Source organism: Bicyclus anynana, chromosome 4 (genome assembly GCF_947172395.1).
Source record: "Bicyclus anynana chromosome 4, ilBicAnyn1.1, whole genome shotgun sequence".
Taxonomy (NCBI): domain Eukaryota; kingdom Metazoa; phylum Arthropoda; class Insecta; order Lepidoptera; family Nymphalidae; genus Bicyclus; species Bicyclus anynana.
The window spans coordinates 11196080-11440574 of NC_069086.1; the positions used below are offsets into that span (position 1 = coordinate 11196080).

The 244495-nt window shown below is 35.5% G+C and overlaps 8 protein-coding genes and 5 long non-coding RNA genes across 21 annotated transcripts; 5 read left to right on the forward strand and 8 right to left on the reverse strand.

Moving 5' to 3' along the window:
- The first annotated feature begins 36298 nt into the window (after positions 1 to 36298).
- Positions 36299 to 44325, forward strand: LOC112056360 (lipase member H-like). Its single transcript, XM_024096781.2, has 6 exons — positions 36299 to 36529; positions 40254 to 40437; positions 40906 to 41167; positions 42127 to 42274; positions 43349 to 43540; positions 44127 to 44325. The coding sequence occupies exons 1-6, from the start codon at positions 36481 to 36483 to the stop codon at positions 44318 to 44320; spliced, it is 1029 nt and encodes a 342-aa protein (XP_023952549.2). The 5' UTR covers positions 36299 to 36480; the 3' UTR covers positions 44321 to 44325.
- Positions 44326 to 51024: 6699 nt separating this feature from the next.
- On the reverse strand, positions 51025 to 54228 carry LOC112056357 (E3 ubiquitin-protein ligase LRSAM1-like). Its single transcript, XM_024096778.2, has one exon. The coding sequence runs from the start codon at positions 53996 to 53998 to the stop codon at positions 51896 to 51898; it is 2103 nt and encodes a 700-aa protein (XP_023952546.2). The 5' UTR covers positions 53999 to 54228; the 3' UTR covers positions 51025 to 51895.
- Positions 54229 to 56414: 2186 nt separating this feature from the next.
- On the reverse strand, positions 56415 to 62328 carry LOC112056358 (seminal metalloprotease 1). 2 transcript variants are annotated; one of them, XM_052881284.1, is made up of 7 exons: positions 61874 to 62328; positions 60848 to 61066; positions 59990 to 60099; positions 58739 to 58946; positions 57580 to 57716; positions 57314 to 57500; positions 57026 to 57234 (listed from the first exon to the last, which is right to left on the reverse strand). In XM_052881284.1, the coding sequence occupies exons 1-7, from the start codon at positions 62001 to 62003 to the stop codon at positions 57173 to 57175; spliced, it is 1053 nt and encodes a 350-aa protein (XP_052737244.1). In that variant the 5' UTR covers positions 62004 to 62328; the 3' UTR covers positions 57026 to 57172. The 2 variants fall into 2 exon arrangements, with proteins under 2 accessions (XP_023952547.2, XP_052737244.1); XM_024096779.2 differs by having other exon boundaries at positions 56415 to 57500; positions 61874 to 62327.
- Positions 62329 to 67784: 5456 nt separating this feature from the next.
- Positions 67785 to 78831, reverse strand: LOC112053625 (zinc metalloproteinase nas-4). Its single transcript, XM_052891592.1, has 7 exons — positions 78780 to 78831; positions 77020 to 77079; positions 76362 to 76541; positions 74149 to 74255; positions 69613 to 69829; positions 68593 to 68729; positions 67785 to 68076 (listed from the first exon to the last, which is right to left on the reverse strand). The coding sequence occupies exons 1-7, from the start codon at positions 78829 to 78831 to the stop codon at positions 67951 to 67953; spliced, it is 879 nt and encodes a 292-aa protein (XP_052747552.1). The 3' UTR covers positions 67785 to 67950.
- LOC112057781 (uncharacterized) lies at positions 72127 to 73521 on the forward strand. The gene is made up of 2 exons (XR_002887732.2): positions 72127 to 72321; positions 72568 to 73521. It is a non-coding gene; the product is annotated as an uncharacterized LOC112057781 (long non-coding RNA).
- A 1776-nt stretch (positions 78832 to 80607) lies between the features above and the next one.
- Positions 80608 to 154910, reverse strand: LOC112053626 (guanine nucleotide-releasing factor 2). 7 transcript variants are annotated; one of them, XM_052881281.1, is made up of 28 exons: positions 154715 to 154910; positions 127493 to 127661; positions 119998 to 120106; positions 119017 to 119125; positions 117935 to 118249; positions 116829 to 116970; positions 114965 to 115042; positions 113404 to 113534; positions 112429 to 112525; positions 111480 to 111587; positions 110565 to 110675; positions 109048 to 109158; positions 108334 to 108431; positions 106075 to 106098; positions 104831 to 104948; positions 102526 to 102630; positions 100965 to 101064; positions 99987 to 100082; positions 99120 to 99227; positions 96489 to 96684; positions 95660 to 95671; positions 93854 to 94013; positions 92996 to 93134; positions 92297 to 92554; positions 91695 to 91948; positions 90796 to 90927; positions 89423 to 89610; positions 80608 to 87519 (listed from the first exon to the last, which is right to left on the reverse strand). In XM_052881281.1, exons 1-27 carry the CDS (start codon positions 154752 to 154754, stop codon positions 89424 to 89426), a joined length of 3507 nt encoding a protein of 1168 aa, XP_052737241.1. In that variant the 5' UTR covers positions 154755 to 154910; the 3' UTR covers positions 80608 to 87519; position 89423. The 7 variants fall into 7 exon arrangements, with proteins under 7 accessions (XP_052737241.1, XP_052737236.1, XP_052737243.1 ...); XM_052881276.1 differs by lacking the exon at positions 154715 to 154910 and adding an exon at positions 136613 to 138208; XM_052881283.1 differs by lacking the exon at positions 154715 to 154910 and adding an exon at positions 132696 to 132922.
- Positions 154911 to 155315: 405 nt separating this feature from the next.
- Positions 155316 to 156849, forward strand: LOC112056188 (uncharacterized). Its single transcript, XR_008250800.1, has 2 exons — positions 155316 to 155799; positions 156590 to 156849. It is a non-coding gene; the product is annotated as an uncharacterized LOC112056188 (long non-coding RNA).
- A 417-nt stretch (positions 156850 to 157266) lies between these two features.
- On the reverse strand, positions 157267 to 159166 carry LOC112056189 (uncharacterized). The gene is made up of 2 exons (XR_008250802.1): positions 159000 to 159166; positions 157267 to 157912 (listed from the first exon to the last, which is right to left on the reverse strand). It is a non-coding gene; the product is annotated as an uncharacterized LOC112056189 (long non-coding RNA).
- A 247-nt stretch (positions 159167 to 159413) lies between these two features.
- Positions 159414 to 160908, forward strand: LOC128198061 (uncharacterized). Its single transcript, XR_008250799.1, has 2 exons — positions 159414 to 160074; positions 160730 to 160908. It is a non-coding gene; the product is annotated as an uncharacterized LOC128198061 (long non-coding RNA).
- Positions 160909 to 161751: 843 nt separating this feature from the next.
- Positions 161752 to 163743, reverse strand: LOC128198062 (uncharacterized). Its single transcript, XR_008250801.1, has 2 exons — positions 163026 to 163743; positions 161752 to 161969 (listed from the first exon to the last, which is right to left on the reverse strand). It is a non-coding gene; the product is annotated as an uncharacterized LOC128198062 (long non-coding RNA).
- A 436-nt stretch (positions 163744 to 164179) lies between these two features.
- Positions 164180 to 176532, forward strand: LOC112056312 (parafibromin). Its single transcript, XM_052881285.1, has 12 exons — positions 164180 to 164520; positions 164608 to 164713; positions 164782 to 164901; positions 165943 to 166088; positions 166522 to 166747; positions 167525 to 167696; positions 168071 to 168202; positions 168966 to 169140; positions 169769 to 169886; positions 171207 to 171348; positions 172606 to 172747; positions 174075 to 176532. The coding sequence occupies exons 1-12, from the start codon at positions 164390 to 164392 to the stop codon at positions 174109 to 174111; spliced, it is 1647 nt and encodes a 548-aa protein (XP_052737245.1). The 5' UTR covers positions 164180 to 164389; the 3' UTR covers positions 174112 to 176532.
- Positions 176533 to 177068: 536 nt separating this feature from the next.
- Positions 177069 to 235109, reverse strand: LOC112051779 (b(0,+)-type amino acid transporter 1). Of its 2 annotated transcripts, none has more exons than XM_024090570.2 (13): positions 234971 to 235109; positions 197809 to 197918; positions 194015 to 194111; positions 190483 to 190584; positions 188367 to 188473; positions 188025 to 188160; positions 187377 to 187502; positions 186467 to 186614; positions 185687 to 185914; positions 184023 to 184119; positions 183029 to 183178; positions 182125 to 182293; positions 177069 to 181222 (listed from the first exon to the last, which is right to left on the reverse strand). In XM_024090570.2, exons 1-13 carry the CDS (start codon positions 235008 to 235010, stop codon positions 181155 to 181157), a joined length of 1578 nt encoding a protein of 525 aa, XP_023946338.1. In that variant the 5' UTR covers positions 235011 to 235109; the 3' UTR covers positions 177069 to 181154. The 2 variants fall into 2 exon arrangements, with proteins under 2 accessions (XP_023946338.1, XP_023946337.1); XM_024090569.2 differs by lacking the exon at positions 234971 to 235109 and adding an exon at positions 208319 to 208788.
- Positions 235110 to 239230: 4121 nt separating this feature from the next.
- On the reverse strand, positions 239231 to 242900 carry LOC112051773 (ras-related protein Rab-7a). The gene has a single exon (XM_024090555.2). The coding sequence runs from the start codon at positions 242786 to 242788 to the stop codon at positions 242162 to 242164; it is 627 nt and encodes a 208-aa protein (XP_023946323.1). The 5' UTR covers positions 242789 to 242900; the 3' UTR covers positions 239231 to 242161.
- Positions 242901 to 244495: the final 1595 nt, after the last annotated feature.

The following is a 244495-nucleotide window of genomic DNA, read 5'->3' on the forward strand; positions in this document are numbered from 1 at the left end:
CTACAAGATCTAGTACACTCTCAACGCTACGTATAAAAAAGAGTAATGTCTTTTTATTGCCATCGTATGTGGGCAGTAAAAACGACAATGATTTAAATGTGAGAACATCAGCTCCGTTAGTTTTAGCGTCTTCCTGTGACATTTTTAGGTCTCAGTGAACACTAATTATATAAATATAAATAATAATAATAGAATTAATTAAAAGGAAATTTAACTTTCTAATTAATTGATTATAAGATGTTATTGGGAATAAAAGGAAAATCGGGAGCAAACAAATTATGAGCTTACCCCACGACCATGCCGACTCTAGGCTTGACAGATGCACCAACGGTTTTCTTTCTTCTTCTTTTCTTGCTCGTTACCGACCCGAATATGTGTGTGTGTAGGTTCTTTAAGATCGCGTCACGGCTACCACTCGAAATTTACGGGGGTTTCGTTACCGCTTTGAATGAACACGATCCTACCGACTGCGCCAGTTAATGAACGGGACGGGATAACTCGCTTTTTAAAAATTGAAAATGAAAAGTGATACAAAGAAAAGTCAGGAAACGGACAACCGTTCGCTAAGAGCGTTGGTACAAAAGTGATTTTAATTCTAACTGAAAGTTTACATTAAGGTGATTATCTTAATAGCTACTGAAGACGATGAGCCTCCTGGAGCAGGCGTTACGCTGATATAACTCCCGCGGCGCTGCAAATACGGAGTCTGAATTATACCTCGAGTACACTTATAAAATTTAAAGTAGGTGACTCGTTCGCTTTCCGTATAATATGATTGCCAGGACAGGACATCACAGTATAGCATAAAAGAAATATTGAAGGTAAGCTGCTCTCCTTTGGTAGGTATGTTTAATAATAAAAACTTTAAATATCCTAACCGACTTAAAAAACACTAGGTAGGTACACCAAACACAAACGACCGTGATCCTTTTAAAGAAAACTTTTACGTTTTAAATTATATAAACGTATTTATTAATATGAACAACACTACACTACGTATAGGTTCTTTATTATTTTTCGTTTACACTGCGTATACATATATATATTAAAAAAAAATGTGCTAGTCGAACGATCAATGAGCCGTGCAATGACGATGATAATCTGCTAATGACGATAGAGCTGAAAATGAAAAAGTATCAAAATACTTGGACCTTGCTCATGAGATTACCGCCATGTTGAGTCAAGTATTACTGTTCCGATAGTCCTTTTAGTCATTGGTATTATAGCGAAAAGCTTTCGCTTTCAACCAACAAGCTTTCGCTTAACTGCTGGATCAGAGTTTGGATACAGAAGGCAGAGATTCTTGAGACGCCACGTATTGTGAGGAGGTTCCTCACTCTGGAGCCATGACCACCGGTTGCTTGAGCACTCAAATGTACCTTCCCGGGTTGAATGTTTTTTTATTTTTTAATAGTGTTTTGTTATGTATTTTATATTTTAAAACAACATTTAACATTGTTAAAAATTAAAAAAAGAACAAATAAATAAAAAAATACTAGCAAAAAATATTTTGCTAGTAATAAAATGCGCTACGCTACGTTGCGGCGGAAATGCACCCTCCCTATGGACACAGACGTCTTGTATATACTCGTATTAATGATAAGGCTCATTACAAGTCTCAGTTACATGGTATATCCATTAAATCCCCAATGACTCTTCCTTAGCAAAGTTACACAGGCGGAAATACCTACAGCTAATTGTGCTTAATGCATAAAATATGATTATTTGTCATCGACCTTGTTCCATTTCCATCATCCGTGTGTTCTCCGGCGACGTATGACAATCGCGAACATTATACTAATTAACTGAGCCGTGAGGAGGCTTTGCAATTTATGTCGCGCGAGATAATTATATGTAAACTGTGCCATTTATGAGTACCTACCGACTTTATGGGATACTCTCGGAACAGAGGGAATTGTTTGTAATAATACTTTACAACGTATTATTGTTGTGTTAAATGTTAATGTTTAGCTTGCATTTATTAGGGCTATATTTTTCCAGCCTGGAGTCGTGATAGCCCAGTTAAAGACCTCTGCCTCCGATTCCGGAGGATGTGGGTTCGATTCCGGTTCGGAGTATGCACCTCCAACATTTCAGTTGTGTACATTTTAAGAAATTAAATGTCACGTGTCTCAAACGGTGAAGGAAAAATATCGTGAGGAAACCTGCATACCAGAGAATTTTCTAAATTTTCAGCGTGTGTGAAGACTGCCAATACGCATTGGGCCAGCGTGGTGGACTATTGGCCTAACCCCTCTCATTCTGAGAGGAGACTCGAGCTCAGCAGTGAGCCGAATATGGGTTGATAATGATGATGATGATATTTTTCCAATGTCTCGTCGTTAACATGTAGAATCTTACGGGAACTCACAAAGATGACATGGGTTATCCCACCGCAGCATAAGTACTTTATGTTCATTGTAATCCATTAGCGTATCTTCGTCGAGGTTTACGCTGGGTTTTAGTGGGTATTCTGGTCGTGTCTTAACCAATAAGTCCTCCCTATTTCACATCTTCTGGAAAACCATATCGATTATATTTTGAAAATGGTCAGTTGAATATCAGGCATCTAGCCTCAGGTTAACTATAACATATAGGGTCAGACTTGCCATATCTTTTAAATATGACCAATATTCCCATTCCCCTCCAACTAGTCGGGAAATACTATTAGGAGTGGGTGCAACAATAGACCAACGGGGCGGGGAACGAACCACCACCCCTCGGTGATGAGTCCGAACGCTCTTACCGATCTCGATCCCAGGAGACTCAAGTCCGGAAGAACAAGAAAATAAAATCAATTATTTTTTTAAACCTCCTCGAGGCGACAGGCCGCGGAGCTCGAAATAACACATTTCCAGGAATAAAAACCACATTAATTAAATCTCCGCCAAAATTTTGCCATTTTTATTTATTCTGGCAACATTAAAATTTATTTGCGTTGTAAAAATATTTTACATTTTATATACAATTTGTTTTCGAGCTAGAGCTCTTGCAAAATATCCCGCCAAGTCGACTAATAAAAAGGGGCGCGACCATACTATACTTTTCTCAAGGCAAATCAAGCCAATTCAAGAATAAATTTTTAATACCCAAGCAGGCATTATAGACACGGTATATAACATTGAATTTGAACAAGTAGTTTATGCATTATAACAAGTCAAAGTTCTCTAGTTTTGTGACTCACTGACAGACCTATCATAAAAACTATGTCTTGCGTCTTGCTTAAATATTATTATTGCATCACTATTTGAAAGAATTAATGACAATTATAAATACACCTAAATTAAAGATAAACATTGTGCATTAAGTGCAAGATTACAATATGTTGTAGATTGTAGGTAATTACAATTTTCTTTGTTCCTACAATCATATTGCGTGGTTATAAAGCTAATTAACAAAGCCGTATAAAGGAGGGAAAATTGCATTCGTGCATTTTGGGATTATTAACGCAGACTTAGTCAAACTGAGGCGGAATAATATTAGAACAACGGAGCGAGCTCTTGCTTGGTATGATTAAGATGCAAATCTAATTGCCTCGTACACGGTACAAATCACGGCACTGCTCGTGAATCATGAATGGTGAATGCACACGAAACTAACTACCAAGTAATTTATGTAAAAACTTATTACACAGTTGTGATAGAATATTAAGAGGAAACTTGCATTGGTGACGTTCATTACATATATTTTTTGACGGCCGCGTGGCGCAGTGGGTAGTGACTCTACTTTCTGCATCCAGGGCCGTGGGTTCGATCCCCACAACTGGAAAATATTTGTGTGATGAGCATGGGTGTTTTCCAGTGTCTGTGTGTATTTATACATTATATAAGTATTTATAAGTAGTATATAATTGTATATTAATATTATAATATCAACTATCTTAGCACCCATAACACAAGCTACTCTGTATGCTTACTTTGGGGCTAGATAGTGATGTGTATTGTGTAAGTATATTTATTTATATTTAAGAGTATTTGCGTACCATGAATAGGTACGAGGCTTTATGAGTGCCTGGATAGCCAGACTACTGCTATAATAGGCTAGTTGACACTTTTTTAAATGGTTATAAAACATAAAAAGGATGATGGCGAAAGTGGCAGTCACACTCTGAAGTGTCGTACACTCATACATCTGTATTAATTAAAACTATTATTTTATAAGATGCTTGTAAAAAAAGTATTAAGATTTAACAGAACGGGAATCAAGATTACTTCTATACTTAGCATAGTAAAATTGTTCTACTTGTTGCCCGAGACCGAAACGCCTTGTCGTATTTAAAAGGCAATCACGCAGTTATATGTCAGCGGCGGTGTTTTTCAAAAAATATACCTTAAAAATATACCTTAAAATTAGAAGGTACCCTAAATAGGGTATATATCTATTTCTATATTTTAAGGTACATCTTTATTAATTTCTATTTATATTAAGATTGGTTACCATTTGTTTTTTTCTTAGTTTAATCGCGATTAACAACTATTATTGGGTTTCCATTATGTACGCTACTTCTATCTGCTAGTCCCAAAATACATGCAACTTCGCCATTCTGATATTTATATATTCTGATCGCTAAATCGCTTGGCGGTACGTCTTTGCCGGCAGGGTGGTAACTAGCCAGGATGCCTCCCATCAGCCAGACCTGGACCAATTAAAAAAAAATGTGAGCCATCACGGGACGCCTGACAGATGTGTAACATCGACATTATTTTGTAAAATTTAAACCACACTGTATACACTACGGAGTATAAACTATAGCTAGGTAACCTTTCTACACATCAGCTGTTGTCTGAGAAGAGCGTCAGCGCAGAGCCTCTAAACGCCCATGATTGAATTGTACCTGCCCTATTATTGAATCATTACTAGGCGGCAATCGTGAAAGGTTAACAGACAATATTGAACCGTCCACCAATGTAATCTCGTTTATGGAGTTTCTCATTTCTCAGGGTAGTTTGTGTTTACATGGTTTTTGGTTTAATAGATATGTAATTTTTTCGTTCCCCGAGATCAAGATATCAGCTCATTTCTAATAGTTTCAATTCAATTGCAATTTTAAATTCAATTGCAGACTCAAATCTCTGTCCGTATTTTAAAGGAGATTTGGAGCTTGAAAATTGCGATCAATTTTATGCCGAAAATATCTTAATCAGCATATTTTAATGGCTCACTACAGGGACAGGCCTCCCTGCCAATCAGCATCGGAGCATCGTAGTAGGGAACTAAGCTCCATATCCCGTCTATTATAAGGAGGGAGGCCTCGTCCTCTTATAGTCCATCAAAACCATATCCTCCCTATTATAAGGAGGTAACGTAGCCATTAAAACCATATCCCATCTATTATAAGGAGGGAGGTCTGGCCCTAATGTAGGCCATCAAAACCATAACCCCTCTATTATAAGGAGGGAGGCCTGGCACTCTTGTAGGCCGTAAAAATATGATAATAATGATATTTTCAGTATAAAATTGATAGCAGCCTGCCACAAGATTCTGCAAGATTCGCTCACAATGCTACGGAATTTTCAAGGCATACATACAGCTAGCATGTTTCAGCACTGAAACGTAAAACATTATTCGCATTTTCAGTACTACAAGATGCTTCGAGTTCCAATTACTTAATACAAAATTATTTTCGACAATTTTTCAAATGAATACTTACTATAATTTTTTTTTTTTTTTTACTAAGGACTAAATTATTACTATCATTACTCGATCGTCGATTCTTGTCGCTACATTGTTTAAATTTTCAATGCAACAATATGCGTTGCGTTCCAAGAACTTGATACTAAATTATTTTCGACTGTTTTCGAATTACTACTAACGTTACTCGATCGACAATTGCTATCTCTATGGCCCCATCGAAACTTAAGTAATATCGTGGCTGATGATATCTGTGAAATTCGAGATTAAGGGATTTGCAAGTAATTGGTATCAATTAAAGCGGCGCGAAGGACCTCGCCTTCAAAATGTAGCCTTACCAAGAGCGATTGTAAGTTTCACAGTCTTTCATCAAGATTGACATTTAGACAAATTGTGTTTCAGAAAAGTTTTCAATTCTAATAGGCTTTAAAAGACTTTGTAAAATTAAACTGAGCCTTACTTAGCCGATGCCAGCGGCTTTGGCTACTTAGGAATTATAATCCTAAATATTTTTTTGAGTAGCTAAGTCCAACAAACTACGTTACAAATTACGGTTTTTTTCAAAAAATCCAAAATTCATTTATTTCAAGTAGTATACTGAGTATACAAGCACTTTTGATACGTCAGTTAACTATTTGTAAAGATTCTACCACCGGTTCGGAAGGCAGGTTCTGCTGAGAAGAAACCGGCAAGAAACTCAACAGTTGCTCTTTAAAAAAAAAAAAATCATACAATAATATTATAATTACAATTTATGACAACATTACAATTTCTTATAGTTTTACTTCCTGTGTGAAGGTGGAAGCTGATCCAACGGCCTCCAAGCAACTTTGTCATTAAGGAACTCATCGATGGTGTAGTAACCTCGACTAAGCAAATATTTTTTAACACATTGCTTAAAGTTATGCATTGGCAGGTCCATCACAGTCTTGAGGATCTTGTTATAGAAGAGTACACCCAAACCTACAAAAGATTTTTTTACTCTTTGGAGACGATATGCAGAAATAACTAACTTATGCCCGTGTCTAGTAAGACGTGGGTTTAGAACTCCTTTTCGTTTGTACAAATTAATATTTTGTCTTACATAAATTATGCTGTTATATATATATTGACAGGCTACTGTTAATATACCTATTTCTTTTATATAATAAGTACAGTTACTGTACAACTGTAATGAGGCGGAAGTTTTCATTTTTTCCGGATTTCCTAGGTTGATCCTAGAAGGCAAAATAGTCGGAAAAAGGGGACGAGGACAGCGACGTAAATGGGTGGACGATATTAAAGAGCGGACCAAGAGTAGGTAATTACAGCCAGCTGAAAATTATCTCTAGTGATCGGAAAAGTTTTCTCCATCTGACCGCCAAACTTCAGTTTGAAGAATTCACATGATGATGATGACAATTAAGTGATATAAACTGATCCATGCGTCAGGTGACGTCCAGAGAGGTAACAGCGTCAGTGTACCGGGTACCTTGCCTATGAGTAAACTACAAGTGAACAATTAGATGTGTATTTGTTATAATTATTTAATTCATTTAAAACTAGCGGACGTCTAAGTAAAGTAGCCTGTGTGTCAATCCATCTTTATTTTGTATTTCAGGTGATTCAGTTCAGTAGCCGAGACGTGAAAGAGTAACAAACACACCATCAAAATCATCAGGTTTTCGCAAATCACGCGAATCCATGGATTTTTTCGGGATAAAAGTAGCCTATGTGTTAATCCAGAGTAAAATCTATTTCCATTCCAAATTTCAGCCAACTCGCTTCAGTAGTAGCGGCATTAAAGAGTAACAAACATCCAAACAAACATACCTGCATACAATCTTTCGCATTTATAATATTAGTAGGATTTAGATTTTCTTATTTTTTAATTCTTAGTCTTAATGTATTTTAATTTTATTTATGTGAAAATTTCAATAGAAAAACTTATATGAAATGAAATGAAATTTATTGTTAAAATAAGTCCTTTTACAATGGTGCTGAGGACCCTGATTTAAGTTTGATAAACCTGTATCTCGGGATCCTCGCTCTTCCTACTTATAATAAAAATAATTTTAACAATCATGAAGGATATGGATTAATAGAAATTAAAACTAACATGCAAAATAATTGTGTGTGTGTGTATGGGTGCGTGTGTCTGTGTTTTGAGTGTGTATCTGTGAGTGTGTGTGTGTGTGTGTGTGTGTGTGTTTGTGTGTGTGTGTGTGTGTGTGTGTGTGTGTGTGTGTGTGTGTGTGTGTGTTTTATTGTGATTCTAATTAGCTTTGTACCAGATAATCTCTAATAACTCAACATACGTAAATGTGTTTGTTAAAGGTTTTGTTTATTTTTCATTTTTTTTTTTTTTTAGATGATTAAATTTCTATATATGTAATTTTAATAATTCTTCGGTATCATCATACGTTAAGTTATTAAGCCAGCTTGATAATTTGAGTTTTAACTCTGATAATTTTAAGTCATAGATATTGATAATTTTGTTTATTTTATTATAAAGATAGATTGAATGGCTTTTATATTGTCTGCTAGCGAAAGTAGTACTACATGAAATGGAGTTTATCACAGCATGGTTACGTCTCCTATTTTTATGCGTGTTGTCGTATTTATTTGTGCGATGAACTCTTGCAATTGATAGTAAAATATATAGTTGTCTTATTGTAAGGATTTTTGTAGATTTGTGTAAATTATGTGTTGAAAATCTGTATGGTTTAAAATACATTACTTTCAGGAGTGATCTTTGTGCACGTTCTAAGTCAATGAGTTTAGTCTTGCTGGCAGCGCCCCATGCGGGTATACAGTATGTTAAGATTGACTGTCCTAGGGCAATGTATATATTTCTTAATTGATCAGGTGGTACAACGTGACGTAGCTTTTTAAAAATCCATATAAGGTTTCTAGTTTTATGAGTTAAACTATCGATTTGTTTGTGCCAATTTAAATGCTGGTCAATTATTACTCCCAAATATTTATACTCACATACCTTATTAATTTTAGGGCAGTTACAATTAACTTCTTTGTGAGAAGGACATGAATGGCATTTAATGTCAAGTTCATATGTAGGCTGTGTACGTTTATTAATCGAGAATGTGATAAATTTAGTTTTAGAAATGTTTAAAGTGAGAACGTTACTATTAAGCCATTGAACAATGTTTCGTAGCCCTTTCTCCGTGTTATGTTTCGCTTCTTCCCAAGTATCACTATGAAATATTAAAGCTGTGTCATCTGCATAGGAGTAAACGTTACATTTATAATTGCAATTTTTAGTAATGTCATTGATATATATTAAGAACAGGGTAGGTCCAAGGACACTACCCTGCGGTACACCGTAAGTTACAGATTCATCATGGCTTACTGCATTAGCAATTTTTACACGTTGCCTCCGATTTTTCAAATAGCTTTCAAAAAGCTTAAATGGGGTGCCTCTTATCCCAATATTACTGATTTTATTCAAGAGTATGGGGACAGAAACGGTATCGAAAGCCTTGGCTAGGTCCAAAAATACACCGATGCATTTTTGGCCCCGATCGAGCCTCATTACGATTTCATTTGTGAGGTCAATAACAGCATCTTCAGTAGACAGACCATTTCTGAACCCATACTGACATTCTGAGAGAATTTGGCATTGTTGTAAATAGTGTTTTAATCTTGAGTTTATTATTTTCTCGAAAATTTTGGAAAAAACCGGCAAAAGTGATATGGGTCTATAATTATCCACTAAATTTTTGCTTCCGTTCTTATGTATGGGGTGAATTATTGATAGCTTAAACGCGTCTGGAAAAATACCTTGATCAAAACAGGTATTATAAAGCGATGTTAAAATAGGTACAAGAATCTCCTTGGCTGATTTAACAAATTTAGTGGATATATTGTCCCATCCAGATGCAGAACTGTTTTTAAGGTTCATTATAATGGCGGTAACTTCATTTTCATCAGTATTTATTAGACCGAAGGACTTAAGTGGAGCGTTGCGAACTAAGTTAGGCTGTGAGTTATGAAATACTGGCTGGTTATTTAGTATGTTATCTGCCAAACGTCTTCCCACGTTTGAAAAATAGTTATTTACAAAATTTAAAGAGTCATCTTCTGATGACTTAATACTTAGTAGCTCAGAACTTTGCTTTTTATTTTTAGACATATTTGTAATAGCTTTAATATTTTTCCAAAGTTCAGAAGGGTTTTTAAGGGATTTGTTAATCTCAGTGCGTTCGTAGTTTCTTTTAACTTTCTTTAATAAGTTATTACAATAGTTTCTATACCGAATATAAGTGGTTTTTAATATAGTGTTATCAGGATCCTTTTTAAGCTTATACTGCATGTTATTTCGATTCCGAATACATTTTATAAGACCAGGGGTAATCCACGGTTTAATATTTCTTTTACATTTAGGCATTCTAGTCATAGTTGTATTTGCTTGAATAATTTGATTTAGTTTTTTTATTAAAATATTTGTAACGTCGTCAGGATTATCATTCACAAAAAGTTCGCTAAAATTTAAATTTTGAAGCTGTATTAGGGCCGAGTCTAGGTTTAATTTAGCTATTAATTTGTCTTTACTTTTGCTTAGTGGTGTAGATTGCAATGAGAGAAGTACAGCTTGGTGATCTGTGACGGATGAGTGGAGGACAATAATCTTTTGTTTACTTTGACTCCTTATCATGGCATGATCGAGACAGCTGGTATCCCTGGTAGGATAAGTATGTCCGGGAAAGATTCCTTGTTCAGCAAGAGCATTTAAATACACATGCCTATTTCTATCAGTGCTGTCCTTTGCAATATTTATATTAATGTCACCTGTTATAATTAGATTGTTAAAATTTTTATAGGAGTTTATTAAATTATAAAGGGAATCGACAAATCCGTCAACAGTTTTAAAAGATGGTGAGCGATAAATGGCAAATACAACCGTATCTTTATCAATATTAATTGACATACATGTTGCATCTACTAATGTTATTTCATTGACTATAATTTTATTTATTGTGTTTTTTATGTATATCACTACTCCCCCATTTTGGTTAAAGTTATTTTTGCTACTAAAAATATCGTAATTATCTATTGACGGTAATTGTTTATCGTTATGAATTCGGCACTCAGTTAATATTAAAATTTCACAATCAAATTTTAGTTCTGATAACAATATTAAAAAATCATCGATATTTTTGTATATACTACGGATGTTTTGTGTAATGATGTTTATACTGTTTTTCGGAATTGTACTGTTGTTGAGAATATGTTGCTGACAATTTTGCGGGTTACTTAATAAACACTGAGAAAATTTTAATGATTCTATTTCTTCCATAGACAGTAAGTTAGAAACTTTTATATATGTTATATGATATGTCGTAAAGGTTATAGTTTAAATAATGGGTTCTGAGCTTTATTATTATGATAAATAAGATAATGGTAATGTGAAAAGTGATTAATTCGAAAATATTTTTTGAGAAAAACATGTAATTTATTGAGAGTGTTTGAGTATTAGATGAGGTGACAATATGAGTAAAGCTTATTAATATGATTTGTACATAAGAATACAAGGAACATTGAAATTTAAGAAAAACAAAAAGGAAAAAATTATAAAATCTTAAAATTAGTCATGCATTGTTTCCCAGTTTATGTATCTGTGTTTCATTAGTTATACGGATAATCGCTGAGTTATCATTCTGTCTAATAAAAACTTTTCCATTTGCTGTCCAGCAGTATTTAAATGAGTTCGTTTTAATTAGTCCTCTTGCTAGGAAGTAAAGTCTATTTGCTTTGGAAGTTAGCTGTTCCACAAGATATATAGGAGCCGTATTATTGTTATGGCCTAGATGTGAGGCATTCAGTTTACTGGTTTTATTCTTTTTGTTGTACAGTTTGGCAGCTTTAAGCATATCCGTCTTAATCGACACAGACGATAATTCTATTATAATCGGACCATCCTTAGTTTGATTGCTTTTGATCCGGTAAATGTCGCGAATATCATATTTGTTAATCATGACGTTAGTTCTATTTGCTAGGTTTAGAAATATTTTTGTAAGGTCATCCTTAGTTTCAGTGCTTGAACTAGGGGCATTCCTTAGCTCCAGAGACGTCTTACGAGCATTTCTTTGGAGTTCTTCAATTTTATCTTCGAGAATTTGAAGGCATTCTTGTTCTTTTTTCTTTTCCTTTTCAAGATTTTCGACCTTACACTTGATTTCTTCATACTGTGAATTCAAAAACGTAATTGAGGTCTCTATGTCAGAATTTGTTTTTTGAATGTTAGTGAGGGTAGTTGAAATTTGATCAAGCCGGACATCATGTTGTTTCATCCATGAACCGATTATCTCCTTAATTTCTTCTTTGAACGTCTCAAAATCAGGTGTGCAAGAATCGCGTCTCTTTCGTTTGTTTCGTAGAAGGTTTATTGTCGAGTCATCATTGGGGTCTTTATTTAAATTCGAGTCAGACTTGCTTATTTCAGGTGATCCGACTCGTAACATTTTTATGTGTAGCCGGCCTTATGCCAAAAGGTAGGAGTCCAAGGCCGAAATTGTCTTTGGATATGTCAGAATTTTAATTGAATGTTGGCAATATTATTTGCCTGACATTGACATTGACACAGCCAATCAGCTGATTTGTTTTGATACTCTCGGTCACTTAATTGGTCACTAATTAAGATTTTTTGGAATTTATACACTTTTATCTGATTAACGGATGGCGTTGAAGATACCAAAGAAGTCTCTGTTCACAAAATTATCCAGAAAATGTATTCCTATACGCAGTAAAAACACTGTAAATCACTAGCACTGTCAGCCAACAACTGTAAGTCACTGATTTTAGGTTAATTAAGTGGTTATAACTCGTATTTTTAGATTTATTAATCAGGAGCACTGAAATACTGGTGTTTATACGTTGAGACCGGAAGCGGAAGAGGATTATATTCTTCTTATAATTATGTTTTTCAAGTAAACAAGTAACAGCTTTACGGTTGAGATATATCAAATATAATGTAAATATGATTATATTTCGAACACGCTTGGATAAACAGCAAGCGGTATCTAGATAAATGTAGGTCAGTCTACAAAACAGAGGTAATATTCTTTTTCTTCTTTCATAACAACATAAGCTTGGAAGCCGCTGTTATAATTATAATCATGCGAACTACAACATTCATCTCAGCATCTACAATGCAAAACGCCCCAGGTAAATATCCCCAGAGAATAACATGCTTGCGTTGCCAAGAGAAACATATTAATTTTTCTCAGCGTCGCCCGCAGCGGCTGCAAATATTGAGACTACGGAGTCTGAATTACACACTTATTAAATGCAAATTGGTCGCCGCGTTCGTTTACCGTACAATTCCATTTCCAGGCTCTAGCGGTGAGTTACGTGTCACCGTATTATATTATTTAGATTGTCGTAGGTTTATTTTTTGCTACTTTGTCTGTAATAAGTTTCTATTTTCCGCTTATTTTAAAATAGCCTAATTTAATAATTGTAAACTTTGCTGCATAATATCGAAACATTTCACTTTAGACGATGGTTTCCATTAGTAATTTTGATCAGTTAGCAATATTTCATTGTTAACAATAATTAGATGGTTTTATTTTAAATTTAACAATAGGTAGTTAGAATGTTCGTCTGAAAATTACCATCTAGCTATTCTATATTGTTCAATTGGTGAATATAAGTATGTCCACTAAAGTTACTGAATCATTAACACTATGATCATCATCATCATCATCATCATCATCATCATCATCATCATCATCATCATCATCATTATCAACCCATATTCGACTTTACGACTTGTTATGGCAATTAGGTTCTATGCAAGTTTATTACACTCGTTCGAAATTTGAATTTTGAAATCCAAGATATATAAAAAATATATCGAAAAGGCAATATTATTTGAAAATACAACAATATTTTCTCATAATAAAGTCTTATATATAAATAGATTATAACCTTTAATTTTGGATTTACCTTGTTAACGTATACGTATAATTGAATAAAAAAATCCGTTACGTTTTTTAAAAACCAAAAAAAAACTTTTTTATAATATGACTAATATTCCTTTTCCCCTCCCACTAGTCGGGAAAGACTGTGCTAGGAGTGGGTACGACAATAAACCAAGGTGAGGATTGAACCACCACCCCTCGGTGATGAGTCCAACCACTCTTACCGTTGAGCTATTGGCTATTAAAAGTTATGTAGCTAAAAATTCAGCTAATTTTGCTGCTTTGCAGTTTCGTTTCGCTTTTCAAATACCAAGGAAGTTTCCTTCTGGGATTTCAGTTTGCATTATTTAATTTAATTCCCCGCGGAGTTAAATTTCGCTTTTCTTTTATTAAACCGTAAGGAGAGGATCTTGTTTACGTATAGAACCTCTATAATGTGATTGCCTGCGCCCTCCGCGCGCTCAGCTTTATGCATACAGCCTGAGACACGCTTTCGGGATCAAGTAGCTTTAATAGGTTCCTGTTAAAGTAATGTACCTATTTATTTACATATCAGGCGAATAAAATTCGTCTTTACTTTGCAGAACGGAAATCTGAAACGCTTTGTTTCATTATAAAATAAAATGGTTTCATTTATTTAATAATTGTGATTTTATATATTTTTAAAACAATTGTGCGGAGGGAAATTCTGGGAATATTATATGATGATAAAAATAAGAAAAGATTTAATATTTTAAAGTGTAAAAAAATATCAATTACAGCGCACCCGTTTTAAAGAGATGGGCTGAGAGTATTATTCTGCAATAGTTTTCAGTCCAAGGCTATACTTTTCCGTGACTTGCCAGACTATAATCTATCACTGTAACAATTCCATAGAGATCCGTTCGGAGGTTGAATTGGGATGGAACACCGAACAAACATCCATAAAATAGTTGTAGTAGTAAAATCCTAGTTGAGTTTATTGGTATTCTCAAGTTTTGAGCACAATTAATCATCTTTCGTTTTGCAATTATGATATATTTTGTAGAAAAATAAAATGGCGTGCCACCAAGAAAAATAGTGATTCCACGTCAGTAAACCCCTTCAGACTGAAACGAAATAATAACGTCATTATTAGATCACTAGCTGACGCCGCGTGGTTCCCGTTCACGTAAGAATACTGGAATATTATATAGCCTATAGCCTTCCTCGATAAATGGGCTATCTAACACTGAAAGAATTTTTCAAATCGGACCGCGGAATTTAGCGCGTTCAACCAGACAAACAAATAAACTCTTCAGCTTTATAATATTAGTATAGATTATGGTAGTAGACGGGCTACGTCCTACTACTACTTAATATTATATGTATATACGTGGATATATGTATATAAGCTGACTCATAGTAACACCACAGAAAACATATGTACAAGAATGCTTACTATGTAGTAGGTAAGTAAGATATACTATTTTCCTAACTAAAATATCGAATATATAGAATAAGCCACACGAGTATCACATCGCTGGCGTTTCTCAACGGAGCTTTGTCGTTACGTACATCTAGAGTGGTATATTGGAGTTTGTTGGACCTATTCCAACTACTTGTTTGCTTAAAACTACGTAAATCGACTGTAATTTTAAACTCTTTCCTTGACAATGCAACATTACTAAGCTTTTAATGCTAAACGTTTATTGCAAAGAGCTTTACAGTTTGCCATTTATTTTTTGCACCGTAGCTAAGTATTTCAACTCATTTCTTAGGAGAGGAAATTCAGTTTTTTATATTTCTTGAATTACTTAAATTTGTGCATAATTCTATAACATATATAACGAAATGACGAATTTAAATATATAAAAGCGAAATATCGAAAACAGCTTGAAGCACAAATATGAAATTAGTCAGGGAGGTAGTTTGTAGTTAGTAACGTCGGATAAAAACAGATTTATCATCATTACGGGTAATTTTATCATTATTATCTTATCTTATCAGCCCATTCGGCCAACTGTTATAGGATTTTTTCATTTTTATTTTTTTATTGTTTACAAGTTAGCCCTTGACTACAATCTCACCTGATGGTGAGTGATGACACAATCTAAGATGGAAGCGGGCTTACTCGTTAGGAGTAGGATGAAATTCCACACCCCTTTCGGTTTCTACACGACATCGCACCGGAACGCTAAAACTTATAAATTATATAAATAAAATTATATTTTGATAAAGTTAATTAACAATGACTATCAGCTACGACTCTCTAAATAATATTAGGTTTTTTTTTTATGAGGCACGGATTTTAGCACTGGAACAACTTCATTATTCCGGATTGCAACAGAAAATGTCATAAAAAGAACAAAAGCTCAATATTTTCATGGCCTGACCATAAACTCGAATAAATACTTCTTTATCTGTTGCCAAAGATGATAAAAAACCAAGTACCAAATCAGGCAGTTAAATAAATATCTAGGCTTAAGTTTTTTTATTTTGAGCTCACTGAAGTATAATTTACTAACAAGCTCACACCCGTGCTAACAGTTTAACGTAATGAACCCTTAGATGAATAACGAGGGACCCTTTAGAAGTATAAAATTGTTGTAGTATTAAAATATATAATTTCCCTATTGACCTGGTTCCGTTCGCTACTGAATGTATACCCATTTGCATTAACATAAGGGCTTCGTTTGCTTAATTATAACACGAGAACAAGGCACTGTACATACTAATTAACGAAGTCCTTGCGACTTTCTAATTAATATCGAGTGAGATGATTCCGGCTTAGTATTTTTTTTATTCTTTACAAGTTAGCCCTTGACTAATATCACCTGATGGTAAGTGATGACGCAGTCTAAGATGAAAGCGGGCTAACTTGTTAGGAGGAGGATGAAAATCCCTCCCCCTTTCACACACCCATTTAACAGCAGGTGAGATCGCAGTCCAGGGTTAACTAAAGCTGGATTGTTTTGGTAAAGATGTGGAGATAAATATTAAATAACGTTTTTCCTCGTATTCATCGCCATTATCAACCTATGTTAACGGTCCACTATCTAGCCTGGATTCCTTATAAGGTATATTATCTTGACTTCTTAGATCTTTAACCTTTTTTTTGCCGTGAGGAATAAAACTGTAAGGACTTCTTCCAGGCAGGGTATGCACGGACCAAAATAACCTCCCCCAACTCCTCGTTCAGTTCGGAATCGCCTAGCATTACTTCGTGCCGACCGAAGATCCAGTTCTGATCCAATATCAACCACACTGGTAAAATCCGCGTTGGCGGGCATAGGTAGATAATGTTTGATTTTTTTTACTATCAGATTGTGCTTCCCGAGGCATACACCACCAAATTCAAAACTCCGGGCTAAGGATTTTTACTGAGAATTTCATGGAAGAAAGTACCTAAGACTCAATATTTCATAACCTGACCCAAGACTTAAACCTCTCGATACCTAGTCTAGATGTGCATTGGATTGTCGGGAACTGGACCTGAGGCACGTCGATTCTGTTTCTACAAACGCTAACGCTTCGAAAAATAAAAAATGTATGGCAGGTCACGTGATCAAGTTGTTTATGGATCTGTCATTCCCATACATTCAAGAGTTAGCGTTTGTAGATATAGAATCAACATGACAAATGGCTAAGGCTCCTATTCAGCTGAGGTCCATAAAATGACGAGATCTGTAAGAAATAACCATATACCTACGAGTACTTCTTCTTGTAAAACATACAATTTCACATAAATCTAGTAAAAAAGGACGTAATATTGTAGTCATTTAATAAAAGAGCAAAAGAATTTACTAAAAGGCATATTTCGGTAGCGTTTCGCAGTTAATAAACAAAATAAAAGGCCGCCAGTTTTTAACGATGAAATTTTATTAAAAGAAATGTTTGCTGCCAAAATTAACACTTCAAACCATTATCAAAATATTATGATGCTGAAATAAATTATATTAAACGACTCTACGGGTTGTATCGAATGCAATTGGCAGTAAGATCAATAAGCAATTTGCATATTTAGTTTTTCACCCCCGACGCAAAAAGGGGGGTGTAATAAGTTAATCCTATTAATATTATAAACGCGAAAGTTTGTATAGATGTTTGTTTGGATGTTTGTTACTCTTTAACGCCGTTACTACTGAAGCGATTTGGCTGAAATTTGGAATGGAAATAGATTTTACTCTGGATTAACACATAGGCCGGAATTTTATCCCGGAAAAATCCTCGGTTCCCGAGGGATTTGCGAAAAACTAAATATCACGCGAACGAAGTCGCGGGCATCCGTTGGTATATTTATATCTTTCGTATCTCTTAACTCGTTTCCGTTTCTTGACATTAAACAAACGTGACCACATATCACATAATCTTTATAACATAAAGATATAAAAATGGAACAGACCGAAGTTGTCAAAATTTCAGTTATTTTGATTTTAACATAAAATTACTAAACCGATTTTCATGAAAATAAAAAGGGACCAATCTGAAAGTGTACAATACAAAAAAAGGATTATCAAAATTTGTTGGTAAATGACGAAGTTATGAGGTCACAAACATTAAAAAAACATACGCGTCGTATTGAGAACCTCCTCTTTTTTTAAGTCGGTTAAAAATTAAAGGAAATGGAGATAAAAATAGTTCTTAAATAGTATTCGTAAATAGTAGTTAAAAGTTTAGGGTTATGGTAAGGAAAATATAGGAAAGTTTAGAAAATATGCAGAAATAAAAATGCATATATTCATCACATTACACTAATATTATAAAGGCGAAAGTTTGTGTGCAAGTATGTTCCTCTTTTACGCTGCGGCTACTGAAGCGATTTGGCTGAAATTTGCAATGAAAATAGATTTTACTCTGGATTAACACATAGACTATTTTTCATCCTGGAAAAATCCATGGTTCCCGCGGTATTTGTAAAATACTGAATTCCACGCGGACGAAGTCGCGGGCGTCCGCGAGTTATAAATAAAAATCCACTGGTCGTTGTTTAATTTTAAATAAAATATGTATTGTTTTTTATTTCACTTAAAGTTTTTCCATTTACGGGGAATACCCTTTTTTCTGCTAATGAGAATGCGTAACCACATCATAGAAGCACCGCAACGGCGCTCATGTCGGTATTATACCTACTTAGGGTTGCCAGGCCATAAAATGCAAAGGCCGGACTTCGCACTATATAAAGCCGGACATTTTTGCCCTAAAAGCCGGACATGTTTTTTTTATTGCCAAACTTATTGTTTTTACAGCTGAGCTGTTGAAAAAAGTATTTATACGTGATATAAAGTGAGGATGAGATCGAAGATGGAGTGTGCCAGATATATGCATATTCGATATTTATTAAAAGATGGGCATAATATTTATAATAAAAAGAACTCGTTTACGAATTTGAAATGTTTATTATCGCCAAATCGCCACTCTGACAAAAAGCCTGACAAAAGCCGGACAGGCCGAACATGTACATATTTGGCCGGACCCGACCGCAAAAAGCCAAACATGTCCGGCTAAAGCCGGACACCTGGCAAGCCTATACCTACTAGTACTCATCCCCTCCACCCCTCCGCACCCTCGTATTCTAACGCCTTCTTGAAAAAACAAAGCAGCCTTTAGAGGTAAACAGAGCACTTCATATATTTTATGCATTTAAACGTACAATGAATAATTTATCTACTTTATAATCTTATTTACTATTATTATTTGTTATTAGGTATATTAGACGATTTTTATATAAGTAGATTTTTATCAAAATAGCGCTTTACAAAGTACTAGCCGTCGCCCCACGGTTTCACCTGCGTAGTTCCTATTCCCGTTGGTATACTGGGAAATAATATAACCTGTGGCACACGCAAATAACGTGGCCTTCTATTAGTAAGAGAATTTGCAAAATTGGTTAAGTAGATCTAGAAATGGGGATGATGACTAGGTTTAAATATATTGATTTTTATACATTCGGGTAATTATGGTCAATGTTAACTTATTTATACATAAAAAGCAAAGATTGTCTGGATATTTGAAAAATAAATGAGATTATAAAATTTCAAAATCTATAAAAGATCTTTTATAGTAATTAGATGAAAATTCATACAGTTTTAGCTTCCTTACATTAAATGTGACATTTTTTAATATGTGAACTATAAACATAAACGCACAAAAAACAAATATTAGTAATTTTGTTTGAACGCACATACAAATCTAACGATCATTACATTACCTACGACATCATTAGTTCGTGCCATTTTGTATGGGGCGTTTTTCAGGGATCCGCGACAGCGCCGCAAATCTGACCCTTTAAATCCCTGTAGCTCCGAAAGTAATGATAGCAGATAACCTGTTCCTTTTACAAAATTGCTTTACTATTAGCATACACTTAATTTATATACAATTTAAAAAACTGTCATCATCCCTATTACCCCCTTTAAAATCACAAAAACACGAACTTTTCCTCTTTGGTAGGCTAACGAGGTAAATTCTTTACTGTAATAATTTTAGTATAGTCTATAGACTAGCCCACGCCCCGCGCAGTTTTCGTTCCCGTGGGAATACTGGGATAAACTATAGCCTACGACACTCACAAATAGCGGGACACTTACAATTTTTAAAATCGGTTCATGAAATCCAAATATAATACAATATAATACAGCCTCACAAAACGTTATTATGAACCCATATTCGGCTTACTGCTGAGCTCGAGGCCAATAGTTCACCACGCTGGCCCAATGTGGATTGGCAGACCTCACACACACACGAGAATTAAGAAAATTCTCTGGAGTGCAGGTTTCCTCACGATGTTTTCCTTCACCGTTTGAGACACGTGATATTTAATATCTTAAAATGCACACAACTGAAAAGTTGGAGGTGCATGCCCCGGACCGGATTCTATCCTACGCCTTCCGGAATTGGAAGCAGAGGTTATATCCACTGGGCTATCACGGCTCGTAAACTTTACCTCTTCATAATATTACTATAGAAGTACCTATAGAATTATAGATATACATAAAGTATATACCTATAGATAAAGTACGAATATCTAGTTTGAGTTAACAAAATAGAAGTAAGATTTAGTACGGGTAGCAAGTTGTAAGCAGATGAAAAGTTTCTCGAGCGACTTGAAGACGTGCTCCTCTGCGCTGAGCTTTATGACTTTACAACTTTGGGTGTTACATAATCGCCGACCGTGAATTAAATACTCAGCATTGTATATTATAATCTATACTTATAATAAATCTGTAGAGAGGTCAATTCTGTACATGAAATATATTTCCAAAATAACTATCATTAGGTGATTAGTGATCGACACTGATGCCAAAAATGCAAACGGTAAAACTTTTGTCTTACTGTTTAAACTAATCGACGGATTTTAACGAAACTTGGTACAATTATTCTTCATACTCCTGGACATGTTATAGTACTTTTCATCACAATACGATCAATAAGAGCAGAGCAGTGAAGGGAAATGTTTGGAATGTTTACTCCATTTTTACAGCGATACTACTGTTAGGGCTGGATTAAAGAGGTCTAAGGGCGGACTAAGTCACGGGCGTCAGTATTATATTTTCATTAGAGTATTTAAGACATCATAAATTTGGTATCAACGTGTACAGGGTTGCCAGGTCTGCAAACCTAATAGCTGGACAGCCAGGTTGGCTGAACATTTGGGTAGAAAGGCCGGACACCCTACAATACCTTGAGGATTTTGTCTAAGTACTTATTAATAGGTGCGTGAGCGACGAACAGTCGATTCTCGTCGCCTGCGCTCGACCACGTTCGGCGCTCGCTCGTTTGCGAAATGTAAAAAGCCTAACAAAAGCCGGAAAAGCCGCCGGACACCGTTTATTTTGGCCGGACACTCAATCATAAAGCCTACCTATGTCCGGCTTTATCCGGACGCCTGGCAACGCGTATAGCAAAAATTATCTACCTCACTAAATCCTTCACTATTTAAGAATGAAGTGGAGCGGTCATGTCAAGACATCTTTTGCTTTCAACACAAATTTCATTGTTACCTTTTAGAGTAAACGCTGGTTTACTTGGACGACGTTTTTACAATTTTTGGTATAGAAATAAAAAACTTCTTTAACTTCTTATTTAAAAACATGACAACATAATACGTTATTATTGTCTGTATCTCACTATTCCGATCAAATTCTATACCTTGAAAAAAATCCCATACTTGAAAAAAATGACATATCCACCTTAGAATGTTAGAGCATTGTTCAATGCGCGATGGTCCTATTTAAGGTAGGTAAACAGAAATTAATTACGCCTCCATTTTCCATTCTCCGCTTTTGATGCAGGAACTTGAATTGACATCAAAGCATTTTAGATTTTCACTTATCTTAATATAGGGCGAAATTTTCAACGGAAATTAGAGCATGATATTTTTCTAAGTGATACCGGCGCCTCGTTTGGGGCAATGATATTAAATTTTACCTTAGAACTGATTTATGAGAGCGCAGGGAGTGGCAATTTCCTCGGCGGAAGTGTTGCCATGACGACGACGTCGTCTCCCCGTTCCGACGAACTACCGGCATTTTAAATATACCGTTAACTGCAGATTGACTGTGTTGAACAGTTTCTGTAAAGAGTTCTCGTAAAATATTATATATATTTTCTACTATTATATAATCTGCCTTCCGAACCGGTGGTAGAATCTTTACAAATAGTCAACTGACGTATCAAAAGTGCTTATAAACTAAGCCTACTTGAAATAAATGAATTTTGAATTATTTTCCTCATATTTTGGGTGCATTTGCTATTACTTGTAATAATTTTAATCAATTTAATGGAGATATGAGCAAGACCCTTTAGCATGACAGACATATAGACGGACAAATTGACAACAAAAGGATATTATAAGGTTTCCGTTGTTTCTTCTTAGGTAAGGCTTTTTAGGAACCGTAAAAATAATTATGACATAAATTATATAACCTACGAGTAACCATACTTACGATCACAAAATTCGTTAGTCCTCCTTAACAACCCATATTCGGCTCACTGTTGAGCACGAGTCTCCTCTCAGAATGAGAGTGACCAGAGGCCATCATGATGGCTCAATGCGGATCGGCAGACTTCATACACAGAAAATTAAGAAAATTCTCAGGTATGCAGGTTTCCTCGCGATGTTCTTCCTGCACCGTTTGAGTCACTATATAATTTCTAAAATGTACACAACTGAAAGGTTGGAGGTACATGCCCCGGTCTGGATTCGAACCAACGCCCTTTGAATCGAAGGCAGAGGTCATATCCACTGGGCTATCATGTCTCTCGTTAGTAGAAGTCAATCTAGGTAGGTATTCTAATCACGGCGCATGTTTGCTTTCAAATCGTTAATTAATTATAACATAAACATTATACGTATGAGAGTAATCCAATTACAGTTATATAAACAATACACACCGAGTAAATGCCTTTCAAGACGATTGTCATTTAATTAATTTACCGTAATTACAATTTGGTACCACTTGATTACCACTTACTTGTGTCCGTGGCTCATTACTTTGGGTCGTCATGATAATTAATACTAACTTTAGTAACTACCTCATAGTTAAGTGTTTAGTCAATACGGGTTCGGGTGACGTAATCCAGGGTGCGCTGGGTTCGAGTCCTGAGTTGATTTATAAAATAATAGCGGACGCCCGCGACTTCGTCCGCGTGGAACTCAGTATTTTAACAAATCCCGCGGGAACCATTACCTTTTTCGGGATGAAAAGCCATGTGTTAATCCAGAGCATCGGATGTCCTGTCGCTAGCGCTGCAGGCACGTAAACTTATTTGATAGTGAGTGACTATTATATATTAATGGTGTATCTGTGTATGTGTGTTTCCCGGGAAAAAAATACCCAAAAGAACTGCAGAATATTCATTTCATAAACGAAAAACATTTTCTTCCCCGGTCAAGCGTGTGCCCAAAAGTTAGAAACATTCTACGTAGTAGGTTGTCACTGTCATATTTATTTGAAGCGAGCATTTTTGTTTATTTTGTAAGAAATCTTTACCATTCATTTGGGCCCCCCAAAATTTTTTCACCCTCCAAGACATGCTACGCCACTGTGGCTAGCATTACTCTTTGTAACTAGCGGACGTCTTAGTTCGCGTAAAATTTAGTTTTTCACAAATTGCGCGGACACCATGGTTTTTTTCAGGTTAAAAAGTTGTATGTCGCGCAATAAGTCCTATATCTTCCAGTAACAGTCCTATTAAAATCGGTCCCTAGATTAGCCCGGACAAAAAGGCAAATAGACGAACAAAAAAAAAATATCACAGACACACACTTCAATTCAATTTATATGTATTGAATTGAAAATTTACGATGTAATAATCTTAAAATGAATGAAAACAATGTAAAAGCCAGCCGGTCAGTAAAGTGTCCTTGGTCAACATACCCCGACAACAGTCGTTTTTCATTTACAACCCATTTAATATCATACTCTCGGTCTTATGTTGGAGCTATTACCCCTCATAAACACATAAACCTATAAAGCTCATATTTGTTCTACCCATATAATAGAGGTTTATATTGTTACATAAGCTATTACAAAGCTTATGTTGTCAACTGCATTACGCTGTCGCAGTATCCGACCATTAATATATTACAGTTTAAAATGTTGTGTGTTTTATAACAAGCATGTACTTAACACGTTCGCTGCGGTACGAGGTCAATTGACCTCGTACCGCAGCTCACAGTTCAACTGTAATAATAAGTTACTATAATTATCATAGCTTTTTTACTCTCTGACTGCAATACTTTCTAATTTTAAATGGCAATATATTTATAAGCCACTAGCTGACGCCGCACGGTTTCACCTGCGTGGCTCTCGTTACCGCAGGAATTCAGGTATAATATATAGCCTATAGCCTACCTCGATAATTGGGCTATCTAACACTGAAATAATTTTTCAAATCGGACCAGTAGTTCCTGAGATTAGCGCGTTCTAACTAACAAACTCTTCAGCTTTATATATTATTATAGATATAGATATAAATTTAATGAAAAAACAATACCAATTTATTTATTTCAACTCAGAAAAGCTCAAGATGAAAGTATAACATCATTATTCATGCCAAATTGAGTCCTTCCTTCAAACTCATTGAATTTTCACCGTTTTCCAATAACTAGCTCGAGAGAATAGTTTACCAGTAAGCGCGTTGTATGGAAAATATTGATGGCATCGAGTGCGACGTCGAGCCAATGAAGCAAAGGTTCAGTGAAATGAAGTGGTGTTTGATAATGACTATTTACACAACAGAAGTTGCAATATGTCTACTTAATAAGATTAATACAGATTAATCTTATCAAGTAAACAGATTGATTCTAGATACATAATCTAAATATGTATAAAACTCAAAGGTGACTGGCTGACATAGTGATCTATCAACGCACGCTAATCTCAGGAACTACTGGTCCGATTTGAAAAATTCTTTCAGTGTTAGATAGCCCATTTATCGCGGTAGACTATAGGCTATTTAATATTCCCGTTTTCCTAAGGGAAAGGGAACCACGCGTGTAAAACAGCGCGGCGTTAGCTAGTTCTAGATATAACTAAAATATTCTCTAGTAAATCTTTTGAAGCTATAATCTAAGCGCACGGCAGTGCACAGGCCAAGTTCAAGAAACAGGCTGCGTGCATGCCGTGCAACAATTTACACGAACCGTTTCGACCCACTATTGATCGTCTGTAGCTCAGTGGCTATTGCAAGTACGGAAGTAAAATTGTATCTACGTAATCATATTCTAGTACTAAAGCAGTATATCAAAATAGATAAATTTCAGTAGATACTGAAATATGATCCTGTGAAAATAGCTAATTTTGGCACTGACTCAGTGACCGGATAATCAAAACCTTTAGGCTACTTCCAATTGTCAAAATAAATTGGTCGTGTGTTATAATGTTTTAAATAAAATTAAGTAATTTAAGAAATCGGTCAAGCGTGAATTGGTTTAATCGAATACTTATCGATTTTTTAATAAAACCTTGTTTGTGTTGTCAAATTTCAAATTCAGTGCAATGACTATAGTCTGGCAAGTTCGTTGACGATACACCCCCGATATGCGACAAAGACTGCGCGGGTGTGAAATTTAGAAGTATTATAATCTCAGACCAATTATTGTATAGGACCTGCCTCGCTAGACGTTACTTTTCTGCCAAAGTATATGATCAACGATCTAATGCGATTATAAAAACTGTCTGTATAGAATCGATGTTAAATAGTTGTAATCGTGTTCGTCGGTTAAAGAGCTCCGTAAAAATACCTTTTTGAGTAATTGAATTGTGTAAAAAATGGGCAAAAACTTCTAGTTTAGTATAAGATACTAATCTAAGCTCGTTTTCCTCAGAAAATGACAGACAATTCAGAAAATGTTCGTGACTATGAGTGCGATACAGGTCCTTCTATAATTGGTCTGAGATTATAATTGGTGATATGCAATATTTTGTTTGACTTAATGTATGATCATCGAGTCAAACAAAATATCGCATAACGTCTTCCATTCGCTATAATGTTCTCTATTGAAATACATAGTCCCTTTAACTTCTTAAATGCATAGTCTTTTTAACCTTCGTAATTTTTTTAGTCTCTATATTGAATACATCTTTGTAGAAATGTCATTTTCTCTCTCTTCACACGTTCCCACTCAATTTGCTTCAAGCAAACTCATGACCTCTCGGTTTCAATTCCAGCTTCTTAACTGTAGAGCTATCGATGCATAAACAATAGACATGCTTTTGAAGATCTTCTATACTTATAATAAATCTTACTTATAATAAATCTGTAGAGAGGTCAATTCTGTACATGAAACATATTTCCAAAATAACTATCAGGGGGTGATTAGTGGTCGATACTGATGCCAAAAATGCAATCAGTAAAATTTTTGTCTGTCTGTCTGTCTGTCTGTCTGTCTGTATGTTCTTTATAGAAACAAAAACTACTCGACGGATTTTAACGAAACTTGGTACAATTATTCTTCATACTCCTGGGCAGGTTATAGTATACTTTTCATCACGCTACGATGAATAGGAAATGTTGGGAAAACGGGAGAAGTTACTCAATTTTTTAAGCTTTCGCCGCGTGGTATGTTCGTTATTGAAACAAAAACTACTCGACGGATTTTAACGAAACTTGGTACAATTATTCTTCATACTCCTGGGCAGTATACTATACTTTTCATCACGCTACGATTAATAGGAGCAGAGCAGTGAAGGGAAACGTTGGGAAAACGGGAGAAGTTACTTCATTTTTTAAGCTTCCGTCGCGTGTGCAGCCTTAATGGGTAGGATAGGGGAAGGGTAGGGTAGGGTAGGGAAGGAGTAGGGTAGGGCAGGGTAGGGGTACTTAAAAGTTTACAACTACCTTCACGCGGACGACGTCGCGGGCGTAAGCTAGTTCTTTAATAATATTCTTAATTTTCCAGCGTTTTGAAACTCTTGTATTCAGAAAATGAGATGAAAAGAAAGGAAATTTCCTCTTCACGAATAATTCATTTCCTAAAAGATTTCCGTACTTTAGACTTTCATATTTCCGCAAAACGATTACGCAGGTGTTCGTATCCTCTCATATGTAAAGTTCTTACCTCGGGCGTATGCAAGTTTTAAAATAAGACCAAATCGCCGTCAAAGTTCTGCTTTGTAGCGTATTTTACATTTTTCAAGGAGACTGCTTCTAAATTATCTTTTCAATATACCCGTGTTATACGGTCGGGATTAAATATTTTACGGCAAATTTCTTGTCAATTGTTTTGCACCTAAGCTTAGAAATGTATAGGTATTAGATTAGACTCCACATATTAAAGAACTATAGCTTATGATATGATTCACAACTCGCTAGACTTCTTACCAGAATAACTAAATCGTTATCATCACATCAGACGATGAATGTCCATCGTCCTACAAAAGTGTAGGGACTGGATGAAGGATGAATTGTTTGTTTGTGTGTGCGTGTGTGTTTGTTTGTTTGTATATATGTGTGTTTGTTTGTTTGTTTGTTTGTTTGTTTGTTTGTTTGTTTGTTTGTTTGTTTGTTTCGAACGCGCTAATTCTTTCAGTGTTAGGTAGCCCATTTATCGAGGAAGGCTATAGGCTATATATTATCCCCATATTTCTACGGGAACGGGAATTTGAGATAAAGTATACATAACAATAATAACTTTAGACTATACTTAAGCGTGTATTTATTCTAATAATTTATTTTTTATTAAATCATTTATTTTCATGTAAACATTTTAAAAGTTCAAATCTGTAAGTTAGTGGTGACAGGCGAAACCGACCCTGAATCTCGTAAAATATGATTTAGGGAAAACCCTAAACAATGTAATTTTTATTTAAGTATTTTAATTAAATTATTTAAATAAAAATAAAATATTCTTTAATCAATTTTCATTTATTCAAGATGTATAGTAAAACTTTATATCATCCACAAAGCACTTTGTGAAAAATGAATTTTCTGAAATTATAGAAAGTTAGGTACAAATAAAGCATTAAACGAAAACCACCCTCTTTGAAAGGTAATAAGATACGGTGGAGTGGATATCTGTTACTCGAGAAATATGATCTTGTAAACAAAGACGTGTGCTTACTTGAAAACTCACTTAAAACAACTTGGTTCCGTTAATTACTTTCATAAATCAGGCGAAAGAGAACAAGGCAGTATACGAAAATAACTTGAGAAAATTTTGGTTCTTTGTATGAAATAAGTCAAACAAAATGTTTAAAGTAATGGTTTATTAATTGAATTGAAGAAAGTATAACTTTTATTACTTCAGCAGCATCTGGGAAGAAAATCAACGAAATCATAGGGAAAATATTCTGCGCAAGTAGCAATAAGATAAGGTATCCAATAATTCTTTAAGTTTTGAAATTAAAACTTTTGCAAAAATAAAATAATACCTAAGCTAGGTATATTTGGTAAGAAATTGATTTTTCAACAAATTTAATAAAAACGAATGTTACTTTCTCGTCCTAGCTGATAGAGAGAGATAGAGTGATATCTGCGACTACGCTCGGCGTAGATTTTGAGATTTTGTTTATTTATTTGATTTATTTATTTTGATAGCATAAGTTATTTTTCTAAAAATAACAATACTTTTTTGAACAGAATGTATTACCTTTTTTTGTATTACGTTTGAAAATTCATCATAATAAACAAAAAGAACTGCCTCGTTAGTTTAGTAGTTTGTTAGTGATTAGTTTACATGAATTCTAATTACGTGGTTCTCGCTTCGAGTCTTGGGTTGGACTATGTCATATAGAGATTTTCTTTCTTTCAAGAAAGTCTCAGTAAAATTCTTAGCCCGGAGTTGGGAACTTAATGATATTAAGCACCCGTGCCTAGGCGAGCAAGCTTTCGGTCCCGATTATTATCATTATTATATTACTTTGATCGTCATAGAATCAAATATTCTATGACGATCAAAGTAATACCCCAAGCCCAAAAACCCGCATTGAAGCAGTGTGGTATAAGATCTCCTATAAAAAAGTCACTGTAGTGGCCGTCAAAATAGGCTGACACAAAAAGAGGTATGAAAAATAGCAGAAGATCTCTTACAAGGAATAGAGAAAAAGAAGAAAAATAAGAGAAGAAAATGTACAACCGTGTTTTAAAATTATTCTTCTCATTATACATAATAAATTATTTTAGATACAAGGTCAAATTTCTGTACAACTTTGTTGAGAAGAACAATCTCAGTTGTATAAAATTGACGTGTAATTTCCGAAATAAATATTTCAAAGGAAACTTTTTGATGGAAGCCTCTCGCAAGCACCGACATATCGGGGAAATTTTCCGAAAGAAAGTTACCGTTGCTCAACTTGTTGTTATTAATGTCGTTTTTGTGACTGGAAACGTGCTTGAAAAAAAAAAAGTTGCTTTTGTTACCCAACTGTCGAAAGAAGGATACGTGTGTTTGTTGAGTCTATGGATTTTTATTGCAATTTTTATAGCATATTATGCCTATGACTATATTTTATAATGCAGTTTCTTCTTTACGTTTTTCCATTATTTTAATTAGTCTCATTGACTTATTTTTTTTTTATTGTTTACAAGTTAGGCCTTGACTACAATCTCAACTGATGATAAGTGATGATGCAGTCTTAGATGGAAGCGGGCCAACTTGTAAGGAGGAGGATGAAAATCCACACCCCTTTCGGTTTCTACACGGCATCGTACCGGAACGCTAAATCGCTTGGCGATACGTCTTTGCCGGTAGAGTGGTAACTAGCCACGGCCGAAGCCTCCCACCAGCCAAAAACTTAACTTAACTTTATATATCTGGGATCCAGCTTCACTAATAATTAGCTCGTGCAAAATTGAAATCCGGAAAGGGATCGGGATGGCCAAAATCTGCATAGAACGTAGAAAAATAGAAACATCTCTATAAACAATAAAAAAGCGTCTTTTCCAAGCAGTCCATGTACTTATCTATTCGATATATACTTATGCATTTGAGACCTGGACGATCCAATCAGCTGATCGGCATTGCATAGACGCTTTCAAGATGTGGTGCTGGGGACAGCGCGTAGAATAGAACCAATGAAAAAAATCTTCACGATGTTTTCACCGTTGGAGATACGTGATATTTAATTTCTTAAAATGCACACAACTGAAAAGTTCGAGGTGCATGCCTTAGGCCGGATTCGAATTCACACCCCCGGAATCGGAGGCAAAGGTTTACATTTTATATTATTCAACTGAAAATTAAAGTTAGCTAGTAGCAACTTCAGCAAAGCCGTTTGCAGTAGCAAATAAAAACTTCTTGAAACTTGGTTTTTTTAACAAAGCTCTGAAACAGCCTAGTTGAAATAAACGAATTATGATTTGAAGTTCATATTCTTGTATTTAGGCTTGAAATAATAATAAACCTCGGTCAACGATATTTTATACTAGAGATAGGGCACTAGCGCACTAGAGTGAGGCGGACAAATGTACCTACAGAATTGTCTTAATTCCATTTAGTCGCTTATTAAATAACATCGACCTCCTATTAAAAAGTGGATGCACAATCAGCGACCAAAAAAAGTTCCCACTTAATGAGTGCCAAACACAACTTCTTGGCACTCAATTCAAGTAGTCGCATTTGCAAATTCAACCTTTAACCCAATCCTTAAGGTTGAATTTGAATGAAATTGGGATTTTATTGAATATTGGACTATATTTATAATTTTCTTTACAATTAATTCTAAAACTGTCAAAGCAAAATTGGCCAGTTTTAAAGTGAAATTTTCTACATGATTGTGCGTAATTTTATTTTATGAGGTGAATGTTAAACAACGAAATTTATTTAAACTAATAATACCTAAACAGGTATAGTCTACAATGTCGAATTGTGTGTTCAGGAAGTGTAAAAACTGTACATACTGAAATATATAATGTAAGTAAACACAAAATAACTGTGCGCTCAATGCAGTAGCTAAATTCGGATCACTTTAGGCGGTGATTTTGTAGGCACGTAACATATCTATGGTATAAAATATCGTTGACCTCGTTCATAAAGTACAGTTACAGTACCAACTCTTGTATCATAGCAACACGAACGGCCGCTACCGTTTCTCAACTAAATGGTTCCAACAAAATTTAAAGAGATACATTAATTGCGAACTTCTTAGCGAAGTCTCGGTCGGCGTGCGAAGTGCTGCCGTTAAAACTTCAAACTCCCGCTCCATATTCTGGAACAACTACCCTCCTAAATCCCATAATTTAAGTATGATCAACGCTCTCGCTTTGTGCATATTTTAACAGGATTTGGGCTGATTTTCATTTTAATGAAGTTCAATGTCTCATTAAAATTAGAGCCATTTGACGGCCTCCGTGGCGCAGTGGTGTGCGCGGTGGGTTTACAAGATGGAGATCCTGGGTTCGATCCCCTGGTCCGATTGAGGTTTTCTTAATTGGTCTAGGTCTGGCTGGTGGGAGGCTTCGGCCGTGGCTAGTTACCACCCTACCGACAAAGACGTACCGCCAAGCGATTTAGCGTTCCGGTATGATGTCGAGTAGAAACCGAAAGAGGTGATTTTCATCCTCCTCCTAACAAGTTAGCCCACTTCCATCTCAGATTGCTTCATCACTAACCATCAGGTGAGATTGAAAACAAGGGCTAACTTGTAAAAAAAATATACCTGAGGAGTAAATAAGCCTGCAAAATGGAACGCAGCAATGAAACTTGGCGATAGTACTTCCACAGACGAGGTAAATCGTACAAACCCCTCTAATACTAATAGGTTCTACCTTATAAACAGTAAGTAAATCTTCAGCAATCTCTATCAAACATTGCTCACATTCCTCCACGCCCTCTCGGATCAAATCGTCTTAACTTTTCCGAGTTTGCACAAATACAATTTATCGAGATGACAATCTCAATGACAGAGCGAGATTTTCGGGCAATTTTTCAGACGGGAGGCTTTGAAAGGGAGCCGCGTCGCGCCGTTACAGGATAGCAGCTATTCGTATGTGTAAAGTATAAAACGATTATACGTGTAAGTACACACTTACACACTAAAACAACAAACCTTCGATCTTTGTAAATAAAATGGAAAAAGCAAATAATAATGTTGATACAAACAGTTTACTTCTTTGCCGCTCTGCTTTTGCCGCTAGATTCAGTCTCTAGACCAAGGTGTTTAAATTTCAAATAGGCCTTAAACAGTAGGCCTATTTGGATACCAGCAGTGAACGTCTATCGACTGACGATGATGTAATCATAAACTAAATTCATGACTAAGCCAGAAAACTTTACAGAATAGCTATTGTGCACCTTCCTTGAAACTGCTTAGAACCCCATTCTAGCTAATTCTAAAAGTAGAAGTCAAACGATCACAGTTCTACGAAACAACGGAATCTAGAATCTACGCCGTTCTTGAAAATTGGTTAGAATCTCAATGGACGAAATCTCGTTAATCGAAAGTCAAACTATCAGTGTTCAATGTAAGGCAGTTAATCTGCTGATCACGGCGTAATTGAATGGCTTACTGTCGGAACGACGGATCCATCCGCTTCAGCATTCATCTTGTTCATAATTTATGCTCTATATTCTGAATCAAATAGAAAGCCAAGAATATCTACAGAAAATTAAGAGATCCAAATCATTTCATCAAATTTTCGATATATGATGGTGATATCAATAAATCATTATCATTATCAGTCGATGGACGAACACTGCTGGTCATATGCGTACTGCAAGGAATTCCAGATATCGCTGCTTTGAAACGTCAGTATCTAGCGGCTGGCCGTTATCCACTTGATGTCGTCGGTCCATCTAATGAGGAGTCTACCAACACTGCGTTTTCCAATGCGGGATCGCCATTCAGCACCTCGGACAAACAACAGCTATCGCCTCTTCGAAGTAAGTACCCGTTGAGCTATGTGTGGCTTTGACTTTCTTCGGATGCGGCAGTTCTTCTAAATTAGATAAACGGGAAGACTGTCTGCTTTTTTCAGGTAAAAATTATGACGATGAAGTGTCCGGAGAAGCAGTTTACTTGTCCAAAACGCTACGCCGAACCCAACCCAACAGTTGTAAAGATACAACTTGGCGCAATACGGTATCATTTCCCCTAGTTTACCTCAGTTGGTTACAACAATAGGGTCCTAAATTTTCGGTAGGGTTATAACTAAAATACTTATTATGAAACAATAGCAGAGCCCGGCCTTGACCGTAATATATTGTGGGAAAGGGTCGTTTATATCAAGACAGTGCAAGGGGGAAGGTTGCGAAGCCTCCGGGAACTCTTCCATATTTATGAGGCTTACTCACAGGTACAGAAGTCAAGTTAATTAGTCAGAGTACGTATAGTAAGTGCTAGTTGTAGTAAAAAATATAAATACTTGCTTTTAATTAATTCTCCACTTTCTCCACTGCCTCGGTAGTCCTGTATCCTACCTCTGAGAGCGAGGTCGGGATATGGGATATGTTTGTGAAATATTAAGTTTTAAAGTGCCGATTTTTTTAAGTCAAGTTTTCTACCCGCTGATAAAAACAGTTAGATACAGTTATTAGAAACGCACACTAACACAATTTTTAGTCGGTAACGCTAACGCACAATTGTAACAGCGTGTAGGGTTGCACTTGACTGTTTCTTTTTAATCTAATAAAGTTTTCCAGAAAAAGTGCAGAGAGCAAATAATTCCACAGCTCTACATACTTGTTTCAATCACTTTTATCATTTTGAGAGTATTATTCTTTGTTTTCAATGTTCTATTCACTCAAAGTTCGTGAAATACCCATTACTGACGCACATCTTAAGGGTAACTTACGAACTTATTAATATGAAACAACAGAGGGCCCGTCTTGAACGTAACACATCATAGGGTCGTTTAGTACATTAGGGAGATGGCGATCGGCGAGGCTTTGGGATCTACTGAATATTTATGAGGCAGGGTCATGTACCAAAAGTCAGTTTAATTAGCGATGGATTACGTGAACAAGGAATATATGTAGCTTTTTGCATGCGGGGTTTTTCATCGTACTCGTACCTAAGGTTTTGACAGCCTCCGTGGCGCAGATGTATGCGCGGTGGATTTACAGAACTGGGTTCGATCTGATTTAGGTTTTCTTAATTTTTTTTTACGTGAAACATCATACCATATATGTATATATATATATATACAGTCTATATGCAGTAGTGTGTACGGTGTGGCGACGCGTCGCCATGCGCAATTGACTGTGCAATTCTGTCCCACTCAGCCCGGCGTGAAGGCATTGCTCTCGTGAAGCCTCTTAAACCACAAGAGTATATTTGTTACCAAGGAAAACATCTTCGTTGTTGGGATATTAAAACTCAAAGAATAAAGTATTTATTCCCACTTCTGATGTCGGAGTATAAAGGGTCTCACATCAGAAGTGGGATCTGTAACCGAGATTATGTTAATGAAAGGAAGACTAGTATGCGTTGGGTAGACCGACTTCTCCATTACGGACAGACTATTTTTGATCCTGTTTATTGTTCCGTGACCGAGCGTGACCCTGTGACATATAATGGTTTTGACAGTGACGTGATTGTGTGGTGACCGTCACTGGTGGAGCGCTGACTAGGGTTGTCTCTGGTGGTAATTAAATATTACAAAAATTTAAATTGTAATATTTAATTTAGAAAAGTTCAGAATATAGGGTATATCAAAGATTTTTTGATTTAACTGTTTAAATACATAAAAAATTCAATAAATAAAATAAAAGTTATAATAATGTTTTACTTTAATTATTATAAATGTCTTAGTTTAATCAATTTACATCTGAGGGCCTATTGGCAGTGTGATACTGTTAGTATAGCGTTAACATAAACGCGAATTTCTATGAAATTGAAACGCCGCCATGTAGTGGCACTACCGCACAACTGTTTTAATTCCATATAAATTCGCGTTTACGTCAACGCGATATTAACAGTATGAAAATATTGAAAATTTCCACTAGACACATTGATGTTCCGTTCTATGACGACGGTTTTACTTTGCTTGTAGTAGTAGTTACGGAAAGGCATTTTTGGACAGGCGCGTTGGTGTGTGAATACGAAGGAGTGTCAGCAATTCAGATTTTTTTTTTAAATTAAATTACATTAACCTACCATTCTCGAAAAAATTTAACAATGCGTTCCAGCTGTGCTGAAGTTACTTTAGCTTACACACACAAACATGTTTCCAGTCACAATTACAGCCAAAGCTAAACCACCATCATAGAATAAAACATCCTATATAACTAAATATGTACATATACATTATACAATTATATCGAGTAACGATAGTAGAATTTTAGTATCAAGTTCTTGAAACGCAAGGCACCTTGTTGCACTGAAAATGCAAACAATATACTCGTAACAATTGACGATCGAGTAATTATAGTAATAGCCCAGGATCCGTGGAACATTTTACAATTGATTACTATCAAGTTAATTTTCCGTGAGTAGATTCATCTTCAAACTTTTTTATTTACAAAAAATCTTGATTCTGATAGCTAACTGGGTTACCCGGTAATAAAAATTTCTGAGCAATAAAAAAGTTAAGCGTCTCATCAAGATGAAGCTACTCACCGAAAGTTAAATTGGTAGTAATCAATTGTAAAAATGTTCCACAGATCCTGGACTATAAAAATAATTTAGAATTAAGTACGTTCTTGGAACTTAAGAAGATATCCTAACAATCCTATATCTATACTTATAATAAAACTGTAACAGGTCTAATTCTGTACATTGAAGATATTATGATTTTTTTTTTGTTGGAGGACACATCATATAATCCATATACTGAAGCCAAAATATTTTTTTCGAGTCTGTCCGTGATTTACTTGGCCGGGCATCACGCTGAAACGACTGAATGAATTCAAATGAAACTTGGCACGGTTTATGACCATAATACTTAGAAGGTTATATGATACTTTTTATTGCGAACATAAAATAAGAAGGCAGTGAAGTAGGGGTTGAAAGTTTGCACGGAAAGTCCCTAATTTTTAGAGTTGCAGTTTTGAAAATTTGTTCATAAATCATAAAAAAAGGAATATAATGTGATTCAAACATTTTTTAAAATTCAACCCTTAAATTGGTGAATTGGGGCTTGAACGTTTACATTGATTATTTGGTTAATTTATTAATTTTAAATTTGAATACCTAGATGATAACATGACCCATATGTACGCACTCAGGGTAAAAACAATCAATATATTATTTTAAAACAATGTTTGTACCATATATTTACTCATTGAGGACAATTATATGACGCATTAAAGGACCCGAGTTAACATTTTCCTCGTCTCTCCATAACGAAAACAAGACATGTGTTTTCCCATAATATCAGCTGCTCGCTAGTTTATATCATGTTTTGTTCATTGTTGTGTTATACGAGTATCATGTTTTGTTCATTGTTGTTATCTTAAAAACACAATTATTTGAATTATATTCGTCTCGTTATATAAAGTCCTATTTGTTTGAATTAGGAACCAATTAGTCTCGTGGATACGTGATATATTTTTCTTTGTTAAATACTCGTAAATTGAAAAAATATGGTCTTGCATTCTGATTTTGTGTTTGCATTTTTGTGTATACTTTTCTGTAAGTATTATTTTATTTTTGACTTCATGTAATCTATAGATTTTTTATAATCATAGGACTTTTTTGTTTGTATTTTAAATTAAATATCTCAGATTAGAAATAAAATCAATTTCATATATCCAACACTATTGTTGGACTGATGAAGCATAGGCTTCTAAGCTTTTCTTTTAATTGTCCTTTACTCGCTTCACCTTAAGTATAAAATAATATATAAGTGACTACAATTTTGTAATTTTAAATTTTACGGTTAAAAAAATTTCACTTATTAATATTATTATTAGATAAAAACAATGGTTTTACTGTATATAATCATGATCTAGGGAAAACTATTAACACTTCAACAAAACCATGTATTAGATATTAAATTAACATTTTCAATTTTAATCATACGCCAATTCACTCTACAAAGGGACGGCATATTTGAATTTGTTTGAGCTAAACTCAATAAACGTTACTCGCTTTTCATACTGGCCGAGTGGTCCTTTCTCCTCAAATGGCCGTGAAACAGTATTGAGTAGGATTTGCTCAATTGAGTATTTCGTTCCAATAAATAATTTAGAACGGAAATTGGATTGCCGGTATTTTGAGTGAAGTGTAGGGAGAATGAGACCTGAAACAATATAATTAATAAATATGTTTTCAAAATGAATATCTAGTAAAACTAGCAATCACGGCAATTTAGTGGATTAAGAATATTTTTTTGTCTATTTGATTTTTTTCTGTGAATACTTTGGCTCCAAAACGCAAGTAACAAAATATACATGCGATAAAATAAGGATGAGCTTTTTGTGGGCTTTTTTCTTACTGTGTAACTCTTATTACTTTACAGCTTAAAGTTAACAAATTAACTTATCATCTATATAAGGGTTTTCCAAGTGAGTCGCGAGCGAATATTGGATGGGTTCCGTCTGTAGGACGACACACTAAGCCAATGAAGCCATGAAAGTCCTCCTCCCTTAAACTACCTCTTACTTAAGTGAGACTGGATTTTCTAGTATGGTGAACATTAAAACTAAATACCGAAATAAATTGGACTTATCAAACTCACTGCGTAAAAAAATAACTCGTGTTGAAATTGATGTCATATCTGTAAGGCGAAAAACAGGACACAATTTCATCCTTCCCATTAGAATAAACTTTTTTCGGTGTAATTATTTAATTAAGTAATAAAAAAATGTACTAAAACTTTGTTTGTTATTTGAAAACTCCTGTATTCCGGTAACGGTTAAATTTACTAGGCAACTTTGGTAACTACTGATCTACTGATACTGGTAACTATGTATACTTTACAATAATGTAAAAAATAATAAAGATTCGAAAGCTCTATCCACAGAAAATGTACCTACTATAATTTTGAAAGTACGAACAAAACTCGAAACATAAAAAATAAGGTCTTATTTTGTATATTTCGAGATTCGTTCCTTTCCAACGTAGTGTAGTGGTCTAAAACGTAGAGTTAAAGTTTTGAAGTTCAGGTAACTTAGGGATAAAGGGGAAAATATTTTTTGTGAGTCTATTTTTGTTTTATAAAACATATTTCATCAGTGCGTCGCCGAACCACGTCATAAGCCTTTATACAAATTGCTGGTAATCGTTGCAGCTGACGCCCGAAATTTTCAATATTGCAACTTTGTGTACGCATAAATACCTATCGAAAACAATTCCTGTCATGAGCGCTCGCAGACATTTTCAGCACAATATTCGAAATCAAAACTTTTATATCAACTTCAAAAAAGTATCAACGAAAATCCAAATCGAATGTCCTTTGAAAAACCCGCGAATTAAAATCATTGTGTATAAAGGTCGACTATAGACCTTCTTTTGTAACGTTGGTTATAAACATCGTTAAGATTGCATATTCAAGTTTAACCACCAATATAACTATAATTCATGAGTCAAATGCATAGGTTATTTATTAAATACTAGCGGACCAGGTCAAGCTTCGTTTTGACTTATGTGCACTTACCTACTTCCCTACCCCTATCTCTACCCTACCCCTACTCCTATCCTAACCTGTAATAATATTATAGGGTCATACATACTTTGGTTATATATAGGGTTTGTTAATCATGCTAAAGTATACAATATTCCAGTAATTATGTACGACTCTCGTTTCAATTTTTTAAGATAAATAAGGATTTCTCTTCAAAATAAAGAGGTAATTAGGTCAGATTATAGGATCCGATTTTTCAAAAGTCTTCTTTTCAAAGAAGGACAATAAAAAACGTTTAATTACTCTTTGCATTTGTTTCGTCCCACTCCTAATTATAAGCTACTAAAAACCGTTAGGGACGACCGACGAATTTTAGATTAGAAACCCAATTCGTCTTTTAAGTAATTCAATTTTAGTTGAACTTTTCGCGACAAGTCCCAAGTTATAAAATTTACATTGATCGAAGCTGAAACTTCTCAATTAGTGCCGATTAAGAGAAGGACAGTCATTGTCAGAGTTTCTATAGTAATAAAAACTTAACTTAATAATTTCTCATAAACAAAATTTAAATAAGACAATAGATAAGATTAAAAAGGTGACACATTTTTTTTTATTTACGAGTATGTACATACATGATTGATTTACGAGTATGTACATACGGTGGAGATGGTTTATAAAAGTTTCTATTTTTTACTTAACGTCAAATACAGGCACTTTACTTTGATGCAATTTGATTCACCTTCACACACACGATGTAAATGTTGCTTTTATATAAGAGCACCTGCTGAATTCGATGTAGGGTTTTCCGAAGATTTTGTCTTCCTATCCGATAGTAGGCTCACTACAAACAGATTAACTGTACGTGAACGAATTTGATTTAAACGCTATAGGTAGGTCGGCCTAACTGGTGATCCCGAAACATTCAGCAAATGGAAATAGTCGGAAATTCATTCGCAGTTCGAATTTAAAATCCGTTTTGTGAGAAACTGGGCTTGAATTTCGCAGAACGCTGCAGTTCACACGAGGCCAATTCAATGTCCGCTCGACCCACTAGGACACATTCGAGCAAATTACTGATGTCGCAGTTAGTTTAACTCGCTCCGCGACATGCGACGTAATTGCCAATCAGCTGCCATTATCAGTTCTGTCCTCTTCTGCGCAATAAAGTAGAGTAGACTCCCTATTTCTTTTTAAAGCGCTATTGAAATCACATTTGTTTCTTGGCGCTATTGAAATCAAAGGAGATGGTCCATTTCAGGCCCACTCTTGTACCCCGTATCATTAAAATTATAAAAATACAAGGATTTTATTAAAATCTAAATAAGTGAATAAATGTAACTAAATAAAAAGAAATTAATAAAATTAAAACCCAAGTTTTTGGGTCATATCAAGATGGCGCCCTTAAAGAAACTATGACATAACAATGACAGCAAACGTCAAGTCGACTACTGCATTGAAAATGTCATCAATCCGCCATTATTACCCATATTGGTGATGCATATCTTGGAAGAGAATGAATATTACTTCGAAAGAATTAAAGTAAATTCGTAGATTTGTTTAATCAAAAATAGTTAAAAAAATATTTTTTTTTATTTCTGCCATGGTACAATGACTGATCCTGGGCTCCATACAATTTTGGACCATCACCTTTGTTTCTTTCAGGCATAGTAGAGTAGACTCTTTGTTTCTTTTTAGATCGCTATTGAAATCACATTTGTTCCTTTCAGGCGTAGCAGAGTAAACTCTGTTTCATTTTCAAGCGCTATTAAAAATCAAATTTGTTTTTTTCAGGCGTATGCAAATCAAACTGCCTCTTGAGGTACCCTTACGGAGATTTAGCTGAGAAAATCAAATTTTATGATGAAAAAGGCAATATTCACTTTATCGACTTAAATACTCCACTTGACTCAGTGCTAGAATTATATTTGAAGCGGCGATATTTCACCGGTAGCACTCGCTTTTGGCTTTACACGAGGTGACACTGATTCTTTTATGTAATCTATTTTGTAAGCCGATCTCCTGAGCGCTATAGAATTTAGCTATTTTATTTATTGAATATAGTTTCATTTGAATTTTTAACTTGACAATGTCATTTAAAAATTGAGATGGTAATAACAAAAGGATTCGCTCAAAGCAAGCACTGAAACAACAATTGAAAAGAATAAGACGGTTCTTCTGAAAAGTTTTAGTTTTGTTTTAGGTCCCAATTCCTATAACTTATAGTTTTCAATAGATACAAGGATATCAAAGATTTTTAATTGTATCCTACAGTCCAACTAAGATTTATTTCACGCATAATAATTGGAGAATCTTCCAGAATTCATAGTTTAGTTAGTTACTATGTGTAATATTTTGTATGTGTAAACTGGGAACTGGGAATTTTATTAGAGCCCTTAAGCAAGTAATTTAAAAAAGATTTATGATAGAGACTTTTGTATTACAGGGACAATATAAACCAGCGCGAAGAATTACATGCGCGATTCTTATATAGAGTGAAGAGAAACAGTCTGTATAGGCCAGACAAGCCACTGGTGATGGTGACACACGGCTGGATGAGCTGTGGCAACAGCAACGCTACACAGTTGATAAAAAATGCTTACCTGAACATGCAAGATGTGAATGTTGTGGTGGTAGACTGGCAAAAAGATGCAGCTCATGAAAATTACCTCGAATCTGCTTCCTTGACTATGATAGTAGCTGAAAAGGTTAGTTTAGAAGGGCAACAAGTCTATCACAAAAACAATTGTCCCTATCACAAAAACAACTCTTATGGGCGTATTTTGATGCACCTGAACTGGATCCTGGCTAAAAAAAATTGATGCATACTTTTTCATGGGAAATATGTGACGAAAAATTGACGAATTGATTGATTGTAGACTTATACCTAGGACATATACTCAGAACTTTACTCAGGGCTATTTCCTGTAATGGACGTCCATCGGCTGATATGATGATGATGATGATGATGATGTGACAAAATGCTGAGATGGGGACTTTTTCTAGTTTATGGCACTCGTATACACTTCCCTGCCAACCTAAGACTTAGATCTTAACTTCATGTGCAATTTAATCGGCAACCATTTAGGTACCATCTTCATTAGAAATTATATAAGCAGTAACATTGAAAGAAAGTTGATATATACCTACCTACAACATGAAATACCTACTAGTTTATGAGAAAACCTGAGAAAATGTAGACTATTCTATAATAAAGGAAGGCTCAGTAATAAATTTTGTCGGAGCTTATACAAAAACGTGAAGAGGTAGTTTTTCGTAAGATTGATTATATTGGTGAGAAAAGTTTATGTAGGTACTCGTAGGTAGGGAATTCATTTTATTTGGTATCATATTTAGGGAATAATATTCATTTAATACAAATTCATTTAGTGAAACTTGGATTAAAATCTGTCCAATAGAATTTAGTGAAAATAACAAAATTGTCTTTTGCGTCTTTTTTTAATTTATGTCTACCTTTTGTGATTTACGTCTATTCTAGTATCTAAGTTATAAGAAAATGCTAAATCCTGGAGGGTTAAAAACAAAGGCTTCGAGAAAAGAATGGTACGGCGATGCCCTTATTTTGCGCGACTTAGTGAGGGCACTGCCATGCCCCCTGATTCCACCTTTGACGCTTCTCTTGTTTAACGCATCTGTTTTTCTACAGGTTAAGGACATGGTTTTGTCGTTGGCCTTCCGATATCAGGTTGCTAGTAGAGACGTTCATTTAATTGGTCACAGTTTGGGAGCACATGTAATGGGATTGACTGGCGAAAAACTTAAAGATCACAAATTCATGGTTGCACGTGTTACAGGTACGGTATACTACCACAAGTTGGTACCTTCTTACTAAATTGATTTTGCAACATTCTTCATTGGTGCTCTGCTCTTATTAGTTTTAGCGTGATAATATATAGCCCATAGCCTTCCTCGAGAAATGGACTATCTAACACTGAAAGAATTTTTCAAATCGGACCAGTTATAGTTCCTGAGATTAGCGAGTTCAAGCAAACAAACTCTTCAGCTTTATATTATTAGTATATTATATTATTAGATTTGTATTTGTAGTGAGGATTTTTAATTGTTTGTAAGAATTTTTATTTTTACCTTTTGCATTATTTACATGGATTAATATCTGGATTTACTTTATCCCGGTCTACGAGTAAGTAAGCGAGTCGTAGGTAGGTATACTCCGGAGCTACAGTAATAAACAACCGAGCTAGGATTCGATTCATGTTCTGGATCCGGCAAAATACGGCTTTACGGTTACTTATTGTTTAGGTAGTATTTGAATTCACAAAGGCTATTCGAAAGTTTTTTTTTTCATGAAGAACAGGCTTGTACTTAGATATTTCTATCACGCATTTATGCCTTAAAATACTCAGGTCTTAATGATCATAATGATGAGTGTTAATGAACTTTTTTACCTGTAAGTTACGTTAAGTATGAGTATGAGTCGTAAAGTATTTCTCTGTTTCCCATCCCTAGGATTTATTTTAAGTATGAAAGAATATTATCAGAACAACGTTTTGCGGGTCTGCTATCCTATAAAAATCTATTGGAATGCGACATTGCGATAGAGTTTAGAGCTCGCGCAAACAGAAAGAGTTCAGCTTAACACCTGTAGGCTGCTATCTGCGTACAAAAATTAAATAGAGTTTTAAAGATACAAATACCATAGCTTTGCGTGGATACAAATGAGGGTGCGGAGTCAATCATATGGTAGAGACAACATAAAGATGGCGGATGCGAACACAAAACTTAAATCAGCAGAACACTTTATTTGAGCGGCCCTTACATTTTACACCTGCATCATGAACTTTCATTCGTTTTTCTTTTGCATTTTTCATTGTCGTTATAATACAAACCAATATAACTTTTGTTTCTAGGCTTAGATCCAGCGGGTCCCTTTTTCGAGCTGCCAAACTACTTGCCGGGTATAACCAGCGAGGCAGCCTCGTTCGTGGACGTCATCCACACAGACACCGGCGCCCTCGGCTATATTACCAACGTCGGCCACGCAGACTTCTATCCGAATGGCGGCGCCTGGCAGCCACACTGCTGCGACACTCATGACACATGTAGGCATTGAACACTGTACTTACTTCTTTCAATGAAGTCTAGCCCCTTGACAGAATCATTGTACTTAGGTCCAAACCAAGCTAACATTTTACTCCGCAACTATTTAGTCACTGGTACCAGTTCCAGGCTTCCGGTTCACTGGTATCGGTTCCGACTTCAGCTCCCACACTTTTAAATCGAAGATTTTAATCGGAAATCGAAGCATAATTTGCTACTTTGGAATTCAATTCACTTAATTTAATTTCTTGTTTATTTGGAAACATGAAAATTTTATAATATATAAAAGTAAGCTGTATTATGCACGGTATTCACGTTCAGAAAAAATATTAAGTACTAGCGGACGCCCGTGACTTCATCCGTGTGAAAGTCGATGTAAACTTATCGATACCCTACCCCTTCCCTAGCCCTACCCCTACCCTACTCCTACCCTAATGCAATGCGAATGCAAAACCGTGGAAATCGGTTCGTGCGTTCTGGAGTTATAGCGTCAGGAAGGAAAACACGACTTTTTATTATATAGTAGAGATTAGGTATTTCATTATTGCTACTACTTTCTTTAGCTTCTTTTTTATCTTTCTGTTATAGTTAGCTGTGAACATACGTGCGCCTACGTTTACTTCGCTGAGACTATCAGAAATGGCAGTGAATACGTCTCCGTGAAGTGCGACTCGTACATCTCGTTTGAGACGGGTTCGTGCGGCGACAATGAGAAGCAATACATGGGGTTCTACAGCCTACCCACGGCACGGGGCTCCTACTATCTCGACATTGATAAATAGAATTCTTGTTAATGAACTTTATATTTTATTTTCTTTTTTTCATAACTAAGCGGACTCTTGCGTTTTCGAATGATTGATCCGCGTGTTTGAATTTTCTACCTATAGCTTCGATATACTATAAGATATATTGATATGTTATCTACCTTCATTAAAGTGTTTATTTTATTTTGTTACATGGCTCAATATTTGATAATCCAAAGATTGTAAATTTAAATTGAGTAGATACTATTAATAAGCATCAATGTAGAAATTATATTTTCCTACAAATGTTGTGTTAATTCAAATTACCAAAGTAGAGCATAAGTTTTACTACGACAGTGATCCGTAAATCCAAAAGAATGTTATAGCCCTTCTGATATTTACAGATCACGTTAAGTTTTAGTATAACTTTCAACTTGATAATAACTGTAATTGCTACTAATGTGCCTTTTTATTTAAAAATAACTTCTAAAATAGCACGTTGTCGTTTTACGTAGGACCTATCACCTACGACAATCCTAGGTAGAACCAAACGGGCTAGCCGCATTTTAGAATATTCATGAGGCACACGAACATGAGTCATTTAATTAGCTACCGCCTACTCGGTACTCAGCAATGGGAACTTGTAAGTAATAACATGCATTGTACATTATTTAGAATGTGAAACACGGCTAAAACTCACTTGACGTGACACGTCAGAGTATGCCTGACTAGTTTAGAACCCATATGGGGCCCTTATTCATAAGCCGGTTCTTGCAACGCGACTTGATCAAAACTGGATTGTGTCGTGACTCCACGTTGTATCACGTAAATTTTCTCATAACCGTACTTTGTTTTCTCAACTTTATAAATAGGGTGTCCAACAAAATTTTAATACCTACTATGATTCGTCGAATGCTTGTCAAACCAAAATATTATGTATTCAATAATGTGATGGTAATAGGTATGTCGCGTTGCTTGCGAGTTGATAACTTGATACCCCTATCAAGGTACCTAGGAACTTAACTCATCCTGTATTAAGATCAACCTCCATTCCGTCCATTTTGAACTTTTTTGTTCGTTAATTTTAGCGATATTGTCGCCACCTAGAGTTGTAGGTCAATCAGTGACGTAGTTCCGAATGTTTTTCAACAAATTGATAAAAGATGTCACTACTTCTTATAAAATGTTAGAACAATAATTAATATTATAATACCTATTAAATTAAATTATATTATGTTAATAATTTTAGGCAATATTTATGTTATATTAAAATGTTTTGAGATAGACAACATCCGAAAGTCTCATAGTGGGCGTGAGTTTACTTTGTGTACGTACTCGGACAGTTAGTTACCCAAACTTATTCGAATCATGGTGCCAGCTACCGGAGTTTGTTATAACCGGAGGTTCATAACACAGCCTTCCACAAGTTTCACAGATTCACATTGGTACCAGTTTTTCATTGAAAGATAGGTACCACACCTTGCCAACAGATGGCACTTACCTATAGTAGGTATCTATTATTAACATTAACGTCCGTCGTCCGGATAGAAGTCAAAACCGTTTTTCTACCAAGCGACCAATTGAACAAATGAGTCAACAATAGAATAAATTGCTACACATACCGTGGTATTATCCAGCGTACCTTAGTTGATCCCCTGTAGCTACTGGGGAGTAACAAACGAAATACAGGGAATCTATATTTTTTTTATGTAGCCGGAAAAAAGCAGATGGCCCACCTGATAGTAAGTTGAAAACCATCACTCTTAACACAGCAATTGACGAGGTTATAGAATACTCGTACCTACCTGTTCTTACTCTGTGAGAGCAAAGATTTTGTTCTATTGAATTTTATAGTAAATATTGAATCTTCATGTGAGAGCATAGTTCGCAGGGCATGCAATACGTCTTCCGATGCGCTGCCTGCATCCATCAAGCCAATGCATTAAGGTGCTGATAGACTTGAGTCTTGAGCATTCACTTGTAACAGATCATTGAGCATTCGCCGTTTTTATATTTGTCGAAATGAACAACGCACCGATCCAAGCATAGAGCCAAATATTGCTACAAACATCTTGAGAATTCTAGCGAACGCTCCATTCGATGCTCGTCAAAGATATTCATCTCGACAAAAAGCTCCAAGCAAATCTGCTCGTTAGAATGCTCGCTAAAACGTACATATTGTGATGTAACATACCCACGAAAGCTCATTACAAGTGAATAGTAAAGTCTATCAGCACCTTTAGTGTTAATTATGTAGGTATTCTATATTTAAGTATCTGTGGTTATAATTTGACTAGCAACCGTATTCTTCAGATTGGAACACAATACAACTTGGCAACACAAATAAGCTTCCCTCCGTGGAAGCTTCGTCGGACGAACTCTGTCGAAAAGAGCTCTATTACTACCTAGTAGCACTAGAAACTTAAGGTAAGAAAGAAATTGATACACAATCTAAGTGCTAAAATCGTATGTATTTGTAAAACAGGTGGTAAATAGGAATAATAGTTTATAAACAAGTTCAAAATACAATATGCTCAACTATATCTATGGATAAAATACGTAATGATATTTATATTGGTGGTTACATGAATTGAATAAACTTTCTAAAGCACTTTACACTTTTGCGGCAGTGTGAACAGCTTTTGGTCTGAAATCTGTATCACAGTTATACACGATCTGTATGTACCAGTGGCGAAGGATGGAATTTTGACCAAGGTAAGCTGTCCCAAAGAAAAAGAAATTCATACCGCTTGATACAAACTCCGGTTTCTCACACATCCATTCATTACAATAATGGAATTTTTTGTATGGGAATCGGCTTGTATGGATTCTTCGCCGCTGGTATATACCTACCTACCAATAATAAATCACTAATAAACCAAAAAAAACATTATACAAAAAATCTAAATAAAATAAAAGCATATGATAAGAAATCCAAAGGCAAAGGCAAATACCTAGTTATACAAAATAACCATTTTCTATACTTTTCTACCTATATAAAATGCGAATCAACGTTAATAAATGTAACTCAAGTTCTTACATAATATGATGTTTCTAATGTCAGCCACTGACGATCAAGTAATCTCACATGCCTGCATCGATACTATCAGTTTTATCATGCCGAACGCGACCAACGCACGAACGGTTATATCGGAGCCGTTTGCACTGCAGGCATGTGAGATTACATGATCGTCAATGACTGACATTAAGCACAGCACCGCACCGTAAAAAATCGTAAGGCAACGGCCACACTAAAGTAAATATCACAACGTGACTCAAGATCTAGTACGACATAGTGTGACCTTGCTTTAGAATAAGTGTAATTCTTCTTTGGTTTTGTGGGTTATTTGCTAACTCAGTGTCTTTCCGAGTGTAAAGTCAACTGACGGTAGTATTACATTGAATTAAATTTTTGACTAATACAAACATTTCGTAGCATATTTTCTATGGAAAAGCGGACTTAACCTACTAGATGGACTATAACAGGCTAGATTAATAAAATTCCTTTAAATAATAGATAAATAAATGTTAGGATAACTAAATTAAATAAAGGTACTTACGACAACTTATAAACTGCGTAATTACACATATATTACCGCACACTAAACTTGAACATAATACGAGTATATAGGTACGCAATCACAACCTTAATTACACCTAAGTATGGCCTTTAGTTGTGTACTTATAGACTGATCACTGGGACTTTTCACTAAAACCTTTAGGGACAAAACCGGTACATGCTAGAAAACAATGATTGATGCACCTATGGTAAATTATGTAAAATGACAAACTCCAAAATGCTAAGTAGAGGTATTAGGTTCATAACTCTAACTTTCGCCTTGGTGAGTAAGAAATAACTTCGAATTGTCTCAAAGATGTCCCACTCTCCTCACCTACTTTGTTTACTCCAGAAAAAAATTAAGGCGTCATGACGAAACTTTTACTTTGGGCTGATTTTTTAAGGTTAGATTAATAATAAATTGTATTTTTACGCTTGGGTTATTGCGTATTTACTAGATTTCTGTTTATATCTTACACAATAATACATGTAAGGTTTTCTTATTTTTATTTAATAACATTTCTACAATTAGGTATCGTGGTATTTTACATTTCACCTGGGGCAATTTCGGAACATCTTGACTTTGACTTCGTTAACTACACCTACAGTAAGGATATGACATACTGGTTAAACCAAAGTAGTTTACATTAAATTTAATTAATATTTTAGCTAGGTATATACTCACAAGTTTAGTGCTTTGGTAGTTTATTTAAATGGCCTCTATGACAATAACAAACATAATCTCTGATCACTTAAGCATAAACAATAATACTATTATAATTTATAACATAATAAAAATAAATACTGACTTAATAACAAAGGTAATTTTGTGCTAAAATCCATACTAAATAACCAGTCTTATAATACAAGATTAATAAATATTATAATTTAAAAGCTTGCATCACGAAAGTTAAAACTGTTAAGTAATTGGTCAAGTCTTGTAATGACTAAAGGACAGTAATTTTAAACTCAGGTTTAATTTTGGACAAAATCTACAATTACAATACAGCAATATTGTCAAAGACATATCGACGACGATTTGTACATTGAGCAAAAAAGGATTATCCCAATCACATACAAAAACATGCGGAACCTACCTACATTTTTAAATTCCGTGACAGACTACCTACACACTTACTATTACAGTAAAGCCAAAATCTTGTTAATTCCAAACAAACAAATTCACTAGAATTAAATGACAAGCTAACATTTGCAATTATGACCTGAGACAAACAATAATTTTAATAAATAGAAAACAACATTCTGTGTTTATTTCAGAAGGTGCTAAATTATGAAATCTATCCATAAGTAGATCCACAAATCACAATATTTTTTTTATTGAGAATGGAAGTACCATAAATATTAATAAAAATCTTATAGTACCTACTAACACTTATGTCTAACATTTAAATGAATAACAACAAAATTAAAAATAATATGACAGACTTTCAAAAAACTTATACTATAAGGGCTGATAGCTAGGCCCAGGAACAAAATATTCATTATAGACCACTTAATGTGTGTGATATGCGTGACTCGACAGTCAGACGTAATTCTGAATACATAAGTTGGCCACTTCGTTAGTAACACTCCCGGGCCGGGAGGCGTGTAGCGATGGATGAATAACCCACGACTGATGCACCTTACTTCCCCGCACGCACGATTTCAGTCTTACCCCCGTCACCCGCATATCATGGGAGTATCATCAACGAACTTGCCAGACTATAACCAATTTGGTGGGACGTTTTTCTTCCAAGCCTGTGATCGTTGTCTAAATAAATATTTTATTCTTGAGCCCAAGAACTATAACTTGAATGTCATTATAATAATATTTAATTATTATTAGTTCACAGCTGTATCACATTTCGATGCTTAACTCGCTTGATATTGAAATTATATCATATGCAACATGATAGAATCAACAAACACTTAGAAGGCACTAGCATTATTATTCATTAAACAATTGTTAAAAACCATGATAGTACTTGTACTTATTTTATTTTGTACTAAGGCTCACATAGTTGCATCCTAGATCTTATTACAGCCGGTTATTCAAAAGCCAGTATTGTGTGCGACAAGACACATATATTTATGTCCTCTATTTATTGGATCATTATTCAGAATTCATAAAACACACCAATTCCAGATATAATCATATTAACAGTGTTAAGAATGGGCTGGACGTAGGCTATGCCTATATGCAATGCAAAATAAATATATACTCAGAGACACAATTATCCACCCACTTTAATATGACGCGAGTATATTAAAGTGGGCTGATAACTGTGCCTCTGTGTATATTAAAAACTCTTGAGTTTTAGTAGGTAATCTGATCAGTAGCTCAACCAATGTTTTTTACAACTTGACAGTGTGAGTTTTAAATTAATCTCTATCACTCTTAGTCTAACTTGACACCAAAAATAGAGAGAGACAGATACGAATTGGAAAATCACAGTCTAATTATAAAAAAATTGTTATGAAGTTCTGCTAAACATCTACAACACTCACACAACAGATTTTTATTTATCATTCCTGAAAAGGTTAATTATGCATTGTCATGGTATCAAAAGAGAACACATTTTGGCTAAGCCTATCCCAGCCAACATAAATTATTGTAATAATATCTCACTTTGTTAACAGCAAATTGACAATTTGATGGACTAATCAATTGATAGAAGGCAGCGCTTTAACAGTAAAAATATTGCTCAATTTATTTTATCTGACTGGAGTTAATATACTCCACATCAAACTTCTAGACTGCCCTGAAGTTGCAACACAATTGCCAAGGTAGGCCCTAAAGAGATATGATGTATTACACAAATCTCGTGTACAGAACAGACTAGAAGTTTGACGAAAATTATATCTTTACATTTTATATTTATAGCTACATATTAAAATTAAACTATTTTAACCAGTCTATAGTATCCCATAGATGTATATGTTACAACATTTAACTATGGATAAATTATTGCAAAGTTATTATAATCTATAGTCTTTTTTAATAATTAATTTGACATATTATTTAAAGTGTTCCATGCCATTTTACAAAACAATCTCGATCATAATATACATAATATATATATAGGTATATAATATATATATATATATATATATATATATATATTATATATATATATATATATAGGTATGGTATATATATATATATATATATATATATATGTAGGTTTATTTACTTAGAATGTCATAATATCCGACTTGGGAGTTCTTTAGGTGACAAAATAAACTCTAAATGTATAAACGTAGAATAGTCTGTTTGAATTATTAAATCAATATTTCAAAAAGAGAGAATTTTAGTTTATATTAAATTTGTTTAAATAATGTAAAAATATGATAATTATGTGGGTTATGGATTACATGCTTTGTGCTGAAAATCCGAATTCCTGTGACAAATTTACAAAAGAAAGTTAGCAGAAGTTAAGCTATCAGCAAAAAAGCAATTTTCATTCTTAAACTAACATGAGGTTTTGCATAACAATAAAATAGACATACTGGGCGTTTACATGTTTTTTTTTTAAATATCCCAGTCTCTCATTTTTTTACTATGCACTTGATATATGGCAAAATGAGCTTCAAATAAACTGTACATATATCACATATGGTGATAGCCTGTAAGTATGCAGTTTCACTTTATTCTCCACATCGATTCTCTTTCTACAATCACAAATGCTTTGAAGAACTAGAAAAATATATGAGAATGACAGGCATTGATCACGTGACCTGTCGATAGCATATGTCATTCCATACATTTTTCTGGTTTTCGAAGCGTTTGCAATCATCAAAGACACCAGCCCGACGTGCCACATGGCTACACCAAGTGGCACGTCGGGCTGGTGTCTTTGTTGTTTGTCATCACCCAATTGATGAAAGGACACACTGAATTGAGATAAAAGGTGAAAAGCTTCTTTCAGTGACTTCATATAAAAAATTAGAAGCAGCCACAGTACAAACTTTACCAACCTAGTGGAAGCGGTGAAAAACTGGTCAGTCAACTGCTAGTATATGAACATTAGACTGACATGTTTAGTATAAATATACTATACAACAATTGCTTTAATTGTTCTTTCTATGTCCATTCTGCACATTGGGCAATTTTGTAGCTCATTTTGTGAACAGGGCTGGCAGCAACACATGTGACCGCACGGCACAAAAACTATTTCAGACTTAGCATCCATACAAACTACACATTCACCTTCCACTATTGAGCTTTCTTTATCATCAACATTCAGTACTCCTGAACAATTTTGCTCCTCATCACAAATAGGTGCACTTGGTTGTACACTGCTGGCTTCTGGCATGTTGAAGTTTTGACTTTTAGATTGCACGTACAATTGTAAGGCTCTTAAAATTCCATCTCTATCAGAACTCAGAGTTACTCCGCTCTCCTTTAAGCTCTGATGAGTAATATTCAATAAAGACTCACCTGAAAATAAATATTTAACCAGGAAAGGCAGACAATGTATAACACCTTCTTGTAAAAGATTATTTGCAAAAGCAGGATCTAGTTTTCTGACACTAAATAACGATTTAGGTGCTGAGTCCAAAAGTTTTTGATAACTTTTGAGCCAAAAATCATTTGATCTGACACCTTCAGTTTCTGCTTCTTTTAAGGTGTCAATTAACTGTTTTCTTCTTATGTTTCTCTGATCCAGAAGATTGTCAAGCAACTCTACTAACTGAACCCTTTGTTGCAACAGCTCATTATAGTTAAATGTAATGTGCATATTCTTCTTTTCCTGTTCAATGATACTTAACCGGGCTAAATTTGTAGAGATAAGTGATATTTCTTGATTGAGACTCCAGCTCTTAGCATCTACTTTCTCTAGCAGAGATGAAACCATTGCTTTCTGTATATCTTGATCTTCCAGTAATGTTTGCACTAACGCAGTACGAGACTCATCTTTAGCATTTAAGAGTTCAGATAATTTCATTGCACCTTCAGTCTCCTGTATCAGCATATTTTCTTTGATGTTATTTAGATCATCTTTATAATATTTTTTATACATTTGTATAGAAGAATCTTTTTCAATGAGCTCTTCCATTGCTTTCAAAATATCACCCCGTCTTACATTGTCATAATTTTGTCTGGTTATCTCCAATAACCGATCATGTTCAGCTTGTTCATAAGCTAGCTGTTGCTGGATAGCCTCTGGTTGGAGTCTATCGATTTGAATAAAGTTTTTAACTAAACATTCAATATCCTCCTCTTCTTTCTGTATAGTTTTCATTAACTTCTGCCTGTCTGCTTCTCTCACTCCTTGTACTTTGGCTATCTCAGTATCTAGAACTTGTTGTTCTTGTATAATCTTAGACAGAAATTTTTCTCTTTGATGTTGATTTGCTTTATGAATTTTACTTTCTTGTTCCACCATTGCAGCTTCTTGTTCCTCCCATGTTATTCCTAATTGTTTTTCAAATGGATTGTAATTTACGTTTGGAACTTGGGATGGTGAAATATCAGAAGGTAATGGGGCTATGTACTCAGTGTTCATTTCTGAACATAAATATCTCATTATTTCTACAGTCCCATTTGTGGCTATGTACGGTGGTGGAAATATGAAATTTTCACCATCTAACTCAATAGATAGCAAATTTGTGGCAAGACACAACTCTGGACAAAGTTTTGTGAGGTGTTTGTTATCAGATATCTTTAATAATCTCAGACATTTGAGATTACCTAATCTAGGATTTAAATGCTTCAATTTATTTTTAGATAAGTCCAAAACTTGTAAACACTCCAAAAACTTTATTTCGTCAGGTAAGGATTCAAGATAATTACCTTGTAAATATAGCTCCGTTAAGTTTACGAGATACTTTATGCCTTTTGGTAGCCGAAAAAATTGATTGCAACTTAAATTGAAAACTTTGATGAGGAAGAGATCTGACATCTGGCCACCCTCGTCCAAGGTTTGCAGGCGATTATTATGTAAATACAAATTGTCTTTTCTGAATACCTTGCATATGGAAAATATACCTGACGGCAGACGCCGGAGACAGCAGTCTGACAAATCGAAATCCGGTTCAGGCGATTCTCGGGCGAGATAAAGTTTCCTGTCGAGTCTTGCTCGAGCATCCTGGGAATTGTGGGCATTTCTCCCAAACAAGAACATCGTGCGTTGTCCTGATACGGCACTGCCCATTAAATTAAAAATAAAATAAATAAAAAGCACAATAATATTAGTGATCGACTGTGTCACCTTTGGCAAGCAATCATGCTTGTTATCGTTTAACGCTATCTAAATAGCAAGTGCATCCGTATGATAAAGAATTATTAGTCAGATTACTGTATTGGTTACAAATTACACAATATTTTTAATTCTTTTGTATCACAACATTAAAAAAATGTAAAACTTCGACTCTTTAATTCAGTTTTGTTTTTAGGAATAAATGTCATCAACTCATTATTTGTCAAATCAAAGTCATGTCATCTGTCAGACTGTCAGGTGACAGTTGCCAGGTTGCCAGCCCTAAAAACATTTTTTTTTGTTTCAATATAGCTTCGCACCTATTAATGGTCTAAGCTTCGCACTGATAAAGCCAGTCATCAAGTAATAATTTTTATCAAATAATTTGTCATAATATGGCGAAAGTGGTCAAATCAGGGGAGTTGCTACAAAAATCTATGCAATTTACTTTTTGCTACCGCCGTATCAGCCGTATCAATGACGTAGGTACGCGTGAAAGCTAAAATTAGTAAATTAAAATATAAAATGTAATACACAATCTTACTTAATTTTATGATTCCCGAAAAAAAAACAAAATAATTTTCAACAAAATTCTAGGAAGAATTAACCTGCAAATATTAGTTACGGAAGAAAAAATATGCGATAGTCAGCCATCTAAGAGTTACAATTTTTTTATACATTAATTATTTAAGTTCTTCAAGGGTTTTTGGAGTTTACTACTTAGGAATCGATTTTTCATACACATAAAGCCCCTGGTATGAAAAAATATGGGCAGTAAAATTCGATGAACGAATGACAGCGTTACGTTTTAGTGCGCAACCTTTTCTGCCCACCTTTCCCAGTGCGCTGCCCCCAACAGTGCGCACGCCGCGACCTGCTGCTCTTCAGTTGCGCACCTTGCACTTTTAAGGCGCAAGTATTGAGACTTACACAGTGGGTGAAATATACACCTATTTTTATTATTATTATTTATTTATTACCACCTAGACAGTCGATCTGAAAGAGTAAACTCCTTTCGTGCGTCGGAGCTGACACACAAGATTTTTTAATTAAATTAGATCCCATATAATTTTCGTTATGCACAGATTAATCAATAATAGGCAGATAAAACGTACGGAACACGACGTGTAGGTAATAATAACTTTAGGTATATTAACTTTTCAACAAAAAAATATGTTTTCATACAAAGTCATTCAAATAATTCCGATTATCCATGTAACACACGCCTTTAGCTATCTTTGCATTATAGTAAGACTGTCGATATCGACGAGATATTGCAACTAGCACTCCGCACTTCACTGTAAGCTACCTCATGATATTTATTAATTAATAGAATACACTGGATTTTAGAAGACTAATCTTCCGATAATAATGAGGTAAATTAATATACCTAGTATGTATACTGTGATATCGTTTTTAGTTCCTAAAGATTTTTCTCACAATTATGTATCATATCTACTAAGTTTTAGAATCCATCTGTGCTTGTTGTGACCTTCGGACCTATGGCCCGTGACCTTGCCAAAAAATAATATAGAATTTATTTGCTATAGTCTAATTCACATATTATGCAAAAAAGTTCTCTGTCTCCTATAAAAATGGTTGAGGTGTCATCATAGGCGTATACAGCGGGTGGGCCGGGCCCACCCAAGAATGGTCTAGTCACTAGTGCCCACCCGTGATACTGGGCTACCGATTTGAAATTCTATGATGGACGCGGAAATACTAATAATTTTACACAAAATATCATTTAAAATATCAAATAATAACAACTTATAATAAAAAAAAGATTTAATAAAGATTTTGAAAAATATATTAAGACCTTCGGATATCTACCTTAGATACAAAGAAAAAATAATAAAATAAGTAGAGTCATATCAGAGTAGTTTGCGTCCACAAATATTGTTAACGAAATGTTTGAGTGATGATTTTTTTTTTTCATTCAGTGTCGATTCAGTAATATGTGGGCCCACCCCAGGAAGTAATCCTAGATATGAATATAAATAGAATGGGTGTCATTCGATTCGGAATTGAATGTACTTAGATAGTTTTTGAAAATATCAAAGGTCCGCTAGCAAAAATAAAAAAGGGGTTCGGTTTTTGACTTATAACTATTTTTGATATTTCCAATTCGACAAAAGATTCAAAAAGAAAAGGAAAGTTCTTAATATTGCGCTGAAAATGGGGTTCCGCCGGCCGCTGAAACTCGGACATGTCGCTAGGAAAGTTACCAGTCAGATATCAATATCGAATGACACCTCAACTATTTTTATAGGAGACGGAGAACGTTTTTTGTACTAAAGAGCACATGTGGATCACATTAATAAGACATAATGGAAAAAATACTAAGTAAAATAAAAGACGGTTCTCCGCATAACTCAATTTACTACTTAAAAATAAATTATTCTAAAACTAATAGTTACAATAAAATAAGTTATAATTATTAAGTTCAATTTTATCTATAGTATTCTGGTGTAGATGGCCTTCTATCTCTGTAAGATTCTTGTTTTAAATGATTACTATTGTACCATTTTTCTAATTTAGGAACTTCTTTATCAAAATACGAATAGTTAAGTTGCTCATTCAGGGGGTAATAAAAAATGGTACCATGATCACTAACTTGTTTATGTTCTGCGTTATCTTTTTGATACCATATATTCTTATCGGGTATGTTTTGATCTATAAGTTTTATTCCTAAAGGAAAGAAGACCCTTTCATCAGTGTCCCCCTGGTTTATTTGTTTTCCATTTTCTGGTTTTTGTTTAAGTTCTCCCGATAGCGGAGCGTTAATAACATAACTGTTCAATTGTTTTATATTATCATTAATTAAAGGGGAAACTAAAAACGAATTAAATTTCTTTTCTTCAGATTCCTTAAGCAAACGCATTCTCGGATCGCTGTTGTCGCCTTCTTCGGGAGGTGGGATTGGATAGCCTTGTGATTTCTCTATGTCCGATAAAATACGGATTAAGTCTTCTGTTAAATCGTATTCTTCTGTATTTTCTACTGCATTTCTGTTTTCTTCTTTGGTTGGTTTTATTGCTCTTAGATCTTCATTATGGAATTTTTCTGGTGGGTTGGATTTTGCATACTCGTTCTCATCTGAAGAATCATGTACATAATAGTCTGGGTTCACTTCTTTTTTAACTCCATACTCTTGAATAAACGCCGGCGGCAGTTCTTCCGTCGTTTTACTAAAATAATTAAATAGAGGAAATTGAGGTAAGTCTTGTCTCATTTCTGGCCTGGGTAATCGTATGACCACAATTTTACCTTGTTGGTATCCTAAACCAATACCTATAAATGGCTTAGATTCTGCAGCCTTCATTGTCAGTGACTTCTTTGGGGTTTCACTACTGTCTTCAAACAAAAGATTTGAATCTGCATCGCAGTACATTTTGTTAAGTTTTAGGACGTCTTTTTCTGAGAGACCTATCCTTTGTCCAATTTCCGCACCAAGCTGAAACAAATACAACAGATATAAGTTACGTTCTGACTAGTATTATCTCCCGCGGATTTCTTGTATTCCGGTAAATTACCTTTTTTGGTATTAAAGTATCTTGGCCATTCGAAGAGAAAGCTTTGCGGCTGTAATGCAGGACACTGTCATAGTCGTAACCCACACCAAAATCCGAAACAACTAAAGTATTATATTTCCGGAAATTGTGTCGTGCAGCTGTAATAAAAATGAATATTTAAAATTATTGTAAAGTATATTTATATTAAGGTAGTATTAGTACTATGTGTTTATTTATCTAGTGATTTAAGGAAAATATTTACTCTGTATTTTATCACTGAACGGAGTCCTGCTTATTAATTTGTTCTCTTTGTTAAACGTATAGGTACCTATTGGACCCTGGATTTAAACAACGATTATCAATTTTTTGCAGTAAAAAATAAAAATCCATTTTTTAAATCATCACCAACATCATTATCAAACCATATTCGGCTCAATGTTGAGCACGAGTTTCCTCTCAGAATGCGAGGGATTAGGCTAATAATCCACTACGCTGGCCCAATGAAGATTGGCAGGTTAAATTAAGAAAATTCTCACGATTTATTTTTCTTCACCGTTTAAAGCACGTGATGTTTAATTTCTTACATAAAATACATTAGTTATTTATAATAAATAAAATATATGAATTTTAATATTTTTATCAATCTCCTAAAGTGTCTTGAATTTGTAGTCAATAAAATCTTGGTCACTTTCCAATTTATGTAATATCGTACTATGTTTAAGTCTGTCGACCTATAGGTACCTACTTTAAGTGTAATATAAAATCGTTATAATAATATGCAGCACAACATCCTCCATTGTTATACTCGTAAAACATATAAGCCTATAGGTATTCGATAGAGCACTAGACATTTAGTATTCAGATCACAGTAGATAGTGGTGGATTACTAACACCGTTACCTAATTCCTAATAGCAGTGTTAGTACGATCCAAATTTTTCAAATTTCTCTGCAATAATTTAATATTTTACGGCATTACATTGAAACAAAACATAGCTTTGTTGAATTTTTGTGCATTGTGATGTTTATTTTAAATGCATTCGTTGCAATTAAAATTTTAAATTTTAGGTATCACCGGTTACGTAGGGGCGCGGCGGCAGGACATCACCCCGAACGCGATGAGTGAGTGATTTTAGCGTTCTTTACGACGTTGTAAAGATTGTGTCATACTTAACTACTCACGTTTAATAATATTATCCCACAAGACGTCAATGTAATCGTCTCTATCGGGACTGCTCTGCATGTGGTAGAAGCCAAGTGTATGTAACAGCTCATGAACCACAGTTCCACGCCGAAAACAGCCGCGTCCTACGGGGTGGCGACGAGAGAGGTTCAGGACTTGGTAGCCTCCTTGGTAACCGACTTGTGAAAAACATCCACGTCTGCTGCCCTATTAAAAGTAGAGATAATACTGTCAATTTTCGAAACACAATAGCTCTGTATAGATATGTACTCGTTCTACAAATTTATGATTTCATCATCATCATCCATCATCATCATTTTCCCCATATTCGGCTCACTGTTGAATACGAGTCTCCTATCAGAATAAGAGGGGTTAGGCAGTCCACCTAACCAGAGTAGCTTTCTTTGTAAACTGGAATTCATAGACGTTGCAGGGGCACCCCCAGGAGATCATTCGCCGCGGGTAAATGGTCTCCTGGTGGTGAAATTCGCAAACGCAAAGAGTTTAGGTACATTCCACAATCAGAGGGTGAACGATCCCCTGGGGCGCCCTCACATCGTCTTTGAATTCCACTGGTAGAGAATTGAAAAAAATTCAGGTATGCAAGTTTCCTCGCGATCTTTTTCCTTCACCGTATAAGACACATGACTACTACTTTATTAGAAATGCACATATTTAAAAAGTTGTAAGTGCATGCCTCGGACGGATTACCCTTTAAATTTAATATTTTAAATTTAGAGGGCAGCTCAAAGGCAGGGGTCATATTTCTGATTTCACAAATCTAATTCAGTAACAGTATTGTATTGTTTCAAGCGAGTCAAGCGAGCCACGGGGATTCGCTGGATGCAGGCGGCTCAGTATCGTGATGTTTGGAAGTCCCTATAAAAGGCCCATGTCCTGCAGTGGACGTTCATCGGCTGATGTGATGATGACGATGATGATTGTATTGTTTTGCGGCTAGTTGCCTCGGCTGATGACAGAAGGGCTGGATCATTTTTGCGCAATGGATTAGCGAGGCAGTCCGACGCGGAAATGCAGATTACTTGTCACCATTCCACTTTGGCATGATTCGTATTAGGCATCAATTAGGTTAAGTTAGCATACGTTTCTTATCGTATTCTTTCTCAAAATACGTGACAAAAAGTTAATCTATCTATACCTTTATAAATAAGAAAATATTAAAAGTTAATTGGATATTTTAATGAAAGATTACTTTTTGTTGATGATGCAACCATACTGTGCAATCTTACCTGAATTACTACGGCATCTTTATCACCTTTTACGTAGGGTCTAAATTTGACGCAAGAGACGCGGGCTAAATCAGCTATGCCTGTTTGGATTGCTTCTATTTGAGCACTATCTGCAAAAAAAATATACTCTTTGTAAACTCATAAAATGCAGCTTTTTACGTATTTCGTCGCAACAATACAACAATAGAGTCTGTAAGACACGGTTGCTGTAACTAGGTGAACCTATTTGCACGCTAAACGATTACTATGTAGTGAAACTACATTTTGTGGTGATGTAACATATAGGAATGTAACAGTAACACGAAAGAAATTTGAAAAATGAAGAATGATTTAAAATAGAATATACATATTTCAAAACGAACTAAAAAAAAGTTCTCAATCTCTTCAATTATTCAGAGATACAATTTTCTAAAATGAGCCTAAAATTTTAGTTTCAATTTTTTTAACTATTTATCTGGCTAAAAAAAACAAAAACAAAGAGCTTTTTAAATTCTCAATTAGAAACGTATTTTTTAAAGTTTGTAACCTCATAACTTCGCAATTCTGAAAATTCTTTTCTTGTTTGAAGGAATATACTTCCAGATTGGTGTTATTTAATTTTCATGAAATTAGGTTCAGTAATTTCGTGTTAAAATGAAAATAGCGAAATTGCACGTAATGTGGCGCTTTCGTTCACTGTGCTAGTGTGTCTAGTCTAAAAACAGAAAATTAAAAAAATTCAACAAATTTCAAAATAACAAAAATAAACTACAAAGCTAAAAATAACATCGTAAGTGCTACCTACTGATCACTTCGAAAGCGGTGCGTTTGATTTTTTTTTTGTTAAAAAGATTTTATCGGTATAGTATAGGTACTTACTAAAATGGTCCGGTTGTATAAAGTAAACAACCTCATTGTTAGGCCAGCGTTTGGTACTGTCGGTCAGTCCATTGCGTGCCAATCCCTCAGCTACGTTAGTAAGAATCATTCTTCTTTGTCTCTCATTTAAAATCAGGTCTCCCTCAAATTTTCCGCTTGTTTCCCAAGCATTATCCAATATAGGCTCGTCTTCATCGAATTCGTCACTTGGTATGTTGCCTTTGAAGAAATTAAAATCTCAGTAAACATTTACATTTTTCAGTTAATTACAAAAAACTTACAAATAGTTATACATGAGGTATATATTTATCAAGGCAGATACGACATACTATTTTGGTTTTACATTTATATATTAACTACATTTTAGAAGTCAATTACAAAAATCAGTTAATGAATGGCATTAGGTACTTATCAAGGTACGACTTACTTTTTACATTTTGATTTTACATTTATATATTAACTACATTTTAGAAGTCAATTAGAAAAATCAGTTAAATATAAGTATTAGGTACTTATCAAGGTGCGATTTACTTTTTACATTTTGATTTAACATTTATATATTAACCACATTTTAGAAGTCAATTACAAAAATCTGTTAAATATAAGTATTAAGTACTTATCAAGGTACGATTTACTTTTTACATTTTAATTTAACATTTATATATTAACTACATTTTAGAAGTCAATTACAAAAATCAGTTAAATATAAGTATTAGGTACTTATCAAGGTACGATTTACTTTTTACATTTTAATTTAACATTTATATATTAACTACATTTTAGAAGTCAATTACAAAAATCAGTTAAATATAAGTATTAAGTACTTATCAAGGTACGACTTACTTTTTACATTTTGATTTTACATTTGTATATTAACTACATTTTAGGAGTCAATTAGAAAAATCAGTTAAATATAAGTATTAGGTACTTATCAAGGTACGACTTACTTTTTACATTTATATATTAACTACATTTTAGAAATCAATTACAAAAATCTGTTAAATATAGGGATTAGGTACAACTTACTTTTTACATTTTGATCCAACTGAGATGTTTGTCTGAGAAAATTGCTAAAGTCCTCTAATTCGCTTAGCGACATCGCCAAACACTTAAACACACACACATGGCATATAACTATGTAACTAGGCCACTTCATATTTACAATTCTTGTTAATATTAATAAGTGAAACAGAAAAATAAATACATTTAAATATTGTTGTCTAGAAACTGTTCAAACTAATCTTGTAAGCGTGTCACTAAAAGTTAGAGCCACATTGCACTGTTTTGGTAAAACTACACCGTGTTAGCGATTGAAACTTTTCGCGCTACGTCGCGTAGTTTTTGCCGAACAAAACCCACCGAGGCGGGTCGGGAATTAATATAGTGTTAGATACGACCATTTCACAAGTCGTTGGCGTACTACTGTTGGGTCGACTTGCGACAGCGCGTACGCAGGCTGCGCGTACCTCCCCTTCTAGAATTATTGGTAGATACTCTTATTAATAATAATAAAAAAATTGGTACTAATAACTTACTACAAAAGAAAAATGGGTACCTTCTACTTACTAAAAGTTAATGTATTTTTTTTTTATTTCTTTACAGCCCTTAACTGCAATCTCACTTGATGGTATGTGATTATGCAATCTAAGATGGAAACGGGCTTCCTCGTTATGAGTTGAATGGAAATCCACGCCCCTTTCGGTTTCTGCACGACATCGTGCCGGAACGCTGGGCGGCACGTCTTTGCCAGTAGGGTGGTAGGCCCGACCGAAGCCTACCACCAGTCAGACCTGGATCAATTAAGAAAACCTCATTCGGCCCTGCCGGGGATCGAACCCAGGATCTCAGACTTGTAAATCCATTGCGCATACCACTGCGCCATGGAGGCCGTCAAAAACTGATCGTTGTTCAACCCTACCTACCTACTAGGATCGCTCAATTTCGATTTTAATTTTAAATAATGTATTGAATTTGGTTTGAATTCTGGTGAAATTAAAGTTACGTCACACAGCTACGCCTCAGGTTGACGATACAGGACATCATGTTGTGAGAACTGATATTGCTAGCGAGTGTGCTCTGTACTAGATTAGCCTATAAGCTATATAAGCAATTGCTCAGGGCATCCTGTTTAAAGGAGCACCAGAAACGACCGAGAAAAAAAACGAGCAAAGCAATGTAATTTACTTAAGACTAGGCTGATAGGGGAAGATTGCTAAGGGCATCTAGTTTCCGACGACCGGTTGTATCCTTAGCTGCTTTGTGCGTGACTATCCAGGCATGACGTCTGGAGGACTGGAACTGGTGCCAGTGACTTTGAACTTTGACTTCTTAGTAACAGTTACGGAGTAAAATGTTAGCTTGGTTTGGACCTACAATGCTGGTCAAGGGGTTAATTCGGCGTATAATTTTTACTGAATACCTAATTGAATTATAAAAAACGGCCGAAAATTCTCTCCCGTTAAATTGATAACTTATACGACAGTAAAAAATACTTATAATTAAAAAATATTTATTTTCTGATATATTAGAAAATATTTATTGTTACTTTTATTTTTTGTATGATACTGTAGCTGTTTAGGTTAGTACCGGCTTTACGGGCTTTACGTAATCAGAACCGCAGCCAATGAATAGTTCAATATTATAAAACTGAAGAGTTTGTTAGTTTGTTTGTTCGTTTGATTGAACGCGCTAATCTCAGGAACTACTGGTCCGATTTGAAAAATTATTTCAGTGTTAGATAGCCCATTTATCGAGGAAGGCTATAGGCTATATATTATCCCCGTATTCTTACGGAAACGGGAACCACGCGGGTGAAACCGCGCGGCGTCAGCTAGTTGTGAATATTAGTGCCACCTTCCAATGGTTTCGAAGTGATTGTATTGTTCGACTTTATCACATTACCAAGTTTATTGTTCAGTACTGGAGTTCTGCAGTACATTCTATTCAGTTTCATGATATCCCTTCTAGACAAGCCTCTTCTCTGCCCAATTTCGACGTTCGCCTGTAGAAATAACAATAAGTTTTTCTTATACATTTTCGTACGGTACGTTCTTCACCCGTTTATATAACTTTTATTATCTCAGAATCTTGATAGTATAAACCAGTAGGTACGGTTATTGATATTAATTACTTACATTAACAATTATATCGTGACCATAAAATTCCTTACAAACGAAAGGTGTTATGTTAACGAGAAACACGCGAATAGCTAGGGGTTACACAACGTAATTGATGTGTGTATATTATCATGTCTTTACCTTAAAAAGAAAAGAAAAAGCTTTTTCGGGCTTAAATAAAAAATATAATTATAAAAACAAAAACCCAACTGCTTAATGAACTGAAAAGCGAAAAACAAGTGGGTATCACAATATCTGTATAAAGTTCTGACTAAATTCTTTATGCTGCCCGTAGACCATTAAAAAGAATCTTCCTCAGGATTCTGACTAGGAAGCTCGTATTTTTTTATAGGTATGTATTACTTCTCCATAATGCCTGGTTGACGGCTTTATAGGTTCCTTACCAGACACCTTGTGTAATAGGGATGATGATAGTTTTTGAATTGTATATAAATTAAGAGTATGCTAATAGTAAAGCAATTTTGTAAAAGGAACAGGGTATCTGCGATCATTACTTTCGGAGCTACAAGGATTTAAAGGGTCAGATTTGCGGCGCTGCCGCGGTTCCCTGAAAAACGCCCCATACAAAATGGCACGAACTAATGACGTCGTGACGTGACGTGAGATTTGTATGTGCGTTCAAACAAAATTACTAATATCTTTGTTATTTGTGCGTTTATGTTTATAGTTCACATATTAAAAAATGTCACATTTAATGTACCTAAGGAAGCTAAGTATGAATTTTTATCTAATTACGATAAAAAAAATTTAATAGATTTTTAAATTTTATAATCTTATTTATTTTGCAAATATCCAGACAATCTTTGCTTTTTATGTATAAATTAGTTAATATTGACCTTATTTACCCGAATGTATCATAAAAATCAATATATTCAAACATACTCATCATCCCCATTTCCGTAACGCCTATTTAATTATAATAAAAGCCTTTATTGAGAGCTTGTCTGATTGTCCTTTACGACAAAGGCTTCCTGCAAGCTTTTTCACAATTCTCGATCCGTTGCAGATTTTGCCCAGTTCCCCCTATCACCTGTCTTATTTCGTCCGTCCATCTCTGTTTCGGCCTTCCTCCTCCTTTGCATATGACTTGACCATTGCATGACTATTTTGCTCCATTTTTAGGGTTTTGCCATGTCCGACTGTCTGTCCGTCCGTCCGTCCGCGGTTTAGCGTAGAGACTACTAGAGAGCTGTAATTTAGCATGAATATGTACTTTTAAAATGTGAAAATAATCTTAAAAATAAAATACTGAAAAATATTTTTACATTACAGGGGGTACATCCCCTTCACGTAAAGTGGGGACGAATTTTTTTTATTCGTTTATCTTATTGTGTGGATAGATTGTTAAAAGATATGAAGGGTCTTCTGCCAATACTTTTCGTTAGGTACATATATATTTTAAGAGCTAACTCACGAAAGTATAGTGTAATGAAATTACAAGGAAAACTAAGTAGCAATTGCTATTTAAAGATTAATAGTCGACCATCTAAAAAACCTAAGTGGAAATTGAAGTTATTAAAAAATTATAATGCAAATAGGTCAGGAACAAAAAACATGTTTTTATGAAAATGGAAGTTTAGTGTTTAGTGTCAACAGCTAGTGGACTTAACCAATAAATGCGCTTTGGCAGACCCTTATTGCATTCCGGAATATAAATGAACGATTTCGTTTTACATAAATAAATAAATAAATAGGTAGGTACATAGGAAAGTTGTTAGTTCACTTTCGTGACCTGTCGCGGCTCAACAGCAGGATATAGCGTCTCAAAACTTGTTTTATATTATAATACTTTTTATCCAAATTAATTGTATTCAGCTGATTCAAAAACAGTTATGTTTTTGTTGGAGGTACCTACCGAAATCGGATTATTAGCTATAACAAGTATTTATAGCTATAACAAGTATGATATTCTGAATAAATCAGATATTCAGAATATCTACGCCACTCAGTATTTTATTTGGTTTTTCGTCGCTGTGTATAAAAAAAAGGTAAAAAATACTGGCTACCGAGGTTTGTATATTTTTATTTTATACCTTTAAAAATGTTACCTGAATAGTAACATGCTCATCATTCACTCTCGGTCGAAATGTGATACAGGTCCGGTTTGCAATGTCATTCATTCCATAACTAATTATCCGTAGTTGTTCTTCGTCTGTCAAAAATATAAACAGTACCTAGATAAATGTTGTTTCAGTAATATATTATATCGAATTATTTTAGAAATGCTTCTCGACTATGGAACGAGCTATGTTAGGACTAGGAGTATCTCTGCGTGATCCAATCAGAAATGAGGAGATCCGCAGAAGAACCAAAGTCACCGACATAGCTCAACGAGTTGCGAAGCTGAAGTGGCAATGGGCGGGGCACATAGTTCGAAGAGCCGATGGATGTTGGGGTCCCAAAGTGCTGGAATGGCGACCCCGCACTAGTAAGCGCAGTGTTGGCCGACCCCCCACCAGGTGGACTGACGACATCAAGGGAGTTGCAGGGATTCGCTGGATGCAGGTGGCTCAGTATTGTGATGTTTGGAAGTCCCTACAAAAGGCACAAGGTCCTGTAGTGGATGTCCATCGGCTGATATGATGATGATGGATGATGATGATTTATGAATATCAGGAGGAATGTCAAAGTCAAGTAAACAAACAAATTCTCTCTCGGCATGTCGATAACTCAATACAACAGGGTCAGGAGTATTAATATTTTATTAATTTTATATTTTTTATGTTCCTATAAATTAGTACTTAATGTGTTCACCAAAGTAATTGTATCGATGTCCGTTACGCTTTCACCTCAAGTTGGCAATGTGAAAAAATCGAACACAACACTGTGTACACAATCTCTTCGAAACCATTGGAAGGTTGCATAAATATTCACATTTTATGAAACTATTCATTGCCTGCGGTTGTGATTACGCAAAGGCCATTATCCACCCAAGCATATTATCGATTTTGAATTTTTAAGAACTAAAGTGCCTCTTATTGCTAAACCAAAAAGGAGGAGATTATAATACCTAAATGTCTATAGGTTATAAACATAGAACCTCCTTAACCTCAGAAAAAGATATGGTTAATATATTTTATATAACATTTTATAAACAAACCATACATAATTTAAAATAAATAAGTTATGTAATGACATGCGTTTTCTACCTTCATTTCTAATTTTTGTGTCGGTAAACAGTACTGATCAAGAAAGGCTGTAGTATAGGTGACCTGTGGAGACATAAGTACCTAAGTATATGTATATACCTACCTAACTTTTTATTCTTTACAAATTAGCCCTTGACTACAATCGCACCAGATGGTAAGTGATATTGAAATCTAAGATGGAAGCAGTCTAACTTGTTAGGAGGAAGATGAAAATCCACACCCCTTTCGGTTTCTACACTAAATCGTTTGGCGGTATGTATTTGTCGGTAGGGTGGTAAATAACCGCGGCCGAAGCCTCCCACAAGCCAGACCTGGACCTATTAAAAAAACCTCACTCGGCCCAGACAGAGGAGGATTTAAAAGTTAAACGATCTTTACTAGACAAAAGTCTAAATTGAAATGTTAAGCCGGTAGCATTGATCTTTAGGCCCTGTCCAATGAAAATCGAAAATAATTATATCGAAGATCTCCGTTAGCAATAAGATTGCATATTACTTACTTATAATCACTATTAAACTGTGGTCCTAATATTTACGTGAATATCAAGGACCAATAGAAGTTATCATCGACTAAATACGCAAGTTAATCGTACTTAAGGAAAATCTGTTTTAGGACTTAATTTTGAATTAATGACGCATTTCTTTTAACCTAGTTGTGCATGTTTTGTTGTAATAGGTGCTTAACTAATAATGAAACTAAGTTATAGCAGGAAGAATAGAACACTGAAACGAATGTTTTATTGCAAATGACAACATTGGTTATTACAATAGACATGTGCGTTAAGAAACTTTTTTATTAATCGTTGCATGTGTTGGCCTTATTTTTCTTTTAATGTATCTGTTATGTAACTTATTGGTTCTCCGGATTCTTCGCAGTACATTCTGTTCAGTTTAATAACATCGCTTTCAGACATGCCTTCTCTCTGTCCAATTTCCACGTTCTCCTGTAAAAATATCTTCATATACATTACTTTCTTCGCTCGTTTATATAACTTTTACTATATCTAAATCTTTTTATTAGTAAACAGTACCTAGATAACTACTCATTATTAGTTATTTTCGTAAAAAATAAATGGGACCAAAACCAATCAGGATGTAGGTATACACTTTCAAACAAAAAAATAATAATGTTCTAAATTCGTTAACAAATGACAAATTTATGAGGTTTGTTACCACATGAAAAAATACGCTTCGAATTCAGAACCTCCTCCTTTTTTTCGAAGTCTGTGTCGAAATAAGTGGACAACAAATAATTTAGGCACATTGATGATGTTGTACCACAAAACTAAAATGAAAACTGTCGTTTTCTAAAAACTGAAAAATGAACTATAAGTAGAGCATAGGCTCTACTTATAGTTCATTTTTCAGTTGATTATAATTGTGTAATTATACGAATTTCTTCGTTCAATTTAAGCAATATTTAAATAATTGATCCGTACGGATTACAAAATGATATTTACCTGTAACGGAATTATGGTTTTATTGCCATTGTTGCTAAAAGCTTTTTCTGGATAATGCATTACGCTACCATAATCGTACGACACACCGAAGTCAGTAACTGTATTGACCGTATATTTTTTAAAATTATGCTCCTTTCCTGTTGGCAAAATAAGGCATACATTAAATTACTTGAAAAACACATATTATTATGTGTTTTTGGTATATTATACTCTGAGACTTAGGCTTTTGATAAGCCAGGTTTTCGTCAACGTCGAGTGATTCTAGTCACCTAGTCTAGTCACCTTTTCGACGGCCTCCGTGGCGCAGTGGTATGCGCGGTGGATTTACAAAACGGAGGTCCTGAGTTCGATCCCCGGCTGGGCAGATTGAGATTTTCTTAATTAGTCCAGATCTGGCTGGTGGGAGGCTTAGGCCGTGGCTAGTTACCACCCTACCGGCAAAGACGTACCGCCAAGCGATTTAGCATTCCGGTACGATGCCGTGTAGAAATCGAAAGGGGTGTGGATTTTTATTCTCCTATTAACAAGTTAGCCCACTTCCATCTTAGACTGCATCATCACTTACCATCAGGTGAGATTGTAGTCAAGGGCTAACTTGTAAAGAATAAAAAAAAAATACTTGGTAATACGAGAATACGAACACATATACTATGAGTCTTAGGCTTTTGATAAGCCAGGTTTGGTAAACGTCGAGTGATTCTAGTCACCTAGCCAACAACATTAGGGGTCCTATCAGATGGTCAATTCAACCCGATGGCTTCATCTTATCATACTAATATTATAAAGGCGAAAGTTTGTGTGTAAGTGTGTAAGTATGTTTGTTCCTCTTTTACGCTGCGGCTACTGAAGAGATTTGGTTGAAATTTGGAATAGAAATAGATTTTACTCTGGATTAACACATAGGCTACTTTTTATCCCAAAAAAATCCATGGTTCCCGCGGGATTTGTGAAAAACGGAATTCCACGCGAACGAAGTCGCGGGCGTTTGCTAGTACTACATATTATGGAAACTACACATACCTGGTTCAATGTTCTCCCAAACAATTTTGACAAATTCATCTCTATCATACGTGCTCTGCATATGGTAGAAGCCGAGGGTGTGGAGTATTTCATGTACAATAGTGCCATATTTTTTGAAGCAGTTCGAAGACAGATTTAACAGCTGCGGTTCTTCGTCACCTTCTTTATGCCCTTCATTTTGTAGGCCTACGCTCGAAAAGCAACCACATTCTGACCCCTATAACAAAAATTAACATTATAAACTTATCTTTAACTAGTGGACGCCCGCGACTTCGTCCGCGTGGAAATCAATGTAAACTTTCAAGCCCTATTTCACCACTTTAGGGGTTGAACTTTAAATATTTTTGAATCACATTATATTTCGTATTTTTTAGTTTTATTTGAACTCATTCAGTATTTTCAGCGTGATGCCCGAATAACAAAAAAACACGGAGAGACTGACAGACAGACAAAAAATAAAAAAATAAAAAAACTTTTACTTTCAGTATCGATTATATATCCCCCGGGAAAATTTTTCAAAATATCTTCAATGTATGTAATGTCAAAATAGCAAAAATTTGGTACATTTGAAAGTTGTTAGTTCACTTTCTTGACCTGTAACGTCTACAACAGCAAGATACCACATCTCCAAATTTGTTTTAAATTAAAATACTTTTTATCCAAATTAATTGTATTTAGCAAATATAAAAACATTAGCAAATATAGAAAGAGGGTAGATCGATTCTGCCCCTAACAGCTGATGTAAACTTCGCATCTCGCAACTTCAGTCCCGTCGTGACCACGATCCATGCAACTGGGTCGAAATATCGACATTAAAAATCTCGTCGTTTTATCGTGGTATGTACCCGTTTAAATAATGAACAACCACGAAATAAGTTACAATCTATACTTATAATAAATCTGTAAAGAGGTCAATTCTGTACATGAAATATATTTCCAAAATAACTATCAGGGGGTGATTAGTGGTCGATACTGATGCCAAAAATGCAATCAGTATAATGTTTGTGTGTCTGTCTGTCTGTCTGTATGTTCTTTATAGAAACAAAAACTACTCGACGGATTTTAACAAAACTTGGTACAATTATTCTTCATACTCCTGGGCATGTTATAGTATACTTTTCATCACGCTATGATCAATAGGAGCAGAGCAGTGAAGGAAATGTTGAGAAAACGGGAGAAGTTACTTAATTTTTTAAGCTTCCTTCGCCGTCGCGTGGTAGGGTAGGGGTAGGGTAGGGGTAGGGTAGGGGTAGGGTAGAGTAGGGGTAGGGTAGGGGTAGGGTAGGGTAGGGGTAGTAGTAGGGTTTCACGCGGACGAAGTCGCGGGCGTCCGCTAGTCATTAATATAAAACAGTTATGTAATTGGTACCTACCATAATCAGATATTTAGTTATAATATAGGTACCTATTTACCTAAGTTTAATTTTTAGTTATTGGTAATATAAAGGACATGGCCGAAAAATGACATTGCGTTTACACGTACTTAGCTAGTGTATTTATATAATAAAAATAGAAAGATGAATTAACACATAATTCTTAACCTCTCTGAACTTCTCAGTTTTTATTTAAAAATAAAAAGATTGCAATATGAATTCGTCCACATCCAATGCTTCTGTCCAAAGTATACTCGCGCTAATTTTAAGAACTACTGGTCCGATTTGAAAAATTCTTTCAGTGTTAAATAGCCCATTTATCGAGGAAGGCTATGGCATATATATAATCCCCGTATTCTTACGGGAACGGGAACCAGGCGGGTTAAACCGCGCGGCGTCAGCTAGTAATCAAAATAAAATCCATACCATGCCTAAAGGACTTAGGTGTAGTATCGTGTAAATAACTACATACACATCAATTTTTTTATATGTTTATACGTCTGGTTATATAGAGAGCAACCATATTCTTGATAATAATGAAGCACTAAAAACCTTTTAAAAAAATAATGTGATTTAAACAAGCTCATAGGTATTTTAGCACTGTACTGCTAAACATGTAACAATTATTTGTAGGTAGGCTTTATAGATAATAATAAACGAAGATGTACCTACCTTTTTTTTGCCACATAGAGATCTACAGGTAGGTAACGTACTACACCGCTAAATCGCTTGGGGATACGTCTCGTCGTCTCAATAATTAGCCACTACTAATACACCTATCTACCACCAGATCAGAACTTCAGGCCTATTTTGTATATACATTTTAGTGGTTTTATTAGGTCACATTTTCAGCGGTGGATATTTTTCTCGGTGTACGATTCTGAATAATTCGATAAAAATGTGGCCTACTATTACTTAATCCATGTCAGGTTACCGTAATAATTCTCAACATGATATTGTGAAGCGTCATAAGTGCTTTACTATCAGAATAATTATTTATTTATACTATAAATAAATAATTATTGTTACTTATAAATCTTGCAATACCTAGAGCTCGTCATTATTTGGAAGACGAGCCTACGACAGTCAGCGGCCAGCGAGCCAGCGCGGTTCACCATTTTGCAATGCAACATAGTAGGGGAAGGTGAGGTAATACGATCCCTGGAGGTCAAATGATCCCCCTCCGTAAATCAAAGATAACTAGTGCCATCTATCCAAATGAGCATGAAACATGTTTCCCGAGCCTCTGCCAGTTGTCTCCCCAAGTGTCATGGCGGTGCAAGCGCTTGGCGTGATTTTATCAAAAAATAATTAAAAAGTGTGGCTCTGATCTAAGGTAAGCCTGTTTTTGGACTTTCATTACTTTTTACATGTTCGTATTTATTGAAATGTTGTTTTATTTACGGGTATTAATAGCAGTTAGCTAATATTTAAGATATTTGATCGCCGTACGCGGCATTTGAAGGTTAATGTTTTGATCAATATTTTGGAATTCAATGTTTGGGGCGAAATGATCCCTTTCTGCGTGTTTAAAATGATCCCTAGAATCATTTTACCCCATTAGTATTTTTTGTTTTTATAGATCATGCCGAGAATTTATATCCGCAAAACTAATCGCCAAAATTGACATGAAGAACAAATGCAAAAGGCATTAGATTACAAAACCTTACAAAACCGCAAGTAGAGAGTTTAAGGTCCCTGTGATGGCATTAAAAAGAAGAGCCAAAGGAAAAAATAAAATAGCTGTAGGCTCCGTTAAAAAGCAGCACACCCTATAAAAAGTATCTTGAAGAGGAAGTCAAAAAGAAAACGGCTATAGAACAAATAAAAATTAAAAAAACGGTAACCAACAAACAGAACGATAAATTTAAATGTGTGAAAGGTGGGAAAGGAAAAGGAGTCGGGAAAGGAAAAAGAAGCGGAAAGGGAAAAGGCAAAAAAAAGCAAAATAGATCAGATTCTTCAGAAGAGGAGAGTGATACCGAATGCCTCTTCTGTACTGAAAGCTACTCCAAAGACAACAAAGGCACAGGGTGGATTAGGTGTGTTGTGTGTCTTAAATGGGGACATGAAGCTTGTGCGGGAATAGATAGTGACGATGAAGGCGACTTTACTTGCGATATTTGCCTTTCTAGTAATCAATTTCATAATGTGAAAAAAAATTAAGGCTATAGGTCTATTTCTAAATTCTTGACAAGAAAATTATTATTTTTTAATAGAGTTGATTTTTCTATTGATTTATGACATTGATAAAAAAACCTTTGATAGAAATAAGCCTATTTGTTTTTTTTATTCAGAAGAAAAGTTTATACTTATTGCTTGACTAGGTTTATTTGTTAACTTATTGCTTGACTTTGTTGATTGTTTAAACCTTTTTAAAGTTCGTTGCAATGTTTAATGTTTAGTTTTGTTGATTGAGTAGTAGATAATTACAAAAAGAAGATCTCTAATGAAACTAGAAGACTGCAAAAGTTTTGTGTAACTTGCTTACATACTGAAATTGTTATGCACAATACATAATTATGACTAAATTAAACAGCTGTTTTATTTCGTTGATATTTATCAACTTGAGGTATAAAATGATCCCTGGGATTATTTTACCCCTACCCCAGGGATCATTTTATACATAGGTGTGTATAAAATGATCCTTTACTTAACTTTTGCAAGAAACTCTAATACAAAAGAATACTAATTAAATAATAAAAAATAAGTAAGCAGTTACAAAGTGAAGTAAATTCACTACCTTCAACAATAGAAATCTTGCGATTTTGCCTTACACTTTAGCCACAGTTGAGTTTTTCCCTTAAGGGGATCATTATACCTCACCTTCCCCTACATAGGAGCGGACGTTTCGCGCGAAATAAACATGACATGTTTAAGTCTAGTCTGTTGTAATGACAACTTCTGCGAGTTTAATATTTATAGTAATTTAATATACCAATTATTAGCATCATAAAATACCAAATATCATTTGTGTAAATTGAAATTAGTAACTCATACAAAAATCGGCCATGTCCTTTATTCAGCTTACGCCTCTCAGAAATCTCCAACACTTCGATAGTTTCTCATTTTGCGAAAGCATTTTCGTCGTTGTGTTTAATAATAAAAAATACAGGATACGTGTACTTACTTATTTCAATTTTTTACCTTTAAAAAATGTTACCTGAATAGTAACAGCATGCTCGTCTTTCTCTTTCGGTCGAAATTTGATACACGACTTGTTTGCAATGTCATTCATTGCATCTTTAATCATCTGTAGTTGTTCTTCGTCTGACAAAAATATAAACAGTGCTATATAGTTGTTTCAGTAATACACAATTATTTAAAATTATTTTGGTACATATACCTACAGGGCGTCTCGTAAATATTACGACATAACGCAATATATGTAAGCCGAAATATTACTTACGGTTTTTACGTTATATTGTTTTTTGTACAAAATACAAAAACTACTACCTTCAGTGCAATTTAGTCGTACTATGTGCTGAAAAATTGCTTAAACGTTGATTTTATACTTGTTAATTATTTTTGAATAAGTACTTGTTGCACGTAATGAAAGTTTAAATTTTTCTACTGCTACTACGTTATTCATTATCAGAGATGTGATTTATTTGAAATACTTCTATTTAAAATGCAAATACAAAATGCAAAATACCTATTTTGTATTTTGCATTTAAATGCTTTTTAGTAAAAAGCATTTTGTATTTTATTTGAAATACCTTTCTAGATGTATTTTGTATTTTTAATATTCATTTCAAAATGCAAAATACTTTGTGATTAAGTTTAGCCAATATTAACAGTCAAACAAAACGAAATGAACGAATGACGTTTATAAATTAAAATGTAAACAAATAATAAAATCTTGAATAATATTTTTTTAGGTTAAAATTATTAAATAAAAATAAATTATGAGTTAATTAAAAAGGTAAAGCTGTTAATAAAATAAGATAACCAGAAAGCTGTAATTTGGTATGGATATGCATGCATATTAATTAGGACTATAAAGTAGTAAAAAGAAAATTCGAAAAAAAAGTGTTTTTGGGGTTCTTTCCTACATGCAAAGTTTAATTATAGTGAATTTTTATCTTCTATCGTATGATATGGGGCACCGTTATCGGTATTTTTGTGCATTATATAAGGAATTAAACTGCTCATTTAATCTACGGAACTCTACTCTGCGCGTGGCCCGACACGCGCTTGGCTGGTTTTTTATTTTTTTCTTCGTTGGTCAAAGTGCGCGCCTTTAGTCTTGACGAGTGACAATGTCACACGAAAACGACGAACATTATGACGAACGTTTTTGTTCGGCTCGGCATTGTGTCTCTATTTCTCATGATAAATACAAATTATCTGTGATTTGGTCAAAAGGTATTTTATTTTGAAAAAGTATTTTGAAAATACCTATTTTGCATTTAGCATTTAAAATACCAAACGCAAACCTATTTAGTATTTTGCATTTGAAATAGTAAATCTCAAAAGTATTTTGCATTTTGTATTTAAATGCTTTTTTAAAACCATTTTGTACATCTCTGTTCATTATTATTTAAACACGTTCCCATCATCGAATTGACATTGAAAAAATGATCTTATTAAAATTTTTGTCTTAGTCGACTTGTTAAAAGTGCATGTCATAAAAAGTAATGGTTAGTACATCCCACCCTAAGGTACACCTTCGATTAGATTTAAGAAGTAAACGGTAAAGCGCTAGGCATTTAGCGTTTTTCGTTCTGTGGATTAGACAAAGTAGCTCGACGATTTAAGGCACCTTATCTTTACCTAATATCCTAATGACCACAACTGACCAGAGACCCTTATTAAGTTAGGTACTTATGTCGAATACTCACCAGTAAACTAGTTAAAAAAAAGTATACTAAGTATATAGTATATAGTCAATATTTGACCGCCGCGTGGCGCAGTGGGTAGTGACCCTGCTTTCTGCATCCACGGCCGTGGGTTCGATTCCCACAACTGGAAAATATTTGTGTGATGTGCATAGGTGTTTTCCAGTGACTGTGTGTAATTGTACATTATATAAGTATGTATATGTAGTATATAATTGTATATTAATATTATAATATCAATTATCTTAGCACCCATAACACAAGCTACTCTGTATGCTTACTTTGGGGCTAGATAGTGATGTGTATTGTTTGAGTATATTTATTTATTTATTTCATAATATTTGAAACCTCATTAGCTCAATCACATCATCATCATCATCACAGAGGGATGGTGGTTCGATCCCCGCCCCCTTGGTCTATTATCGTAACCACTCCTAATACAGTCTTACTCGACTAGTTGTAGAGCAATGGGAATATTGGTCTTATGAAAAAATAGATATGACAAGTATTCTGTAAAAAAAAATTAGGTACTCACCGAAGTCATCCTGCACAATATGATACACAACTGTCCGATTAGGCCATCTCTTTGTACTGGATATAAGGCCATTGCGCTCAGAGAGATCCGTATCAGTCTCAATGGCTAGCTTTTGATATGGACTGAGTAATATGTCACCTTCGAAGTGTTCTCCTAGTTCTGGGTCCACACTAAAGATATCTAAGGAAAAAAGCTCACGATTAGGTACCTATTCGTACTACAATCTTTTAGGAATTACTGTAATGCTAACACTCACAATCACACTCACTTCAATAAGTCCATGTGCCTGCAGCGTTAACGGTCGAACATCCATGAAGATCGCGACCAACGTACGATCAGTTTTATCGGATGTGATGTCCTGCCGTAAGCGCTGCAAGCACGTTGACTTATTGGATTGTGGGAGGCTAACATAAGTCTTACGCACGATCAATTTTATCGGATGTGATGTTTTGCCATTAGCGCTGCAGGCAAGTGCACTAATTGGATTGTGAGAGGCTAACATAAGCAATGCAATAGTCGCAAGGTATCCATTCCATACATCATTATGCCGCGAATACCTACCTAATTATTATTTATTTAATGGTAATTTGATTAGAAACCTATAACTAATTGTGCTCTTTATATTATTAGTTACGCTATAAAAAAATAGTCGAGTTACCTAGATGATTTGTTGGTCCATCTACAAAGGATGCAGGTGGCTCAGTATCTTGATGATTGGAAGTCCCTACATAAGGCCTATGTCCTGCAGTGGACGTCCATCGGCTGATATGATGATGATGACCTAGATGATTAATGTAATTTAATAAATATTAAACGACACATATTTTGATAACCAACTCACGATGCACTCTTAGAAAAGACAATTTCTCTGATGATAATCAGAATAAAGGAAAAACTATTTAGGCACGTGAATTTAACCGGAAAAATAAGTGAAAATCAAGATGAACGAAAAACTATCTTCATCCGGAAAAGTAAGTACCTAGTACATCTATTGGTTTTGTTAAAAGTATCCTGTGCTTTGTTTAATTACATGTATTAGGTAGGTTTGTACGTAACCTTAGGTATTCATACATTTTTAGCTTCAATACATTAAACGTGACATTTTACAATAAATGAACTATAAACATAAACGCACCAATAACAAAGATATTTGTAATTTTGTTTGAACGCTCATACAAATCTAACCATCAACGTCATTAATTCGTGCCATTTTGTATAGGGCGTTTTTCAGGGATCCGTGGCAGCGCCGCAAATATGACCCTTTACATAAATAAGTCCCTGTAGATCTGGAAGTAATGATCGCAGATATCCTATCTATACTAATATTATAAAGCTGAAGAGTTTGTTTGTTTGAACGCGCTAATCTCAGGAACTACTGATCCGATTTGAAAATTTTTTTCAGTGTTAGATAGCCCATTTATCGAGGAAGACTATAGGCTATATATTATCTCCATATTCCTACGTGAACGGGAACCACGCGGGTGAAATCGCGCGGCGCCAGCTAGTTACTAATAAATACAATTTAAAAAACTGTCATCATCAATATAGGTCAATGGACTACCATTCGAGTGATGTTGAAATAAAAAAAAAAAAATAAGTAGACAGGTACCTACCGTAATGTTTAAATTTGTCAACAGGAGCTGCGTTTGAAAAAACTACAAAAACTAATAAAATAAAAGCGCGCTTTATCACCATTGTGATTACTAATAAATACTAAACAAATAAAAAATAATATTACAGTAAATATGTACAGTGCTACACTGTTCGCACGTTTAAATGATGAGTGCACCACTGGTGCTCATTTAAATAGTGACACAGGGACATAGGTAATGTATGAATCGATCACCTAATTAGATAACTAATCTGAGCCCATGCTGTTGAAATTAGTGAGATACAAGTACCCACTTCAGTTTCGCCATTAGTTATCTTCCTACTTGTAGAAGTTATCTAAGAAGCCTGTGGTGCTAACAAAAGGATGTGACTATTTGCATAAATATCTATTTATTAACCGATTTCAAAATAAGGAGGAGGTTCTCAATTCGCCGCACGTTTTTCGTCTTTGTATGTTTGTTATTTCATAACATCGTCATTTCTTAATAAATTTTGTAAAATTTTTCGTTTGAAAGAGTAGATATTCTTCCAGGTGAGTAAACGAAATTACCCAAACTGTGGCCATTAATCTAGGCACAGAAAACATATGTTGATCTAGAACTCATTAAAACAGAAATAAAATCTTTTTCACAAAAATATTTAACCGACTTCAAAGATGTATTACTCTAAAAAACCAAAAATAGGTAACATTTTGAGCATTTTTAATTGCGTTACCTCGTATCTTCTATTATGTAATCCGTGACGTTACTTATAAAGAAAGGAACCTATTCTATAAAAGTAACGCAACGGTTTTTCTGCCGTAGGTACCTGCATGCTTAGCTTCCACATCATCATTGGCGTGTATAGAGGGGAAAGGCATGCCTACCCTAGAATGGACCTGTGCCCACCCTAGGATTCTGGGCTACCGATATGGAATTATATTAAAATACTAATAATATACATTTATCGGGGGCTAAGCCCAACCTAGGAAAAAACCCTAGCACATCATTATCAGCCTATTTTTAAAGGCCCACTGGAGGGTCCAGGCCTCTTTCCATATAGGATGGAATATGCAGCTTAGGCTCACTACGCTGGTCCAATACGGGCTGTTTAATTAATGCTGACAACTTGCTCTCCGGTGTTAAACCTACCTAATACTTCTATCAATATTACAAAAAGTACGTGGCTCAAGAACGCTCTTATGTTCTCGATAGTAGCCAATGTGCGGTCAGACTTAGTTTGAGTTATTTTCGACTGCATGCCTGAATAACACCGATTACCTACAACTGGAATATAACATTATTACTACATGCATACTTAAGGTGAATTCACAAGATAAGTATTGTAAAACTGATGGGCTTAAGTAGATACCTACATTCATTCAGGCAGTTAATTTTAATGTAGGTACGTGTTGAGTTATCACTATGATGAAGGACAAAACATTATTAGGTATTTTAATAAAGCGTACCTACATGAATTGTGATTTGTATAATAAAAACTTTTTCTTGATGTGGGCGTTAAATCACGTTAAACTGTCAAGTAGGTACGAGTAAGTGCTGGACCTCGCTTAGGAATTTAGGATGCAGTCAGTGTCACGCTACAATGCTGAATGTCAAATTTCTTCGTGGTTGGACGTATTATACTATAACCGTTAAATAGCTTGGACTATACCTACCAAGATATGTTACGTCATACGTGCCTACAAAATCATCGCAATGGAGTACTAGCTTCCACACACAGACATTCACAATTTGTGTTTACTCACATTGTAATATTTATGTATATACGTATAGTTTTTACATATCCTGAACACACAAATCTACATTGTAGACAATATTTAGGTGTTAAGTATTTTAATAACAAAATTGTATAACTATTAATTAAGCAACAGTAAAAAAGACAGCTGGTTAGTAACAACTTTTAATAACCTCGTTATTGATACAAGTTGGGAGGAGGGTAGAGTAACAAAAGTTATTACTACCCAGATGTTATTTTTACTGTTGATTAATTAATAGTTATACAACTTAACAGCCTCAATGTCCTACAAATTGCGTGGTTCATTATCTCGTTCTGACGCTCTGAAATTTTCATTTCCTGGTAACTCAGCTACCAGAATCAAGAATTTTCGTAAATAAAAAAGTTGATCGTCTCATCGAGATGAAGCTACTCACGAAAAATTAGCTTGTTAGTAATCAGGTGTAAAAAATGTTCTAGGGATCCCTGACTATTATAAGCACATTTTTTAATCCATAACAAACTCTTAAACGAGTATGTTTTCAAGAGCTAATTGGCACTCCGTTGTGGGCTAAGACTTTTCATAGTTATACAATACAATAGTTTATATATCTATTGTGAAAATAATTTGAATACAATCTTTAATGAGGCATTCATCGGATAAAAACCTACAAATCTTTCTATTCACTTTAATTCAGTTCTAGGCCAAATGGTTTTTAGACATATTTGCCAAGATGTTAATTTAAAGTTATTTCGAAAGTACCTAGCCACTATTCGATTAGATTAATATAGATTTCTCTATACTTGGATGTTTTTATATTTAAGTGAAAATTTTACGAAAATAACAAATTGGTTTTTTATAAGTTTTTACAGTAAAGATTATTCTTATTCTCAAAGGTATACAAATAAAACTACATATAAATTTCAGATTGTAAATAACGTGCTATATTTATATTACAAAATAATTACAAAGAAAACTCGACACACAAAAATGTAAACTGTACAAATAGCATGCAATTCAGATGATCATAATAAAAATAATAGAGTATGCAAAAGTAATCAAAAGAATTTACAAATAAAACGCTTTAATTTATTTAAAAAAAAAAAACTAAATTAATACGTTATTTTATAAAAGTAAAACAATCGCATATAAAACGAAATAATATAAATCCATTTGATACAGTATGGCATTTCATTAAACATAATACTGAACTTGCTAATACAACAGTGTTCTAAAAATGACATTTTTATATAAAAATTTAATAAATATCGACACCGCTAGAAAACAATCACCACAGAACCTACAATGTTTAAGCCCAAATTACACAGGAAGCGACGCTATATTGCGAGCTATATTCTATATTCTTTGAAGGCAACAATCTATTCATAAAATGTATATTGTTGCTATGCTCGCATTCCTTCTTGTGTAACTTGGGCTTTAAATTGCAAAACAGGCAATTTTCACTAAATAAATAAATGAAGACATAATATAATCAACCGTAGCTAGGTTTACACATTCATTATACTGAGTAATTAATTTAGGCAGTCTTTAATACATTTCAATTAATTACATACAAACACAGTTTACAAAATAAGGGTTGATATTGCATCAACGTCTAATACACTATGAATGATTTATAACTCGTGCTATTCATGTAAATGCTCGCCTGGGGAAGTCCCACCGCCTTCCTTAATATTATAGTGTTTAACAATATCAGTGTGTGGTTGATTTGAAGGTTGTACATGTACCTATAACTATTCGTACATAGGCTATGATTTATGCTCTAAGATCAGATGGATTAAATATTCAACTGATATAAATGCAAAAAAGATAATAAAACTAAGTGAAACTGATTACTCCTTGGCCAGATGTGTGGTAAGAACCAGTTGCCAGTTTTTAATTTATAGCTTGTTGTATACCAAAACTGTGTACAAGTATCTCGCACATCCTATCACTTATATTAGGTGAATAGAATCACAGTTTCATAGCTTAGCTTTGGTATAGCACCAAACTATACATGTATATCTCTCACGCGGCAGTGGAAAGACGACCTCTAGTGTATCAACCCTCATTCCGTAAAATAAATAATTATATAATACGATACCGACAACAACAAAAAAATAAATGGTAACGTACCTACAACTTAACTACGAATCAAATTATTTTACATACAAATTACAATATCAGCATATCGTATCAATAAAGCACTGTAAAACATTCTAAATATTGGTCTAGTTATTTATTGCGAGGGGCGTCCCGCCCCGATTAAGATACACGAACTACCAGATCGTTGTAATTACATTAGTCTACTTCGCCAATATATCAACTATGATCTACATTTGGAAATGCAAAAAATTATGATAAACCTTCTACTTCCCACTCTGTATACTATTTTTGGGTATTTTTTACGACACCTTCAATAAAATCTTATTTATATTTAATACGTTCATTGCCAGGGCATTGTCAGGGACCACCACGCGATGTCACGTTACCGGCCACAGCGTTAAAGGCCGCTTAACGCGACGTCGCGTGGTGTGGCAATAAACATGTTAAAGAAAAGACAATATGGTGAGATTTATTTTGTCTAATAATAATTCCCTATGACTTGTTATGTAAATTTGTGTACCTAATAGTAAAAGATCCGAATATAAGACGACCTTCACCGACCAGTCTATAGGATGAAAAATATTTCAATAAACGTAATTTTGAAATAATTTGGTAGTCTTGATAACAGTAAGGCCGGCTGCATACACTCGTTTTCCGTATTCGTTTTCCTAATACGTTTCGATTTGAAATTTCGTGAGATTACCGCAGACTACGTTTTTCTTCAATCTGAATAAATATTGGCGCAAGGGCTCGCATTCGTTACGTACGGGCGGAATTTGATCCGTTTGGAAAAAAACATACTTGTGAGTAATATACAGAGGAATTAATAGATATTGTAGGGGTACTCCCAGGGGATCATTCAGGCGCTGAGTGTAGAATTTTGCCTCTATTTGTTTGAAAATTTGACACTCAGTGGGTGAATGATGTAGAGTGCCCATACAACGTATATGAATTCCACTGTTAATGTATTCTATATTAATTTCAGTCACTCGGTTTTCGAACACGGAAAGCGGTGTCTGCAGCCGGCCTAAACATCAAAGTGCGAGACCATTTTGAAATACTGCAAGGAAGTAAAAAGTTTGTCATATCGGACCATTTCAACTTTCGTCGGCCTCTATTCACTAATACTTTAATAGCGACCAATAAAGTAACGGTATTAGCAATACGCATACCCACCTCAGCAGATACAATGGGGTTTATGTACTCTTAATAATATACTAATATTCGTCTAATATAAATTTCTCTATATACAAGAGGACGTCAACCGAGTAGTTAAGATCTCTCTACACTTACCGATACTGCAGCGGACAAGTATTGGACGAAATAGCCTCAATAACTCAACGGTAAGAGCGGTCCGACTCATCACCGAGGGGTGGTGGTTCGATCTCCGACTCGTTGGTCTATTGTCGTACCCACTCCTAACACAGTCTTTCCCGACTAATTAGAGGGTAATGGGAATATTGGTCATATTTAAAAAAAAAATATTCTTTAAAAAAAAATGAGTATGTCTGTAGATGCTTTACACTTTCCGCTGCTATCGAATTATGAATCGGAAGGTGTAGGGAGTCCTTATGCGGAACCCGAACTAGTGAACGATTATTATCACAAATGTGCAGCGTTTTCTACGATAAAAAACCATTATTGCTATTATAAGACCGTACCGTCTTAAGGCAAATGAATTATCATTATTGACAATCTATATTTACTATAGTAATTGCCATAAAAAGTGTTACGAATATTTGAGACTAACAATCCAAGTTAACCTTAAATACGTTTATCAAATACAGAACTTTCACTGCATCTAAAGCTTAACTTTAAATAGAATAAAATGACACGAACGGTGACGACGTCAAAAACATGTTTAGATCTCAAAATTATGATTTTTTTTTTCTCTTAAACGTCTGCCACCTTGCAGGCGGCATTTCATAGGAAAAATATGATTTCTGATTATCAAAAATAATGTGCTCATTATTTCAAGAACACGCGTAAAATATTGCGTCAACAATAAAGTTATTTAGAGTGAACTAAATTTGCGCAGGCGTTAAACTATAGAACGAGCTCACGGCCAATACATACACGTTACGAGTACGTACTCAAACCAGCAGGGTTATTATGTAACTCAGTGTACCACCCAAACAATCAGTCACTACATGGTTTTTCATCGTATTTCCCTAATTATGATCATCAAACATAGTTATTTTAACGAAATGATCCTGCCTACGTCATTTAACATCAAATGGCAGTGATTTTTTTTTCATTACGATCATCCATCGTGATTGTTTCAACGAAATTACGTAAATAAGGGTTTTTCGTTGAAATAATTTTACTTCTTGCTACTACCTCTTCCATATTACTGCAAAATTACGTAAACTTATGTCAGTTGAAAATACGATGTTAGATTGCATATACGAAAATACGATCAAAAACGGTGTAGTGACTCATCATTTGAATGGTACACCGAGATACATAATAACCAAGCAGAAGCCAATCCGGCGACTCCTTCATTTTCAACGAATTTGGCATTGACTATATATGATTTCTAGTAATGATTGATGATATTTTTACATGACTTTTTTATTCCACTGTATCGATGTGTGTATTGGCCTTTCACTTAATCATACATACAACTTAATGCTATTCATTAACGTAGCAAAGGACCAGCCATTGAAGATAAAACGCGACGCCCATTGGAGAATAATCTTATTATAATTTTTATAATTTTCTCACAATGGGATACTTATTAAACGCTTATTACTTATTCGCGTTCATTTCATTAACCCATAAATACTAATTGCATTAAGCTATCTAAATTCTCAAAACCGGCGACTGGCTAAAATTTAACCGTTACATTTAACCTATAAAATAGCGCAGTATCAAATCAAACCATTACGCACTTCACGATAATTATAAATTTTAACTGCTATCATAAAGCACCCAACCAGTAAAACTCCTAATGTCAACATTACGTACGAATAAAAGACAAAATTCTACATGTTTATTGCGGTTTCTAAGTCGGACTTTGAAACCTATGTGTACTTAAAATGCAATTTTATATTGTAATGTATATAAATACGTTCTAGTACATAAAAAAGCAATTCCAGACATTTTTTCCAATTTCAATTTTACTTAACTGAAATGGGACGCTTCTTTCGTTCGGTATTTGGCACACAATATATCTGATATGTACTCGTATGTATTAGTAGATCATTTATCATTTTGGAACTCTTTGGAAATCTAATATCTAATTATACTCATTTAGAATATATTTAGGTTATATCACAAATGGTTGCCTCCTTTTGACTAGCCAGACATTCACAAAGTTCAAAGTTTTTCCCAATTCCAATGTCGACGTGTCCGTTCTTTGTACGTACTCACTACGTACTATATAGTAACGTCCGTATAAAAAATCACTAAAAATACGCTCTTAAAAAAATTTGTCTTACAATATTTGACTATAAAATTCCTACACAACTGTAAAATATTGGTGTTATCTTTTAGCTATTATTTATATTTATAAATACAGCTACAGTCAACGAAGTAGGACGATTGGGAAAACTTGCTCTGTCTGGAGGTATCAATTAAATTTATTTTTTTTAAATAAAAAGACGTCCCATTTCAAATATTGAAATTTACAGTTATCGTGCAAAATTCCTGTTAAAATGCTACATATACTACTTTATATTGAAACTATTGCATTGTAAAATTAATAGTCCACATTTCTACAACATTGTCATTTGTTTAGTTTGAAAATTAATCATCTTGATTACTATAAAGTGAATACGTTACTAGGAAATCAGTCTATCACGCCTACACATTTTCAATAAAGACATCAAAACGGGAAATTATCATAAATTAGTCTCCACGTACGCGCTACTTAAAGCTACTAAATATATAGCAAATCACCTAAAGATCCTTACACTTATAAAGGATCTGTCTAATTCGATGTATTGAGATTTAGCTTTCGAAGTCGGCTTATAATATAAAGTTATACACTGACATCAATGGCAAATCACAACAACAAGAAGAGTATCAGAAATAACCTACGTCTATGCGTCACTCGTATCCACTGTAGTATTCTATGCAAGTCACATGTTGATATGTATGACAGTAACTGTATAAATACTGATAAACATTTTTTGGCTTTTTCTATTAGTTTAATTTCATTAGTGAAAGCTTCAAAGGACATAACTCACAGCTTAGTTTAATAGAACTTACCATTGTAGTCTCAATTATTATTAAATGTTAAAACATGGTATAGTCATTCTATTCAGAGAAGTACGTTTGCCTTGGATGTAGAGCTAAAACGACACACACACTCGCTTGCGTTTATGTATATAAACTGAAGGTTCGTTTAATTAAACGTTCTTTAATAGCCAGAGAGCCAGCGACCGCCAGATCTTCATTTTATAAAAGCTGTAAGTTTGTCAGCTCATGCAACTTACCTTATGTAATAACGACAACCAATTATTACAGGTAGCGCGTTGGTGAGTAAAAATAAAGAGCCAGCGACCACCATTCGTGATTTTATAGAAGCTGAAAGTTTATCAGCTCATGTTCTACCATCGATAAGACATATGGTAGCCAACTATGAATTTTGGATTGTGGACGACTTTAGTAGATGGCGGTTTTCAAGGGTCATTCATTTAAGTATAAAGTGTTCTTTTTTTATATTTTCATCGGAATAATATTATGAGAAATGATATCGCCATTAGCATAATGTTTTACGAAGGGTTTCCGCGAATCTAAGTAACTGACGACAGGGAATATATTTTCTCATATTATGCTGAGGAAAATATAAAAAAAAATTACATTTTACCCTTAAATGGTTGGAGGTCTGGATCCTTGAAGCTCCCAAATTAACCACAGTCCTAAGTCCATAATTGGCTACCGTAAGTACCTAAATTAGGAGGATGAGCTGACAAACATTCAGGATTTATAAAATCACGAATGTCTGGCGGACGCTAACTCTTAGTCTATTAATTTTACGTTGTCGCGTTGTCTGTCAATTGTCTACTGAAAACTGCTTGTGTGAACATCTTACCACTACATGCAAAGCCAAACAGACTTTCAAAAGTAGGAAACTATAATTTGTATGATAGATAATATAATAAAAACAATTGTTTGAAATTTAAATTATTATAGTTCATGTTCTTTTAGTTCAATATTATGGCACATATAAATTATCCTGAACCATGTCATATTAAGAACTATTAAAAAAGTCTAAACTTTGTATATTTAAAAAAAATATGTTTTTATTGTTTGAATGACATAAAGAAATGTCAAAATCATCTATAGCATGAGCGATGTCCTTTATTCAGTTGGTTATTGGACCTATCATGAATTTGGGTACAAGAAGAAAACGATGTTTCTAATATTACCGATACATTACATTTAAGTTTTTTAATATATAGAAAACTTGTAATGATGCCAATTAGTTCAGTTAAAAAATACAATAGATCACTAGAACGATAGGTCCAAAAACCAAGTGTAAGCAAGCTAATATGTTCTGTTGTCTTGTCAAGCACTCCATTTACAATCGGACCAATCACAGTTGATATCGCATTTACCAATAAATACACTAAAAATAATTAGGCCATTTTAGGACAGATAATCACAATATTTTATCTAAGTTAAACAATTCCTCATAGACAAAATCTCACATTTATGTCGAATCGTTTGTTTCTATCACCTCGCTCGTCATTTTTCTTTGGATAACTCTAGTTTTACCTGTAGGACAAAAAAAAAAAAATTTGATGAACAATCCATCCAATATTCCCATCATCAAATGGGTTACAAGGACACAGCAAGTAACTATGGTGTTTGGAACTCCATTAAAGAGGCCTATGTCCAGCAGTGGATGTCCATAAGCTAATGATGACGATGAAGCAATTCACACTAATATTATAAATATTATAAAAAAATAGGCAGGACATAAGTTTCTTTTTATCGTATAAACAAAACAAAAGAGAGTAGAATAGATTTAAAAAATTATTAGTTAAATAATAACGCTTTATATTTAAAAATATCTAAGACCCATGACATAAGAAGTCAACCTCTTCAGGGGGTCTTTGGCAATGAATATTTTTACTGATTTCTTCAAGGACTAAGACAACAGCATCCAGTAACACTTGTAAAATTAGTATAAGTTGTAATAGTGGGTAAAAGTTAGACAAAAATAAAACCTTGACATTATTATGGGCACAGTCAGTCAATGTCACAGAACAAAAAATACACCAAGGTCGATGGTAGAATTCAATAAAACATCTCTTTGGTTACACAACAAATGATATCACAATGAGTGATTATGAAATAGTAAAATTAGCTAATCGAATTGCTGTAATCGATCAGAGTTGCGTTAGCGCCGTACTTTATTATAATGATATCCTCTCAACCGAATGTCGGCCAGTGACGAATCCCATCTCAAAAATATAAATGTGATGTTATGAAAAACCTGCACAAAAAATCATCAATAAATCTTATTCATACTATTAATATTAACATCACCTGTACTTGGATATACGGGAGAAGTTTGTGCATATAATGTGTGTACTAACCATTTCCTCCCACATTCTCATAGTCTGATGGAAAGGCATCCCGACATGACCGATGAGAATTCAGACACAAGACTGACATTTTTAGGTGCTCTCGGAAACCTTAAGGGTGCACCAAAAATACTGATTTCTTAACATATAGCTGCCATTGAGATTTTTTTTGGTGGTCTGACACGACCAGAATCAGAAGCCGAAGTGGCAATTGGTAGGGCACATAGTTGGACTTTTTTGACGCAGTTTTGCCCCCCCCCCCCCCTCAGGAGGACTGACTTAGAAAGCGCAGTGTTGGTCGACCCCCCATCAGGTGGATTGACGACATCAAGCGATCCGCTGCGATGCGCTACATTCAGGCGACTCAATATCGTGATGTTTGGAAGTCCCTAGAAAGTCTTATCCTGCTATGATTATGATTATGACAATGACGATGACGATGACGATGACGACGACGACGATGACGACGACGACGACGACGACGACGACGACGACGACGACGACGACGACGACGACGACGACGACGACGACGACGACGACGACGACGACGACGACGACGACGACGACGACGACGACGACGACGACAACGTACGTCAAGAATGTCAGAAATTTACACAGTTATTTTGATTTTAACACGAAACTATTTAACTGATTTTCATGAAAATCAAATGGGACCTTCGACCATTAATAACAGGACCTGCCTCGCTAACCGTTACCCCTCGGGCAACTGTTTCTGTGTTTTGTGTGATTCTTTTGACGGAACAACAAAAAATCGATCATGTAATCGAATATTTTATGTTTAAATTCTGTGGATAGTCTAAGCGATGTGTTGTTTAGTCTGTGTAAAAATTACGCGTGTGTGTATTGCGAGTCAAATGTATAGTTGTGTGCAGTGTATGGACACAGAATATATTTAATGGTGTTAAATATTTTCGATGTGTGAGTTTACCTCGTCCGCCTCAAAAAACGACAGACTTTTTTGTTGGTGAATTTGGGTGCGAAACAGGTCCATAGTCTAAATAGTCAATGTAATGATGACATGACCTTTGACTTTGATTTTATCGATTGGCGGGTGCGGGTGCGGGTACCTTAGGTGGCGGCGGCAGCAGTGGGCGCGGGCGCGGCGGCGGGCGGCGAGGGCGCGGAGGGGTTGCGCGAGCGGCCGGCGCGCGGCTTGATCTTCTCCGATATCTGCCACATGGTCTCCTCGCTGAGCACGTCGTCGAACTCGTTGAACATCGCCTGGATGCGCTCGTTCTTCTTGAATTTGTACTGCCTGTACATATTTATATTTGATATTGGACGAGTTCATATTTATATTTGATTGACTGTGAAGTCTCGGTAACTACTAGTTTTAAATATATTTATTTTGACGAGACATTCGGGTAAATAAGGTCCATATAAACTAATTAATATGTAGTCTCGATAATTTATCATAAATGGGGATGATGACTATTTTTAACTATTCGCTGCCCGCGAGTATTTTATCGAAAAGCCCGTCTGCGTTGAAGAAGCTCACAGTCAGGGAATGCGATTTTAATCTACCGTTGTGAGCCATTTAAAAAATCTATATATTCCTCTATGGCGCGGAGCATGATACTGTGCTCGCCTATTGTCCTTAGTTTACTTTATATTTTTTTACATGACACGTAACGGATACGATGGGCGACTGGTCGTCATTAAGGAGTCAAATGGTTAAATATATTTATTTTTACGAGACATTCGGGTAAATAAGGTCCATATAAACTAATTAATATGTAATGATTGACTGGATGTTTGCAAAATAAATAAAATTATAAAATTTCAAAATATACTAAAAATCTTTTATCATAATTAGTTGAAAATTCATACATTTTTAGCTTCCTTACATTAAACATAACAATGATATTTGTGATTTTGTTTGAACGCCCATAAAAATCTAACGATCAGCGAATCAACGACGTCATTAATTCGTGCCATTTTGAATGAGGCGTTTTTCAGGGATCAGTGGCAGTGCCGCAAATCTGACCCTTTAAAACTTTTACAAATTACTTTACTATTAGCATACTCCTAATTTATAAAAAATGTCATTATCCTTATTGTTTAGTAAACCATGGAGAACGTGTCGGGCAGGTGAGTGTTACTGTTAATGCATTCTGTTCTGAAAGGATTCTTTAAACCTACACCCAAGGTCACAACTCCTGGGATTTGCTCGAGATGTTTCCTCCACCACAAGAATACCAATCATCTGATCGCTACATTAAATTTGTTTAAGTCAGAATGGTTTATGGATTCCGATGTAACTTCAGGCACAGAACCTACCCATTAACCGAAGGCGAGGGCACAAGGAAGCTCATTGCAGGACGAGTACTTGCACGTTATGTCTATTTTAAGGGTTTTCACTTAATGTGACCTCACTTATTCCGTCAACTTGACTATAAAATAGGTATTTGACTAGAAGGTTTTTTATCAAAATACGTACTCTTTATGGAAGCGTTTCATGTTTTCCATAATAGTGTACTGTTGCCATCGCTTAGTGAAGTTGATGCTGCCATCGGGTAGCAGGTCTGGGTTACCGACATGCACAAACGTCAGGTCTTGAAGGAAGAGCCCACTGTAAAAGAAAAAAAACAATAATTATAAATAATACATCTCTCGTGGGTTAGGCGGGGAAAATAACTAATAGAGTGAAGTGGGATGTTGACGTGCGTCATCAAGGGTACCTTTAAACCTGCACCTAGAGTCACAATCATCGGGCACTGCATGAAGTTGTTCTCTGCCACTGTAGGGTATATTGGTTACATTCTTGGTGGGGATTATGAGACTATAGCTTGGCAACTTCGTTCGTAACATTCCCGATGGTCCGCGCGGGCCGGGGAGCGTGTAGCGATGAATGAAAAACACACGACTGAAGCACCTCACTTCCCCACGCACGATTTCAACACCCGCGCAGTCTTTCCCTCCGTCACCCGCATATCATGGAAGTTTCATCAACGCACTTGCCCGATTATAGATAGACATTCATTGAATTATTCCATTTTACCTTCAATCCACTTATAGAAGCGCTATTCTATAACGGTGTTATTATAACTCGATAACATAGCGCGGGCTTCGAATGAACCTCAATCTCGATTTATCTAACACGATACTACATAAAAAGAAATATTATTTAAATTAAAAACTCAAACTTGTGAGTTATAAAAATATCGTTACATAATAGCACTATTGATGTCAATATCTGCTCGTCTCCGAAATGCAATTATATTGTATAACGCTAAATATCTTGACAGTACATTTGATGCAAACTAAGGCGAGCGCAGGCGCCGCACCAACGGGCAGTCCAGCGCCAACATCAATGCGAGTCGAAGATATTCAACTCACATGTAGGGTATGCAGGGCGGCTGCGTCTCGCCCAGCGCCAGTCGGTACGCGCGGAACGAGTGCGACGAGTCGATGAGCGCCACGTGGTCCTTGAGCGCGTCGACGACGGCGCGCGGCCAGCCCAGGCGCCGCACCGGCGGGCAGTCCAGCGCCGACACCAGCGCGAGGTACGAGTTGAAGTTGTTCAGCTTGCGCAGCGCCTTCATAACCTTCAGCACCTTGTTCGCGTAGCGCTCCCTCTCGCGCGACTCGTCCTGTTACATACGAAGCTGGTTTTAGTTTGTCTTTATGAATTTTCAGTCAAATTCTTGATACGAAATATTATGTTGTCTTACAATCGTTCACTAAGTCTAATAGGGCGTGATGGTCTTATGGCCTGCTCGTCGCGTTAGCAATTTTATGCGATAATAATTTGTAGTATAATTGGTCATAAATTAGCATAGACATGGAGATGGGACCACCCATCAGAAACGGCGTCAGAATGCTTGTCACCTGAGTATTACTGTATTCTGAAAGGATTCTTTAAAGTTAAACCTACACATAAGTCCTGGTACCTGCTCAAGATGTTTCCTCTACCCACAGCGTTACACTAACAGACAAACCTGCTCCAATATCCGCGAGCGCGCCCAGTAGCTCATCTTGTTGAAGTGCTCGGTGAAGCGCGTGAGGTTCGGCGAGCGCTCCTCGGACTGGTCGCGCGGCCACGACAGCACCTCCGCGGTGGTGATGCGCACGAACAGCGCCGAGTCCAGCAGCGTCATCTGTTCCGCCAGTTCACTCGCCTTGAAGTCTAGTAGCGTATCGCGGCGAAGGGACACCACGCTGTTGCACGGTAGGTCGTATTCGTATCTGTTGTTTGTCTGAAATGCAAGTATTTTTTTAGATCCAGGGAATGATGGATTTTTAGGGATTGTGCCAATTCGGGTTATAAATTATAATGTATATTTAAGCCAAATCCGTTTAGTAGTTTCGGCATGAAGGTGTCTCATAGTTTGTTACTTCTTAACGATGAAACACTTGCACACGCACACATAAACTTTCATCTTTATAATATCAGTGTGATCGACGGACCAAGCAGATGTACATCCTAATTGTAAGTGAAATACCATCGCCTTATATCGCCAAAAAAAATATGAAAACAATGGAAGAATTCTATTTCTAATTAAAGTGATATTTTCAAGTCTAAGCTAAAAGAGTAAAGGGCTGTACTGAAGCGATACATAAGGCATATTTATATTTTTCAGTAATTAATAACACCCTTCGTTAAAACTTGGAAGATGGTATAGTTTATTTATACTTACATTTTGGAAATGCAATTGCTTTTGTTTGTCAACCAGTATTTGCCTCAAGGCTTTAGAAATAGGCAACTCTTCTCTTTCCACCAGCCAGTATATGAATTCCATTATTTCTTGCATCAGCGGTCGGTCTAAGTCTGCCATTCTGTAATAGCAGTAAAACTTTTAATCTCAGGAGTGAATCTTCTGTACTTGTAGGCACCTAGCGCACTAGGCGGCCACGACCACGAGCAGAGCTGCTACGACCACGGTTAACTGAAGAAACCATACTATTATGAACACTTGGCCGCAGACCCGGCAAGACTTATCGTTGCGACCAAGTTAACGTTACAAGTTCCTATGTATATGGATGGTGTTAGCATCAAAAGTTTATTATAGAGGAGGAATTTGTATAAAGTTGTTATGACAGTGAAAGTGTGAATAAGAGTGTGATTGATGTGACATGAGTTTAGTTCTTTGTCGAGCAGCGTGCACGTCGTCTTTCATCTTAGATTGCATCATCACTTAGCATCAGGTGAAGTTGTGAACAAGGGCTAACTTGCAAAGAATAAAAAAATGAAAAAATAATCGGTGAGTGTTATTGTATTCTCAAAGAGTGATTTAAACCTACACCCAAGGTCACAAGTCCTGGTGAGATGTTTCCTCTACCACAACAGTACCATCATCTTACGATTCTTGTCGCCGCGTTATAATAAAATGTGAGCGTTCATACACTAGTTCATAACATAATATGCGATCCGACCAGCCACTACACCTGCAGTAAATCGTCAATTGGTTTTAGGACCTGTGGTAATAGTGGGCGCAATTCTGTTTCTTCAATTCACTTAATTTTTTTTATTAATTTAAAAAAAGACAATCACTCACGTTAGATCAGCAACGACCCTTGTGAGCAGGCTCAGTGTGGAGCGTAGCTCGTGCGGCCGCGGCCGGTAGTGGTGCGCGCGCCGCACTAGTTTGTGCACCAGCTCACTGGGCGACACCCACGTCCTGTACGTGGCCAGGAACGCTTCCTGGTAAGCGAAATCTACGCACAGAAACCATACAATACAAACTCATATAATGTTTTACATTTGAAGAAAAAGCCGCAGCAAAGCGTTGCACCAATCACAAGGGCTGCTTGCGACGCGTCCTGTGATTGGTTGGACGCAAAGCACAAATTTACAAATCAGCTTGGACGCTTTGATTTTGTAGCCTTTACCAAACATATGCAAACTTCGACCCGGTTAGATAAATCTACAACATGAATTTTAAGTTTGGGCAAATTTTAAGTTGATGGCAATTTAGGATCAATATGATACAGTACTTTTTTTATATATTTCTAGTAAGCAAATGGCTCATAAATGGTTGTATACCGGGTTGTTACATTTGCAGTAGTGGGAAAGGCTATTCGATCTGGTTTATAATGTCAACACAAATTATCAAAGAGAGTAATGAAGTTATCATCAAAGCATAAAATATTTAAAATTTTAAAACACTTCTATACATAAAACACGCAAGTAAATCCAATGCATAGCTATAAACTTAATTAGTTTACCATAAACCAGATCAATTATAAATTATTATCGATTCCTCTGCCAATAAAATCGGTAACACATTTTTGTAGTGTAAAAGAAAGTGCAACTGTGGCTAAGCCAAAGCTCAAACTCTCTATGCCAAACTAATTCTATTATTATTTCATATATTATTCATATGTATATAAATACAGTTAATTCTCATGCTTAGTGCATTTTGTGTTACCAAGTAGTTCAGCAAGTCGGCGGTGTATTATTGCATTATTTAGTATAATATTTTATAATAAATAATATTTCTATTACAATATTTTTATTACACGACACCCCTTTGTCAAAATGTTAAAAATAATTGTTAAATTAATTAATTATGTTCACCTGAAATGGTGAATAATATCGGGATATAATTGTCTCAGAGCCCAATTTCATCCAAATCTGATAATTAACTCTGGTTGCAATTCAGATAATTTCATCTCTTTGTACCAAAAAGGGATTCATATAATAAAAATACAGTTTTTGTAAAGCCATTGTAAGTCCACCGCAACATCGCTTCATTATTACGTGAAATAATGAAAATACAAGTACAGGCACTATTGCGACGTTGCCTATGAGTGCGCGACATTCCAATATAATTCATACACTATAAAATCAATCCGCTCAGTGCCCTTAACACAGGGCTTACTTTGGGGTTAAATAGTTGTGTGTATCTTGTAAGTATATTTAATTTAATACACACACTATTGCAGTGGCGAAGGATGGAAATTTGAGGAAGAAATGCCATCCCAAAGAAATGGAAATTTATGCTTATATATTCATAATAATAATGAATATGTATGGATTTTTAAAAGGTAACCTGGTGGGAATAGGCCTGTATGGACTCTTCGCCGTTGCACAACTAAATGTAAAAATTATAATGTGACTTTAAATTGCGATATTCGCACCTTACACAAAATCTTACTTGCCGTTGAACTTAACTTGAAAAATAAAGACGTGAACGAAGCACGCATAATAAAGGTAAAAATATGTGTATGAAGCGACGCTACGGAAGCACTGGTCAATCAGTGTGTCTCACACTATGAAGCAAGATTAGCTAAGCTTTAATAATATTAGTAATCAACCAGCTAGTGTCTGTCAGCCCCAACTCATACTATGATTCACTTACACTCGTCCGTTTCTGTAAAGTGAAAGCATGAAAGTTAAGATGTTAGAAGCGTTGACGGGAGAGTACTATGGTACTATTTATCAATTATTTTAACCTGAACCCTACACACATATTTGAGGTGTCAACAGCTAAACGGTTTACAAAGCGACACTACACTCAACTCAAGACAACAACAGCAGGCCTATTCACTAATTTGGTCTTTATTATCAACTTATTAAAATAGACATCAAATCAGCTGAGAAATGTCATCTACCTACTGTATGATATCCATGACGGATTGAGTAGGCACCAGATGACATTTGTTACATAGAATCTCAATTTCGAATACTATGTCGACTAGCATACGGATACTGGAAACTTGGAAAGTTCATTTTTAGGTTGATGTAAAACAGTAATAGTACCAATATTGTGATTTCTTGTAAAAAAACTGTTTTTTAAATCTAAATTCATCGTGCGATTAGTCCTGACGGCACAATTCTCCGTATCTTTCTCATTTGTGCGCTAGTCAGCCGACATATCTGTATATTAGCTTTGCATAAAGCAAATCGAAATTATTCGCCCTGTTGGGGTTTCTTCTGGTACACTAGTTGGCTGAATCTATCAAATCTGATAGATTAGAATAGTCTCAAATTCGTGTCTGTCAGTCTATGCTTAAAATGGCGACATTTTTTATACCATACAGAATAGCACCGATAACGGTCGATACAGTAACGAGGGGCACGCATAATTAGTAGAGGAGAGTTGATTCTTAAAATAAGACCATTTCTAACATCTAAGAGTAACCATAACCTGTAGATAAATAAGGGTAATTTATATAATGGCTCCTTACCTTTGGTAGCTTTAGTGGCGAGTACGATCAACGCGTCCGGATGTCCGCCGCGTACTTCGGGGCCATCCTTGTTGTTCCCTTTCAATAGGAGCCAGCCGCTTACTTCAGTCTGTAGGACGATGTCGTCCGGGTCCGCTATACTAGTCGAGTTGTCGTCTGTGGCCACTGGCGTTGGCTCTGTACTGCTTTCGCTTCTCTACAATAGGGATGCAGACAGTTTTTTTTTTAAATTGTACATAAATTAAGAGTATGCTAATAGTAAAGCAATTTTGTTAAAATAACAGGATATCTGCGATCATTACTTTCGGAGCTACAGGGATTTAAAGGGTCAGATTTGCGGCGCTGCCGCGGATCCCTGAAAAACGCCCCATACAAAATGGTAAACTGAAAAATGTCACATTTAATGCAAGGAAACTAAAACTGTATTTATTTTCATCTAATTACGATAAAAAAAATTTTTTCGATTTTGAAAGGACAATGGTCTATTTCCAAACAAATTTTTGCTGACATTTTTTTCAAGCGTCTATGAATGAAAAAAATATAAAATGATAGATAATTATTTTCTTAACAATTTATTCTTATGGTTTAATATTATGTGAAGTCTGGAATTCGAGATATTTATGTTTGAAGTTTTAGAGGTTATGTTTTGTCAACAACGAATAGAGACCTACTTTTTAAATTGAAGTCTTAAGTATTCCATGATTATGAAGCCGGGTATTTGGGTTCGATCGAAGAACATAAAAAGTAGGTTTGATCCCCATTTTTCCCTCCCTTAGACATGGATATACATACTTTATAAAAATGAACCTTCCTAATTAAATCTAAAAACCAACGTGGAATTTAATACAATAGTTTTTTAAATCAGTAGTTTAGCGGGAGAATCGGTGTCCATAAACATAAGCGGTCGTTAAAAAAGAATGTAGGTACAGAAAATCATTTGATAAGTATCGGAAAAATGCAACAAGATTTACAAGACGCTTAAGTACGCAAACAACGAAATTACGACGCGATGTGACAACTGACTGACAGTTCACAGTTGAATTGTTAGTGCATGACTTGTCATAGGAACACGTAAAAGTAGGTATCGATACTTTATAATATCGATTAATGATTATCGATCTCCTTTCGATACTGTTATTTTTGTAATCAATAAGTAATCTTCAGGAAATTACTTACTATTTTTACTTACGTTTTACCTTTATTTAAAATCATGTCGAACATACTTAAACAATAAATACGTTTGTAAACACTTGTTCCTTTCTTTTGATTATTAAAATATATCATATGGCTTACTGTTGGTAATAATTGTTATTAACATGTTTGACTATTATATTTTGTTTATTTTATTACTTAAATGTAAAATGCCGCCAAGTAAGAGTGAACTTTAGCAGTATTTTGTCATGATTAGAAATAAGTAATTTAAATTAAATAGGTGTACCAATTGCATTTAAATTAATTACTATTACTTGTTTGAAAATCAAAATATTTTATATATATTTCAAAATAATTATATTAATTCGTCATAAATATTAGTTTATATGTTTGTTCTACTGAAATTAAACTGATGTCATTGAATACGTGTAGTTCAATGACGATATTTTATTCGATTTGATACTGGCTTTTCGGTATCGTGCGCGTCCCTAGTTGTCCGATATATGCAATATTCGTATAAATAGTATGGTTGCCATACTCAATTATTTAAATGTAATTGATGTGAATATATTTTAGTTTTTGGACTTAATTGGACCTTTTTCTCTGTTTCAAAAAATTAAATAAATTATTTTCTACAAACTGTAATAGTTTACATTAGTAGACGCTTATGAATTCTATCAACAAACAACAGACCATTGTCCTTTTGTAATCTTATTTATTTTGCTAATATCCAGATAATCTTTGCTTTTTATGTATAAATTTGTTAACATTGTCCTTAATTACCCGAATGTATCATAAAAATCAATATATTATTCAAACCTAGTCATCATCCCCTTTATTATTCTTATTTTGGAAAACTGCAACATATTTTGCGTCCAAAATTTCTCAGTGGCTGATGACGAAAGTCTTCAAACAGTGTGTATTGCCAGTGATGACATACGGATCCGAGACTTGGTCGGTAACTATGGGCCTTATTAGAGGGCTCAAAGTCACCCAGCTGACGATGACACATAGTTTGAAGGGCTAAAGAACGTTATGGTCGCAAGGTGTTGGCAAGGCGACCCCGCATCGGAAAGCGCAGTTTTGATCGACCCCTCACTACATTTGACTGAGGACATAAAGCTGGTTGCAGGGAGCCGCTGATGCTGGCGGCTCGAGACTGTTTTGTATGGAAGTCCTTGCAAAAGTCCTATGTACAACCGTGGACGTTCGTCGGCTGTTAATGATTATGATCATGAATTATTATTCTATATCGAAGAAGTACTAGGCAGGGAGAACAACACAAGCGGAGAAGGGGAGTGTTAGTGAACAGTCAAGGAACACCTTAACCTTCACCCATTGGTCAAAAGTCCAGGTCTGCTCGGAGTTTTTCTTTCTGCCACACTATTGGCACGATGGACAGTGAATCCATGGAATGCTAAGATATTCGTCTCTCTCGAAAGTGATCTATTAAACTTAGTTAGTTAGTAGGAACCTCACCTGTGAAGGAACAGGAGACGGTATCGCCTGCACGAGTCGGTCCAAGTCCTCATCGTCCACGGGGAACTTGCCCGGCGACGACGAACTTATATACAGGTCGTCGGAACTCTGCGCAATTTAAAAAAAAAATAGACAATCACCATCATCATTACAGCTCACCTGAAGGTAAGTGATGATGCAGTCGAAGATGGAGGCGGGCTAACTTGTTAGGAGGAGGATAAAAATCCACACCCCTTTCGGTTTCTACACGGCATCGTACCGGAACGCTAAATCGCTTGGCGGTACGTCATTGTCGGTAGGGTGTAGGGTGGTAACTATCCACGGCCGAAGCCTCCAATTAGACACCAGACCAGGTCAGGCCTGGACTATTTAAGAAAATCTCTATTGGCCCAGCCGGGGATCGAACTCAGGACCTCCGTTTTGTAAATCCAACGCGCATACCACTGCGCCACGGAGGCCGTCAAATCAATCATTACCGACATTTTCGATTTGATATCTATTTTTGTGGATAATTGAGTAACAAAATGAGATATGATTGATGCCATTACCATTAATATAGGTTCGTTCGTTATCAACCCATATTCGGCTCACTGCTGAGCTCGAGTCTCTTCTCAGAATGAGAGGGGTTAGGCCTTAGTCCACCACACTGACCCAATGCGGATTGGCAGACTTCACACACGCAGAAAATTATTCCTTCACCATTTATGACACGTGATATTTAATTTCTTAAAATGCACACAACTGAAAAGTTGGAGGTGCATGCCCCGGATTCGTACCCACACCCTCCGGAGTCAGAGGCAGAGGTTATATCAACTGGGCTATCAGGGCTCGGCTGAATTATATAGGTAGTAAGATAATTTTACATACCACATTGTTTAACATAGATTCATCCGCCGAGCTGTTGTGAGACGAAGGCCGCGGCGAGGGTGGGGGGAGGAGTTCATTGCTCGAATTCATTGAAATCTAGAAAAAATATACATTGATTAATTAACAGTATACTGTATACATTGATTAATTAATTATGAAACACATAGAATTCTATTATAACACTAATAAAATAAGGAATATTTTTGGATTACAAAAATTTATCACACTAATATTATAAAAGCGAAAGTTTGTGTGTAAGTGTGAAAGTGTGTAAGTGTGTAAGTATGTTTGTTCTTCTTTGACTCTGCGGAATGGAAATAGATTTTACTCTGGATTAACACAGGCTACTTTCATCCCGGAAAAATCCATGGTTCCCGCGGGATTTGTGAAAAACTGAATTCCACGCGGACGACGTCGCGGGCGTCCGCTAGTAAATTTTAAAAAAGAGATGGGAGAGAATATCTTCAATTTTCATGAACTTGTAACCAACTTTGATAAAATGGGAGGTTATATCTTGGTCCTGTACAATCTATGGCTCCTTTTGTATGCTAGTCTATATCAGTTTGTATGTATGTTTGTCCGCGCATATCTCGCATACTGGAAATCAGATTACTAATATTTTTTTATTGAACTAGACTTCAAAAAGGAAGTAATACGGAAAAATAATACTTTCCGTATTATTACTTGTATGTGGTAACAAATGATTAAAAAAAAAACAAAAAAAAATGGTTATGTAAAGTAAATAACTTTACATAACAATTTTTTCATTTTATTTGTTATCACATACAAGTAATATACGTACATATTACATATATGTAACATAAGTATGTTTATTTGAATCTAATCATAGTCTATTATCAAAATAATAAGTAACATTATTCAACACCGCATCGAGATCGCGTTCAAGAATTTATATAACTAATTTATTCAATTATTCCGTTAAACGTATGCCGCAGTGAATAAATAAAAGTGCCTCACCTGTTTGGTTTTGTTGATCTTTGGCGGCAGCGCAGGCGGCTCCGGGGGCACCGGACTAGTTCTGCTCGAGGTCTTCATACTAACGCTGTCCTCCGACCCGCTGTGGAAAACAATATATGCAAACATTATATACTTAGAAGCACAAATATCCGCCCACTTAATATGACGCGAGTATATTAAAGTGGGCGGATAATTGTGTCTCTGAGTATATAAACCTTGGGATGCTGGCGGCTCGAGACCGTTGTGATTGGAAGTCCATGCAAGAGGCTATGTCCAGCAGTGGACGTCCACCGGCTGTTAATGATAATGATGAAGATTATTATATAAATATATATAAAAACATGAGTACACGACCTGAAGTCATCAATACACGCATGATTTGTGCAAGTTAGTCGTCGGTTGGCCGAACTTTTAAACCTGTTATAGTGTGGTTCTATTAACATATTGGAAAAACACGAATGCATAATGCATATCCTAATTTTGTAAACATGTAATTGGGTGGATGGTTGGATGGACGGAAAGATGTGTGGATATAGATACATGATAGGTGATAGGTGCATGAACACATTTTGGATGAATCAATGGATGAGATGGATTGATCGAGGTATGGGTTGAAATATGTCTTTATGAGTGTGTGTTACTAGCTGTAGACTATAATATTGTAGTATAGATTAAATACATCAAAATATGTTCTAGGGTTTGTTCATATAAGTGATCGTACAGACATACCTAACTAGCGGTCGTATGTTCACCCTTAGACCTCTTTAATCCGACCCTGTCACGTAATCCGTTCTTAGCGGACGTCCACTATGTATAAACTACCTCCCTGTCAAATTTTACTTTTGTACATCAAGCGATTTTCGATATTTTGTGATGAACCTTTCGCTTTTATAGATTCAGATTTAGATTAAAAACAACATTTTTTTTTTAATTTTTTTTTAGCCGATTGACGTCCACTGCTGGACATAGGTCTCTTGCATGGACCTCCAAGCAGAACGGTCTCGAGCCGCCAGCATCCAGCGGCTTCCTGCATTTTGCTTGATGCTCCGTGGCGCAGTGGTATGCGCGGTGGATTTACAAGACGGAGGTTCTGGGTTCGATGCCCTGCTGGGCTGATTGAGGTTTTCTTAATTGATCTAGGTCTGGCTGGTGGGAGGCTTCGGCCGTGGCTAGTTACCACCCTACCGACAAAGACGTACCGCCAAGCGATTTAGCGTTCCGGTACGATGTCGTGTAGAAACCGAAAGGGGGTGTGGATTTTCATCCTCCTCCTAACAAGTAAGTCGCTTCCATCTCAGATTGCATCATCATTTACCATCAGGTGAGATTGTAATCAAGGTAGCCCTTGATTACAATCTCACCTGATGGTAAATGATTCATTGATGACTTGTAAAGATTAAAATAAAAAAAAAACCAACTTTTTTGCCATTCATTGCCATTGCCACTTCAGCTTAACGACTCGCTGGGCTATGTCAGTTCGTCTGCGGATATCCTCATTTCTGATTCGATCACACATTTTACATTTTAATTATATTAGTTAAAAACAATGTATGAAACAAACCTTAACGGTGGTGTGCTCAAATGTTGGACTGTCAAAGACGACGCCATCGATCTTTGCACCTGATGATGTCCCACACTGATGGTTCCCGTGCTCGAGTGCTGTGCACTGCAAAACGCATAACGCATTGTATGAATACAACAAAATCATCGCCCACAATTATGCACTATGTATAGGAATCCTCGTCTTCATCAACCCATATTCGACTCACTGCTGAGCTCGAGTCTCCTCTCAGAATGAGAGGGGTAAGGTCAATAGTCCACCACGCTGGCCCATTGCGGATTGGCAGACTTCGAACCGACACCCTCCGAAATCGGAGATAAGAATTCTACTATGCTATTAATATTATAAACGCGAAAGTTTGTATGGATGTTTGTTACTCTACAACGCCGGTACTACTGATGCGATTTAGCTGAAATTTGGAATGGAAATAGATTTTACTCTGGATTAACACATAAGCTACTTTTTATCCCGAAAAAATCCATGATTCCCGAGATTTGCGAAAACTAATGATTTTGATGATATGAATGTTTGTTACTCTTTCACGCCTCAACTACTGAACCGAATTAGCTGAAATTTGGTATTAAGATATATTATAACCTGGATTAACACATATATACTTTTTATCCCGAATAAATCCATGGTTCCCGATGGATTTGTGAAAAACTAAATTCCACGCGGACGAAGTCGCAGACGTCTGCTAGTAATAATATAAACTATGAGCAAAAGAATGAATCGTAAGTATTTAACAAAACATCATCCACAACTATGAACTATGTATACTATACAAATACTCGTAAACAATGACAAAAAGTTAATTGATTATGAAACACGGCTAAAACTCACGAGATACAACGCCGGAGTATGCCCGACTAGTTTCGAACCCATACGGGAGCCTAAGCCATGAGCTGGTTCTTGCAACGCGGCATAATCCAAACAGAACCATCTCATGACTAAGGGTCCCGTATGGGTTCGAAAGAAGTCGAGCATAATCCGACGTTGTATCACGCACGTGAATTTTAGCTGTGTTTTATAATCAAACACTCACGACAGTATAAATTCTAAAATGAGAAATAAGTATTTAAAATTGATCGTAATTTTACGCAAAACCTTCACATTGTTATTGAGCACATCGATCTACATACTAATGAGTTAATTAATAAACAATGACAAATATTTGATAGAGTCATGCTGTTGCGTTGTTTAGCACAAATCATTAACGTTCCTTTCAAACAAATAAATATAAACTAATATAATAAATGTAAAAATAAATTAAGAGTGTCTTTATGTATATGGCTAAACCACTAATTTTGAGTAAAAATAAAAGTAAGAGTTCTATCTGTATACGGCTAAACCACAGAACTTTCGATGAATTTTGTAAATTCTTATTAACTTGGAACCTTACAAAGATCATATATAATGTTTTACGTTACTTTTTGTCGAGAAAATGTACTAAGGGGGTGAAAAAGTTAAGAAGTTTGTAAGAAGTCCTTCCTTTATCAAGTTTATATTTTATGGATGTACAATGAGTTTCAATAATTTTGAAAGTTTCATTTTGAACATCATTCATCACCTTAGACCATTAAAAAGAAAGGACCCGCCTCGTAAACCGTAACCCCTTTGTCAAAGGTCAAGAATCAATGATCTAACGCGTTTATAAAAACTGTTGCTATAGAATCGATGTTTCATTGTTGTAATCGTTTTCGTCGTGTTAAGGGCTCCCTAAAAATGCCGGTTTGTGTAGTTGAATGGCAAAAAAACGACCAAAAACTTGTAGTTTAGTAAAAGATAGAGTAACGTTTCATTTGTAAGTATTTCTACCATAATTTTATCAAATTTAATGTAATCAATAAAATGTATGTAATAAAAACGATTTCTAAAAAGAATCGATTCTTTTGACGGAACAGCAAAAAGTCGATCAGGTAATCGAACATTCTATATATATATTCTGTAGATAGTCTAAGCGATGTGTTGGTTAGTCTGTGTAAAAAATATGTGTGTGTATTGCGAGTCAATTATATAGTTGTGTGTAGTGTATGGACACAGAATATACTTAATGGTGTTAAATGTTTTCGATGTGTGAGTTTACCTCTTCCCCCTCAAAAAACTACAGACTCTTTTGTTGGTGAATTTGGGTGCAAAACAGGTCCATTATTTGTAATGGTCTAAGTTCATCACACTTTAAATATTTAAAAAAAAAAAATAGGGATTTAAATGCAACTTGTAATGAGAATAAATAAGGGCTGAAACTTAACACTGAAGAAAGTAGTGGGCGTCCCCTATTGAAAAAAAAATTAACTTAACTCACCTAGTCAAATTATACGTGTGTATAGAATGCCGGAACATATCGGGCGGCGCCTCGGGATTTATCGGCGGGTGCGCGTTCGTGTGACTGCAGTTCCCAAACATCTCCATGTAAGCCATTACTGAAAAACGAACAACACGAATATAACGAGCATCTAAAAATACACAACCGAATAATAAAATGTACTAACAAAGGCGTAACATGTACTTCTATGCCGCCAAACAAAACATACAAAAGCGCTTTAATTAAGCGCTAATAACATCCATCATCGAAGGTGAGAATCAACTATGCGAAATTCCGTTTTGAGTTATTGACTGACACATAATTAAGCGCCGCAAGCCATGTAGTGATAAGCAAGCTGTGATGTTCATACTGAGAATGTATCGTGAAAGCTAATATAGCACATGTAGTTTCTCCAATGTGTCTGCTTCTTTGGAGTTGACGTGTTATGCTGGTTTGCATTCAGATATTGTCGCTTGAACAGTTATACGAAAAGTACGACTTACGTATTATTACAAAAAGAAAAACTCATCTAATGATTTAATTTTATAATATTAGTTGTCTTATGTTGTAAATGTGAAAGATCATACTATACTCGCGTGTATATATGTATGTATGTTTTTTTTTTATTCTTTACAAGTTAAGAGTAGAGTATAATAGACGCGCATGCAAAAGGAAAACAGTGTTGTGGGATATGTTGAGTTGTTTAATATGGTAAACCATAAATACGATGGATGCATAGATAATCCCCACAATTTATATTTATATTTTTTTGATTACTAGTAAATTACTGTGATTATCTTATAGTCATTCTATACCGGTTAGTACGTTGGTCTTTGGGTGTAATGACAAGTTAATCAACACACGTTTGTGTGTATAAACTAAAGGTTCGTTTCGCTAAACAACATTCTTTTATACACACCAACGCGTCTTCTGACACTCTACAACCAAAGCCAAAGAGACTTCCAAAAGTAGACGAACTATACGCCTTTATTTAATTACAGACAAAACTTCATCAATATCATATTTTATTTCTACAAAAAAATATAGCTTTTTCCAAAGATCTGATTTCGAAAACTTATACTTGTCGTACCAATTTTCCATCAAATAATCCCAGAAAAAAAAAATGTAACTGCAAAAGCTCCATCCGAATGCAACGCAGCGCTACGGCTAAGTACAAATCGTGGGCAGCACGCAGTAGTGACAGTAGTTGGCTAACGGCTAACGCGAGCATGCAATCCACTCACCGCTGTAGGCGACGCTTTGAAACACTGCCCGACGCACCGGCACAACAGACAAACATGCCGTTATATTTCAGAGCCCCCAGGGAACATTTGTATACGAGGGAATACGGTACAGTCGATTTGTTACGACCAGACGTATTTACAAGGTCAATTTATTGTACTATTATTGTTGCTATCGATGTTTTATGGACCGAGTGATTAACAGGACCGTATTCAAAATACTCAGACAATATGAATTCGGATAAGCCACATACGGGTATGTAATTAATATTTGTCTATACTAATATTATAAGGAGGTAAAGTTTGTGGTGTTACAGGGGATCTGTGGATCTACTGAACCCATTTTTAAAATTCTGTTACCACTAGAAAAACATGTTATTGGTTAGTATCAAACGGTATATTTTATATTCCCGTATTCGCACGGGAATGGGAACAACACGGATGAAACCGCAGCGCGTCGGCTAGTCAAATATAAAGTTAGGCTAGATTAGTAAAAATAATAATTAATGTACATATCCATCCGTAATCCTTATATTACCCATTGGGAAATAATAATACAGCATGCAGATTTAACATTCCAACACACTGAAATGCACTTAAATCCCCGCTCGGGTATGTCTTTGCAAAATCCACAATCATACGCCTCATTCATATTCAGGGTGGACGCGAAGTTTGGTCCATGTAACCATGTTGGCATACCTCACTATATAAAACAGTAACTTATCAAAATAGATATTGTCCAAGCAAGCGAATAAACATCACAATCACTTGATCCATAATAGACACACATGGTCTAAGAACTAAGAAGAATGGATCATCCATACTCGTAGCTTTATTAATTTTGATTATTGGTCTAATAACAAATTGACTGTACCCGAGTTCACAAATAATTTTGGATGCATTAAATACCCATCAGCCAAACATTAATATAAACATAATGTATAGGAAGATACCAACATTCACTAACAAATTCCGTACACACATTACACCGTATACTCAAGTCACCTCTGTAGAGGTGGGAAATTAGATACAAATATACACTCAAGTTCCTAGTGAAAAGTGCATGCAGCCAATAGTTATCGTACGATGAGAGACAATTTAGAAGAGATGTATTATTTTATATCATAACACACAATTTAAGGTCCAGGTCACGTGATTCAATCCTTTTAAAATCAGTATGCATGCCATCAGATATCTCATGACAAGAGAAAAACAACATTGTCGAGCAATAGCCACTTTGTGGTAAAATATTGCACTGTCGTTGCGGTTGGACGAACAAACATTACTTCGATTGCGCCGCCATTGATCGATAATGACTTTCTCTCATCATGATATATGTCGTTAAAGCATCTGAGGCCTACTGTTTTTACACCAATTAATTTAGATCATACAACCCTAAAAATGTAAAACATAAAAATCTCCATTCACGTTGTGGTTGCACTCCTCCGAAACGGCTCGACCGATTTTAATGAATTTTTTGTGTATACATATTTGGTTGGTATTTTGTATGGCCGAACAACATAGGTATTATCATATAAGTTATAGGCAGCACTACAAATGAAAAAGGCGTGCAATATTTATTTTATCCCGTAAACATTACGAGCATACTGTGTTTCTTAAAAAACACGAGTTACCCTTAAAAAATAACTAAATATTAAGCCTTTTTTTAACAATAACTAATATTCTATTTTCTTTAAGTGTGCCTCAAGCCAGTGCTATGAGCAACCATGATGAACCATAAAGCATAATTCGTAGATTGATTTTTATTGCTCATGGACACTAATGTCAACCCAGTTTTGTTTAGCTAAGCACGGAAAATGACCATGGTGCGTTTTTTAACTTAATAGAAAAGCTCTACGATTAATTAAACACAAAGATGAATTATCTCTCATTCCCCATATTATCAGCCCATAATTTCAAAAATGTGTCATAAGACATTTATATCATACAAAGGGGAAGAAAAATCAAAGAAAGTATTACCCCTTATTATTATAACCCCATAATTTCTGACGTCTTAAAAAAGTAATCTATAATTTATTTAATACAAAAGATGAGAAACCCTTCATATCCCAAATCATACCCCCCCCCCCCCATATCCTCCTTAATTACAATTAGCATTTTCTGTCATTTAATTTAAATGTTGTTGTTTATTGAACAATGAACAAAACATTGGTGTTATTAAATTTTGAACAAAATGTGTTTCCCCATTATAATCCACATCCCCCTTTTATCATTCAAGTGGGTAAAAGTACGGATACTGACTGTGTTTCTTCTTGAGAGGCAGCGGCGGCGGGCGCTGGTGGTTGTGTTCGGCTAGCGTGTGCGGCCGCGCGTCGTGCAAGGAGAATGGCGGTGTTTTCCTGTATAGTAAATCATAACTTGAAAATTTTGAACGTACAATATTTTTGACGACCTCCGTAGCGCAGTGGCATGCGAGGTACATTTACAAGACGTAGATACTGGGTTCAATCGCCGGCTGGGCCGATTGAGGTTTTCTTAATTGTTCAAGGTCTGGCTGGAGGGAGGATTAAGCCGTGGCTAGCTGCTTTTTCAGATTTTAAGTCACTCACAAGTCAATAGGTATTACAATGTATCCATACTTATAATAAATCTGTAGAGAGGTCAATTCTGTAAATGAAATAAATTTCCAAAATAACTATCAGGGGGTGATTAATGATCGATACTGATGCCAAAAATGCAATCAGTAAAATTTTTGTCTGTCTGTATGTTCGTTATAGAAACAAAAACTACTCGACGGATTTTAACGAAACTCGGTACAATTATTCTTCATACTCCTGGGCAGGTTATAGCATACTTTCATCACACTTCGATCAATAGGAGCAGAGCAGGGAAGGGAAATGTTGGTAAAACGGGAGAAGTTACTCCATTTTTACAGCGATACTACTGTAAGGGCTGGATTAAAGAGGTCTAAGGGCGGACGAAGTCGCAGGCGTCCGCTAATGTAATAATATTTACCTTATTTCAACATTAGGGAAGTATTGCTGCATGTCCGCGCGTATGTTGCGACGCGTTTTGGCGGGCAGCTCGGGGGGAGTCTCGCTCTCGTCTGACGTGATACTAGCCAACCTGTCATTATTACAATCTATTAGTATTACAATATACATACAATATAACACTTATAATATAAGCATATATTTTTTTAATTCTCTTTTGTAACAAATATAACCTGAATAAATAAGACAGTGTTGTTAAGGATGAAAAACATAAGTTGATACTGCTGTTTTACTAAAGTAAACATTAAAATTCACAATAAAAACTGGGAGAAAAGGAGGAATTAATGAAAAAAATCTATTAAAAGTAAAACATGCGATAAGTGACAGTATAAAAATATAATTAGTGACAGTGAAGTAATTGCAACTTATTATTCTACTTTATCTACTACTTTATTATTAAAAAAGTATGTCCATCTATTATATTGGCTGTAAAGTTATCTATGTACAGGATGCTCGGGATTATTTCCCATAACTTCAAGGTATTGACGACTCTACTTATAGGAGCCGAACTGCATAACTAATATTTTCTTAATTAAAAAATAAAAACTTTTTATGTTTTCATATCAAGTAATTCAAATAATTCCTACTATCCATGTAACACACGCCTTTATCTATCCTTTAAAATACGTAAAACTTGGCTACGTCATATTTATAAGGATGCGTTTAAGGGATGCATTTAAAGATCTGTTTGCAAAAGAAATAATATTTACCCCGAAAATATGAATTTTAGAACACATGTTCCTTGGACATTTTTAATTAATTTTCGGTAAAGAATAACCCCAGAGTTATGGGAAATACTCCCGAACACCCTGTATATAAAAGAAAGCCTGATTTTAAACTAGACGCGAAACTTCCTTTATCAATATGTGGCACTCCTACATGACTTGGTTCATCAGGAATCTTCGCTAATCTTAAACCATAAATATTATATTTTAAAATATTTTAATTTAAATTTAAATACAAGCGGACCCGGTCAAGCTTTGCTTTGACTCATTTTCGCTTCTTCCCTACCCCTACCCTAAGAAAAACTGCGTAAAAATCTTGTTAAAAAAAATAGCCAAATCGGTTCAGCCGTTCTTGAGATTTGCGCTTAGCAACACATTTTATACATTAATTTTTGTATTATAGAAGATGATACTGTAGTTCTACGGGTAATCTACTATAGCTTGGCAAGTTATTTGATGACACTCCCATGACATGCGGGCTTCGGCCGTGGCTACCCCACCGACAAAGACGTACCGCCAAGCGATTAAGCGTTCCGGTACGATGTCGTGTAGAAACTGAACTATTCGCTTCCATCATAGATTGCATCATTATTTACCATCATTATTATTTACCATCAGGTGAGATTGTAGTCAAGGGCTAACTAACCGTCATCGCTACCCTCCCGGTCCCCGCGGACCATCGGGAGTGTTACGAACGAATTTGCCAAGCTGCAGTTACATACATTATCTAAGTGCTATAACATGGGGCACTCACTTGGAGTTGTGCGAGTTGGTGACAGTGCTGACACTGAACACATTCATGCGGCTGTCAACGCTCTGCACAGAGCACTTGGTCTCGCTCACATACTCTGTACTTTCAAAAGTACTGCAAACAATAACGGGAAGCATGACACACAATCAGATGGGGAGTGAGTGAGGGGGTGAACATAAGTTATAGTGTGTGTTATATATGTGGCATTCGATTTTAAAAAGTTTTCTCATTTGACCTAAAAATATTTCTAAATTCTTTATTAGGCAAATAATTTCAATTTCAAATTAAAAAATACTTGACGTTATTATTACACTGCTCTCAGATGTTGAATTAATTTTAGCACAGCAAATAAAACCACCGTATATCAAGATACGCAGCAGCGCATCAGACGAATTCGAGCGAGCGCCTCTATAATATACTCCATCTTTACACGTGAGTTTTTAGAATAATATATAAAAAGGAATCAGGCAATCTAACCTTTTAAAAATCTGTGTCAGAACATTTTCAGTCTTCATATTATTCAGTTTGATAATTTTTTTCCAAATTATTTCCAGCTAGTTGCCTCGACCGGTGAAAAAATGAGCTGATTTATTTTTTTGCACAGCGGATCAGCAGAAACGCAATTTTTTTTATATGAAATGGACAATTGCAACCATTCTTCTAGGGCATGATTTGTATAGTTATTAGAATAAGCTTAATTTCCTATTGTATTCATTCTCAATAAAAACAAATAAATAATATCCACTCGATAAGATAAAGTAAAAATAAATTTATTTAAAATGTGATAGAACACACCAAACAATCGAATGCCACATATCGAGTTTAGAACAAATGTAACAATGCAAACAACCAGTGAGTGTACAACAAACAAAACGAAACAGTGTAACAAAACATAGTGATGAATGGATGAACGGTCACCTGTCCGTATGACTCGAGTAGTGGTGCGTAGAGAATGTTGAGGTGAAACAGTGCTCCGTTGATATCTCGTTGTGGCCCACTGACACGAAGCCGGACTCATTGGAGAAACTTGAAAATATAATTAATTAGTTATAACATTATTTGATACAAAATAAAAACTAACATAATAATAGGCAGACAAAACACAGCATTTTAGTGCGCTATGTGATCGCGTATCATGACGTTACAAACATCAAAAGACACTTGTTGTGTAAGTGCAGTAGGCTCCTTATGAGACCTCAGCGGCGTCACCAGGAGATTTGGGCGAGCACAAAAGCATCGTCTAATGGGGCCCGAAGGCAGAAGCAGAGTAGATGGACGGAACGATTCTAAGGGCGTCTCCTCTGAGACTCGGACCTCGGCTTAGAGAGCCGTTCGGGAAGGGTGTTTTGGCCTGAGTATATCAAGCCGGGCGCCCCAGAGATCGTGAGTTAAAAAAGCCAACGCCTGGGTGACGTCAGATATCGGGGACCTCGTCTTCGCCGTCGAAGACGCTGTGTAGCTTGTGTTTGTGTTGAACATTGGAAGAACATTGTTGTGGGAAGCATTGTCGTTCGTTATGTCATTGTCAGGATCGTAAAGGACGTTTTTTGGGCGTCTACAATCAGCGTTGGGATCGGGGGTGTAGCTGCAGCCTCAAACACTAGTTCGTTGGGATGGGTGACAAAATGTCATCTACATACTATATGATATCCACCAGTAAGCATCGGATGACATTTGTATTTTGTATCATAGTATGTAGATGGCATATTGTCAGGTGATTTGTTGTTTATTTTAATTGGTTGATAATAAAGATCAAAATAGGAAATAGGCCAGCTGCTCTTGAACCAGTCATAATAATAATGAATTTTGAAAGTTATATGCTTTGCTGTTATGTAATATTTGCGAATATATTATTTGCAACACTAACCGGTTATGATTATTGTGTCCATGTATATTGTTCATATGAGAGTCGTGCGACTCGACGGATGTTCGCATTTCGGACATATTATTGCAACTGCAAATACCTGTAATAGAGGAAATTAGTCATAAGTAAAATATGTTTTTAGTTTTTACTTCATATACGTATTAAATCGAAATAAAATTACATCATGACTATGTGAACCGATGCAAATGCAATTCTATCATTTTTATTAAATAAACTTATAACAAAATATATTGAATTTTATTTATCGAACCAATCTTTAACAAAGTTGAAACGTATTTAACCTCCATATGTTCTGTATTCGAACCTATGTACTACGTATTTAGATAATAAGGTGTTGACATGTCCACTTTAACTAAAAAAAAAGCTGTTTTCTTACAAGGTCATTAAAATAATTCCGACTATCCACCACGGCGTGTGTTAACATTTCAAAATACGTAATCGTAGTGGTAAGACAGTCGATGTCGACGAGATATGGCACAACTAGTAAGCTACTTCATGATATTTCTCAATGAATAAGTTTGCTTAGGTCATAATACTCGTATACACAATTTAAGGTCTATTTACACAAGAAATATTTTTTACTCCGAAAGTATTCATTTTAGAACACATGTTTCTTAGACATTTTTAATTCATTTTCTATAAAGAATATAAAAAGTTATGGGAAATACTTCCAAGCACCCTGTATACATATTTGTATGGGTTTTCATAATTAAGTAGCATATTTTTTAGGGAATGTTCTATAGCTTGGCAACTTCGTTCGTAACACTCCCGATGGTCCGCGCGGGCCGGGGGGCGTGTAGCGTTGAATGAAAAACCCACGACACCTCACTTCCCCGCAAGCACGCTTTCACACCCGCGCTGTCTTTCCCCCCGTCGCCCGCATATCATAGGAGTGTCATCAATGAACTTGCCAGAGTATAATAATAAGGTTGTTTTACTAGAAAAGATAGCACATACCAACTAAATCTGAATTAGGTGCGGTGATGAAGACGTCATGATTCATAGAGTCGTGCGCGTTGCGATCCTCGTCGTTTGACACGTTGAGCATAGAGTCCAGAGAGCCGCTACTGTGTGACTGCAACGATAATCTGTAACGCAAATTAAAATAATTTAATTAACAAGTAATAATTAAACACACTCGAGAATTCAACACGATTGATCAAGCTCAAATGTCTGGCATACTTTTGGGAAAAACCAAAAAAAAAAACTAAAAAATCAAAAAACAGCAAATGGGAAAACAGAAACGATGCCACTGTAGGTTACACTAAATCAATAAAATAATAAAACCTTTTTTTTTAAATTTTGTCTGTCTGTTTGTCCAGGTCTTGTTTCAGGTGATCTTTGAAACTGCCAATTTTACTTCTTTTAAACTCGAAAATACCCAGAAGGTATGGATGTATGTTTGGATGTTTGTTACACCTTAACGCTGTAACTACTGAACCGATTTGGCTGAAATTTGAAACGAAGATAGACAAATAATACCCTGGATTAACACATAGGCTGCTTTTTATCACGAAAAAATTCAATGGTTCCCACGGGATTTGTGAAAAACTGAATTCCACGCGGACAATCGAAGTCGCAAGCGTCTGCTAGTATGTACCATAAGTGGTAATTCTTACAGTAACAACACCCTGATGTATATGATATGATATAACCAATTAAGACTGTATGAATGACATGAATAATTAATACTTAATCATTGTATGAAGTACGTCAAAGACACTTATATGGTTAATTAGTCGCATAGCAATGCATATAAGGTAAAGGAAAGCAGTAATAAAATGTAATTATACTAATTAGGATATCGATAGCATACGTGAGCGATGTAGTCTGCGGTTTTTTCCGATATGTTACATGTTAATGAAATCCTATACAACCTTTACTTCAACTTAATCTCAGTTTAACGAATTTTAAATAGTGAATGTTTGTGAATATGTATCTTTGTTACTCCATCACATGAACTTTATCTTGGATTAATATACAGCTGTTCACTTCAAACACACTACTAATCTATTTTTTTTTTTAATTTTCACTAAATGAAACTTATTGTAAGAGGTTTTGTGTATATTTCTTACGTTTAACCTATATACTATGTATGTATTTTCTTCATACTATTACTATATTGTTTGTCTTTGATTGATATACCCAGCTGTTCACTTCAAACACATTACTAATCTTTATTTTTTTTTAATTTTCACTAAATGAAGTTTGTTATAAGAGGTTTTGTGTATTTTTCTTACCTTTAACCTATATACCTATGAAACAGTACAGTATGAAGAAAAGTTTCCTTAGATTCTTACCTGTACTAATGTACTACTCTACAATGCTACAATTGCTATATAAGCTATCGAGTACAACAAACAGCTCGTACTTTACGATAAAGAGACAAACAGCTCGTTTTCATTTACTACATAGTAATGAATTGTAGGTATATTCATTAAAAAAAATAATAATAATAAAACAGACAAAGTCGCGTGCGTATGCTAGTTAGTTATTAATGATAACCATTATAACTAACCTGTCTATAGAGAGTCCCAGTAAGGAGTTGTCGTTAGACTTGCGCTTTGGCGGCAGAGGGGGGGCCAACTCGATTTTCCTGCAACAAACTTTCACTTTTACCCACAAAACCTGACGCCGACAACAAATTATACGGAGAAAAGTGAAATTGTAAACGCAAGAGTCAAGGTCATCGACATGGTGATTATTTATTATTAATTATTAATATATTTAGATATTTGCCTCCTTAGACGTTAGCGGGATGTCTAGAAACAATTCATTCAGTACTTTAGAAACGATTGAATACTTTAATGCGAGCTACAAACCTTCAGTTTTTAACCGACTTCCAAAAAGGAGGAGGTTCGGCTGTATGTATGTTTTTTTTAACTGTACAATTTTATCTATACTAATATTATAAAGAGGTAAAGTTTGTGGTATTGTAGGGGTAATCTGTGGATCTACGACACCGATTTAGAAAATTCTTTTACCACTAGAAAACCACATTATTTGTAAGTGTATATATTTTACCTAATAGGCTATATTTTATCTCGCGGTAAAGGGAACTACACGGGTAAAATCGCGGCGTTAACTAGTTTAATTATATTTCGATTCGAGTAAGTTTTATCTACAAACGGACATTTCAACTGAACACTTTAACTGCTCAGTTAAAATATCCTATAATAAGCATCTACCATTTTATTACCATTTTTTTATTATAGTTTATCTCCATGACCGTAAAATATGGTCAAATCGCAAAAATCAGCAAAAAGTTTTTTCGATTTTTGCAGCTTTTGGTCGACTATTTATGTCTTTCTCTAGTCTCATCTCGATATGTCGTTGTCCGACAAACGACGCCGATAACAAATTATACAGAGAAAAGTGAAATTGTAAACGCTAGAGCCAAGGTCGTTGATATGCTAATTAATTATTAGATATTTGCCAGTTTCTCCTGTTTATAAAGTTTTATATATTAAAATCAAAATCTACATATTAATGGCGAATTCAATCAAATAAATGAATGAATGGTGTTAATAACTTTAATTTGAATACGATTATTCACAATCACGGATGTAAAATCGACTTTGAAATCGGTATAGCTCTGTATAATCAATTTTTGATGATTTTTTTTATGTAACGTGATAACACTTTACTACCAGTTTTATAGTTAGAAATGGTGATAAATAAATTTGCAAACTTTTACTTTAACGTCCATGATAAATTTCATTTATTTAAATTTAGTATTTGGAATTAGCATACCTAATGTGGGTAAATTTTTAAAAATTATTAAAAATTATATCACGATTTTTTTTTAGAAACTTAACATTATATTGTGTACTATGAGCTACATTTGCGAAGTACATTCATTGTATCATATTATCTTTTGTGTTTTATGTGGAATATGGAATTGAATACATTCCATATTTCACATAACGCTAGCCTTATACAAATAGCCTCAATAGCTCAACGGTAAACCGCTCTGACTCATCACCGAGGGACGGTGGTTTGACTCTGGCCCCGTTTGGTTAATTTTTTTTTGACTACAATCTCACCTGATGGTAAGTGATGATGCAATCTAAGATGGAAGCGGGCTAACTTGACTATTGCCGTATCCATTCCCAATATAGTATTTCCGTTGGACGGAATTGGGAATATCGGTCATATTTAAAAGATATGGCAAATATTCTTTTATATAATATACAAAACAAAAGAACTGTTGTTCCAAAACAGCGGTTACTTAAAAATATCAAGTGCTATCTAAAAATTATATTTGTACCTATGAAGTTCGCTGGAGCAGGATTTTTCATTTTGTACAATTTCTATGTACAATGCCTACTCTAGTTATAGGCCTTGTGCACACCACTGGCGGCTATAAACATTGTGCTCACCGGTTGGGCCTGGCGGGCTTAGGCGGCGGGGTGTCGGGCGCGTCCAGGACGGACTCCGAGGAGTGCGAGGCGCGCACCCCGCTCGGCTCCATGCCAGGCGCGCCCGTTAGCTGGGACAGCTCTTTGGGCGTTAGCGGGATGTCTGGAACGATACATTACATTAACTACTTTAAACGTCAATAACTCCACGGCCATATTAGGGTAGTTGACTTATATAAAATTTGATATAAACAATATTAATTTCGTGTCTCAGACTAATTAGATAAAGACCTGCCTCGCAAGACATTATTTTTCTGTCAAAGTATATGATCAACGATCATATGCGATTATAAACACTGTCTCTATAGAATCGATGTTTCATAGTTTACAATCGTGTCCGTCGGTTAAAAACCTCCGTAAAAATACCTTTTTGTGTAGTTAAATGGTGTAAAAAACGAACAAAAACTGCTAGTTTAGTATAAGATTTGTAATAAATCTAACCACGTTTTCCTTAGAAAATGGCAGAAAATTTTGTTCGTGAATTTGAGTGCGATACTCGTCCTTATGTATTTAGTCTGAGTTTCGTGTAGTACATGGACTAAGGGTCCTAAATATATCGATATGAATTAATAAAAGTTAAGGATTTCATGCGGGCGATGGAGCGAGCTATTTTCGGAGTTTCTCTGCGTGATCGAATCAGGAATGAGGAAATCCGCAGACGAACCAAAGTCACTGACATAGCTCAGCGAGTCACGAAGCTGAAGTGGCAATAGGCAGGCCACATAGTTCGAAGAGCCGATGGACGTTGGGGTCCCAAGGTGCTGGAATGGCGACCCCGCACCGGAAAGCGCACTGTTGGTCGACCCCCCACTAGGTAGACCGCGGATATCAAACAGGTTGCAGGGAGCCGCTGGATGTTGGCGGCTCGAGACCGTTGTGCTTGGAGGTCCATGCAGGAGGCCTATGTCCAACAGAGGACGTTTATCGGCTGATAAGGTAAGGTAAGGATTTCATAGAAAATTAATTTAAAAATTATGTATTTATTCAAACCCCCTCCCAAACTTACTACGATCACTTAGTTGCATATACTCCATAATCAGACAGTTGTTGGATGACAGACTACACACCTGGTAAGGAGTTCCTCTGCGTGGACGCTCTAGGAGACACGAGCGCCGAGCGCGGCGACAGCGCCGGTCTGGTCATGTGCTGCTGAGCGAGACCGGCGACCTCCTCCACCGCTGACGTCACGGCCTTGACCACGGAGCTGACGTGGTCGGGCGACAGCACTGCAGCGGAAGCCTCCAACTCCGCCTCGTCGGCGTCCGCGCGCGAGTTGACCACGGTCACCTCGTCGCACAGCCGGATGAGCATCGCCAGCGCTGTGCAAAGCCTCTTGACGGCGCTCATGAGTGCTGGTGACCGGCTGCAGTATGGCTTAATGGCTGCAAAGATAATTACAAAGGTAGTAGAGTAACTCTTTACCGAACTTAGTTGAACAAGACATATTGACGACCGAAAGCAGCAGAGTTGAAATATCGTTGCGTTGCAACGAAAGATAGCACTATTTCAAATTACGCCGCCATTGGTCAACATTTGTCTTTCTAGTCTCTCGGGATATACCGATCGTGGTGCGTATCTTAGGCCAACTAGATACAGAAATTTAATTATACTTTCAATATATTGTTTATTAGTACACACAAAGCAAGTTCTAAAGGTAGCCTTCCGTTTTTGGCGACCGCGACCGGGTTGCACGACCCACTGCTTAGTATGAATTTAGATGGAACACTAAACAAAGGCGGTCGCGCGACGCGGTCTGGAGATTTGTTTAGTGCTCCATCGCGCGTCGCGGTCGCCAAGAACGGAAGGCTACCTTTATGCTCTAAAATTTTGACAGACTACGCATGCGCAACAGGGCACTATATTTAGAAACTCATTCCCGTTCCATATGCACAGCAAACTGCACTTGGTAGACTTTATTCAGATAGAGAAAACGAAACTGTTAATCCAAAAAAAAAAGACATTACAAATGTGTGACGTATCAACTGCTCAATACGGATTTATGTATGCAAAGTATGCACAAACAAATCCGTATCATTGAACGCAGGCACATTTAAATGCAGACAGGTACGAAACAATACTCGTTTTCGGCATCGCCACAATAAAGCAGGCGCGAGATGGCGCCCCGATAACTGTTGCATAATGAATTTACCTTTGTGTATGTTCGCGATCGATTCGAATACAATGGTGCCGTTGTCCGGCAACATTTCCAGTTTCCTCTTTGTGATGACATCGGAGAAATGTTTCAAGCCGAATGTGACCTGGAACGTTTTAATTAATATTTAATAATTATTTGCATTCGCTGGATGCAGGCGGCTCAGTATCGTGATGTTTGGAAGACCCTACAAAAGGCCTATCCTGTAGTGGACGTCTATCGGCTGATGATGATGGTGATGAATTATTTGCAAAAATAAGAACTGTAATAGCCCAATGTGACCCCTGTCTTCAATCCGGAGCGTATGGGTTTGAATCCGGTCAAGAAGTTAAATATCACGTGTCTCAAACAGTGAAGGAAAACATCGTGAGGAAATCTGCATACCAGAGAATTTTCTGAATTCTCTGCGATTGTGATGTCTGCATTAGGCCAGCGTGGTGGACTATTGGCCTAGCCCCTCATTCTGAGAGGAGACTCAAGCTCAGAAGTGAGCCGAATATGGGTTGATAATGACGTTGATGTTGATTTACAAAAAACTAGCAACAAATGCTCTAATATGGACTAAAACTAAAAACTAAAAAGCTCTAACTTGTCTAGACCAGGAGAACCTATGGCCATTTTCCTTCCATCATCAGACCTGCCTATCAAATATATATATCGGTGTTCGATTCAAAACATAAGCAGTGTTCGTTATTTTTGCTACTGCTAATGCTGCTTAAGTTACAACGCACTTGCCTAGACAATGTCTATTTACTCTTGCCTTAAAGGTGTTCAAATCATAGGTGGCAAGAAACAGACCCCGAAAGGGCAATCCAAACTTTTGCTGTTGAAATTAGAAACGTGGACACAAAAGGTTTAGTACGAGTTTCCTGAATATCCACCACGTAAGGATGTCACATCCATCAAGTGTGAATAATGTAAGATTGACATATGTGTTAATCTTATATAGATAAATCAAAAAAATATACAGTAGCAAACCTCTTTGACTAGCCGTTCCAGTTCTTTAGCTGGTGTGATTTCACCCTCTTCCGCCATGACAGTTTTCGCCCCCATGTTCCGAGGTTTCGGACTAAGTGGGGAGTGCGATCTGAAATTAAAGAATATTCTCTTAGTTTGTAAAAGGTGGAAAATAATTTGTGATTAATGATTAATTATCCACATTTGTCATTTATATCACAGCACTCCCTGGCAGTAATAATCATTTTGGTATGTGACTTCTCCGGATGAGTTTTGTCACAAAAAGCTCTTCCACTAATGTCAACTGTCATCATCATCACCATCATTAACGGCCGATGGACGTCCACTCTGGCCTCTGGCATGAACTTCTAAACAAAACGGTCACGAGCCGCGAGTATCCAGCGGCTCTCTGCAACCCGCTTGATGTCCTCGGTCCAACTTATAAACTGTAGTGGGGTTAATTAGGGAATTAAAGTTTAAAAAAATGTTCACGCGGACCATTCTAGACGATGGTTCCCCACTCAACATAAGCAGGCTTTAGTTACTACAGCCTACAGGCCTACAGTGGATCACCTGTTTGTTTCCTAAACTATAATAGAAAGAAATACAATATAATCATACATCATTCAATATACTAATATTATAAGGGTAATCTCTGGATCCACTAAACCGATTTTGAAAATTCTTTTACCACTAGAAATCCACATTATTCGTGAGTGTCATGAGCTATATTTTATCCCCGTATTTTCACGGGAATGGGAACTACGCGGGTGTAACCGCGGGGCGTCGACTAGCAGTAGCAGTAGTAGACAAGCTTCTGTATCTGTATTCTGTACGCTGACTTTAAAGCAATGAACGTTAAAAAATTTAATTGTGTAATTTGCGAGCGGGTTATACAATAGGTTTCTCCAATTTCTATTTTTTTATTCTTTAACCGGTAAATGGTCTTGTTTAAGTTATCTCATTTCAAAGAACTGACGATGATATAATACGTTATACGCTTGAACCGTACCTACTCCGTTTTACGTTTTAAAAAGTACTCATTGTTAACTGAACAAAGTTTTCACGTTTAATCTAGTACAATAAAATCTACAGATTCAGAGCATGTGGTAGATATTCCTCAATGCCTGATCACAAAAGTCTTCGAAAAGTGCGTGTTCTTTGCTAACTATGGGCCTCATAAGAAGGCTCATAGTCCCACAGCGGGCTATGGAACGAGCTATGCTTGGAGTATCTCTGCGTGATCGAATAGAAATGAGGAGATCTACAGAAGTGACAATGTTGGGGCACATAGTTCGAAGAGCGATGAACGTTGGAGTCCCAAAGAAATCGAATGGCATCCAATACGCAATAGAAAGCGCAGTGATCTTAAAGATTAGCGATCTTTAAGATCAAATATATGACGACTGAGACGTGATAGCTATATATAAATAGTCCACCCTACAGTTTGAACAGCGGCACTCTTTTCGTCAACTATACAAGTACTTACTCTAATTTCAAGGCTGCTAATGAAATTTTTTATTGCTCTACGATACGTGTCTGGTGTTATAAACGAGCCAAAGTATTTCTCACAAGCCGCAGCGCTGTCGTAAATGAGCTAGCACTTTCAAAACGAAACGCGGCGACAACGCTGTTCACAATTAGCAATTGAGTAATTCAATAAATAAATAAAAAACATCGGTCCAGTGTGATTGTGTATTGCGGTTTGGTTCCGTATTTGAGGCAAAGACTAACTGATACCAAAACAGACTAAATATTTCAAGAAAATTAAAGCGCACTGCAAATTTCTGTAAATGTAAATAGAAGGTTTTTTTTTCTTCTTTTTTCTTTTATATATTTTAATACACATCACTATCTAGCCCCAAAGTAAACACACAGAGTAGCTTGTGTTATGGGTGCTAAGATAGTTGAATAATATTAATATACAATCATATACTAAATATAAATACTTATATATTGTATAAATACACACAGACACTGGAAAACACCTATGTTCATCACACAAATATTTTCCAGTTGTGGGAATCGAACCCACGACCGTGGATGCAGAAAGCAGGGTCACTACCCACTGCGTCACGCGGCCGTCAGTTGTGACTAAAATGCCAATGGTCCATCTTGTATTACGTAACCATAGCCCACAGAGCAACTAGGTACTTAACAAGGCATACTCACCAAGAACACTTCCTACAATACTACCTACAATACAATTGGCTACTTTGGACGAATATATAAATATATACAAATAGGGTTGCCTATACTACAGCCTTTCTTGATGAGTACTGTTTAGCAACAAATAATGAGGGTATAAATCACTAGTCATTTCACACCTAATAATAATTAAAATTAACTTGTTCTTAAATTAATGAAAATAAATTTCATTAATAAACTTAGAACAATTAGATATGTTTAAAATATTTTATATAACATTTTATAAACAAACTATACATAATTTATAATAAATAAGTTATGAAATGACATACATTTTCTATCTTCATTTCTAATTTCTTTGTTAGTAAATTGTACCTACTCATCAAGGAAGTTTGTAGTATAGTGTGATTGAAAATTCACCCGCAAGCATAACCTTCGAACAAAATACAGCAAGTACTCCCTCGGTGAGCTCTGTTACACAGAACTCTCATCATCAACATCATTAACCCATATTTGGCTCACTGTTGAGCACAAGCCGCCACTCAGGATGAGAGGGGTTAGTCCACCACGCTGACCCAATGCGAATTGGCAGACTTCACACACGTAGAAAATTAAGAAAATACTTAAGTATGCAGGTGTCCTCACGACGTTTTTCCTTCACCGTTTGAGACACGTGATATTTAATTTTCTTAAAATGCACATAACTGAAAAGTTGGAGGTGCATGCCCCAGACCGGACTCGAACATACGCCCTCCGAAACGAAGGCAGATGTCATATCCACTGGGTTATCACGTTTCTTAAATACCCTACGGAAATTGGACGGACGCTAAAGCTATGCCAGATGGAAGCCCGAAGGAAAACAATAGAGAACGAGGGAGCGCCCATGATCGTGATAACACAGGTCAGGGTGACGTTAGAAGACCTATCAATGCGACGCTGCTAATACTGAATTGTATAACTGCTACAGCCGCGCGAGGAATTTTTTTTTTTTTAATATTTGCCATATATTTTTTTTAATTATGACCAACATTCCCCTCTAACTAGTCGGGAAAGACTGTATTAGGAGTGGGTACCACAATAGATCAACGGGGCGGGGATCGAACCATCGCCCCTCAGTGATAAATCCGACCGCTACCGTTGAGCTATTGAGGCTCTAATTATTATCGGAAAGAAACCCCAAGATATATTAAACTGTATTCCGCATAGCTTCGTTATTTGCCAGCTCGGTGTCTTTCGGAGGATAAATTCGATTGAGCCTAGTATGCTGTACATTGCAAGTTCATTTAATAATAAAAATATACAAACCTTCTATGAGAAACTATTCAATCTACATCTATATCTATAACTAATATATTAAGCTGAAGAGTTTGTTTTTTGTTTGATTGATTGAACGCGCTAATCTCAGGAACTACTGGTCCGATTTCAGTGTTAGATAGCCCATTTATCGAGAAAGGCTATAGGCTATAAATTATCCCCGTTTTCCTACGGGAACGGGAATCACGCGGGTAAAACCGCGCGGAGTCAGCTAGTGTCAAATAAGACGGTGGGGTTTCATTTTCTGAAGGAGATCGAGTTAGCGAATATCTCAGCTTGTTTAAATAATAGATAAACTTCACTATCCATTGAAACTAAAACTGTGTAAAACAGTAAATGTTAATTTTTTAGTACTATTTTTTTCAACGTACAATAATAATAATTCGTAATATCACATCAACCACTATACCCTAAAAACATTAAGCAATGCAATTACATAAAATAAAAATATCGACCAAATGTTATTACTCAGTGGAATTTTAGTATTGTGAAAGAAGCCACTTTACATTCAAGCGGGCTCCGCGCAAATGCCAAAGCTAAGCTATATTTGATATTCAAAGTCCCGGTTCACTCTACGTACGTATGTATGTATGTTCAAACAATGTTGAAGCGCATAATAAACACATTTTCACATAAATTGCATTAGCCTTAATGACATTGTTTCTTTGAACCTATTTACCTTGAACGATGTACGTTGTTCAGCACATAGATTCAGAAAATGCTATTTCTTTAAATATGTATGTACTAGCTGACGCCCCGCGGTTTCACCTGCGTGGTTCCCGTTCCCGTAAAAATATGGGGATAATATATAGCCTTCCTCGATAAATGGGCTATCTAACACTAAAAGAATTTTTCAAATCGGACGAGTAGTTCCTGAGATTAGCGCGTTCAATCAAACAAACAAACACTCTTCAGCTTTATAATATTATTAGTAATTAGTATAGATAGGTACATACCTACTAACATATTTATACTTATGACTATAAAAAAGAACTAGCAGACGGCCGCTAGTCCGTACGCGTGAAATTCAGTTTTTCGTAAATCCCGTGGGAATCATAGATTTTCCGGGCAAAAAGTATAGTATACTTGTTATCCCGGAAAAATCCACGTTGCTCATTAAACCTCCTCTATTATTCAGTGAAAGACCCATTAAAATCGGTTTAAATATTTTCCCGGACAAACAGACAGATAGACAGACATAAAAACTCGTTTGTAATTTTAGGTATCGTGTAACTAATAACTATAAGCACTTGAGGAAACACAGTTGTTTTAAACATCACAGACAGACACTTAAATTTTATTTATAAGTATTGATGTATTGATAACCGAATGACTGACATGTCAACACACAATCTAAGCTCTTGGGGTTAAGGCACAGTTTCCTTTCAATTATTATCAGAATTATCACAAAGGAAGAATGAAAATTATATCCTATAACATGTATCGTCATATCACTACTGATAAGTAGGATGAAAGTTCAATATCATCAGCCTTAGTTACTATATGAATCTATCCTAATATAATAAACAGGTAAAGTTTGTGGTACCTAGGTATTGTATGGGGGTAATCTCTGGGTCGACTGAACCGATTTTGAAAATTCTTTTACCACTAAAAAGCCAGTTTATTTGTCAGTGTTATGCTATATTTTATTACGGGAACGCGAACTACGCGGGTGAAACAGCGGAGCGGCTACTAGTAACGAATAAGTACATTTAAACGCATAAACATGTATGTTTATCGACTTATTTGCCAGTGTATTTTATCTTCGTCAGACTTCTTTTTTGAAAACGTAACATATATCAGTAGTGTGATTTAAACATAAATACGTGTATGAAATATTTTTTATTGAAAGTCTATACAACCTGAAGTAAAAACCTGTTTGATTTTATTTATAAAAAATGGCCTTTTATAAGTTATATAATAACCAAAACTTCATACTACTATTGAAGATAGTGAGATAGTACTGAATCGAAATTATTAAACTTTTAATGGGACGAAATAGAAAACTTTCCCGATGCAAAACGAACCATTTCGTTAAGTTAAGAAATACTAAGGGGAAATAATAATATACGCATATCGAATTGAATCTTTTCCTTTAAACGTGAGTCAACCAACATAAATGTATGTAATATTGATCGAATTCTCCTTACCGTTTTCCATTATTAGCGAGTAATCTACTCGTTCGCTTGTTCCAAAATCCTACAGGCGATCTGACAGCGTTCGACATTTGGTCACAAAAACACAAAAATCACCTGAACCGTAACAACACTTGATCAACACTATAGAGCACTAGATCAGATCAGTGTTCCACTTTCAAACAGCCTCACACTAAACAGTCCACTGCAAATAAAACAATTCACCCACTGACAACGCGAACATTAAAATGTAATCACTTTAAAACATTGCACGCCGAACTAATGAGATTTCAGCGGACGATGTCATTAACGCGCGACAGTCTAGCCGTGCGTGACTCATAATAACCGCTACACATTTAACGCAGAATTAAGTGTCACAACTGTACAAAGGTTGCAGTGATTTACAAATTCCCTTATTAGTCCGCAATTCAACAATTATAAGCGCCGCGCCTCGCAACGCCCGACCTACAAGTCCAGATAATACTGTTAAAATGAGTGACACTTTCTTGAATCGCCGCCAACGAGGCGACGGAATTATGAATGTGAAACATTATTATCAATTTAGATAAGCGGCAATAGTTTGCGTGTACATTTCTTTGCTTTGTACACAATATGTAAGATAAGATTCTGTGATGACAAATATTAGTGTTAAAGAAACCCTTGTTTAATAACGTTATAATAATGACTTGCTACATTTCCACTGAGGTATTTAAAAATTCCACTTTAAATTATGTTGAAAACGTTATCTAACCGAAACAATCGTTACAAATGTAATAGTGTTTTACGTAATAGAAAACAAACATTTAAATAAATAATGCAATGCATAGCAAAACAACACATGGAACCGCGAACGCGACACTGAGACGAAATAAAAAATATTAAGACAAAAAAAATAACTCAGCGACTTTGTTTACGACGTACATACGCAACCTTAACATTTAAAACTAGTATTTTTCATTAACGTTACGTATAATGTAGTAGCTAGTTACTATTTCAATTCATATATTAGCTAATGAACTCATTTTAGCGTATATCAAAAACAATGAACTGGTTGCGTGAATCATAACAATTTACTACGATTAAAAACTGTAATTAAGCTACCTTATAGCCTTATTGTCGGCTAACGCGTTTGGAACGTGAGCACAATTTTTACGCGTCTGTTTACACATCATAAAAACAGCCGAAACAATGTGTACAAATAGAATGAATGCAGCGGAATTATCTCACGACTTATCACCGCCTGTCTTGATCATGACTGCGAAAGTACTCAACGATTATACAAAGATTCTAATTCGTTTAAGGAAATTATTTTTTTTTAATTAATTGAAGAAAATGGTAATGGTAATAACCTAAAGGGCGACGGGGCACTTTAAGTATAAAAGTATGAATACTAATCAGTGTTACATATTATGCGAAAATAATATTTATGTCTGTAACAAAATCGTTGAACCGATTTGGATGAAATTTTGTACAGAAATTTTGACGGCCTCCGTGGCGCAATGGTATGCGCGGTGGATTTACAAGACGGAGGTTCTTCCTGGGTTCGATCCCCGGCTGGGCCGATTAAGGTTTTCTTAATTGGTCTAGGTCTGGCTGGTGGGAAGCTTCGGCCGTGGCTAGTTACCACCCTACCGGCAAAGACGTACCGCCAAGCGATTTAGCGTTCCGGTGCGATGCCGTGTAGAAACCGAAAGGAGTGTGGATTTTCATCCTCCTCCTAACAAGTTAGCCCGCTTCCATCTTAGACTGCATTATCACTTACCATCAGGTGAGATTGTAGTCAAGGGCTAACTTGTAAAGAATAAAAAAAAATAAATAAATTGGACCTATGAGCAGAACATTTGGACTAATGTTTATTAGTTTATTAGCGTTCGTGGTTTCCGTGTGCTAGATGCTACTTAGCTAGATAAGTCGCTGACCTGATATTGGAGGCGAGATGCGGCGGGTGCGGAGGCTGCGCCGGCGAGCGCATGTTGGAGATGCGCTCCAGCAGGTCGTCCTTGAAGGAGCGAGCACGCCGCGCGAGCTTGTTGGCGCCGCGCAACGAGCCGCGGTGCCCCGACCCCGCTTCACCGCAGACCTCGTTCTCTGTAACCATTTACGGGTTCATTACTAGGGTTGCCCATTGCTTCGACTAAATAAATAACTTGCTTACTGAAACAACATAGATATAAATACTTCATTATCATTATCAACCCATATTCGGCTCTCTCCTGTGCCCGAGTCTCCTCTCAGAGTGAGAGGGGTTAGGCCAATAGTCCACCACGCTGGCCCAATGCGGATTGGCAGAATTCACACACGCAGAGAATTAACTTTCTCTGGTATGCAGGTTTCCTCGCGATGTTTTTCCTTCACCGTTTGAGACACGATATTTAATTTCTTAAAATGCACACAACTGGAAAGTTGGAGGTGCCTGTCCCGCACCGGAATCGAAACCACACCCTCCGGAATCGGAGGCAGAGATAATATCTACTGGGCTATCACGGTTCTAAATCTATGTACCTATATTAAAGAAAACCGCTTAATGTACAAAGTTGAAATTTGGCAAGGAGGTAATTTATAGTTGACGTACGCTAAGTCGAGGAATTAATAACAATCTAATATTTTCCAGTTATGGTGTTACCAACTCCGCTGCTATTGGTCGACATTTGTCTTTTTCTCTTCATGAGATATGTCTGTGACGAATGCTAGGCCTACTGGCCATCACAGTTTATTAAACTAGCACGGTAAGGTTGACAACCCTAACACGTGCAGTAGCCGCCCTGTCCAGCTGTGATTACAATTCCATTTTTTCTATTTCCTTTACAGTTTATAAGGTAAAATCGCAATCTGTTCTCTATAATCTACTTAACTGTATCTAGGCTGTGATCTGTACCACATCTGTACATATATTTAAGATACTTTAAAATCTTTCTTACTAGCAAACTAATCGAACCTAGTGTAGCAAAGTACACATAAACTTTTATTTGTCGTTCTATACAAAATACAGAAATGGTCGCAGTTAATTTAAGAACAATATATATATATATTTATTTATTTATGCGGCAGCCTTTAAAGCTCCCATGTGTCTATCGGCACGGTTTATTGCAACATCTTCAACGGTCTTCATCATATTTTAATGGGACGGTAAGAAATTAACATATCCGTAGTCAGAAACCTAACCTAACCTAACCTGTGACGTACGTAATATGAAAATATATCACGTACTTAATATCTATACTACATAATTTTAGTTTTCAGATTGTTTTTGTCTATGTATGTAACCTAAACAAAAACAATCGCATCGCATGTAGTCACATCTATTAATGAAGTTATCTCTACTCATGACCATATTGAATGATAATAAAATAATCATTTACATAGATCAAGCGGGTGTTGATATGCGGACATATATTATTTGCTTGGATTTTTTCTGCACAGAAATAACATCTGTCGCCCATATAAATATAAAACACAAAAAAATATTCTTACTCCGTTATGGACTTAACTATCAAAACCCCCTATGTACCCCAGCCCCACCCTAAACCAATTTCATTTGAAAAGTAATAATGCAAAAAAGAAGGCAAAAACAAATTTGCTGACATACGCTAGTACTTTACGTAATATTTGACGATGTGATATACATATGTACGATAGTAGATATAATTAATGATAACATGAAGATATAATATCATTTAAGTATTCGCAATAATTATAAATGCTATCAAAAAGTGAAACTGTATTCATTAATAAATAAATAGATAGAATATTTTTATGATATAATTTTGTGTTCAGGCTATTCTGTTTTATTTATGATATTTATGTATAACCAAAACCCTGGCAGTTATGTGATTGTCTCCTGACGTACGTAATTTCCTTATTTTTGTCGTCATAGGTACTTTTGTGTACATGACTTAAAATGTGTTGTTTACACATTTTAAGTCACGTAGTCAAAATACTATTCATCTCAATCAGCTTAATTTGAGACCCACTATTGAACAAAAAATTATGAGCCTTTTTAACTGATATTTACATAAAACAGTAAGCCCATATTCGCACGAGAGCTTTTTTAACGGGCATAAAATAGCGTTCAAATACAACAAATGCATTCCGAACCGATGTGGTCACACGACAGCGTTTTTAAAACACGACGCTTTTTTCGAGCAGTGTTGCATTTTCAATAGACCTTCATATAACTTGAACTTTGAACGCTTTTTAAACTTCCGTTAAAAAAACTCTCGTGCGAATTGGGGCTAACGATTAAATATCGTTAATTACTTCAAATACACACGTATTACACAAAGTATGAAACACAATTTCGGAAAATAAAATAGCATAGCACCAGCAATGCCGTGCATACATATAATATAACCACCATTCTCTGAGCTACTATTAAAAATCCTCAAAATTTAAAATATACTACGATTTACATCCTAAACATCAGGAACTTCACATGTCTAAAAAGGTTCTATAGGCCTATGACATTTAGAATTTCAATCTATTTATTACCAAAAATCTAGCTACATTTTAACTATATGCCATAAAATTATAATATACTTGTACCGACTCGTAAATATATGCTATCTACAGTTTAATTCGTTAATGTATTGAAAAAAAAATATATTTTGTATAATGAAACTTGAAAATTTCTATGGAACTTGACTCCCGTTAGATATCAACTACTTACTTTATTAGTGACTCGTCTACTCTGAATTGTATCAAATCGAATTTGTTTGATACAAATTACTTACGATTTAATACAATTGGGAGTTTGCCTTTTTTACAGTTATTTTAGTTGGGTATAGGTACATTATACATAATATCCGTATTAGGCAGGCTCAAAGTTATTTGTTTATATGATCATCATAATCATCATCATCATCATCATCATCATCATCATCATCATCATCATCATTATCAACCCATATTCGGCTCACTGCTGAGCTAGAGTCTTCTCTCAGAATGAGAGGGGTTAGGCCATTATACATTTAATGGGGTTAGGCCATATTTATATTTAACCCCTGAAACTTCGCTTGCTTTCATTAAAGCTCAAAAGACTAAACAGAACACTCGTAAGAACTCTACGCTCCTTTTACTAACATTTACCTCTTCCTTTTAAAATTTCTAAGCTCTCCCTTACTTTAAGTCTAGAATTTAAACCTCATTTAGTAACTCGCTTACGTAGACTTTAATTGCTATTCTTTGTAATAGTCACTTAACTCTATGAAACTTCAGTTTATGCAAGTGAAATGGAGGTTGTGTTGTAAGACTCTAGTCTTTTAGTCTTAATTTCGAAAAACTGGCCTTTTCAAGACAAGTATCGCGAGTTTTACGACTCTTTTAAATTCTTTAAGTCCTGAGCGCTATAAGGAAGGAGTGTGGAAGGAACTGAGTTTTTATCTCATTAGTTAAAATGATTAACAGTGGAATTCAGAGACGTTGTAGGGGCACCCCCAGAGGATCATTTAGCCGCTGATTGTCGAATTTGACCTCTATTTGTTTTAAAATTTGATACTTAGCGGGTGAATGATGGTGTCCCTACAACCTCTATGAATTCCACTGTAAAAAAAGTAGGTACATAGATTTTTTACGAAAAATGAAGCTACTAACTGTCCAATTATTAACATCAGGGGTTACATGGTATATTATAAGTGTGAACGCAGCAGCAAGATGATAACTTACAATAGTAACAATTCGCATTGGGACAGCATTTTTATTCACAAGTCAAAAATATAGAGCTATTATGTTCTACATAGTATAGGACATAGGCCTTTATACATTTGAGAAGGGAATCCTTATCAAGACCAATAGCAATACATCAGGCGTGCGATGATAAAGTCCATTGAAACTAAAGAATGTTAGGTATCAATAAATAACAATTTATCAAAGCAAACTAAAATTAGCACTACACTTATTACTATTACATAGTAAACACGTGATTGATCATATATTACGACGATTACATATACATAGAGAATTCCTAATATAGACGACATCAAAATAAGCAACATAATAAGAACCATGACATCACTGAGACAAGGCAGCCACAAGGCCAAATAAACGCTAATAATCATTCTCGAACCGGAAAAAATTACTTTGACCCGAGGCCTGTATCAAAATTAATGCAAATTCAATGTTTGTGTATTTTAGAGGTCATTTTATCAGGTCATTAAGCAATGATAAGTACTAATCTGTCAACATAAGTAATATGTTAAATGAATAATCTGCTACATATTAAGAATGTGTCAATTGTACAATACACAGGGCGCGAATTTCTTATTTCAACAACTTTCGGTAATCCCGGATCAGATTGTGATAATTATTTAAATAATATAAATATCTAATATAAATAATATATCTATTACTTTTCGATATTTAATAACAGGAGGAACAGTAGAATGTTTTTATTCATTTATTCTCTATTGAACATAAACAGGATATACACTGTTAAGATAAGTTAATAAGTACACTGTTAAGACAAGTTTCCTAAGGATACAATCATTGTAGTCAGCTTTCAAGACGTTTCTTAATTCTACCCTGAAAGTCTTTTACAAGCCTGATTGTAATTCGTGAAGAAGATATTATAGAGACTTGCACTTTATAGACGCAAAACGTACTGCCTGAGGACTCATTACGAACTTAAATTAGAGAAGGAATTTTCTGTATTGTATCAGTTGTAGTTCTTACCTTAGTTAAATTTTTAAGCACACCACTGTATGAAATGTAGATATAGCACGTTACAACTACACTTAACACAGAGTTATGTTCAAATATAAAGTAACTTCCCCAACAAATAATAAACGTGACACGTGTGGTAATATTATGATAATTTCATAAACCGATAAAACAATAACGCTCCACACAAGGTCCTGCGGATATTTGACGTATACATATGACGTACAAACATAATTAAACAATAAACATCACAAAAAGGTAACTATAAGTTTAAACGCGTATCGTGTAGTCTATTTAGAATTCATTAGAATATTACTAATTACCAATTAAGTCAAGGATGCTGATTAATGCAAATTTGAAGTAATGTGTAAATTTGACAAACAAGAACCGATACATGTGTGTCAAAACCGCAATACACATTATCCTTATAAGGACAGTGAATAATAACAATAAATTAAAAAGCAGTACCTTTAAAGAGATGTGTAGCAAGATATTCGAACACCAGATGACCTGACGTCGAGTGATGCACCAAAAAAAACACCCTTTGTCCTTGTTGGAACGGTACAAAAACGCAGATGTGTAGAGGGAGGACAAGAAAACACTAAACACACAACACTATCAATGACGCTCGAGTTTATAAATACACACGGCGACAGCAGGACGCGCCCTGGCCGCAGCGCGTGACGACTGAGAGTTGAGACTCTCGGACAGGCTCGGAGGACACCGCACCTAGGGTTGCCATGTTTTCTTATATACCATGCTAGCAGACGCCCGCGACTTCGTTCGCCCTTAAGACTTCCTTAATCCGGTCCGTTATCAGAATATCTACCAACTATGAACTACCTGCGTGCCAAATCTCATCTGTTCGATTTCGATATTTCCTGATGACTGATACGATTTTGACTGAATTTTGTATATCTGATGCAATCTCAGTATTTTTATTCATTTTAAAAATCTTCTTTAATAAAAAGTTAAACCTAAAAATATTTTTCTTTTGCTAATACTATAGTCCTGGTTAATCTATTTAATCAAACTTATGTGAAGATACCTTGTTAAGAGGATTTCTCCATTATTGATTCATAAAGTGCCCTACATGTTAAATGCTAAGGATTTTTCAAGGGATTTTTTTTTCTCCGGTTTTTAATTTTTATTATTTTTTTTATTTGGTAACCCTAACCGCACCGTCGCTCGCCGGACGGACGACGCCGGGTCATGCCCGCTTCCTGGGCGCGAGTGCGTCATACATATCGTAAACACAAACTAAGGTTTAGCACCCACTACCACCCACTACACTACAACTAAACTGTTCCAATAAGACCAATTACATATTCGACGTTTTTTTTTTTAATTTCACCTATATATTAAAATTATGCTAATAGTAAAGCAATTTAGTAGAAGTAACAATGTATCTCCGATAACTACTTTCGGTGATACAGGGACATATTGGTATTGAAATCATTGGCAAACATATCTCAAATATATTATAATCTACACTAGTTAGTCTTAAAATTATTGGAGTCAGTTGATTATCCGTGCTTGAGAAAATAGTCCTTGTCCTAATTTTTTTTACGATATGTTTGGATAAGCCATAAACACTGAACAAAAATTTGCGTGTTTAGTGTAATTTTTACTATAGTTTGTAATTAAAAGATCTTTATTCTCTAATTACCTACTTTGAGTTCCTATTTATGTTACGCAAAATATATTTCAAGATAGCAATTTTTAATACTTCATGGTCACGAAACTTACAAAATTAACACTTCAGTTAGAGTATCTCAATCACAGAGATCATAAAACACAATATCAATGATTTCCCTATTCGCGAATCTAGACGAACTTATGTACTCGAACTATTGTAATCGAAGTTTAGAACTTGAAAATGATGAGGTCTAAACTAAGCTTTAGTTTGCATTTGTTATGCAGCTGCAATACCATTCGAATCCTGACGTTGCAGTTGGACTTGCGTGGGCTTGAACAAATATCTCAGGTGGAAACTAAAAAAAAGGCGCCAATAAGATTTTATAGTGTCAATGAACTTTATGGTGTGTAATTCCTTTTATATTTGCCAAATTTTAATATTTCAAATATATTGGAATTTGCATCAATGCGTTCATTAATATATCTAGTATATTGGAATTAGATGAAAAGAAAATGAAATTTTACCGCATTGAAATATACGGAAATGTCCGATATAACCAAGCTTTTTAGATTTCAATGACAGGTATTACCTGAAAGTAATCGAAAATACTTTAGGTATCCCGATTTATAATGTTATGCTTCTAAGCATATCTCGTATATGTTCGTTTGATTTTTACTAATATAATATTATAAAGAGAAAGTTTGTAGTATTGTAGGGGATAATCTCTGGATCTACTAAACCGATTTTGAAAATTCTACTTTAATTTACCACTAGAAAGCTACGTTATTTGTAAGTGTTATATTTTATCCCCGTATTCTCACGGGAACATGAACAACGCGGGTGAAACCACGGGGCGTCGGGTGGTAACTATGCAAAAATATGATTAACCGTCTTCTTTATATTATTGTTTTTGTTTAAAACGTTAAGCTAGCCATTGACGATCAATTATACCCACATTTCTGCAGTACCTACAGCTATAACTAATCGTATGTTGGTCGCTGCTTTCATGACAGCTCGATTTTACGCGTACATGACACGTCTTCGCTGCGGGCAGCGCTGCAGAAACGCTACTATGGTCAATGGCTATCAGCGGACTGCGAAGTGGGCATGGCTCATGGGTCTGAACACGTTCGCTGCGGCACTGATTTTTCAGTACTTTACCAATACAATACAAGGCTTTTTGATCTCGCACTAAAACTTTGTGGTGTGGTACGAGGTTAATTGACCTCGTATCGCAGCATTACTATGAAACTTGTTCATATTATATTCGTATGAAGCCGTAACAAACCGCACATACCTACTTTAAAGTCTGCATAAACGTTTAAATGAATTAATTAACGCCTTGGTATTTCCAATGATGTAACAAGACATATCTACGACAATAGATTAATATGCTAAGAGTATGTAATGATTGTAATACACATAAACATCTACTCACTATCAAACATGCATGTAAAGTGTAAATTGATGCCGATATGAGTTAAGTCGGCAGAGTAAACAAGCTCAATGTGGTTGTGGAGCAATGATAACATATTTAAACAAGTGCTAATGATTTCCAAATTGGAAGTAAACGATACTTTGTGTTCCCATTTAATCATCATTATCAACAATACCGTCTTTACCATACGGGGACACAGGGCCCGTGCCCAGGGCCGCCACTCTCAAGGGGGCCCCGAAGGACAGATATACCTAATAGAAGATTTTGCTCAACAGAAATCCCAAAAGAAACCGTTATCGTAATGTAATCAAAAAAACAGCACCATTCTAAGTTCATTAATATTATATCAACTGTATTTGATAACATAAAATAAATGATCATACTTAGTAAAAGTAAAATCATACTTAGTGAAAATGTTAGTATAATTCACTTTTTTTTGCTTTCCACAAGGGCTCCAGCCTAGTTTAAGTCTCCTCTCAGAATGAGAGGGATTAGGTCAATAGTCCACCACGCTTACCCAATGCGGATTGGCAGACTTCACACGCGCAGAGAATTTTAAAATTCTCAGGTATGTCGGTTTGCTCACGATGAGACACGTCATATTTAATTTAAATGAACATAACTGAAAAGTTGGAGGTGCACCCTCTGGAATCGGAGGCAGAGGTCATATCCACTGGGTTATCACGGCTTGTACCCATTTATTATCTGTATAGAAATATGAATGTTCAAGTCTTACTTTAATCAACTAAAATAGTATACAAAATAGTTGTAATTTTCACAATGGCCTTAACATTAGGTACAACAACAATAGATACAAATACACAATGGCTCGTTCCCGCGTCTCTTACGTTTTATTATACAATATCAAACACTTCAATACATGCAGTTGTAAGCAATTACAAGACTAGTGGAAGAAATATGAAAGTACAGTCACTTCCGTGGAAAAGCTTTTTATTTGTTCGGAAAATGTATGTAGTAAGATACTCGTACTTTTATTTTGTAAAATGTAAAAGTGTTTACCTACTTATTGAATTCTAGCGGTATGTTAAAACCAAAACCTCAGACAAAATCGGTTCAGACAAATTTAGAAACAATAACTTAATTTTAACTTTGATTAAAATCGGTAAGTCTATAAAATCTGAGATTCAGTTTAAAATTTACGAATTTTACACGAGAAGAGATATATGCGCTTGAAAGGGTTCCGTTAGAATTTTAAGAGAGCGTTGAAGTTCGTTTGAGATTCCAAGAACAGTTTGTACTCATATTTTATAAATTTTTCGATAAATTGACAAAAAATAACTTTCATACCACTTAAATTTGCCGCAGCATCTCCACAGATTTTACGATAAACACCGACTCCAGGAGCTGCAGTACTTCTAGAGAAGCGACGTTGCAAAGGTCTACGTCGAGCTTCCACTACTGAATAAGAGTTCCTAACGTCCCCTTGTCCAGTCGCAATATAATCCTCGCCTGGAGACACGTAATGTTTTAAACTTTCTTCTTGTGCCAAATTTTGGAGGCTTATACCATTTCTTATTTTGTCCTTTGACACATTTCTCTTGCCTTGTTTCAGGGTTAAATTATCAAAGCTCTTGCAGGGACTTAACGGTGATATTACATTATTATTTCGCAGGTCATATAGCTTTTTGGGATCAAACACGCTAATACGTGGACAGTGATCTATCAATATATCCGGAGTCGTATATTTTGTGCGTGTCAAAGGTAATCCTGTCGATGATACAGGCTTGTAACGATTGCCACGCTGTTTAATGTTTCGTATATTCCGTTTGATGACCGAAGTACCTCTTTCTTCGATTACATGTATAACATCATTCGACTCGAGAAATCCAAAAGGGTTCGATCCAGTTTTATAAACACGGTAACTGCGCTTGTTTCTCCTCTGATTCTGACTATCGTCGTGGAAGAAGCTCTCATCGTAATGAGGCATGTCTGCGTAATACATGGTGGTTAAGTCATCCTCAAACCAGCCGCAAATTTTAAACTTCCTTCACACTGAATGATATGAGGAAATCTGTTTATCTTGTGACTTTACTATGGTTAGATGGCGGCAGAGAAAGGGAGTGCCCTCTAGAAATCTTCGAAAGTAGGCACGCACTCGCGACAAATTTCTCTTCTGAATATTGATGTAATCCTGTACTATCGTTACAACTTGTTGCATGACACTGTTTGACATTCACAATCAGGCCAGCAAATCGCGTATCATTCAGGAACCGAAATAGCGAAGACGTAAGGTACAATTAGGTCATTATTTATTTACAGTGAGCTTTTATGTGCGCATCGCTCGATCACATCCCGGCATCTGCCCGTCTACAGCCTTTACCTTGACTTTGGTATTTTTATCTGATCGAATATATCCCAAATCTTACTTGTAAAAAAATATGACTACCACAACCTTCGAATTTTTTTTTATTCTTTAATTTACACAGCTTTTACGTAACTCACACCGTCTCACTATACTATATTATATGTTTTACTATAAAGGGAAAAACAGAACGTCTCGGAATTTACTACTTTCTCTATAAGTAAACACCTTATTTTGGACACCGATTTCGAATTTCACTTGCACACACAAAACAATAGGTAATCCTCAAGAGTACCGTCAACACTGCCAACACATGTTATATTGAATAACGAAAAACACACACGACTTTACAATATATCATGTAACGACATGAATTAAAAAAAAAATGTGTATTCTAAATATAGCTGAACGTTTCAACGACGAGATCTCGATATTCAGCAGAGCAACGAGTAGCCGATGCAGCAGAGCGTAGTATTGACACACGGGATGTTGGTCCGCGGATCTGTTGCCGAGATACGCGATAGAGAACGGTGCGGCCGACGGCAGCGGCGCGGCGGCACTGCACGGCCCCTGGCCTGCTGCGAGCTGTCGAGCCGACGAGAGTGAAAGTGCTAGATCCATGCATCTCCGCAACATCGCCTGCGCCTGCGCACACCTGTCCTCACAAACGCCATAATTGCGATAATATACTATGGTTAATACACGTTATCTAATAAACATTAGTCTACCCGTCGGAACGTTTGTTATTATAACTGTTCCGTGATATTAGAGATAATTATGGCAAATTGTTATGTTGCAAAATGTAAAACATACTATATGTATATTACGTGTCCATCATATTTCCGTGTTTGCCAACATTTGCGGTAACATTTGTTATTTATATTTATATACTCAATTTCTAATTTGTCCACAATTTAGAGTACCTAAATGTTATAAAATACTAGCTGACCCAGAAAACGTTGTTTTAAGTTTTATAGTCACAGTTAAGTACCAAAGCATTTATTTCTTATGCATGAATAAAGGTAATTACTATAGATAAGGTAAAACAGAATTGTGCTAAAGATCTGTGTCACTTGACCATTAGCAGACAGCTGCCAGGGTTACACGCAAGGCGTTTGTGGCATTACTGATCACGCAACTAAAATAAAACATATGAAAAATGTTAGAGATTATCACGACCATATCAATAATCAATAGCAAAACTAAAAATTCCGTGTGCCAATTTAGACCAAATCTATACTAATACAATCCCGCAATTTCGTTAGCGTGAAATTCAGTTTTTCGTAAATCCCGCAGGAACCTTGGATTTCTTCGGTATAAAAAGTGGCCTACATGTTGTCCAATAATCTCAGTGATATCCGATTTAAATCAGGTCAGTCGATCCAGAAATTAGCCCGGACAAACACATAAAATAAAAAAAAACTTGATCACGGTTTAGTATCGTGTAAATAACTTTCAAGCCGAAAACACCTACCTATACCTATCAGGAAATCACAGACAGATACTTAAATTTTATTCATATGTAGTTATAGATTGATCATAAAGAGGTAAAATTTGTGGTGTTGGTACTCTCTACTAGGGGGTAATCTATGGGTCTACTGAACCGATTTTGAAACTCTATCCTAATCTATATAATATAATATCTAATCCACTAGAAATCCACGTTATTTATGAGTGACATAGACTATATTTTAACGGGAACGGAATCTACGCGGAGCGTCGGCTATAAGTATGCAATACTCACAAAACGATGACGAAACTTATAAAAACAAAACCACATATTCCTACTAACCCACTGGTAAAGGTTAGTATATTAATTTACTTCCGTCTCATTTCAGTTTATTGAAAAGTCATCTCTTTAAACGGTAATCTTACTCCGGCGAACTAACAAGACAAATAAAGAAGCGCTGGTCACGAAGTATATTCTAGGCTAAGTATTACCTTTTGTATGTTTGCTAGAGTAGTTAACTTCCGATTCATAACGGCATTTTACCGGCAATAAAAATGTAATTTACTTTTTCATAACCACACACCTTTTTCGATAGATATACGTATTGTACTATTTATCATCGTCTTAGCACGAAATTGCGATTTTCTGGAGCATATCTTAGAAGAAATATCACAGAACATTGACAAAAAAAAATTGATTTACACTTTTACTTAAGATTAGACCACAAGAATAGGGCAGTTGACTCATATCGAATTTTAATATAAACAATATTAATTTTCGCCTCGAAAAAATATGAAAAAAAAAATTCAATCTAGTAGAACGATAATGAACTATTTAAGACCATTTCAAAAAAAGTGACACCAACCAGCCTATTGCCGTTTCTAAATTAATGAGTGCTAAATATTTGCATGCAGGAATTGTGCACTTTACTTCCGATTACAGAAAAATATTTTGTTACATATACATTTACTCATATTTAACGATACCTTAACGTCTATATTTAAGTCAATTTCACTCAACAATGAAACTAAAATGCCAACAATTGCCGTTTCTCAAGTAATGAGTGCTAAATATTTGAATGCAGTAATTGCTCATTGGCGGATACTTTTTCTTCCGATTACTGGAAGCCCACCCAGACGCACGCTCGGCCACGGTCCAACCAACTCACTTTCCAATAAACTAGCCCGATCGCGATACCCAGTCTAACGGGATTGTATTACTCCTTGCCTTCTACTCCGCTCACCTAGCCATTATAGCTGGCCATCTTGCAATTATTTATCCCGCAAAATGTGGTAATGCGAATTTTAAAGGTGAAATCCTAGATATTCGCAAATTGCAATGAATACAGTATCTTACCATGAATTAGACATGGACACCGAGATTATGAACTTGAAGTTAATTTTACCCGACTAAGACGAACCCAAAAGGAAGGAATTATTTTCTTGTTTCGTTCTTTTTAGACCCTTTTTTTAATTATTCGGGATATAGTTTTTAAACTTTATTTTTTGCTACATGTACTAAAAGTAAATATTTTTGTATTTCAATTTTGAAACATCCTACTAATATTATAAACGCGATAGTTTGTATGGATGTTTGTTACTCTTTAACGCAGCAACTACTGAACCGATTTGACTGAAATTTGAAACGAAGATATATAATACCCTGGATTAACACTTAGACTACTTTTCATCTCGGAAAAATCAATGGTTCCCACGGGATTTGTGAAAAACTGAATTCCACGCGGACGAAGTCGCGGGCGTCTGCTAATCAATTATAATTGCCTCGTTGGGCCAGTGGTTAGCTCATGTGGCATCGCATAATGAGGTCTAATCCTGAATCGAGTTTTGAAATACTGAGCATTTTTTTCGTCTATAAGAAATTCCGTGCCTCGGAGAACAAGTACTTAACTTGCCCCAGTCATTGTTATTTGACAGTAATCGTAAAAGAGTTATTATAACAATATCACCCTCATTACAATAGATTAGTGTGGTGGCTATAAGGATGGAGGAATGTCCCGCTTCTGAGCCCTCAATATTATAGGCTGATATGATATTTTTGCCAAGTTTCAATATTTCTTAGTTTCCAATGCAAAGTAATTTTACCACGCATTAGACATAACAATCTAATAAAGCGTATTTTCCGCGGCATAATAATAGCGGCGCCAAGATATTGGAAACGCACGTAATATCATAGAGGCATTGCATTTATGAAATGCATTCATCACGATTGACTCAACACTGCGGTGACAGAATGTCCCATCACGACGCCTAATGACGGGGGATTACTATAAACCTCGACCACGTTATTTGTCAACGAGTACAAGTTGTACCCAGACATCACGTTCACAGTACCGCAATACAAAATAAGACCAACGACCAAAAGTATTCACGGCAATAAATTTAAAACATGCTTTGAGTACGGATTTATAAAGGACAAAATAGGAAATGTACTTTCACAGTAAGTATTCAACTATTAGCTTACAATAAACTCCCTCACTCATCGCTCATTGTGTTTACATTAGTAACTGTGAAATGAGTTAGGTGCTTCCTAAACAACAAGACAATGAAGCAGCTCTCAAGCTATCTATATGTCTATACTAATATTATAAAGAGGTAAAGTTTGTGGTATTGTAGGGGTAAATCTCTGGATTCTGTAAACCGATTTCGAAAATTCTTTTACCACTAGACAGCCACGTTATTTGTGAGTGTCATTGGTTACATTTTATCCTCGTATTTTCACAGGAACGGGAACTACGGTCTTGAAACCGCGGGGCGTCGGCTAGTGCCCTATAATCAGGTTTTAACTATTCAACATTACGAACACAATTTGTCATGATTGAGAACTGATAAACAAATGATTAGTGTGAATCAATTTTAACTTTGCAGTTACGTTTAAAGTAATCGAATTTATACTCGAATATAATAATCCAAAATTAATTTTAAATTAGAGCATAATGCATCTGATGAAGATGTACAAAACTTACTATAACTTACATTGTAACTTGTTTGTTTTGGTCATTTTATTATTACTCTCACAGAATAAGCATCCATTGTATTACATGATATATTAAATTAATAAATTAATTAAATAATCATGTAATACAATGATTGCGTCGCACACAGTAAGCGGAGCGATCTTACGAGTAAATAAATATATATGAAAGTGTTACGTGAGACAATCTGGCCATATTGACAAGTACCAACTATTAAATCATACCAACCGACAATTCTTATTACACCGTTACGCAAGCAAGGGTTATAACTAAGCAAAGCCACAAGCAATCAACGCAAATTTTAGGTAACAAATAACAAGCGACTGCCAATCAATTTGTCTCAACATTTTACAACTAACATTTTAACTCTTATAGTTACTGTACACATTTAAAAGTTTAATGGCGCTCCTAAATGTAATAACAATCGGCGTCGGACACGTACATCAAAAGGTTCACATAACCTGCAATGATTTATTGCGTTACAACATTTTTAAATCACGAGAACATCCCATCAAACATCATTACGGCCTCCGCAATTACATGTTCCGCCATAAGGTCATGTTACACACCTAATTTACTACAATATAAATAATTTTATTATATAAAAACTGCTTTAAAACGAGCAAACGGAAATCCTACAACCACATTCTGATTACATTAATCGACCAGTTCTTCTAGATACAAGTTCACTATATTATGTATTGTCTAATAAGTGTTACGTATTTAAGACAATTTTGATAATTTTGACAAACTTTTATAACAAAAGGAGATTCAATTCTAAAAACCATGTCATATTTATAGTAAGATATGTCTTGCTATAAATGTCTCAAAAGTTTTTTGAGTAATTCCTACGTACGAACAACTCTAATACGTTGGTACTACTCTGTTTTTATATTAGTTCTTGTAATACTCCACGTACATTTATTTCTATTCATATCAGTTTATAATAATAACGTAGACATTTACTAAATAATAAATAAATAGTTATCATCTATGCTTTATAGATAGCCATCTTAATTATATCAGGAGACTAGTTTTATCTGTATTAATTAGTTCTACAGAGATTGTTTCTGCAATAACTAGCCTATTTAATACCATTAACATTGTAATTCGCGTAAGTAACCCAATCGTCGGGCATCAAGTGTCATTGACTCGCTGCAAATATCATAACATAATTTGAGACTCTGCTCTAAGGACTAGTTGCGCCTTTCACTTTCGTCTGTAAATGAGACGATCGACAGGTCCTAATGCTACCGAGCGAGCCAAGGCGAGGCAATCTAACACCTGCCACTACGAAACCATGTAGAACGAGATTCTGCAATAGGCACTAGACTAGAGTAATTAACTATGGAGATGCATCGCATCTAAATTTACCAACATAATTGTGTCGTTTTTTTAAGGGGGACGAGGTAAACTTATACATCATAAATATTTAACACCAATAAATACATTTTGTGTTCTTACACTACGCACAACTATAAATTGGATTTGCAACTAAAAACACTCGTCGTTGACACAGAATACTTGATCGATGTTTTTCTTTTCCGGCTAAACAATCCATTTTTTTTAGATATTTTTTGTATTACAAATTTAATAAAATAAGTTAGAAATACTTATAAATAAAAAATGTGACTTTATCTCTTAGTAAATTAAAAGTTTTCAAACCGTTCAACTACACGACATGGGATTTTTAGGGAGCTTTTAATATGACGAAAACCATTACAACAATGAAACACCAATTCTGTAGAAACTGAGGTGTAATTCTGCTATTTTCCACTCGCCGATGTTCGCCTATAACCAGTTTTATTAGAATTTGAACTTAATTTCTATCAGATGCCAAAAAAAAATGGCACTAAGAACTTAACTACGTTCTTAGTGCCATTTTTTCCATAGTAATGAGCGATGTCACATCACACAACTTTACAGAATGCAGGGGCAGTTTTTACAAACGCGTTAGATCGTTGATCTTATACTTCGGCAGAGAGGTAACGTCTAGCGTCCCTATATAATTCGTCTGAGAGACAGACATATCACATGTTATTATTAAGTACGCCAGGTAACTATGGAGTTAACCGTGGTGGCATTAAAAGGTAGAAAGCTTTCAAGCGGTCAAATCCTCAATAGTCTAAGTCTAAACGTAATATTTGGGTACCTATATAGAAGTTAAGCTGACAAACACCGAGACATGGCAGGACATGAGTATGGTATTTAGGCTTAGTTAAATGTTAATATGGATACCATAAGCTGCTGGTAGAAAAAAAATTCACGCGATACTCACGTGGTGGGAACAGAGAAAACATAATTGCGGAAATTCATGAACAATGATTTATAATAAATTTATTTCTGTATTTTCCGCAAAATCTTTGCAAATCCCCAAATAAATTTACACGTATGAGTACATGCGTAGTGTTGGATAACAGAGGAAATAGCAAAACGCGTTGAATAGGTTCTCCATAACGACTTTACAAAAACCTTTATGGCGTTAGAATAGCGCAAACAGTTGAAATTTGTATCTAACTGTAACAGACTATGAAATACCATCGCAATGTTGTATCAAAACATAATATTCTGAACACAATTTATCGCATAAGCGTACGTATAAAAAATACTACGCCAGCTTTACCATAAGTACTATACGGGTAGATACGTAACTAATATAGTTTAAGAGCAATTTTTATAGAGTTGTTGTTTTCTACAATTTTGACTGAGCTGAGCGGTAGTTGAATCGTATAAAATTTAATATAAACAATATTAATTTCTTGCAGTACATGGAATAAGGGTCCGAAATATATCGATATCAATTAATATAAAAGTTAAGGGTTTCTTGTAAAACTCAATTTAAATATTACGTATTTTTTCAAACTTTCTAAACGTCAAAAACGCTGTCGTCCATTTTGGGACGTCACTAACACACTTGATGTACTAAAAGTCAAAGTTATTGTTAACTAATAATTTTGTCAAACGCTCCGTTTGTAAGGAATTTGTTATAGTGACGTCATGAAACAGTCGAAATATAGACCGTAATAACCAACAGGTATCGTACCTAATCGTACTTTTAGAAAATTATTTAAAAACTAAAATTTTCTTGTAATTACGTCTCAAAAAAATATGAACAAAATAGTTTCAATCTAGTAGAACGATAATGAACTATTTGAGAACAGTAAAGACAGTGTCAACTAGCCTATTATAATGGGTAATGAAACAAACTTTTCGCTAAAAATATTGGATTTTTTAGCTCACATTCAGCTTCTTGAAGATTTATTATTACGGGCTAACCGGAAAATTACTCCCTGGGATCTTGTCACTAATCTATCTTTTCTATCAATGAGTAGCTTAATAAAGATGACATTAACGTAATGTATTAATAAAGATGATGTTAATACAATGTATTAATATCAACTTCATGATAGTCAACTTAACAATGTTTCTCAGCAAGCCTAGGTACCTTTCATTCAAATCTCGTATTGGTATTGGCTTTGTACTCGCATTAAAATTTTGTGATATGACCGAATTAGATTACAAAATAACACTTACATGTTGTTGAATAATTGCTCAAATTACAACAAGCGGATAAAAATCTCAAACAACATAATTAATTGCCCGTAACGTGACCTTGACTTCGAGACTTTAATAATGCTGATAATGCATTTCGTGAGAACATTGAAACTAAATAACAAAAAATAATTGGACTTTAGGAGGTTAGTTTGGATTACATTGCGTGCAAGTCAATTTTATACTTCAGATTAAGCTAGTGACAGACTAGAACCAAATACAAAATCAAACCACGTACAATCAGTCAGTCTCTACATGGTTATTAGAGTTGTTTTTTATTGAATGACAAGTTAGCCATTGACTGTTCTCTCACCAAGCAGGCTTATTCGCTATCTTTGACGTATGTTAGTTGGCATTAACGAAATTGAGGTTCTATGTGAAAATGTCATCCGGTGCTTGCTGATGGATATCACACAGTAGTTAAATGGCATTTTGTCAATTAATTTGATGTTTATTTTAATAGGTAAATAATAAAGACCACAATAATGAATAGGTCAGCTGATGTTTTATGAAGATGACTAGCTGACGTCGCGCAGTTTCACCCGCGTAGTTCCCGTTCCCGCAGGAATACGAGGATAAAATATAGCCTATAGCCTTCCTCGATAAATGGGCTATCTAACACTGAAAGAATTTTTCAAATCGGACCTGTAGTTCCTGAGATTATCGCGTTCAATCAAACAAACAAACAAACTCTTCAGCTTTATAATATTAGTATAGATGTCAAAGATGACAGCAGGCTAAACTTGGAAGTGACCGAGAGGAATGACCAAAACGAATGCACAGATCGATTAATTGTTTGTCTCTAAATGTGTTTACTTATACCAACAAGAACCATCGAAATGAACATTTTGTTTTAACCAAATAATTTACTCATAGTTACAAGCAACTGGAAACATAAGAGATAATAGAAAAGAATAAATCTTTAGAAGTTACGCAATTGTTTGTAGAAATTTAATAAGATGAGTTTTACATAATAACGCGTAAGTGCGTAATGAGATACAATAAAATATTGAAATTTGTGAAATAAGAGACCCTTTGCGAGCAAACCCTACTTCCTACTAATATTATAATCGCGAAACTTTTTATGGATGTATGTTTGTTTGGATGTTTATTACTCTTTAACACCGCAAGTACTGAACTTTGGAATGGAAATAGATTTTACTCTGGATTAACACATAGGCTTTTGTTTGCTTCTGTTCCCTAGGGATTTGTGAAGAAAAACTAACGCGTATGAAGTGACGGGCGTCCGCTAGTGTGTTATAAAAACATTACGGCTCTAATAATAAATAATACATTCCATAAATGAAACCACCATTAGTTCTAAAATCACTTAAAGCTCGTAAATTAGAAACTCCAGTATTAAAACCAGCAAGGAAATAGAAACTGGGTATTTGAACTCTTGTCGGCAAGCGAGATCCCGTTACAGTGCCTTAGCAGATAGGCCAGAGCACTGTGAGCTTGTAGAATATCTGCATAGTGTGCATAATACGCCTTGGACATTGCATATGCAACTAATCGAATGTAGCATTTGCATACAATATAGTAGGTCAGTTGGTTACATGTAATGGTTTCATTGAATACAAGTCATGTTCGTAGATTGGGCCTTTGAAGTTTTTCAGATTAAATTCTGTATTTCATCGTTAATATTTTTTTTTTTTATAAAACTCTACTAGAGTTACGTTACGAGTTATCCGTATACGATTTAGCGAGCTTTAGGTGACAACGTTTAGCTTTATGACGATGACTTTTTTTATCTTTACAAGTTAGCCCTTGACTACAATCTCACCTGATGGTAAGTGATGATGCAATCTAAGATGGAAGCAGGCTAAGTTGTTAGGAGGAGGATGAAAATCCACACCCCTTTCGGTTTCTACACGACATCGTACCGGAACGCTAAATCGCTTGGCGGTACGTCTTTGTCGGTAAGGTGGTAACTAGCCACGGCCAAAGCCTCCCACCAGCCAGACCTGGACCAATTAAGAAAACCTCAACCGGCCCAGCTGGGGATCGAACCCAGGACCGCCGTCTTGTAAATCCACCGCGCATACCACTGCGTCACGGAGGTCGTCGTCACTATCAGTTATTAAAAAGAATATTAGCCATATCTTTCAAACATGATCAATGTTCCGATTCCCCTCCAACTAATCGGGAAAGACTGTAATAGGAGTGGGTACGATAATAGTCCAGTGAGCGGTTGTCGAACCACCACCCCTGGGTGATGAATCCGGCTGCTTCACCGTTGAGCTATTGAGACTATATATTGACAGACACGATATGATACCAATGGAGATCTCCTCATTTCTAGTAAGAATTTATTAACAAAACCTAATAGGTACTTCATTGCCTGACCCATGACTCTAACCAAGATCCAAACCGAACGAGTCACAGAGATCACTGAGGATTACAGTTATCGAAGTGCTATTGAAAATTCTAAAAACCGCGAATAGGTATTCTATAGCGTGATCTAGGACTCTTAACTAAGAACCTCATCACTCAGATATATTAATATTATAAGGCTGAAGAGTTTGTTTGTTTGATTGAACGCGCTAATCTCAAGAACTACTGGTCCGATTTGAAAAATTATTTCTGTGTTACATAGCCTATTTATCGAGGAAGGCTATAGGCTATATATTATCCCCGTTTTCCTACGGGAACGGGAACCACGCGGGTAAGACCGCGCGGCGTCAGCTAGTGTTTTACAATCACACGGCCACGCCATGCCACCAAACACCATTAACAAAACTATTAAGATTTTTTTAAAAGAATATTTGCCATATCTTCATGTCTCTAAATATGACCAATATTCCCATTCCCCTCCAACTAGTCGGGAAAGACTGTATTAGGAGTGGGTACGACAATAGACTAACAGGGTGAGGATCGAACCAACACCCCTCTGTGATGAGTCCGATCGCTCTTACCGTTAAGCTATTGAGGCTCTGACTCTGATTATGATTTATTTAACTCAGAACTGACTGTGTTCTATATTTACGCCGATATACAAAAAGAATAATTATTTTCAAAAAAAAACGTAACATTATTATTGGCGTTCGATTGAATTCACCGCAATTTTAACTTCGTAGACATTCAACAATTTGCGAGTTGCCTAGGTTTCTCTTTTCCAATTTTTCTCACAAGATCAAAGCAAAAAACGCCGATAATCGATTGAAAAAAGTATCAGACAAGCCGCAATCACGTTGAGACTTCGCTTGGTGGCTCGTGGTCGACGGTATTGATTGACTACTTACCACAGTAATTGTGCCTAATAAGCAACAGGATGTGCTTCGAAATTTCAATACGAAATGTGAAGAATGCGCTTTCTCAAAATGTAGATAGAAAATGAATTGGACATTGATTGCACTGATTCATTTGATTAACATCACGTTCCATGTATTTTATCTTTATCGGCCTAATTTTAACTCAGTATAGATCGATCAAATTAAACCAAAAAATAAGAGTAAAGTTACATAAATTCCCAACAAGCAACAACAATTGAAAATCAGTAAGATTGATTAAAATATGATGAAAAATAAAATTTGAAAGTTCTCCATATTTCCCCTGTAAGGAAAATTTTTTTTTCAATTTTAACTTAGGTATATTTTTATGTATAAACATACCGTTTTGCTGAAAATCGCGAAAAACTCATTTTTTTGACCATTGACCTTGAATTTTCCTTACAGGGGAAATATGGGGCATTATCAAATTTTATTTTTAATCATATTTTAAACAATCTAACTGATTTTCAGCTTGTTGGGATATATGTAACTTCGAATGTCTAAAATAACCTGATTATTAAGGGATCGTGCTCTCAGTGGCTCGGGGGTAATACAACCAACTTCACAACTCCGGGCTGTTTGCTCCGAGAACTTCTTGTAAAAATAAAAGCTCAATACCCCATGCTCCGAATCTCCAATTGATCTAACATACATAGTAAGTTCATAATTGTTATATTTAACTCTAAATGTTTCACAGAAACGGTAACAAAGTTACCTTAATCTTAAAAAAAATACAAATATAATTTTGGTGTTTTAAATCTCTGCACTTGTCTTGAATTTTATAACCAAGCAAATTGCGAAATCGTGGTTATTCTCTGATAATTCGTGAGTGGCGACCTCCTTCGACGGTTATAGATACAGTCTAGTATAGCTGTCTATACACTAGGTGGCGGCGTCGAGGCGGTTACCAAGCACTAACCACAGGAATATTAATAAAATAGTCGGATGGACGGACGGCTGCGCTCCAATGTTAACTGAATAGCATGCATAATATCGCGTCTTCAACCTCAGATAGCTATGTCTAATTCCAATATACCCTATTCGAGAATGGTCCCGTTAGGAGAGACGATTTAATATAATGACCGCATTGTATTTTTACTACAAATGGCCCCGTTTTATTTGATTGACATTAATTATATTGATATCTTCCTCGTTCCCAAGCGACATTTGAATTATTAATAGCTAGCCGACGCCCCACCGTTTCACCCGATTAGTTCCTGTTCCCGTGAGAATACGGGGATAAATTAAAGCCTATGGCACTCACAAATAACGTGACTTTCTAGTGTCAGTTTCTAGTTGAGTGAATTCAGAGATTACCCCCTTCGAAACCACAAACTTTATCTCTTTGTAATATTAGTATAAAAGTCTAGATTAAACCTAACTGCGCTAATTTTCGGCTACTTTCATACGGAGATATCGCACTAGAACCATAAAATTAAACGAAAGACGACAAATTTTTAATAGTTCTTAAAACTCTTCTCAATTTAATGGCAACGTGAAGTACCTAGCTGATTTTATTATCAAAGTTAAGTACTTTGTGCTAAATATTTATATGCAACATAGCGTAACGGCAATCGGTATAATGCCGGCTTATGACGATGTAATTGTTACGTTACTGTATTTGTTTGCTATCATTTTAATAAAAAAAAAAACAGATGTCAACGATTTTCACTTCACGGCTAATTTAAGTGTCCGGGGAAGCACGAAGAAGCGAAACTTTCACAACCGAATAGAAACTCAAACAACCCAATCGAATCCAACGACACATTGGCACACTAAATGTTTGCTAAATGTTGGCGGTTTAAACAAATTTCTAGTAGTTAAATTTTAACATCAGTTAATTTTCTAGCTAGACGTGTTCAGGGTGATGGGTATTAGATATAAGATTTCTCATAGACAAAAAAGTAAATAGACAGAAAAGTGGCAAAAATGCGACGGATGTTATAGAGTAGATAACATTACATTATAAAAGAGAACAGAGAATGATTGCATGGACTTTTGTAAAGGAAGACAAGTAGGATATTCAGTGTCATTCGCGTGCCGTTTTTTCCGACCCATTGACGGGTCAAATCAGTTTTGACAAATGTCAGTTACTTTAGTAGATTTTTATGCTTTTATTTGAAAAAAAAAAGTTATGTACAAAATTACAGCCGCAACTTGTTGCGAGTTGTAAGTAACTAGCCGATGCCCCGGGTTTCACTCGCGTAATTCTTGTTCTCATGAGAATACGGGGATAAAACATATCTAGAGGGCATATGACACTCATAAATAACGTTTAAAAAATTTTATATCACAGTGAAACCTCGGGGCATAGGCTAATAAGAGATATAGTTTAAAATATATTGATGAAAAATCATTCAGTGTATTGTGTCGTTATCAAAATCACGTCAAAATTGAATATCTTTTGACACTGAATTGACACGCCAATTAGTCATCTATTTCTTAACCTGTCTACGGTTTTCATATTGCCGCGATTTTATCTACATTGGCGTCATTTCTGTATTTTCTATCATACTCATATATAAATAGCTTAATTGCAAAACGATCTTCTGTATAATGATGATGTTGGGCCGATTTTCAAAAAGGAGGAGGTTCTACGTTCGGCTGTATGTATATTGAACATTTTCATAAAACAAATTAGGTTCGACACATTAGTCTTAATATTACGGTAATTTTTTTCTTATTTTTAACTGCAAGTCACAAAAAGTACACAAAAGGAGAAGAAGGTCAAAGAAGAGATAATTGGCGTGTGTGAAATGTTTGTAGGTTGGATATTGTGTGTAAAAGAGTGAGTGAGAGATTGTAAATTGACTAATGATAGACGCGAATGGATGAGATTGACATATTTTGCCTCCCTCTTGTGAGTAGGAAAAGATAAAGGATTGATGATAATGTTTTTCGCATTGTAACTGGATCACGAAAAAATTATAGAACAGACAATTATGACGCCTTTTTGATGCTTGAGGTCCAATTACCAATCCAATCAAGTTTCATACTGAAAATATATGAATGTCGTATTGGTATCATTTATCCGACCTTAGCCTAAAACTGCCTGATATTTATAAATTACATAGATATACATATTAGTATGTAATTCTGATCACGCGAGCTGCGGTCACAACAGAATGCAACAGTTGGTTGTTCCCGGTATAAGTTTTCCATGTGTATGTAACATCACGCTACAGGAGTGGAGCCTCAATGAAAAGTGCGGCAAAAATGGGAAATAAATTTCGTTCTGAGAGCATTTGTTGCATGACCTGCGTAATTGGTTAAAGTTACACAAAAATTATGTATGACGAATTGTTAAAATCTATAAAGAAAACGCGACAGCATAGTATATCTTTTAGAATACTGTAAATCTTTCTTATGTGCATCATGAAGATCGCGACCAACACACTATCAGTTTTATCGGATGTCCTGCCGTTAGCGCTGCACGTAGTCTTATTGGATAGTGAATGGCTAGCTTTATGGTCATCAATTTTGTTCTAAAATAATGCATTATATGCAATAGTGTCTTTATAAACACTATACTATTCCGTATCCAAATAAGTACAATATACGTTATTTAATTTTGAAAAAAATTGCTCTTAATGTCATTAGCTTTTAATTAATATTTTAGTTTTAAAATAACTCCAGAACAAAATAATGATCAAATACTCGCAACTCGCAGTAATTATGATGGGAGTGTGGTGGCCTCCTGCGTGACTCGAGACTTCTGCAGACTAAGTCGCGGACATCGATTTTCTTTATTATAAATAACAAACTGACGCCGCGCGGTTTCACCCGCGTGGTTCCCGTTCCCATGGGAATACGGGGATAATATATAGCATATAGCCTGCCTCGATAAATCGGACGGACAATGAAAGAATTTTTCAAATCAGACCAGTAGCTCCTGAGATTAGCGCGTTCAACCAAACAAACAAACTCTTTAGGTTTATAATATTAGTATAGATATGTTATACATCTGTATAACATATCTATACTAATATTAGTACTTAGTACTTAGAAAGTATATATTCTCTCTAGAGATTCCTCATGAAGAGGAAAAGTTGTTGTTTTTGACCAATTTCGGCAGCATTAAAATTTCAAGTTAGCCCTTGACTACAATCTCACCTGAGTGATGATGATGATAACCTAGGATGGAAGCAGGCTAACTAGTTAGGAGGATGAAAATCCATACCCCCTTTGGTTTCTACATGACATTGTGCCGGAATGCTAGTCGAAATCTATTGATGCACCTACCTATTTGTTCTGGATATTTTTTCAGATTTAAATTCTACAAGTATCTATAGGACTTATGAGGACATAATATGTTTTAACAGTCAAGACACATTTTAACAGGTAAAATATAGTGGAAAATTAACCTAACCAAAGGAAAGCTGTTCAAAATTTAATTTTTCTCTACATTTTAGTGAATTCAGTTAAGTAATCCAGTAGAGATTGAAGACTAAACCGAACCTAAAACTAGACATTAAGCACTATAATAATTCTAACAGCAATTAGACAGTACATAATTTAGTTTCTCCCCAAAGCAATGAAAACAAAACAGAAAATGTGAAAATCTGTGTTTATGAAATAGTTATTTCATATGATTATTCTTTAACAACCATTTTTTATTATCTTAACATTGTAATAAAAAAACAGGTCAATGTTTTGTTTTGATAACAGGCCATTGACATACACGTCATATTAACCCTTGAGCTACTAGTCAATTTTTTTAGCCAGTTCTTTGTTTATTAGCTCATAAATGAATTAAAAATCCCAAGTTTTATTATGTGATTAACTGTAGACTTTATTTGTTTTAATCTTAAGCTTTAATAACTGTATCTTGAAGAATTACCTGTATCTTTACATATCAGAATTAAATGAAATATCAATCTGTAAGAAACACCATCAAAATACTTTCAGTGGTATTTCTGCAACACCCTATTAACAAAATTGGTCCCATAAATATTGATTTTGAAAAACCAGTATGTTTTTTGATTTCTCTAATATACAAATGCAGTTGTAGTTTAAAAATAGTATAGAAAAGAGTAGTATAGTATGTATTATCTAAAAAGTATATTGTGTAGGCGGAAATTTCATAATATTAATTTCTAGCAGACTTCTCCACTCCAGTTTCACCAGCATAGTTCCCATTCCTATGGGAATGCTAAAATTTAACCTAAAGATTTAGTTTTCAATAAATTTCAAAATTGGTACAATAGTTTTGGAGTCTAATGGTAAACAAACAAACAAAAAATCATTTCTAATCTCAAAATATAAAATGAGTTATTTGTTTCTGTACAACTTTATCTATGCACTAATAGTCATTCCAAAAACCAATAGATTTGCTTACAAACAAACTGTATTTAGATTTAATTTTTAATTTCTCTCATATACTTACAGATGCTGTCTTGATAAAAATATTTTAATGATACATGGCAATAAAAACTACTTAATGAATATGATTTTTTATTTGATTAAATCCCTAAGTTAAAAATTCAAGTCCATTTATTTTTTAACTGCTAAGCTCTAAGTAAACACACCTATTCCAATTAACTATACCTACAGATATTCAAAGTAGTAAGTAATCCATTAATACCCTATAAATTAGCTATACAACGTAATTTATTCTTCATAAATAAACCAACATATTAATTACTTACTACATACTCTTAAATAAAGAATATAAACGAAAACATACGTCTACAATACATATTATAGAAAGAACAAATAAATTGCTAATGCACGGATAATAATACGAATATAGTGTCTATTTTTAATACAACAAAAGTAGAATACTAATAAAGTTTACAGAATGCTAAAGCGCATAACTTACCCTGTCCACATTTCTCAGACTTTGGAGTTGAAGTCATCATTACATTAATCTTAATTTAATGACATATTAACACAAATCACGGGGTTTTCTGAAAGTTATTTAAAACTTTTTGTATTAAAAATGAAAATAGATATTAATTACTAATAAAATAAGAATCGACCGGCAGCCATATTAGACACCATATTTAATTTTTAAGCTGTCAATTTCAATTTTATGTTTGTTTATGCTTTTCGGCATAGAGAGCATAGCCACAGATTCTGTAGTTACGGTAGATAGAAAATATCACTGTTTAGTTCCAAAGACACTTATGCACAGATTGGCACAGATAGCTTTTAAGACATTAGCGCCGCGTCTGGGGGGGACTACTTTCATGAAAAGGGGCCTAATTGTCTAACGCAAACGATTGAATTTGACAATTGAAATCGTACGTTTTTACTTGTCAAACGGCTATTTCGGATTGTGTAAGCCAATGGAAAGCCATCGGTTGGGCATAGTTTGTTCATTACGATTAGGGGCCTAATTGTCTAACGCAAACGATTGAATTTGACAGTTGAAATCGTACGTTTTTACTTGTCAAACGGCTATTTCGGATTGTGTAAGCCAATGGAAAGCCATCGGTTGGGCATAGTTAGTTCATTACGATTAGATCGTTATTTTTATACGAAGAGTGAATGATTTGATATGTTTTGACAGTTATTTGCGATTGTCTTCGAATTGTGTAAAGTTTTATGTTCATGGCTTATGTCAAAAACTTACGACGGGTCTTGAGTCACCTTTGATCGTAAAACGGACAAATTGTGGATGTCCAAAATTCCAAAATAATTATTTATATTTTATTAAATATCTAAAATTAATATTTTTTTCCATTCTAAATCTCTCAATTCAGTCTCCCCGACCACAGTTAGCATTTTTAGGACGAAACTTGGCGAAGTGTTTAGTGCTTTGTTTGTAAACAATGAACTCTCTTAGAAAGAGTAATAAATAATATATTCTTTGCAATGAACCTATAAAGTCAAAACAATGAAGTTAATTCAGTGCTATTAATCGATTTATATAGGATGCTGAGACTTGGACTCTGAGAGAAAGTGAGAAAAAGAAGATACACGCTCTAGAAATGTGGTGTTGGAGAAGAACGCTTGCATATCCTGAACACAGTTTCGAAACAACATCTCACTCCTCCAAGAACTGGGGATCAAACAGCATCTTTCTTCCAGCATCTAATGTCTTACACACACTTCTTTGGACGTACTAGACAAAGAGACGATAAGTCCATATCCTTAGAGAGACATAAACTCACTACCTACGATATATATCATACCTTATCATGTTGTAGATTTCTGCGACATCTTGCATGTTGTTGTATCCAATGTGTTTGGATTTGTGTTCCAGGGCTTATGTGTGTGGTTTAGTTAAGTTTGCTGGCTATTAAAGCAAAAAGGAATCGAATTTCATCGATTCGGGGTGTGGATTTTCATCCTCCTCCTAACAAGTTAGCCCGCTTCCATCTTAGACTGCATCATCACTTACCATCTGGTTTGATTGTATTCAAGGGCTAACTTGTAAAAAATAAAAAAAAATAAATTTAAAAGTATGATTATGCCAAACGAACTCTTTCGTCATCGCTCATAGGTACATTTACATTTTCCATTGGTGCATGCCCACCCTAGGAATCCTAGGATTCTGAGCTACTGAATAGGAAATTATACTAGATAAGCCAATGGGTAGGAGTAGAATAGGATAGGAATAGGAAATGAGTCAAAGCGAAGCTTGTCTGTCCGCTATATTATCTTAGTACACAAACTACACTTACTTTGAGACTAAATAGTGATGTGTGTATTTTATAATATGCTCAATATTAACAATTTTGCTTTACAGGAGATTTGGAATATGCCCTATAACTGCAGACTCCAATATTGCAAATAGCACCTGCAATACAGTGGAATAACATATTGGTGTGCTGAAGAAAAGATGGCAAAGGCTTTTAGCTGATAGGATATTGTACTGATGACCCTGTTCTGTTCAAATCATAAATGTGTGTGTATTATCAAAATATTTGCATAGATTGTGAAATTCTGATGATATTTGATTTGGTTGGATTTTGATATTTGAAAATAAAAGAATACTTACTTTGCTGAGTTTGTTTTGTTGTAGTCTTTTCCAAAACTAAAGTTTTCAGTTTAACATTTTACTATTAATATTTTTTTTTTACCATTACAATAATTAAATAAATTATTCAAAAAAGTGTAGTTGTAGAAAATACATTTTTTAATTCAATATATTATTTTGAATATCGATGTTTAATACGTGTATGTTCGCCCCCCCTGCAGTTTCACCCACATAATTCCTGTTCCTGTGGGAAGGAGTACATGGCCTATAATACTCAAATGTGGATTTTTATTATTAAAATAATCTTCAAAATTGGTTCAGTGCTTACCCCTACAATCTCACAAACTGTATCTTTTTATTACAGTATCTAGACTATTAGTATTCTAAGAATTGTGAAAATGACACCTCTGAGGGTGAAATAGGGGTTGGAAGTTTATAAAAAAAAAGCTTTTCAAGTTTATTTATTATAATAATAATAAATACAGTAGACATAGACTTTCAGTTAGACATTTTTTAAACCCTGAAACCACAAAGCTTAAAAAATAATCAAATATATACTTCTCATCTAAACAGTCGGCCTGTACAGTACTTGCAGACACTGTTTTGATGAATAGTATATTTTCTTAAATCAGAAAAAAAAAGAGTATTACCAAATTAGAATATAAATCTGCTGAAGCCTAACTAGCTACACCAAAAAGGGGTCGACTCGACACAGGAATCATGGGTTCAGCCATGCCCACTGTACTTTACAACATATTGGCCATACTTAAATGTTAAATCATATTTATTTTTTACCGTAAGTAAATTATTACAGATGCAACCTTTCTAACAGCTTCAGTCAATCACAGGATAGGTACAATGAAGTTACATACTAAATAATCAAATTTATTTTATAATTAACAAAAATGAGTAAGAATATAGATGGATGGCTGACATAGAGAGCTCCTGGGATTACACACACACACCACACACCACATAATTCTTAAAGCTGGCTCAGCTAGTCAGTCTTGTTGTCAAAGTACTCATCTTCCATGTCTCTGTGTCAATATCAGTGGTTCATCGTAATGGTCTGTTCATAGTAATCAATTTAGTCTGAAATTAAATAAAAATTTAATATTTCATACTAAAACTTAGAATCTTTGAGAGGAAAACATTAGCAGTGGTGACCTGGGTTCGATCCCCGGCTGGGCCGATTGAGGTTTTCTCAATTGGTTTAGGTCTGGCTGGTCAGCAAAGACGTACTGCCAAGGGATTTAGCATTCCGGTACGATGCCATGTAGAAACCAAAAGGGGTGTGGATTGCCTTCCTACTCCTAACAAGTTAGCCTGTTACCATCTTAGATTACATCATCACTTACCATCAGGTGACATTGTGGTTAAGGGCTAACTTGTAAAGAATAAAAAAAAAACCTGCTCCAATGTGGATTGGTAATATTATGGTGATAATGTATAATATACCACTATCAGATGTTAATGATAATTAATGTTCTGGAGGTCCTGTGTTTGATCCTCGGCTGGACCAATTGAGACGTACGGCCAAGCGATTTAGCATTCTGGTGCGATGACATGTAGCAACTGAAAAGGTTGTGGATTTTCAGCCTAACTTGTAAAGAATAAAAAAATAAGAGTAACATTTAGCTCTCAGTAGAGGATTTTGAATGGTTTGAATTTGCGGACCCATTGTTATTATGACACTGTTGTTGGCTGGTGAAGCAATCCAGGAATAAAACACCCTAAAGAACTGTTCAAATCCTTTAATAATAAGTCTGCTTGTGAAGTCACTCATCACACACTTAGGTAAACCTATGTATGTATATTAGTGCTGACTCATAAGAGACTCAGAGATTAACACTGGGATAAAAATAACATGCGGACTTTTTTAAGAGACAGGTAATGCCCACCCTCTCCTTTTGCGCAGCCAGGATGTGCTAAATACTTTCCAACAAAGAAATTATTGCTATAACTGGCAGCAGGGACATGTAGTAGATAAGTAGCGCGACCACTAATTAAGCGGGCATTGTTTTTAGTTGGCTAACTGTAGTTAACCACTTGTAGTTACGCTAACCACCCTAGCTCTGCCATGGGCGTGGACACTGAGTTATGGGTTGTTTTAATGAGAAACTTCTTAAGAAATGGACATCGACAAAAGTAGATAAAGGTAGTTTTCTTTTTTGTTTACTTTTATAGTTTTGAGTAACAATAACACAAACGAAGTAAACTTTGCTCATAACACCACTAAAAATTAGTAAAACTTTGCTCAATTTTTAAATATTCTCTTTAACCTGAAAAATAAAAATATTGTTTTGTTTTGATAAATTAAAATTTCTAATCCACAGGTTATTAATAAGCTATGTTTCACCACAGACTAATAGGATATCACGTTAATTTGACACTAGCCTACACAGACAACAGGGAGATTACCAAATAGTCCAAATAGCCATTGGTTAAATTCGTTAATTGCGTTTTGTTACTTGAGTTGCATGTACCATTTTCTCACGCTATTTTCTTCAATAGTAGATATTTTTCGTAAAAATTAATGCTTCTTTAATGTTTTAAACAAAAGACATAAAACTTTGTTAAAATATATGCATTATTATGGAGTTTGACTTAAATTTGATAATATTATTAACGATAGTTTCACTATCGTTTTGCATAAACAATACGCAATCTTCATGAAAGATTTCAGTTCATCGTTCACCATCCGGTCTTCATATAATGAACTGATTTAGACAATACCAATGTAAAGTTACGATTGATCGTTGATCGTACCCGATCGTATAAACTTTACGATCAATGAACTCCGTTAGACAATTAGGCCCCTGATCGTTATTTTTATACGAAGAGTGAATGATTTGTTAAGATTTGACAGTTATTTGCGATTGTCTTCGAATTGTGTAAAGTTTTATGGTCATGGCTTATGTCAAAAACTTACGATGGGTCTTGAGTCACCTTTGATCGTAAAACGGACGAATTGTGGATGCCCAAAATTCCAAAATAATAATTTATATTTTGTTAAATATCTAAAATTAATATTTTTTTCCATTCTAAATCTCTCAATTCAGTCTCCCCGTCTACAGTTAGCATTTTTAGGACGAAACTTTGCGAAGTGTTTTGTTTGTAAACAATGAACTCTGTTAAAAAGAGTAATAAATAATATATTCTTTGCAATGAACCTATAAAGTCAAAACAATGAAGTTAATTGAGTGCTATTAATCGATTTATATAGGATGCTGAGAATTGGACTCTGAGAGAAAGTGAGAAAAAGAATATACACGCTCTAGAAATATGTTGAAGAAGAATGCTTGCATATCCTGGACACAGTCTCACTCCTGAACTCCTCCAAGAACTGGGGATCAAACAGCATCTTTCTTCCAGCATCCAATGTCTTCTTACACACACTTTCTTTGGACGTACCAGAGAAAGAGACGATAAGTCCATAGAGCGACATAAACTCAATACATACGATATTTAATACCATACCATGTTTTAGATTTCTGCGACATCTTGCATGTTGTTGTATCCAATGTGTTGGGATCTGTGTTCCAGGGCTTATGTGTGTGGTTTAGTTAAGTTTGCTGGTTATTAAGCAAAAAGGAATCGAATTTCATTTTTAAAATTATGATTATGGCGAACAAACTCCTTCATCATCGCTCATAGGTACATTTACATTTTCCATTGGTGCATGCCCACCCTAGGAATCCTAGGATTCTGAGCTACCGAATAGGAATAGGAAATAATAGTAGATAAGCCAATGGGTGGGATTAGAATAGGATAGGAATAGGGAATGAGTCAAAGCGAAGCTTGTCTGTCTGCTATATTATCTTAGTACACAAACTACACTTACATTGAGACTAAATGTTGATGTGTGTATTTTATAATATGCTCAATATTAACAATTTTGCTTTACAGGATATTTGGAATATGCCCTATAACTGCAGACTCCAATATTACAAAAAGCACCTGCAATACAATAGAATAACATATTGGTGTGCTGAAGAAAAGATGGCAAAGGCTTTTAGCTGATAGGACATTGTACTGATGACCCTGTTATCTGGTCAAATCATAAATGTGTGTGTATTATCAAAATATTTGCATAGATTGTGAAATGCTGATGATATTTGATTTGGTCTTTGATATTTGAAAATAAAAGAATATTTACTTCGCTGAGTTTGTTTTTTGTAGTCTTTTCCAAAACTAAAGCTTTCAGTTTAACATTTTACTATTAATATTTTTTTTACCATTACAATAATTAAATAAATTATTCAAAAAAGTGTAGTTGTAAAAAATACATTTATAATACCTGTGTATGTTCACCCCCTGCAGTTTCACCCACATAATTCCTGTTCCTGTGGGAAGGAATACATGGCCTATAATACTCAAATGTGGATTTTTATTGGTAAAATAATCTTCAACATTGGTTCAGTAGGTCCAGTGTTTACCCCTACAATCTCACAAACTGTATCTTTTTATTACAGTATCTTGACTACTAGTATTCTAAGAATTATGAAAATGACACCTCTGAGGGTGAAATAGGGGTTGGAAGTTTATAAAAAAAAAGATTTTTTAAGTTTATTTATTATAATAATAATAAAAACAGTAAACATAGACTTTCAGTTAGACATTTTTTAAACCCTGAAACCACAAAGCTTAAAAATAATCAAATATATACTTCTCATCCAAACAGTCAGCCTGTACAGTACTTGCAGACACTGTTTTGATGATTAGTATATTTTCTTAAATCAGAAAAACGAGTCATCATCATGGATCAGTCATCAATCATGGATTCAGCCCTGCCCACTGTACTTGACAACATATTGGCCATACTTAAATGTTAAAGCATGTTTATTTTTAAATATGTTTTACCGTAAATAAATTATTACAGATGCTATCTTTCTAACAGCTAGCAGGATAGGTACAATGAAGTTACACACTAAATAATCAAATTTATTTTATAATTAACAAAAATGAGTAAGAATATAGATGGATGGCTGACATAGAGAGCTCCTGGAATTAGACACACACACACACCACATAATTCTTAAGCTGGCTCAGCTAGTCAGTCTTGTTGTCAAAGCACTCATCTTCATGTCTCTTGAGTCAATATCAGTGGTTCATCATAATGGTCTGTTCATAATAATCAATTTATAGTCTGAAATTAAAAAAAAAAATTAATCTTTCATACTAAAAGTTAGATAGAATCTTTGAGAGGAAAACATTAGCAGTGGTGTCGTGGGTTTGATTCCTGGCTGGGCCGATTGAGGTTTTCTCAATTGGTCTAGGTCTGGCTGGTGGGAGGCTTCGGCCAGTTACCACCTTACTGGCAAAGACCTACCACTAAGCGATTTAGCATTCCGGTACGATGCCATGTAGAAACCAAAAGGGGTGTGGATTGTCTTACTACTCCTAACAAGTTAGCCCGTTACCATCATAGATTACATCATCACTTACCATCAGGTGAGATTGTAGTCAAGGGCTAACTTGTAAAGAATAAAAAAAAAAACCTGCTCCAATGTGGATTGGTAGTTATGGTGTTAATATACCACTATCAGATGTTAATGATAATTAATGTTCCGAAGGTCCTGTGTTTGATCCCCGGCTGGACAATTGAGACTTACGGCCAAGCAATTTAGCATTCCGGTGTGATGACGTGTAGCAACTGAAAGGGTTGTGGATTTTCAGTTTAAATTGTAAAGAATAAAAAATAAAATATAACAGTAACATTTTGCTCTCAGTAGAGGATTTTGAATGGTATATCTAAATGCCTAGATAAACTAACTCTGCGAACCCATTGTAATTATGACACTGTTGTTGGCTGGTGAAGGAATAAAACACCCTAAAGAGCTAGAGAACTGTTCAAATCCTTTAATAATAAGTCTGTTTGTGAAGTCACTAATCACACACTTAGGTAAACCTACGTATATTAGTGCCGATTCATACGAGACTTAGAGATTAACACTGGGATAAAAATAACATGCGGACTTTTCTAAGAGACAGAGGAAATGCCCACACTCTCCTTTTGCGCAGCCCGGATGTGCTAAATACTTCCAAACAAAGAAATTACTGCTATAACTAGTGCAGGGACAAGCAGCAAGTAGTAGACAAGCAGCGCGATCACTTATTAATCGGGCATTGTTGATTGTTCTTCAGTTGGCTAACTGTAAGTTAACCACTTGTAGTTACGCTAACCACCTTAGCCCTGCCTTACCTGAGTTAAGGGTTGTTTTAATGAGAAACTTCTTAAGAAATGGACATCGACAAAATTAGATAGAGGTAGTTTTTCTTTTTTGTTTACTTTTATATTATTGATTCACAATAACACAAACGAAGTAAACTTTGCTCCTAAGATCACTATAATTTAGTAAAACTTTGCTCAATTTCTAAATTCTCTTTAAAACCTGAAAAATAAAAACTTTGTTTTGTTTATAAAATTTAAATTTCTAATCCACAGGTTATTAATATGCTATGTTTCACCACAGACTAATAGGATACCCCGTTATTTTGACACTAGCCTACACAGACAACAGGGAGATTACCAAATAGTCCAAATAGCCCTTGGTTAAATTCGTTAATTGCGTTTTGTTACTTGAGTTGCATGTACCATTTTCTCACGCTATTGTCTTCAATAGTAGATATTTGTCGTGAAATTTAATGCTTCTTTAATGTTTTAAACAAAAGACATAAAACTCTGTTAAAATATATGCATTATTATGGAGTTTGACATAAATTTGATAATATTATTAACGATAGTTTCACTATCGTTTTGCATAAACAATACGCAATCTTCATGAATGATTTCAGTTCATCGTTCACCATCCGGTCTTCATATAATGAACTAAATTAGACAATACCAATGTAAAGTTACGATTGATCGTTGATCGTAGCCGATCGTATGAACTTTACGATCAATGAAGTCCGTTAGACAATTAGGCCCAAGGACTTTACGTATTGTTTTATTAATCTTTATATTTTCTATAATTAGTTTTATTGTTATTTTTTATTATTGAAACGAAGTTCCTTAGCGCGCATTGCGGAAGGGGACTAGATGGAAAAAATTAAGATCAAAAGTTAAACGACACATTTTTCTGTAGTTTTTAGCCATGCGGCGTGCGCGTGTTTCTCTCTTTCTCTCTCTCTCTCTCTCTCTCTCAGGCCTAGTTTGGGCTACTTTACTATTTTAGTCGAGTACGAACAATTTTTGGATTTACCGCCCAAAAATTGTTCGTACCCGACTAATATACTAAAGTAGCCTGTGCGGCCTCTCTAAGTCGGTACTGTTTATACTAGAGTCTCTGTGGATTCTATGCATTGTTGTAATCTGTGCCACTTTGCGTAGTTTTTTTCTATGGTTTGACATTAGTTGAAAATCGAGTGTTTGACGTTTGAGTTTGACATCATTTGACATGGTGTTTTGTTCTAAACTAAATTTAAATAGATGTGCTGTATATTAGTAAAAACCTTCTAATATCTAACATGTTTAATTATGCAGTGTGAACATTAAATAGTGGAACTGAAATATTGGTTCTGAATACACCATTGAGTGTTGATTAGCAAAAATAATAAAACCTAATCATGGCGGACCCCCTTAGTTTACTACGACAATATAACGTCAATAAAAAAGAAATAATTGAGCGTGACGGTCAAATCATATTTGGCGAGTTTTCGTGGCCCAAGAATGTTAAAACAAATTATCTTGTGTGGGGGTAAGTGATAGTTCCATAAGCTTTACAAAATGTAAAATTAGATCTTGACGTTTGTGCTGACAATGTTATGTTTTTATTTTGTAATAGATCTGGAAAAGAAGGCAGCGACAAAGAATACTATTCTCTGGAATGTCTGCTGTTTATTCTTAAACACATATCGCTTGCTCATCCAGTGTATGTCAAGCAAGCAGCTGTAAGTATAGACAAGCAAGTTAGGTTAGTTTTTGGTGACATAAGAGTGTAATTCACTTTCCCTTGCAGGCAGCAAATATTCCACCTGTGCGCCGTCCTGATCGTAAAGAGCTGCTTGCTTACCTGAATGGTGAAACAGCCACTTGTGCTTCAATAGACAAGAGTGCACCATTGGAAATTCCAACCCAGGTAAGTAAACCTTGTTCAAATATATTATTACTAATGTATGATGTTTGCAATAAAGCTTAGACTTGAAACAGTTAACAACATCAAGTTTCATTAGGTGTACTATAGAACCAGGCAGTGGCATGGCGTGCACTTTATAGATGGCAAAAATGCACTGCCTACCCTAAGGACTCAATGCAAACCTGTATGTTGGACCACAGAATACTTTCTTGAACAAGGAATTTTTACTTATAGTGCTTACCCTAGTCAAAACCTTGTGCATGCCACTAGAACCAGGTTTATGTAGACAACCAATTCTTATAGGAAAAGATTTTTCTATTGATTTGGTCCAATACTAATGTGAAATGTTTAAAATAATTTGAAGTGACTATTCTCATGCAAAATGATTCAACTACAACAGTTTTTTTAAGTTTTAGGCTATTATTATAATATGGCCTTGGGTTTATCATTTTGTTTTTTTAAACCTCCTGTCTCAATAAATTAGGAATCATTCCAATTCATCAAGCTGTTTTTGAGTTGTAGCCTTACAGGCTATCAGTTATTAATTTTTAATTTATTTTTTTTTTATTTTTTTTTTATTCTTTACAAGTTAGCCCTTGACTACAATCTCACCTGATGGTAAGTGATGATGCAGTCTAAGTTGGAAGCGGGCTAACTTGTTAGGAGGAGGATGAAAATCCACACCCCTTTCGGTTTCTACATGGCATCGTACCAGAACGCTAAATCGCTTGGTGGTACATCTTTGCCGGTAGGGTGGTAACTAGCCACGGCCGAAGCCTCCCACCAGCCAGACCTGGACAAATTAAGAAAATCTCAATCTGCCCAGCCGGGGATCTAACCCAGGACCTACGTTTTGTAAATTCACCGCGCATACCACTGCGCCACGGAGGCTGTCTATATATCTAAATATTATGTATATATGTACAATATAACATAATATACAATATATGTACAATGTATATATGTACAATATAATATTTAGATATATTGATGCTCTTTTGTTGCTCTTCTCATCTTGAAAGTTAAATCATATTGAAATTATAGGTTAAGCGTTCACATGACAATGATGGTGGAGAATCAGCAGCGAAGAAGCCCCGCATTGAGGAAACTCATGTACAAAAGGTTCGAGAACAGCTGGCAGCAAGATTGGATGCGCCCAAAGAAGCCTCTGTCACTGTTGACAATATCAAGTAAGTATGCATTTTTTAGAAACTTACTCTATACTCAATAACTTTAGGTAATATACACAATATAAATAAACAAAACCATATTACTTATGGGTGCTCAAAAATTTATTAAAGTGAATATTATAAGTTATTAATTTATAAATGAATCCTGTTATTTAGAAAAATAAGCAAATGTCATGTGTGAATTAATTTAAAGTAGTGGACGCCTGCGACTTTGTCTGGAATTCAGTTTTACACAAATCCTGCGCAAATCATGGATATTGTGATGATGTTTTAAGCCAGAGTAAAATTTATTTCCATTCCAAATGTCAGCCAAATCGGTTCATTAGTAGCAGCGTTAAATCGTAACAAACATCCATATAAACTTTTGCATTTATAATATTAGTATATATGTATATATTAGATATGAATTCTAAATTGGCATGTTAATTTCTAGATCTTTGTCAGAGGCTATGTCCGTAGAAAAAATTGCAGCCATCAAAGCCAAACGTCTGGCCAAGAAAAGGACAACTATTAAAAGCAATGACTATGCTGACACATTGGGTGTTGTTGGATCAGACCTGAGAGCCATTCTAGACTATGATGTGGATCTGACTAAAGATATTATTAGTAGAGAGAGGCAGTGGAGGACTAGGACAACAGTACTACAGAGCAATGGAAAGGTAATGTAACGAATTATAGGGTAGTGAAATGATGTTTTTAAAATATACAATGACTAATATCTGGCTACCATTCCATATTTAACAGCCGATGAACATCCACTGATGGATGTGCAAAAAAATGGTCTTGAGCTGCCAGCTAGTAGGGGGGATCTAAACTGTGGTTTCTGGGGCTGGGTCGCCATTCCAGCACCTCGGGAGCTCAACGTCCATAAAAATTACCAGGTCTAGTCATCAGGGTTGGAATCTCCACTGGAGATTTTTGACACCCTTGCCCCACTGTTACCACAACTGAGCCCGAAAAGTGGGGCCACTGGGGACTATTGTGTTTCGTCCTTGTACATAATAAGGTATTGCCCATAAATTGAAAACACTGGATATGTGGGTTGGAAATTTCGGCGCCAGAATCGCCAGTTTAAAATGGTTATAATGCCATTACTCAGTTGCCAGAGAGTCGTCAGTCAGTTTGCAGTTGGGGAGAGCGACTATAGCTTGGCAACTACGTTCGTAACACTCCCGATGGTGCGCGCGGGCGTGTAGCGATGAGTGAAAAACCTGCAACTAATGCACCTCACTTCCCCGCACGCACGATTTCACACCCGTGCAGTCTTTCCCCCCGTCGCCCGCATATCATGGTAGTGTCATCAACGAACTTGCCAGACTATAGCCTCCCCGTTACAACTCTGCTACCGTTATACCTGAGAAATGTATTAGGGCTCACAAGCTTAGAGGATGAATAAGAAGCTTAATGACTCTAACTAATAATTTTTTCTATTCTAGACATTTGCAAAGAGCATTTTAGCTCTACTAAGTAGTATAAGAGCTCGCGAGGAAGGCAGGCCCGGTGTGCCACGACCTCAGCCTGTGGTAATGCCAGCACCCACTGTTATACCAACACAACAGACGCAATATAACAGATATGATCAGGAAAGATTTATTAGACAAAAACAAGGTGAGTAAAAATGTTAAATTAAAAATTAATGAAATATCAATTGTTATGTACATAAAAACTTAGTGTATTACGGTAAACTTCACTTTCACTTTCTGAAAATTTATTCATTTTCTTTTCACTTTCTGAAAATTTATTTACTTTGAACTATAACGTATATATTTCAGTGACTAATTAAGTAGATATCATATTTATATCCAAGTACCATATATATATAATATATTATAAGGTTCCAACCGTTTCAAACATATGCCCAGATTTTTTTTTTTTTTTTAAAAGTCATTTATTTCTTCATATTGTATAAATAACTACAAGCTCTTAAAAAACATGGTTATAAAGACACTTAAATTTTAGTTAAATGTATACTTTTGTTACAGAAACTGAGGGTTTCAAAATCGACACTATGGGTACATACCACGGTATGACTCTCAAATCCGTAACAGAAGGCCCCAGCGTGCCGGCACCTGCGCGCGCGCCACAGACTCCGACCCACCCAAGACAAATGCCACGTATGTATTAAGATTATTTAATGCAAGAGATTAATCTTGCTTCTTTCTATCACATTTCACACTATCACACTAATATTATAAAGTTTGTGTGTAATTGTGTAAGTATGTTTGTTCCTCTATTACGCTGCAAGCTGAAGCAATTTGGCTGAAATTTGGAATGGAAATAGATTTTACTCTGGATTAACACAATTTAATTATCATGAATATATTATTACAGGAAAATAAAGTGAAACCTGAAACAACATAAATATAACCTTTATTTTTATATGATCGGTGGCTTATGAAAAAACATACTTTCACACTGGCACGTTCAGGAGCAACTTTGCCAGTGTGAAAGTATGTTTTTTCATTTCACTAGTATTCTCTAATGACACAGATTCTATGCATTTACATATTGACTTGAGTCGGTGGTCTGCCCATTTAATTTGTTACATATGTTCCTAACTAGCTAAGCTAGAGAAATGTCAGCACTTTACAACAACAACAAAAACATTATTTATCTAAATTTAAACATACAGAAACTGAATTTGTCACTAAGTCCATATAAAGATATCTTAAAGCTAACCACAGAACTAAGTCCTCACCTGTGTACATGTAAATTGTGAATTTAATGAGCCTCAATAGCTCAATGGTTAAACGGTCAGACTTGTCACAGAGGGGGCGGGGGGGGATCCCTTTTCGTACTTCGAAATTGTTTATATATGTTTTCTGTGGTCTTTATAGTCGTAATAATGTAACAGCTTACTTGTTGCTAACGTTTCAGAGAACGGCTCAGTTCCGGGCACGCCAGGCCGCCGCGACCTGCTGCCGGTGGCGGCGGCGCGCGCGCCCCCCGCCGGCGCCAAGCGGCCCTCGCGCACGCCCATCATCATCATCCCCGCCGCCGCCACCTCGCTCATTACCATGTACAACGTCAAAGACATGCTGCAGGACCTCAAGTATAACTAATATATAATTCCAACATAATATTTGAAATGTCTACCTTTGTTCAGATTTATCATTATCAGACATCGATCTCCTAGTAAAAAGTGGATGCACAATCAGCGACCAATAAACGTCCCCACTCAATGAGTGCCAAACACAACTTCTTGGCACTTAATTCAAGTAGCCACATTTGCAAATTCAACCTTAAACTCAATCCTTAAGGTTGAATTTTCTCTGAATTTGGGATTTTATTGGATATTGGACTATATTTATAGGCTTTAGGTATAATTTTCGTTTTTTTCTACATGATTGTGCATCCTTTTATTGTAATAGGTCAATGTTGTCAGACTATTTTAATATCACACAACAGGGCCAGACACAGGACCTCGTGATAATCACAAAGGCTAACCACTTTTGTGTCCTTCTACCATCCAAACAGTCACATTCAGATGAGGGTGGCATGTATAACTTTTTGATTTCGCTAGAATTCATCAAGGCTGGGGTATATAATTCTTACTATGATGGTGCCATTAAATTTGAAAAGCACTAGCTGGTATATCGCTAATTGACCAGTCGTCAGGAGGGTGTGAGTTGAGAACAGCCATAGCTATCCACCATTTTGATAAAAAAACTCTTTTACAGATTTGTACCAGTCGAGCAAAAGAAAACAGAAGGTGCAGTTCGTGAGAATGAAGTACTATTGCAGAGAAGGAAGGGCCCACACACAGACCAAATACCCAACAACGCCACTACGATTACGGTTAGTATTACACTAGAACCCGTTTAAGAGCGCGCAGCGCGTCGGTACGATATGGATAAAATTCGAAGTGCAAACGAGACGCCGAATTATGACTTTCACATGAGTGAAAAGCACGGAGCGATTGACGCGCGACGCAAATTTTATGACGTGAGCGCCAAAACCATTTCTACCTAATTGCAAGTAAATTAAACAACATAACGAAAAACAAAATGGCCATGTTCAAGATATATACCTAATTTTCTATACAAAACAAAAATTTAAGAAAATAAGTTTGCTTTTCCTGAGATTGAAAGCAAAATGTGAGCAAAACATGTATTTTTCAAAAAAATAAACTATCGAGAAAAGCTTTACAAATTGTGTATTTTGTATAGTCATAACGAAGCTAACACTTTGAAATATCATTTACCCAAATATCAGGTTCCTAACTTTTTCAGAATCTGAGATCCAGAACCATTTGTAACCACCAAATTACATATTGCACACTCTTAAGACGATTTTGCAGAGACCCAACGAAAAACGCGTCTTAAGCAACAAAGCGACGAGATAGGGGGTGCCTTCTGCATCATGCAGAAAATAAAGATGGGTCTTAGGGTCACTGAAGATACTCTTTTTGTGTGTCATTTACATCTTATATTGGAAAAATATCCATGAAAACCCTATAATATCACAGGTTAGGTTCTTTTTCCTCTTGCGTCAACAACGTTAGTTCTGAAGTGTGCATTCTTGAAACAGTTTTGTATGTAGGCGTATTGAACGGGATGACGAATCGTATTAAACGTTAAGAAATGTATAAGAACATGACGTCTTAATTTGTTGGTTTGACGTAAAACGACGAGAAATCGTTTTAAGCGTGATCGTGTCAAGCGGGTTCTACTGTCTTATGAACCCCGTGGCGTTGGTCTGTCTATTCACAATTAACTCTAAAAATACTGAACAGATTTTCGTCCGGTTTTCACTAAACGGTAAAGTGATTCATGACGAAGATTTTGATATGAAATTTATGAATGTTTTGTACTCTGAGTACAGAAAACACCAGAAACCAAGTTCAGCCGTCATTATAAAGCATGCATTGTCCAAATATTACATGTCACAATACGGCATACACAGACTAATTGTTTGTATGTGAAATTATACCAAAAAAGAGTAATTTCAACGACATTTACGGTCCATCTGTTCTCATGAACCATGAGTTGAATTTTACAGATACTAAAATGTAATAAATTAGATGATTAAAAACCCTTTGTGCGCGAGTCCGACTCGCACTTGACCGTTTTCTTTACTTGAAACTTTACACGTAGAGTATAATACCGTATTGTGCAGGTGCCATACCGCGTGGTAGACAACCCCGGGCGGTTGTCCGCCGCGGAGTGGGACCGGGTGGTGGGCGTGTTCGTGCAGGGGCCGGCCTGGCAGTTCAAGGGCTGGCCCTGGGACGGCAACCCTGTGCAGATCTTCTCCAACAGTAAGCCTGTTCAATATTTATGAAGATAATTATCAAGCTACTAGCGGAAGCCCGCGTGGATTTTAGTTTTTCACAAATCCCTCGGGGAAAAAGATTTTTCCGGGATAACAAATATAACCTATGTGTTAATCCAAGCTATAATATATCTTAATACCAAATTTCAGCTAATTTCAAGGCGTGAAAGAGTAACAAACACATATCATCAAAATCATCAGTTTTTGCAAATCTCGGGAAACCATGGATTTTTTGGGATAAAAAGTAGCCTATGTGTCAATCCAGAGTAAAATCTATTTCCATTCCAAATTTCAGCCAAATCGTTTCAGTAGTAGCGGCGTTAAAGAGTAATAAACATCCAAACATCCATACAAACTTTCGCGTTTATAATATTAGTAAAAAGTACGCTTTTAATAGCCCATAACAGGGCCAGTACACAACTTATAGGGAGAGAGAATTTGTAATTTATCTGCTTTCCATCCATCACGCTGCTCTATTATGGGTTACAATACGGTCAGTTTTACTGGTCAGCTTAAGAGTGACGATGTTTGTTTGCAATGATTATTATGATAATGCTAATCACAATGACTTAAAGTGTGCTTCAAGGCACAGGGATACACTACAAATATAACTGTGCTGAGAATTTCTTGCAAAGAAAAATTGCTCAATATTTCATCATAATTCAATTCAGGACTCCAATCCAGGAACAATTTCATGATACGAAATCAACAGTGGTGTTCACTTCATATATGCAAAATCTCACTGCATATCTTTTATGATGAACCTGTATTGGAGATAAGAAATTTTTATTTATTTACAATTTTTAAATAGCGTACCTACACTGTTAATAAACCTTATGCACACCACTGGAAGCCATATAAGCTATACCACTACTCATCAACCCATATTCGCTTCACTGCTGAGCATGAGTCTCCGCTCAGAATGAGAGGGGCCGATAGTCCACCAAGCTGGCCTAATGCGGATTGGCAGACTTCACATTTAAATTATGAATTAAGAGAATTAAGTAAATTCTCTGGTAGGCAGGTTTCCTCACGATGTTTATCCTTAACCGTTTGAGGCACGTGATATTCAATTTCTTAAAATGCACACAACTGAAAGTTGGAGGTGCATTCCCCACACCAAATTCAAAGCTATACCCTCCGGAATCGGAGGCAGAGGTCAGATTGTTAGTGGATTAGCTAGAGTTGAGAGTTAAACCACTATGAGGCAAGTAAATCTAATATGAGTTGTTTGTACAAACAGTTTGCGCGTTCCACCTGAAGTTCGACGAGATGAAGCTAGACGCGAACGTGGCGCGCTGGGCCGTCACCGTGATCCACCTCAGCCGCACCAAGCGGCATCTGGACCGCGCCGCGCTGCTCGGCTTCTGGGAGACACTTGACAAGTACGTGCCTTATGTCGCGTTTACACTCAGCCGCTTCCCCTGCCACTCGCGCTCCCAGAAATATTGTGTCGTTTACACTCAGCCCTCATACTTTTCCGGGCGACTCGCAACCATGGCTGACGTTAAAGTGTCGTTTACACTCAGCCCTCATACTTTGCCGGGCGACTCGCAACCATGGCTGACGTTAAAGTGTCGTTTACACTCAGCCGCTTCCCCGGCTACTCGCGCTGCCAGAAATATTGTGTCGACGCGAGTGAGTGTCGTTTACACTCAGCCCTCATACTTTGCCGGGCGACTCGCAACCATGGCTGACGTTAAAGTGTCGTTTACACTCAGCCGCTTCCCCGGCTACTCGCGCTGCCAGAAATATTGTGTCGACGCGAGTGAGTGTCGTTTACGCTTAGCCCTCATACTTTGCCGGGCGACTCGCAACCATGGCTGACGTTAAAGTGTCGTTTACACTCAGCCGCTTCCCCGGCTACTCGCGCTGCCAGAAATATTGTGTCGACGCGAGTGAGTGTCGTTTACGCTTAGCCCTCATACTTTGCCGGGCGACTCGCAACCATGGCTGCCGTTTAAGTGTCGTTTACACTCAGCCGCTTCCTTGCCACTCGCGCTGCCAGAAATATTGCCGCGGCAGCGTCGACGCGAGTGAGTGTCGTTTATACTCAGCCCTCATACTTCTTTGCCGGACGATTCGCAACCATGGCTGACGTTTAGGTGTCGTTTACACTCAGCCGCTTCCCCTGCCACTCGCGCTGCCAGAAATATTGCCGCGGCAGCGTCGACGCGAGTGAGTGTCGTTTACACTCAGCCCTGATACTAATATAATATAATCTATTATAAACAAAAGTACTAAAGATGCCGTTTTTTTACATCACAGAAAATTTTGTTTTGAGTGAATAAAATAGGTCTTTAACACTTACATTAACCAACTTACTGCCGTCCTAAAGTTGCTTACCATTTCTGCATAAAAATAATCTAAATATTAACCTTTTTCGGTAACATTATCAACTCCCTGCGAAGGGAAATTGACGATTAAGTGTACTTTACTTTACTATTAATATGCTCTTTGTTAATTATGCTTTTTTTTTGTATTTGTAGTATAAATTGTTTTATAGTGTGTTTTGTTCTGTTTATATTCTAAGTATTTCTGCGTCTACTCTACAAGGCAGTTATTGATATTTATGTTTTAAATCTATATTTCTAGTATATTTAACTTATATCATAGTTGTTAAATAAATTCACACCAGTGGCATAACCAGCATTGCTAAACTGTGTACTCGTCATTATGCTAAGGCATTGACATATAAATATTTTGTTACAGGCACATGATGAAGAATAAACCACACCTGAGGTTCTGAATATGATTTAGTATTAGAGTTATAGTATTTTATTCAATAGACTATTCATGATATCTTGTGAATATCCGAAAGCCTTAATATAGCAAAGAGAATCTAAGTCAAGTTATACCATTACAAAAATATTTTGGCTCAAAACTAATTATCTTTGCAATATTATTAAATACAAATATAAATATTCGCTGTCTTCATTATAGTTTTTTATAGACTGGGTGCAGGTAGCGTTGACAGCAAAAAGTTGACCACTACACATAACTTATCACGTTACGAATAAGTCTTCAGATATCTCTGAATATCCTATTATACACGTAACATAACTTGATATTATAATATACAAAAATGTTTATCATAGATAACTAACTATTTAATTAAATATTATAATTATTATTGGCAGATTAAAGTTTCATTTGTTGTATAACATATTGAAATAAGGGTTCTGTTTTTGTATGTTCCGAACCTTAAATAGAGACAAATAAATTAAGATTTAAAAAAATCCCATGCAATATTAAATAAAAAATCGGTTATTGTAATATTGATATGAATCAGAAATGAGGAGATCCGCAGAAGAACTGAAGTCATCGACATAGCTCAGCGAGTCGCGAAGCTGAAGTGGCAATGGGCGGGGCACATAGTTCGAAGAGCAGATAGACGTTGGGGTCCCAAGGTGCTGGAATGGCAACCCAGGTGGTCGACCAGGTGGACTGACGACATCAAGCGAGCCGCAGGGATTCGCTGGATGCAGGCGGCTCAGTATCGTGATGTTTGGAAGTCCGTACAAAAGGCCTATGTCCTGCAGTGGACGTGCGTCGGCTGAAATTATGATGATGAAAAGTTGATGATATAAAATAAGTTATTTGGTTGCCTTGACAACCAATAACTTAGAAGGTCGTCGGACTCATTTTCGAATATGAGTATCGTGTGCATTTTGTTCTGGCAGCCGCAGGTCATTGAATACCTATGAGTTGTCGTCGACAGTGATAGATGCACCTGTAATCTGCCCCGCGCTCACGATCTCACACCCGCGCAGTATGTCCCTCGTCGCCCGCATACCATGAGGGTTTAGCTTGCCAAGCTATCTTAGACAAGTTGCGTGATTTTAAGTTTTGGAGATGTGTGCAGAAGGCAACGGGAAACCACTGCTCTATTTTCCCTAGTCGTCAGTATGGAATAGTCTCAGAGAGTGGACCGGGATCGCGAGCGCCGCACAATTATTTCGCCTCGCGTAGGATTGAGACGAGTTCAAGAAACTGACTGCCAACCTTCGCTAGTCGGAGAGGCACCTTAAGAAGAAGAAGAAGTTAAGGACCCCGTAAAATCAAACGTGTTTGTTTGACAAAAAGTTGCGGCTTTCTTTTTTGTTTTACTCAATGACAATTGACAAGTTAGACCTTGGCTGCGATTTCACCTGATGTTTACTAGCGAGCGATGTAGTCATTCGACTAAAGATGGAAGCTGGCTACTTGGAAGAGGTAAAGGTTTATCCCACCCAAACCTCTGATCTGACGGTTCATATGTGGCCATATCGTACTGGAACGCTAAAATGCTTGGCGGTACGTCTTCGACTGTAACTAGCTACGGTCGATACCTAAAATCACGCAACAATGTCTACTAGTGTGTACGAAGTTTTAGAAGTAGTGCACACAAGACAATTGTACGCATTTAGTTGTTTGTAGAAGGCAAGACAAAGCGCGTTTCGAAACCTCGAAAGTTTTATTTACCTATCGACATCACTTAATAATTTAGAAATAAAGATTAAATAAATAAATATTTAGCGAATAACACGACTGATCAGTGAAGTCCCGTTAATTGAACTGCCGCTTCGAAAACTGTAAATATGTATGGGAATGACATTTGCTATCGACAGGTGACGTGATCAAGATCTGTCATTCCCATACATTTTTTCAGTTTTCGAAGCGTTAGCGATCGTAGAAAGAGAATCGACGTGCCACTTGGCTAGGGGGGCTGACTTGACTTTGACGCAGGATTGACATCATCAGTTCCTTATTCCAGTCTGCAATCATAATTAGCTATGCCATCAGCAAATACACATAATTGGTATATTTTTTTTTACTATAGGAGCATCCATTGTGTATAGGATATAACTGTGATAAAAACATGTATAATTGTAAACGTTCACGTCACTATGGTCATATTGTTGTAGACCAATATTTTAAATACTTGAAATCACACTATAAATCATCATAATTAATGTATTATTGAAATATATTAAATGCGTATTGCGTACATATAAAATTAATTTAATTTAGATTTACATTACATAGACATTTTAATATTACAGAAAAAAAAATTGTGTTACAAGAAAATCTGTACCTATGTAGCCAAAATATTTTTATTGAATGGTATCGACATGTTCAAAGATCTGTGATCTTTGTTATTGACAACAATAAATTGTTGAACATTTAATTTTGATTTTTATTTCACTCTAGCAGACGACCCGCGGTTTCACTCGCTTAGTTTCCATTCATAAAAGGATAAGGGAATAAAATATAGCCTTAATCAATTATCACTCACAAATAAAGTGGCTTTCTATTAGTGAGAGATTTTTCAAAATCGGTTTGTTAGATCCAGAGATTATCTCCACAAACCTTACCACTTCATAATATTAGTATAGAATTATAGATTTATATTTACAACATACCTCATCGATTATACTGCTGTTTCTAAACAAAGTATAAAAAGTTCAACTTAAGGTTGTTTTAATGTAAGTACTGTAATGCACCCATGTTTATTAAGGTATATTATTCGAATTTTTGGATAATACTTTTTTTTGGTTTGGTGGTTTTGTCAGTATATTGGAACAATTTATCATATCTAAAAAACCATTGTGAACAGAGTCTAGGAAAGGATTTTTGAAAATTTTAACTGTAAGGGGGAATGAGAGAGGGCAAAGCTATAAACTTTTATTTAAGAGGACATTTTATTGAAATAAAACATTGGCGAAAATTTCACTTGTCTTTATTTAAAATTTTATTTAGTTCAATTGTAGTGTATAACAATAAATAAATCTGTCCTCCTTGTAGAGATAAGTACATATATGGTATTCCATGTATTTGATATTACATCTGTACACAAAAATAAAACCATTCGCTTTACCCATAACAATATCACATCGTCAGGTGTGTACTTGTGTGCCCAATTTCTTAGAAGTTACATACAATTATATAGACAGCAATTGATATATTATTTATATTCTGTAGACATTACATTAGGTATTACTTCTACAATGCTTCTACACATATAGAGCAAACGGGATGGGGCAATTTATCATTTCTAAGCTTCTATGGGTTTAATTTCTAAACAGGGTAATTTGACTGTCAATTTCAAAAATAATAATATTGCAATACAAACTTCATATGCTATTCAAAGCATCTAATACAATAAGTTTTATGGATAAATTCCACATTTACAAGTGACTCGACTTGATTATTACATACTTTTATTTCACACTTTCAAACAGTAATCTATGTAAAAGAAAAAAAAATACAATATAAAAATAGATCGAAAAACAACGGCGACCGCTTCGTTTTGCCCCGGTAAGGAATGATAGGACCAATTTTTACCGGTCGCAAAGTTCAGCAGTCTTTTGTAGAAAGATTAATGAAAACCACACTTTAGTCTTTAATATGGGATAGTGTACCGACAGCTTTATTAGCTTAATCCATTTCTCCTAAGGGCCGGTGCATATCTGGTGAGGCGCATTGCAGTGCACTTGTTACTATATAATTATTATTGAATTTGAAGGCCTTGAAATAAAAGTCGAAAATTAATGAACACAGCAACTTATCCCCAAATAGTATTTTTGGACTAAATTTCCATTTTTATTTCCAGCTATCTAATAATCGTAGTTGATAGTCACAAATAAGCTACATTGTGCCTCAGCAGATAGTCTCCGACTGTGAAGGTTTCGCCAAATAAGAGTGGGGGCACACGCGGTGTCGCTGCGTCGTCTTACATAGAATCTATGGCATGTCACACGATGCGCTCCGGCGCCGCACCGGACTTGCAACCACCGAGACGAGGCGGGGAGGGGTGGATGCGTTGTGACGTCAGAGCGGCACCGCTCAGTTGCTTATGCGTCACATTATTTTATTAACAGACTGTCCAACACTGCTACGGCGTCGCTGCGACATAATAACGTTGCGGCGCCGCACCGCTCATGTGCCCGCTCATATGGTGAAATCTTTGCAATGCGGCGCCGCAACGCATCGTGTGCCCCCGCTCTAACGGACGGGGCGGGACGGCGACGCGATGCTGGTGTGACGTGAGCCGTTGTAACATACTAGTTAATACACAACACGTCACGTCGAGCGCGACGGTTAACATTTTACTAGTATCCTACAACTCTATAACTCCTGCCAGCGTCGCGAAGTCGTCCATTTCCTTCCTATGTATGGCAAAACATTTCAAGTACTAATTCGATTATAAACAAATCTCTTAAATTAAATTGAAAGGTATCATGCCTTAGTTCTTCTGTGTTCCTTCTAGTTACTATTTGAAAACCTGTAAATTTAAAATAGAGGTTTGTTTAAAACAGTTTTAGTACCGTTTAGTAAATTTTAAAGTACTTAACGTTTTAGTTTTTTGTTAATTGTTATGAACACAATAATTAAATTTTCTTCTTTCTGTTTTATGTTTTTCGTTGTGAAAAACCAGGATGATTTTTAAAAACACTGAAGAAAGTAGATATTCCATTAATAATAATAAATTTAAGTGGTCTTACTTTTCAACTACCACTTTGTACTTTGTAATTCAACAAATGTGACAAATATTTATTAATTACTTATATCAAATTAAGATCATATTTCGCTACCTATCCCCTGTAAGTAAATATATTGCAAAATTGACAAACTAAATTAAACAATGCCCCTAATTCTTTTTTTAATAACTAAGGTTAACTACGAATGAACTATAGACTATGAGTTTAGCACAATCACTCATAGTGACGCGAATGGGGCTTCAAGCCTAGAGATTATCCCGAGAATCTTATACAACCTTGGATTTGCACAAGACACTTTCTCGTAACTACCACACCAATATTTACAAAACGTCATACGTTTTAATAACAAAAGTTACCTTCTTTGGCATTCTAACAAATTATACAGCCTAGCAACAATTTTGGTTTTAGACAATTTTTTTTTCATTTCCAATTCGACGATCGCATCGCTTAGGATCGAAGTACTAAATCTTACAACAGTAGAATTATTTCAATACTTTATTGTTGTCATGTTAAATCCAAGTCATGTTATCCAGAAACAGTTAATAATAACCGATTGTTTGGGTAAACTCATCGCAAGTGCCCGTAGGAATGATTCGTGCAAACTAATGAAATGAGATGAATTAATGTAAGTATCCTATCTAAACGCAATTGTTTAAGCCTAACTGGCTAATAATATTTTTTGAACAACATAATTATTATTATCTTTAATTTACTTGTAAAGTAACACAATTGCCGAAGCGTCGTAGATATCCCCGAAGCGACAATTTCATTTTACAAAATCGATCAAAATAAATTAATAGCTAATGTGAGAAGTCCGTGGGATAACATTCAATTTTCACTAAAAGTACGAGCAGGAGCGGCTTTAGGATAGGGCGCGGTTGAGCGACTGCCCAGGGGCGCCAGATAGATATAAAGGAGCGCCGCATCAAATAGACCGAGGACATCAAGTGAGTTGCAGGGAGCCGAGTGAATTCTAGCAAATAAGCTCCTATCTATCACGGAGAAATCCATAATTCCCGCAGGATTTTGAAACTAAAGTTGCGGGCGTCTGCTAGTAGGTAATCATCAATTTTTGTGCGTATGGGTTTCAATGGGAGAGGGGCGCCGCCAAAAACTCGCCCAGAGGCGCTGGTACTAAAGCCGGCACTGAGTACGAGTATATCATTATAGTTTCTAACTAAGTTGCTTTCGGGTAACTAGGGAAATCAGTAAAGGAATAATATGTTCGTACAAGTCTATTCTAACCTCAACGCAAAAAGAAGGATGTTATAAGTTTGACTTCGATGTCTGCCTGTGACATCGTAGCAAAATGATGGACCGACTTCGATATGTTTTTTTTTTTTTTGGAAAGCCAATTTCCTGGCGATGGTCCTTACTTCTTAGCTATGTTAACATCGTTCCAAAAGTGTAAGAGTATCAGCTCTTTTCTAAAATGATATAAGGCATGTTTAATTACAACAATAACAAAAAATAGGGGCGTTATAAGTTTAACGTCTTGTTGTGAAAAAATAGCGTTTTGGTATTTTTTGATTGAATTTCCAAATTTCCAACTATCCTCATTTTCGTAATAACCCAATAACGTGTTTTATTACTGTCTAACAATAAGATGTCCATATAAAAAAAATGTTTAGTACACAATTCTACAAATCAATATCCCACAAAATCAAAATATTATTACGCTATCGCTTCAGGGATATCTATGTCCTTGATTAAAAGTTATACATATACAAAACTTATTTGCGTAAAATCTTGAAAAATATTTCACTTCGCATAAAAAAATCAACAACCATATAAACTATTAAATGTTTAATATTCTTTTGATTTTTTGTGTAGATAATAATTTTTAAAAGTACAAAAAGGAACCTGTTATATCAGTCAAAAAATAATTTATTTAATACATAATATTGAAAGTGTCGAATGTTAGATTCCTTATACACCCAATAACTGGCGTTAGGACTTAAGTTGAAACCAAAATAAGTACCTAAACAGTGGCTGCCAGACGACTTATAAGTTGCTTAGTTTTGTTCTAGAAAAATACTTCCTGCTTTTTGGGTTTTAAAAATGTTAAGAAAATTACTCTGTATTCTGTAATCACCTTGTTTATAATTTTATTATATAATTAAACTAGGTAATCTATCGAAATACATTTGATGTCTTGACAGCAATTTATTAAACACTATGCGTACCAAAAAAGGATTTTCAGAGATTTCCCGCCGTCTGAGAATCCCACAAGCTCTCGAAAGCTCGATACATTTACCAGAGCCAAAATACTCAAGTTTTACAAATGCCTTTTAAGTACAGCGCGGTCTTAGTATTCGAAAGTCGTGGACGTTGGCACAACCTCCAACACCATTTGCAGAAATACTGTAATGTTATCTGGAAAAGAAATAACTTAATTATTTATCAGAATATTTATAATTCCAATGGCAAATAATTGAATCCAAAAACATTGCAGAAGTTAAAGGGAACGTGTTGGGAGTTTATTTTTACGCCCTACGTATCCGACGCATGACGTCATTGACGTAACCCTTGCGCACTCTGACGCAAAGTTGATAGCACAATGACTCTAGTAATCGAATGTCTGTGGTACGGATATTTTTTTAACTCCAGGCTGCTACTACGAATTTCTTGTAATAATGGTCAAGTTGACGATACTAAGAGATACTGCTTGAGAAGGAGCAGTACTTCCTAAAGACTAACAAACTGAAAAAACTGCAGAACATTTGTATATTCATCTTTGGTTTGGCTACATTCAGGCCCCGATACTGCAAGCGGCGGGGCATTTGCCCAGAGCGGCAAAAATGAAGTGTGACAAAATTTATTTAATTGGTCCAGTAGATTCGGAGAAAGTTTACTGTGACAGATAGACATTCGAGAGATCTTACAAGGGTTCCGGGTTTCATGGGTTTTATACGTTCGGAATCCTAAAAAAAGTATTTTTGGTGTATGGCAAAATTTATCTTTGTCCAGAGTGGCGATATTGCTACCTACCTGACATACGGTATACCTATTTGATCAGGATAAATCCTAACGCTCTTTCCTTTTATATTGTCAATAAAAGGAAAGAGCGTTAGGATTTATCCTGAGCAAATATATCGTATGACAGTATAAACGCTATCATACTTGAGTTAATCAACTTTCTTGGTAGAAACGTTAAGTATTATATTCGAGCTGATAACCGATTTGAATTTCCAGTCAACCGCATAGGTAAAATACAACCGTGTACCTATTGAATAAAGACTATCTATTCTATCATATGCTGAAACCTTGTGACTCACCCATAAACGGCAGCGAGTATCCCCACTTGACGAAGGGGACGTAGACCAGCAGGCCGCCGAGGATGAAGGCGCCCGCGTACAAGTACTCCCACTGCGGCTTGTCGATGATCGGCGCGACCACCAGGTACGTCGACACGATCAGCACCACGTACGGGATTATTATTGGCACCTACAATTATTTGTTTGGTTGACTACTAACTCATTTTGAGCAAATCTGGCGCAATAGGGTATTTATATTTTTACTATAATGTGAGAAAAAATAAAAAAACAAATAATATACAAAAAGTTTATAAACCAATTAAATGAACTGTCTTAATTAGTGTTTTTTGTTTTCTGTTCCTTTAAAAAAACAAAACGACATCGCATATAGCGTTTTCGCGCGAAAATTTTAAATGTAATGTAGGTACGTAACTAATGCATTAAACCTACGACAAAAATTAAAAAAAGCTATGTAAAAAAGTATCATGACAAGTCTGAAGTCCGATCTCCTTATCAGTATATTCATATCACAGCATATTTGGAATTGTTTACTTAGGCATCTACATAAGTCAACTATTCTGTGGTCACGCCAATCTTAATATTTATGAGTTTTTTAATAGCTAGTAAGTTAATTAATGAGAGAAATGAACCCAGCTATTTCTTTCAGTAATTAATTTTGGATAAGAAATACTTATTTGTAAGCATATTAAGTACCTACATATTCATTAATTGCGTCTTAGTAATTTAGTCTTAAATTTATAATAGGACCGTCTTGAACCATGGCGCAGAATTCATACAATAAAATAAAATCCTTTTAAAACCGACAGTGCCAGAGAGGTTTAATTATTAAATACAATTGAATCATTTAACTATATCATTTCATTTACTTAATGTTATTAAAATAATAGGATGACCCAAGTCTAACCTTGTACGGTCGAGGCGCGTGGGGCTTCGTGTATCTCATAACAATGAGGGCGAGCATGGCGCCGCCGTAGAATATCCAGGCAGTGAATGAAAAGAAGTCTATCAGAGAGTCTATCGTCCCGTACAACACCATCGCTGCTGCGATCAACGACTGAAATATAAACAGATTATAAAGTCACTAACAATGATTAGGTTTCGAGCTTTGGACTGAAGAATAAGAATTTTTGGCTAAAAAAATGTCTCGGTATTTAAAATTTTAAAAGTGCAACAACTAACGGACTTTCAATAAACATTAGTGTCCTGTCCGAACAACTCGTGATTTTTATTTTAAAAATATCTTGTAGTCCTTTGAAATTTTAATTTTGTTTTTAACTTTTTTAATTTTTAATTTAGGGCAAAAAGTTATACAAACATATTTGTAGGCAAAACAATTCGCCAATGTAAGACGCATAGTTTCCGAGATATCGCGAAGAAGGCGTTTTCATCTATTTTTTCAAGATGGCGGCCGGGGAGGACAAGGGTGGCGACCCCACAAACTAGAGGTTAAGCTTCAATTGACCTTCCACACATGTCCCAAAAATAAAATTGCGTCCTCTAAAATATGCAATACTCGGTCCTTAAATTTGTAACATTTCAATGAACTATTAGGGGTGTAATGGAAAGATATAACTTTAGAGTTTTATAATTTGTGTGTCTTAAAACGATAACAAATACAACAAACACAGATGATGCCATCAAAAAAGGTCTAACCTAGGTTCTGAAGTGATTTTCACATAGGTATTGTTTATACAGTTGAATACGTTACGTATATACCAAAATCAAGTAATTCTTTTAAAATTTACATCATGCCCAAAGTACCTATTTAAATATGATCTATATTTTATCCTGCAGGATGAAAAGACCCATGAGTAGAGAGTAAGTATTATCAATATCTCTACAATTTACGAAACGCTGATTTAGAATATTATTTATGTATAAGGTTATAAATGTTTTACGTGGAATATCAGCCCAGGAGCAGGTGTGAAGCGACGCACGTGGACGTACGACAGGATATCCAGTAAATGTCCTTCACGAGACGCCGCAAAGCATAACCTGCAAAATATGTTTATATTTTTAAATGTAACCTTATAGGAAATACAGATGTCGAGAAAACATACATTAGCCATGTTCATTAGACATGACAAAGAAAAACGAGTGAGTTTTCGAAAAAGCTTATTGTTTGTCCATCCTAAAAACGATTAGGTACATTTAAATAGTTTCTTTATTATATTTCAATTACCTACTTAGGGTTTAGGGGTAGGTATTCTATTATAATTATTTTAATCATTTTGTCTTCTTGTAACAAATGACATTTTTAACACTAGTCATGACAGTAATTTCTCTTTTAAAATTATGCGTATCAACACGACCACTACTTGTATCTAAATCTGTTAAAACAGTTGTTTAAAATTTATCATTGTCAGCTCCAAAATAACTTTTGGCGCCATTATAAATAAGCTAATTCTCGTCATAGTATCATTTATTGTACGAATAATCCGCACAACTGATTCACGAATATTTGACGGTCCACGAACCAGATAGGTACACACATAGGTAGGTTCATAATATTTTAATATGCAACTGTCTAACCAAGCATGACCATGCAAAATACCACTACCTAAACGGTACATGATTCTGAGAAATGGACCATTCGTACCTATTCGTATTATCCGCAAACCGAATCCTATTAAGGATAGAAGTGTCATGTTTTCTTAAAAGTGCAGATTGGACGATGATGTAATTAATAGCAACGAGTAGGTGATCATATATATGATTTAATACATGGGAGTTGGTATTTTCAAAGTAAGCTCCTAAAGAATTAATTGAACATTATTTTTCAAATAGTTGACGAAAGAATAGGCCACCTGATGCTAGGGGAAAATTTAAATTATCATCTTTAATAGAGCAACACCTAGCAGATAGCAGACCAATGAGGCCGTAACTAAAGAGAAACAAGCATGCCGATATTTTCCCAGAGGAGTTCGTCTCGTGTCACAAAGAACACTACAATAACATCTCCAGAGAATGCTTCGGTTTATTAGTGAAACATGGAGGTTAGATGGTAGGTATGTTTTCTGTTGGATATGGATAATGGACTCCTGTGACGAAAGTTACGCCTGCTTCCTTAAGTACAATTTTTTTCTCTAACAGATAGCTGTATTCAAAAACGATTAGATGTACTAGATCTTTACGTCCATGTGTGCATGTGGCAAATGGTAGAAACAACTTGCAATAAGAAATATCCTAAAAATTGCAATATGGGGTTTCAAGGTTATGCTACACAACGGACGAGACGGAACGGGACGGCGATGCGACGCTGGCGGGAATTATTGAGTTGTGTTTTGTACTACTAAACAGAGCCGTCGCGCTCGGCGTGACATTGTGTTTGACGTGTTCTATATTAACTATTAATTGTATATACAATGGCTTACGTAACGCCAGCGATGCGTCGCATTCCCGTTCTGTAATCTTAAGGGGCGGATATACAGATAACGCCAGTGCCTCTTTTGTTGAAATGTATATGGACGGTGTTGTATATGACCATGTTGTGGTTAGTGATTATAACTAACCATAACTTGGTCATTTGCTTGCATTATAGCATTAGAATGTCGAAACTTACCTTCCCGCAACAAACAAAGTTCCATTAGCAGAACCAAAGGTGGAGATAGTGACAGCGAGGGGCATCAGCCAGGCCATGGGGCCGAGCAGGCGGTTGCCGAAGGTGACGGCCACCGCGCCGCTGTCTGCCATCTCGCTGACCGACATGACCGCCAGGTACGACACGTTCACCAGCGCGTAGCACAGCGTCACCAGTGGGATGCCAATTATTATGCTCATTGGAAGGTTCCTTGAAAAATCACTCGTGGATTACCTACTTTGATGCTGTGGCGTGCACAAGGCATTGATACTGGGTTAATTTTAGCACTCCACTAAAGTATTTCAAACATGAAATTTCGATAATTTTGTTTGAGATAACGTCGTCAGTTTTAGGAATTTTTACCTAAAACTGAAAACAAAAAAGATTCGTGATTTTTAAAAAAAGAGTGTCACCAGAACTGTCTGTTGTACCTACTTAGAACTTCAACAAAGTGCACGCCATTGCTTTAATGATTTTCGAACTTGTACACATTGATCGAATCATTAATAATAGTGTTCGTAAATTTTAAATTTATACATATAAATTAATATTATATGTATAAATTTAAAATTTACGAACACTAAAGTATTACAAAAAATAAAAGATGTCCCTATATAATATAAAATTCACAAAAAAAAAAAAAAAAAATTACTACGCAATGTTTAAAACATTTTTTATAGTTTTTGAGATACAGTCATTGTTATTAACGAATGTTAAGGTAAATAAAATAACCTTACAATAAAAATAACGATTGTCACTTACTTGGATGGGTTTTTAATTTCCTCAGTAACATAGTTAAGGTTATTCCAGCCGTCATAGGCCCAGAGGCCGGTGTAGAAGGCTGCGGCGATGTTGCCCAGAGTCGCCGTGCTACTGGCGAAGTTGGGCTCCTGTAAATGTCGCGTATTACCTGCACCATACGGACACAACCTCCTGTCAGTCTATTCGCAAGTATGAAATACCCATTATGATTGAAACAACATCGATGATACATATTTTATGCCATGGATAAATGTTATTGGATGACGACATTGAATGGTTTTGTTTGTAGCGATGAGAGTATAAAGGATCTGCTACATTGTACAGTGTAATTGGATGTAGGTACTCGGTTTAGTGTACAGTTTGAATACGTGGTTGTTTAACTGTTTTAAGAACTAACATAGGTAACTGAAAACTTAGCAGCCCTCTATAAATTATCTCACTCGTTATTGGGAACGGTGGTCAATAAACTATTCCATCGTAGGAACCTCCATCTACTCACATCTACCTATATGAAAGAGGGGCGCTGGATGATTCACATATTTAAGACTCAGGTATCTGGTAATCTTTTTTATCTTTAACTATCTTGTATACTCAGGTAACTCTACTTTTCTATCTTTATCTGATAAAGAAAATCTTGAAAATCCACTAATTATTAGACTTTAATAAGTACAATGAAAAAAAATATGAATTTCATGTGATCTTTTTTCAAAAATAACGGTTATTGAATTGATACCCACTTACATATAATCTAACGCCTCTTCCAACACTATATTTACAAAGAAACATTACTTTGCTTTACGGTTTGATTCATCGCAAAGGAATTCGGAAATTTGGAATCATGTAGCAGACCCTTCATTAACGTGTGATGAAATGCCTATCGTGAATGTGTTTGTGTTGCCGTGTGTATTACCTAGTATCAATTTGTATGCTCCCCCGCAGACGATTATAGCAATCGCTACCAATTTAGCCGCAGTAAAGATGTTTTGGACATTCGTCGCTAGATTCACACTGTAGCAGTTGACCGCCAGTATCATTACTAGAATTGGTAGAAAACTTCTGTTAAGTGCATGAAACAAAACATACAAAATAATGTAAAGTAACAACAGCACATCACCAACAATAAATATCATCTGGAGGTAAGTACATATTTAGTTACATTTCATTGAAATTCTAATTGAACCCATTCAGACCCTGTAGCCAAGTGGCCCGTCGATTCTCTTTCTACGATCGCAAACGCTTCGAAAACTAGAAAAATGTATGGATATGACATTTACATCGACAGGTCACGTGATCAAGATCTGTCATTCCTATACATTTTTCTAGTTTTAGAAGCGTTTGAGATCGTAGAAAGAAAATCGACATGCCACATGGCATGGCTACAGGGGCAGGTTTTTCGACAATTATTTCATACTTTGCAAAGTGTGCACTATATAATCTCTTATTTAGGTACCGTACAAAGTACTTAGTTCGCTGTTTACTGACTATACAAATATATCAGTATTTAGATTTGTGAACCAATGGAAAAAAATATCAAGATGATATGCATAAAAAGAAATACCAATAGATATGACGGCCACAAGTTTGACAAGTGAATCAGGTGGCTCGCATTCTGACACGAAGGGTTCCACGGCGTACTTGGCGAAGGTCAGGCAGATGATGGCCATTTGGGAGGGCTTCAAGACCAATGTCGATACCTAGAGTAAACAAAATGTATGAAGTTTGTTTTATAAGCTTTGATTACACTCCAAAGATAAAATTCTTCATTATTAATTCAATGTTTACACCTTCATAAAAATGTTAGAAAAGTAATTTAACCCAGTAAATAGTAATTTACATACCTACTACGAATAAAATTTTTAAATACTTGTAAAAAAGAAAATATCACTGTCTAGGAACTTACCCATGAAAACAAAAATGCAGGAGGTCCACCGAAAGCGTCCATAAAGTACGCGTACTCGGCTCCAGAGGATGTATTCATCGTTCCTAGCTCCGCATAAGCCAGCGCTCCTGTTGACAATTAGAATTTGGTAAATAGGTAGGCATTTTATGCTTTGCCAGCACCATTATCGATGCATATAAGACTTGTATTATGTGAGGGGACCGTCCAGATTGGTACACAAAAATGATTATTTTCAAGCGATTTTGTGTGGTTATACTCTGTTACAATAATATTATGCACCTTGATGCTTTACAGTTTATGGGGCGGGACGGCGACGCGACGCTTCACGCTGTCGTGTGGTGAGCAGGATTGTAACTAGTTGATATAAAACACGCCACACAGAGCCGTCGCGAACAAAGGAGACCGGAAAGCTACAGGCCAATAACTCTCCTCCCAACCACGTCCAAGGTATTCGAGGTGCTACTCTTGCAGCAGCTGTCGCGCTATGTTACGCTTAGACCGGAACAGTTTGGGTTCCGGGCGGAACATAGCACTACTCTACAGCTCGCAAGAGTCCTGCACCTCTTCGCCACCGCAGTGAATAAAAAGGAGACTGCTATAGCGGCCTTCCTAGATATGGAAAAGGCCTTCGACCGCGTATGGCACGAGGGCCTGCTCTACAAACTAGTGAAGGCCAACATTCCGAAGAAAATAATGAGAATACTGAAATCCTTCCTCACAAACAGGAAATTCAGAGTCAAAACAGATGGAGAGCTCTCTGAAGAGTATGAAATAACAGCCGGAGTCCCACAAGGCAGCTGTCTGTCTCCTGTACTATACGCCGCATTCACAGATGACATCCCAGCCCTACCAGGCACAACACTAGCGCTGTACGCAGATGACGCGGCGTACATTACCACGTCGCTAAATCATGAGCACGCCGTCAAAAAACTGCAACGCACACTCGACGCTCTACCTGATTGGCTCGAGAAATGGAGACTGTCTGTGAATGTGGCCAAAACACAGGCAATAACCACGGGCCATGAAACCAAATGGCACGTTAAATTGAAGTTCTATGGACAAGATATAAAGTGGTCAAGCACAGTAAAGTACCTCGGCCTTACTATAGACCGCAACCTCAGCATGAAGCCCCACATTAAAAGCGTGGCAGCGAAGGCAGCGATCGCTACTCGACACCTCAGACCAGTGCTCTCCTCGCATTTACCGCTCCGGACGAAGATTGGGGTGTACAAGACATATGTACGCCCCATTCTCACATACGCCGCGCCCGCCTGGTACGCTCTCGCGAAGGAGAGCAACCGGAAGACGCTCAGAGCGAAGCAGACCATAGCTCTCAGAATAATCGCGAACGCTCCTCGATACGTCAGGAACCTCACCATCTCGAGGGACCTGCGTGTCGAGGACTTAGACGCAGTTATACACCAACTGGCGCTTAGAGCCTTCTCCAAAGCCGATACGTCGCTGCTCCCCCATATAAGGGACATTGCGCCGTACCACGCTCGCCCACCAGACCGAAAGGCGTACCCCAGGGATATACTCTAGGTAGAGTCACCCAATGAGGCTACATGCTGAGGTTGCCATTCAGGCGACCTCACCAAATCCACGAGAGGAAGAAGACGAAGAAAATGCGAAAAGGAGTACCATAAACGCCCCCACCCGGGGGCACATCCAATGACCGCGCCATATTAATGGCGTGCGAATGAACACCACACGCAGGAGGCATAGCCTCGATCGTGTATACCCCCAGACTCATACGGGTCTGTGAGAAGAAGCAACATGGTCGCGAACAATGCGCTGCAAGCAGCCGTGTCACGTCGCCGACACACCCGACGGGAATACAACAAGAGCCAGACGGGACAGGGCGTGAGCGAAGTGCGAGCGCAACGGTAGTTTGTTTGAGATCTCCCTACACGTGATCCCGGTAACGGGATACACGTCACGCTCGCAGTGTGACGTCGCGTTGCCGTCTTGCCCCGTCCACTGTCTGCCCAAACCATAAATGTAGGCGATTTGATTCTTTCTCTCTTTCTTTATTCCTATTATAAAGAGGTCCGTGATACCAAGCAATATAACCATTTGATAAATCAAACGCGGTTCAAATGTCCTTAATACTCACCTAGCAGCGAGAGCAGACCGCACGCCATCCATATGATGAAGCTTATGCCCACTGAGCCGGTGCGCTCCAAAAGCCCAGAGGGCGACACGAATATACCAGAACCTAAACATAAAAACAATACTTAGATAATTAGGTACGAGTAAATGCATAATTATTTTAAGAGCTTTGATAGCCCAGTGGATATGACCCCTGCCTCCGATTTCGTAGGGTGTGTGTTCGAATCGGGTCAACTTTTCAGTTGTTTGCATTTTAAGAAATTAAATATCAGGTGTCTCAAACGGTGAAGAAAAAACATCGTGATGAAATCTGCATACCAGAGAATTTTCTTAATTCTCTGCGTGTGTTAAGTCTGCCAATCCGCATTGGGCCAGCGTGGTGGACTATTGGCCTAACCCCTATCATTCTGAGAGAAGACTCGAGCTCTGCAGTGAGCCGAATATGGGTTGATAATGATGATGATGATAATTATTTTAGACTATAAAATTTAAGCACAACTTTTATTTGCCTGAATGTTTTTATATTTTAGAATCATCATCATCATATCAGCCGATGGACGTCCACTGCATTACATAGACCTTTTTTAGGGACTTCCAAACATCACGATCGAGAGCCGCCTGCATCTAGCAAATCCCAGCGAGTCGCTTGATGTAGTCAGTCCATCCGGTGGTCGATCAACACTGAGCTTTCTAGTGCGGGGTCGCCATTTCAGCACCTTGGGCCCCAACGTCCATCGGCTCAGGCACTGAGGAATTTCGGACGAAAAGATATCGCAAAATTTCCCCAATGCGGCCCAGACAAGTTAGATTAGACGGTTCTTTACCTCTTTCTCGAAATTGGACCTACCTAACTGGACCACATGTAGTTATGTATTCGTCTACAATTTCGAATACAACGTTCGCAACTATGAGTATGAGTGAGTGGAGCGATACATGAGCATTACGCATTATTTTCGTTTTGGCCATGTTAATTTTCAGGCCCACCAGTTGAGAAACTGTTGAAATCATTGAGCATGGTACTAAAGTCAACCAGAGTCTCTGCTATGATGATGATGATGATTAAAAAAGCTGAAAGGTTTTCTGTTCTAGAGTCACAATGGAAACTCAACAACTGGACAAAGTGCCCCTATTAAAACCGTTAGTTATGAAGATACTCAATACTTAGATACGTATTTACCTACTAGCATGTTGGTCAAAAGGCTCGAGCAAATATTTAATTAAAGGTGTCATATTCTATTGCAATTATCCGAGGTGTCTATTCCAAGAACAAACGTGGAGCCTTTGTATGGATATAGCATTACATTACAATGTCTTTAAAGATAATAACAAATTACCACAAGATTATTTTTCTGTTTGATAATTCTATTAACTTTTCTTCATTATTCCCGTTTAACTTCGGAAATGTTATAGTCTACATAAAATGTTTTAGTTTACCCTAAGAAAAATATTTTTAAAAAAAGAAATTATTGTACATACTACTCGGACTATCAATAGGTTAGGTAGGTACGAGTAGGTATATTAATAGAAAACCTAATAATCCTTATGAGCAGATTTTCATGCGATTTTCACCAAAAGATAGAGTTATATGAGGAAGGTTTAGTTAATCTGTCAAGGTTTTGTGTAAATCGGTTGAAAAATAAAAAATAAACCCGCTTGAGATTCATAAAATACGTCGAAAATAATGCAAAATAAGTATTTTATCTTGGACTAAAAAATGGACACGTGCAATTGAAGATGAAAATAATTAATATGCCTTAAAGCAGGGTTTCTCAAACTTTCCAAGTGACAGCGAACCCCTTACTAAATAATTGACGACCCCCCCCCCCCCTCCCCCCAAGAAAACCACCAAACGTCAACCAAAAGAAATGTCTTTGAAATATTAATGTGATGCTTGTTTCATGTCGCAAATGGATTCAATGGTAGGAGTAATTTTGGACAATTTTAACCTTAATTCTGACGGTATCAGTTATCAAGCCACCATTACATGAATCTTATTGCGAACCCCCTGCCGTCGAATGGCAATCCCCTAGGGGTACCTACTTTGAGAAACCCTGTCTTATAGAATCAATTTTCTTGCGAACAAAGTTGCGGGCAACCGATAGGGAATAAAAAAAATAACACGATAATATTCTAAATGATCAATAATTTAATATTTTTTAAAAGCTGCTGTTTTTATTAATTTCCTTTCATAGCAATGATCAAAAGATGAAAAGCACAAGATTCAATGGCAATCTCGTTTTTATGGCTTCGTCCTGTGCCAATTGAACGCAATACATTCACGCCAATTAAGTGCTGTGTAGTATAGTATGCGGGAGGTATTTATTTTCTTTAATTAATTTGCCTCAATACGACATTGCAATGTTTACACACCATTTATAAATGGGTTACGTTGTGAGATATTAAAACAGTGGGGCATGTATTTAGCTCATTGTGTTAAAGACGAGACAATGGTAAACTCGTACGAGGTTATGAAACACTAGGACGCTCGCAAAAATAGGTATAGCTTTATCTCTTTAAGGAGTTAACCCATAAGTGTGAAATTTTAATTTTATTTAAATATATTTTTTTTTTTTTACCTATAATGGATCGTCTATCATCATCATCATCCTACAACCTACCATTAAAAACAAATCCTTGGAAAATGGCTTATCTATACTAGCATTATGTAGAGGAACGATTTATTTGTGTTTGTTTGTTTGTTTATTGAATAGGTTCCCAAACTACTGAATCGATTTAAAAAAATCTTTTACTATTGGGGAGCTACATTATACCCAGTATAAACAAGCGCTTAGCTGCAATCACGCCTGATGGTAAGCGATGATGCAGCTTACGGTGGAACGCGCTTGCCTAGAAGATGCCTATTCTTTTGACTTGATACCCATATTGTAGGTGGTGGGTAAAACAGAAGCTGTAAGAGCTTTCCTGGTGCTATATACCTGTAGGCTATTAGGTATTTATCCCCGTATTCCTACAGGAACGGTTACTACGCGGGTGAAAGCATGATACTAGCGGTTGCTAGTATTTTCATATATCCAACATCTTTCCCCAGGATAGAATTATCAAAATTCTTGAACCATTATATGATTGTAGTACATATTGCGGTAATTGGTACATTGATTTTTAAAATGTAAGAATTTGGTAAGATCCTATTAGAGCAGCTTTTGATACTCTACTCTAGTCATAGAGAGATAACTTGCTTAAAGACCTTGGCCTCTCTAGAAGTGCAGCTAGTTCTATATTAGAACGAGTATCCAAAGCTGCTCTAATAGGATCTTACCAAATTTGGATAGGTAGGGAGAACAACACGAGCAGAGAAGGGGAGTGTTGATCGATCGTCAAGGAATTCCTTAACCCTACATCCAGTAGTCACAAGTCCTGGACTTTGCTTGGTGTTTTTCTCTCTACCACGCGATGGACCCGGCACCTGCTCGGTGAATCCATGGAATGCTAAGATATTCGTCTCTCATAGTGGTATTAATAGTGCAATCTCTTTTCGCGGACGATATCGCGTGCGTCTGCTATTAGGTTAAGCTTACCAATCATAGTGCCGACGATTAGAGCCACCCCACTGAAGAGTCCCACCCGTCTCTTGAGGTGAACAGGGTCGTCCGCAGCTGCGTCCGACCCCTCCAGCTGTAAAACAAGCACAACTTAGACCCACACGTCTAATTTTCTCACTAGCTGATGATGATGAAACACTAGCGTTCACTATGGTTCGTGCGAAGTAGCTTGGTGTGGGCAACAGTTGCCGTATAACATTCATAATACACAGGTACTAATATCGTGTATCACAGAAAACTTTCTAGAGTAAAATGAACTGTCACCCGCACTCTGCTACAACGCACGAGCTGTAGTGTTTCTTCATTATTATTTTAGCGACCTACTCCAGACCTGTTCCAATGAGAGTTGGCGGGCTTATAGTGATAATGTTAGACCACTATCAGATGTTAATAGGAATGGCCGGGACCAATGGTTTAACGTGCTCTCCGAGGTACAAGGTACCACTACCACCTTCAGGATGAGAATTTAAAAAAAAATCTTAGAAGTAAGAAAAATTCAGTTTCTCTTAGTCCGACTAAAAATACAGATTGACATGATTAAAAAAAATGAGTTTTATATAACTATATACCTATATGTACTTCTTTTATCATTCCAATTATTTTGTAAGACACAAAATTTTGTTTTAGTATAGATCAATTTATTAAATAAAGTTAGGTTTAAATTTAGGTTAGGTTTAGGTTAGGTAAGGCTTAGGCTTAGCTTAGTTTTAGGTTAGGTTAGGTTAAATTTAGGTTAGGTACTTGTACCGACTCGTAAATCTATGGTATCAAACTTATGCATGACGGATAGGTCCGTTATAAAATCAACGCATAATAATTATATTCCATTGTTCCAAAGCTATAGAGATCGTCAATATACCTACCTAATGTTAAATGCATTGTACAAGTATGTTAGAAAAAAAATCACCTACATCTTACTATCGGTGTGTTACCAAAAATAATATGTAAAACCTACGTAATATTATATGAATTACGTAGGAAACTTCCTACGCACGGAGACATCATTATGAGACACTTTAAATATCTTGAAACTTTTTCATACTCCTCAAATAAACAAATCTGTTTCTTATCTAATGTTTTGGGAAAGTTGTAACACCTACACGTACATAATTTGTAAACATTATACGTACACGTATTACGAAACGAATCATAAATATTTCACTTTAAAAATGAAAATTTCCTTGGCCCAAATGTACAAAAATAATTATAAGTATTTTTACGTATGTCGTTGTTGAAATACTAATACAGTTTATTTTATTGCTCATGCGTTAGATGTAAAGAAGGCAAGTAATGTTTCAGGGATGGGATTCTGCTATTTTACCTATACTTATCGATGTACCTAATATTCGCCTATAACAAGTTATATTAGAATTTGAACCTTATTTCTATGGGATGTCTAGTATTCTAGTATAATATGTCACTAACAACGAAGTTGCCATGGAAATGAGCGATGTCACATCGCTGTAAGTGTACAGAATGCAGGGGCAGACTGCTCTGTAAACCGTTAAAGTCTGACATTATAAATTTTACTGTGTAAAAAAACAAAGTCCTCCGCCACGTAGGTTTCTATCAGCGGCGAAGAGTTCATGCAAGCCGCTTCCCGCCGGGTTACCTTTAAAAATCCATGCATATTCATTGTTGTACTGTATCTAGATATATGATGAACCGGAGTTTGTATCACGCTGTATGAATTTCCTTCTCTTTGGAACGGCTTCATCTAAATTCCATCCTTCGCCACTGGTACCTATGTCTGTTTATTCGCTATTAATTCGAAGACTACTGAACGGTTTTTCATGCAATTTTATAGATGGAGAGATTTATGAAGAAAATTTATGTACGTTTATAATTTGTCAAGATTTTAATTCGATTAAATATCACGATATTCTTTATAAGTGCCGAAAAAAAGCCACCTTTCAAGGGAGTTTCATCAGAAACGCTGTCTAAACCCTTTAAAATATAACAATACAACAATAATGGGATATTCAGTTTTTATACAATGGATCGCATAACGAAAGCAAAGTTACGGGCGTCTGCTTGTTTACATTAATAAAATGGAATGTGTGCAATGTTGTGCTTAAATTGTCATTTATAAAAGCAATTAAATCATTTGGTAGTCAGTTATTTATTTTAATTTCTTGGCGATGTTGCAATGCTGACAAATCAATAAAAACAAGGTTAATATACCGTGTCCATTACCATCTGATATTATTATTTGTAAAAGGTCGATGAACTTTATTATCACAACAAATATGAAATAGAAAGCTAAAAGCTTCCATCCAACTCTTTCAGTAAATCTTTCATGACCTAATTATGAAGCATTAGCGAAATAATAATATTGGAAACGTTAAATCTTAATGAACGAGATTCAGATTTCGTAAAAGCGTAATGAAGTTCCACACGTGGAACTAGCAAAAGCCCGCAATTTTGTTTGCGAGAAGATCATTTTATGGAAGAAAATATAGTTAGTATAAAGTGTTAAATAAAATGACCTTCAAAAGATATATTTTTACTTTTTTGTAGGTCTATAAAAATGGAAAATTTTCACCAGAAAACAGAAAATCTTTTCTTGAATGCGTTTTATTTCCAAAGGGTCTCCATTTTCGAAAGCTCACACGCGGTTTGGTTTTTTGACACTACCAACAATCGTCATATTTCAGTTAATTCACAATAAATCTTGACATATTATATACCGAAAGCTTTCTCATTAATCACTCTATATGTACATTATACTGGTGGGAAACGCATGAAAATCCGTTCAGTCTTTGAGTTTTTCGGACAGACAGAGGACTTTGTTTTATCATATGTATAAAAATATATATGCAATTATATATAACGAGTTTATTGTAGTATTTCACAAGTACACAAGTTACTGAATCAATAAAAGTAATTTATGTACAAAAGGTACAAAAATAGATGAAGAAAAAATAACGTGAGTCACCGAGATGAAACTGCGTTGGTAACGTCAAGCGAAAACACCAAGACAAGACACCAATCACGTACGCAGTACCCCTATTACGTATCTCGGTGTAGCATTCAAATACCCCAAGACCGTGATGGACCTGCCAATGCATAGCTTGCAATGTTAAAAACATTTACTTAGTCGAGGTTACTACACCATTGATGAGTTAATGATAAATATGCTTGGAGACCATTGGATCAGCGTCCACCTTCACACAGGAAGTACAACTATAGAAAATTGTAATGTTGTCATCGATTGTAAATTATAATATTGTCTGTTTTTTTTAAAAGAGCAACTGTTGAGTTTCTTGCCGGTTTCTTCTCAGCAGAACCTGCCTTCCGAACCGGCGGTAGAATCTTTACAAATAGTCAACTGACGTATCAAAGGTTCCTATAAACTGAGCCTACTTGAATAAATGAATTTTAAATAATAAGTCACTTCATCATTTTTCGTTGTATTTTCGTTTTTGTGATCATCTACAGAGCCGTGATAGCCCGGTGGATATGACCTATGCCTCCGATTCCGGAGGGTGTGTGGGTTGGAATCCGGGGCATACACCTCCAACTTTTCAGTTGTGTTGTGTTTAAGAAATTAAATGTCACGTGTCTCAAACTGTAAAGGAAAAACATCGTGAGAAAACCTGCATACCAGAAAATTTTCCTAATTCTCTGCGTGTGAAAGAAAGAGCGAAACGAAAGAGAACGATATTTTCGGTTCGCCGCTATTGGTCGACAATGTCTTTTTTTCACGAGTAGGAGAAGAAGCAAGTTAGTAAAAGCTAGGCTAGTTGTAAAGAGGTCACGAGCTGTACCTTGTCTCCTGGGTTGGCGTTGCCGTCGGCGAGCGCTCCCGCCGCGCCGTCCTCGGCGTCGCAGTCGGCGGCGCACCCGCGCCACACCAGTCCGCCTTCGCGTGCGCCCCCTGCGACACACAAATACCTATTGTAATCATCATCAAGCTTTGTACTCATGTAGTGTAATATAATATTATCATTAACATCATTATCATCATCAGCATCATCATCGCCTTTTACAAGGACTTCCAAACATAATGATCCTGAGCCGCTTGCATCTAGCGAACGCTGTTTGTTCCTTATACGTTAATGATTGTTCAAATGTCGTCAGTTCATCATCATTATCAGCATATTATAACGCCCCACTTCACGACCAAGGAGAGGGAACATAGAACTTAAGCCTACCACGCAGCTACGTGGTAATGTCTGACTCACTATGGATCACTGTCAGACTGCCACACACGATCAAAGGGGAAAGGCCACCGGCCCATACAACGCCGGCCTAGGAAAACCAGGTATACCCCCGTGTAAAAGTGTATGGAGATGATAATATGATGTATAAATAAGTATGTAGTTAAATAATTGGTGTAGTAAAAGTATGTTAGTTAAAGAAAAATGCTCTTTTTGTCACTCTTCTAGGGCAAATTGTTCGCCGGTGTACCAAACCGGCGAAGTAACATTAGCAGCTGTATTTTTTTTGTATCATTATTTTCTATTACCAACAAGCTTAACAAACAATAAAACGAACAAACAAATCAGTTATAACTCTTCAAAAAATATCGTAATACTCAGGCTGTATGGTCAACGATTTTAGCTTGTCCCCGTTGTGGATAAATTAAAGTGTCGTAAGACGTTGAAGCAAACTTTTTTTTAATAAAATAATGATTTCATTATTAAAGTAGAATTATCATGATTTTTTTAGATATAAGTAAACTGCCAGCTGATAAGGGTAGGTTTCAAAATATCGAAGTATTGTCATTGTTATTGTTTCGAAATTTTTTTTCACTTTCCACATCTATAAGCGCGCTGCTAATTTGATGGTAAACTTGATCGTGTGTGGCTGACCTTATTGTTTATGGCCGTGTTCTTCAAAGCACGGGGGTGGAACATCACCAACTTCCCAACTCTGTAGTCAATGAGTTATTCATTTATAAGGCTATTAGGTATAAAAGAAAACATTAACTCAAAATTCAGTAGATTTATCACTTCTACATCCAAAATCGAATGAGCTCATTTATTCGACCAACTTTTAATGCACTAAATTCATGACTCGACCATTATCCTCATAATATTATTTTGAGTAATGTACTTACATCCTCATGTAAGTAGGCACTTACTCATAAGTAATGAGAATAGAAACAAACGATCAAAATCGAATTTAATAATACGAGTATGTTAGCTAAACTAAATATTTATAATCCGTCCCAATCTAAGCTTTGATAGGTATATTATGCCAAGTATTTTGTAGAATCATTTTACTCTCAATTCTATTACAAGCTATTTCTGTAATATAAAAACAAATCCCCCTAAATATATCCTTTATTTAAGTAATGTCTCCATTTCAAACGACACGTGTATGTATAAATTGCTCGATAATGGTTTTCGAGAGAACAAAAAGCAGAAACGATTGTATTATTCGTGCCAACTGTCGAGACCACCACGAGGTGTTGCAAAGTCGATTATTTTAAAACTACAATCAATTATGTTTCGCGACTAACGCGAGAAAAACAAAAAAAAGATTTTGAAAAATTCAAGGATGGTCTTTTCAATTATAACGTCGGCCGATAATATTAAAAGTTTATATTATTTTAGAAAAAAATCATAAATGTTAGTTACATTGCTTTATAACAAGAAGTCGACCGTGCCGTGATAGCCCAGTGAATATGACCTCTGCCTAAAAGTCTCTGCCTGAAGACTAAATATTTTAATTAAGATCTTGTTTATTTTGAGTATATTTGCCATTTTCTTCTCATACCCCTTCAATAAGTAAGTGTTAGTGACAGTGTGACAATAGTCCAACGTGTGTGACAAATTTCACCCCCTTAAATTGTATAGTTCCGTTTACCTCTAAATTAAAAATCATTAAAATCGGTTTAGCCGTGTTACTTTTGCATTACTATATATAGTCGGGTATTTTGATTTTTTAATTGTAATTACTTAATTTTCCTTTTAGTCGGTATGAATGTAATAAAATAACCTGCGTGTTTAAAAAATAAAGCTTGCATCTTTGAAACAGAAATATGAATTTTTATAATAAGATGTTTGCATATTATTATGTCTAAACTTAATGCGCAAATCGTAACAGGATCACGAGCGCTAATTTTGTTAGCACTAAGCCAAGCCTAAGACCTTAATATTTACTTGTTTGTAATTATCGTCACCTCTAATCGAATTATAGGTATAGCTCAAAGATATACAAAATCCACATAATATGGTAGAGAATATTGCTGAAGAGCTTGCATATTGATTTACTCTTTAAATTATCATGTTAAAGGTCAGGACATTTTTTGCATAAAAAATACCCACAACTCCCCAGCCAGGTCTCCAATTATATTAATCAGTGATTTATTAGTATTTTTAATTAAGCTTTTCTATTTCTGTAACTAGAGAATTAAAAAAACAAGATATGTAGGACAGAAATTATCCTAATATGTAAGATATGATATGAATAATAAGATTTCATCAAGACAAGATTAACAACGTAGCATCATAATCAACCTATTTGGCATTTGGAGCTCAAGCCCACCAGGCTTCTTCAATAATGTTTGGCTTTCCATCCCTATCAGATTTTATTTAAAATAACCGGGATGACCAACTACCTAACTTCTCCGATGCACGGGTAATAGTGAGAATAAAAAGAAAATCTTGTATGAAAGGAAAATTCAAATTAACACCAAGATTCAAACTCTCATTATACAAATCCGCATGGTTAATGGCACTGGACCAACGAGGTATTTTTAATTGAATTAAAGATTAACACTTCAATAGAAGATTCCAATTACAAACGATCTTCACCCATATGTTTATTGGATATATAAAACTTAGTACGTTAAAAACTATGTTGTGAGTAGTTTGCATAAAAACTTTCTGGCCAAACTATTATTAACTATCATTAATTATAGTTTTGCCAGGAGTTTTGTGACAACCTACTTGGAATATATTTTTTCATTCTAATTTTGATATAAAACACCATTTCTTACGTGTAAAAGACAAAGAAAAATTAGTAATCACATATATCACTGAATCTGGGGCTTTCCGAAAAAAACAGCCTAGAGTTTCACTTCAGAAAGCAAAAACAGAAAAAGCAATCTCTTTTTTCCTGAGTAAAGCGTGCACCCCAAAGTTGGAAAAATCCTGCATAGGCTAAGTCACTGGTTTTCTTTCTTTTGTGAGAATTTTTGACAATTTGTTTGGGCCCCTCAACTAATTTTGGTACTAGCCACGCTACGCCACAGCAAATAGGTGAAGGTCGTTTCTAATACGGATCTTGGACATTTTATTTGGTAATACAAATGAAAAACAGCATTACAAATTGATGACATAGCTTAGGTATACAATTGTTAGTTGGTTACAACGGTGAGTGGGTGACTGATCAATATACCATTAAGATGACACAGCGATGTCATTGGACACCGGACGCGATGTAACCAAAACATGGTCTACTGGCTCCGCATCACGTAGCTACCTTGCCATATTGTAAAATACCTACACTACGTAAGCAGGTTTAATAATTGTGCAATGTATAGTCGGAGGATTCATTCCAGTCAGTAAAATGACAAGTACAACTGTCACTGAACTGTCATTTTACTAGTAAACTTACGTATTACTAGTAAATAGACATTTCAGTGGATAGTAAGTGACATAAGTGACGTAAGTAAATAGTGACATTTCAGTAGTAAAATGACATTTCAGTGACAGCTGCACTTGTCATTTTACTGACTGGAATTAATTTTCCGACTATAGATGTGCTTTTGTGTGCTTTAAAATCATATAACTATAGGTAAGCGACTCTCCATACTATAGAGATAATATTTTAAATGAACTTTAAGCCACACTTATCTAAAAATTTTGCATGCGTTAGGAAAACGCTAAAATATCAAGTTCTGTGATATGCTTTTTGCGGCCACAAATAACTTTATTGTGAACCTGTGCTCGTATCCTGGTTTGGGCGTTGTAATATCAGTAAATTCCAAGAAATTGCAAAAATTAAAAAAGAATTGGGAACATATCCCATCCTTATTCCCAAGCACCAAATCCATGTCTATTAAAGCAGATGGCTTATCAGTACCCTGTGGTATGCCATTAATAATAGGTTATATCGGCCTTTGTGGCGCAGTGGTATGCGTTGTGGACTAACAACACGGAGGTCCTGGGTTCGATCACCGGCTGGGCCGATTGAAAATTTCTGGCTGGTGGGAAGTTTTAGCCGTGGCTAGTTACCACCCTACCGACAAAGGCGTAGCGCCAAGCGATTTAGCGTTCCGATACGATGTCGTGTAGAAACCGAAAGGGGTGTGGATTTTAATCCTCCTCTAAACAAGTTAACCAGCTTCCATCTTTAACCGACTTCCAAAAAGGAGGAGGTTCTACGTTCGGCTGTATGTATGTTTTTTTGTTTTTTTTTTTTTTTTTTTTTATGTATGTCCAGCGATAATTCCGTCATTTGTCGACCGATTTTGAAAATTCTTTTTTTGTTTTGAAGGGTTTGATTCCAGGGTGGTCCCATTTTTTTCATGTCAGGATCTGATGATGGCATCCTGGAGAAATCGAGAGGAACTTTCGAAAATCGTAGAGACGGCTAGTGCGTTTGTTAGTGTTTCCATAAGGTATTTTAAACCACTACAATTTTATGAAGGTCTGGAGTTGGTCTGATGATGGAGCCGATACACAGACGATGGAACTCGTCCACGATTTACAGCAGGTACCTTTTGTTTGGGCTTGATTTATTTGTATTGATGAGAACTTTCCACCTAGATGGTTGTGACTGTATTGAGGGTCTGATGATGAAGACGAAGGACAGTGAAGAGAACTCCTCGACGGTTCACAGTAGCTACCTTGTGTTTGGACTTGATAAATTTGTATTGATGAGAACTTTCCACCTAGATGGGTTGTGACTGTATTAGGGGTCTGGTGATGAAGACGAAGGATAGTTAAGGGAACTCTTCGACGGTTCACAGTAGCTACCTTGTGTTTTCTATCAATTATTTCTTATCCCAATTTAATAAAAGATGATATTTCTTACGTCGGATCTCGAACTATATTTATAAGATGTGCGCTGTTAGATGATGCTGTACTATACCTAAGTAAAGGTTTGACTAAGTAATATGTAAAAAAAGGGAGATAATTTTTTTGACGGTCCATTCATATCTCCATCAGGGATTAAGGTATTTTTATGTTGTAGGTATGTGTTTTCATTTTCGCTCATATTTTATGGATTTCTGATTTGTTTCCTCAGAGACATTAATAATAGAATTTCTTAATGGACAACAGCAATTGTTTCCAGATATAATTAATGGTATTTCAATTCAAATAATTTATTGGCAGGCTGATTATTATTATCGCCTTGGTAGAAACAATCGACTCATATTTCTTTCTAATCAATAAATGCAAATTGCCACGTAAACCTAATTTCTGACACTTAACGGCATTTTAATTATTCCAATTACAATTATTAAAAGTAATGTGATACCTATTTTTCTCATTTAATTAATTTAAATATTTAATTGTTATAGGGAAAAGTTAAAAACTATATGAAATTAGCAGACCCGAGTAACGTTGTTTTGCCTTATAAATTTTGGAGTGGGTCACCGTTAACATTTAGGGATATGAAAAAAATTTTAATAAAAAAAATTCAACCGACTTCCAACTCAAAAAATAACTTTAACTAAAAAGCAAAAAATAACATCCTACCTATGTGCTACCTTCTGATCAGTTTGAAGGCGGTGCCAAGCCTGTTTTAATTAAATACGTTTAAACTATAAAATTTCTGTGGTTATTCCAGAAACAGCTTTAATTAAAACACGACACTGGCTTGGCACCGCCTTCAAACTGATCAGAAGGTAGCACATAGGTAGGATGTTATTTTTTGCTTTTTAGTTAAAGTTATTTTTTGAGTTGGAAGTCGGTTGAATTTTTTTTATTAAATTTTTTTAGATTGAATTATCAATTACTATCAGGTAAGATTGTAGTCAAGGGCTAACTTGTATAGAGTAAAAATAATAATAGGTTGACGGTGATGATATATAAAATAGAACGCTTAGATAAATTTAACCTTGCTAACGGAGAACGTTGCTTTCTTCAAAGCTGTCGTAAAACTGTATCTAGTGACGGCCGACAAAACATTGGGTATGCTATTGGAAGTTTTTCCCAGTGACGCAATATATCCATCACGTGCTATTGCCAGAATAATAGTCTAATCCACGGCCGACCTACAAATGTTTACACGATAATAATTTATTACATTTCGGCTAACTGTGAAATAGCAACACTACCAACGATATTATAAACTAGAGATAACTAGTATAAATCAAGCACTAGCGCATCAAAAGTAATGCACGCCATTGACGATCAATTATTCTCACGTTTGTGCTGCACCCACGACTATAACGATCGTGTATTGGTCGCTGCGTGCATGACAATTCGACTTATGAAACGTCTTCGCTGCCGTTAGCGCTGCAGAAACGTGAGAATAATTGACCGTCAATGGCTGACTTAAGGCGGACAAAATATTATGTGCCATAATGTAATTATTGTCATAATGTCATTTAGTCGCGTATTAAACAACGAAAGTTACCTATTTAAATACATAATACCTAAATACATATTGCCTACAATGTCGAGTTGTGTTTAGGAAGTGTAAAAACTATACTTATACATAATACATACATATATATAATATTGATATATGATGTAAGTATATAGATAAATATAATATATTGTGCATGTGTGCACAGTGCAGTGCAGTAGAGTCGCTAAATTCGGATCACTTTTTGCGTTGATTTTGTAAGCACGTTACTTATCTATAGTATAAAATAATCATTGAACACTATTAATAGTAATATGCAAACATCATCAACATCATTGTCAAGCTAAGTGTGCTAAGTTCTACGAGCATGTTATGGTTTACTAAGCATACATAGCTAAGTAATTTTATGAAACAACAAATCTCACTTCGGTATTTACCGACCGTAGTAACTCAGTAGTGCAAAATGGAAATCTCCAGCCTAGGCAGCAAAAACGACTTTTGCTTGCTAATTATGAATACGCCGAGCGGACAGTTTTACATATTAGAAATTTAAGGCGAAAAGTTTTAAGGAAAAAAAAATTCTTCGTAAAATTCGCATAAATATTTGTTCTTATTATGAGGATAAAGACGTATTTAGTAAAGACATGTATGTCATAACAATACCGGAATTTATTTCTACTACGTAACAGAGTTGCAAAGGACGTCTCTTGGAAAAACGCTACCCGACTTCCTGTGCATAAGCTTACACTTGATGAGCGTCTACACCTCACATAATACCCTGACAAAATAGAAAGAAGAATTCCCAAGAAAAGTTAAAATATCATTGAAATTTCAGAATTTAAACTATCGTGAGTGTTATTCATCATAGTTAGTCATGACTTCGGGCCCCGTATGGGTTCGAAACTTATATCACGTGAGTTTTAGTCGTGTATCAATTAAATTAATATATCATTGAAAGTTAGTTATCACTTTGGTACACCGCCGAACAATTTGCCCTAGAAGAGTGATATAAAAATTGTATTTTTCATCAAGGAACATACTTTTATTACCAATTATTTAACCAGATCAGAGATGATAGTATTATCATCTCCATGTATTTTATACGGGGGTGTATCTGGGTTCCCTGTGCCAGCGTTATATGAACCGGTGGCCATTCCCCGTTGGTTTGTATTTTAATCTATCTATCTATATATATAAAAATGAATTGCTGTTCGTTAGTCTCGCTAAAACTCGAGAACGGCTGAACGGATTTATCTTATCTTGGTCTTGAAATGTTCGTGGAGGTAAAGTTTAAAAGGTGAGAAAAATTAGAATAATTGCTGGGAAAACCATAAAATCAACCCTTTTCTATTTCCCATATAAACGTTTGAGTTTTAAGTAGGGGTAGGAGTAGGGTAGGGGTAGAGTAGGGGTAGGGTAGGGGAAGTGTAGGGGTAAGGTAGGGATAGGGTAGTGGAAGGGTAGGGGTTGAGTAATGTAGTGTAGGGATAGGGAAGAAGTGCACATAAGTCAAAGCGAAGCTTGACGGGTCCGCTAGTACTGTATAAATAACTAATTAGCAAACGACGATCAAACTGTTCGTAAGTACTATTCGTAGGTCCCCAGAAGGGGGAGAGTGAGTATCAAGGGACAAGGAGCGAAAAGAGAAAATAACTTATAGGGAGTCAATAGGAGTCCCGAGAACACGCAAAGAGCAAGTATCGGGTTCGCCCTCCCTCGATTCGGCCCAAATTACCGAGAGGTTGAAAGGGCCATGGGAGGTGGTGTGTTGTTCGTAGGTACTTCTTCTACAGTGTGTTTTCTAAATGTTTGTTGTTACTTTTGGTAATATGTTCAAAGTTTATGGAGAGCAAGAAAACTCATATCTGAGCGTACATCTCGATTCTCGACTCACGTAAAGTTCAATGTGAAGGTCAATCGCTTTGACCAATCGATAATACGAGTAATTTCAGCTCGCGTGACGTAGGCAGCTACGGATACAAAACTTAAACTTTATACCTCTTACCTACTCGAACTAAGTAACTAAAATTTAAAGAATTTTCCAACTTGGACCACTAGTTCCTGAGATTGGCGCGTTCAACTAAACAAACTTTTCAGCTTTACAATATTAGCATAGACATACAAAATCATGAAATTGGATTTTAACGCGGGAAAAATAATAAAATATGAATAATAATGAAGGGTACCGTTTTTGTACTACGTACGTTCGGAACCCTTAAAAAGATGGAAAGGATAAAAAGTAGCCTATAATCAGCTCCAAGGTGCCATTTCATTTATCACTGTACCAAATTCATCTAAATCAGATTAGCTGTTTAGCTGTAAAAAGGTGACACACCGATTTTCACGCATTCAAATCTAATAATATTAGTATGGGTGTACTCGCTGATAAGCACGTATGCAATCGATAATACGATGCGAGTCATGTCAGCTCTTGTGACGTAGGCAGCTATGGATACAAACAAACTTTAAACTTTAAAGGATGTTTTAAATAGATTCAAGTACTGTCTAAAACATGTTAGTAAATGAGAATTACTCAAAGACAACAAAATTTTAAAAGCACGAAAATGGTTTTTAAACATTAGAGAAAAATTAGGTATACTAACGGAACTTTTCCGGGATTTTCCGAGATACAAAGTAGCGTGTGTTTTGCTCAACTATCTCATTTAGGTATCACTGAGTAGAAAATCAAAAATGTTTGTGTACTAAGCCTACTTGAAATAAATAAATTTTGATTTTTTTTCAACTGTAATAAAATTCATCTAAATTGCTTCAGCTAGCGATTTAGCATTTGTAATATTAGTATGAATGTACTCGTAGATACGCACATAAGTATCTACAATGTTTCATTTTACATAATGTATTGTACTCGTATCAATAGTTACATATATATACATATAAATATATTGGTCGCAACTTTGTTTTGGCCGATTGTGCATATACTAAACACTTATGTTGTCCAATTGCAACATATATAAAACGCCAACATAGCACATTGCTTTGCATTAGATTTTATTTATTATTATAAGTAGGTAAGTAGGTACCTACTTAATCAACTTTAAACATAAAATTAATTACGCTTAAATACACTAACTATTAGATGTTTGAATAATAATCCATAATATACAAGTGATATTTTATTTTTAACCCCTAGACGCAAAAAGAGGGGCCTGTCTGTGGTGCCATAGCTCCCGAATGGATGAAGCGATTTCAATTTAGTTTTATTTGTATGAAAGGTGATTTAATGAAAATCGGTTGTGTGGTTAAAAGTTGTGGGAGGTTGAAGTGTGGGAGGTTGAAGTGCCAAAGTGCAAAGGGCAAATTTACTCGAGTGGGGAGTGAGTTAAATGTAAGCGCCCTGAAAGATGAATATAATCAATATTGACAACTTGATCAAGAGTGTGATTAATAATTTCATGACCTTCGAAGGTTTTTAAAAATTTTAAATTTTATGTTATTATTGTACAAGTATGTTGGCAAACACACCTAATAATTATTATAAGACCCTAAAGGCTTGCTCTCTGAATACTTTAACTGCCGACTTCGTATCTCCGATCAAAATTATGATCAAAGAAAAATCCTAGAACTTTTATATATTACCAAATAAAAGCCTCCTAGCTCTTTTTATTAATTTAAATTTATTATTATTTTATTAATTTAAATTTATTAATAATTGTAGATTTATTGTCGTTTCGCGGTTTGAGAATGTATAATGTGTAATGAGCCATAAAGCCGACAGCTGATGGTTGTATATAAAATAATGAATTTCCTAAAAAGCAAAATAACCTTCATCAGGGAAAACCAGCACCGGTGCAATGCCTCCATTGTGTAACTTGTCAGCGTTGTCCGTCGCCCGCACCGAAGCTCGTACCCACGACGCGAGTTTGTCGCGCATCGCATCGCACATCAACCCACCACTGATATATCAATGTTCCGTGGAACGCACCGTGAACCCGCGGCGCCGGCGCCGACAGCGAGGACACTAACCGAGTGTCGAGCCAAACTATTCTAATATCAACCGTATGTCACAAACCGCACTTCACAACCACAATTTACCTTATACTAACATTTACTTAGAATTGAGCAGTTTTGAGCACATAAATACATGAAATAAACGCAGAAATTTTCACAAAAAAATATTAAAATTAGATAAATTTTATTATATAAATAAGATGTTTTTTTAATAAATAAAATGAAAAGGCACTGAAACACGAGTTTCTTGGACGCAGTGTCGGTAGAGTATGTCAGCGCGAGCCGCGGCTCAGGGCGGACTGTCTATTCCCGGCGCGAAGCTTCACGTGGGCGGTCGCCCGCCCGCCTCACGATCAATGGTTGAGATTCGACACCTGACCCCTAAAATCTACGTAAAATCAACTAACAACACATTTTGTGAATTTCAAATGACGTTTCAATCTGATTCTATATTTAAACTTGTATGTGTCATTGATTGAGTGATTTATAGGTCATTCGTAATGTCTCGTCTCGGTAATACGTACGTATTATACGTTTATTAGAATGATGATGCCTATTAGAATGATTATATTTTCTCATGAAACTTAATTATTATACATTTTGTCCAACACAGTGTTTATTAATCACAATTATAATCATCTGTATTTAATTGGTATCGCAGGGAAAGATTATTTATTTTCATATAATGAATATAAGCCCCATTCGCCTTTCATTCCAAATAAACAAATAAGTTATGCTGAGTATGGGTACGACAATGGTTTAAACGGCCATAGCCAATAGTCCAGCGAGAAAATTAAAGATGGAACAAAGTCCAAAAGGTTCTTGTGTCAATTTCAACCCAATGCAATTTTTGTACCTTCTTCTAGAAGAGACTTTTGGATTAGAAACAGAAGCAAGGCTAAAAAAAGCTTTTAAAGGAAAATTATACTTGTATGTGGCTTTTTAAGCTGATTCCATTTTCTATAGGTACTATCGCGTACAAAATGTGAGTATAAACACTTTATGATAGATATACACTCATAGTAAGTTGGTACTTGTCTAAGTGGAATATTCTATTTTCATAAAACAATTTTTATATACCGTAATACCAAACAATGACTGTATCTCAAGGCCATTCTATTTGTAAGGCTTGCCTACGTACTCGTAACATCGCTCGTCAGCCGAAACAGATTAACTAAACAAATCAATACAAGTCCAAAAATGTATCGCATATTCTCTAAAGATTGTAGATTACTATTTGAATTAGATTTAAACATCTTTTTAACATAAAAATGGAACTGACTTCAAAGATGTATTTCAGTTATTTTGATTTTAACATAAAATTAATGTAAAACGATTTCATGAAAATTAAATGGGACTAATCTGGAAGTATACTCTTTCAAACAAAAAAAGAATTTTAAAATCGGTTAATAAATGACGAAGTTGAGGTAACAAAAAAAAACATACGCGTCGAATTGAGGTAGTACACTTTACGCAGTTTTTTCCAATGAGAGCCTATAGCCCATTAATTAGGCCTTAATCCATAACGCTGCCCCAATGTGGATTGGCAGACTACACACACGTAGTTAATTAAGAAAATTCTGAAGTATGGAGATTTCCTCACGCTATTTTTCCTTCACCGTTTGAGACACGTGATATTTAATTGCTTATAACATAAAATTGAAAATTTTGAAAAACTCCCGAATGTTATGAAATTATTAATTACACTCTCGATCATGTCGTCAATATTCTCTTTCAGTGCGCCTTCATTTGAGACCCCACTCGAGTATATTTGCAGAAATTTGGTTATTCTTACCCCCCTATCAACCCTCACAATTTTTAAACGGCTTAACCGATTTTCATCAAATATACAGAACATTCGCCTGTAAGTCACTTTTAATACAAAAAAAAACTAATTTGAAATCGTTTCATCCGTTCGGGAGCTATGGTGCCACAGACAGACTGACAGACAAACAGAGACGTCAAACTTATAACACCCATCTTTTTGCGTTGGGAGTTGAAAATGCACATAACTAAAAAATTGGAGGTGCATGCCCCGGACCGGATTCGAACCTACACCCTCCGGAATCAGAGGCAGAAGTCATACCCACTGGGCGCATATCACAGCTCTATTACTACATATTTATCGCTAATTATATCATTATACAAATGAATATTTTATATGACATCCGCGAAAGGGCAAAAGTTTAGCACTGCTAATAAGTTATTAAGCTTACAGCTTTATAAACAGACAGCAAACACTTCCTACTTCAAATACCAAATACTAACAACCTCAAATACCACATCGCTGTCATTATTTTATTGCCGCTCGATACTGACAGTACTTGAATAATGGCTTCGTTTTAGGTCAAGAACACTGCGCTCCAATGCTGTGTAGGAAATGGATTAACCTGTTCGGTCAACACTCGATCTCTTGCCAAACGCACTGTTGGCACTTAGTCCCAAATTACATTATCATAATATTCCCAGATACGAGTAAAGTGAAGTGTCGGCCTTCCTACAACATGGGTGTACGTGAGCAATGCACGCGGCGTGATGCTACGAACTCGAAATTAGGCGTAGCCTCCAGTGGCCTACACTGTAGCAGGGTTGCCAAACGTTTGAAAATTAATAAGTACATAGTAAAATGGGATGACTATGAAGCGATGACAATAGCCGTAAAATACGAGTGTGTTTTATAATAGTTAGATCCTTGTATATAGATAGATATTAGGGATGATGACGGTTTTTTAAATTTTATATAAATAAAGTATACTAATATTAAAGCAATTTTGTAAAAGTAACAGGGTATCTGCAATCATTACTTTCAGAGCTACAGGGATTTAAAGAGTCAGATTTCGTTTGTTTTTTCGATTTCGAATGATCGTTAGATTTGTATGGGCGTTCAAACAAAATTACTAATATCTTTGTTATTTTATAGTTTACATATTAAAAAATGTCACATTTAATGTAAGGAAGCTAAAACTGTATGAATTTTCAACTAATTACGATAAAAGATTTTTTTATAGATTTTGAAATTTTATAATCTTATTTATTTTGCAAATATCCAGTCAATCTTTGCTTTTATGTATAAATTAGTTAACATTGACCTAACTAACCTAATTAACATTGACTAGGTTTGAATATATTGATTTTTATAATACAATAGTATCATAAAAATCAATATATTCAAACCTAGTCAATGTTAATTAGGTTAGGTTAGGTTATCTCCAATGTATGTGATTCAAACCTACCATTAAGTAATAAAAACGGAAGTGAAATGAACAATACATAAAAAGCGTTCTATCTCTAAACTAATCTAAAGTAAAAATCTAGGGTAGGAGTAGGGAAGAAGCGCACAAGTCAAAGCGAAGCTTGACCTGGTCCTCTAGGGATAAAATAATTTTCAAAATCGGTTAAGTAAATCCATAGATCTTTACCTCTTTATAATATTAGTATAGCTTTTGCATTTGCATCGGAATGACAACCCTGCACTCTAGCGCAACGGACAATTTCGTAACATCGCGTGTTTACTGCTGAAAATGTTTACAGCTGATACTGTAAGTAGCTTAATATTTTTACGCCTGTTCTTGAAAGAAAGCGAAAAGTCGGGTAAAATGTATCTTGTTGTTTACAGCCTCAACGAATTTAATTACCAACTTGTACAACAATGTATGGTCGATGCGTCTAGCGAACTATATGTATATAGGTCTACGTGATTGAAGTACTTTTGACATTGAATGTAGAGTTGCAGCGCTTTTCATTAGCAAATACTCGTAATACTTGTATGTAAGTCTATTGGTACTTAAGTTACTTCTAAAATTCTACACGTGATTTTATGTTTGTAGTATAGATTTTATATGACAAACGTTATTTACATCAATATGTTCGACATTAATAATTATTATGTGATGGGGCCCATCACCACAAAATATATATTTTATTAGCGTGGACGACATACAAATTGTCAATATATGTTTATGACTTTATTATACTTTCAGTCATATATAACTCTGTATATATTTCATTGTTGGAAGTGTTTTACGATATATAATTATACTTATTTATGTATTTTACTGGCGAGTTTTTCTAGATTCATCCATCATTAATTACTTTTACGAAGAAGTGAATAAATTGCAAAAAGCAATATTTTTTTCTTCACTGTCGTGTATCATCATATTAACGAAGTTGCATAACGAAATTTTAAATTAAGTATAAAAGTAATTAGTTAAATTAAGTTAAAGTGAAACCAAACTATAATTGAAGATAGTATTTTGAGTAGGTAGCTTTTACTTAAAAAAACCATGAATTTTACGGACGTAAATAATTTAACGTAAAAAGCCAAAAACACATTCATACTAAAAGTAACACAAGAACGGTTTAACTACGAGAAAATTTCAGTCTTCTACTGATAGATATATACAGACATATAGAATTATAGATAAACATCATATGTAGGTATATCGTATATAGAGACGAGTTACTTCTATTAATTTGAGTTTCGTCGCCGCACGGAAATCAAAACATTTATCGCCGTTATTTTTTCAAAGATATCTTTAGATATTGTACACTTTTACGTTAGTGTTATATTAGAAAAGCTATTCGAAACCCGTGAGAGAAAAACAAATCAACATAATGGTTCACAATTCTTTGTGCATACACATTTTATTACGCTCGTCTCGTCGTCTTGTTCAATAATAATATGCGCTTCAGTGCGTACTTACCGGTGCCAAGCTTTTTATAAAGAACTAAATTATTTTTGTATTTCTTATTCTAATACACTTTTGTATATTAGGGAAAGATATATTTCTTATAGTAGCTAGGGAAGCTCGGGATGCTAAATTTGCAGTTACTAATCAATAGTTATATAGTTGGAATCGATTACAGACAATAGGGTAAGGGATATGATTAGGGGTAGGTTATGGTAGGGCAGAGGTATGGTTTGGGTAGGGTAGGGAAGGGGTAGGGTAGGTGTAGGGTGGGAGTAGGGTAGGGTAGGGGTAGGGAAGAAGTGCACATAAGTAAAAGCGAACTTTGACCGGGTGCGCTATTAAATATATTATTTTGAAAGTTTTTGTTGGAGAGCATTATAATGATCGATACTGAGACCCAAAACACTTTTTTGTTATTTTTTGTCTGTCTGTCTGTCTGACAGTCTATCTTTTGTATTAACGGGCATCACACTGAAACTACTGAATTAATTCAAATGAAACTTGGCTCGATTTCATGCCATAATACGAAGATGGGTATAGGATAACTTTTGTCGCGAAATAAAATCAATAAGGGGTGAACTAGGGGTAGAAAGTTTGTATGGAAATTCCTTTAGTTTTCAAGGTACATTTGTAAATGTAAAATTAGTGGACTACTTATTATACTTTAAAAAACTTGCAAAAATATAAATAGAAGGGAGTGAAATAGGGGTTGAAAGTTTACATCGATTTTCACGCGGACGTAGTCGTGGGCGTCCGCTAGTATAGTAAGATATATAAAGAAAAAGATATACTTATTGTTTTTTAATGACATCAAAGACATACCTTTGTCAACTAGATTACCATTCGGTATTAAAAATAGCCAGCAAAGTACGACGTGAGAACGTTTGGTTAATGTCATATTTTACTACCGACCGCGTGCCAGGAAGACCGCGAGACACCTTTGATGAGATCGTGAATTTAAAACGGACTATTCGCTAATTCAAGAATAAAAGCCATCGAATAATTTAATGAACTGAAGATAATCATTTACTCGTATGTTATTATATGCATGTTTTTTGTATCAATTAATGAAGTAATGAGCAAGGTAAAACGTACTAATTTGTACAAACTTATTTGACTCAATTATTTTTTGAGTAAGTCACTAAGTTAGCGGCAGATAAGAGTAGGTAAAAGGTCACAAAACCTCTTAAGTCAGCCATTGACGATCAAGTAAACTCAGCTAACGGCATGAACTGATATCGTGTTGGTCGCGATGTGCATAATGGCTCGGCTCGACGCAAAAAAATAATTTTTGTTCATCCGTTCCACGAGTTTGCAGCGATTCCGCAAAATCGTTTGTACCGTGTGTTGAGTCAGTTATCTTTTAATTTAACCCCTAGCCGATTAGAGCCTTTAATTATTATCTACATTTGTTTGAATTTCACATGTACTATTGCAACTTCTACAATACTGAGAAGATGAAAGAAGTATGAATCAATTTTTATTACTGGTATTTTAATCAGGCAAGCACAATCACTAATATAGATACTTCCGAAGTTAAGTTTTATAATTGACTAGCTGACGCCGCGTGGTTTCACCCTCGTGGTTTCCGTTCCCATATTAATAAAAGAAAAGGATAATTTATTTCCTCGAACTATCTAAATCTGATTTTTTTTTTCAAATCGGACTATACTAGTAGTTTCTGAGATTAGCGCGTTCAAGCAAACAAACAAACTCTTCAGCTTTATAATATTAGTATTGATTTAAAACCTATGAAATTTTTAATAAAAAAAATTCAACCGACTTCAAAAACATAAAACGTACGTATTTTTGGCTTTTTAGTTTAGTCGGTACGTTTTATGTTTTTGAAGTCGGTTGAATTTTTTTTTTAATTTTTTATTTATAAATTTTTAGTGTAATCATACTACAAGTAGATTTAGATGTAGGCAAGAAAAAATCCTCCAAGATATGTTGGTCTGTGTAGTCGTGTTAAAACCACTAATGACAGTCACAAAATTTTTAGGTGAAATGTCCTCATCAATACAAATTAATCAAGCCCAATCACAAGATAGCTACTGTTCATCACTCAAAAGGTTTGTAACTAGGCGTGGTTCTTACGATTTTTGAAAGTTCCCCTCGATTTCTCCCCAGGATCCTATCATTATTCAAAACGGTCCAGGCGACTTCGAGTAATCAGATAACATACATTTAAAAAAAAAACAAAACATACACTCGAATTGAGAACCTCTTTTTTTGAAGTCGGTTAATAATTGCGTATTTGCATTTGCATTTCAATAAAACGCTAATCTCATAAACTGTTTAGAAGTAAGAACAACTTGCCGTTGATTTGGCAACAAAACGATAAGATATGCACGATTTGCTTCGCCCGTTATTTGTTAGCTTTGCGAATTTCAATGATTGTACAACTTTTCAGATAAAAGATTTCATTTAATAAGTTTGCTTAACCGTTGTAAAATAAACACAATTAATATGAACCTGTATATTTACTTTTTAAATATATATTGCCCAAGTGTTTGTTAATCTCATTTAGAAAGGCCGAGTCGTTATTGATGAGACTTTTGTCTAGTTTTTAGTGGGTGACTGCATAGTTTATGGAAGTATTAGACCCGGTAAGTGGCGTTGCGATCTGATTTAACTTTTCTAAGTTTCTCTAAATAAAATTGAAACTCAATAACTTTTCAGAAAGAACATACATACACGAGACTTCGGACTTGAATCCATTCCTTTGCAATAGAGACATCTATTACAAACGAATCAAAGGTAGAGCAAGAAGACTTCCAAAAATTGCCCCTGTTTTGTCCAAATTCAACATAACATAAGAACAGAACATTCTGTCGTATAAGCAATAAAATCACTATACAAAAATACAGCTAGAAAAGAAATAAGAAAAGGTTGCGAGTCTGCGAAACAAATAACTTTCAGATGTTGATGTGAAGTAACATTAGATTCGTAAGTGAGTAAGGGTTAACAAACTCAATTTAGGTTCTTGACATTATTACTTCGAGACATTCTGTCGCCCCGCGATGTCCTGCCTGCCCTTCAAATGTCCTCTGCACTCCTTCAACACTATCGGTTCTCATTAGACGACAAAGTTTCTACGCCGAGGATCGCGTTTGTACAACTTTCGTAGATGAGAACTTAGTTGAGTTTTCACCAAAAGCAATGTGAGATAAATCTGACTCGGGTTTACATTAAGGTAATTTCGATAATATAGATATAATTGATTAATTAATCATTGTCAGTTTTTTTCTCATTTAATTATTTTTTTATTGAGAGTTTTTATCAGCGAAGATATCGTATAAATATTAAACTTATCAATAAAACATTTCTTAATCTGAATTTAAATCTTTATAAACTTTTCAACTTGTTGTTGAGAAAATGATGTTACAGACTACGTTTGTTTTTTTCATCTGAGACATCTTGAATGCCCAAGAAACCGGTGGTTTCTTAGGCATTTGGGCAAACCTGTATTCGGCTTTTAATCTAACATTTAAGCGAAAGCTTTAAAGTTTCGACCAACACGGTCGAAACTTTTCGTTAAAAGATCATTGACTGAAACGCGACTTTCGTAACTATAATAGTTGACTCAACATTCCGCATGACGGTAATCGTGGTGAAGATCAATCAAGGTATTTTGATACTTTTCCCTTTTATACGAAAATACGTTTACCTACACTTTTATTTCTAAGTTTACATTTTTCGCAATGTCTTGTTCTGAGTCTAAAAAAAATATTTGACAATTAATAAATTAAATTATGCAATTTTAGCACGAATTCATTTTTACTCATATATACAGAGTCTACAATAAGCCATTCACGTTTTCATTATTCTGAAAACGATTTGAACAAACTAATACTGTAAATACTAAAATACTTATCGACCTCGACGATTATTATTTAACTTCGTCAATTACTTAACGACGTCACTAAAGACTCACTCATAACACTGACATTAAAAGAAAAATTGGATGTAAAATGTAGAGCTACAGTATCGTGATATACCTACTTACTTATAATTAGACGACCGTCGTCGGTTATTCCGAGCATGGAACGTCACAGGACCAAGTAATGGCTTTAGAGACGTGCCCGCTAAATACCAAAACACTACGAAACGAGTGATTTACGTATCTCACATGACCGCGATAATAAAATTGCTAATGAAAAATCTTTGTGGGTGCTTTAATTTGTTTTTTTAATACGTCCGTCTATAACAATGGATGTTATTTCTACACGTGGTTACATGTTTATAATGTAACTAATATTTTCAGCTGTTGCTTTGTAATTTTCCCAAACACTTCAAATCGAAGTCTCTATTGTTCCTAGAGATAATTGCCAATTAGGTTAAGCTGTACTTATATCGATCGATATTAAAATAGGTTTATAAATTAATATCTAAATATTATACCAAGTAGGTAGGAATTTTACAAAAATATCTGCAAAGAGAAAGATGATCTAAAATTCTAAACGTCTGAATTTGATAAAATATTTATGGCTGACCATATCCATTCAATACATAAATATTCAGATAATTATATACAGACTATGCCGTGTCATCTATACTATTATAAAGCTGAAGAGTTTGTTTGTTTGATTGATTCATTGAACGCGCTAATCTCAGGAACTACTAGTCTGATTTGAAAAATTCTTTCAGTGTTAGATAGCCCATTAATCGAGGAAGGCCACAGGCTATATATTATCCCCGTATTCCTACGGGAACGGGAACCACGTGAGTGAAACCGCCCGGCGTCAGCTAGTTTAATTATATTATACTCATATGTGGAATAATAGATAGCTCTGTGAATATTTTCAAAGTCAACCAAAGGAGCGGGATTCGCTACGGAACAATCAATATGTTTGGCGCATGCGTCAAAACGAGCTGAAATATTTTTGCGAATTACAAAGCGTAGGCGTCTTACGTTTCCATTTAACTATGATCGATTGAATGTTTACAACCAGCACGTAAGAACATTTCCCATAAAATAGACTTAGCTTGGATGTTTTTTCCTAGATTGAAATGAATCATATTCTTCAATCTTATTTTTAACGTAGAACCTAACACATACCAAAAGCTTATTTATGTTTTGCCTAATGACTCTGTAAGAACACTTGCTAGATAATTAAATTCAAGTATCAAAATCATCATTTTCAATTACAAGTAAATAGAGATCCTTAGACTAAATGACATTTACTTCCTTATTGGTAATATTTTCTCTCGTTCAAATGCTTTCTTGCTTGCTTGCCCAGACGCCAACTTTAATCGAACGACTCACCTCGCTATTCCTTAACTTACCACTTATCATCTGATAAGCCCACATGCGTGCAACGCTAACGGCTTGACGTCCGATAAAACTGATCATGTGTTGATCGCGATGTGCATGACATTATGCCGATCGCGATCAACACACGATCAGTTTTATCGGACGTCAAGCCGTTAGCGCTGCACGCATGTGGGCTTCCTTGACCGTCAGTGGCTGACATAACGATGTTTTAGTAACTCGGCAGTGTGACTCTCTTTAAACTCTTTATCTACAGTACTGTATTAGGAGAGATAGAGACGAATAAGAAACTCACACATCTTTTAACTAAATTCCCACAACTGAAATACATAATTTCTGCTAAATCCTGCAGTATTTTTAGGCACATATATGAGTTACATGAGTACCTAATGAGACACTGGAAATAGAATTAAAAATAATCTATGACGATCATCTAGTTCCAAAGTAAGCGTAACTACTTTCAGCACATTTTGGTATTTTGGGTGCTAAAATAGCATCATATACACTCGTATCAACCCATATCCGGCTCACTACTGAGCTCGAGTCTCTTCTCAGAATGAGAGGGGTTAGGCCAATAGTCCACCACGCTGGCCCAATGCGGATTGGCAGACTTCACACACACAGATAATTAAGAAAAATCTCTGGTATGCAGGTTTCCTCACGATGTTTTCCTTCACCGTTTGAGACACGTGATATTCAATTTCTTAAAATGCACACAACTGAAAAGTTGTAGGTGCATGCCCCGGACCGGATTCGAACCCACACCCTCCGGAATCGGAGGCAGAGGTCATATCCACTGGGCTATCACGGCATATACACTCACAGTGTACTTATTAACAAGATTTTTATTTGAATGGAAAAAGATCAAAGCATTCATAAGGAAACGCTAGAGATTATCCATACCTTATCTGAAAACTTGTATTAATTGTAGGAAACTTCCTGGTCATCAAGTCATCGGAGCACTTTGATATTTGCGATACAGATAAAGCTATCTAATCTAATCGTAAATATACAATTGACTGTTATTACAATTGCACAAGCAAGTAATCCATTTCCACATTATTGCACATACTATTTTATTCGTTACAGTCGATATTTTTAGGTTCCGTACCACAATGGAATACGGAACCTTTTTAACCAAAGTATGAAGGCGGTGCTTAGCCGGTGCTGTCTTAATTTAAGCCATTTCCGACAGGAGAACATGAAACAACACTGTTTGCAAAATCTAAATCTATAAGATATTCTCACATGGCTTGAATTAATACATCACCGGCTTAGCCTTCATACTGATCAACAGGTAGAACATATTATGATGTTATTTTTCGCTTTTTAGTTTAGTGGGTACGTCTTTAGGTTGTGAAGTCGGTTGTATTTTTTTATTAAATTTTTTATTATTTTTCTCAGGGTCTAATGGCTGTCCGTCTGCCTGCCAAGAAGCGTTATCTCGGAAACGCGTGGAGGTGTCGAGTTAAAAAAAAACCATAATAAGTAGGTACCGTATTAGGTCCACCTTAGGTCTATATTAATACATGACGTTACGAAAGTGCTTGAAAAGTAAACCTAATTGAAATAAATAAATATTGACTATTGACTACAGTCGCTAGAAGCTGTAAAAAAATCAAACTTCTATGCTTTTAACAAAAAAACAAAGTTTTTGTCGTGTTTAAACGTATATAACGACACTCAAGGGAATCGAAGTTTATAGGGCACCTACTGTCAGTTGCCCAGAACTATGAAAGATTGAAGTTTCAAGCAATACCGTGTTGTACAACAAGTATAGAGAAAAATCTCAAACTTACACATTACACATGTTTCCAATTATGTACTTAAATGAATAAAATAATATAGTCTTTATTTAAAATACGTAATCAATGGTACAGAACCTTGAGTCAACGAGTCCGACTCATACTTGTCCGGTTTTTAAGTTTTTTAACCGACTTCCAAAAAGGAGGAGGTTCTACGTTCGGCTGTATGTATGTTTTTTTTTTTTTTTTTTTTTATGTATGTCCAGCGATAATTCCGTCATTTGTGGACCGATTTTGAAAATTCTTGTTTTGTTGTGAAGGGTTTGATTCCAGGGTGGTCCCATTTTTTTCATGTCAGGATCTGATGATGGCATCCTGGAGAAATCGAGGGGAACTTTTGAAAATCGTAGAGACGGCTAGTGCGTTTGTTAGTGTTTCCATCAATTTTATGAAGGTCTGGAGTTGGTCTGATGATGGAGCCGATACACAGACGATGGAACTCGTCAACGATTTACAGCAGGTACCTTTTGTTTGGGCTTAATTTATTTGTATTGATGAGAACTTTCCACCTAGATAGGTTGTGACTGTATTAAGGGTCTGATGATGAAGACGAAGGACAGTGAAGAGAACTCCTCGACGGTTCACAGTAGCTACCTTGTGTTTGGACTTGATAAATTTGTATTGATGAGAACTTTCCACCTAGATGGGTTGTGACTGTATTAGGGGTCTGGTGAGGAAAACGAAGGATAGTTAAGGGAACTCCTCGACGGTTCACAGTAGCTACCTTGTGTTTTGACTTGATAATTTTGTATTGATGAGAACTTTCCACCTGGATAGGTTATGACTGTATTAGAGGTCTGGTGATGAAGATGAAGGAGAGTTAAGGGAACTCCTCGACGGTTCACAGTAGCTACCTTGTGTTTGGACTTGATAAATTTTATATTGATGAGAACTTTCCACCCATATGGATTGTGACTGCATAGGGGGTCTGGTGATGAAGACGGAGGACAGTCAGTTCACACTCAGTAGGTGTGCTAACACTAAAAATTAAAAAATAAAAATTTTAATAAAAAAAATTCAACCGACTTCCAACTCAAAAATTAACCTAAACTAAAAAGCAAAAAATAACATCTTACCTATGTGCTACCTTCTGATCAGTTTGAAGGCGGTGCCAATCCAGTGTCATGTTTTAATTCAGTCAGTTTTAATCAGTCTGCAACTAGCGCTCGTCTAGCACGGTAGTCTAACTAATCTGTCACTCAAAATGGTGGTTAAAAAATGTGTGTCATGTAAAAAAAATCTTACGAAGAAATCTCCAGGCTTGGAGTGCAGTCGATGCCATAAGGTGGTTCATGCTGAACCATCTTGCTGTAGGCTGTCAAACAAGCAAATAAATACGCTGCGTAACGCAACGGGCGTCGAATGGAGTTGCGAGGAATGTCTTCAAAATATGACCCACAGGTCATCCTTTATTTTACCTGATGACGACGCGGATGAAGATTCTGATACAGGACATACTATCCTCAATAAATCTACTCTCGATACGCGTAAGTTGGTTCAAGACATTAGTCGTGAAATCAAAAAAACTTTGCGTGAAGAAATTAGTAACTTGGAAACGTCATTAGAGTTTTTGAGTGATCAAATTAATAGCATGGAGCAGTCAATCAAAAATCAAGACGGGCAGATTAAAGATCTAGAAAACAAAAATAAAGACCTACACAATAAAAATAAAAATCTGGAACTCCGCGTTTCAGTTCTGGAGCAGGCGGCAAGGCTCACCGAGCAGAATAGCATGTCTACAAGTGTAGAAATATTTGGCCTGCCAGAGTTTCCTATGTCGGAACTAAAAACCGTGATATCTTCTGTAGCCTCCAAACTAGACGTGAAGAATGATGAGGTCCTGTCAACCCGCCGTTTAGCAAGTGGAAAGGATAAGCCGTGTACACTAATCGTGGAACTAAAATCGAAAATATCGCGTAACCAATGGATAGCATCTTGTAAACAAAAAGGTATTTCCGTAGGACATGTGTTACCCAACGCAGCAAGAGAAAAAGCAGACAATCGTGTAATTGTAAGAGAAGCTCTGACTAAATACAATAAAACACTGCTTTATAATGCAAAACAATCGCTACGAAACTCCTTTCAGTTTATATGGTGTAAAGACGGTAAGGTGTGTGCGAGAAAGTCCAATAATAGTAAAATATTCTATATTCGTTGCCTACAGGATATCGAACTACTGCATAAGGATTCCAATAATCAAAATTAAACCTATCTTCTGTACACTTCATTATATTTATATTATATTGTTAGTAACTACCAAATTATTTGTTAATTATTTTTTATTTAACTTAAAGTATGTCTAAAGTCAGAGAATTACGTGAATGTATATCTATTGATTACTTTTTCCAACAATTACCTTGCAATAATAATCTGAATTTTACATGCCTACATGTAAATTTAAGATCTATGATCAAAAATTATACCAAATTGTTACAATTAATTCACAGTTCTTCCTACCCGCTCGATATGATTATAATTACAGAAGCGGGAATTTCCGACAAAATTGTTCATTTATATAATATACCGGGCTATAATATGCACTCAAAACTGCGAGCAAACAAAAAAGGTGGTGGTATTATAGTTTATACTAAAAGTTTTATTAAATTTACACCAATGGAATATAAAAGTTACACTTTTGAAAACCTTACAGGCTCATTTAAACTCAGTAATCACAATCAGAACGCAGTCGTGTGTGCAGTTTACAGACCACCGTCTACAAACAAAACTATCTTTGTTAACGAATTACGCAAGTATGTTTCCAATTATAAGCACAGTTGTAACGTCCTTCTCATCGGTGACACTAATATCGACCTAAAAACAATTTCTTCATGCACAGACTCATACTTAGAAACTTTGAGCGAGTGTGGTCTAATGTGTGGAATCGAAGACTATACCAGAATCGAACTCAGAAACAACAAGGTTACAAAATCCTGCATTGACCATATATTCGCCCGATTCCCCACACTGGATCCGTACTCGGCAGCATTAGACGTTGTACTAGCGGACCATCGCGCGATTGTTTTCACCTGCGTGAACGACGCTGCACCGAACCCTGTACAGGATGTTTCTAAAATATACATAGATAATAATATTTTATATAGTGAGCTAAATAAAGTGAACTGGACACTGACTAATACGATGAATAACCCTAACCAAATATACGATTTTATTGCCAACTCACACAAAAGAGCATGTGAAGTCGCTAGTAAACACTACACCTGTAAGCAGAGGTCACGACGATTCCGGGTTCCATGGATGAATAGTAATATTATTAGGCTGTGCAATAAAAGGGATAAATTGTTTAGTTTGTGGAAAAAGACTCCTCATGATTTTAGATTAAGATTAGACTATATTAAAACTCGTAATAAAGCATATAAAGTTTTAGAAGCCCAAAGGAACTCATATTATTCTGACCGTATAAAGGCCAACTTTAGCAATTCCAAAGTAATCTTTAAAATAATAAATGAAATGTTGGGTCGAGTTACGACTACTATTGACGATGCTATACTTAAAGCCTTCGAATCACAGGGACTGTCTAACAAGGATATTGCTGACGGTTTCGCAAATGGCTTCGATCAAGCAGTCAAATCAATTATCCCGACTTGTACAAGTAAACTTTTAGATGTAAACTTATACGAAAAGCCCATAAACTCTAGCATTTTATTACAAAAGGCGTCTAGTGACAAAATACTGAAAATTATAAAAACACTTAATCCTAATAAGGCGCCGGGAGCTGATAGTATTAAAGTAAGCCACATAAGAATAATCGGGGATAAAATTTCAGTTGCAATAGCGAATCTAATAAATACTAGCATCAGTAATGGCATCTACCCGAATAGTCTAAAAAGGGGATGCGTCAGACCAATTTTTAAAAAAGGTAAACGCAGTGATTTTTCTAACTATAGGCCGATCACGCTCCTGTCGTCGGTAGACAAAATTGTAGAAAAGTTTGTTTGTGAACAAATTTATACTTATTATATTAAAAATGCAGTTATTTATCATAATCAATATGGTTTTCAACCAGGAAAGGGGACAACTAACCTTCTTTCCAAATTTACTGACGAAATTAATGGATACCTTAATAATAAAAAGCACGTTTTAGCATTATTCATTGACTTTTCACGCGCCTTTGATACTCTGAACCACATTCATCTGCAAACTAAACTTGACAATTGCGGCATAAGTGGGCCTCTGCTCGCGTGGTGTGCGGACTATCTCCGTAATCGAACATATAATGTAAAAGTGGGTGATGAGTACAGTTATACCATAACAGCTAGTGAGGGCACTGCTCAAGGTTCCGTCCTAGGTCCATTGCACTTTTTGTCATACGTCAATGATATGAGTAATTGCATCGAACACTGCACCTGTTATCAATTTGCGGATGATACTTGCATCATGTTCGCAGACCGTGACCCCAACAAGATTTGTAACACACTGCAGGAGGATTTTAATACATTGACCTTGTGGTGCCATGATGCTGGTCTAGTATTGAACGCTAAAAAAACCAAGCTAATTCACATCCGCTCACCATACTTAAAATATCAACCATTTAGACCCATTACAGCTCATGACCATATGTGCTTACATAACTCAATTCAGAATGGATGTACGTGTCCTGTGGTTGAATTTGTTGACCATTACACTTACTTAGGATTGACTATTGACCACAAATTAAATTGGAATCTTCATGTCGATTACGTTTGTAAGAGATTGAGACAATTCCTTGCTAATATCACTATTTTAAAAAACCGTATTCCATTTAAAACTAAACTTATACTATATAACTCTTTTGCCCATTCTTATATACAATACGGTCTCAGCAGCTATGGTCGTACATATAAAACGTACCTTAACAATATATATAGACTTCAATTAAAAATTCTTAAAACAATTGTTTCAAGTTCGGTTAAAACAAATTACGCCAGTAATGAGATGGGTTTATTTAAGCATTGTAAAACACTACCGATACAAATGCAATTCAAATATTCATTGTTAAAAGAAGAGTTTTTCAATAAAGACATAGTCCGAAAAATAGAACATCCTGTACAAACTCGAGCGATGTCGGCTAACCGACTGCAAACCGAGCGAGCAAGCAATACGTACGGTGAACGCACGACGGCTTACCTAGTTCCTCGATTTATTAATGAAATACCTCCCAACATAATTAATGCAGTAAACGAGATTAATATAAAAAAAAAATTAAAACAGTATTTCATGTCAAAATTATAGGTTAGGTTAGGTTAGGTATATACCTATGAATTTCACATAAAATATTAAGTACATTTAATTTTATTTAGTCATTAATTTAATTTAGTCTAAAATGTAACAAAATTGTCTTCATGCTATATTATTGTTAAAGTTATTTCTAAGAAAATATTATTTTAGTTAAAGTTATTTTTAAGAAAATATTATTATACTTAAAGTTATTTTTAAGCTTAGTTGCAGATGGACACCAAGGTCAAATCTTTGTGATTTTTGTGGTTGTCCGTTTAATTTACCTTTTTATTTTTTGTAATTTATTCTTAATAAATAAAAAAAAAAAAAAAAAAAAAAAAAAAAATTAAAGCTGTTTCTGAAAGAACCACAGAAATTGTGTAATTTAAACGGCTTGAATTAAAACATCACTGGCTTGGCACCGCCTTCAAACTGATCAGAAGGTAGCACATAGGTAAGATGTTATTTTTTGCTTTTTAGTTTAGGTTAATTTTTGAGTTGGAAGTCGGTTGAATTTTTTTTATTAAAATTTTTTTATTGTACCTAATCGTTTTTTAATTATTATCTTTCCTAATGACCCCGTAGATTTTCAATCAATCAATCAATTTATTTATTTGCAGATACATGCATTATAAAGGACTTATTTTTCAGTAAGTACATTGTAAAAAAATATACACCAAGAAATCTTTCAATTGGCACTAAGAAGTATGTGTGCCTTGCGCACAATGCTACTAAATTATCTTAATTAAAATAGACGGTAGCTATTTGGCGCCTACTTTAGTTGTATCATGTCACTCACTCATGGCATTATTTGATCGCGTTTGATGTTTTACATGGCTCTAATTCAAGTCAAGCTCAAAAAACACTCCGATCTGGAAAAAAACATTACACGACGTTGATTTCAATAAATTTTATAAGGTCATATGCTAGAATATAGTTAGGTAGGCAAGGTACCTACCCAGGTAAGTACTTATCGTTATGTTTTGAATGTCCAAGTTTTCACAACTTTGAGATGGATTTGACTTTTTGTCTGTCCCGATAATATCGAAATAGTACATTATGATATAAGTGCGGTAAGTTGAAAATTACAGCCGAGGCCATATTGCAGCTCGAGCCAAAGGCGAGAGCTATATTAAGGAAGCAGAGACTGTAATTGCAAAAATATTAATTTACTTTATTAGTAATACTGGCTGTTTTTGGTGCCTTTGTCTAAAAAAACAAACGCTGATGTGCGCACTTCGTTATCTGTGCAAAAATTACAAGCGTATCAAAATGTCATCATAAGGAAAACAGGCAAAGATGCAAATTAATTTTCACGAAGTGTGTTCAAAGTGTGTTTCTTCGCAAATGTGTTATAAAACGTCGTATGACATACGTGCGCTTTGATAATTATTTACGATATTTGATTCAACTGTAATTTTCAACTTACCACTTATATCATAATGTACTAATAATACATCGAAAGGTACCTGCCTACCTTAATCAGATTAGTGATTTATATCAAGCATCAACCGTATTGCAATACGTTAATTCACAGAATCATTACTAAGCTAAGCGTACACAAATAGGTTTATGAATCATGTCTTAATAATTGTAACTACAAGGACAATCGCTTATTGTCCGTAAAATGGTGTTTGCTAAATAACCAACAACTTGCGTTACAAGACATTACCTAACTTTCTTTCCGTTTTTTTTTAATCTACCTAGATTTTAGTACCTACCTAATTAACATGTCTTTCCATTTAACAGTTTTAGATAGGTATGATTATCATCATTCGTCATTAACAACCCATATTCTCACTGTTGAGCACATGTTTCCTCTCAGAATTAAGGGTTAATAGTCTACCACTCTGGCCCAAGGCGGATTGACAGATTTCACACACGTATATAGAGAATAAAGAAATATATCAGGTATGCAAGTTTTCTTAAGTTGTTTTCCTTCACCATTGAAGACACGTGATATTTAATTTCTTAAAATGCACGTACTTAACAGAAAAATTGAAAGGCCATGGCCCGGACCAGATTCGAACCTCCATCCTAATCGAAGGCAAAGACCTGGGCTATAACGATGTATGATGCTATCACGATGTATAGTCTTACACCACAGGACATAGAAAACATCAAAACACTAAAGCTTAGTCTCATTAAATAAGGCTAAAGCTTATTTATTGAGATTGATTCAGTACCTACCTCTGTCTATAATTATATAAGTAACTTGATTCTCTACAATTCCCGTTAACACTAACGTATGTATCGTGTTCGGAGTATTATTAGAAAGAAGTCTGCAACAATACGGTTCAAATGGAGAGAGCAACGTGATGCAACATCGGTCGAAATATCGCGATGAAAAAAGCGGAACACATTCGTCGTTGAAAGTCTGATTGAGTCAATGACATCCTAAACGATAAACATTCTCCTTAATTCATGTACTTACTGAGTACAGTTTGTATTGATTTAACTGGGTAGGCTATACCTACATCGTAAGTATATTTAAATTGTTTTACAAATGAACACGTGGAGTATTTTAAGTAGAAAATCAATCAAGTGCTATAAATAAACATCGCTAAATTGTAAAACAAATTGTATCTTTATTAATATTATAAATTATAAATGCGAAAGTAAGTCTGTCTGTCTGACTGTTACCTTTTCACGGCTAAACCACTGAACCGATTTGGATACAATTTGGTACAGAGATAAAGTAGATCTTGGAGCAGAACATAGGCTATTTTTGTCCTGGAATAGTGCATGGTTCCCGCGGGATTTGTAAATGAAGAATTTCACGAGAATGGAGTCGCAGGTGTCTGCTAGTTTATACATATTTTCTAAAAAAAGGTTTTAGGTTTAGCCTAATGGTAGCTTTTGTTGGGTCTAATGGTCGTGCCTAGTAACTAACGTCATAGCGTTTCGCGCTTCGCTACGATACGACATAGATAGGTATGAGTTGAGTAATTGTAACCCCTCCCAACGTATGGCTATCTACATTCATATCACCTATCAACAATCATAAACAGATCATCATCCCTTAATATCAGAAGAGATCCTTATCTCTGGGCTTCTTAAATTTCTGGTCAAGCTCATAAAGGTAATTAATTGGTCTGAAGGTCAAGCTATAAAATAATGACGACCACAAATTATTGTTTAAGTGAATATCTACAATAATAACAATCATATTACGAAAAGATTAAAGAACCTATATAATTAACTACAAACTATAGCACACGCCCCGCCGTTTCCGTTACCATGGGAAAATATAGAAGATTCAGTAGATCCACACCCCTAAAAACTCACAAACTTTATCTCTTATAGTATTACTATAGATAAAGCTACATGCGTTGACACATTAGCACCGTGTCATATCAGGAAGACAGAAAGACAGAAGGAACCGGGAGCTACAGCAGAAAAAGCTGAAACCGGTAAGTAGTACAAGTATGCCTTTTGTCGAAAAAATTCCTTCGAATAATTTTACCGCGGCTAATTGCCTCGACTGGTGACAGAAAGACTGTCTCATTTTTGGCCAAAGGATCAGCCTGGCTCAGCGTGGAAATGCACCATTCCACGTAGGCATGATTTGTATAGTTATTAGGATAAATTAGTTTAAATGCTTTATTGTATTAAAATAGTAAGCATAAAATGAAATATATAAAAAAGAAAGTATATGTTTCTCGTGCAGATGACCACAAGATTGTTCTCGTAAGTACTTTTCAAAAAAAGCAGAATTGAACAATCGACGACGAATCGTAGACGGCCGTACAATTAAATCAATAACGTTGCATTACTGATGTCGATCAGACTATTGTACAGTGTACTCACACTGCATTGCCTTGTAATGTAACAATGATTAGGTATTATATCTACGAGCATATTACGTGACATGTATGTGGACTAATTTCACTGTACATTTTCTGTTGACTCAACTATGAAATGAAACCTATATTTAAATAACAAACCTTGTAATAAAATTGCACTTAGTGCATATTACATTATATCTAGGATCTACGTTTCTATCTATTTTAGACTATCTGTATTAACAAAGTAACAAAATAGCAAAATAATCAAAATGTTTTTGGATTACCTACATTGAATATCATTGATGGTTTTTTAATGTGTATAACGACTTTTTTATAACCAATGTCAGTCGTGCCAGGATTTCCTCACTAAAGAAGCGCTTTTTAGAGTCATCAAGCTACACCAAAATGGGTTGGCGGGCTTATTAATGATTAGCCTCTTTAACGATCATTAATGATTGAAACCGGAATCGACGACTAAAGACAGGCGTCCACAGAATATCCGCATCGTACATATCCCCCACCCACCCCATCACACTAAGCGTATTTTTAGGGTTCCGTAGTCTACAAGGAACCCTTATAGTTTCATCATGTCCGCCCGTCCGCCCGTCCGTGGTTTAGCGCAAAGACTATTACTATTAGAAAGCTGTAAATAAGCATGAATATGTAAATTAAAAATGTGAACAAAGTCGTAAAATAAAATCTTGAAACATGTTTTTTTTAGGGTACCTCCCCTATATGTAAAGTGGGGATAAATGGTTTTTTGCTCGTTTATTTCATATTGTGGGATATCGTTGGATAGGTCTTTGAGGGGTCTTCTACCAACATATTTTGATCCCCTCTCCTTTAATGGAAGAGGCCTGGCCCTTGAAATATAGACTGATAACGTAGAAGTGTTTGTTGCCCACAATATACGTCATATGATGTGAGTAGTTCAATTAGTGAGAGTAGGTACTTCAGTAAATTAAGGCTTGTCTGGACTGTTGAATGCGACCGAATGTACATTTTAGTAATATTAAATTAACAAATAGACGCACGCGACTTCGTAATAATTTATTATTACATGATATATTTATTATTCTCTACATCAAAATTCAATGATATCTAAAGGCTATTAGATACAATTGTTTTACTACAAAATATGAAAAAAAATACTTCAGCAATGTTACTTAATTATTTTCAAGATACAGAACCCTTGCTCGGACTCTGACGAATCGCACTAGCCTTTTTTTATTATGGTACTAAAAATGTTGCTGTATAGTATTTTAGTATCAAATACCCAATCATTTTATTAGCAGTATCGGTAACCTACTAACTTCATAATAAAGATACGAACATATTTTCATCTTTATGAAAGGTACCATTATAAAGATTTGATAATGTTAACGTGCTCTTTGGTATGCATCATACCTGATTCATAACTAATTTTATTACTACAGGCTGCTTATATTATAAAATTAGTTATATTTTATAGAAAGAAAAATTGGTAGTCTTACCTATTTTTTCTACGGAAATGGCTGAGACCGCGGGGCGTCAACTAGTTATAATTTAAAATTGATACAAGCTTTTAATTTACTTTGCCTGAAATGTATGTCATAAACTCTAAAGCTAGAGTTCGAAGATTTGTGACCGAATTATTGCATTTTATATCCACAGTAAACATAGGTAGGTAGGTTCCTACCTACCTGACTGTTTACTGACTGTTTACTGACTGATAACGATAACCTATCCTCTATAGATTTATAGCAGTCTTAATGTGCGGCAGGAATTTTGAAAAAAATAGAAATGGCGGCAATGTAATAAACAAAAATCTTCGAATCCGTTAGGGTTTTTTGTAACAACGTATGTATCTACTCGTATTATGCTACTACTACGTCAGATGATAGAATCGAGAGGTTGTCTAGAAACTCTACTAACTATAAACCCATCAACTTTGAGCTCATTTATGTTGCAAAACATTAGGTAGCTACATATTAGAGCATTTATATGAAAATATTGTTTTTTGAAATGCCTACATTTTATCTCTTTTATTAATTTATCTTATAAAACAACCTCATAATCTATATAAATAAACAGCTAAACCAAAGAGCCTTATTTACTCGTATACCTACAGGCTTAAACTTTTTGCCTAAAAGCTTCAACTGTTTGGCCTTTTGGTAACTTAAAGCCATTAATGTTCCAATAGGATTACATTTTGCCAGAGGTTCGCATTTACAAAAGCTTTTGGTTATATTTAAACAACAGTAGGCAAGCGAATGTCTTAATTAAGATCTAAATATTTTTAATATGTAGGTATTAGAATTTAAAAATATACCTTATGTTATTTTTTTTTATTCTTTACAAGTTAGCCTTTGACTACAATCGCACCTGATGGTAAGTGATGATGCAATCTAAGATGGAATCGGGCGAACTTGTTCGGATGAAAATCCACACCCCTTTCGGTTTCTACACAACATCGTACCGGAACGCTAAATCGCTTGGCGGTACGTCTTGGTGGTTATGTCGAACTGTCAAATAAAATGTGAAATGTGCCTATTTGCTTGGTGTAAGCAATGTCATTTTATAATAATAGGTGGGTTTAAGGACACCTTAAAATGTGATGAATTATGACTGCATTATGACTGCATTATTTACTCGTATTCACCTGATAGTATGAAAGCTAATTTTTAGCTAAGTTACTCGGGTAACGTAAACCATTAGAAGATGATCTCTAAGTAGCCAGACGGTTTTGATGCTTGCATCAGGTGGCTAGACCAATTTTAAACATAAATAAATGAGAGCTTGAATTCGTTATAGCAAGTATTAAGCTAATTTTTCATATTTTCTCCTGGATACTACTAGAAATCAGAACCTGACTTTGAGTGGTGGACACTCTTCATCAGATATCCTTTAAGTGTTATAAATTGTGATTTGCATACTATAAAAGCCAAAACATTTGATAAGTTACTCAAATAAAACAACTTCGATAGGACAACTTCGATCCCTTCAAGCAACACTTGCGACTTTGCATATACAAGGTTTCCCGTAAATATTACGACATACCGTACAGGGTGATAGCTAATACATTTTTTTTCAACGTTTATACGAAAAAAATTGTTAAGCATATAATAAATATTTAATCCCGTTTTTTGGAAAAAACTTTTTTGCGGGTGTAAAATTTTCAACTCTACTTGCAACAACTATTCAAAAAAAATAATAAGTATAAAATCAACGTTTAAGAGATTTTTCAGCACATAGTACTAGCCATGCTGGACATGCGGGTTGGTCAGCGCAGGGCCAGATTTCTCGCACCGGTGTCGCTGCTGGCCGACACCGGCCTGTGCCATTTAAAATTCTAGCCATTGTGAATGGATATACCGCCATTTGTCGGTCGCTATTCATACTATAATATTATAAATGCGAAAATACGTTTGTCTGTCTGTTACCTTTTCACAGCTACACCACTGATCCGATTTGTGTAAAATTTAGAGATAAATTAGACCTTGAAGCAGATAAGATAGGCTACTTTTTGTCCCGGAAAATTCTATGGTTTTCCCGTGGGATTTGTCAGAAACGAACGAACGTGAATTTCACGCGTACGGAGTCGCGGGCGTCTGCTGGTTTGATAATAAAAATACACATTGTTGCACATAAATAAACAGTAACTAGGTGCTTTACATAGTAAAGTACGAGTAGATTCTACGTAGTTGGCAAATCTCAGTAGAGATTGGCCGCCATGGCAGAAATTGGCTAGAAAAAATATTTAATTCACCAGTTTATCTTATATTAAAAAAAAAACGCGCTAAGTGCACTACCTCATAGGTGGTGTGGAAACATGTGTATAGACCATTACAACTTTTACAACTTTTTGAATCGTTATATCTCAAAAACAGAGGCTCGTAGGTAATAAGTGAATTTAACATTTTTTGTAGATAATTTTATGGTCTACAATTTTACCTTAATTGATTAATGATTAAACTTACCGTTTTGCTAAAAATCGCGTAAAACTCATCTTTTTGACCTTTGACCTTGAATAAAAAAATTTCCTTCCAGGGGAAATATAGGGAACTTTCAAATTTTATTTTTTAAACAATCTTAGTGATTTTCAGCTGGCTGGGAATTTATGTAACTTCGAATGTCTAAAATGACCGGACTATTAGTTGAGATACCTATGTGTCACTTGTGTAGACACTCTTTATTCTTTTACTTTCCTAGAGAAGATAGGATTTTATGGTTCTACACTATAAGCGTTATGTCGATGATGTAAGAAGGCCCGAACAATACCATAGTATACGAAGCTGACGCAATAAAGGCTCAAGTTGAACATAGAATGCCTCTATAGGTACCTACATCTCCAATTTCCCGTGAATTTGCTTGATAAGACATTTGGATACAAAGAAACGTAATGTATAATACCTGCATTGTTACAACAAAACTGTGTTATGAGCATTTTAAAGCTTAGTAGGCGAAATCTCAGCTCTTATAATATTCTAGTTTTCAGTCAGATCTACAAAAGCATACCAACACTATAGTGACTTCTTTTTTGCTATTGGGTACCTAACCCCGACTTTGTCCGCGAGTTCAGTCCGCGAGTACCTACCTAATGTCAGCTTTCAACCCTTTTGAACTCCATAACATTTTACGTTTTAATGACAGACTGTATCAATAACCTACCTTGAAAACGATTTTAAAGCTGAAAAGTGAAGTAAAAATACTACTTTCACGAAAATTTCAACCAATGACTCGGGGTAGGGTAGGCGTAGGGGTAGCGTAGTGGTAGGGTTGGGTTAGGGTAGAGGTAGGGTAGGGTAGGGGTAGTTAAAACTTTACATCGAGTTTCATCGCGGACGAAGTCGTGGGCGTCCGCTAGTAATGTAGGTATAAAAATAAGGTTTAATAAGGAGGAATGAAATAACTTGCACTCGCCCCTATAGAAAAGAAAAATACAAAAAATGATATATCTTATACCTTATCCGTATCTTTAACCTTTTTAAACTAAAATACTAAGGTAATTTGAAAATAAATAACGATAATTTCTGTTGCATCTTCTTACAAAATGTGATAATATATTTTTCTAAGAAATCGGGGATTAACCGCACATGCTCTTACACAAACTGGTAGCTCTACCAGAGTAAGGCTCTAACTTTGACTACATGTAGATGCTTCAAGGTCAAAGAGGTCAACCTAAGTAAGGTACCCAATAATTTTGAAAATTTGAACGAACTGCGACATAAATTAGATAGTTACTGAGATAATACCTTATTTCAATTATAATAATCTCGTAATAATCAGGCAAGTACATACACTGGACTTTTACTAAAATTTTGTATACCTATAATATCCATAAAAAGCTCGAGATTTTCATATGAAATAATGCTATGGATATCCATAGCCTAATATATTTTCAGAGTACATATACTTATGCAGTGAATTAATAACTACAGTGATCGTTATTTTTTTTACAGACCCAACTAAACGGAATAAGAATTTTCCAACCTACATTGTAGTACAGTAAGAAAATCTCTTATTGAAAACACCTTAGAAAAAAGCTCAGATGTTCTCGAAACGGTTTCAATTTTGTGCTTAAATACCAAAACCGCTGCAGATACAGGCACACTAATTAACCTTCCTATCTTGTAAGAGCAGCAAGAAAGAAAGACAGTAAAGTCTGTAGCACGTTCAAATGAGCTTATATTATGGATGTAATGGTGACTTACCATTACATGCAATCCCAGGCGGCTGTTCATTGTGATGCATTTCTCGGAGCACCGTGATGCGTGTGAAGAATCGCGCCCTTTCATGTCACAAGCGAGACTGCTGAACGAGCGACTGGACGGCTGAAACGCTGGAGCTTCGCCCCCCCCCCCCCTGACCCCGCTACACGCATGCGCGAGCCTGAAGTACCTAGCTACTAGCTACTATACTACTTTTAGTATATAAGGACATGTATTTCTGCCACAGTTACGCAATCAACCAGTTAACATTTTGATTAGACGTACAGTAACGGTGACGTCACTTGACTCACTGAGTTGCGAACTTTATGAGAGCGATGTCATAAAGTTCGCAGGTCCGCTTGTTTTTCATTTAGGAATACAAGCTATACCGTGAATTCGAATATGGCAGCTAAAAAAATTTAATGAGAACGGATAGGTACAGCAAAAATAAGTACTTTCACTGTTTGTGAGTGAGTTCTTACTTTCGAATTGTTTGAAAAGCAAGACTATCTACAAACTACTAACTATGTACCTAGTTACTAAACTAAAATTTTAACATTTTTTTTTCATTGTGTACTTACAATAGGTTCCTGAAGATTAATTAAGGGCTCATTATGATTATTATATTCTATCCGACTCCCCGACGTGAGAATACGGGGATAAAATATGACACTCACAAATAACGTGGTTTTCCCCCCTACAACACCACAAACTTTAGCTCTTTTTAATAAAGTGTACATGAAAATGGAAGGGGTAGAAAGACTCCAAAAAAGAACGTCTTCTGAACTAAACTAAAAATACTCTGGATTGAGGAGTGTAATGGCCGAAGGGGTCCGTGGTCTTAATGTATGATGCCTAACGCCCTTTTGATCGTATTCACATCAGAATGACGGCGAGAAGACAATGTGGATGTTGCATGTTGCATTACCTCATCGTAGAGGTCTTAAATCGGAAATGACAAATATTCTAACGGAAATATTGAGTCTAATATAAATATTAAATTATTATATTTTATTTGGATATATAGTTCTACATGCTAACGCGCTACATGGTAATAAATCTTTTTCTTGATTAGATAGATATACGCACGCAACTAACAAGTCTGTACTTGTTGATCCAAAATACAATAGTACAAAACCACTCGTTGACCTACTGTATTTTTGCTAAACTGTGTTTCTACAATTTATGTGTAGGTACGTTTATATAGCCACGTTATAATGAATGAGTATAGTACATAATTTGATGTAGGTAGTGGAATTTCATGAGAACCATAACCTTCAAACCATTTAGAACAACGTCAGTGAAATCGAGTAGGTAGGTACTCGTACTTCAAGTACTCTACCTTCTGCCCTTGGCATGGGGGCTCTACTCTAATGTCGCTCTATATTGCACGGTGCTGGTCGACTATTTTGTTTAGATAATTTTGAGTCAAACCACAGAAAACTTATGTACATGTAGTCAAACTAAAAACTTGTCCTAGTAGTTACCTCTCCCACCCTCTCCTATGCTACCGTAATACCAAACTGGAATCAATGCTGGTGAGTAGAGGTTTTTTATGATTATGGTACTTGTACCGAATCGTAAATATATGGATTAAAATCAACTTAGACCATTAATAAAATCAAAGATGTAATAAAAAGTCCAGATACCGTCGCCTAAAATAAAAAAAATAATAATAAATAAATACAATCGACTTTAAAACTATGTTAATTAAAGCCGTTTCTGAAAGAACTGTCTGAAAATCCTAAATCTTTATGATTGATGGCTTGAATTAATACATCACTAACTTGGTACCGCCTTCAAACTGATCGCACTGAGCAAACTGAGTGAAAGTTCTCCTCAATTCCTCCTTAATCCAGGATTCTATCATCAAATCCTGACATGATTACTATGGGACCAACTGGAACGGATACCGAATCTATCTCAAACGAAAAAAGAATTTTTCAAATCGGTTCAGGCGTCTTCGAGTAATCGGTGAACATAGCTACCATTATGCTGCTTCACTTTTTTAATCATAATCTATACTTAACTAATATTCTGAGGAAAGATTTGATTGTTTGTTTGCATTGGTTCTGCAATTACTAAACAAAGAAAAACTCTTTCACTGTTTGGAAGCTTTTAGCTACTCTATCCCCGAGTGCTTTATGCTATATTTTTTATCTCCGTATTCGTACGTATGAAAAGATTTTTCATTTCACTTACTCGGAAAAGTTACTTTTGCCTGGACGGTATTACAGCAATCAATAGTCGTATTTAACGACGCAGACGAATTTATAATTTAGTCTCGAGTTTTTAACGCCTAAGCCCGGTAACTTAATTTCCGTCTTCTGTGTAGATGATTATTGAGTATGTTCCTTTTTGTTCCATCTCCAAATAAGGGTCACTATTCTCTCTAGAAGAAGAAATAACGTTATATTAATGTTGCGAAATATGTAACTTACGGTAACAATGAATTTCTTAAAAAATCATCTATGAATATGAATTATTGACGCCGTCACGCGCTTTTTAAATTCTCGCTCTTAAATTATATTTCTTTTTCCTTATTCTTTCCCATGAGGAAAAGGCAAAGGTACTACACCGTACAGCCAAGTCTTCAAATCTTGCTATAAATTCGGTGAACTGAATAAAAATCAAATAAAAAAATTAACACATTCCACAGACAAAAACGCTACATTATCAAATATGTAACTATGTTTGTCCGCTCTTACCTCACTGTCTTGAGAAAGCTTCTCGGCCGAGTGCATAAAGTTTAAGGAAACTCAATTTTACTCTTTTCAGTTTTTAGGCAGAGGAGGGTAGATCGGACTAAAAAACGCGAAAAAAAAGAATTGCTTGTCCTTTTCAGATCACGCGAAATTATACGAAGACTTTATGATACGTTGTTGTCAACTAAAGACCGGTTATTTTTCTTTTGTGCACTCTACTCTTACTCTACTGCTGTAGCTACAAAGGTGGATTATGGGAGTAGTCCAAAGAGTAAATTAATATAATGGAGTATAAGTTCGGACTAGGTTTTTTTGAAAATTAGTCAGAAAAAATATTCTGTCACTTTGAAGCGTGTCTCACACAATTTATTTAATCTACCAAAATGAATAAAAGGTGGATCAGATTATTGCTTTCATTGCAAATAACTTCCACTAACAGTTCAGAGGAAAATAGTTTAAAAAAAAATTAAAAAAATATCTCGCAACACGGTCTACTCCGAACTTAGGTGGCCTACCTTAACCTTCAACGTGTTACGGTCTCTTAGTCGTGCTAAGTTTTATTTAAATTCATTCAGTAATTTCAGTGGTGATTTTATCTAGAATAATGACAATTTTAAAAATGTATCTAAAACAATAACTTGAAAATTTAAGAACTTGCAATACAAATCTATTTTTATTATTTGACGCATTATTCTGAGGTATTTATTCTGATTCGTTAAAAAAGCCGATCGGTACATAAAGTCGTTCAAATTCATTTCCAGACCAAATATAAAATCGTCTGAGATTTTATAACATTTAGCGCCATCTACTGGAGAGTAGAAGAACTGATAATTCTTATTATGACCTTTTTGTCGCCAGTGGACTCGGGACTTCGGAGTTCGGTTTGATTTGATTTTGATTTTGGAATCGGTGCATTTGGATTTCCTATTTCCAGCGTAGCCCCGATACCTACCACAAATGAGTTACTAAAATGTGGCTTTCTTTAATGTCTTTTTTATGCCATAATTATATAACGTTGAATTTTAATTTGCTTACCGCGGCAATACCTGCGATTGTAAGAAGATTTATTTTAATTTACATCAAAATTGAGTATTTTACTAATATTAAAATGGCCTACACAGTTGTTATCATATTATCAGCTGATGGACGTCCACAGCTGAACATAGCTCTTTTTAGGGTTCCATAGGTACTCAAAAAATAGGAGTCTATTGTTAATACTTCGCTCTGGCCGTCTGTTACCAGGTTCTCTCACAATGTATACGATAGTTACAGATGATGTACAATGTACATACTAAAAAAACAAAATAAAATAAAGATTTAAGGGGCTCCCATAAAGCAGACTTATTTTTTGCATTTTTATACGGAACACTTCATGCGTGAATCAGACTTGCACTTGACTGATTTTTTTAATAGGCGTATCAAACTACGCGATCCTGAGTCGGTAGGTAGTTGTATTTAAACTTATTAGTTAATACATAAATATTACCAAAAGCTAGGAGAACGCCCTAGCTAGATAATAAAACGAGGTCAATGGTTTAGATTATAAATTAAACAATAATTTGGATGATGTTTTTATTCATTAATATAAAATTAGAAGCAACCATTATTACAGCGTATGTCGTATTTCTTTACCTCATACAACTAGGTCTTAAAATTTACATACTATCCCCTTGATAATATAATTTAGAATACATCATATTTATTATTTTTATATTTCCTCATCAAAGCAAGTGCGATAAAACAATACAAGAATTAAATTAAATTAGATACTTAGATGGTTTAAAAAGAGATTTAAGATTATTTTATTTTACTTTTAAATTTAGTTAAATACATCTTCCAATTTCTTAATAGGCCATATTTGGAATATTTCATAAACAGATCTACAAACATTCATTAAACATTTTAATGGCGTTCCAAGCTGCAATAAGTTGCTTCTGAGCATTTAGGTTTACATTCATATAAACTATCATTGGTAAGCAACACAGACTGCTTAACACAATATTATGATCTAAACATTTGATAACATATTTTAGAGATATCTGTAAGTAGTTATGTTATTATATTTAACTAGTCTATGCAACTGTTTTGCATGGACGAGCACTAATGGCAAGTACAAGTAATACACGTGTATTTACGAGTGCTATAATCTACTTACATGGAAATATTATGAGCATGGAAAGAATGACGTCATTATCATATTACCTTGCACTTTTATTTAAAACAATGATACAAATGCTGAATATTCTTTAAGAGTGTATATAAGTAGGTATATTGTTAATATTTATCATTAACTACTTAATATCTAAAAATATAAAATTCAAATATATACAGAAATATTTAATACATAGATAAAATATTACTCGACAAATATTCTTTTAAGAATTTTCAGTATTGAAACAATTTTGACTTATGATATCATAAAATAATATATAAACACAGTACATATTATATTTTTTAGACAATATAATCTAAATCCAAACAGTTGTAATAGTTCAATCTGTGAAGCTCATGATCATAAATAATTAAATAAATAGGTACAAAATTAAATTAAGTAAAGTCTAAATAGATTCAGATTGACTACAGGAAACTGGACATAGTATTGAAACTGGGATGTGACATATGCAAGACAAAATTAAAAGATTTTTGTTATAACAATCGCTTACAAGGGTTAGTAGATGGAACTCCCAGAGTGGAAGACTATTAAACTGGGCGGAATAGTCCATGATTATCACTTGATTTCTATGTTGGCTGGTCCCTATTATACACAGCCACAATGAATCATTCTTTACATACAAGGAATGTCCAGTTAGTCCAGTTATGTCCACATGTATCTTAATGAATCTCACTTCTGATCTCACTATTAATACATGGTACAATTTGTAATTTTTTTTATTAAATATCACTGAAATACTTTCTTGTCCTTGACTTACCTATGCCAATAGTACTTGAACTTTACTTATACCAATAGTATTTTGAACATTAAGAAATGCAGCTTTTCGAGAATTTAAATATGTAAAAAAAGTAAAGCATTGAGGCACTAGCTTCACATAATAGTGTATTAAATTTCCCTTTAACAAAATGAAGAATTAAACTTTTAGCTATAAATCTCTAATCACCTACATAATTATTAAACTCAACATTATTTTTTATTTAACACTAAATTATCACACATTAGAATAAAAATTTCATTCTGGTGCATTGATTGATATAAAAATATTTAAATAATACATAAAATAACAGAATATCAAATTATTGTTAAACAAAGGTTTTGTTCTTTTCAAAGTACATTTGAAAATTTGTAGTTTATAATTAACAATTTATACTTGAGGATACTTCAAAATGTCCTCAGAACACATAATCAACAACAAATTGCAGAATCAGTATAATTGGAATCTAGCAATATCGATTTGGAATACTCATCTAATTTTACAGCTTCCCACCTTAAAGGTAACAACTATTTAAATATTTGCTTGGTGTGTGTTACAAGTGTTACAAGTTAAATATTCAACATAGAAGTACATTAAGTAAAGTAGCTTGATGGCAAATATAGTGTCCGAGCCAATTCCTTTCAAAGGTTCACTAGAAGTCAGACACTAGAGTTTGGTACTAATAGATGCATGTGTGTACTTTTGCCGTCACCTCCTTGTTTTATCTCGAATGGAACACAACTGAGCAAATAAAATTGAAACAAATATTCAGATATCATAATTTGCTCTCAAGAGACAAATACTCTGTGTGAATATTCATGTGTATTCAGTTGCCACTTTAACACTGAATTGTAATTGTATTATATTTTCCAGTCTGTAGCACTAGATTTAAATTCCATTACTTCATACATTTTCGTACAATAGACAATAAGTTACCAATTAGAAACCTGCAATTTGGATATCTTTTACATAATTGATTTTGAACAGGCATATTTCACAAATTGAATGCAACTGCAACAGAATAGTTAAGCAATAAACATTATAAAGTGGATTTAAACCACTTAGAACCTTTGGGTGTGCCATTCAAGGTTACAAACTGATTTAAAAGCATTTGCTTCTACATATCAACAATGTTTATGAAGTGAAATAAAATATGTTACTTCAAGCGAGACCACAACAATTATTGCCAGTAACATAAAGCCTGTCACTCTCGATGCAGTCTGATCTATTACACAATTCTGATTTGTATGGAATGAGGCAACAGATAAACTTGGACTTCATATCATAATATGTTAATCATTAACTACCAAGTTGTCTACCAACAAAGTGGCTTTTCCTTTATTTCGACAAGCCTAACTCATACAATCGCTTGTTAAACAAATCACAAAAATAAACACGAAATATGTAAATATATATCACTCCTATACATTTTTTACACAGTGATAAAATATTAAAATAAACATTACTTATAAATAAAAAGTTATACTCTATTGTATTCAATTTGTTATGAAATAATAAAGAAACACTTAACATATTGCCAATGTTAAATGATGTGGTGGAACCTAGCAAGCACAGTTGTCTCCATCCCTGTTGCGACCATTGTCATTGGCGTTCAACTTGATCTGATCTGGGAACTCATTATAAAGCTCTGCCTCAGTTTCCTGAGCTAGGGCGTTACGCGCGATAGTCTGGAATGCGAGTTCTACGTTTACAGCTTCTTTGGCACTCGTTTCGAAGTACGGAATATCATTTTTACTTTGACACCATTGCTGTGCACGTTTGGCAGAAACTGCACGGTTATCCAAATCAACCTTGTTACCTAGTATGACGAATGGGAAGTTTTCAGGGTCGCGCGGTGATGCCTGTATCAGAAATTCGTCTCTCCAACTCTCCAAGGACTTAAACGTGTTGGGGGCAGTTACGTCAAAAACTAAGACGCAACAATCCGCCCCACGGTAGAACGCCACCCCAAGCGACTGGAATCGCTCCTGTCCCGCAGTGTCCCAAATCTGCATTGTGACGATTCTGTCGTCGACGATTACCTCTTTCGTGAGAAAATCTGCGCCTATTGTAGCCTTGTACTGATTGGAAAATTTCTTGTTGACAAACTGATTCATCAATGATGTTTTGCCGACGCCACTATCGCCGAGGATAATAACTTTTAGAAGAACCTTTTTTCTTGAAGACATTTTGCACGTACAATTTAATTAATTACGAGTAAAAATAAAAATAATAGTCACTCTTTGTCTAGCGATGAAAGTATTTTTTTGACATACGAAATTGATACATAGAATATATGCGTCACCTGTTTGTAATGTTACCATTGATGAAAATTAAAAATAACAATGTGCTAAAATGTCTTAAATATAGATTATGAACAAAATCAGAAAGTATTTTATATGTATTTCAAGTCAGGGGCAAGTTAAACGAGTAAGGGTGCGACTTAAACGAGTAGAAGCTGTTAAAAATTTAACTAATGAACTCGCTGTGTGGTAACACTAGATTTACTGTCATTATCACAAAGAGCTGTCATAGAGCAACCAATAACTATTGATAGTTTTATCAGATTATTCAAATCTTAGTAAAAATTTGGATAGTTATCTCACAAATTACGATAAATGTCATTTATTTAGATGATATTTACTTAAATTTAATAATTTTAAATGAAGACATCTTAGTACCCATAACATATGTACCTACTTAGGGGCTAGATAGTATTTTCCAAATATATTTATTTATATTAGTTAATAATATTATTTTTTTATACAGTTCAACAGATTATTTAAAATGAGAACATAATATTACATATGTATAGAACAAAATATCATATAAGATCAAGTATCAAGGTAGTTGCGATCGCAAGTAGATGACAGAACCCAGGGTTACCCTATGAACGACATGGCTAAATGACTAATATTTTGTTTATTTAAATGTATTTTCGTTTAATTTCTCTACGCTAAAATCTTTTATATTTACTTAACTACTACTAATAGATTTCTTCTTCTTCTTTCCTGCTGTTTAATTAAAACTATGCAGGGAAGATATTTAAGAAGTATTTATTTAGCCCGTTTTTTGTATACTCATTGAATCTCGATGTATTGAGGCCCTGGAAAGCTATCTTGAATATTTTTAGGCAGCAGGCAGGCAGGACTATACTAAACTTAGATTTCAAAAAAAATATTTCAACCTACTACACTTTTGACTAGTAGATTTTGAAAATAAAATTAAAATATCAAAGGTTTGTTTTTTTATAACTTTTACACGGTATACAGATTTGTCCTTAGAACTAATCTTAGCCTCTGAAAACTACGTCGATTGGTGCCAATTTTGTCTAAATCAAGTCAAAATTAATTTGTTCTTAAGATATAAATGTCGGAAAATTTTGGATAAACCTTTTTTTATTAATTATTCCGAAATCTCATCATATGATATACCAAATGAAAGAGCTTACTAATAACTAAATAAGAGAATGTCAAATGTATTTTTTGTCACCATAAAATAAATAGTATTCAGTTATTCAAAAGAATATATTTAACTATGGCCCGCCGAGCCAGTTCAAGGGGTCGAATCTTCAGTACAAAGACTTTTGGACATGAGATTGCGGAAATAGATACATACGGGTAGTAGGTAAATACAGTCAGTAGGCGTACTTTAATGTTATAATAATTTAAAGCCATTTGGACTAATGGTGTATAACTATGGTACGTTATTTATAACGAGGAACGAACTCAGGGTTATTTTAACCCTGAGTTCGTTACCAGGTAACATTAGAAAAAAACTCTTGTCTTTTTTTTATTTATCTCAATTGGTTTCTTCAAATATTTTAAAAATAAGTAAGTGTTTTATTAAAACTCGATGAAAAAAAAAAACAAAAATCTCCATTTAAAATTGCCACT

Bases quoted from the DNA above. Each gene is read 5' to 3' on its own strand.
- LOC112056312 (XM_052881285.1), top strand. From the start codon at position 164,390: ATGGCGGACCCCCTTAGTTTACTACGACAATATAACGTCAATAAAAAA. The intron at 164,902-165,942 runs GTAAGTAAACCT...TTGAAATTATAG, and splicing joins CATTGGAAATTCCAACCCAG to GTTAAGCGTTCACATGACAA. The intron at 169,887-171,206 runs GTTAGTATTACA...CGTATTGTGCAG, and splicing joins ACAACGCCACTACGATTACG to GTGCCATACCGCGTGGTAGA.
- LOC112053626 (XM_052881276.1), bottom strand. From the start codon at position 137,267: ATGTATTACGCAGACATGCCTCATTACGATGAGAGCTTCTTCCACGAC. The intron at 116,971-117,934 runs GTGTGTAGTCTG...GTATCGTTCCAG, and splicing joins GCAGAGGAACTCCTTACCAG to ACATCCCGCTAACGCCCAAA. The intron at 101,065-102,525 runs GTTTGTTTCATA...TGTTTTCCACAG, and splicing joins TTGAGCACACCACCGTTAAG to CGGGTCGGAGGACAGCGTTA.
- LOC112053625 (XM_052891592.1), bottom strand. From the start codon at position 78,831: ATGCCTTTCCCCTCTATACACGCCAATGATGATGTGGAAGCTAAGCAT. The intron at 76,542-77,019 runs GTAACTCGACTA...TTTTTTCCTTAG, and splicing joins TGGACCAACAAATCATCTAG to ATATCTTTAGTGTGGACCCA. The intron at 74,256-76,361 runs GTGAGTACCTAA...TATTTTTGTCAG, and splicing joins TATTGTGCAGGATGACTTCG to ACGAAGAACAACTACAGATG.
- LOC112056360 (XM_024096781.2), top strand. From the start codon at position 36,481: ATGGTCTTGCATTCTGATTTTGTGTTTGCATTTTTGTGTATACTTTTC. The intron at 36,530-40,253 runs GTAAGTATTATT...TGTTTTTTTCAG, and splicing joins ATTTTTGTGTATACTTTTCT to GCGTATGCAAATCAAACTGC. The intron at 42,275-43,348 runs GTACGGTATACT...TTTTGTTTCTAG, and splicing joins CATGGTTGCACGTGTTACAG to GCTTAGATCCAGCGGGTCCC.
- LOC112051779 (XM_024090569.2), bottom strand. From the start codon at position 208,439: ATGTGCGATGCGATGCGCGACAAACTCGCGTCGTGGGTACGAGCTTCG. The intron at 187,503-188,024 runs GTATTTCTTTTT...TACCAATTCTAG, and splicing joins TGTGGCCGTCATATCTATTG to TAATGATACTGGCGGTCAAC. The intron at 181,223-182,124 runs GTGAGTCACAAG...TTTCTTTTCCAG, and splicing joins ATACTCGCTGCCGTTTATGG to ATAACATTACAGTATTTCTG.
- LOC112056358 (XM_024096779.2), bottom strand. From the start codon at position 62,003: ATGAAGTGGCCTAGTTACATAGTTATATGCCATGTGTGTGTGTTTAAG. The intron at 61,067-61,873 runs GTAAGTTGTACC...ATTTCTTCAAAG, and splicing joins GTTGGATCAAAATGTAAAAA to GCAACATACCAAGTGACGAA. The intron at 60,100-60,847 runs GTAAGTACCTAT...TTTTTTTTGCAG, and splicing joins TATACAACCGGACCATTTTA to ATAGTGCTCAAATAGAAGCA.
- LOC112056357 (XM_024096778.2), bottom strand. From the start codon at position 53,998: ATGGGCAGTGCCGTATCAGGACAACGCACGATGTTCTTGTTTGGGAGA.
- LOC112051773 (XM_024090555.2), bottom strand. From the start codon at position 242,788: ATGTCTTCAAGAAAAAAGGTTCTTCTAAAAGTTATTATCCTCGGCGAT.